A 243,574-nucleotide genomic window follows, 5' to 3' on the forward strand; every position below is an offset into this window, starting at 1 on the left:
GAATCGGGCGTCCAGGGCGCGTGTGGGACAGAAAGTGGGACAGGAATCGGGGGTCCAGGGCGCGTGTGGGACAGGAATCGGGCGTCCAGGGCGCGTGTGGGACAGGAATCGGGGGTCCAGGGCGCGTGTGGGACAGGAATCGGGGGTCCAGGGCGCGTGTGGGACAGGAATCGGGCGTCCAGGGCGCGTGTGGGACAGGAATCGGGGGTCCAGGGCGCGTGTGGGACAGGAATCGGGGGTCCAGGGCGCGTGTGGGACAGGAATCGGGCGTCCAGGGCGCGTGTGGGACAGAAAGTGGGACAGGAATCGGGCGTCCAGGGCGCGTGTGGGGCAGCAGTCGGGGGTCCTGACCGCAGGGCGCGCGGGTGGAAAACGGAAGAGGGTACCGGGTCTAGCGGGGGAAAGGCCAGGCAGGTGTTCTGACCGCGAGCACGACCCCTCAAAACTGCTGGAGGTGCCGGGGATTGAACCCGGGACCTCGTACATGCTAAGCACGCGCTCTACCACTGAGCTACACCCCCGACTGTGAGCGCGCCACTTTGGATTCCTGTCGTGATTTATAATCATTACTTCCTGGTCTCCTAAAGATTTGGCAACCTGCAGGGAGCGCGCGGTGCGAGCTGCCTCGTTTGCGAAACAGGCTGAGAAGCGGTTTCAAAACACAAAACAAACAAAAAAACCCTCAAAAGCACAAAATGAGATTCCAAACGAAGAAGGAAGCTGAAAAGAGACGGTCAGTCTTCTCTCGCTCTTCCCAGCTTCATTTCCAGTGCTCTGCGCTCCTTCCCCCAACCCCGCCCCCAGAGGCCGCAGCAGGTGCGGCGCAGCGGGGGGCGGGGGTGCGGGGGGGGGGGGACAGCCCGGGGAGGGGGAGGGAGGCGCGCGCGCAGCGGGGGCGTGTGGCGGGGGGAGCCCAGCGGGCGCGCAGCGCCTCCCGCCTCCGGGGGTCCGAGACCCTCAAATCCTCCCCATTTCCGGGAGGCAGAAGCCTCCACTGAAAGCCGGGCGGTGGTGGCAGGGACCGTCCCCGCGGGGTCACCCTGTCCTGGATGGACCCCGAGGACAAGCTGGGAACCTGGGTGGCAGGTACCCCTGCCCTGGGGCCAGCGGAGGGCGGCAGGGGTGCTGCTGGGGGGGGGGGTGTTGAGCTGGCCCAGCAGCCCTGACTTCCTCCTCCCCACTACCCCCCCTCCACGAGCAGACCCCCCAGCTGTGAGGAATTCGGGGTTCCTCGTATGGTTTGGGGGACCGCTCCTCACGCTGTAGAGTTGGCCGGGTCCGGCCCCACCCCCAGTCGCTGATTTCCCTGGAGTCTTTCTCTGCCTCTGAAACAATTTCAAACTTACTAAAAAGTTGAAAAAAATAAAAATAGTACAAAATTGCCCCTATTCCCTTGACCCGGATTTGGCTATTGCTAATATTTTACTCCATTTGCTTTGTGGTTTGACGGCTCTTTCTCTCATTAGGGAGTATCACATGTTCAGTTACCCTTAAACCCTTGACCTCATGACCTCAGGACTGTGGTGAACGGGAGAATTTAACCCTAACAGACAGCTGTATTTAATCTACGGTTTGCATTTGACCCAACTGACCCGATCGCCCCTCCTACAGCATCTAGTCTGGGGATGGTATTGCATTTAGTTGGCCTTTTTAGTTTTCTTTAATCTGGAACATTTTCACAGATTTGGAGGGGGGGGGGCTTTTATCACATTAACATGCCATTTGAAGCATGTCCTTTTTTTATTGTTTGTTTGTTTCTTTTTTTTTTTTTTTAATAGAATGTCTTTCGCTTTGGGTCTGTTTTCTTATGATCACATTCAGGGCATGCATTTCCCACCAGAGTACTGCAGAGCTGATGTGGGGATACTTATCGTGGATAATGTGGGGGTAATTACCTGGAGACTGTGCCTTCCATGGATCACCTGGTTTGTGGGGCAGCAACCTAAGACCCCAAACATCCTGCTCTTCATCAAAATGTTGAGAGATGATGCCAAAGTGTCGGTCCAGAATACAGCAAAAGTAGTTAAGAAATGGAACAAAGTCAGCCGTGACAGACGAACCTCACCACAGGTCATTTGCACCTCCTCCCATCAGGGGGTGGAGTCTAATTTATTCCTCTGAACCTTGAATCTGAGCTGCTCTGACCAGTGGAGTACAATGAGGTAATGTTGTGGCACTCTCAAGCCTGGTCTCAAGAAACCTTGTAGCGTCAGCCTTCACTTTCCTGGAACACTGCTATCATTTTGTAAGAAAGCTGGGCCACCATCTAGAAAGAGCACAGTAAGGAAACCTGATAAACCAGAAACAGTCCCTGCCTACTGCTGGATATGGTTGGGGCTGTCCTGGAGCCGTCAGTCTCCAGCTGACCTGCGAATTGGCTGCAGAGAGACTAGTCCAGCTGACCCCACAAACAGAAGAGATGATACAGCCCATGTGAGCTCTGCCCATATTACCAACCGCTAGAATTCTGAGAAAATGAGTGGGTGTTGCTTTAAGCCCCTGAGTTTTGGGGTAGTTTATTACATGGCCACAGAAAATGGATAAAAGAACATAGTAGAGATGTAGGAACAAATAAGAAATTCTGAGTATATATAATTATAGCCCAGGAATAGAAGAAGAGAAAAACGTAGGTGAGGTCATATTCGAAGACATAAGAGATTAGAATTTCCCAGAACTGGAGAGAAACTTTTTATTTTTATTTTCAACCTTTATTTACTTTTGGGACAGAGAGAGACAGAGCATGAACGGGGGAGGGGCAGAGAGAGAGGGAGACACAGAATCGGAAACAGGCTCCAGGCTCCGAGCCATCAGCCCAGAGACCGACGCGGGGCTCGAACTCACGGACCGAGAGATCGTGACCCGGCAGAAGTCGGACGCTCAACCCACTGGGCCACCCAGGTGCCCCGAGAGAAACTTTTTATACGTAGATTCAGAAAGCTCAGTGTATCACAAGCAAGGAAAAGTAAAACCATAACTTCACACCTCACACTGAAAGTGTGTTACCAAAGAGAAGGTCTGAAATCAGCCAGAGAAAAGGAGGAACAGTTACAATGTTAACAATGTTAACATTAATGTTACAATGTTACAATGTTAATTTCCATAACAAACCAGGGAAAAAGGAAATCTATTTTAGAAGGATTGAAATAAAATAATTGTCAATCTAGACTTGTGTGCTCATCAAACTAACCTTCAAGAATGGGAGCTTTTTAAAAAAAAAGTTTTTAAAGTTTATTTATTTATTTGGAGAGAGACAGAGACAGCATGAGTGTGGAAGGGGCAGAGAGAGGGGGGGAGAGAGAATCCCAAGCAGGCTCTGTGCTGCCAGCATAGAACCTGACACGAAGCTTGAACTCACCAAACCATGAGATCATGACACGAGCTGACACCCCGAAACCGAGTTGGATGCTTAACTGCCACCCAGACGCCCCAAGAATGGAAGCTTTTTAACACCATTTACAAATAAAAACAGGGAGTTTAAAACCAGACTGTCACAGCTGACTTTGTTCCGTGTCCTTAACTATTTTTGCTGTATTCTGGACCAACATTTTGGAGTCATCTCTTAATGTAGTAATTCTTTCTTAGGCTGTAGCTGACATGCTGTTGAGCCTGACCTATCAGGAATTTTTAGCTTCAACTATTGTATCTTATTTCTTGAGTTCTAAATTATTGTATCATTCTACTCATTCTTCTGGCGTACTGTCTCCTTAATTTGTTGATGTATATCCCACATCGCTGTTCTTTATCTTGTATCTTAAAATTTCAACATCTGCTGCCGTTTAGGTCTAAATATGTCGCGTTTTGTATCTGCGGATCCATATGCATAGTGGTTTATCTTCTTGCGTCTGTGGTCATCCTTACGGTTGGGAGGGTTGTGTGATCTTACTATGAATGAGTCCTGCAGGCCTAACTTGGGGAAATTTTCTCTCCCAGGGACATGTTATCAAAACATTGGAACTTATGTGAAGTTAGAGAGAACGATATAATGGATGTCCATATACACCCCAACCTGGTTCAACAATGATTAACATACACCATTCTTATTTTATCATCATTTTTTTCTGAAGTATTTTAAGCTACTTTCAAGCATCATGCATTTGATCTTTAAATATTTCTGGGGGCGCCTGGGTGGCGCAGTCAGTTAAGCGTCCGACTTCAGCTCAGGTCACGATCTCGCGGTCCGTGAGTTCGAGCCCCACGTCGGGCTCTGGGCTGATGGCTCAGAGCCTGGAGCCTGCTTCCGATTCTGTGTCTCCCTCTCTCTCTGCCCCTCCCCCGTTCATGCTCTGTCTCTCTCTCTCCCAAAAATAAATAAACGTTGAAAAAAAAATTAAAAAAAAATATTTCTGTATATAGTCATTTAAAAAACAATAGATAATAGAGAATAGGTAATAATAGATAATAGTCATTTAAAAAACAAAATTCCAACAAAATTCACATCTAAACAATTTAACAAGATTCTTCATACTATCTAATACCCAGTCCATGGTGAATTTTCTCAGTTTTGTGAACATGCCTTTTTTGTTGTTGATGATTTGTTTCATTCGTAATCTGAAGAAGGTCCACACATTGCTTTTGGTTGAGAAAATCTCTTACAATTCTCAAGACTAATAGGGTCTCTTTTATTTTTTTTTTAATGCTATTCACTTGTTTATGCAACTGGGTAATCTGTCCCATAGAATTTCTTATGTTCTAAGTGTGGTTGATTTCACCGTTGTGGTAGCACCTAATGTGTTTTCTTATTCTCCATATCTCTTGTAAACTGGTAGTTAGACAGTGAAGTTTTGTTAGACTCATATTCGGTTGTTTTAGGCTAGAATACATTATGGGTTTTACGGTGGATTTCCTATAGTATCACATCAGGTGGCATATAACCTAGGTTTTCCCACTTCTAATTACGCTAAGGCTGTTTGGTGGGTTCAGATCCACACCTTTGTTTTCCACCTAATGGCTTATTCAACCACTGATTATTACTACCTAGATTAATTATGCATTAAGGGTTATAAAATGGTGATTTTTAAAAAGCATTTCTTTTGCATTTTTTATCTGTAAATATTCTACAAAGAGTCACCTTTCTTAATCACTTATTGGTTATCTTTACAAAGGCAAGGTAAATGGTAGGTTAATTATTAAAACAACCTCAAAATGATATACTTCAGAGAAAAAGAAAAATACTAGAATGATAGTCTGAGACGCAACAATAAATAGAGAACAAACAAAATGTGAACATGTAGGAAAATTTGAACAATAATTATCTGAATAAAATAATAGTAGTATCTAATTTGTAACCATAAAAAATGGCGAGCAGGGGCATAACCAGAGACGGAGGAGGAGGGGACTCCAAATATCCGCGTCTCCACTAAAGCGACAATTAGGTGGCAAAAAACCAGAAACAACTTTTGCAGAACTCTGGAATCTAATAAAAATAGCAACCAGAGAATGCTGCCTGGAGACAGAAGCTGCTTATGTTAGGCTACAAAACAAATTTCAGCAAGTTTAAAGTGATTCCAATCATACAAAGTGTATTTTCCAACCACTATCGAATGAAACCAGAAATCAAATAACAAAGCAAAAACTGGAAAATACGCCAATATGTGGAGTTAAAAACATCCTTGTAAACAGCTACTGGGTCAAAGAGGTGGTCATCAGGGAGATGGACAAAATAGTTGGCTGGAAGAAAATAAAGACAAAACGCCAAGTTTTATGGTTTTATGGGACACATTTATAGCTGTAAATGCCTGCATTAGGAGAGAAGAAAGATCTCAAATAAGTAACATAACTTTCTACCCTAAGGAGCCAGAGAAAGAAAAGCAACTTAACTAAGTGGAAATGGAGGGGAGGAAATGATAAAGATTCGAGCAGAGATAAATGAAATGGAGAGCACAAAAACGATAGAATCAACGAAACCAAAAATTGCTTTTTGAAAAGATAACAGAATTGGCAAATCTTTAGCTAGTGACTAAAAAAGAAAGACAAAAGACTCAAATGACTCAAGCCGAAAGTAAGGTGAGGATTTTAATGCTGATCTTACAGAAATAAAAGGATTATAAGAGGGTACTATGAGCGATTATGCACCAACAAATCAGAAAACCTAAACAAAATGGACAATTCTGAGAAACACACAATCCCCCAAGACTGGATCGTGAAGAAATAGAAAATCTGAGTCGATCCAGAAGTTAGAACTCTGGACAATGCTCGTGAGAATGTAAAATGGTGTGGCGGCTGTGGAAAATGGCGATTCCTCAGTAAGTTAATAAACAAGAAGTGACCGTAGGACCTAGCAATCCCATTCCTGGGTGATACCCAAAAGGTTGAAAACAAGTGTTCAAACAAAAACTTGTCCACAAATCTACATGGCAGCACTATTCACAATAGCAAAAAAAGTGAAAATAACACAAGTGTCCATAGACTGATAAATGAGTGAACGAAGGTGGTATATCCATAGGATGGAGTATTATTCAGTCATCAAAAAGGAAGACTACAGCATGGACGGACCTTGAAAACATTATGCTGAGTGAAAGTAGCCAGACACAAAAGGCCGCATTCTGTGGGATTCCATTTATAGGAGATATCCAGAATAAGTGAATCCATAGAAAAAACAAAAGGCAGATTAGTGATTTCCAGATGCTGGGGGTGAGTGCAGGTTTGAGGAATGACTACTTAATGGGTACAAGGTTCCCTTTGGGGTGATTGGGGTGATGAAAATGTTCGGATAGTGGTAATGGCTGCACAACGTTGTGAAGGGACTAAATGCCATTGATTGTACACTTTAATGAAAACAGTGAATTTTATGTTAGGTGAGCTTTACCACAATTTTTTAAAAAGTGGAAGAAGAGGGACTAAAGTGTTTTGAAAGACTTTATTTTTTTAAAAAGATCAAGAGGGGTGCCTTGACTTCAGTTCAGGCCACGATCTCACAGTTCATGGGTTCAGGCCCCGCATCGGGCTCTGTGCTCATAGTACGGAGCCTGCTTGGGGGTCTGTCTTCTCTCTCTGTCCCTTCCCTGCTTGCCCTCTATCTCCCTCTCAAATAATTTTTTTAAAAAAGATCAAGATCTTTTTCTTTATATTTTGTTAAGATAATTATATATGTTACTTCAAATATTCACTAAAACAATGGAAATGGAATGATTACATTCCAAACAAATGGAGAAAAAAAGTTGTAAAAAATTAATAAGCCACCAAATAAATAAAAGAAAGGGAAAAAAACTCATACAATATCTGTTGAAGCAAAATAATGACAGGAGAAAAAGGTTTTAAAAGTGCAAATAAATCAGTAGTCATTTTAAGCAGAAATTACCTCCAACTGCTAGTTAAGTGACAGTTAAATTGTATATAACAAGACTTAACTTATGCTATTTATGGGAGTTTTCACTAAAGCTGACCAACTTCTTTCACTCAGTAATATGCATTTAAAGTTGCTCCTTGTGTTTTCACGGCTTAATGGCTCATTTTGGGGGACACTGAATAGTATTCCATTGTCTGGATGAACCAGTTCACTTATCCATTCGCCTACTGAGGGATGGTTGCTTCCAAGTTTGGCAATTACAAATAAAGCTGCTGAAACAGCCACGTGAAAGATTTTGTGGGAGCTCAAGTTTGTCACTCATATGGGTAAATACCAAGTGCAACTGCTTCCTCATAGGATAAACCTGTGTTGAGTGTTATAAGAAATTAACAGGCTCTCTCCCAGAGCGGCTGCACCATTTTGTATCCCCACCAGCAACGAATCAGAGTTCCTGTTGCTCCACATGCACACCAGCATCTGGCGTTGTCAATGTTCTGGACTTTGGCCATTCTAATAGCTCTGTAGTGGCACCTCATTGTTTAAATGTGCAGTTCCCTGGGGCGCCTGGGTGGCGCAAGTCGGTTAAGCGTCCGACTTCAGCCAGGTCACGATCTCGCGGTCCGGGAGTTCGAGCCCCGCGTCAGGCTCTGGGCTGATGGCTCAGAGCCTGGAGCCTGTTTCCGATTCTGTGTCTCCCTCTCTCTCTGCCCCTCCCCCATTCATGCTCTGTCTCTCTCTGTCCCAAAAATAAATAAACGTTGAAAAAAAATTTAAATAAATGTGCAATTCCCTAATGACATAGGATGTTGAGCATCTCTTTTTTTAAGTTTATTTATTTATCTTGAAAGAAAGAGAGTGCGAGCATGCACAGGGGAGGGGCAGAGAGGGAGAAAGAGAATCCCTAGCAGGCTCTGGACAAACCCTGAGATCATGACCTGACTGAGATCAAGAGTTGGTCATTCAACCTACTGAGCCACCAAGGTGCCCTGATGCTGAGCATCTTTTAATGCTTTCCTTGCCATCTGTACATCTTTGGTCAAGTGTCCAGATCTTTTCCCTATTTTTGTAAACTGGTTGTTTGTTTTCTTGTTTGTGAGTTTTAAGAGTTCTTTGTATATTTTGTGTACCAGTCCTTTATCAGATACGTGTTTTTCAGATATTTTTTGTGGCTTGTCTGTGGCTTGTCTTCTCATTTTCCTGATACTGCCTTTAGCAGAGCATATGTTTTTAAATTTTAATAAAGTAGCACTTATTGGTTATTTCGTCCAACAATCATGCTTTTGGCGTTGTATCCAAGAACCCATGGCCAGAGTTGACGCCACCTAGATTTTCTCCTGTGTTATCTGCTAGAAGTTTTATCGTGATAAAGTAGCTTCCTTGTGGACCGACTTGTTAGGAGAACAAAGAGCTCCTTCTTGCAAAGGAAGCTCTTCTACCTTGCATTTTGGTGCTTGGCGGTGCTTTTATTAAAAATCCAGATTTTTAAATTCATTCATTCATTCACTCATGCATTCATTCAAGAATAGCTATTGTGTACTACATTTCAGAATGGCCACTTTTCCCCTCTCCTAGCCACAGGCAAGAGGGTATTTTTTCTTGGTCTTCAAAGTGAGAGCCTGGTGGAGCTCCTGTAGGTAAAACTCAGGAAAGCAGAGGGCTCTTCCAGGACAGAGCCTCCTTGCAGTGTTCAACCCTCAAGCTACTCTACACTGAGCCTCCAGCAATTCATTAATTATGGTTTAATTTTCCTGCCCTGGTATTGATTTCTGCTGCCACCTCCTGGCTTCTGCTCTGGAAAATTGTGATCATTTACCTGTCTCTCCAGCTTGGGGGCAGCAGTTAGTTCTGTGACCTCAGTTCTCTGATGGGTCTAAGAAGGGTTGTTTCAGCTCTTTCCTTGTCGTGAGGATGGGAGTGACGCCTTCCAAGCTCTTTACATGTTGATCGGAAACCAAAAGTCCTATCTCCATCTATATTTACATAATTAATACATGTTTGAGACTAAAGTAAAAAGTAAAACCTTACAAAAATGATATGGAAAGTGCTGGAGCCCCGTAGCTGCAGCCCTGGATATAACAACTTTTGACAGTCGGTATATATTCTTGCAGGCATTTTTCATGTCAATGCCCATCATGGTTTTTCCAAAGTTGCAAAGGGCCTGTGGCATTTTTTTTTTTAGTTTTCTACCATATTTAAAATAAAATACAAAAGGAATATTCTAAAAGTTGGGATATAGTTGAAATAATTATATTTAAACATGAACTCTGTTAACATCAAATAAAAATACAATAATTGTATGTATAATGTACTTTGGAGATATCAAGAAAAGTCTATATTTGAGTCTTCATAAAACTGAGGCTGAGGCTAAGTGGCCTCACTGATATTATCTAAAACTCTATTAATTTATCTTCATATTTACTTAAAATAATAATGATAACAAAACTACACATACTATAGTTGGAGTTACCTCCCTCCTACCCCTACTTGATAGTTGGGTTTTAGGAAGGGAAAAAGGATGTAAGTTTTTAAATTTTAATAGGTCTTATAAAATTATCTTTTAATGTGTTTGTGCCAAGTTACAATTTCACAGCAGTATTTCAAAACATGCTTTCCGAAACTCTGGCCCAGATTTGTTATTATGAATTTTGTAAATACTTGTCAGTCTAATGGAGGGGAGAATATATTACTATTTTAATTAGCATATCTTTAAATATATGTGAAGGGAAGCTTCTTTTATTATGTTTGTCGTCTGAATTGTTTCTACTTCTGTGGATTGCCTGCGCATACTATTGGTTCATGTTTTCTCTGCTGGTTGTCTTTTCTGAGGGATAATAATGATAATGCAAAGCGTTTACATAGTGATTGCAGTGTCAGGTATTACATTCTTTTTTAATGTTTATTTATTTTTTTGGGGGGGGGGAGAGAGACAGCATGAGCAGGGAAGGGGCAGAGAGAGAGGGAGACACAGAATTGGAAGCAGGCTCCAGGCTCTGAGCTGTCAGCACACAGCCTAACATGGGCTCGAACTCACCAATGGTGAGATCATGACTTGAGCTGAAGTCAGCCACTTGACCACCGACTGAGCCACCCAGGCGCCCCCAGTGTCAGGCAATTTAAAGCACTTTACATATTCATTCTACACACTGATGTGCTGGGTGTAAAATTATGAATAATGAAATATGATCCCTGCCCTCTGGGGAGTATGGCGGGAGAACTGTCTAAAAGAAAAATCTTTCAGGGCGCCTGGGTGGCTCAGTCGGTTGAGTGTCCAACTTCGGCTCAGGTCATGATCTCACAGTTCGTGGGTTCGAGCCCCGCGTCAGGCTCTGGGCTGACGGCTCAGAGCCTGGAGCCTGCTTCGGGTTCTGTGTCTCCTTCTCTCTCTGCCCCTCCCCCGCTCATGCTTTGTCTCACTCTGTTTCTCAAAAATAAATAAATGTAAAAAAAATTTTTTTAATAAAAAAAAAGAAAAATCTTTGTTAATCTAACAGGTAAATTTTCTCTTGAAAAGTTGTCTTGAGCAGTAGTTTTGAAGTCACTGGTATAAAATCAGGTTTCCTTGGAACTGTGAACAGGACAATGAGAAGGGATGCTTCGAACAACAAAACGGGAGTCCTGACTCAAGGCTGAAGGAAAATCCTAACAGCCGACCTCATTCGAAAAAGTGATACATTGTTTGACTCACTAAATGAACAAGTCCTCAGTCCTCTAACCCGTGGATTCCCATGATGGGCGGTGCATGCAAAGGTGAGTTTATAAACTCGGTAAGGGACCCTGGGAGGGAGACCAGAGCTCAGAACACAAGTAGAGGTTTCATAGGAAGGAAAATGCAACGGCATCTTGGCAAGTAAGAATCTTCTCTCTTCCATTTCTCTCCAAAATCCTGCACGAAATATGGAAAAAACAAACGTAGTCTAGTGAGTGAAAGGAGTTTCTGAATGCTGGTTTACCTGAAGCGGCCAAGGTGGGCTTCCGCCGGGGGAGAAGGGTGGTGATGGAGTTGGCTAGGTGGCCTGCACCGAGTGTCACGGAGAGCGGGATGGAGCCCGGGATGGAGCCACCTGCGGCTCCCCGGGGCTCCGACCTCCCCATCTGGGGCTCCCCGGGGAAGGGGGGGGAAGGGCCTCCCCACCTGCGGCTCCCCGGGGCCCCGACCTCCCCCCTGCGACTCTCCTGGGCTCCGACCTCCCCACCTGTGGCTCCCGGGGCGCGGGCCTCCCCACCTGAGGCTCCCCGGGGCCCCGACCTCCCCACCTGCGGCTCCCGGGGTGGAGGGGGGAGGGCCTCCCCACCTGCGGCTACCCTGGGCTCCGACCTCCCCACCTGCGGCTCCCGGGGCGCGGGCTTCCCCACCTGGGGCTCCCGGGGCCCGAAGAGCGGTGGCGGCCGCGCCAGGTCAGCCCTGCCTAGGTTCCGCTCTGCTCTGGCGCCCACGCCGTCTCCGCCGGGCGCCCGCGTGTAGCCTTGTTTCCAGCCCAGTTCTCCCCGGTCTCTGTTCGCGCCAAGGCCCAGAGAAGCGAACCGGAGGGAAATGCAGGTGTGCCCCCCGCGGTCTGACGCATTTCAGGGGCGAGTACCAGAGGTCCCGGCCTTTCCCGGAGTCCGGGCGCTCCCGGGGCGCTGGCCACGTGCGGGCAGCAGGTGTCCGCGCGTCACACGGCGGCGCGCTGGCTGTGCCTGCTCATGTAGCACCTGCTGCGGTGAGAGGGACCCGAAAACGCCTGTCCGGGGTCCGGCGGGGAGGGTGGAGGCGGCGTCGGGGGAGAGCAAACGCGCGGAGGCGTCACCGCGGCACCCACCGCGGAGCGAAGAGTCCGGCCGCGCGGTGCGGGCACCGGACGAGGTGGCCGAGTGGTTAAGGCGATGGACTGCTAATCCATTGTGCTCTGCACGCGTGGGTTCGAATCCCACCCTCGTCGGGAGGTTTTCTTTGAACCCCAGCCGGGGTGCACACAGGAGGGCTCTGTGAGAGCGTCCGGGGTCTCCCGGGTAACGCTTGGTCAGCAGCACCTGTCACAGTGGGGTCACTGGATCCAGCATCTGAGACGCGGACCTTCTGGAGAGAAGAAAGATGTTTATACTCACCGCGGAGTCTCTAGGTCTTTTGAAGAATGGTCCACTGAGGGATATAGAAAAACACTTGCCTGACTTAAATGATAAAGTCACCCACAAAGATAGGCAAATGATTGTTTATATTGTACTTCGCATGAAATTTTCAGCTATATATGTATTTTAATTATACTGCAATTTTCAACATGTTTAAAGTGTCGCCTCAAAAAAAAAAAAAATCTCTGGGGCCCCTGGGTGGCTCAGTCGATTAAGCGACCAACTCTTGATTTCAGGTCAGGTCACGCTTACCTGATCATGGGAGTGAGTGTGGAGCCTGCTTAAGATTCTTTCTTTTCCTCTCTCCCTGCCTGTCCCCTGCTTGTGCTCTCTCTCTCTCTCTAAAATTAAAATAATTTTAGAAACAAAGTGTCCCATTGCCCCCAACGTGTAATTTCGACTGTGTGCACCTGTAAATACTGCAGCATGCATTTTAAGAAATGAGCTTGCTGGTCCTAGGTTATGTGCATTGGAAATATTTATACATATTGCCGAGTTGCCCCCCAAAGGAATTTTATTACTCTACACTCCAAACCTATAATCTTGCTCCCTTCCCCCTCCCCAACAGAGTATCTTGTCAGCTTGGGTTCTCTGTTCATTTAGTAGGTGAAAAGGGTATTCCAATACAATTTAATTTCCATTTCCCTTATTATGACAAAACACTTCTTACATTTATAAAAGCAGAATTATTTTTGTTTCAATTCATTTGAACTTTTGTTTTTATCTTTTTTTTTAATTTTTTTTTCAACGTTTATTTATTTTTGGGACAGAGAGAGACAGAGCATGAATGGGGGAGGGGCAGAGAGAGAGGGAGACACAGAATCAGAAACAGGCTCCAGGCTCCGAGCCATCAGCCCAGAGCCTGACGCGGGGCTCGAACTCATGGACCGCGAGATCGTGTCGTGACCTGGCTGAAGTCGGACGCTTAACCGACTGCGCCACCCAGGCGCCCCTGTTTTTATCTTTTTAAGCTGAGAGCAATAGTTCACGTATGATCTCTGGACTGCTTCAGCTGCAGAATTCTGGGCCTCACTCAATCTATTAAATTACGATCTCAGGGCGTGTGTGCTTTGGAGTCTGTGATTTAATAAAGCATCAGATGTTTCTTCTGTTGACCCAAAAACCTTGTACCTGCCTTAGGTATCTACATGTTATATCTAATCACCCAGAACTCTCTTTATTTCTGTAAATGTTCAGCCCGGGAAAGCTGTTCTGGTCTTTTATCTTCCCAGCCACATCTCTCCTATCTTGTACAGATTTTAAAATCTGTTTTCATATCATCAGAAAATTGGCTACTGTTAGTTGATTCATTCTACCCTGGTCACACCTCTACACAGTCGATTGCAGCTTGTTTTCTCTGGATAAGAAACATTCCCAGGATGTGTCTGTAAGTTCTTTGAGGGAACTATCAAAGAAAAATTGCACCAGATGGGGTTAAACAGGCAAGGAAGGCTTTATTTAGACTATTGAAGTAGAACAGGGAGACTGACCTCCCCTTGGAACACAATGAGGGCAGCTGGGGATTCGTGGCCAATGGGCAGGGAGAGGGAGTCGCTGGATGGAAAATTGCTAAAACAAGACAAAACAAAATAAAAGCAAGCAAACAAAAAAGACGTGATTGAATATTTAGTGGAGCAAAAGGAACCTGATTGGCTATCAAGGGTAGGGGGTTTCCCACCTAAACTGGTTTAGCAGGATTCATGCCCAAACTGGACTCAATAGGATTCTTTATTAAGACTGGGCTTGACAGGCCAAGGATGGAGCCCAGTTCAGAAGTCTCAGAAGAACCTGACCAGTTTGGCCAAGGAGGGAGCCCTTGTCAATACCCATAGGGATTCCCTCCGCTTCCTGAAGGCATAGGAGACCCATGAGGTACCATGCACAAGCCATGAGGTACCAGCACAAGTATCCACACACTCTCCCAGCCTCCGTCATGTGCCTGGCTGGCTCTGCCCCCGTGGCAGCTGCTCTGTGGCCTTCTCTCCAGTCCTGGGTCAGCTGGGTGCAGGCACCCCTATCCCCAGGCCTTCCGTTACCTTAATTTATTTTTTTTTTAATTTTTTTTTCTCAACGTTTATTTATTTTTGGGACAGAGAGAGACAGAGCATGAACGGGGGAGGGGCAGAGAGAGAGGGAGACACAGAATCGGAAGCAGGCTCCAGGCTCCGAGCCATCAGCCCAGAGCCCGACGCGGGGCTCCAACTCTCGGACCGCGAGATCGTGACCTGGCTGAGGTCGGACGCTTAACCGACTGCGCCACCCAGGCGCCCCCCGTTACCTTAATTTAGAGGCTTGGAATAAATCTGAATTATTGGATCTGAACTAGGACAGGTGGGACCTTGATGCTGGATATGATCATAATGATTACATCGTTAAATTCCTCTTCAATAGTTAAGAAGTGGTTCTTCCTTCTGTTCCTTCACTCCATCTGTTCCATAAAGTTCCAGGAGGGCAGTTGGAAGTCCAGGGTCTATTTGCAGTATGGACTCTGTGTCAGTTAGGATGTCAGTGCCGTGTGGCCGAGAAAACCACAGGCTGCAGGTGGACTTGGCTGGGAGAAGGACTGCGGATATAGACTTCCCACACGGGCAGGGCTGTCGGGCCATCTCAGGAGAGAGTCAACACTGTGGGGGAGACCTCTTCACACTAGCACCCACAAGGTGGAAAGAAGACACCACCTGTTGCTATGGCAACACCCCAACAGAAAAGGTTGATTCCGTCTGCAATCAGCCCGATCACAGACCGGGTAAGCGGAGGTGCCTCTTATGACATAGAAGAGAGTCATCTTTACAAAACACACATACCTGTCGCTTCCTAATGTAGCTCTTGTCCTGTTGAAGGAAATCCTTCCTCCCTGAGACCCTGTTTCTCTCATCGTCCTAAAGGTAAAAAAAACAAGGGGCGCCTCGGTGGCTCAGCCGGTTAAGAGTGGGACTCTTGACTTTGGCTCAGGTCATGTTCTCACCATTGTGACACCCAGGCTCAGCCTGGAGCCTGCTTGAGACTCTTTCTCCCCCTCTCTCTGTCCCTCCCCAGCTGTGTGTGCGTAAAATAAAAAAATAAAAATAAACAAAGGTAAATTGAGTGTAAGGACTTCCTAATTTTGACCTTTACCTCCAGTTTGTTCCTGTCTACACAGTGACAGTAGTGTTCCGGAGGCACACACTTGTCCCTGAGCCTCAGCTCCCTGTGGTTCAGTCGCACCGATGCTGGTGTGAGGACAGCCCACCCTGGGCCGCCTGTGATGGACTGGAAGCTTTTCCTGCAACCTCCAGGCTGCCCTCCAAGCATTGGGGGCAGGTGGCAGGAATGAGGAGGAGGGAGAGAAGGTGAGAAGTAACCTAGGCAGGGGTGGTGCTTGGAGTCTCCTGGGGGGTGGGGTGGACTGAGCGCTCTGGGGACATGTGTGTCCTTGGAGATGTTGAAGGTGCTGGGCACCCCAGGAGGGTCTCCAGGTCTTCAGGTGAACTTTAGAAAGTGGAACTTACTTCCCAGGGTCTTATGTTTGTTTGGTGAGAGTAGGGAAACTGAATACCACTGAGCGTGCAGACGTAATCCCACCAACTACAAAATATAAAAGGTTCTTCTCGAGAGGAGCCATTGAGCGAAACTCGATCTCAGATTGCAGATTCAACATCCAGAAAGCTACCTGTTATACCAGGGACCAACCGAAAGGGCGAACACAGCCATCTGTAGTCTCGGCTAAATATCCCCTGGGCAATAACTGTGAGCTCCGACCCAGAAGTAGGTCAGACTTCCAAGAGCCCAGGCTGAGCATGAAATCTGACGCTGTGGTGTCGTTGAAGAGGCGAGGAGCAAAATGTATCTCAAGGCAGTCGGAGCACTTTCCTGCGTGCCTCCGTTGGTATCCAGATTTTGTGAGGTCTGAAGCTTACACCTTTTAGGGAGTCCTGCTTAAGAAAAGGAATAGACATTATCTGTACAGAATTAGACACAGCCACTCTAAGGCCTAGATGATGTAACAGGATAAGTTGCGGTAGAAGGAGGCAACAGTCTTCACTAGTTTCCATTATAATATCTTCCTGCAACTTTTACAAAAAAAACATACGTCATACAGGACTATCCCTTCCAGGCCTTGGATAGGGCGCATGCAAACGGGGCGGGGGGGGGGGGGTCGGGTCATGATAAATACTCTTCTGAAGGGATGTTTCACAATATCTTTCAAAATAATCTTTTAAAAATTTTTCTTTAAGCACAAAAGAATTAAAAATAAAACATGTTCAAGAATGTTCATTGTAATATTTTGCAATATCAAAATGTGAAAATGTGCCCATCTGCTTAATGGAAATAATATCCAGCTACTAAAAAAGACTGGGACAGATGGAGGTGCCCACAGGTTGGCTTGGCAGTTTTGGGAGAGGATCTAATTTAAAATAAACAAATCCCAGGGGCACCTGGGTGGCTCAGTTGGTTACGTGTCCAACTTCAGTTCAGGTCATGATCTCACAGTTGGTGGGTTCCAGCCCCACATCAGGCTCTGTGCTGACAGCTCAGAGCCTGGAACCTACATCATCAGATTCTGTGTCTTTCTCTGCCCCTACCCCAACTCATGCTCTGTTTCTGTCTCAAAAATAAATAAACATTAAAAAAAAAAATCCCAGCAACTTCTGACTTGTGATATATAGCATGATCTAATTCTGGTTAAGTCTTAGTGTGTGAGTTTATATATTCATTTTAAAATAGGTTTGAGGAATATATACTAAATTCTTGGCATGAATATTTCTGAGACATGGAACGAGGGATGAAGGAGCTTTTCATTTTTTGCATGTTCACTTTTGTTATACACACACACACACACACACACATAGTTTGTTTACAGGTGTATGCCATTTTAGATGTTAAAAGTGAAAATGTACCAAAAAATTAAAGCCCCTACGTAGAGGACTTAAAAGTCATGTTTACTTCATATTAGCTGCCTACTGTGCTCAGCACGACCATGATCAAAGTATACCGAAAGTGAAAGGGACAGAAGACAGAATCTTTGACTGCAAAGGATTAACGGTTGGTTAGGGGAAAACCACAAAAGATAAACGCAACACGTTAATAGTGGCTAGGAAACTGGGGGTGGGGGTGAGGTGGGGCTCCATCTCGATCCTTTGAAGGTCTGATGACGAGGGCACATAAGCAAACATTTTACATACAATTTCATTGGGTTTAGGGACTCGTTCAAGACCATTTACAGAACCCAAGGGTAAGCATTTTTAATTTAGAGCTTTCCAAAAGAAATGTTGATTCTTCAAAACCTCTTGCATCAGAAATGCCAAAATGTGAGTCATCACTAGGGACCAAAGTAGAAGGAAACAGAATGGGGAGAGGACGCCAGTCGGCAGTTCAACAAACGCTCTTGGGGTGAGATCTACCGTTCTCTGTGCGCTCTCAGCATAGCCGAGGGGCCATCGGGGTGGGGAGAAGGAAGAGGAATCTGGGCGGGGGCCTGAGACGCTTCTAGTGCTCTCAGGCCTCCTGCTCGGCGCTTTCCGCGGGGGCCTGGGGAAGCGGGCACCTGCCGGCACCGTCCTGTGGAGCGCGCGCTGTCGGCTGCGGACCTGCGGGGCGCGCACCTGCGGGCACCGGCCTTCGGGGCGTGCACACGCCAGCACCGGACCTGTGGGGCGCGCACCTGCCGGCCGCGGGCCTGGAGGGCGCGCACCTGCCGGCACCGGCCTGCAGAGCGTGCGGCCCCGAGCAGCTCGCAGCGCGCAGGAAGCTCTCGTGCCCTCCCGCCTCTTGCCGGCGCTCTGGAAGCGCGCCGGATCGCGCAGATGCGCCTCTGGGGCGGGTTTCCCGGCGGCAGCGGTACGGCTCGCCAAGCCGGCGCCGCCGCGTCACCGGGAGAGGCGCACGCTGTGAGTTGCGGGTCTCCCACCCGTAAAATGGAGAGAGGACACCCGCTCTCGCAGTCCTTTTCCGAGCCTGACCGGCGGCTGCTAGAACAGGCCGGGCAAAGCCTGCAAAACCGCGGCCGCGGCGGCCGCCGTCCGTCCCGCTGGTCCGTTCAGAACCGCCGGTCGGAGCGCCAAGCAAGCCCCGGGCAGCCTCTGCACCGCGAAGCGCTCCCCCGCGGAGGACCGCGGAGCCGGGGCCCCCGCGCGCTCGCCTCCGGGGCGCAGCGGTCCGCCGCCACGACCACCGAGAGCTCGCACCGCCCGCAGTCCTAGAGCGGACCGGAAGTGCGCGCCGGGCGGCGGGGAGGCGCGTTTCGCGGCGGGAGCGCGGGGCAGCCCCGCCGGCCGGGACGGCGGCCCTCGGAGGTGCGGACTGCGGCCGCGGGGAGGCGGCGTGTGCGCGGCGACAGCCGGCTCCGTTCGCCGCGCGCCGCCCGCAGCCCCGGCCCGTCCCTGCCCCCGGCCGGCTCGGCGCCTGCGCGCGGGGCCACGCGGCCTCGGCTCTGCGCCTCGCAGGGAGCGGGCGGCGCGGCGAGCGGGCCTGCGACCCCTTAGCGGCTGAGAGCCCGCCGCTTCCGGGGCGGGCCGGGACCGCTTCCCTGCGGACGGAGGCGCTCGGGTGGCCGCCCCGTGGGGCCACGGAAGCCAGTGCCCTCTCTCCGCGTCTGTCTTCTGTGTTTGACGGGGTTCCTCGTGCAGAACTTCGCTGACTGAGGAGCGGGCGGGACGCCCCGCACCTGCCCAGACCGCAGGTGGAGTGCGGCATGGCCGCGGCCTGCGCGCGCGTCCCAGCCTCGGCTAGCCCAGCGTCAGAGGCGCACGGGGACATCATCCAAGTGAAGGTCAAGGAAGAAGACCATGTTTGGGATCAGGACTCCTGCCTGCAGAAGACTCTGTGTCACACCAGGGAACTCTGTCGCCAGCGCTTCAGACACTTCTGCTACCAGGAGACGCCTGGACCCCGCGAGGCGCTGCGCCGGCTCCGCGAGCTGTGCCGCCAGTGGCTGAGCCCGGATATACACACCAAGGAGCAGATCCTGGAGCTGCTGGTGCTGGAGCAGTTCCTGACCATCCTGCCCGAGGAGCTCCAGGCCTGGGTGCGGGAGCACCACCCGGAGAGCGGGGAGGAGGTGGTGACCGTGCTGGAGGATCTGGAGCGGGAGCTGGACGAGCCTAGGCAGCAGGTGAGACCTCGGAGGTGCCTCTTCTGTGCAGAAGTTGAGGGCGTGGGTCCAAGCTGGAGTACGTGCCATCAACTCCACACTGGTGGCGGCACATTCCGGTTTGGGGCATTATTATTTGATCACCGGTGTAGACGAATAGATTCAGGCTTATGGGATAACAGTTTGCACGTAAGCGACAGCTAATCCACAGAAATAGATGATGTAACCACATGGGAAACCTTGATCTATTGCTTATCAGTAGAAAATACACTTTATTTAGTGGCTGTGAGATTAAACTCTTCTGATGCCCACTACTTTGACCACATATGAAAACAGATCAGTATCAGGATATAAGGAACACCTTCTGGGAAAGACAAATAGAGAAGTAGCCGCACGTAGTAGAAATATCAGGAAAAAGGGAATGATGAGATTTGGGTTCCATAATAGGCCCTGTCACTAATTAGCTGTGTAGCCTTTGGCGTATCAAACCTTCTCTGGGCTTTAGTGTCTTCGTTTGTACAACAAAGAGATTAGTTCCATCATTTTCTAGATGGTTTTCAGTACTTGGAGTTGTTGGTATGTGAAACGTATTGAGTCCAGTATCTGGTCCTTCACCCTTACGCTAGAGGTTATTTTTAAGGGCGCATACATGCCTTCTAGGACAGTAATTTTAGAACATTACGGACATTACCAGTCACATTTCTATAATGATACTATCCATCATAGTATCTGAGCATCTGAACTCCTTAAATATGAACATTTTATGTATACAGTCTGATCCATTAAGACATGTTTTTCTGGAATGCAGATCTCTCATATGAGATTGATAAATAAGGAAATGAGTCCGTGTAACATTGAAATCGTTCTGGCGCGTACATGAATTTTACCAGCAAGTCGATGTTTTGGGCCGCCGAGTGAGAGCAGCTGAATGCAAGGTGTGTGATTATAGCGGATGCAGCAAACCGTGAAGACGGGCAGTACTGTACCAAACGCCCATTTGCCCATTCACCTCCACATCCTTCCTCTTGGCCAGTCTCTGTTTTGGAAATGCTTCTTTGCATGGTTCCCTCCCAACTTTGTGCATTTTTTGTTAAACTTTTTTGTATTCCAGAAAATGAGCAAGCAGAGGGGTTTACAAGTGCCACAGAAGCATGCTGGTGATAAAATCTTTGCTAGCGAACATAAAAGAACAGCTTTAAGAATTGAAGAAAAGCTCAAAATTACAAGATGCTTTCAAGAAAATGGAAGAATCTGTGACATTGTGCAACTGGTGTAAAGGAGTCAACGTTGCATACTGCTAGAGACAGTAAAAGAACTGGGAAGTAACAGAAAGTTCTCTAGCTGGCACATCTGCCAGTGCTACAAAGTTTGTTTGGACGGGGTGTAAGGAAATGGAAAAACTGGAACGTCGGTTAAGTGTGTGGATTGAATGCCAAACAAAGAAGGAATCAGAGGCATCCTTTCTCAAATAAAGGGAAGTCTTCGCAATATATGAAGACCTTCAGGAAAAAGCTACAAGTGTCTTCACTTAGTGGAAGCAGTGGCTGGTTTAGTGACTTCAAGAACGGCTGTGTCTTCCAGTGCTAAGCTCTCTGGTGAACTGTGAGTGTGGATAGAGGAAGCTGTACGGTTCTCCCAGGGCGAAGGAATCTGATTGATGAAGAAGGCTATGCCCTGGATCAGATTTTAATTTTGATGAAACCAGGCTGCACGGGAAGCACATTCCCTCAAGGGTCTGTATCTCTAAGGAGGAAACACACAACACACACGAGGGCTTGAGGCCACACAAGATCGTGTGATGTGATGCGGGGTGCAAATCCCAGTGGAGATGTAAAGCCGAGGACTGCTGTGAGTCCTCACGTTCTGTACGCATGAGCTTTGAAAGGAGTCGGAAAGACTAGCCTGCTGTAGTTGTAACAAGAGAGGCTGGATAACAGGCAGATATTTATTGGTCTTTTAGGTGATGTTTTTTCCTACGTGACTAAAAAGGTAACTGCAGGAGGAAAAAATTATCTTTCAAAAGTCTTAGCATACATCAATCCCTCCTCGAACAGTTGCTACCCTTTCACCAGATACTGAAGTTCTCTTTTCTCTCCTAGTACAACTTCTTTACTCCAGCCCCTTGATTGGGGTGTGATTGCAGCCTTTAAAGCTTATTACTTAAGGAGAACATTCAAGGTGTTTATTGCACCTACAGCGGGTGAAATGCACACACAGTTTTCGCATTCTGGAGTCAATTGCACATTAAACCTGCCGCTGATATTACTGTGGAGGCCTGGCATGATGGTTCAGGTAGGACGGAGGGGGAGCGGACGGCTCACTTCTGTCACCTGAGGTTCAGGTAGGATACAGGGGGAGTGGACAGAAGATGCTGAATGACTGCCATGCAGAGTGCCACAGGATTGTGCTTCATGCATAAGGTCCCATTTGGAACCATACAAGCAGCTCCTTTACAAAAGAAGGGAAATGTTTAAGCAGCAGGAACTGCATCTGTAAGTCAGTGTCAAAGAAGTAAACACACGATTGATGAGCCGGAACCAGATCATGGTTTTCTGAAATGGCTGCATTTCTTGGAAGATGTGCAAATGCTTCTCCTCCTGAACTTCTGAGGACAGAGTCTCTACTCCTTCCCCTTTCCTGAGCCCACTTTGTGGCACAGTAGCATCGCCTCACTGAGGTACAGTGCTATACGGGATGCAATCATCCTTTACAGTATCTTTCTGACTAGGCTTGTATATTACTAGGACCATGGTTTTATTAGCACTCTGGTGACAAAGTTGTGTATATCTTAAGTAGTCTATCCTGTAACTTTATTTTCTCCATAAATCCTGTCACTTTTGTGTTTAGTTTTGTAGAAAGCATGTATTTTCCTCTTCCCTCCAGCCAGCACACCTCCTGCTTTTGTTTCAAAGAAACAATATAGTTGTGTTTTTTTTTTTTTTTCCTGCAGATGTGCCTGTTTCTTGAGAATGTTCCTCTTCTACTTTGTTGAGAAATGTGGCCGTTGGTAGGACTTGGTGTTTGGTCAGTTCTGGGTAATGTTCGTATTTGATAGATTTTCATATGACTCAGGGTTATAGAGCTCTCCCTAGTCTTGTAGAATACTAAGTTTGCATACATGTTTCTCATTTTTCTTGTTTCTGTGTGATTTCTGGAAGAAGGGGAAATGCCATTGTTGCAGACATGCTTAGCTGCCCTCTCGGAACACAGGCACCCCTGCTTTCAGAAAGTGTGGGTTCTAGCTCTCCACTTTATACCACTTTGTTTTTTTTTTTTGGTTTTTTTTTAATTTTTTTTTTCAACGTTTTTATTTTATTTTTGGGACAGAGAGAGACAGAGCATGAACGGGGAAGGGGCAGAGAGAGAGGGAGACACAGAATCGGAAACAGGCTCCAGGCTCCGAGCCATCAGCCCAGAGCCCGTCGCGGGGCTCGAACCCACGGACCGCGAGATCGTGACCTGGCTGAAGTCGGACGCTTAACCGACTGCGCCACCCAGGCGCCCGTGCCCTTTCTGCTTCAACAGTTTTCACAGGAACGCCCTACTTTTGTGTAGCAGGGGAAACCTATTCCCCCCCCCCGCCCCCCCCCCACTTGCTTCTTCCATAAAAAGCGTTGATTTTGTTCATGTTGGCCATGTACCTACCTACTTTTCCAGCTTTCCTCCTACTGGAGTTGGCTTTGCAACACAGGCCTGGCCCGGGAGAAGTAGGCACAGTTTCTGGCAGTTTCTGTGAAAGCTTGTACTTTCCTTGTAAGATGGGGCAGGTGCGTTTATTCTGTCTTTGCCCACCGCCTGTCATGAACCTAGCTGGTGTCCAGGCCTGCACAATGGTGGGCACGAGCAAGAACCCCAGGGTGGTGAGGACAGCTGCCCTCCTCGACACCTCTTGTCATGTGACAAAAAGAACACCCCCTCCCCCCATTTTTTAAAGCCAATATGAGTTAAGTGTCTAATTGGGAAATATATGCATTTCTAATGACTGTGGCCGCATTATACCACGATTTTACAACCAGAACTTTCGTATTAGAAAATTTTTAAAATCAAATCCAGGAATCATAGAGTGAAAGACAAATGACGGTCATAACGGGTTTGAGGTTAATTTCATTTCTGTAATTCATTACTACCGCCCGGAGTCACCCTTTAAAGTCCGGTGGTGGACGTCCTTCCGGGACCTGGCGAGTCCCTCCGCTGCATAGACAGAAGGGTGTGCGCGGGCGCGGTGGGGGAGGAGCGGCCGCAGCCGCAGGTCTTCGGGTTCGTGTTTTAGTTGCTGTAAGAGTCTTTGCAGAACTGATAGGATTATTGAACTATAAGCAGCAGGTTCCCCTGTCCCCCGGCTGGCATATCGTCTTCACTCCACGACTCTTTCTCCCAGTTATGTAAAGATTCGGGCAGGGGCGCCTGGGTGGCGCAGTCGGTTAAGCGTCCGACTTCAGCCAGGTCACGATCTCGCGGTCCGGGAGTTCGAACCCCGCGTCGGGCTCTGGGCTGATGGCTCGGAGCCTGGAGCCTGTTTCCGGTTCTGTGTCTCCCTCTCTCTCTGCCCCTCCCCCGTTCATGCTCTGTCTCTCTCTGTCCCAAAAATAAATAAAAAACGTTGAAAAAAAAATTTTTTTAAAAAAAAAAGATTCGGGCAAATTGAAACGTAGCCTATTTATTATACAAACCAATCTACATAGGATGTCTTTTTCTTTTAATCCAGATTTTTCTTTTTCTCTTTTCTTATTTTAGAGAGAGCGAGCACAAGTGAGGGAGAGGGACAGAGAGAGGGAGAGAATCTTAAGCAGGCTCCACACCCACCAAGGAGCCCCAGGTGGGACTGATCCCATGATCCTGGGATCCTGACCTGAGCTGATATCAAGAGTCAGCTCAACCCACTCAGCCAGCAAGTGCCCCCACATATGATGTCTTATTCTTAAGATCAGAGAAGGGAAGGGGCACCTGGGTGGCTCAGTTGAATAGCCAACTCTTGATCTTGGCTCAGGTCATGACCTCGCGGTACGTGGGTTCAATCCCAGCATTCGGTACTGTGCTAACAGCTCAGAGCCTGGAGCCTGCTTCAGATTCTGTGTCTCCCTCTCTCTGCCTCTACCCTGCTTGTGCTCTCTTTCTGTCCCAAAAAATAAACATTAAATTAAATTAAATTTAATTTAATTTAATTTAATTAATTAATGAATTTTTTTTTAAAAACGTGAACTTCATTCATACTGTGAGCATGAAAGAATCACTGGAAAAACTTGAAAAGAAGGAAATAGTCTTACTAGATACTAACCTACCGTAAAGCATCTTTAGATGACATCATGGTACTGATACATGAGTAGATGGATCAATAAAGCAATAGAAAGTACAAAAGTAGACCCAAGCACATATGAAAATTGTACAATACATTTGCCATCTCAAATCACCGTAAGGAGAAATGGACTTTTAAATAAATGTTGGGATAGGGGCGCCTGGGTGGCTCAGTCGGTTAAGCATCTGACTTTTGGCTCAGGTCATGATCTCATAGTTCGTGAGTTCAAGCCCTGCATCAGGCTCTGTGCTGACAGCTCAGAGCCTGGAGCCTGCTTCAGATTCTGTGTCTCCCCCCCTCCCCTTCTCTCTCTGCCCCTCCCCTACTCATGCTCGGTCTCCCTATCTCAAAAATAAATAAACGTTAAAAAAATTAAATAAATGTTGGGATAAAGGGACATAGCCATTTTGAAAAGGCACATTAAATCTGTGCCTCCTACCATATATCAGAAACAACCTTTAAATGTGTCAGAGATCAATACATAAAATTTTAAATACCCAACTACTAGGATAAAGTGTGAATGACGTATTTTATTATCTGGGTGTACAGAATTACTCCAAACCCAGAAATAATATCAAGAAATTTTTCTTCGTGAAATAATTTAAAAATGCAGGACAGAAAACCCACACAGAAATAAAAATGATAAATTTTAGTGAAAATATTTGTAAGATTTATCATAGATAAAAGCTAATCTTTTTGGCAAATGCAATAAAAATGATCAAGAGACATGAGCAGTTTTCATAAACAGATAAATGAATGACTTTTAACTGTACAAAAAGGTGCTCCACTTCCATCATAAAATTACAAATCAAAGCTACATTGAAGTACTTTTGTCACCTGTCAGATGGCAAAATTTCAAAAGCTTGGCAACACAGTGTGGTGGCCTGACAGGAAGATAGGTCCTGTCGTATGTCGCTGGTACACGTACAAGATGGCACCTTTCCTTTGGGGGTGGGGCAGATTTGGGCACCATCTAACGCCTACTTGTGCATCTAACGCCTATTTGTACCCTTTGACCCACCCAGCAATACCCTTTCTGGGAATTTGCTTTGAATATACGCACCTACAAAGAAGAGACGACATAGACATAGTTTTTCATTGCAGCTATTTGTAAAAGCAGAATGTTGTAAGCAACCTAAATGCTGATCCATGTACAGTGACTGAATAAACTGTGGCGCATGAATGTAACGTGACCATGTACATAGAAGTGAAGAGGGTATCTATGAACTGGTATGAGGTGACCTCTGGAGAATATTCTCCTAGCAAGTGAAAAAAGGAAGGTGTGAACTACTATGTATAGTATAGAAAAGTATAGACACATTTGCATTAAATTTGTATATATTATGTGTATATGTATATAAGTGCAAATATTGGTGTATATGTATGTATATATGTGTTTTACATATTTTTGCAAAAATAAACTGAGGGTAAACCATCACCAACAAAAATGGTTTCTTATGGGAGTGAAGGGGGAGTAGAATATAAGCAATATTTCTCTGAATACGTGTTTTGATTTTTGGGGGCATCTGGGTGGCTCAGTCGGTTAAGTGTTGGATGCTTGGTTTTGGCTCAGGTCATGATCTTGTGGTTTGTGGGATTGAGCCCCACGTTGCTCTCTGAGCCGATGGCACGGAGCCTGCTTGGGATTCTCTCTCTCCTTCTCTCTCTGCCCCTCCCCTCTCCCAAAATAAATTAATTAATTAAAAAACTGTTTAAAACTGTATGTTTTCATCTTTTGTACCATTTAAATGCTTCAAATATATTTTTTTTTCCCTTGGATACTTTATTGGGACTTTTACTTTCCTGTCATAACTTCTGCATTTGGGAATGCTATGGCAATTTTGTATTGTTACAGTTTTTCAAAGAAAAGATACATTGGCTTCTAGAGTAAAGATACATATAGCTTTTTTTTTTTTTTTTCCTTTTCTAAATTGGCTTAGAAAAAAGTGTTTTTTTTCATGACACTTAACAGAAAGGCAGAAACTTGGGAGTCCCAGTACCGGCTGTTCAGAAATATCTCCTAGAGAAAAAAATTCAAAAGCAATGCTTCCAATATTTAAAAAGCAATGTTAAAGGGCACCTGGGTGGCTCAGTCAGTTAAGCACCTGACTTCAGCTCGGGTCATGATCTCACAGTCCATGATTTTGAGCCCTGTGCTGACAGCTCAGAGCCTGAACCCTGCTTCGGATTCTGTGTCTCACTCTCTCTCTGCCCCTCCCTCGCTTGCTCTCTCTCAAAAATAAAAAATAAAACAAAAACAATAAAAAAATAAAAATAAAAAGCAATGTTAAACTCAAAGTGATTAAACACAGAAACAGATGAACTCAACTGTATATCAAATTATTATTAATAACAGAGCAAAAAAACAATTCAAGTAACTTGAACACAGTACTCTGACTATATGCTCTTAGTGGAATACTTACTGTCTGTGTACATATAAAGCTGCAAAGATATTGATTTCACATAGTAGGTATGTCGTTGGAAATGTTCTACAACACAAAGCATTGTAAATTCTGAAACTGTTCTGTGCTTATTGTAGGTGAGGGCAAATGAGTAAATATATACATCATATTGAACTAAGTTTTTGTTTCACCGTGGGAGAAGGTATATATTAAAATGGAATATAGAAAGGTGAAATAGGGGCGCCTGGGTGGCTTGGTTGGTTAAGCATCCGACTTCGGCTCAGGTCATGATCTCACGGTCCGTGAGTTCCAGCCCCGCGTCGGGCTCTGTGCTGACGGCTCAGAGCCTGGAGCCTGTTTCAGATTCTGTGTCTCCCTCTCTCTCTGCCCCTCCCCTGTTCATTCTCTGTCTCTGTCTCAAAAATAAATAAATGTTAGAAAGGTGAAATAAATCTTACTGTGTTGAAATTGTATTGAATTCATGATATTCTGTAAATATGTTTACCAGCTCTATCCGTGAAAGTGCCTGGAGGGGACGAGGCATCATGAACAATGAGCCAACCTCCTACTCAGTCTTTGTTACTAATAGTGTTGCTCCAAAATGAATCAAGACTTATTGGGAAAACCGTTGAAACTAGTCCTGATACAGGGAAACGACAGTGTGGTCATGTGTTCATTTTTCTGGAAAAATGGATGTGACCTAGCAGGGTCATGTTCAAACAATGCAGGAGCCTGATCAAAGGGGCCCCAGGGGCGAGATGGGAGACAGTTGGCGACCAGCATGAGTAAGGAAGGAATAGATTACAAAATAAGTCTATAGTGATATTCAAAATGATAGAAAGCTCTTTATGGGAAATTGCTGGCTAATAAATGTAGAAGAAATTATAAAGGCAGGCAGTAGCCCCCAGTATAAAAATTGATTCAAGCAAAAATCATCAGTGAATGCTAAAAACATTGGGGAACAGGCTCTTGATGTCCATGCACGCTCTTACCCCATTGCTGACTTAGTAATTACAGTGGGAAAATGAGTAGATAGATCTGGTGATCACGGCCTTAACTAACTGATCAAATTTAGCATTATCGATAATGAAATAACTTGATAGCATGTGCCCTGTGACATGACACCGTAAGTACACATCACTTACGTAGCATTCTTCCAAAAATTACTCACCAGAATCTGTTTGTGAGGAACCAAGACAAATCTCTGACATTCTATAAGATAACTGGGTCTGACTTTTCAAAATTGAATGTCATAAAAAAGATTCCTGTCTTTTTTAGATGAGAGGAAGCAAAAGGTATAACGTATAAATATTGTTTCATGGACTTAAAACCATAAAATATATTTTGGGGACAGTTAGGGAAATTTGGTTATAAACCATACATGAGATGGTTAGTGTAAGGAGCAGATGATGTTTTCTGTTTCCCCATGCATAACACTGGGCCGGTTTTCCACATTGACTCTAAAACAACTGTCAGATTCCTTTCTGGGTGCAGTAGTCCCAATCAGATAATTTGCATAACCCCCACCCCAAATATTTATTTTTAATTGCTTACACTGAAACCCATTTACAACTTTCTTTTAATTGTCACAACTTAGGATTCCTTTAATGTTTGTGTTGTTATTCCCCAAAACCAAAACCACAGGGATGAGTACCGACTTCTGTCCAATGGAGAGAGTTTCTGTTGCATGGCTCTGCTTTATTAGTCCCAGCATTTTTTTGATATCTCTCCTTATTCTGTTTGGCATTCATGTTAAGAATTCAGCAAAGGGGCGCCTGGCTGGCTCAGTCAGTTAAGCATCCGACTTCCACTCAGGTCACGATCTTGCAATTCATGAGTTCAAGTTGAACACGGGTCGGAGCCTGGAGCCTGCTTTGGGTTCTGTGTCTCCCTTGCTCTCTGCCCCTCCCCCACTCGTGCACGTGCTTTCTCTCTCTCTAAAATAAACATTGAAAAGAAAATTCAATGAAGACTTTTTTTCTTCTCACATTCTATTTCTGTACAAGAATGTTCTGAGGTTTAGTAATGTTTTGTGCAGTGATCACCTATATTCATTTCCAGATGTATCGATTTGCCCCCAGGTCCCACAGGACACAAATGGGCCTGAAACTCCTATGGAGGAGATGAGTCCCCTGGATGCGGCACAGGAGTGCCTGGGTACCCAGCTCCCATCTATGGAAGACAGAATGGAATGTGCATCTCCAGAGCCACGCCCACTGCAAGATAATGGTGAGGTCCAGAAGGAGGATGACGTTTGGGAGCGGGAAGGGTCTCCTTGCTGAAAAGCTATGAAATCTCATCCATTGCAACCTTACTGAATTCGTCTGAGGGAAGGTCAGCCAGTGTTGGGTGATGCTATTAAAGGATTTAAGCAGCCAGGTAATAATGTAAGAAATCATTGAATACAAGATTTTTGATGGATATTTTGCAATGGAATTACGTCCCTGTGGATAAATCAGAGGATAAATCAGTAGGGATGCTGAGCACTCGTCCGTGTGCCCATTGGTCTGATTTCTAAAGCCTCTGCCCCAGTTTTTGTCACACATGATGTTTAAGACTTGGATTGCTACTCAGAAATTCTACTGAAGAAAATGGAATTTCTGGTCTATGCCCCTTAGCATTTTAAGGACTGTTAATAGGATAAGGTGTAGTGGAGGCAAGAGCACAGGCTGACTGTTCTGGAGCAACATCTTTTCCAGAATCTCCAGTATAATCAACACGTTCTACGTCTTGTGAAGTCCTAACAACTCCCCAATTATCCTGCACCTACCAATACCCTCCTTGCTTCTGGAGCTCATGTTCTGGTTCTCATTCACATTGCCCTATATTCCTTTCTTCCCCCAAGTTCATCCTGCTTCACCCTCCTTTCCTACTCATGGCTCCCCAGCGTGACACAAAATGTATTCACGTGGAAAGAAGTACTATCCATATGGTGGTCTTTTCAGTCGCATTTCGAGATGTTGAAACATAAGCCCCAAATGTTGCTGTAACAGTTAACTTGACTTAATAGGACAAAACATGGTATAGTCTGGGGCTTTTTAAAAAAAGATCTAGTACTGGGGCACCTGACTGGCTCAGTCAGTAGAGCACAAAACTCTTTGATCTCGGGATTGTGAGTTCAAGCCCCACATGGTGTGTAGAGATTACTTAAAAAATAAAAGTAAAGTTTTTAAAAACTAAAGTTTTTAAAAAAATAAAGTTTTTAAAAAAACTATTACTGTAAATTGCTGAGGCTTCTCTAGCCAAAACAAATCATCTTTTATAGTTAATAAATAAATAATAACATCAATTTGCTTCTTGTTTTACATAAAACAGTACTTTAAGGCCAATCCCAGATACTGCTCTGGAAAGTCACATCTCTTTATTAGATCAGAACTTTTTGTTCCTAGCTTGGGTTCTTCAGTTACCTTCTATTTCTCCAAGGCTGGGCTCCCTAACCAAACCTGTGTTCCCCCAACTTGTGTGCCCACGCCTCTGTTTCTACCCCAAGCTCTAGTGACTGCTTGGGCAGTGTATATGTTTCAAATGATATTCCCAAATATTCTAACTGATTTTTTTCTCTATATTTTAGGGTCATTTTTGTGGCTTTCCGTGATGTCTCAAAGGGTGGGTGATGATAACCCCAGTAGCTTAGACACTAATGAACCAGAAATGGAACCAGAAAACATGAGAGAGAAGTTCTTCAGGAACTTAGCAGTGTTGCTGGAAAACAAAAGTAATAATACCAAGATATTTTCCAAAGCAAAGTACTGTCAGTTAATACGGGAAGTGAAAGAGGCTAAAGCAAAGGCAAGAAAGGAGTCTGTTGACTACCGTCGCTTAGCGAGGTTTGATGTGATCCTTGTGCAAGGAAATGAGAAGCTGATTGAGGCTATAAATGGGGATACAGATAAAGTTCGGTATTACTTACACAGTGAGGAGTTATTTGACATTCTGCACAACACACATCTCAGCATTGGGCATGGAGGACGTACCCGCATGGAAAAGGAGCTGCAAGCAAAATACAAAAACATCACAAAAGAAGTTATAATGCTGTACCTGACCCTCTGCGGACCCTGCCAACAGAAACATTCGAAACTCAAAAAAGTTCTAACATCAAAACCAATTAAGGAAGTTAGTTCAAGATGCCAGGTGGATCTTATAGACATGCAATTGAATCCTGATGGGGAGTATAAGTTTATTATGCATTATCAAGACCTTCGTACAAAGTTGAGTTTTTTGCGGTCACTAAAATCTAAAAGGCCTAAGGAAGTGGCACATGCTCTTTTAGATATTTTTACAATTATTGGAGCTCCCAGTGTCCTACAATCTGACAATGGGAGGGAATTTTCAAGCCAGATTGTCTACGAACTCAGTAATATTTGGCCAGAGTTGAAAATTGTCCATGGGAAGCCTCAGCCCTGTCAAAGCCAAAGTTCTATGAACCAAACTAATGATGATATCCAAAAGAGGATTATCTCCTGGATGCAAACTAACAACTCATCACACTGGGCTGAGTTTTTGTGGTTCATTCAGATGATCCAAAATCAGCCCTATCACAGAGGTATGCAACCAAATCCATTTGAAGGCACATTTAGCTCTGAAGCTAAACCAGGCCTCTGTCATCCTCAGTTAACTGAAGAACTCATTGCCAGCCCAAATCCAGAAAGTGAATTTGAACCAGCTGACAAAGAATTAGAGAATCCACCAGGAGCACAGTATGAAGAAAATGTTGAGACTGGAACCGATAGTAGTGATATTGAAGAGAATCTTTCTATTACTCCTACGGTGGCCATGAAAAACCCTCCTGAAAGCAGATTAAAATTTTTATCCTGTGTAGTTTGTAAAAAAGAATGCTCAGGTACTAATAGTTGCATATCATGTGATGGAAGTGTCCATGCAGTCTGCGGGGTGCCCTCCCCACATGGGACTGCGGGCTACCATCACAGAATAACGTGCAGTCTTTGCTACGAGACCACCACAATGAAAAGGAAACATGATGAGATCCAAAGAAGTTTGACTGGTCAACCTTCCAAAATGCTAAAGCCTTCAGAGACACCATTTTCATCAGACAAAGTAGGGGATTGGGTAAGAGTTTGAGTATCTGTTGTAGATGAAAGCAGGGGAAGAGCTTCATTACTCTTCACTGTGCTCATGATGAGTGAGAATGTTTGGCAGGGTATATACTAAATAAAGCACAGGGTGGTCAACTTGGATTTGTTTTCTCCAGAGAAAAGCCCATTACTTCTAATTCCTATCTCCCCCCCCCCCACCCTTTTATCAGGTTGGAAGTTATAACCTTGAATGCTGCTTTATTTGTTGTGTGGGGTGATGACAGTCTCTCACTCTGTCCTGGTGTGAGGAATTCCTTGGGGGGACAAGGAAGCTAAGATCTAGGGGGTAAGTGGTGTGTGTGAGGGTGTGTTTCTACAGGAGGATGAACATGAGAAAAGCTGAACTTAATGTTACTTTGGGTGGGGAGCTGAGCCAAGAAAGGGCATCTTGGGTCAAGTGAAGTAATTAGGAAGGACAAGAGATGACAAGTTGGATTGCGAGATATGGGTTTGTGTTGAGAAAAAGTTCAGTTTTCAGATATAAATGGAGAACATGAGATAAAGCCAAAGAGCTTTATTTTAAATCCGTAGGTTTTATAGAGTTAATGTGTGTTCAGCGTTGAGTTTTGAAATACGGGGGCTACACCTGATTTGGGCCAGTGGTACTGGAGTGTGATCTTCGGATCAGCGCTGGTCTGCAAACTTTATACCAGTCCACAGTAGGGCAAGTGTACTAATCAAGAGTATTTAGAAACTAGCCACAATTTGACATTGCCGTAGTGCCCAGCACGTGATTACTGCACTTGCGTTTCCGAGTAGAATGCTGGGAGGTATGGATGTTGACTCCTAGGGCAAGTCGTGTGCTGGCATTGTATAGCACTCAAGCACAGTTACAGTGCGTGATATTTTATGGCTAGTTTGTCTGCTGTAACTCAGAAAAAATGTAAGCATTTATTTATCTTTATAACTTCATTTTAAAACCATTTTTAAATTTGTAATCAAACCTAGTTTTTAATTTGTTTAACATTATTAGACAAAGGAGGAAAGTAACATTTGTGTTTATTTATTTTTAATCCTGATTTTCAGATGGCAAAACGAGCTTCACTGGACTTGTTTGTCAAGAAGAAACATAGCCTTTCTGAATCTGGGGGCAGGAGTAGAAGAAACGGTAAAGGTGGAAGTCAGCCTGAGGAAGTGAAAGGCAGAAGAGTTCACACAGGTTTCACCCGGAAATATGACCCCTCGTACATTGAGTTTGGGTTTATAGCTGTAATTGATGGTGAGGTGCTGAAACCACAGTGTATTATTTGTGGAGATATCCTGGCTAATGAAGCGATGAAACCATCAAAACTTAAGCGGCATTTATATTCAAAACATAAAGAAATGAGTTCACAACCAAAAGAATTCTTTGAGAGGAAGAGTAGTGAATTAAAGAGCCCACCAAAGCAGGTGCTCAGTGTTTCTCACATAAACATTAACGCCCTGCGGGCTTCCTACAAGGTGGCGCTGCCTGTGGCCAAGTCCAAGACGCCGTACACGATTGCGGAGACCCTGGTGAAAGACTGCATCAAGGAGGTCTGCCTGGAGATGCTGGGAGAGTCGGCTGCCAAGAAGGTGGCTCAGGTGCCCCTGTCCAATGACACCATCGCCCGGCGCATTCAGGAGCTGGCCAGTGACATGGAAGACCAGCTCATAGAGCAAATAAAAGAAGCAAAGTACTTCTCGCTGCAGCTGGACGAGTGCAGAGATATCGCTAACATGATTGTTCTCTTGGTGTACGTGCGGTTTGAACACGATGATGACATAAAGGAAGAATTCTTCTTTTCAGCCTCTTTGCCAACAAACACAACTAGCTCAGAACTGTGTGAAGCTGTGAAGAATTATGTCGTCAACAAGTGTGGTCTGGAATTTCAGTTTTGTGTAGGCCTGTGTTCTGATGGCGCGGCTTCGATGACAGGGAGACGGTCCGAGGTGGTGGCCCAGATTAAGGAACTTGCGCCGGAGTGTAAAATAACACATTGCTTCATTCATCGAGAGGGTCTGGCCATGAAAAAGATATCAGCTGAACTAAATAGTGTGCTTACTGACACAGTAAAAATTGTGAATTATGTAAAATCTAATGCATTAAATTCGAGATTGTTCTCTTTGTTGTGCGACAATATGGAAGCGGATCACAAGCAGCTGTTACTGCACGCGGAGATGCGGTGGTTATCACGGGGGAAAGTTCTATCAAGAATGTTCGAAATACGAAATGAACTCTTAGTGTTTCTGCAAAGCAAGAAGCCAGTTTGGTCCCAACTTTTCAGAGACGTGAATTGGACAGCCAGACTTGCTTATTTATCTGATATCTTCAGTATTTTTAATGATCTTAACGTTTCCATGCAAGGGAAGAATGCAACATGTTTTTCAATGGCTGATAAGATTGAAGGACAAAAACAAAAGTTAGAAGCTTGGAGAAACAGAGTTTCTGTGAATTGTTATGACATGTTCCATAATTTAACAACAATTATCCATGAAGTAGGTAATGACCTTGATATTGTCTATCTGCGAAAAGTTATCAATGAACATCTTACAAATTTGTTAGATTGTTTTGAATTGTATTTTCCATCGAAAGAAGATCCACGCATAGGGAACTCATGGATCCAAAATCCATTCCTCTCATCAAAAGATAACTTAAATTTAACTGTCACCCTGCAGGATAACTTGTTGAAGCTGGCTGCTGATGAAGGACTGAAAATGAATTTTGAAAATACAGCATCACTTCCTTCATTTTGGATAAAAGTTAAAAATGAGTATCCTGAGCTTGCTGAACTTGCTTTAAAATCCCTTCTTCTGTTCCCCTCAACGTCCCTGTGCGAGACCGGGTTCTCGACTTTAAGTGTCATTAAGACAAAGCACAGGAACAGTTTGAATATACATTATCCCCTGAGAGTAGCATTGTCATCCATCCAGCCCAGGTTAGACAAATTAACAAGCAAGAAGCAAGCTCACTTATCACATTAAAAACTTTAAGGTATTCAGTCGAAGTGTGCATATACGCATTACGGAATACGAAAGTTATTAAAATAGCAATTCTCTATATAAATTGTATGTACACTTTCAGTTACATGTACAGTTTTTATAATTCTTGATATATTTCTTATATTTATTAAAATGTAATTTTAAATCTGTTGTTTCTAATATTAAAAAATTTTGGTCTTGTATTTTGTATGTCTTTGTTATTGTTGTATTTCATTAGGATATGAAGATTGTAGGATGACTTCAGGATGGCAGTGATTTCTCTGAAATGGCAGATTAGATCAGTGAGGGGAAGTGAATTTAAGGCTGGAATTGGAGTCTGAGTGTCCTGGGTGGTCAGGTGGGAAGCTAATGTTAAGTTTCCTTTGTTGGTGCATGTTTACACACAGTGTTTACATGGTGAGGACAGGGAAACACTTATCATGTAATGGTGTCATGGCTTTGGATTCATATTCATGAATTCTGACCTCATAGCAGTGGGGGATTGGGTCATAGTGATGAGTTTAGGTCAGGTACAGAGTTTTAGATTTTGCTTGAGCTGATTGCTGTTCAGGTTCTCTGGGACAGAGCCAGGTATGGCGAGCTCTTCAGGTAGATTTATAACCTCTACTGTGCGGAGATGATTCAGAAAAATGGCACACATATCTGCTCTCCTGTCAGCACTCACTCGGAATTATAGAAAACAGACTGTTAGCACATGGCAGTTTCTTTAGGGTAAAAACATGCCAAGATCCTTGAGGAAAATGAGTCTTTTCCTAGCCAGAAAAGCAACATAACAGTAAGTGCTTATTTTCAAAGAAATGTAACATTGAAAGTTGAAGACGGGAAAGATACGTAGTCATACGAAATGTCACTAATATTTTATTGATTAAAAAGTTTCATTGGAATGGATCCCAAAAATGTTAGAAAGCGGAAGAAACATTTTTCACATTCAATTCAGAACCTTCAGTAGGATTATATTTTATTGTGCGTGTTTGATAAAATCTTACAGCTTCTCAAAAAAAGTGGTATTGGTGGATAGATATACGCGACAGTGGTTTAATTTCTTCCACCTACATTTTATGTGTCCTGTCTCCTATCTGACTATATTTTGGAACTAAGGGACTTACATTTAAAAAATTTTACCATTTGTTTTATTGATTGAATAAAGTATTGTGCTTCCAATTTTCAAAATTAAAAAGCAATATATGTGTGGTGATTTTATATTTATTTCTATAAATACCTCAAGTGTCTGGGAGAAAATAAACTGATGGACATAAAGAATACATTTTAAAAGAGAACTAAGTCCCCTTACTTTATCTGTAAGAAATATAAAGTAGTGGATATTTGAGAACAGAATTAGAATCATCTGGGCAGAATTTTTGGTGTGAATTTTGGCCTTCTTGGATATTTTCTTTACTGGCTGCCTGTTTCTCCTGCAAATGATACGCTACCAGGAGGCTGGATTGCTTTACCTGTACCTTTTTCATATTTTGGGAAATTGGACTTTCTTCTGTTTCCTCCTCCCTGTGTGTTTTATTATCTTACTGTACATTTTTTTTTCAATTCAACAGCTTTATTGAGGTACAGTTTACATGAAACCTTAACATGTATTGGGTGACTAGTGACTGTAAGTCATGTGATCTTTTTCTTCCTATTTTCTGCTTGTTGTGCAGTGAGTTCACATGTCTGCAGACATGCCAGGAAGCACCCGCTTTGATTTTTCCAGGAAGTCACTTGTAAGTGATCCTTCAGGACGAAGGGCCTTGCATTTCACTCCCAGATTGGGCGTCGGGTTAGGCCGAGGATGTGCTCATGGGCCCTGTGGCTGCCTGAGCAGGAGGAAGAGGTTGGAGAGCGGTGGTTATTCCTGCAGGTCAGCTCACGATCCCACACTTTGGAGTGACAAAGGGATGCAAGTTCCCTGTGGGTCGGCTGACACCAAGGAGTGGAAGTCTGAGCCCTCAGCTAGTGTCCCGCTCAGGACAGTGGTCCTGTAGCGGGAGAGCCCTCCAGCAAAGGCTGATGACATTTACAGCTGCTGGGGGTTGAAAGAGGTGAAGGAAGTTAAGCTGAAGGTCGATTCTCTTTCTGTACATATATTTGTGGGCAAGCCCCCGCAAATGCCCTGAAAAATATCTCCCATGATCCCATGAGAAAGCTAGAATTCCAGGGTCTAATCAGAGAGCAGGTTACCAGTTGACTGTGTGTGTGTGTGTGTGTGTGTGTACATACTTTGACATCTTGTGTGTGTGTGTGTGTGTGTGTGTACATACTTTGACATCTTTCCACGAACCTGGCCTCCTAGCAAGGTTTATTGCCATGAGTAGGGCTGAGTTTGGGGGAAGCAGCAGGTCAGAAGAGGGATATGCAGTTGGAGGCTTTGCAGACTTTATGCCCCGATTCAGGGGACCTCCTCCCCATCAGCCCTGGTGGTGACAAGCCTGAAAAAGAAGGAAGGGAGGAAGAAACCCAGGGCAGGGCTTTGTGCAGGGGGGAGGAGGAGGGAGGGAGAAACTGACTGGTATTAGTGATGCAGTGCGGCCCTGGGCCTCCCTCCTGGGCTGGCCGGCTCCCAGGATTTTTCAGACACTGAGAAGGATTGAGTCGGGTTGGGAGGCGCCGGGCTCTGTGGTGTTGCTGTGTCCCTCCTGCAGGGGGTCCGCTAGGACCCTGCAGACTGGATGAGGAAACCAGCCCAGTTTGCACCCTTCCTGGGCACTCCTAAGTAGTAACTTCCAGAATGTCTTTTCTGGTTTCACACCAAGATAGAAAGATTATTGTGAAAGCTCCAAACACCATAGAATTAGGCATTATTATGATGAAATAAAACATGCATTTACTGGCTCAAAGAACATACTATGTGTTTTATATTCTGCTATACTTGTGTTACACTGAATACAACCAATTATTACTATTACTTATTATTGATACAATTATGGTTTTAATTAATTAAGCCTTGGGTTCATTAAAAAATGTAAAAAGGAAAGAGCATGAGGCTGTTATGGACTGTATGACTTTTAGGAGTGTGATTATGATGTGCTTTATCTTAGTAAACACAAGTTAATAATTTCTGACTGAAATCTCTTTTGCATCTTTAGGAGGGAAATTTTTTCCAAATTACCATTTCCCATCTGAAAGATCTGTCATAGTTAACTCGAGGAACCAAGAGTGAACTCTGGGCAGAGCACAAGGGCGTGTGGGGTGCTATCGGTCAGGAAGGAGGCCGGAGGTGAGGAGGCCGCAGAACAGAAGCCGGTTCTCGAGGATAAACCCAGGTAAGGAGCATAGCCTTCATCCGGGAGACACTGGGAAGCACTGAAGGGATTATAAATAGAAGGTGACCCGAATTACAGTTCAGCAAGATTTCTGTGCCTACAACGTGGGAAGTAAAGTGCAGACTGAGAGGCAAGGAGGCCATGAGGCCTGTGTGATCAATCCTGGAGATAGTGGTGTGGATGGGGACATGTCACTAAGGAGGAAAGCAAGGGGACATATTGAAAGGCTTGGTGTTACAAAGGTGCCAGTTTACAGTCCTACTGAATATGCCAGTGCAGGTGTTATGCAATATAACCAGTATCTGTATACACAAGAGCTAAGCGTCAGACTGGCTAAGAACATTAAAACTCATTATAAAGCTATAGTGTGTGAGACATGGTATTATGAAGACAGAGACAGACAAATAAGCCACTGCAGTGTAACAGGGATCCCAGAAGCAATCCCACCAACATACGGAAACCTGATACGACAGGACTGTTCCTGCTCAGTGGAGAAAAGAAAAAAATGACTATCCATTTGGGAGCATATGGAATTGGACCCCTGCATTCTAAATGCATTAGAGACTTAAATGTGAAACACAAAGCTGTAAAACTTTTTAAATAAGTTATTATTCAGTACATTTGAAGATGTCCACGCCCTGAAGTCTTACCACGTCCACCGTTGGTTATGTGTCGAGCCCTGGAGGAGCCGTGCATCTGAATGGTTATGACATCAGAGTGTATAAGAGCCCAAGTGGGAAACAACCCAAATGTCCATTCACAGAATACAATGTACTATGTTACTCAACAGCTAGATTACAGTAGTAAATCACATCATCACTGAGAGAATTTGGGAGATGTGATGAAATATATATATATGTCAAAACCCATCAAAATTATGTAATTAAAATGGGTGTGTTTTATTGTATGTATGGTATACCTCAATAAAGTTTACTTGAAGAGGCAAGTGACCTGGGGGCGCCTGGGTGGCTTAGTCAGTTGAGTGTCTGACTCTTGATCTCAGCTCAGGTCTTGATCTCAGGGTCTTGAGTTCAAGCACCACGTTGGGTTCTATGCTGAGCATGAAACCTACTCATGTGTGGAATTTAAGAAACAAAACAGATAAGCTTGGGGGAAGGGAAGGAAAAATAAGATACAAACAGGGAAGCAGACTGTTAACAGGGAGCCTCTTAAGTACAGAGAACAAACTGAGGGTTGCTGGGGGGTGGGGGGAGCGGGGCTAGATGGGTGATGGGCGTTGAGGAGGGCACTTGTAGGGATGAGCGCTGAGTGTTGTATGTAAGCGATGAATCACTGAGTTCTACTTCTGAAGCCAAGACCACACTGTGTGTTAACCAACTTGGATTTAAATTAAAACAAAACAAGTGACTTCTAATTACACACATCAACATGGGAGGGACTTAAAAATAACAAATAAATAAAACTGACTTACAGTAGGTTTTTCGACAGCCATGACAGAAGCCAGAAAATGTTGAAAAACGTTTTCAAAGAGCTGAAAAAAAATAACTGTCAAGCTAAGATAGATGCAAGCCACTGGTCACTGTGGTGTTCAAGAATGAGAGAGGATTACCAAAAAAAAAAAAAAAAAAAAAAGAAAGAAAAGAAAAAAGAGAATGAGAGAGGAGTACAAACATTTTCACAAATGTCAGGAGAGACACGATACCAACAAACTTTCAGTTAAAAAAAAAAAAAGCTGTTAAAGACATAAGTAAGAAAGAATAAAATTTAACCATGAAGGAAAATCTAAGCTCCACAAGGAACGATAAGCAAAGAAAAGAATAACCATCTGGGAAATCTAGATAAACATTTACTGTAAGATAATGTTAGCAAGAATGTGACCTTATTAGGGTTAAAACGCCAAGAAGGAACTTGAAATGCTAAATAACAGGTAAGTTGGGCAGAGCAGAGTGCTGAGAATTGTTTTTTAACAAATATAAGGAACAGACCCAGTTTGCTTTCACTTCTGTCCAACAAATACAATTTCCTACAGACAAGATATTTCAATGAAAGTCCTAATGGCAATTACTATTGAAATCTTTGAATTTGATAGGAGAGCTTCTTGTTCATCTGAGCAAATAAACTAGCAAGAAATTCAAATTTATGATGGAGATATGCATGTATCTAACCTAGTCTGACTGTAACCCATCTGTAAGTGTTTTCTGTACTTGTGTAGTAACTGGCACGTTAATATACCCAACCTTTCTTCACCACAGGGAAGAGCGACTTTATCTTATCAATAGCACTGAGTCAACCCTCACCCTTTCTTTCTGAGATTTCTGTGTCGTTACACATAACTCCTACTGATCTCTCTGACTTTGCCCTCACTCCTGTTCAGTCCATTCTCAACAGCCAGAGAGATATTCTCAAAGTGTAGATTAACTTATATCACTCTGCTCAACACCCTCCCGTGTTTCCCATCTCATTCCAAATAAAACACAAAGCTTACAGCAGCTTGGACTGCCTTATACAATCCACCCCTGTCTGCCCTGGTTTCCTATTCTCTCCTTATAAATTTCTCTGTTTCCCACTAGAATGTGGTAGCCATGAGTGGATTTTTTTTAACGTTTATTTAGAGAGGGAGAGAGAGCAGGGAAGTGACAGAGAGAGAGGGAGACACAGAATCTGAAGCAGGCTGTCAGCCTAGCTCAGTCGAGCTATCAGCACAGAGCACGACATGGGGCGCAAACTCAAGAGGTCATGACCTGAGCCAGAGTCAGACACTCCACCCAATGAGCCAGCCAGTCACCCCGAGAGAATGGGGTTTTTAATCTATTTTGTTTATTGCTATATCCCCATGACCTAGAAAAATACCTAGCACATGGTATTGTTCAATACATATTTGGTGAATAAATGAACACATAGATGTCAATGTAGGGACTCAGGATTGTATTAATACTTTGCATTGTAACAAATGCTAATATTCTACTTATGATAATTTGCCTTATATTTTTCATGCACAGATTGCCTTCATAAGTCAAGGGAAGATTGTATCATAAAAATGATGTTTCAAAAGAGGACGTAACAACTACCTCTGGGATAGGAAGCTAATACTTTGGAACAAATGAAGACCTTTATTTTAGTACTTTCGCCAAAATATAAATCCCAGATATATTATTGTTTGAATGTACTTTTTAAATGTTAGGATAAATTTAGATGGTAATTATGTAAATAGTGGGAGGGAAAGTCATCAAAGAATGACTCCCAGGAAAGTTACTATAAAGAAGGAAGCATTGGGTTTAGCCCGTTGAAAATTTATAGTTCTAAATATAAAAAAAATTAGTAATTGGGAAAACATTTTGAATCCATAGTACATAGATACACTTGCTCTATTATATGTTTGATGGTGATCTTTTGAATAAATAAGAAAAGCGTTGAACAGAGTAAAAGAAAAAAGAAATGGGTCAAGGACCCAGCGGCTTAAAGTAAGACATTTGCTCCTCACAGGCCTGTTGTTTGGCGCCGTTCTGCTGGGCTCAGCTGGGGCTGGCGGGGCTTTTGCTGTGCTATGTCTATGTCTCCACGTGTCTTCTCATTCCAGACCAGCAGCCACCATGTGTGCCCTTCTGCTGGTATGATGCAGATGGGCTGGAGAGCTTGGCCATGACTTTGAAAGCCCAGCTCAGAACCACACACCCTCTTCCACCCACATCCACTGGTCAAATCAAGTCCTATTGCTAAACCCAGTGTCAGTGGATTGGGAAAGTATACCTCCTTTTTAGGGAGGACACAGCAAGGGCAAAAAAACAAAAACATTAAAAAAAAAAACCCAGAATATTCAGCTAAAAGTCTTTTAAATCATAAACACATTTTTTTTTTAATGTAGCAAGATAAAGTGGCCTCAGGATTATTTCAGTAACCCAGAAATGTGGTCAGGGAGCCAGGTTTTCTGTGTTCTGTCCTTTCCTGTCTGTTGGTCTTTGTCCTGATGTTTGTTGTCAGAGGTCACAGCTGGCTTTCCCAGCTCACTCGCAGAAAAACAGCTAAGTAGAAAGAATCTTCTCTGGAAACTCTTTCACCAGTAAGAAAAAGTCTTTTCCACAACCTCCAGTGGTTTCCCCTTCAACTAAACAGCGTAATTGGGTCACGGTAGTTACGTGGGAAGAGGATTGCCATGGCTGGCTTAGAAAAATCCGGATTCATCCCCTATACCAGGGCACTGCCACGCAACGGGAATTCTGTCACCCAGATGACGGAGAATGGCAGAGAGAGGCAACCCTCCACGTCCGCCAATACTGGTCAACATGTCAAACACTTTCTGGATGCTGGCTGGACGGAGAAATTCTTAGGGCTTACAGCCTCTCAAGACAACAATTTAGAAATAAGCATGGAAACATTTAAAAACTTGGCAACATTTTACCAACAACTAGAATTTTTAGAAAATTATGTAACCTATGCCCCAAATCTAATTGTGAGATTAATATGTTAAGAGAGTTTATATTACTCTACACAAAAGGAAATCATCCAGGAGCCAACTTCACAGGAGCTGTTTAGTCAAGTAATGCTTCTTTGATACATTTAGATTCTAAGCAGTCTTTTTTTTTTTTAACGTTTATTTATTTTTGAGACAGAGAGACAAAGCATGAACGGGGGAGGGTCAGAGAGAGGGAGACACAGAATCTGAAACAGGCTCCAGGCTCTGAGCTGTCAGCACAGAGCCCGACGCGGGGCTCGAACTCACAGACTGCGAGATCATGACCTGAGCCGAAGTCGGCTGCTTAACTGACTAAGCCACCCAGGCGCCCCTAAGCAGTCTTAATAATAAAAATTTATATGTATTTTCTTCCATGGGAAACTGATCAAAATACTGTATTAACTGAAAAAAGATTATAAAACAGTTTATGTAGTACAATCCTAAATTGGACATTGTATTTCATGTGTATTAGGAAGTCTGAAGAGTTATTTCCTCAAAACTTTAACAGCAGGTATCAAGACAGGGAATAGATTTTGCAAAATCATTCAGTCATGAATGCATCTAGGAATATACATTTGTAAGCTTAAAAAAGTACTCTAATTCAACTTTGGTTAAAATGAAATTTATTTTCAAAATTATAATCACAGTAGAATTTAATTTAAAAATCTTGAAAGAAGAAGGTGATGGTTTACTCAAGTGCTTTTGAAAATACAAAAAATCATTTTGTTATAAAGAAAGGGGAGAGGATTGGAAAATATTTCCATTCCAATTGCTACAAAAATATAGAGCATTTGCCAGGTGGAATTAAGGTCATATTAAGGTTTTATGTATATATAATTTAATACATATTAAGTACATTAATACATATTTATATAATTTATATGTATAAATATAACCATCTTCTCATCAACAAATTGAATTACTGGCTAATATATTTGCTGAGATGAGCAAGAAGCTCTCCTATTAAATTCAAGGATTTTAATAGTAATTGCCTAAATTTAGGACTTGTTAATAAAATATTTTGTCATAGGAAACTGTATTTATTAAAGATATATGTTTTAAAAATTGAGTTTGTTCTTTAAAGTTATAAATTATGTTTTTTCCAACAAATGTCCATGCCAATCCTGGTTAATTAACCCACTATAAACTTACTGATCTTGTTATACTTAATTTCACAGATAAGTAAAGCCAGAAATTTTCTATGGGTTAGGAAAAGTATACTGTCCAAACCTTTTATAGAAATACAGATCTCTCCTCTTTTCAAGGAGAAGGAAGTTTTCTTCATGTTGAAGGATAATCAACTGAAAACAACAGGTGTAGAAATGAAACCTTACATTATTTCACAAGGAACATACCTGTATATAATTATACATAGTAGCGGTTTCTTTAGAAAATTTAAAAATACCTGATTTTTACAAAGATACTTCCACAATATGTTCGTACAAATTTTCCCTAATCCCCATGTGGCCTATCTTTGACCTCGGGACAGCTATTGATGTTATTTCAGTGATTTAGGATCAAGACACAGGGAAGGTCTGTGTAGGAGGAACAGACAAAAAAAGATAACCTTTTTTGACTTGATAAGTTTGAGGCATTTGTTGGGGAAATCAGAGTTCCAACAAAAGGCTAAGCTACAAATCTGGAGTTGGATGAAAGGTTTTGACCAGCATGAAACTCAGTAAGATTATCTAAAGGAGAATGAATGGAATGGTAGGAGAAATTCCTAGGACCAAGTTCTTGGAATGCTGTATGTAAGAGTCAGGTAGGAAAAGAGTGCTCAACAAGACGTGGGGAAGGAATCCTAAGGAGTAAGGAGAGAACCGGGGGATAAGATTTTAACGGGAGCCAAGGAATGAGAGAGAGGCATGCAAGTGACTGTCAACTCTACAAAATGCTTGGTGAAATGGAAGTTGCTAAGAAGAACTCTTGGTAAAACAGGAGTCTGAAGGGAGCCTTTACAGACAGTCACCTCTGCACCATGGCCAGCCTGCCGCTGGGAAGTCTTTGCCTTCCCCTGCCCTGCCCTCGTCCAGCTGTGTGCTTCGGCCAGTGCTGTCACCTGATACAGATGCCCTGACCTGGCCAGGCTGACGTGACCCGGCTCCTGGCTGCCTCTTCAAGGATTTTTGGATGTGGTGGAAAGGAAAGGATCAGGACACTTCCTGGCTGTTGGTTTAAGCCCAGTCATAAACCTCGAGACCTTCTCTCTCACATAAAGATAGTTATTGTCCAGTAAAAGAGAATAAAGCTTGAAAGACACAAAACTAAACATTTTCAACACAAATAGGGAGGAGATGAGCAAACGAAGAAAACTTTAAAAGAAAAAAGAAAACTCCTGGGTTTTGAAAGTGAGAGATAATACTGGATTTTTGTCGTTGTGGTAGATGATTATTCAGAAGTATTTGCTGCCTCTTCCTGGGGTTAAAGATGATTACTCCCAGGGGCAGGATTACTTCCTGGGGTACCATGATTACTCCCAGGGGCAAGGTTACTTCCTGGGGTCGGTTGATTACTCCCCCTCCCCCCCATCTTTAATTGCCTCATTCACTTCACCCTGGATAATGGAATGTGAGCAGAATCGACAGGTTACTTTTGAGCAGCAGCAAACAAACAGTCCTTGATTTGGCCTTTTTTACTCCTCTGTCGAGAGAACATCAGTGCGTCAGGTAGAGGTGACCCCACCGCCCTGGGCTGGGTCACGATGGACAGAGGGCATGAGCAAGAACTAGACTGCTGCTTTTGCAGTCCCTAGGATTCCTGGGCTTCTGTGTTCCACAGCACTTGGAAAATGCTGTACTAACAATGTGGTTGGATGAGCGTCAGAAAAGGAGCTTAGGTCTTGACCCTGGTGTTTGCCCGAGTGAACCTGAACAAGTCCCTTACTTCACTGGTGCTGAATATAAAATAGGGACAATAATGTGCTCAGCACCTTGGGGTTGCCATTCGAGTTCAAGGGGGAAATGCATTCATTCATTCATTCATTCATTCTCAAGTCAGCACCCAGTTTGGTTTTGGCTGCAGGAGTGGAACCCAGTGATTCATCTCTTACATACAACACCCCCGCGCTCATCCCAACAAGTGACCTCCTCGATGCCCATCCCCCATTGTCCCCACCCCCATCAACCTTCAGTTTGTTCTCTGTATGTAAGAGTCTCTTACGGTTTGCCTCCAAAAGGGGAAATAAATTTGAAAGCTTTCAGTAAATTGTAAAGTGCTATAGAAACGTGAGACATTTACAGTATCATTTTCACTTGAAGTCTGGACTCAGATACGCGGTCTGTGGCCTCATTTCAGCTCCTGGTTCAGCCACCGCAAGCCACACAAAGTGCCTGCCTATGAATGAAACCAGCACGGAAAGTCCTATTTCTCAAAACAAAACACAAGGTGGGGCGGGGGGAAGAGGTGAATCAAAAGGTACTTATCGAAGGAGGTCTTTTGTTTGGCTCCGTGGCTTAGCTGGTTAAAGCGCCTGTCTTGTAAACAGGAGATCCTGGGTTCGAATCCCAGCGGGGCCTGAGCCCGGCCTTTTAGCTGGGGAGGGGGCGCGCGGCGCTGGGGGCCACCTCCTGGGGTTGAGTCCACCCTTAAGAACAAGAAAGAGCTACCACCAGTTTTGAGGATTTTCTGGAACAAAGGTTTTTTCTGACTCGGGCAGAGATTCGATAAACCGGGAGCCGGTGATTGACGATTAAAAGCGGGGCGTCTTCGGGGCTATGCTGGCGCATCCGCTTGGACAAAAGAGCGCGCTGAGCCTCCGGCAGAGGTCGTGAGGACGCGGCTCCTCCCCCCCGCCGGGGCCGCCGCGCACACGCGGTTTGGCTGCGTTGCGCGCATGAGCCGGTTTCTCGGCCGCGTTTGTGGAATGAATACCCGAGGCTTGAATGAGTGAGGAATGGAGTCTCAGGGCGTCCTCCCCTATTTCCTACCCGGTCCGAGGAAAGTCTCTCCCTCTACCGCCCCTCCCTTCCCCCCCTTGTCTCCTGGTGTCCTTCCCCCCCCACCCCCCACCCCCCACCCCCCACCCCCCACCCCCCACCCCCGCTCTGCCCACACCCCTCCCCCAGCCCGCCTACTGTCCTCCTAGTGTCCTTCCCCCGCCCACAACTCCATCCACGCCCCTCGCCTAGCCCTCTGCCCTGGGATGGAGGCCTTTAGTCTCGGCCTGGGTCCCCCAGGGGGCCGGGAGCGGGGGTGAGGGGAGAGCAGGAGAGCGCAAGGTCAGCTGAAGGGGGGTACCCGCACCCCTCCTCCCAAAAGTCGCAAGAACAATATTGTAGTAACAACATATTTCGGGTTTTAATCTCCCAATGTAAGGGTGAATGAAAAGCAGCAAATCAGAATACTTACTCCAGTATGATTTTATTTCTGTGCGTTCAGAAACACAAAACTATTGTGTGTGGGTGCGCATGTATTTAGTCAAGCAGAAAACATGAGCGACAAGAAGGGCAACCATTACGGGGTACTGGCTACTTCAGAGTGAGATGGGGCCGCGTCCTCATTGTCCATTTCTTCCACAGACTTCCACTGCAGCGTGAGGGTCTCCGCGGCGGTATGAGCAGGGGTGCCTGGTACGGTCTTTCCCGTAGAAACCCCAAGGCTTTTTCAACAGTTACTTACTTACTTACTTAACTTACCAGAAGACCGAGTTTTGGGCCTGTAAGGAAGTATCTCCTCTCAAGTACGAGAAGATTGGACACCTGTTGACAAAAGACTCAGTGACTGCCCTTAACTTGCTCCGGTCACTGACAACTTTGGGACAGAGGAGCACAGTCGTCGACTGGGAAGGTGGGATTGTCCACTCCCAATCGGCAGGTCTCACCCATGGCCAGCCTGAAGGAAGGACACTGGGGACAACGTGAACTTCGAATGTATTGCACTCCATCTTGCCACTGCCTGTCACTGCTGATGCCAACTGACAAAAATATTTTAAACCTAAAGATGAACTCTTTTTAGAAATAAGTTTGTTGATAGTTATGGTGTGAGCCTGTATACAGACATATAACCTCAACTGGTCTGAAAACGGGGTGTGCGTGAATATAGGCACACTTCTGCTGAACCTGGAATGGACGTGGTCACTGAAAAATATACGTGTCGATGGCACATTCCCTTCTCTCTATGAACTGACGATACTCCACATGCTCTGAGTTCAATGAACTGGGCAGCCGATATAATACTTTTGGGTTAATTAAGAAAATACGGAGCATCAATTTTTCCAGCATCCCCCTGCCCCCGGCATTGATTTTGAGCACCATGCGTGAACTAGAAGAAGGAGTAATACTTGGGTGTTACCAACTGGCTGTCTGGGTAGCATCCAAGCTGGTGTGATGTCAAAGGCACCGTATCGGTCTCTGAAGCTGTGGCCTGATCTTGGAGGAAGCAGTCTGAGGAAAAGATGTCAGATAAACCACAAGTGCCTAAGAACAAAACTTGTGATAGCTTTATCTACGTCATCAATGAGAGTATCCATACTTATACATTAAAAGATAGAGGGATACTTGGGTGGCTCCATCGGTTGAGCGTCTAAACTTCAGCTCAGGTCATGAACTCATAGTTCGTTGGTTTGAGCCCCACCTCAGGCTCTGTGCTGACAGCTCAGAGCCTGGAACCTGCATTCGGACTCTGTGTCTCCCTCTCTCTCTGCCCCTCCCCCACCCATGCTCTGTCTCTCTCTCTCCTTCAAAAATAAATAAACATTAAAGTGATGTGTGATATATCTTAATTTCTATGTATTGTATTATATATGAATAAGATAATTTTAAACAGTAATAGATAGTGACATGTAGGCTTTAAATGTTACCCTTTAAAATATTATTAATCTTATCAAGCATATTTTAAGACTGAGTTTTTACTACTTTGATTTTAACACCAATTTGAATGTTATGAAGAACAAGTGATTTGCATATTGACAAGAGTACATCAGGAAAAAAATGTGCTGAAGAAGTACTCTTTTTAAAATTAAGACTATTTTTCATGGGGTCCCTGGGTGGCTCAATCCGTTGGTCGCCTGACTTTGGCTCAGGTCATGCATGATCTTGCGGTCCGTGAGTTTGGGCTCCGCGTCAGGCTCTGTGCTGACATGCTCAGAGCCTGGAGCCTGCTTCGGATTCTGTGTCTTTCTCTCTCTCTGCCCCTCCCTTGCTAGTTCTCTGTCTCCCAAAACTGAATAAAAACATTTTTTACAGGGGTACCTGGGTGGCTCAGTCGGTCAAGCGGCCGACTTCGGCTCAGGTCATGATTTCACCGTCCATGAATTCGAGCCCCGCATCGGGCTCTGTGCTGACAGCTCAGAGCCTGGGGCCTGTTTCGGATTCTGTGTCTCCCTCTCTCTGACCCTCCCCCGTTCATGCTCTGTCTCTCTCTGTCTCAAAAATAAATAAACATTTTTAAAAAACACATTTTTTACAAAATTAAAATTGAGACAATTTTTTTTTTTACAAACATTTCAAGTTCACAGGAAAATTGAAGGAAGGTACAGAGATTTCCCATAAGATGCAAAGCCTCCCCACCTGGGTGATACATTTGTTATTACTCAAAGTTCATCATTTACATTGCAATTCACTCTTGTACATTCTATGGGTTTGGACGAATATGACATGTGTCCATCATTATGGTGTCCTACAGAATAATTGCACTGTCCTAAAAATTCCTGGTCCTTCCCCTATCCATCCCTCCACTCTACCATGAAACCATGGCAGCCACTGAACTCTTTCCTGTCTCCACTGAACTCTTTCCTGCCTCCATAGTTTTTGCCTCTTACAGAGTGTCCTGTCATCAGAATCATACAGTACACAGACTTTTTTTTTTTTCTATTTATTTTTGAGAGAGAGACAGAATGCAAGTGGGTTAGGGGCAGAGAGAGAGGGAGACACCTAGCATAGGGAAACATAGGGAGAATCTGAAGCAGGCTCCTGGCTCTGAGATATCAGCACAGAGCCCACCGCAGGACTTGAACTCACGAACCGTGAGATCATGACCTGAGCCGAAGTCCGACGCTCAACCGACTGAGCCACCCAGGTGCCCCAGTACACAGACTTTTAAGATTGACTTCTTTCACTTAGTAACGGCACTTAAGGTTTTTTGATGTCTTTTCGTGGCTTGATAGATCATTCCTTTTTATCTCTGAATAATACTTCATTGTCTGGATGAACCACAGTTAATTTTTCCAATCACCTACTGAAAGACATCTTGATTGCTTCCAAGTTTGGGAAATTATGAGTCAAGTTGCTATCAACACCTGTGTGCAGCTTTTTGTGTGCACATAAGTTTTCAACTCCTTTGGGTAAATAACAATGAGTGTGATTGCTAGATCATGCGGTGAGAGTATGTTTACTCTTGTCAGAATCCAACAAACTGTCTTCTGAAGTGGCTGTGCCATCTTGCATTCCCACCAGGGATGAATGAGTGTTCTTGTGGCTCCACATCCATGCCAGCATCTGGTGTTGTCAGTGTTCTGGATTTGGATCCTGCTAATTGGTATATAGTCGTAGCTCGTCGCCGCCTTAATTTGCGTTTACACAATGATGTATTATGTGGAGCATCTTTTCTATGCTAATTTTCCATCTGAATATCTCCTTAGTGAGGTGTCTTTTCTTTCATTTATTTTTTATTAATTTTTAAAAGGTTTTAATGTTTATGTATTTTTGAGAGAGAGAGAGAGAGAGAGAGAGACAGCGTGAGCGGGGGAGGGACAGAAAGAGAGGGAGGCACAGAATCCGAAGCAGGCTCCAGGCTCTGAGTTGTCAGCACGGAGCCCCACGTGGGGCTCAAACCCATGAACCGAGACTGACTGAGCCAGCCAGGCCACCCCTCTTTGATCTATTTTTAAACAGTTTTTCTTTTGTTTTTGAGTTTTAAGGGCCCTTTGTATATTTTGAGTATCAGTTCTTTATCAGATATGTATTTTTAAAATTTTTTCCACTGTATAACTTGTCTTCTCATTCTCTCAACATTGTTTTTTGCAAAGCGAAAGATTTTAATTTTAGTAAAATCCAGCTTATCAATTATTTCTTTTGTGGATCATGCATTTGGTGTCATATCTAAAAAGTTACTGCCAGACCTAAGGTCATCCGTTATCTTCTAGGGGGGTTGTAGTTTTGCATTTTACATTTGGGTCTGTGATCCATTTGGGGTCATTTTTGTTAAGGGTGTGAAGTCTGTGTCTAGATCACATTTCATGTGGATGTCCAGTTGCTCTAACAGCATCTGTCTTTGCTCCATTGAATTGCATTTGCTCCTCTGCCACAAATCCGTTGACTTTATTTGTGCGTGTCTATTTCTAGACTCCGTTCTGTTCCATTGGTCTGTCTGTCTATCCTGATGACTGCAGCATGCCGTCTGGATGACTGTGGCTTTGCAGAAAGTTTGAGGTCAGCAGCGTCAACCCTCTCTTTGCTCTTCTCCAACACTGTGTTGGCTATTCTGGGTCTTTTGCCTCTGCATATAAACTTTAGAATCGTTTTATCAACATCCACAAAATAACTTGCTGTGATTTTGACTGAGATTGCATTGAATCTATAGATGAAGTTGGGAAGATCTGGCATCTTGACAGTATTGACTGTTCCTGTCCATGAACATGAACTATTTCCCCATTTAACCAACTTTCCTTTGATTTCATTCATTAGAGTGTTGCAATTATCCTTGTATAGGTCTTTACATATTTATATTTCTTTTTTTGGGTGCGAAAAATGTTGTGTTTTTAGTTTCAGATTCCACTTTCATTGCTGGCATATAGGAGAGCAATTTACTTTCGTAAATTAATCTTGTATCTTTGACCTTACTAGCATCACTTATTCATTCCAGAGGGTTTTCCTCTTTTTTGTGTGTGTGTGAATTCTTCTGGATTTTCTACACAGATGATCATGTCATCTGAGAACAAAGGCAGCTTTATTTCTCCTTCCCAATCTGTATACCTTTTGTTTGCTTTACTTGTCTTATTGCATTAGCAAGGACTTCTAATACAATGTTGAGAAGGAGTAGTGAGGACATCCCTGCCTTGTACCTGATCTTCATGGCGAAGCTTCCTCTTTCTTACCACAAGTGTGATGTTATCTGTAGGTTTCTTGGATATATTCCTTATAAGGGTGAGAAAGTTCCCCTCTATTCATAGTCTACGGAGAATGGGTGTTGTATTTTGTCAAAGGCTTCCCTCTTTTTCTGCCCTTTGTGGTTTTAATTGAGCATTTTATATGATTCCATTTTCCCTCCTTTCTTAGCGTATCGACTATGCTTCTTTTTGTTTACAAACTTGTTTTTAGTGGTTGCCCCAGAGTTTGCAATATATATTTACAGCTAATGTCCATTTTCAAATAATGCAATACCTGTCATGGGTAACGTGAGTACCTTATAATAACAAAATATTCCTGGTACCCTCCTCATGTCCCTGGTATCATTCCTGCCATTCACTTATCAATAAGCAAACATAAGCATATATATATACATGAGATATATAAAGGAGCATACATAACCGAATACATTGTTGCTATTGTTATTTTGAACCAAACAGTTATTTGTTAGATTAAGAATAAGAAAAACAAAAGTTTTTATTTTACCCTGATGTGTTCCTTCTTGAATGCGCTCCCTTTTCTAGTGTAGATCTGAGTTTCTGACCTATATTGTTATTCTTCTTCTCTTTAAAAAAAACTCCTTTAACAATTTTTGCAAAACAGGTCTACTGGCCACAAATTTGTTTAATTTTTGTTTATCTGAGAATGTCTTCATTTCTCCTTCACTTTTGAAGAATAAGTTTGTAGATTACAGGATTCTAGTTTGGTGAGGTTTTTTTCTCTCAGCATGTTAAGTATTTCTTGTTTGTATAGTTTCTGAGGAGAAATCGGATATAATTCTTATCTTTGTTCCTCTGTCGACAAGATGCATTTTCCTCTGACTTCTTTCAGAATTTTTTATTTTCTCTTCCTTCCTTCCTTCCTTCCTTCCTTCCTTCCTTCCTTCCTTCCTTCTTTCTGTAGTTTTAAGATGATATGTGTAGAGGGATGCCTAGTGGCTCAGTCGGTTGAGCCTTGACTTCAGCTCAGGCCATGATCTTATGGTCCCTGAGTTTGAGCCCAGTGTGAGGCTCTGTGCTAACAGCTCAGAACCTGGAGCCTGCTTCGGATTCTGTGTCCCCTCTTTCTCTTATGCCGTCTCTCTCTCTCTCTCTCTCTCTCTCTCTCAAAAATAAACATTACAATTTTGTTTTGGGGCGCCTGGGTGGCGCAGTCGGTTAAGCGTCCGACTTCAGCCAGGTCACGATCTCGCGGTCCGTGAGTTCGAGCCCCGCGTCGGGCTCTGGGCTGATGGCTCGGAGCCTGGAGCCTGTTTCCGATTCTGTGTCTCCCTCTCTCTCTCTGCCCCTCCCCCGTTCATGCTCTGTCTCTCTCTGTCCCAAAAATAAAAAAAAAAAAAAAAAAAAAAAAAAAAAAGATAAGATGTGTAGGTATAGTGTTTTTTTTCTGCCGTTGTTGTTTATTTTGGTTTGATTTTAGGTGGTGGGTTTTTCGTCTGCTTGTTTGGGGTTTTTTGGTGTTTTCTTGTTTTTTGTGGGTTTGGGGGTTTGGTTTTTTTGGTTTGTTTTGGGGGAGGGCATTTTTTATGCTTGGTGCTTTCTGGATCTGTGATTTGGTGTCTGAAATTAATTTGGGAGGAATTCTCAGTCATTGTTATATCAAAAATGTCTCCCATTACTTTCTCTCTTTCTCCTTTCCTGTATTTCCATCATGCATATGTTACACCGTTTGTAGTCGTGCCTCGGTGCTTGGAGGTTCTGGTCTGGTTTTTGTTTGTTTAGTCATTGTTCTGTTTGCTCTTTGGTATGAAGGAGAAAAAGACGTTAACATTTCTCTGTCCTCAACCTTGTCCACAATTGCCACAAGTTCTTTCTGAAAGACTTTTAGCAATTTCACTAAAATGCTCATCTACTTAACTATGTTACTTATGTTAAGAATTCTGTGCCACCAAGCCAGTTACCTCAAACTGAATTCCCTTCTGTCTTTCTGAACGACCAATTTTTATCTGAGAAAGTAATTGCTTTAATTACACAAAGTGCACAAGAATATTGGCAGCGGTAGATTGAAACTGATGTCCTCAAAGAGACTGGAGCGTAACCCGGAGCGTGGGGTCCTTTAGCCCTCTACCGTGTCGGAGACGTGCACGCAAGAAGTAGTTTTACTTCTAAAAGATGCAAGAATGTATTTTGTAAGAACGCAGAGTTGACAACCTAATCCTCACATCCCCCACTATAAATACTGGTCAGGGGCTTCAATTCTCTCAAACTGGGGCATTTAATTGAAATATGCATTTGGATTGTCCACTCAAGGGGCGCCTGGGTGGCGCAGTCGGTTAAGCGTCCGACTTCAGCCAGGTCACGATCTCGCGGTCCGTGAGTTCGAGCCCCGCATCAGGCTCTGGGCTGATGGCTCAGAGCCTGGAGCCTGTTTCCAATTCTGTGTCTCCCTCTCTCTCTGCCCCTCCCCTCTGCCCCTCCCCCATTCATGCTCTGTCTCTCTCTGTCCCCCCCAAAAAAAAAGTTGGATTGTCCACTCAATTCCTACCTATGCAAGGTCACTTCCCCATCCTTCCAAATCAACCGCCACCTAAGCAGCTTTCTCAGCTCTTACAATGGGCCAGCTTCCAGCTCAGACTGCTGCTGTGAGCCCTGTTACCTGTGCTGTGTGCTCTGAGACACCACCATGGCAGGGACTGGGCCCTCAGGGGAACAATCACTGTAGTGAAAGGATCCACCCTCGAGGGAGTGAGTAGAAATTCCAGTGCCCTCAGCGACACTGGCATTCCCACGGTGTGGAAATCAAGTCCCGGGTTTAACAGTTGCTTTGCTGGGCTGTGGAAGGTTGTCGCTCGTCTACCTTTTTGTCTAGTTTGTCCTGTTTCATCCTTGTCCCTTTTCAACTTGTCCATTGCTCCTTTATGTAATTACAGAAGGATGCAAATCACACGTGCTGCTTGCAGCAGTATTTGTAGTGAAGCTCAACATTCCTGTAGTGACCCAGCAAGCCCACTCCCAAGTATATACCTGTCCTGCCATCATTCAGCTGAAAGCAAGTGGTCTCCCCCACCCCCTGCATTTGGTTTAAATCACAAGACTGATAATGCTATACGTGCACCAGGAAGCTATGAAAATGTTTACTCACATTATGAGGCTTTCTGGGGAGAGCAGACAAGGCTCCCAGGCAGGTCCAAAAATGGCTTGAGAGAGCAGGAGGGGTGGAGCTGGGCAAAGGTTCCCGAGTGGCAGCCGGGGCTAGTGTGGTTTGACCTTCCCACTGGAGCCAAGAGAGGGAGCTTCTGCACTTTCTTATGAGCTGGTTTAGATGTGAGGGAGTGATGGGTCTTGAAAGCGATCAGCAAACTTCAGCAACAGTCAAACTCCTAGCTAGGATACCCAAGAGGAATTTGTGCACAGGTCCACCCACAAAACACCTTTACAAGAGTGTCCTTAATAGCCCTGTTCATGATATCCCCAAACTGGAAACAACCCAAACGTCCATCATGAACAGAACGGACCAATAAATTGTGACATATTCATGCAATTCAACAAAAAAGAACATTGTTAACTGCAACAACAGGAGAAGCCTGGCGTAAAAGAGCGCATCCTGTATAATTCTACTTACATAAGTGATTAAAATGTGCAATACTGAAAAGTGATGTCAGAAGTTAAGAGAGTGGTGACCCTTATGAAGAGAGTGGTTATGAGGTGCATGAGGAGAGCTTTTGGTGAGGTTCTATTTCTTGACATAGCCCAAGGGACAAAATTGAGTTCTGGGTTTCATTTGATGGAAATAGTGGCAATAAATTGGAACAAAAGATCTGGGTGAAGATTCAGAGATATGTTCTCTTTGTAAACATTCAGTGATCTGTATACATGTATGTTGTTGTGGTTTTTTTGGATTAAGTAATTTATTTAGCTCACAATAATATTAAGAATCAGATAATCCGACTTCAGTGTCTATGCTCTTAATTGGTACACTACTCTGATAACATGAATATAAAAAACATGTTACATGTAATTTACCACTTTTTAAAATTTTTTATCAATTTTTTAAATTTACATCCAAGTTTGTTAACATATAGTGCAACAATGATTTCAGGAGTAGATTCCTTAATGCCCCTTACCCATTTAGCCCATCCCCCTCCCACAACCCCTCCAGCAACCCTCAGTTTGTTCTCCATATTTATGAGTCTCTTCTGTTTTGTCTCCCTCCCTGTTTTTATATTATTTTTGTTTCTTTCCCTTATGTTCATCTGTTTTGTCTCTTAAAGTCCTCATATGAGTGAAGTCATATGATTTTTGTCTTTCTCTGGCTGACTAATTTTGCTTAGCATAATACCCTCCAGTTCCATCCACCTCGTTGCAAATGGCAAGATTTTATTCTTTTTGATTGCCAAGTAATACTCCATTGTATATATATACCACATCTTCTTTACCCATTCATCCATCGATGGACCTTTGGACTCTTTCCATACTTTGGCTATGTTGATAGTGCTGCTATAAACATGGGGGTGCATGTGTCCCTTTGAAACAGCACACCTGTATCCCTTGGATAAATCCCTAGTAGTGCAATTGCTGGGTCATAGGGTAGTTCTATTTTTAGTTTTTTGAGGAACCTCCATACTGTTTTCCAGAGTGGCTGCACCAGTTTGCGTTCTCACCAGCAGTGCAAGAGATCCTCTCTCTCCGCATCCTCGCCAACATCTGTTGTTGCCTGAGTTGTTAATGTTAGCCATTCTGACCAGTGTGAGGTGGTATCTCATTGTGGTTTTGATTTGTATTTCCCTGATGATGAGTGACGTTGAGCATTTTTTCATGTGTCGGTTGGCCATCTGGATGTCTTCTTTGGAGAAGTGTATTTTCATGTCTTCTGCCCTTTTCTTCACTGGATTATTTGTTTTTTGGGTGTTGAGTTTGATAAGTTCTGTATAGATTTTGGATACTAACCCTTTCTCTGATATGTCATTGGCAAATATCTCCTCCCATTCTGTCGGTTGCCTTTTCGTTTTACTGATTGTTTCCTTCGCTGTGCAGAAGATTTTATTTTGATGAGGTCCTAATAGTTCATTTTTGCTTTTGTTTCCCTTGCCTCTAGAGACATGTTGAGTAAGAAGTTGCTGCAGCCAGGATCAAAGAGGTTTTTACATGTATGTTTGAACACTTTCCCACATGCTTTTTATACTTCACTTAAAAAAGAAAAGCCACTAATTAAGAAAGAATATTTCCATTTTATCTCTCTCTCTCACTCTGAAATAACCAGTATAATAATACTTGTGATAATCATTCTCTTGCTTTTATATACTACTACACATGTATCCATAAAAAAATAGATTATTTAGTATGTTTAGTTTGTAGTTTCTATACATTAAACCATGCTATATTTGTTTTGGGGTATTTCCTTATTACTGAAATATTATCATGTGACTATCTTGTTTTGTGTGGTATCTAGATTTTTCTTTGTTGCATGCAATTGCTTTTGTAAATTTTTATAGCTATCAGGAAAATGTGTTAAAATTCTTTTGCTAGTTATAATAGTTTATTTTTGTTTGTTTAGTTGATCTTTTACACAAGCACACAATCTGTTAAAAAAAGGGGGGGAGAGACTTTGTTTCTTCCTTTCTAGTCATTACACCTTTTTAATTTACATGCTTTTTCTGTTTGTACTAAGGTGCACATAACTTTTTTCTTTTAATTTCTGGATGTGCTGAATCATAAAAACTTTTTTTAATGCTAGATTGACTTTCAATTTTTGGTATAAGCCCACGCTTGTCACAATTTTTAAGCACTGTTTGATCTAGTTTGCTTTTTTTTTTTCTTTAAGGGATATTTGCCTTTACATTCGTGAATGAGATTCGCCGATGATTTTCCTTTCTCACCTGTCTCAGCCTGGCTTTGACATCAGGATGAGGTCGGTCGTATAAAATGAGATGCAAAGCTTCCCTCTGTGACTATGTAAGTGTTTGTGTCCAGTTGAAATTATTCTCCTTAAAATATTTTGTAGAACCTGCAGATGAAAATATCTGGGTTTGGGGTTTTCTCTGTGGGGAAAAATGGACTATTTATTCAGTTTGTTGAATGATTTGGGGCTATTCCGCTGTGTGGCTCCAAACAGGACGGACGTTTCTCGGTCGTGCACGGTGTCTGGGACCTTCTGGGGCCTCGTACAAAGGTCGGGGGAGGCTCTGGCGTCTCCATCCTGCACGGCTTCCAGGAGAGCAGGGCGAGGAGGCCCTGGATCCCGGCCTACCTGAGGCTGTCCCAGCGCGGTTGGGGCTGAGCTGAGCCGTGGCAGGAGGGGCTCTCTGTCCCACTCCTGGTGATTTTCCTTTACTCCCAGGGCGTCTCCGTTCTGACCTCTCAAGGTGACCTGGGAGCCTGTGGCCCTGACCACAGAGGGACTTTCAGTCCTTTTCTCCCGTCTTTACAGTTGGAAGCAGCTGGCTGAGCTGCACGAGGGAGGTGCGGGGTCCGGGTGAAGGCAGAGGCGAGGAGGGAGTCACAGCTTGTCAGCAGGTGGATTATGCAGCGTTTGTGAATGTCAACCGCGCTGCCTCCGAACCGGGGTTAACCGAGAGGGCGCCATCACTTTAGAGAGCAACGCACGGACAAGCCAGAGTCTAGATTCGCAACACTTGTTGTAGCTTTTGCGACAAGGAGGCTGTGGGACCACGTGGCCTAATGGATAAGGCGTCTGACTTCGGATCAGAAGATTGAGGGTTCGAATCCCTTCGTGGTTGCTGTTCCCTTTTTCACTCTCACATCTCTGTCCGACCCTCCAGTGCGTCTCAGGTGCACAGTTGTGCGGGGAAGCGCGTGAGCGGCCCCCCCCCCCACACCGTGCCGGGCAGGTGCACGGGGGCGTGGAAGCGCAGCGGGGCTCGGAGGCTGAGGAGCTCTGCTCTCTCGACCCTGTAGCACGGGTCCCTGTAGGTCACTTAGGTCCGTGACGACCGTCCTCCCCCTTTCCCTTCCCGGTGGCTGGCGGCCGCGCTCAGTGACTTAAGAGCAGACGCACAGAAAACCTGTTATCTTGCGCGATTTGTCTCTTAAGTCAGTTTAAATGTTGCCTCTTTCGAAAGGAGGACCCCTCACACCTTAGATCCCAGGTGGTGACTCCCGCTGAGTCAGACTGACGCCCCCCTCCCCCCATGGCCACTGGACCACCTGCAGATCTGCGCACCTGGGCTCGGCAGGTGCACCTGTCCCAGTGCCCTGGACCCAGTGCGGTGACCCCCGACCTGCAGGGGAGGGGAGCCCAGCGAACCGGGACCAACAGGGAGCAGCTACCGCGGAAGTGAAAAGAATCTGGGCAAATACACCTGAGTATTTAGATGAAGTGGACGAAATGTTAGAACAGCATGACGTGTCAAGGGAGGTTCGAGAAGGAATATCAAATGTGAATATTCTTAAATGATGAAATATTTTGAATTAGTTGTCAAAAGTCCTACCTAGAAAATCCCGTGTCCCGAGGCTTACCGAGGACTTCTTTAAACTATTCAAAGAAGAAATCAATCTGACCAGACATAGCTCTGCTGAGGCAGAGCAGGGCCTGGGCCCGGGTCCCCTCGACCCTCCCCACACGGTCCCCGTGGGGGGAGAGAACTGCCCGCCTCCAGCACACCCTGCAGGAACGCGGACGCGGGTGTGGCCACAGGCTGGGCGACCCCGGACCAAAGCCGTCTGCACCCGGAGGGGCCCCAGCGCTGACCTCCCCCTTCTTCCCCTCATTGTAACAGTAAATGTCACACCCGGGGTGGAGATCACAGCCAGGGCCCCCTCCTCCACGCTCTCACTCTTCACCCCTCTCCCGCCCACCTGTCCTGGGGTGTCCACTTGAGCCCACCATCCGTCCCACCGCCCCCGGGATGCAGGGCAGCAGCCCCAACTCAGCCGAGCCCGACGCTCCTGGTGGGTCCCGCGGGTCAGCTCCTGCTGCGGGGCGAGCCCAGGGCCCGGGGAGGGGACACTTCCACAGTGTAGGGAAGGAGACCCACAATTACGTTTGCAGAAAGCCATAATGAGATTGTCTTCCAGGTAATGTACATTTTATTTTATTTAGTTAATGTACATCTTAAATGGCTTTATAAGGTATAGTTTGCTTAGAATCAACTGCATATATTTAAACATATGTATGAGTTTGACATAGGTATAGCTCAAGAAGCCATCACTACGATAAAGGTAGTGAACACAGGCCACACCCCCAAAAGTGTCCATCAGTGCCCTTTTGTAACCCCTGTCCCCTCCCACACCCACTGCTTCCTGTCAGTATGTTTGTAGTTTTATGAAACATTATAACTTGTAGTTTATACAAGTTATACATTATAACTTGTAGTTATCCGGAATTTATGTAAATGAAATCCTACAATATGGGCTGTCTTTACTCTTTCACTCACATCATTATTTTGAGACTCATCCATGATGCTTGTATCAATAATTCACTTCTTTTTATTGCTGGATAGTATTCTGTTCTATGGACATACCACATCTGCCTGTTGGTGAATATCTCCAGTTACGAATAAAGCTGCTATGAACAGTTGTATGTAAGCCTTGGTGTGGATATAGTCTTTCAGTTTTCCTGAATAAATACCTAGCAGTGGAGTGGCTGGGCCATATGGTAGGTCCATATTTAACGTTTTAAAAGGAAACTGCCCGACCAAGGCTGGTATTACCTTCATACCTAACCTGATGGGGACATTATGAGAAAGGAAGACCATCAGTCAGTCTCCCTCTTGAACATAGATACAAATTATAATGAAAGTTAAGGAACTGAACACAGTCATGTTTAAAATTGTAAGTGATTTTGGTCTTAAGTTTATACCAAGATTACAAGGTTAGTTTATCATTAAAAATTAAGTCATTCCTGGGAATGCAAACTGGTGCAGCCACTCTGGAAAACAGTATGGAGGTTCCTCAAAAAACTAAAAATAGAACTGCCCTATGACCCAGCAATTGCACTACTAGGGATTTATCCAAGGGATACAGGTGTGCTGTTTCAAAGGGACACATGCACCCCCATGTTTATAGCAGCACTATCAACATAGCCAAAGTATGGAAAGAGTCCAAAGGTCCATCGATGGATGAATGGGTAAAGAAGATGTGGTATATATATACAATGGAGTATTACTCGGCAATCAAAAAGAATGAAATCTTGCCATTTGCAACTAGGTGGATGGAACTGGAGGGTATTATGCTAAGTGAAATTAGTCAGAGAAAGACAAATATCATATGACTTCACTCATTTGAGGAGTTCAAGGGACAAAACAGATGAACATAAGGGAAGGGAAACAAAAATAATATAAAAACAGGGAGGGGGACAAAACAGAAGAGACTCATAAATATGGAGAACAAACTGAGGGCTGCTGGAGGGGTTGTGGGAGGGGGGATGGGCTAAATGCGTAAGGGGCACTAAGGAATCTACTCTTGAAATCATTGTTTCACTATATGCTAACTAATTTGGATGTAAATTTTAAAAATCAATCAATCAATCATTCCAATTTGCACATTAAGCATGAAATAGCCCCCCTCCCCCCAAAAAAGAATGAAATAAACCCTGTGATCACCTCAATAGAGACAAAAAAAAGTACTTGATAAAATTCAGCATTCAGTCATGATCAAAACTCCAAGCAGCCTAGCAATAGAAGGTAACTTCTCTAACCTAGCATCTTTTTTTTTTTAATTTTTTTTCAACGTTTTTATTTATTTTTGGGACAGAGAGAGACAGAGCATGAACGGGGGAGGGGCAGAGAGAGAGGGAGACACAGAATCGGAAACAGGCTCCAGGCTCCGAGCCATCAGCCCAGAGCCCGACGCGGGGCTCGAACTCACGGACCGCGAGATCGTGACCTGGCTGAAGTCGGACGCTTAACCGACTGCGCCACCCAGGCGCCCCTAACCTGGCATCTTTGAGAAAGTATAGTCAACATCACCTTAAATGTGAAATATCGAATGTATGTAGAATAATGACAACATTCTGTTTGAGCTTGGTAACTAATCAAGGATACCAGCTATAGTCATTTCTATTGAAGATTATGGATTTCTGTGTGCCTCATTCATCGCCTTGGGCAGTCATGCCCACACAAGGAATAAAAGGTTAAATGACCGGAAAGGAATAAAGAAAAGTGTCGTTATCCTCAGATGATGTGATGATATATGAAGGTAAGTTGTTAGATTATATAGATCTATTACAATATGCCAGCTCGTAAGATCTAATCGATGTTAATGTACCGGGCCTGAACACACAAAGAGATTGACTGTAAGCGTATGTTACACACGATGATAAAACAGGGGGTTGGAGAATACAACCTTGCTCCCCTCACTTACAATAAGCCCTTTCCTTTTTACTCCACAGCAGCCTGCGAATCCAATAGACAACTTTTATTGATTACAGTTTTCATTGTTTATTTTTTACCAGTTGGTGAAGGCTGCATTTAGGGGCTCTGAGAGAGTGATACAAGGCAAACCGGGGGCAGCTGACATGGCTGAAACCCTCCTGCTCTGTGTGCCTGCTGGACCCAGTCCCCTCTGTCCCCCTGTCTCCTCTGGGCGCTTTCTGGAGCTGAAGTCCAGGTACAGCTGATTCTGGGCCCAGCTGGGGCTGGTGGGTCGGGAGGCTTTGAAGGCTTTTTTTGAAGACAGAAACCATTTCTCTCCCTAGAATTCTGAGCTCTTCTTGGGGCTTCTAATCTGAGAATAATCAGGCAAGGACACCAAATTGGGCCTCAGAAACCCCAGAGCCCTTCAGAACAGTCATGCAGAGATCTCCCTCTGCCATTGCCCACAGACACTCCGGCCTTCAGTCCCACACCACTGCATGATAATAACTCCTGCCTCGTGAGATGAAACATTAATATGTTGTTCCAAAGTACGCCCTGGGTTGTTTTAGACCAGTCTGGGAACACACAGGAGGGGACTTGACTGTCAGGAAAGGGGAAGTTCATGGACTCACAGATCCCCGGAAACAGAAGCCGTGGCCTGTCACAAAGGGGAGAGGGGAAGCACCAGGTCAGTCAAGAGGCAGAGAAGGGGGAGGGGGATGTGGGCTAGAGACTTTACTGTGGTCTCTGTGGGAAGGAGTGTGTGAGACAGGGAGACAGGCTTAAGCACCGGGCAGTTTGGATAAGTTTGGGGGCTGTCCCTGGCCATCTGGTGTCTGGCCCTGGGGTGATGAGGGCAGGATAGTGGGCCAGAGCATAAGGGCTTGATTAAGGCAAACGTTTGGAGCCTGGATTCTGGACTGGTTGGTTTGCACAGAAAAGGCATGGGGTTGTTTCCTACCTCTGGGAATTGATTAGCCCGCAGGGACAAGGACAGTCTTTCTCTAGGGTTGCCGAGGTCCCAAGATGTCAAAGCATCAGGAAATACAGAGAATTAAAAATACGATTAACACACATATATAAAGCACTGAGCATGAGGCATGACATTTGGCCTGTCCACAATAAATTATATTTATCATTTACATTATGTATTTTAAGCTCAGAGGGGATCAAGTGATGTGTATGCCACATCATGTGGTTAATAGCAATGGAAGGAACCCAATTTCTGTATTCCTACTTTAGGGCTCTAACTATGTCATCTGGCCCCTCACCTGTTGTTACTAGTTCCTAACCATCTATGACATTAACCTTTGCTCCCCTTGTAGAAATTATCTCTTGAGTGGTAAGGAAACTCTTTATGGGCCCGATTTCACTGTTCAGATCAAGTAAAGACTCTGCTTTCCCGGATCTCTGAAGCTCTGGTAAGCTTGTGAGTACCTTCAGAGCATGCCTTCTGCATGAGAAGAGCAAATAGTCCAGATCCTACAGAAAACATGGTAGGCTTACTTCAGAACTCCCAGCTGAAAGTATGACCTATCCCTATTGCAACCAGGTTAAGAGTAAAAAAAATTGAGGCTGAAAGAGCTTTGCCTACTCACAGGGCCTTAGTTGCCCTGGGCCAGTAGACTACCACTGGAACACTCAGATCCTAGAGTTCTCAGCCTCTCATGACCCAGGTGTCCATTCTGGCTCACATCCTGGTGAAGACAGAGTCCATGGGGCCAGAAGGTGTTGTGGGAGTCTAGGCTTGGAAGATAGGAAGGGGGGAAGGCAGAGAAGGGGGGAATAAGGAAAGATAGAAGAAGAAGGGGGGTAAGAAGATGAGAGAAAGAAGTGTGCAGGAAGAGAAGAACATCGACATTCACAAGCTGCCTTCCATGTGCCAGCCATCTTCAAATACATCACATTTAATCCTCACTAATCATCAGGGGGTTATTAGTGTGCCCATTAGATCAATATGGGAGTCAACACAGAGAGAAAATAAACAATATGTCTCAGTTGGTTTTCCTAAAAATCCCAAGTGTTCCAAAACCACTACTACTACTACTAATAATAATAATAACATCTAATGATAAAGATTTTTGGAAGACGGGAAGAGAGTAATGCATGAAAGCAGAACACAGAGCTGGAGTATAAGAGAAAGGGAGGGAAGAAAGGCGATGCGGGAGATTCAGGAGCACAGACCTCTGGGATCACGAGGCATTCCGAAGCCAGCGTCATATAATTTCCCTGAGTGGGGCTTCTGGGTGGCTCTGTCTGTTAAGTATCTAACTTTTGATTTCAGCTCAGGTCATGATCCCACAGTCATGGGATTGAGCCCCCAAGTCAGGCTCTGCACTGAATGTGGAGCCTGCTTAAGATTCTCTGTCTCCCTCTCCCTCTCTGCCCCTCCCCCACTCGCATGTGCACACTCTCTCTCTAACATAAAATTTTTAATGCCCCTCAGGTAGGGGTGATCTCATGTAGACCTCAGCCTCTTCAAGGAAGAAACCATTTATTAACTAAACCAAGATTGGTGTATTTTAAATTCCACACACCCCTCCTGTTATTTGGGATAAAAATGAACAATTCAATAGTCTCTGCCGTGAGAAGCTTGATGTCAAGGATGTCAACAAGCAGAAGTCCTGCCTTTGCAGCTCTGATCCTGCCGTGATGGCCCCACAGACTGGCTGTGGTGTGTGTGTGGACATGCTTTGTAAAAAGCTTACAGCAGAAAGGAACCGGGGAGAGATAAACCCACCGTAGCAGGAAAGTGGTACAATATTACCTTGGACTGAAGAAAACAATGCCATTTAACACCCATTTGCTTCGGTCTTCTCCAACAAGGAAAAAATCGTATTATTTTTTAAAATATTAACTCATTTTATCATCACACAATCTTTTTTTTTAATTTCTTTAGTAATCTTTATGCCCAATGTGGGGTTCAAACAACCCCCAGATCCGGAGTCACATGTTGTACAAAGTGAGCCAGCTGCGAGCCCCAGAAAAATTATATAGTGGGAAAAGAAAAGGATTGAAGAGGAATATGAGGCTAAATTGTGAACGAATGCTAGGGAACCTTTTTTTTACCTACTTGTAGTTTTTAAGGCTATACACCCACTGAAATAGTATCTCAGGATATTAAAAACACCATTAATCCGCTGTAATTCTGTAAGTATTATCTACAAGAAGTCCTAGAGGTATTAAAATATCCTGAATTTATAAAGAGGCTAAATGAAACTTTGAAGTCTAAAAGGCAACCTTAATGTAGAGATTCTGTGGCTTTGTACACTTATTTTTTTTTAGCAGGACACGCTGTGAAGGCCTGTGGAGTGTGGTAATCACTGAGGAAAGGCTTAGGTTTACAAAGGACGACCCATAAGACAAACGTAAGTCAAGCCCAAGTAGAATCCTAGCTCTGGGGTCTAGGCTCTCTGTGGACGTTTCTTGCTACATTTGAACTGATTTGGTGGAACATATAATAAGTGTCCTGATTACATTTGCTTGTGATTTCTAACTATCAGTTGATCAGTTATGATCACTGATCAACTTGACATCCCCAATTGCTATCGACCAGAGGGTGCATTAAACTTGGGAGAAATCAATTGCCCAGAACAATATTGGAGATTAACAGCACCTCATAAAAACAAGGTTCACGCGTTTTAGTTGACCATAAGCTACACTTTTTTTAAGCTACACTTATTTTTTAAGTAATGCTAAAAATAAAAGCAACTTTGACAAATAATGCATTTCTAGAGTACTTAAGGAATTCCCACAAATAATAAACAAACCAGAAAAACCCAGGAAAAAAATGGGGAAAACTATTGAGTAGTCACTTCCCCGCAAAGAAAGATGTCTGAAAGATCAGGAAACATATGAAAAGGTGACAAACTTCAAGTCAGCAGAAAAGTGGAAATTAAAACTTCAATAAGATACTACTGAATGGAAGACATTTAAAAAGAGTGAAAATATTAAGTGTTTGCAAGTATACAGAACAACTATGACTCTCCTATAATCGTGGACTGTGTCCCCCAAATTCTTATGCTGAAGCCCTAACCCCCAATATGATGGTATTAGAAGGTGGTGCCCTTGGGATGTTGTTGAGATTATATCATGAAGGTGGAGCTGTCCCATGATGGGATGGGAGCCTTTATAAAAAGAGGAAGAAACACCAGAGTTTCCTCGCCGCCGTGTGGGGACGTACCAAGAAGACAGACACCTGCCAGCTAAGAAGACAGCCCTGCCCACGCTGACATCCTGATCATGAACATCCCAGCCTCCAGAACTGTGAGGAATAAACATCTTAGTCAAGTTGATTAAGACACCTACCTTGTTAGGGTATGTTAACACATGTAATAGAGGCATAGTCCTATAATCAGAGGGCCGGTACTAGAGTTCTTTCTCTTGCACTGTTCTTCCTAAAATGTTATACTTAAAACCAGAGAATTCTAAGGTACTGGAGGCAAATAAATGTACGAAAATCAATTGTATCCGTATATACAAGTAATAGGCAATTGTAAAAAGAAATAAGATGCATTGATTGTCATAGGACAAATTGCATAAAATGTGTCATATTTAATAATAAATCCAATAAAATAAATAGTATTTAATCTAATGAACCTAAGGGAAATGATGTCTATGAGGTCCATTAGACCTCTATGGAAAAAAGCTATGAAAATTTAGTGAGAGAGTTTAAGACCCAAATAAATAGAGATACATACCAAGTCTATGGAATGAAATAGCCAGTACTATAGAGATGTCACATCTCTCAAATTGATCCATAGATTCAAAGCAATTCCAAAATCCTAACTAATTTATATTTAGAAATTGATGAACTCAGTTCTAAAATGTATGTAGAAGTGTAAATGGGCAATCAACTAAGATACGAGGGAGATAAGGAACAAAATGAGAGGATTTATCCATCTGATATTAAGACTCATTCAAAGTTTCAACAGTAATTAAAAGAAGCATGGCATTGGCCGGGATCAGTAAATAGAGAAATCAAACATAACAACTTGTGCTCATGTGGACACCGGATAGAGAAAGTGGATACTCTACAGATGGGGGGTGGAATGAATTTTAGATAAATAATTCTAGAAAAAATGAACACACGTGGATTGACCTGTACTTCATCATATAGAAAAAACAAAAACCTGTTTAAGACTTACACGTAAAAAACAAATATATACAGATTTTATAAAATTATAAAAAAGAATATATTTGTAAACTTGGGGTAGAGAAGAATTTCATAAACATGCACATGACAACAATGAGGAAAAAGATTGGCAAATTTGTCAACATTAATTTTTTTCAAGTTTATTTATTTATTTTTAAAGAGAGAGAGAGTTGGGGCGCCTGGGTGGCTCAGTTAGTTAAGCGTCCCACTTCAGCTAAGGTCATGATCTCATGGTCTGTGGGTTCCGAGCCCCACATCAGGCTCTGTGCTGACAGCTCAGAGCCTGGAGCCTGCTTCAGATTCTGTCTCCCTCTCTCTCTGCCCCTCACTCACACTCTGTCTCTCTCCTTCTCTCAAAAAATAAATAAGCATTTAAAAAAGAGTGAGGGGCGTCTGGGTGGCTCAGTCAGTTGGGTGTCCAACTTCGGCTCGGGTCATGATCTCAAGGTTTGTGAGTTCAAGCCCTGCATTGGGCTCTGTGCTGACAGTGCAGAGCCTGCTTGGAATTCTCTCCCTCCATCCCTCTCCCACTCATTCTTGCTTTCCCTCTCTCTCAAAGATAAAATAAACATTTTAAAAAAGCTAGCATGAAGGTTAAAAGACACAAGTAGTAAAAAAAAATTTTTAACTACAATAATTATTTAAAAAAAAAAAAAAGAAAGAGTGTGAAGAAAGGGGGGAGGGGCAGAGAGACAAGAGAGAATCCCAGGCAGGCTCTGCACTGTTAGCTCAGAACCGGATGCGGGGCTCCATCCCACGAACTGAACCATGAGATTATGACCTGAGCTGATATCAAGAGTCAGGTGCTTAACCGACTGAGCCACCCCGGTGCCCCAGATCTTTGTTCTTAATCCAGTATGACAATCTCTGCCATCTGATTGGGTTGTTTAATCCATTCACAATTAGTGTTATTTTTGATATGGTGGTATTTATATCTGCCCTTTTACTTTTGTTTTCTCTGTGTTGTTCTTGGCAAATACATTACATTTCTCTATGTGATAGAGGTCCAACAATACATTATATATATATATATATATATATATATATATATATATATGAGTTCTCGGTATCTCTGAACTACTTCAATATGCAAATTTGTTTCAATGTGGACATCAGCCCCTTGTCTCCTTATCATGGCTGATAAAGCAAACCAGTACACTTATGAGATGGACAGGCAACACTGGCAAGAATACGGCTAGTCTGTTTGCAAAAGCAGGCAAGGAATGTGGACATTGCCTACTCATTCATGCATCTCCTCACTCTTGAGGTTCAGAAATTCTGACTTTCAACTCTGAGTTCGGTGCAAGGACCCAAGGAGACAGCTTACTCATGGAATAAATGTAAATAGCCCGGGGTCCCCAACGATTTTGGAGTCTCTCACCTGTGGCAAGAGCAGAGAGGACCCGATGCTTAGGACAATGAGAAGATCCCCCAAAGTAATAATCTAATTTATCTTAGGTTCTTATTCTGTGTTAAATGCTTTTATCAGTCATGTACATCTTTGTAACAAACCTCACCCAAATTTATTGGCTTAAAACAATAATTGTTTTTGTTTTTGTTTTTTTGCAACTCTGCAGGCCCACAATCTGGACTTTGCTTGTGGCCATTGCCGTGCCTTCAGTCATCGGACAGCGTGACTAGGACCAGATGGTCCAAAATGTTCCCACCCACATGTCTGGGGAGTCCACTGGACTGGCTGGGATCCAGCGCCCCTCTCTCCATGTGACCGTGCACCCTCTAGGAGGTGAGCTGGAATTTCTTCACAAGGTGGGCCTCAGGGTCCCAAGAGTGGCAAAACCTGTTGAGGCCTCATCTTGGGGCCCCTGCAGAATCATTTCCACGGCATTGTACTGGTCAGTGTCAATCACAAGATCAGCTCACAACCAGGAGGGAGGGAAACAGACCCCACCTCTTGATGGAAGTAGCTGCAAAATCACATTGCGAAGGGACATGCCTGGAGATGGGAGGAATTTGTGGCCGTTTTTAATGGATAATTTATTATGTCCTTTTAACACTGAAAACAACTCTGTGAACAACCTCTATGCTACGTCCGTTGTCCGTGTTGGTAAGTGAACTATCTGCTATCCCTTCGTTGCCCAGCGTCCGTCTAAGCTGCTGTGAGCCTGGTTGTGAACCTACACGTGCAGGGCGGGCCGCTCAGTGTGGGCCGCCGCTGTGGACACTCCAAACCGTCGCGGCGCCCGGAGAACTGACGCATGTGCACGGGGACCGTCACACACACCCCGGGAAGCTGGGGACTCTGTGTCCAGGATGCCTCCGGTAACGTTTCAGACCCAGACGGTGAGGTGGGGCCGCACGCGGGTTTCCCGCGCAGCTCGGAGGCGGTGATGGGTCCGTTGGTTTTCTGGGGCTGAGCACCTGCGTCGTCGGCGCCAGCCGCAGGCCCCGCGGGCCCGCGTGGCGAGCGTCCCACCCAAGCCCAGAGCCGCGGAGAAACTAAGGTAAGGGAACGGGTGCAAAGACAGATTTTCCACGGAAATACTTATTAAAAAAACAACCTGATTTCCTGCAGTTAACAAATCAGACATAGGAGTACTTTTCAGTGGTTTTATAATTTCTGTGCGCACGTGGAGCCTGGGCCTGAGTCTCTGGCGACTGTGAGCAGGTGTCCTGGCGACCGCCGGGAGGAGGTGGCTGCAAAAACGCGGGCGGTGGACCTGCAAGGGGCTCCCGGGGGATGAGGTCACAGCGGCTCGACAGCAACCCCCCCCCCCCAAGCGTCTCCCCACCGCTCCCCTGAATTCGCAGAGGCGGCCGCAGCTGGCGCGGTAAAAGTGCTCCAGGTGAGGCTCGAACTCACAACCTCGGCATCGCCCACCGGCCACTGTCTTATAAGTACCGCGCGCTAACCGATTGCGCCACTGGAGCGGTGCGGGAGTGGGGCCGCGGAGGTGGTGTTAATATATGCTTCCGGCCGAAGGCGGCGCCCGCTGCGGAAGCGGGTCGTGCGAGCGAGGCTTCCAGCCGCGGGCGGAAGCCCGGTCCCGGATCCCCGGGGCCGCCGTCGCCGCGGAAGCTGGAGGCTGAGGGTCGCGGTTCCCCGCTCTCGTCCCCGCGGCTTCCCTACACCCAAGCTGGGATTGGAAAGCACTTGAACGACAGGTCACATCGGTCCAAACGGCCACGTGCGACGCAGACTCCGTACCCTCGGAGGAGCCCCCCCCCCCCCGCTCCGCCCCCAGGAGCGAATTCCACCTGCGTTTCCAGCTGGGGGTTCCCGCGGGCCTTCCTCCCGCGCCCGGACACCTGCCCTCCCGACCCCTCGCCCCTGTGCTCTAACCCCACGATGTTAAGACACTTTCCTACCCCGAAACCTTCGGAGAGCTAATATTTCCTTCAGGAAAAACACTGTTTTGCAAATACACAGCTGCAACCCGGGCTAAGGAGATGCAGGAAACAATGTGATAATTCCGCGAGAATTTTTCTAAGGTCTCACACGCAAACCCATTGTTTCCATGTGTTGTAGCTCATTTCAGACTTTGTTCTCTGAAGGTTTTCCTTGGAGTATTTTTGGAGTGGGCAAGGCTGTAACTACACACACACACACACACACACACACACACACTCATACGTACCCACATATGCATTTATGTATTTTTTAATTGGAAAAATTATTTCTGCACTTCTAATACATAGTATTGTGCAGGAAACAGTCTCGCATACATATCTGCAGTAACTGTCACATACTCTGTTTAGAGGCAAAGCACCATGGGTAAAGCTGACCATCCGTCCAGAGCTCTCTACTTATGGGATCTCGCTTTCCAATTTACATTAATTTTTAAAAGTCAGAAGTGTTATCTCCAAAAAACGTGAAAAGAACTGTAAAAAAGTAATCACTTTATTCAATATTACAGTTGTAGAAATGAGTGTATTTTCTTTAAGAAATGAAAAACAGGAGAACCTCGCTGGCTCAGGTCACGATCTCAGGGTTTGTAAGTTCGAGCCCCAACATCAGCTCTGTGCTGACAGCTCAGAGTCTGGAGCCTGCTTCAGATTCTGTGTCTCCCTCTCTCTGCTCCTCCCCTGCTCCCACTCTGTCTCTCTCTCAAAAATAAATAAATGTTAAAAAAAATTAGAAGTGAAAAACTAAAAAGGGGATGCCACTTAACCCGGTTGGGACATCAGTATGGTCCAGCAGGAAGAAGTACTGTGATGAGTTTGGTCTCTCTGACACCAAGAGGACATTCCAGCTCAGGCTTGAACATGCTCCGGTATTCTCAGTGGACGAAGGGTTCACTTCACTGCTGCTTTCCACTCTTTTCCACATTTCACACCAGAAGGTTGGAACAGCCTTTAAAAACTTTGTTAACAGGAGCCAATCCAATGTCCACTGATTTCTTCTCAAAAGGCATTTTAACTCATCAGATAGCCCAGCAGTTTCTTTCTCATGAACACTCTAGCCATGACAAAACTCAACAGGACACAGATGAATCCAATGAGTTAGAAGAAGACATCTACTGAGTGTGGGAATGTTTGGTGCATTTGATCCATCCAGGATTGTGAAACCTGAGTCCGTCATTGTAAACAGGAATCTGGATGCGAGTCCTTCCACAACATATTGTCCATTAACACCGTAGGCCAGGAAAGCTACTGGTCTGTGACACCCATGTTCATCTGTCATACAGCCAACACTTGGAGGTTCAGCAATAACACCATAAATTATTCTTCCAGTGATGAGGAAGTAAGAACCACCAGAGCGTACACAGTCATGGCCAACAGCATGTGCACCCAGGGTGCCGTCTTCAGCTTCAGCGGTGCAGCGGTGGGGGGGGGGGGGGGGGGAATGCAGATTTGAGCTCTAAGAACAGGACTCAGTACAAAGTCTCCATGTTGGTGGTGGCAGGAGCGACTCCTGACCTGCTGTATTATTTTGTTTTTATTTAGCACTATAACATAAACTATTTCCCATGATGGGCAAGCTAAAAGAAGCACTTATATAGTCCTTGCTATTGGGTTGGACCTGTTACTCCACGTTATTACACATTTGCACAATGTTCAGTCCATCCACTGATATACCACAGTTTAATCAATGCTGCCGGATGTCTTTCCCTGTTTTCTGATGAAGAGAATATTTGGTGCTGAGGTACATTTTACAGTGTAAGGACCAGCGCTCCAGAACAGAGACTGTCTTTCCTTCTGATCCCTTGTCTTCTCTTCCTGGGAATAGCCCAGCCTGAGCTAAAGAGCTAGCTCGGGACTTGGTCCTGGGGAAGGGCCAAACGTCTGACCAACCCATTGACCCCCTCTTGTCTCTGACCCCAAAACCATAAACATTGTCTTCTGAGTAGGAATGTGGCCTTCCTAGCTGAAAAGTCAGTCTCTGCCCCTTCCCAAAGGATCGATGTCCTTAACTCTAAACAAATGTAGATGTTCTCTGAGCCAGGTTTGGGGATAAGATGATAGTGTTGGGATGTACAGAAAGTGTAATGACTCAAGGGTAAGATTTTATTATGGTGTTCAGATGATTTTTTTAAACTAATGATTCCAAAAAAGGTCATACTCAATCTCATTTTCCACATATTTCTTTAAAGAGTCACAGGGTGGGGGCGCCTGGGTGGCGCAGTCGGTTGGGCGTCCGACTTCAGCCAGGTCACGACCTCGCGGTCCGTGAGTTCGAGCCCCGCGTCGGGCTCTGGGCTGATGGCTCAGAGACTGGAGCCTGTTTCCGATTCTGTGTCTCCCTCTCTCTCTGCCCCTCCCCCGTTCATGCTCTGTCTCTCTCTGTCCCAAAAATAAATAAACATTGAAAAAAAATTTAAAAAAAAAAGAGTCACAGGGTGTAAATTAATGTTTTCTAACAAAGATACCACATCAGGTGCAATGGTTTCAATTAGGGCTATTCTTCGGCGTAGATCGTGGTAGGTAGTCCACTGTCATTTTCCAGACTCTTTCTTTACTCTTTGTAGGGAAGAAACTGGTGCATTAAGTGGAGACACTATAGGGATCCCAATTGTGCATCCATTTTGGCCCATCTGTCACGGTCCCTGGGAGGATGGTTTCCATTCACCTGAATGGCTTCATTTACTGGCCCAGCTGGGAACTGGGGAGTCAGCCTCAGGCCTTCCTCTCGGCTTCTACTGTGATAGTTCCTCAGACCACATGCCAAGAAGTCAATGTAGTGGTTACGCCAACTCCCACAAATACCATTCTAACTGTACATTTGGGGACAGGAGAAATTTCCGCCCCATGGATCCATGGCCTTAGTGGATGAACCAGCCCTGGGCCAGGACTCCATTTGCTGCCTGGACCCTGTAGCCTCCATTCTAACCAGGGGCCATGATGACACAGTGGGCCCTCTGGTATCAATGTCAAGTTGGACCTTATTTAAAACAGTCCTTGAAATGTAAGGGTGTTTCTCTTTCTTGAGTTTATGGCTGCTGAGTGAATGGTCACAAGTCCCTTTAGGGAAGGAATGGGGAAATTATATTCTCTATATTTGTGGTGCTGTTGCAGGGTCCCACTGCCTCAGGACTTGGCTTTTCCTCTGGTTCAAGATCAGAGCTGAGCAAGGTATGCTGATTTTGTTTTTAGTTGGGGCTGCTGCCCTCAGTCTACTGGTTATGTATTCCAGGTTCTTCTGATTATGCAGACAATGATACCTTGTTGGCTGTTCATCTCCCTTGCTTCTAGGGATGCCGTGTTCTATTAATCATCTCCGACACTCTACAGAGTTGCCTGCCCCCACTCCCACCACCCCCCACACAGATTCTGATGTATGAGTGCCGCCATCTCTGGCCCGAATCATTTCAGGATCCTATAATCCGCATCGTTAACAGCGAGGACACTTCTGTAGCAGAATCTCTCATCAACCACACTCACCACACACTTCTCCGTGATCCTGCACATTCTTTTTCATGTTTTCAAACTCCTGCAATACTTTGTCTTCAGTGACTTTCCAGCATTACTTTTCGGAGCTTTTGATCCCTCCTTTCTGTCATTAGACACAATAGTCCTGGCATTTCTCCCACATTTGATGAGGGCCATTTCTTTGTCCAAACAGGGGAATCCTAACGGTGTGTTGTTTCTTGCCAATGTGTAAAACCTCTGCACTCGGTGAAAATGCTCCAATATCCATGAACTCTCTTTCAGCTAACTTTGTGTTTCATGCCCCTTGATCAGGAACCCTTGGAATCTAATTCTTTTTGGGCGGATATTGAATGGGTGTTTGGCAGAGCACCAGCCTCTGCATTATCACCAAGCAAGAAGGACGTGCTCACCCTTAATAAGGAGGGCTGGGGGTCTTGGAAAGTCTGGGGATTTAGATGTTCTAATGCATCCAACCAGATGTATCCATCCAATGCCTCAAGGTTCTATTCTTTTCCAATCCAGGCCATGTGACTTGAGCATAGGAGATAATCTGGGTTTGAGGGTTTAACCTTCTTTGGAGTCCTACTATTCCTACGATTAAGTCTTGAACCTGAACCCTTGCCTTTTGTGCTCTTGAGTTGCAGGATATGAGAAGTTCTTTATCTCCTCTTGGGGAGGCACTCTGGTTTTCACAGTTAGCCCTTATCTGGTGAGAGGTCACCCTCAGTCTTTAAGCATCTCCCTCCAAAGCATCAGTTTCTTCTCAGAACAACCTTAAAATTGCCTTAAAATTATATCACCTCAAAAGTACCACTCTCTCACATTTCTCAAGTGCCTGATCCATCACATTCACCAGCACATGGAGCTACCAGCATGACCGCCTTGTGCATGTTTGGTGAGAGTTGTAAAAACTGCACCTGCTGGTCTGTATTCTGGCTGTTTGTGCTCCCCCCACCCCCCACACTGCCAGCCAGATAGCAGACAGTTCAGCTTCAAAACTCTCATCTATCATCTATCTATCTATCTATCTATACATATATACACCTATATATGTATATATATGGGGCACCTAGGTGACTCAGTCTGTGGAGCATCCAACTTCGGCTCGGGTCATGATCTCATGGTTTGCGAGTTTGAGCCCTGCATCGGGCTCAGAGCCTGGAGCCTGCTTCGGATTCTGTGTCTCCCTCTCTCTGCACCTCCGCTGCTCCCACTCTGTCTTGCTCTGTCTCAAAAGCAAGTAAAGATTAGAAAAAAATTTATTAACTCTCATTTTAGCATCTTATTTCTCAGATCCCCTTTGGTTACCTGTAGGGACTCAAAGATGGAGATCTGCATTCAGAGTTTAGTGGAACACTACTTCAGGGTCAACACAAAGGCATCAGACCCTCGGGGGTGTCCGCAGCTAGGACGGGCCCTTCAGAGCTGTCCCAAGTTGGGAAGTCAGGTCTTGCCTTTTATACCCTCCGCTGACTGTAATTGGATACAAGCTGCCCCTGGAGAGGGGACATGGCTTTGACCTGAGACAACTCCTAATCAGGGGTGACAGTTCAGAGCCACCAGGTGACAACCTTCCAAGGATCTGGGAGGACAGTTCCTTCTAGGCAAGGGGTTAAGGTAATTTGGGAAACACACCATCTCTGGTAGTTACAGTGAGAAAGAACAGAGAGATGAGACAAGTTTGAGCACAGGACAAGGTATAAAAACCACCACAGTGATGCCAGGTGCTGCAGAAAACATTTTATTGGGACAGGACAGGGCTGGCTGTGATGCTGAGGAACGTAGGATGGAGAGAGGAAAGCCCATCCTTCCAAGGGCGCCTGGCCCGGGTGTCGTAGCCTGAGTGCACTAGAGGTCAGACCCTAGGAAAGTTTCTGTAGGATCTAAGTGAGAGGGAGGCTCTGGAGATGCCCCTCCCTTCATGCGAGGCAGTCCCCTGCTCCCACTCCACCCCAGGGCTCCTAAACCAGAATGACAGGTCGGTGTGCATGTGGGACGGTGGGTGTCACGGGTGAACGATGATCTGAAAAGACTTGGGAACTGACAATGCGTGTTTGTCCTTAGGGGAGGGAAAATGTTATGAGGTGGAACCCAGACTGTGTGCTACCACCCCACTGTTCTTTCTACACCTGTCGGGTGGAGAGAGCAGGGGCAACGTGGTGTCTAGGAACGCACTTCTCCAGGATACTGTGGCAGACTGACCCATCCTCACGGAAGGCTGATGTTCCCTTGACGGATAGGAGTGATGCCATCTGCAACAGGCGTCTGAGGATGTAGGGTTTCCAGTGTTTTGTGCTTCTCCCACGTCCGTACTCTTACAAGGAGAAATAGCAGCAGCCTTCTGAGCATCAATCTACTTGGTAGGGAGGGGGAACTTCAGCAGGATAGAGTGATTTGGTCGAGTGGAGGCCATTTAGGAAGACAGCGTAGGGAAATACGGAATTTTTTAAAAACAGGTCTTCAGGTAAGAAGCAGGATGGCTCCCGCCCCACACGCGGGATTCCTATTTCGTTTTTAGCTGCTTCAGGTACTCCAGGATGTCCGATCTGACGGTGCTGATGGGAGCCTGGTGGAACCAGCGCATGACAGGGACCCCGTTGGGCCCCACCAGGAACTTCTCAAAGTTCCAGCGGACGTCGTGGACCTTTACCGGCTCCCAGGATATGTGTCTGAAAGAGCCCAGCACCTCAGAGGGGTGAGGGCAGGAGAGCTGGAGCAGAGAAGGAACAGAGAAACATCATTCTTGCTACTTTCGCCCACGGGGAATCCGCCCCTCCCACGCCTAGATACTCTGATTTCCTGTGATTCTCAACAACTCTGATTGCCACCATGCCAACCATCAAGACAGCTGTCGGGGGGCACCTGGGTGGCTCAGTTGGTTAAGCGTCCGACTTCAGCTCAGGTCATGATCTTGCGGTCTGTGGGTTTGAGCCCCACATCTGGCTCTGGGCTGATGGCTCAGAACCTGGAGCTTGTTTCGGATTCTGTGTCTCCCTCTTTCTCTGATCCTCCCCTGTTCATGCTCTCTCTCTCTCTCTCTGTCTCAAAAATAAATAAATGTTAAAAAAGAAATTTTTTTTAAGATGGCTGTCAGTATTACAGGAAGAGTCTGTTCCCCCCTCCTGCTCCCCGGTGACCCTGTGATCACACAGCCATGCTGCTGTGGGTAAGACACGTCACCTCTATGGCTGTCAGTTTCCTGTTCTGCAAAGTGAATGGCTTAGATTAGAATGTGCTTCTCCAGGTCTCAGGGTTCCTGGGCCAGAAGCATCTCACAAATATCTTTGGGACCAACATGGAGTTCCAACATTTTGTTTCATCAGATAACAAAACCTTTCGGAAACATCATCACTTCATCATTTAATTTAAAAAAGGTTACTGTAAGAATAAATTCTATATACATCCTAATCTGAGACTAACGGGAAACCCTATAAGTCAGTTGAGTTTCCGAAACCCTCCTTACACTGTCTTGTTTTCTCCCATTTGCTGAGACTGTATAAAAATCGCAATGTGAGCCAGTGCTGCCTAAAAGTGGCCTCCAGTTCTCTGTACCTAAAAGTCAGCGTTTTAGCAAAGGCACTTATTAACCTGTTGATTTCTACATCTCCCTCTCCAATACTAGCCCATCAAGGAGTAGAGACTGTGTCTTCTTTTTGTCCGTATTGTTTAGGAAACTGCCTGAGACTCCGCAAATGTACCTCGAATGAATGAATTCACCACGCAGGCTGGTCCTTGGAAACAGTGTCATTCTACACAGCGCTCTCCGTCACCAAAGCCAGAGCCTCGTAAATGGACAAATGAAACCCCGATCCCTCTGCTGAGCCGGAGATCTCTTGCAAAGATCTCATCCCGTTTGCGGGCATGAGACCCTTTTCCACCACATCGGTTGTAAGGAAGGGAAGAGGGAAGAAGAGGTTTGGGTCAGTAACTCACTCACCTTCAAGAAGCTGAAGACTTTCTGTTCTGTTTTGCCATTCACATCCCCTTTCTCAAAAAGCTGGAAATTCGGTACATATCCTCTCCCTGGACGCACATACCTGCAATGACTCACAGTTGCCAGAGAGCTCCAGAGTGTAGGAGAGAAGGCTGTGGGGGGGCCCGGGGCTGGGGGTCATGGGAAGGGCAGGAAGAAGGGCAGATACAGAAAACAGGGCCCGGGGAAATAAGGCCACTCTTTTTTTTAATTATTATTATTTTTCAATATATGAAATTTATTGTCAAATTGGTTTCCATACAACACCCAGTGCTCATCCCAAAAGGTGCCCTCCTCAATACCCATCACCCACCCTCCCCTCCCTCCCACCCCCCATCAACCCTCAGTTTGTTCTCAGTTTTTAAGAGTCTCTTATGCTTTGGCTCTCTCCCACTCTAACCTCTTTTGTTTTTTTTTCCCTTCCCCTCCCCCATGGGTTCCTGTTAAGTTTCTCAGGATCCACATAAGAGTGAAACCATATGGTATCTGTCTTTCTCTGTATGGCTTATTTCACTTAGCATCACACTCTCCAGTTCCATCCATGTTGCTAAAAAGGGCCATATATCATTCTTTTTCATTGCCACGTAGTACTCTATTGTGTATGTAAACCACAATTTCTTTTTTTTTCTTCAATATATGAAATTTATTGTCAAATTGGTTTCCATACAACACCCAGTGCTCCTCCCAACAGGTGCCCTCCTCAATGCCCATCATCCACCCTCCCCCATCAGCCCTCAGTTTGTTCTCAGTTTCTAAGAGTCTCTTATGCTTTGGCTCTCTCCCACTCTAACCTCTTTTTTTTTTTAAATAAGGCCATTCTTCAAGTCAGGCTCCCTGATTCACGTAACTTGTCTCTGTTCCACAACCTGAGCCTGTGCCCCTGCACTGCTTCTGTTCCGGCTCCTTCTATGGTCCTGCTCCTCTGCGGTCCGTCCAGACCTCACTCCCAGGGAGAAGGAGAGTGTCCAGACACCGCCAGACCCACGTCAGGGGAGGACAAAGTTGGTGTCGGTGTAACCCACCCCCGACCCAGGAAGCCTCGTGTGAGCATGCCCCGCAGGCTGAAGAAAGGTGGGCAGAGGCCTCCTGTGGGCCCAAGCACCAAGCAGGCACTCACTTCAGCCCCGGAAGGATCTCCGAGTTCTCTCCTGGTTCCTGGTTCCCAAACTGGTTGCAGGGAAAGCCCAGCACGACCAGGCCCCAGGGCTTCAGCTCGTCCTGAAGTGCGTTCAGTTCTGTGGGAAGAGAAGAGACCGCCTGGTGGCCTGGCCGGAGACTCTGCCTCGTGTAGAGAAAGATCTATGGAGCCACCCATTTTACAGAGGAGGAGACAGAGGCTCAGGGAAGGAAAAGCCTCTAGCTGGAAAGACCTTTAGTGACAGGGCTGGAGTTACGTGCCGGAGCTCCAGACACGCATTCAAAAGCCCTTTATTACAGGGTAATATTTCCCCAATCTGTGGCACATCAGGATCAGCGGAGGGCCCTTCCTGAAAAGCAGGGATGCCCAGGTCGCATCCCAGAGAATTCTCTGGCCCTTCTTCTGAGCTGGCCCCCAGTCATCTTTACTCTTCAAAACCTCACCAGGTTACTATGGGTTGTGACAGGTGTGACTGCTTATGGACAGTGCATGCAGGGGTTACTTAATGGGTTCGGTTTCAGTCTGGCAGGATGAAAAAGTTCTGGAGGTTTGTCTCCAGATCTGTGAGTGTGAACACACTTAACACTTCTGGTCAGTACAACTTGGAAATGGTTACAAGTGTAAATTTTATGTTATATCTTTTGTTAACCACAACTGAAAAGAAAATGTTTGCCTTCCCTGGTTGGTTCATTGCAGGACTGAATCTTTCTTTCTTTCTTTCTTTTTTAATTTTAATGTTTATTTTTGAGAGACAGAGAGACATAGAGTGTGAGCAGGGGAGGGGCAGAGAGAGAGGGAGACACAGAATCGGAAGCAGGCTCCAGGCTCTGAGCTGTCAGCACAGAGCCCGATGCAGAGCTTGAGCCCATGAGCCAAGAGATCATGACCTGAGCCAAAGTCAAGAGGCTCAACTGACTGAGCCACCCAGGTGCCCCAATCTTTCTTTCTTTCTTTCTTTCTTTCTTTCTTTCTTTCTTTCTTTCTTTCTTAAGAAAAAGACACAGATGACGATAATGGGCTTCTCTCCTCTGTACAGACTGGGTCCCCTGGGTGGAGCAGGAAATAGACCTGATGGGCAGAGAGAGCCAGAGAAACTCCAAGCCCAGCTTCCCGGTGTTCTTCAACATCCTCAGGATGTTCTACGTCAGTCCTCACCGACATGCCGGAACACACGAGCCCGCACCTGCCTCCTTCCACTGTCTTCCCATCCTTTGCTCAGATTTTTGTCATCAGCTTCTTTGTTAACCCTTTCTGGGCTAGATGGCTTCAGTGCCCTGACAGATACTAGCTGGTCCCACGAAGATTCTCCACAACCAACTGGTCAACAGGAGCCTCCTCTTAGTCCTTTTCTTTCCTCCTTCCCTCCTTCCTTCCTTTCTTCTTTCCTTCCTTTCTTCTTTCCTTCCCTTTTCTTTTCTTTCTTCTTTCCTTTTTCTTTACGAACTAGACATTGGCTTCCTGATTCCATACGGTTCCCCAGTACCTCTCCCCACATCCTTCTTACCTGTCTTCAGTCATCATACGTGATCACTTGCTCTGGGAAAGAGACAATAAATTAGGAATCCCATCTTCCAGTCCTTGGGAAACTATTCCTTCGTTGCCTTGTCTGTTCTGTACAGAGTGGGAACTGAATACATGAATTTTTAAAGTCACCGTAAACTGGTAAAATGAATTATGGTCCAATAGAGTGTCATTCAGTCTTTAAAAAGAATGAAGAGGTGGTCTGAACTCTAAAGTACTTTAGTGGGATGCCTGGTTGGCTCAGTCAGTAGAGTGGGTGACTCTCAATCTCAGGCTTGTGATTTCAAGCCCCACATTGGACATGGGGCCTACTTAAAATAAATAAATAAATAAATAAATAGTTTATTAAAATAAAAAGCAAAGTGACAAGCAGTATTTACATTATGTTACAATGGGGGGGGGGCAGAAAAAAGAATTTGCGGATTCTGTAAACATAATACCGGTCATCTAGAGAGAGGGGGACAAGGAGCTGGAAAGACTTCTTCTCACTCTAGACTTGATTCCTATAATTTGTGAGCCTTGTGAACATGTTACCTATTCAAAACACAACATAATCAAAAACAACAAAAAATGAAACCCTTATTACTTCAAACATAAGAAGTGCCTCTATTTCTGGTTAAAATCCATCCTGTTCATTATTCACCGGCTTCGAAACCACACGGCCGAAGATACGAGGAAGATGAAATCGCTCCCTGAGTAACGTACAGAGACGGGGAAACCACGTCCAGGAGACCGTGAGGTGCAGCCGGACGACTCGCCTCTACTCCCACCTGCTGGGCCAGCTCTCCGGACAGACACAGCTGCAGCCCACCCCCGCCGCCTCTGCCTTAGCAAGTTACCCTGGAAAAGTCTCAAAAACATCAATGCTGTCTCGTATTTACCAAGACTTCTGGAATCTGCGCCGAGGCCCCGAGTCCTCAGATATATGTTATTCTCCCGGAAATCTCAGGAACAAAGCAGAGGCAGGATGTAGGGAAGGGCTCAGCAAACTTTGTATGAAGACAGTGGACACCTTAGACTCTGCAAGCCGGATGGTCTCCATCCCTATAATCATCAACTACTCAACCCGGCCTTGAGGCGTAAATCAGCCACGGGCAGTATGGAAGCACATGGGCATGGCTGTGTCCCAATAAAACTTTGTTCACAGAAGCAGGCTGACCAGATTTGACCCGTGGGCCATTGCTTGCTGGCTCCTGACATGAGGGAATGAAGTCCCTGGGTCGTGAGGATCTACTTCAAGGCGTAATTAGAATGTAATCCTACTTATGATTTAGAACATGCTGAGCAGGAAACTGTAATCCCAAGGACAGTGGCTCTGAATTCTTACCAGGATACTGAGCTGTCAGACCGCAGTAGGTGGCCACGTTGACGAAAAGGACGTGCTTGCCCGCGTACTGCTTGAACTGAATGTGTTCCTTTCCATTAAGAGTGAGGGCGTCATATTCGTAGATGGTGCCTTTCACATCTTTGTCGCAATCCATCTGGAAGATTTTTAAAAGGCTAATATTAGTAACGGTTCCTAACACCTGTGAAATCTGTCAGCGCACTCAAACGGTAACGGCTGCATTAACCGAAAACGAACCAGCAAACAAACAGGGCTTTTCTGAGGCGTCCACGACACGATGGAAACTTATGTCTTGTGACTTGACAGCCAATGGTGTTTGAGCGGCAGGCAGTCAAATGTCCCCTCCCGTCATCCTGGCAGAGGCAGGGCGCCGGGAAACGTGCCAGGATGACATGAAAAGAGCAGAGATTCACGAAGTAAGGGAGGCCGAAGAGGAAAGCTCGCTGCCCTCTGTGCTTCTGTGGAAATGAGGCTTCTTGCTGGTTCTGGACGGAAGGTGTCCCGCCTAGACTCTCCCACAAAGGGCAGGTGTGGGATGGCTTATGTATCTGAGGACGGCCTGGTCACTTCTGTAACTTTCCCGAGGCCTCCCGACTGCTTGCTCCACGCATCAGCGTGGTGTGGAAGGAACTCCGGCCTGGGGATCCAAAGCCAGCTCTGCTCCCCAGTTCCCTGTGAACCTGGGCCGTTCTCATCCTTGACCCTCAGTTCCCCCGCGGGTAAGACGAAGACATTCATCTAGAGTCCCATCAGCTCTTCAAGCGGCCTTCCAGGTTTTACCTTCTAGAACCTAACGTCAGCCCTGCTTGGGATACTTCTGTCCCTCACGTCTCTCTTGCTCGTGTGATGGTTTTACAAGCCACCACCGTGACGCTCCTTCTGTAGCTCCCAGCAGAGGACAGCGAGAGCCCAAGACCATCTGCTGGTGCCGCGAACATCTGTCCAGCAGCACCTGCTCTCACATAATCAGCCCCCCACCGCATCGTGCTCTAGGAATCGAATTCTCGCCTTCATCACTGGCTCCGTCTGTCCTGTTCCTCCCCGGATCTTCTGAGCATACTTGAGCAGGATTCTATGTGACACAAATAAGTTCCATATAACAGAAATACTTTGTACATGACATTCTCGCTGCCTGATTTTAGGTTAAATTCCTCTACAAGGCAGATCTCGCCTTGTTCTTCCCCCACTGTATTCTTGTAGAGTCCACGAGGGACCCAAAGGGTCTGGACTCCACAGTGCTCATCAGCACAGCCTCACAGAATCCAGGGAGTGTGAAAAGGAAGCTACCAAGCCTCATGGCGAGACAAAGGCAGAGAGGAACTGGTCAGAGAAAGGGGAGAAGGACGAAATGCGATAAGGAAGGTCCAGATTTAAAGTAGGATTAACCCAGACTCCCTGGAAATCCAAGGGACTAGAGAGGATTTGAGTCAGCCAGCCAGCCAGCACCGGTCCTGATGCCACACAAACAAAACCGGACTTTCTCCAACCTTCTTGGCCAGCTGCTGCTCTCGCTAGCACACCGGGCTGCGGGCCTCAGTCCCTGCCCCTGGTCAGAAGGCTGCCTCCTCTAAGCAGGCCTCTGCGCTTTCCTCTAAGTGCACAGAGACACACATGCCAGCAAAACTGAGAATGTTGTGTGAAAGCATCGATCTCCATGTCCATGGTGCCGGTGCCAAGCTGAACGTTTTTCATGATTTGTCTTTTCCCCCCTTTGCTACCGCAGTGAAAATTAATGACAATCACGTTGGGTACCAGGGTGTGGGGATTTAGAGACTCTGGACCTGGAGAGCCCTTTGCGGTACTTACTGCTGACACTCAGTGCTGCTTCCAACGTATCTAAGTCCACATGACAGGTCTCCTATACCTCCAGACTCAGCTTTTCATTAAGCAAATTCTACAGCCCAGGGTCCGGGGCCTTCATACCCAACCAGGCAGCACGCAGTGACAGAAAAGCACATCGAGTCTCAAAAGTAGAGCGTTCTCTGGTCAATTTCAGAGAAGTAGGAAGATCTTCCCAGAGCTGCCTTTTACTGAGCACATCGCACGTGTCATAATTACTGTTCAGCCACCCACAAGGTAGACACTGTCACCCACGACTTCATAGTGAGATGGCAGAGGCTGACAGAGGTGAAGGGTGCCCCGCTACGGACGAGAGTTTGCTCGCCTCTCACTTCATGATCCCATTCTGCCTCCAAGTCACCTAGATCCCATCTATCCATCCCTGAGCTGTCCTCCCACTGCCACACACACACACACACACACACACACACACACGTTGCCTCAATAAGGTAACGGAGCCATGAAATGGGACTAGACTGAGGCCAGAATCCAAGACTTGATTCCAAATTCAGTTGCTTCAGTCCTCCAGTTATTTCTGCACGTGATTTATGCTTCTCTGGTAGCTCTGTGACTTTATCCATCTGTAAAACTTCCACATTGATTCTTTCCTCCTCTTCGTGGGCATCCCACTGAGATGACTTAGCCCACGGTCTCCCCCAAACCCTGCCGCCCACTGTGATGCCCGCGCCAGCCTTGCCTGGGGCCCAGCTGAGGCCGATACTGACGTGGCTGGAAGGGTATCCAGGCGACCCTAAATGGAGATGGAGAGGAGCAAGGACCACAGTAAGGAGCCTCTTCCCTAGATTCGGCTCAAGGAACACCGTTTATAGGACTGAAGAAGAGGCAAGAAGAAAAGAAAGGTTAATGGAAAGCACAAGAAGACAGCAAGCGGAGGCGGGAGTCTTGCAAGAATGACTGACGCAGGACAGAAGGACAGAAGGGTGACTCTACCTTGGAGCCCCGCCCCGCCCCCTCTGGAGTTCACTCACCTTCACCTTCTCTGGGGGCTTGGGATTCGTGCACGCGACGCCGACTAGCAGAAGAGGGAAGAGGGAGGAGGCCGGTAACTGTGCCATCATCCTAGTGTGTGAGGTTCTGGTCTTGGAGGCTGGGATCTCCCGCACTCTGGCAGCGTTTTGACACACTAGCCAAGCCTGTGCAGGCCAGTCGCAAGCCGGCAAGGGTTTCTGGGGCATTAAGCGGGGATGTAGAATTTAAACCACATCCTCACCCACACACGCCCCCACGTGCACTCAGTGCTCACCAGTGCGATGAGGGCCTGGGACTCATATAAATTCTGGCAGAGTTATGAAAAGGTGAGGGCAAGGGCCCATGGTCCTTGAAGATTACTGTCTGCTTTAGCTGGGTGGAGGGTAGTGTCCAGATGCAGAGAGAGCCTCCCCGGCCTTGCAGTAAAGTCACTGGAAACAGGACCACACAGACCCCAAATACCATTCGGGGTATCATGATTTGTGGACCACCGAGGGCCTCTCTAAGAGAGGTGGAAGGAAACTGGCCCTGAGGGAGTAAAATATTTGCAATAAATGTGAAGGAAGCACATTAATATCTCATGCTACACCTGCCTTCAAGCGCTCCCAAATCAGTAAGAAAAAACAAGCAGTCCAACAGACACATGGGCGCCAGGCAGGAAACCAAATGGCATCTGTGCTGGGATACAACGTTCTCCTTCACCAATAATCAAAGACGTATAAATAAGAAAAGATGCATTCTGTGTTTATCAGATTGGCCACAGTTAAAAGGCGCGGAGGCACCTGCCTGGCTGTCATCGGTCTGGTATGGGGGGGGGGGGGTTTGCACACCAGACGGGGGAGGGAGCCGCCAGTGGCTGCCAGTTTTCTGGAGGAGAATCTACCATTCTGAATGTGCTTCTTTTGAAAGTGCTCTTAAGGGGCGCCTGGGTGGTGCAGTCGGTTAAGCGTCCGACTTCAGCCAGGTCACGATCTCGCGGTCTGTGGGTTCGAGCCCCGCGTCAGGCTCTGGGCTGATGGCTTGGAGCCTGTTTCCGATTCTGTGTCTCCCTCTCTCTCTGCCCCTCCCCCGTTCATGCTCTGTCTCTCTCTGTCCCAAAAATAAATTTAAAAAAAAAAGTTGAAAAAAAAATTAAAAAAAAATAAAAAATAAAAGTGCTCTTAATCTCCTGGAAGCCCCAGGGCCTGAGAAGGAAAATGGTAATGAGGCACGAATAAAAACGCTTTGCCTCTCAGCCAGCAGCTCTTGGTTTATCGAGTTCCCAACTGCTCGTCTCTGCTAAAATTGGGACTGGGTGAGGGATACAGGCCTGGATATTGCTGGATACCCTGCTTCGGTAACATATTTAACCCCACCCCGCCTCCCCGGAGGCCTCCCAGCCTCCTTGTGCACTTCTGGATCCCAGGTGCTGAGGCCTGAGTGAGTCACACTCCTCAATTCACAACCGCTTGTCCTTGCAAAGCCCCCTCTTGTTCTGTAGATTATTTACAGCCTCGATTTCCAAACCACATTCTCCAACCCCCCATCCCCATGGCTAAAATATGTTTCCTATTCCTGTGGTTTGTAATCCTGGAAGAAACTTGCACATTCCTCGTCAGATTACTAGCCCCTTAAAGCTTAAAAAAAACCACTCACTTCCCCCCCCCCCGCCCGCCCCCCACCTTTGGACATCAGAATCAAGTGGTTGAGTTCATCAAACTCTTACATTCATGGCACTTTATCATCAGGCTGTGCACTGATTGCCTTATTATATTAATTTAAAATGTTTTTTTCTTGTCTCCAATCCACCCCTATTTTCCGGCTCTCGGGAGGATGGGCAAGGAAACAGAGTGGCAGGTCGGGGCCCCAGACGACAGGAAGCCAAATGACTGAGACAAGGTGAAGGTTCGTGCAGGTTGGCTTTGAATCCCAAGTCGAGGGCGGGTGTCTGGGCTGGCCCTCGAGGACTAACAGGGAGACGTCGGGCTCTGGATTCCCCCCCCCCCACCTCTCTTCCCACAGCCTTCCCCACACAGGGTCTGTGGGCAGCTCTCTCTTCTACCCACCCCTCCCCACCCCCAGGGGGAAGTCCCTCTCAGCCAGCTTGTCGCCACCCCCCCTCCAGGTCCACACAAAGGGCAGCCTCGGCCTCCAAGTCTGATGGGGCTCAGTTCTTTGAGTCTGGGCATTCCTGAGCTCTCTTGGAAAACAGACGCTTTTGTTATCCCAGATTCCTCATCTCTCCTCCGAGGCCTCTAATCTGCTGGGGGATGGGGTGGGGGGAGCCCAAAACAATGACCTCTGACCCAGCCCCAAAGCTCCCACAGCCCGGTTTCCTGCCGTGTGAACCTCCGGACAGCAGACCTGACACCTGCCCCCCCCCCCCCCCCCCCCCCCCCCCCCGCAGCCTCTGTCTCAGCTCAAGAACGATGGACATTAAAATATACAGCCTCAAAAATAATGTTTTTGTTACTTACCAATGTTTTCCATTCCTTTATCCTTCCCAAGCTGTGTGACTTTGGGCAAGTTACCCTGTGTGCCTCTGGTCTTTGTTTATGAAGCTGGGAGAATAATACAAAGTTTACAGGGCTAATTTAAAAAAAAAAAAAAAAAAAAGAGATGATTCATTCAAAGTCTAAACATGACCTGGCCAAGGTAAACATCCAGTGTTGACTCAACTAAGAAACGATGCACAAGTAGAAAACCCAGTTTACGCAAAGTCGTGGGAAATTGCTAACTGCTCCTCCATTGCTGTTATCAATTCCTTGCTCTCTTCACTATTTTCTCCTTGCTCAATGACTCGAGAGCAGAAGAGATTTCATCATAAACTCTGACTCAGTGGTGGGACTAAGTGGTCTAAAATCTCCACTGTTTGAGAATTCTGTCCGGGAGAAGAGAAATTTCCAGGGCTTGGGCTCCACGGTGGGAGGGCACTTCCTGTCACCATGGCGTCCCGGTCCACCTGCCCGTTCCAGCACCCCTGCCTCCTCCTCTTCCATCCACTGGAGCCGCTTATCCAGTCGCTGTTGTTGCCTTTCCGGAAGGTGCAAATAACCCCCCTCTTGTCTTCTCTCTTCCAGGTTCTTCACTTCCTGCGGACCCCCGGCTGTCGACCCCTCTCCACCGATAAAGAGACAGTAGGGTCAACCAGTTGAGCACAGCATCAAACCCAGCCTCTCCAGCGTGTACCACGTCTATCTGGACAGGCTCCCAGCCTCCTTCCCAGCACCCCCTCCTGCGATTCCCTGACTTCACACCAGCCGAATCCATCCAGTCTCTAAAACACACCTCTTTGCACTTATATTCTGGAACTTGGAGGTCAATTATTCTGAGTACTTTGGGATTCCACCCCCCCCCCCCAAATTATCTCTATGTTTCTTCCCACCTAGAAGACAAGGATGCAATTTTATCAGATTTTACCAAACAAGATTTTAGGTGGAAACATTTGTAACCTGAGCCATAGAGTTAAGGCTGGAAACCTGTCCAGACCTAAACTGAACCATAAACTCTTCTCACTTTCTGACTTTAAAAATCCTACACTTGCCCGTAATCCATGATATTTAATACACAATGATGAAGTTTTAAGGCGATGGTGGGGTGGTCCAGAGCCAACGGCCAAGAAAGAATTCTTGAAGACATCTTTGATGCAAAAGGTGATTTTATTAAAGCACAGGAACAGGACCCGTGGGCAGGAAGAGCTGTCCTGACAGATAACTGATTATGTACCCTCAGGTTGGGAGGGGGTGAGGGGTAGGGTAAGTCTGTAAGGAATTTTGGAAGCAGGGTTTCCAGGACCTTGAGGGGCTGGTGTTGCTAGGGAAATGCCACTTACCACCGTTTAGTAAAACCTCAGTCATGAGACCCTTCAGATGTAGGGTGGGGTTGCATATGCTTGGAGTATGTTTGCCAGCATGTATCTCAGGGCGGTTAAGACAAAGGAAGTAGACTTGCAGGATCCTGGGGGGGTCAGGGTAATGTTAAGCCAAGGTTCCCTTTGCCCCAGCGAAGTGTCATCATTGAGGCAGCTGACCCCGTAGAGGGAGGTCATTCTATCAGTTTTGAGAACTTGTCGATGGGCTGTAGGCAGTAAGGGAATTTAATTTTTCATTTGCCTTAGTTTCCCACATCACCATGGCAAGCACTTACACCCCTTTCTTTTGTTCTTGGACAGCCAGGAGTGTTCAAGGAAACACATGTCCCACCTGGGGGGTGGGGGCGGGGGGAGGCTATAACCTGTACTTTGCCCTCAGCTCACCCCACACAGGGTGGCAGAAATCACTATGTCTCAACCACTGCCTACTTTTCCCATTCAGACTCCAACTTTTCCTTGAGCCAGGATTCCTTGGAGGAGAACTTTCTTGCCCAAGGTGACACAGCTAATGAGTGGCAGTTAAATAAAACCTCCAGACTCCCCATCCTCACTTCTGTTACCGACTTGATCCTGCCTGAAAATCGACAGCAAGTTTCTTGTGTTTTAATTAAAAGTAACAGGAGTTTGGTTCCTTTGGTTATAAAGGAAACAGGTTCAGCTTTTGCTCAGATGTTGTCCACCTCTTCATCCCAGATTCAAACCCAGCCTCTGCAACCCAGACCTGACATAGAGATTTTGGTCCCCATTTAGTTTTACTTGAATATTTTCCCTGAATTAGATCATCTCCGTTGGCATCTGGGATCCCCGTTCAGACCTCCAGGATTTTCTTTACTCTGGGTGTAAGTGTGAGGCATACGACTTATCCCTAAATCTGCAACTTTAAAATAATATTGCATATGTTTATGTAATATTTGTAGTTCACCAATGTCCTTCACATCAGTGATTCCATTTAGCCCTCCCAGTAAGCCGGTTAGGCAGATAGGACACGCATTCCTTGCTCGAATTTGCAACGGAAAAGTGAGGTTCAGACAGGGGACATGACTTGGGCAGTGTCAGAATAGTGTAGACCTAGACCAAAAGTTTGAGTTTTTATTTCAAATCCATTCGTCTCTCCACTCTTAGCTCAATTCCCCATAAAACATGTTTGGGAATGGAGGAAAGTCCCAGAGAGACCACAGTCCTTTTGCATTTAATTTTCATCCACACGTGTTCTTAACCTGCTGACTTCCTTTCCCAAACTTGCTGAGGTCTGGGACTCTCCCCTGGTCTGGGCTGACTGTGGCCCCGAGACTTCCCCAGAGCCAGGAGGCCTGGCACGCGGCCGTGTCACTGACCCCAGCTTTCTGCTCCAGGGAGAGCTCTGCTGCTTGGAGGTGAGGGTGGGAGGCAGTGAGAGGAAGGGTGTGTGCTCCCCAAGGTGTTCTTGTCTCTTACTCCAGCTCTAATGGGCTGGGGGAGGGCGTGGGAGAGAGCTCCGTGTCCTGGCACAACTACCGGAACCTGAGGAAAACCCACACGGTTGGAAACCAGAGCCCTCCCACCTGCAGATTCTGCAGTCTGTGCCTCAGGCCCTTGCTCCCAGGGAAAGAATAAGTACGCTAAATAAAAGATGCCCTTTGTCAACAAACATGCCCTGCGGCCATCGCCAATGACTTCCCAGATCTGTGAGGCTTTGAGAAAATACCTCCCTAGACCTCAGTTTACCCATTTATAAATCAGAAAATCACCAAAGTCCTTTCTAAGGCCGACATTCTCAGGTTTTTTTTGTCTCAGCTTTTGAGAGAGATTCTGAGCTCCTCTGAAGCTGAGTTGATCAGTTGTTACCCCGAGGCGATTGGGAAGCAAAAGTAAGAATCAAGAAATTCTGTGGATCTTGAGTTCTCCTGTGGCATATAGGTTTTCCAGGCCACAGCTGTATATGGGAGAGCCAGATGCTCAGTAAAGTAGAAAGACTGGCCGGTCCAAGCCACCAGGCCAGGGCCAGACACAGCTACAACCGAACCCCCACAACTGTCTATCCACGTTGCAATCAGATCGGATGCAGAACAGATTCGCAGTTGAGACCACTTGGTTTCTCTATCACCCCTTTGCCTCTAGCACCCTATGAAGGGTCTGAGGGCACCAGGATAACACCAGGACTTGACCTAGAAAACCCCTGCAGTCACCCCAGGGACACCCAGGGACAAGGTTGGCTCTCTTTCTGCCTAAGATCAAGAGAGGCAGGACGTATTTACAGATGCAGTGATATGATGTTTGGAGTTTGCATCAAAATCATTCCGTGTGTCTGTGGAAGGGGGGAGGGCTGGGGGCACATGTGGATGTCGATGAAATTGGCCGGGAAATGTGCTGATCACGGCTGAAGCAAGTAGGAGGTATATGAGGTCAATGATACTCTTCGCCCTGCTGCCCGCATGTGTTTGAGAGTTTCCATAGAAAATACTTAATCAAAGGTAACAAGCTGGGAAGCGGGCTTCTTAAAATTAATGGATAGAAAAGGAATAGCACAGTTAGAGGGTAAATAAAAGAGATTAATGGAGAGGGAAGGGGAAGGAATAAAGAAGACAAATAGTGGGATTTTTGTGAGTAGTCACTAAGTCCTGACTCTGTGCCAGGCATTTCTAGGTATAAATTCTCACTAATGTTTATTTTAAAAGTCATCGTTATTATGTTCTTTTACAAAGAAGAAACTAATACGCATACAAATTAAAATTGCTCAAAATTGCATAGCTAGAAAGAACTCAAAGCCAGGTCTGTTTAAGCCCTAAATCCCAACTTTTGTCCCTGGACACAACAGGCAGGGAGAGAAAGAGACAGCAGCCGTAGACAGCGAAGGGTATAGAGTGTAGAAATGGAAACAAATGGGAGACAGAACGAGGCTCAGTGAGTTAGGCATCAGGGACCAGGTTGACAAGAAGCCCTTTCGAAGCCATTCCGGATCGGTGGGCGGTGAGGGCTGGTCCCTCTCCCCCACCCCGGACTCTGAGGAGGAGGGTTAATCTTGCATCAGGATAAGTTAATAGAAATCTGTGATGCCATCTGGAACTTGCTGTGAAGGAAACATGAATTCCATAGTTCCATCTCCGACTGGTGCAGGCACCCAGGAGAATCCATGACTTCCCAGACATTTGTGACTAGCCTTGCCACGAACTTCCTCTGTGTGTGTGTGTGTGTGTGTGTGTGTGTGTGTGTGTGTTCAAGCTAAATTATAGCAGAAAGGGAACAGGTGGGGAGGGACGCCTGATTGGCTGTCAGGTTAAGCCTCGGACTTTGGCTCACGTGGTGATCTCCTGGTCTGTGAGTTCGAGCCCCGTGTTGGGCTCTGTGCTGACAACTCAGAGCCTGGAGCCTGCTTTGCATCCTGTGTCTCCCTGTCTCTGCCCCTCCACCACTCACACTCTATCAAAAATAAATAAACATTAAAAAATATTTTTTAAAGTTCAATTGCCTGGGTGGGTAAACTAGAATGGGCACCAATCTCAAAATGGCAATTCATATAAACTTAGACTGACTTTTGGTTGACATTAAGGCCAAAGTGAATAATAAAAAATAAAAATGAGTGAACTGATAGTGTTCCAAGGATATTAGAGAAAAGAATGCGATCTTGGACTATATTGATTAGTGCACAGTATTCCAAAAAATGTGCTTTATATTGATCGAATCAGACCTGAAATAGCGTTTCTACCTGCGGACAGAACAAATAAAAATGTAAATTAATAAATCAGGGCATGTTCTAAGGAAGAGCGTCAGGATGTAAGCTGGCTTCCAGTAGGTATTTGTCGAATTACGAGACAGGTAGTTAGACGTGCGTGAGGAGGGATAAAGCAGGTGCAGACCACAACCTCCGAGCCACCTCCAAGGAATAACAGGACAGGAAAGGCCTAACCGCAGAGCCGGCTCAGAAGCCACAGCGGGGGCGGGGCGTGGGGGGGGGGGGGCGAGCTCCAAGAGCTGAGCATGCGCACAAACGGTACAACGTGCCCTTCCGGTCACAGCACAAGCTCGTTAGAAACCCATAAATACGCAATGCGTGAATAAATACAGTTAGAACAAGGCATCAGGGGCAGGCGCATGCTCCAAGCCAAAGTGTGATGGACCCACCAGCTGCCGGTCAAACAAGTCAATCCAAGCCCAATCTGCTCGTACACAAAGCAAATTTAAGAGGATGCGGCTAGAGCTTCCGGGGCCGGTCCCACTCTCGCTCCGCAGTGGCCCGCTTTCTCTGTTGCGTGAACCGTACGTAGCAGCCCTATGAGCTATGCCCCACTCTGGTGTCGCGTCTCCATCCTTCCATGCGTCTGGGTCAAGAACCGAGCGAGCCGGTAACGCAGAGAAACTAGATGAACTCATGAAGGGAGGAAGAAATGATCGGTCATCTGTCTGCCTCGATTTGCCCCCCCACCCCCCCACCCCCAGGCCCTTTACGATGCAGCAGGCAGAGTGAACGTTGTAAAAATATTCGGTTAAATCTGACACGGTGTTTTCCCGCTTGCAGGTCCCAAGGCTGCTCAGCGAACGTACGGAATCCAAACGACCACGAGGCGCCCCGGCGTCGGAGCCCTCGCATCCTCCAGCCGCTCCGGTCTGTTCTGGGTCTTGCCAACCACCTCCACCCGGCGCTGCCTCTCCCTAGGTCTTGCCGTGTCCCAGGTCTCACCTCCCGGGTCCCCTGGATGGAGGGACCCCCTCTGACTCCTCCTGGTTACGCTGTGTGATCTCATCTGTGGTCTTCTTTCCAGGGCTTCTCAAATTCTGCAACTTTCTTGTTTATTCAATGAAACAAGCATACATCGGTTTATGGTCTACCTACCCATTGTAAACCTCACTCTGTCCAGTGCAGAGCACTCTGTCCAGCTTGTCTAAAAGTCACCTGCTTTTATTCATCCGGAGCTTAATGAACACTCGTCGGATGAATAGGTAGACCTCTAGATGTCTTATGGTAATAGCTCGTAGACCTGGTTGGACGCACATAAGCCATTTTACAGATCTTTTGAAAACTATGGACTCCTCACCCTCTAGAAAAATGACGCTGCGCACTACGGTTATAACACCAAGGGGTTCCCCATCCCTCAATACTCTTGCTGTCTATAGCGATGTTAGGTTTGCTTAAAATAGCAGGAACAGAAAATCTTTTCCTCTAAGGACATGGGTTTCATCCAGAAACTGAGGGTGGATGTTCTGGCCAAATATTTGTCCAGTTCCCAATGTATTCAGAGCCTTTGAAACAAATACAGCTATCCCTAGAAGCTCAGAGTGTTTCTCTGGTCCTGAGCTATTGGTTCAGGCTACAGTCTGAAAAACTAAGTCCGCGGCTGTGCCTGTCGGAGCCCCTACCTGCCCCCACTGAAGGAGACACTCACACACAGGCCTTCTGAGCTCTGAGAGCTAGTGCACAGAAGTAACATTCCATGCTTGTACGCGTGCTGTGGCATCGAAGTGTGGTGCCCAGGACAGTTCCGTAACTGGTGACCTCGTACAAGCAAAGCTTGTGTAAAAAGCCTCTGTACGCTCATCTATGCATATGCTAGGGCTTTCTGGGGACCTAGACCAATCAAGGCTCAGCATGCTAAGAACAAGGAGACAATAGTTCGAAAGCATGTCTTTGCTAGAAATCTAAGAAGTAGAATCACACACACAGCAGATGCGTGGAAATATGTTGTAGGCCAGCAGGAATGCACAAGCAGGCTTTTCTGCTCTACGAGATCTGTATACTTTCAAATTTCAAATTTCATTTCATTTCAAATTTATAGTTGGTTTATAGCCCAGCATATGGTCAATTTTTGTAAATATTCCGTGTGTGCTTTAAAATAATATGTATTCTGCAGTTGTTAGGTGTTCTATGTATGTCTGCTAGGTCTAATTTGATAACTGTGCTGATTAAATCTCATATGCCATTATTCATGTTTTTCCTGCTTTTTCTGTTACTAAAAGAAGTATGTTAGAGTTTTCCACGATATGCAGATTTGTATATTTCTCTGTAGAGTTCTGTCAATTTTTAATAACTTTTTTTTTTTTTTCTAGTAGGCTTCACACCCAGCACAGAGCCCAGATCAGGGCTTGAACTCACAACACTGAGATCAAGACCAGGGCTGAGATTGAGAGTTAGATGCTTAACCAAGTGAGCCACCCAGGTGACCCAGTTTCTGTCAATTTTTAATTTATATATTGTTAGTTATGCTATTAGGTGCTTACAAACTTATAGTAATTATATATTCCTGGCGAATTGTATGCTTAATCAGTATGAAATTTTTTTCTAAATCCTTAGTTATCCATTTTGCCTTAAAGTCTACCTTGTCTATAAACAACATAGCGAATTTTATTTCGGTTTATTTATGCTTAGTAACTCCCACCCTTTACTTTCAAGCATTATTTATCTTTCTGTGTTAGGTGTCTATTTTGTCTCTTCTGTTCTATATCCCATATTCTCTCATTTTAGTTTTCTTTTGAACTACTTGGTATATGTTTATCCCCCCTCCCCCACTCTCATAAGGTTGATGATTATATACACTTTGAACATTCTTTGAGATTACAAAATGCATCTGGGATGTATCAGATTCTATTCATAAATAGTTAATCTGCCTCATTTTACCCTCTTTCTCCGCAATGTAAAGACCTTAGAATTTTATAACACTATATCCAATCTCTTGAATTATATAATTATATGGTATATTACTGTTGTGATTAAACATAGGTAGACATTACCTATCTAAATATATAAAGAAAAAGATGTCGTCCACATTGTCAATCTTCATAATACATTCACCATGATGGTTAATTTAATGTGTCAACTTGATTGGGCCATGGGGTGCCCATATATTTTGGGTGAACATTATTTCTGAGTGTGTCTATGAGGGTGTTTCCAGATGAGAGTGACATATATACATATTTTTTAATTTTTTAAATTTTATTTAAATCCAAGTTAGTTGACATATAGTGTAATAATGGTTTCATGAGCAAAATTTAGTGATTCATCACTCAGATGAAAGTAACATTTATTTATTTATTTTGAGAGACAGAGATAGCGTAAGTGGGGGAGGGGCAGAGAGACAGAGGGAGAGAGAGAATCCCAAGCAGGCTCTACACTGTCAGCACAGAGCCCAACGCAGGGCTCGAACCCACAAAACCGTGAGATCATGACCTGAGCCAAAACCAACAGCCAGACGCTCAACCGACTGAACCACCCAGGTGCCCCAGGAGTAACACTTAAATTGGCAGCATGAGGAAAACAGATTGCTCTCCACAACGTGGGTGGGCCCCATCCTATCTGTTGAAAGTCTAAACATAAAAAAAAAAAAAAAAAAAAAAAAAAAAAGGCTGAGTAAGAAAGAATTCTTTCTCTCTGCCTGTCTTCGAGCTGGAGCACCAGTCTTCTGCCTTCAGACTCAGACTAGAACTGCATCAGCTGTCCTGGTTCTCAGCCAGCTGATAGCCGATCTTGGGACTTCCCAGCCTCCACAGTTACATGAGCTGATTCCTTATAATAAATCGCCCTCCCTCCCTCTCTGTCTCTCTACCTATACATATATACACAAACATAAATACACCTACATTGATACAGATATCTATATATTTATTTTTTAGATATCTACATATTTAATAGGAGATAAATGTAGATATAAATAGGGATATATCTATATATTTATCTGTTTTATACATATCTCAAAGTGGCTTTGGAATTGGATAATGTGTGGAGACTCGAAGAATCTTGAGGTTCATGATAGAAAAAGCCCAAAATGCCTTACCTCACTGTTGCAGAAACAGAGATATGTAAGGCTGCTTGTGGTAAGGGCTCAGAAGGAGGAACACATCAAGAGCAACTGGAAGAAGGTTCGTGACCCCTTCCTGGCGATGCTCCAACCTCTGCTCCCATTGTGTACCTGTCCTGTCTTCTTAGCAAAATCTCCCTGCTTCCCTCCCCTAAGAATGCGTGTGATTGTATTTAGCGCCCACTCAGATCATCCGGGGTAATCCCTTTATCCCAAGATCCTTAACTTGATCACATCTGCAAAATCTGCCAGATAAGATAACGTCTGGGTTCCGGGGATTAACACGTGAAATCTTTGGGGGCCATTACTTCAGTTACCACAGGGTCCGGATTTGGGATCAGAACATACTTGAGTGTGAGTCCCAGCTCGACATATTACTCGGCCTGGAACTTGGGGAGCTATTTGTTTTTACTCTGTATTTATATCCTTACTTATAACACGGAGAAAGTATTAACCTTATGGTTATTCTGGTGATGCTTTCATAAGAAAATCTACCTAAATATTCCTGATACTCAGTAAACAGGGAGTTGATGCAGACTGATTCTCCTCCCTTTCTGTTCCTCGTACTCTGTTCGCTCCTTCCCCTACCCCCCTGATGTCCCCTCTCCCCTCACCACTGCTCTATTTCTCCTATCTTCTCCCATTCTGGTTCTGGCGCCCCTTCTGAAGCCTGCGTTTCTACTTTGCTCCTGCAGGTCGTGTCCAGAGAGAGTTGCCCCAACATAGGCTGGGAGCTGCAGGGACATCCCAGGCCAGAACTTGGCGTGAACCATTGGTGGAGAGTCCCCTGGAAGAGGTGACACTTCCCAGCTTCCCTTTGTGGCCCCTGACTCGACCTGATGGCACAGGGACAGAGACCAGTGCTTACTTTTCAGGTAAGGCCACCTGAGGCCAGAGGGGCAATCGCTCCACTTTCTGGGCCTCTGAAAGCCCATATATGAATTCAAGAAGCTAAAATATTCAAGCATTAAAATTTTAGAGGTTTCCGAGTCAATACTTTCTCTTTCCAGTCTTCCCAAGGTGAAATCTGGTCAAATTAAATCACCAAGAGGTCTGGTGGCCTCCTCTTAAAAGATGTGGAAATATGGGGGCATCTGAGTGGCTCAGTCGGCTGAGCATCCTACTCTTGATTTAAGCTCAGGTCATTATCTCACGGTTTGTGGGTTCGAACCACGCGATGGGCTCTGTGCTGACAGCTCAGAGCCTGCTTGGGATTCTCTCTCTCTCTCCCTCCCTCTGCCCCTCCCCTGCTTTCTCTCTTCCTCAAAATAAACAAACAAGGAAACAACCCAAAAGATGTGGAGAAATGAAAAGATACAAAGTGTCAAAGGCAGTGAAGATGTTCATCTCATAGTCCCAGATCCCTGCCCAGGTGACAGGCTTTGGCTTGAAGTGTCCCTTCCTTCCCAGGGAGGAGGAAGGCCAGACTCACAGAGGCTCTGGGACATCGCCTTGCTGGGGGCGGCTGGGTCTATGGAGGACAAGTTGGTTAACTCTCGTGGCTGCCACGGGGTCTCCAGCGCCCACAGTTGTGCGTGGACACGGGGGCACTCCCTGGAACATGTGGGTGGGAATAGTGGACATTGGCTTCACCTGGGAAAGGGCACGTTCCCCTGCACACGTTGTTTCCTTTGTCTCACCGAACACAAGAATGATCTCTCGGAGCAGATGAGGGTGGGATCTCTGGCAATGGTGGCAGGGCCCCCGAGGACACAGTTTCAGGACCAGCGGCCCTCCTGAAGGCCACAGCCAGCCTGGATCTGAGGCATGCTCAAGGGTAAGGCTGTAGTGGTCATGAACTTGGACAGAAATGTAACAGCAAAATCATCACTCTTCTCAAAATCCAAATACGTGTTGTTAGTGCATTTAAAGAAGTCAAAGAAGTTTTAAAATCAAACAAAAAGTTAGATTTGAAGCCAAGTAACATTTCTTTTTTTTTGAGAGAGAGCAGGAGTGAGTGGGGGAGGGGCAGAGAGAGAGGAAGAGAGAGAGAATCCCAAGCAGGCTCCATGATATCAGCGAGCAGCCCAGTGTGGGACTTGATCCCACGAACCGTGCAATCATCACCTGAACTGAAATCAAGAGTCTGACACTTAACCGACTGAGCCACCCAGACGCCCCATGGCCATCCTTTTATAAAAAACGCCAGTCACATTGGATTAGGGGCCCACCTTACTCTAGTATGACCTCAACTTGTCACACTGGCAGCAATCCTATCTTCAAATAAGGCCACATTCCGAGGTCCAGGGGGTTAGGGCTTCAATATATCTTTTGGGGGAACATGATTCAGCCCATAACACCCTATGATCTGGGGCAGATCACTGATCCCCTTAGGACCCCTCCCTATGATCTGGAGCAGATCATTGCCCCCCACCCCCACCCCAGGACCCCTCCCCATGTCCTATAAACTGCTCAGTGCTGACTGGGTCACAGAAACAGCGACTGAGACAAACTGATCTGAGTCTCACCCTTTTCTGCCCTAGGCTTTAGCAGACCTGATCTTGGGTCCAGTTCAAGGCCTGGTCAAGCTCTTTAGGACCTGAATAGTATCTCAGGCCTCCGAGAGTTACCTCTGAAGTCTTATTTGATAGAATTGTGTCCCATTATTTTTGATAAAAATATGTAACTAATCTATCAAGAAACCTTTCAGGAACGATCCCGAAGTACTGGCCCAGGTTTTACCTAAGAGGTCAAGACTCAACACCCTGGTAGGTGGACTTGGGGTGATGAAGCAAGTTCAATCTGCCAGAAACGTAGTATTTACAGAGTGAAGGATAGGCCCGGAAATTGGGCCGATGTCAAATCTGGAGTGCTCCATAGAATTTCAAATTAAAGGTGTAGGAATTAGGGAGGAACCAAAGCATTTTCAACATAAGAGTGGTGTCAACAAAGTTGATCTCCAGCAGATCATACAACAGAGGCGGAGCGTGGAGGAAGACGGACACAGAAGACTCTGGAAGGAAGGAGACAAGGGACGGACCAAAGCAAAATTCCTGGAAGCAGGTCAGGATGCAGGCTCCGAAGGAGGAGAGAAGGGAAACGGAGCCCTGACGTTCATTCCGGTGGACCAGAGACAGGTGCATCCTGGTGTGTGCCCCACACCTTCACTTCTGGTTGCTGGAAGCCCCAACCCAAGGCGCTCGAAAGTTCACGAGGAATGTTGGAACGAGACCCGGGGAGCTGGGGTTTGGGGCCATCGGCCCTACTGATGATCTGTGATGAAGGGTCCTCACCACTCAAGGGCGGGTTACTGTATGATGAGCAAATGTCCACATGAGAGATGGTGGGGATTTAGTCACAACTGATGATCCATATGGGAGAAGACCAAGGGGCCTACAACAGGAACCCCGGGTTTGCTCTCATCTCACCATGACCCGCTGGTGACCTCCCTCCAGCCTCAGTTCCTCAAGCACGAAGAGGAGTGTGTGAATGGCTGCTTGCCGGTGTCAGGCGCTGGGCTCAGTCCTGTATGGTTATCAGCACTGCTGAAGCCTAGCAGGTAGACACTATTAATTATGCCCATGTTACAGATGAGAAAACTAAGGTTCAGAGACCTGAGCCTTTTCTGCGTCAAGGAGCTGATCAGTGGTGCACAGGGGTCTTGAACTCAATGGTCTCCGGCACCTCATAGTCACCTCATAGTCTGCGGTTGGGCCATTATTTTGGGGGCTGAGAGCGGGGAGAGGCCGGAGAGCCTGGGAGTGCGTGTAGGTCTGCGCACCCCCCCCCCCCCCACACCCGGAGGGAGCCTTCTGCTCAGCTGCTGCAAACGCCCTGGGGACCTGCAGGCTGGAACAGGGATCAGCGACCAGGCCAGTTTACAGGCCCCTGAGAAAAGCCGGGAGATCTGAGCCGACGGGAAGCCTGTCTTTTCAGAGAGTTCGCCAGCCTCGGGGTCGGGCGCAGAGGCGCGCGCGGGTGATCCTGGCAGAGGCGGAGCGGAAAGGGCTTATAGCCGAGAAGGAAGGACTTAGCACCTCCGTTCACAGGGGTCTTTAGCCGAGCCGAGCCGGCGGGCAAGCCGGCGGAAGCAGGTGGGAGAGCGGGTGGGGGCGCCTCTCCACCCAGTCACACGCCTTGCAGCGCCCCCGCCCGGTGTCCGTTAGGGCCTCGCAATGACAGGTGTTTCGGAGGAAGCGGGCAGGTGCTTTACAGAGAGAGACCCCAGCCCAGGGCCGCTCCGGACTCACAGTGTAGGTCGTTCTCTCCTGCGACCGCCCTGCAGGTGTGACCCCCCCGCCTGCGCCACCTACGCGAACGAGGTCCTCTCCGGGGGACACTCGGGCCCCACGGCCGGACTGCGTCATTAGGAAACACAGTGCGCCGTGACTACTGATGGAGGTTTGGGACACAGGACAGAGAGGTACCGTCCTCCAGGACTGCGCTTCTCAAACTTTTCTCCGCACACGAACCACGTGACGCTCGTTTTTGAAAAAGCAGATTCTGATTCAGTGGCGGCAGCTTCACTTCCAGAATGCGGGGAGCACCTAGGGGCGGCCGGTCACTTGGAGAGGGTGGGGACGGCACTTCCCGGTCCCAGAGAGTGGCCTCCGCCGCCGCCCGCCCGGACACGTGCGCCGGAACAGGTGCAAGACATCTCCCGGATGCACCCGGGCTAGCGGAGGGCGGTAGGCGCGAGGGAGGGGCGAGCGGGCAGGGGGAGCGGGGAAGGGGAGGGGAGCAGGAGCGTGCAGGGGCAGCGGGGAGGGGACAGGGAGAGTGAGGAGGGGAGAGGGGAGGGGGCAGGTGCGTGCGCGCGCGCGCGTGTGTGTGTGTGTGTGTGTGTGTGTGTGTGTGTGTGCGCGCGCGCGCGCGCGCACGCCGCCCTGCGATTGGAGGGCGCGCCTTCGCCCCGCTCCCGCCAGGCGCTCAAAAGGGGCCGACGCTCCGGGGCAGCGCAGAGCCTCCTGGGCGAGCGCGCACCGGCCATGGCCCCGCCGCTCTGGGCTTCGTGCCTCTTCCCCCTGTTCCTGGGAGGCCTCGCTCAGCCGGCCCCGAAACCGCAGACCATGAGGGTGAGTGTCCCGTTGGGGACCCAGCGGACCGCAGCGCCCGACGACTCACCTGGCCTGCGGAGCCTCGTCCGAGGCCGAGGTGTCCGGAGCCCTGCTGAGCGGCCCCCGGCCGGGCGGTGGTGCCACCGCAGGTGGGACCCAGGCTGCCTGGGCGCCGCGCCCCTGGTCTGGAGCTCGTGGGAAAAGAGCTAGCTGATGCCGGGATGCACGCTGGGGCGTCAGGGTCAGGGAACAGGGGCTTTTTTCCCCCGGGGAATAATAAAACACACAAGGCCAGTATTTGTTGGCCCAATGTAATTTTAGGGGACGTGGGCTGGTGAGCAGCGGTTGGGGGTGGGCTGGGGGCACAAAGCTTGTACCAGAGGAGGAGGATTTGCTCTCAGGTCGCAAAGCGCCTGATGCCCCGAAGTCCCCACACTGGAGGTCACCAGCCACCCTGTAAAAGATGTGTGCAAGCCTTAGGATGCAGGGTGGGGACTCCGTAGGTGTCTTGAGGTACCGGCAGGTTTAAACTTTAAAACCAGACAAATTCATTCAAAAACAGCCTCACTTGTGGCCTTAAACCAGTTACGTCCCTTTTTCTTGGCCTCCCCCTCCTCTGTAGAAGGTGGAGAATACAGTGGTAAAGTGCAGGGACCCCCAGACAACAACCAGGTGGGAGGCCCCCCGTGAACAGTCAAGAGAGAAGTCTTGAGACGTTTTCAGTGCAGAAAGGTGGTTTCATTATAGCACAGGGACGGGACCCGGGGACAGGAAGAGCTGCACTGGGGTTGTGAGGAGTGACTGATTACAGGAGGTTGGGGGACAGCATAAGTGTCAGGAATTTGGAAGCAAGGCTTCCAAGACCTTGAGGGGCGAGCAGCTGTTACAATAAGGTTAGTTATTACTGTTTAGTAAGACCTCAGTCCTGAGACCCTCCAGATGTGTATTGATCTGTATGTTTGGTGACGATTGCTAACATATACGTAGGGGGGTGTTTGTGGTTAGTGAAGTCACACTGACCAGAGCAAAGCTGCAGTGGTAAAACGTGAGAGGAAGTCTCGCAGGAGCTGTAGGAGTGTTACGGTCTACATGCCTCGGGAGCCCTGCCTGGAGACTGCGAGCCACAGCAAAACTCGGCCTTTGTTCGTTCTTCTCCCATCACCCGCAAAGCTTCCCATTCCGCAGGTCTCGGGAGAACCCAGGAACTTCCATTGCTAATATGTCCCCAGGTGATACTTGTCTAGGTCCGCAACCCACTTTGAGCGCTCTGCATTGGGTCCCTGTGATGTGTAAGATGATGCATATAAAATGCCCAAAGACTGGTAGCTGTTGCAAGACCATTTCCCCTCTCTGAGAGGACAAGATGCAACCTGTGGGAGGCATCCGGTCTGTGCCAGCCACTACCGCCTGGTTGGCGTGGACTTGGCAGCGGTAGAAAGCCGTTCTCTGAATAAATGGCTGCATTTTAGAGTATCCTGATCCCTTCAGACTGGAGCAGAACTCACCTTGGAGTTGGGAAGGTCCACCCTTCAAGTGTACGGCTTTCTTGGGGTTCTGTGTCCCACTTACGGGGTGATATCCACATGAGAGACAAAAGCCGGGAGTTGTTGTTGAGCCCAGAGGTAAGGTCCCATGAAGGCAAGAGGTGCACACATCACAGCTCTTGGAACGATTTCAGTGTGTGTGTGTGTGTGTGTGTGTGTGTGTGTGTGTGTTTTACTGTTTATTTTTGAGAGACACAGAGCATGAGCAGGGGAAGAGCAGAGAGAGAGGGAGACACAGAATCCAAAGCAGGCTCCAGGCTCTGAGCTGTCAGCCCAGAGCCCGACGTGGGGCTGGAACCCACAAATTGTGAGATCGTGACCCGAGCTGAAGTCGGTCGCTTAACCCACTGAGCCACCCAGGCGCCCCTCCATGTGATGTTTTAACTTAAGTAGCGAAAAAGGCAACTCGTAGGAAGGGTTTGCGTGGAGCCAAGGCAGAGGCACAGGAACACAGGCGCATGGATGACAGCATCTTAAGGTCGTTCGGAGGCCAGCGTTCCCAGACGTTTGGATCAACGTGTGTGCTCCGGTGTGGACGAACGGGTGGACACCTAGAGAAGGCACCTGCCCAGGGTCACCTCCTCCTCCAGGACAGTGAGGAAGCAGCTACAGACTCAAGAAGTGGACAGCATGTGGCCTTTCCTTGCGGAAGCTCGTCCATAGGCGGTCCCCTTACTGCTCCAGGCCGTCCTTTATGGACCAGATCCCTGGAGGCTCCCGCTCCATCGTTCTAGAATTCTCTGACTTCTGTGCGGTCTCCAGGGGTCTGCCATCTCCTCAGACAAGAGCAGTCCAGCCTGTCACCCGGCCAGGTCTGCCTGGAACACGGCTGCTTGTGGGTGGGCAGCTCCTTCCCCTGTGTCCCATTTCATCCAGGGGCAGTCACGGCTGTCCACAACAGGGGACAAGAAAGATGAGTTCTGTACCAGTGAGCACCGCACTGGCAAAGCTCTGGGCACGGCCTCCATGGGACCCAGATGGAGAACACGTTATGGGCCCAGCTCTGGGGGAAGGAAATCACAGTTTAAGAATGTATAGATGAAAAATGGATGTAAAACTGCAGAGATCTCTTAAGAAAACTCTAGAAGGGCTGGGATGACTCGAGCATGGTGTTAGCGTGCAGTGTCAGAGCACGGGGGACACTCGTGCTGATCTTCCAGGGACGGCTAGAGCGTCACACGTGCACACACACACATACACACGTTTGTGTGCACATACATACATGTGTGCATGCATGCAGACATACACACGTGCATTCGCATGCATGCACGCACACGTGCACATAAATGCACACGTGTGTGCCTACACATATGTGCATGCGCATATATACACATGCACACACATACAAACATACACACATGCACATACAGGCACTTTTTTTTAAAAAGATTTTATTTTTAAATAATCTCTACACCTGAGGCACCTGGGTGACTCAGTCGGTTAAGCCTCTAACTTCAGCTCAGGTCCTGATCTCATGGCTCATGAGTTCAAGCCCCACATCGGGCTCTGTGCTGACAGCTCAGAGCCTGGAGCCTGCTTCAGATTCTGTTTCTCCCTCTCTCTCTGCCCCTCCCCCACTCATGCTCTGTCTCTCTTTCTCTCTCTCTCCTTCAAAAGTAAGTAAACATTTTTTAAAAATTAAATAATCTTTACACCAAATGTGGGGCTCAAACTCACACCCCCAAGATCAAGAGTCATGTGCTCTACCGACGAAGCCAGACAGCCCCCCTCCCCACAAAAAGGAATGTCACTTACAAGACACACATTCTAGTGGTGGCCTCGCCATAACTAAAAATAGTGCTGGAAAAAGTGTCCTCAGTTCTTAGACTTCCACGGTACTACATGAAAGACCGTCAAGCACTTGCAAAAGTCCACGGGTGTTGGGGATCATTGTTTATGTCAATATCATCTCATTATGGTTGTTTTTGTTACATTCCAGATGGATTGCTATACGGGGGTGACAGGCACCATCTACGAGTACGGTGCCCTCACACTCAGTGATGGGGACTACATCCAGTTTAAGCAGTACGCGGGCAAGGTCGTCCTCTTCGTCAACGTGGCCTCCTACTGTGGCTTGACAGCTCAGTATCCTGGTAAGAACGCGTGTTTCAATTCTTTTGGAACCAGCTCTGTCAGATGGCCACATCCTAATTCCAGAGGTTTCCCAATTTGCCATTGGGGGAGGGGGTGGTGATCCCATGCGTCCATCCCCCTCAGTCCTGCCACCACTCTACTCCTTGGGGGCCAACAGAATTATCTCCAGATCTGAGAAATAAGATTCTCCCGAAGATGCAGTCAGAGGCCAGGAACGTGCCTGTCACCAAACGAGGTGGTTTGTTCCTCGACGCCCTGAGGTAGAACATTTACTGTGGGGAACCATGGGGCTCCTCAGTAAGAAGGTGCTGGAAAGAACTTATTTGAGAATCTGGGCTTGTGTTAGGTGCTCTGGGGCAGAATTCAAGGGGTGGAAGCTTTGCCCTGAACTGGATGCTGTCAGGAAGTGAAGAAGTGGGGACAGTTCTGTGACAGTGATTAAGATACACCTTCATAGGGGCGCCTGAGGGGCTGAGTCAGTTAAGCGTTCAACTTCGGCTCAGGTCATGATCTCGCGGTCCGTGAGTTGGAGCCCCGCATTGGGCTCTGTGCTGACAACTTGGAGCCTGGAGCCTCTTTCGGATTCTGTGTCTCCCTCTCTCTCTGCCCCTCCCCTGCTCATGCTCTGTCTCTCTCTGTCTCAAAAATAAAATAAAACATTTTAAAAAATTAAAAAAATAAGATACACCTTCATAGGGGCGCCTGGGGGGGCTCAGTTGGTTAAGTGTCCGACTTCAACTCAGGTCATGATCTCACTGTTCACGAGTTCGAGCCCTGTGTCGGGCTCTGTACTGACAGCTCAGGGCCTGGAGCCTGCTTCAGATTGTGTGTGTGTGTGTGTGTGTGTGTGTGTGTCTGCCCCTCCCCCACTCATGCTCTGTCCTTCTCTCTCAAAAATATACAAACATTAAAAAAAAGTTTTGTCTCAGTAGATCCTATCTACGAGGCAGGAGGATAAAATAAGGCTAAAACCGTAGCCAGTGAAGAAGCAGAAGTCCCTTACGTTGACAAGAATAGGGAAATTTGGGGCATTTTGCGATTTGGACAGGGGTCATGTTTTGTCTGTGTGCCGATGTGATTATGGAGTGGTCTTGTTTTGTGTTAATTCCCCGTGGTCCCATGTTGTGCGACACTGATGTCCTGCGTAACTGTACCAGGGAAACGCCAAGCCGTGGCTGGACTCCCAGGCCAGAGCCTGGCTTTCAGGGGCCGCCTCTGTCTTTCTTGCCCGCTGGTGACAACAGCAGAGAGGACTGATCTCTGATCTTTTGGAAAACACTCGGGTTCCACGGCACTGCCGCAGGACAGAAGAGGGAGATGTGGTTTTCTAAGCGATGATCTTTGGTGTGGTGGCCGTTTGGGAAGATGCTGTATCTCTCCAAACCTGGCCCGACCTTCTGCCACGCCTGAGGTGGATTCTTTCTTTCCGTGAGCTCCTGGGGAAGACTCTGGGTTCCCTGTTGGTCCAGACGTGGTTATTTAAAGTTTTAGATGGATGGCAGTAGAGATAAATGCAGTTTCTGACACACCAAGAATTTTTCTGCCTTTTTAAAATGCTTGTTTTCAAGGTTAATTCAAAAGGTTAAGTGCACCAAACGCCACAAAGAACGGAATCAAAATAATACATGAACAGCTTTTAAGAAGACTGTCCCACATGTTGACATGTCCACATTGGTATCTATTCAACTGATCAAAAACAAATTGCCTGGGCGCCCAGCCTGGGCGGCTTAGTCGGTTGGTTAAGCATCCGACTCTTGATTTCGGCTCAGGTCGCAATCCCGTGGTGTGTGAGATCGAGCCCCATGCTGTCAGTGTGGAGCCTGCTTGGGATTCTCTCTTTCCCTCTCTCTGCCCCTTCCCTGCTCGCTCTATCTCTCTCTCTCTCTCTCTCTCTCTCAAAATAAATAAATTTAAAAAAATTTTTAAATAGAAAGTCCCATCAATTTGTCCTTTTTTCTTTTTATTCCCATCAATTTGTCTTAATGGAACTTCAATAATAAGAAATCCAAGAACTTTCTCCTTTTCTTTTTAAGTTTTAATTTAAGTAATCTCCATACCCCATGTGGGGCTTGAACTCACAACCCCAAGATCAAGAGTCTCACACACTTCTGACTGAGCCAGCCAGGCGCCCCCAGGAATTTTCTCTTTTAACACCACTTAAATTTAAGTACATTGCAACCTCATCTCTAAGATACATGGTTCACTATATTTTGATATTTTATTTTATTTTATTTTTTAATGTTTATTTTGAGAAAGAGAGAGAGAGAGAGAGGGTGCAAGTGGGGAGGGGCAGAGAGAAGGAGACACAGAATCCAAAGCAGGCTCCAGGCTCTGAGCTGTCGGCACAGAGCCCGACTCAGGGCTTGAACTCACAAAGCATGAGATCATGACCTGAGCTGAAGGCAGATCCTTAACTGACTGAGCCACCAGGTGCCCCTAAATTTTGATATTTTAAAATTAATACTTAGCAGGTGCTATGGTCTGAATGTTTGTGTCCCCCCAAAATCATATGTTGAAATCCTAATGCCCAATATGATGGTGATAGGAGATGGGGCCTTCAGGAGGTACTGAGGTCATGAGAGTGGAGCCCCCATGGAGGGATTAGACCCCACGGAACGCCCAGCCCTTGCACCGTGGGGGGACACAGGGAGAAGGTCACGAGGGTGGGGCCCCCATGGAGGGATTAGACGCCACGGAACGCCCAGCCCTTGCACCGTGGGGGGACACAGGGAGGTCACGAGGGTGGGACCCCCATGGAGGGATTAGACGCCACAGAACGCCCAGCCCTTGCACCGTGGGGGGACACAGGGAGAAGCTAGGCAGTGTGCAGTCTGGTAGAGTAGAGAGTCTTCGCCAGAACCTACCACAACGGCACCATGACTTCCGGCTTCCAGTTTTCAGTACTGTGAGCAATACACTGTTATTGTTCCTCAGCCTCTAGGTCTATGGTATTTTGTTACAGCAGCCTACAAGGGCTAACACGGAGGGGGCTGCTTGATTTAGGCAAAATTATATGAATTTCATAATTATATATAATATATATTATAATTATACGTATATAATTATATAATGTACATAATTAAATATAATATTTAAAATAAATTATATAGTTATATGTAACATAAAAGTATATTATATATATTATAATTAGTTAATTTTCAAAGAACCACAAAAAAAAATGGTTCACATTCACCAAGGGACTCTAAAGACAAATTTAATGGTGAAATTGTGTATAAAAAGATACTCTCAAAAGCACAGATTATGGAAAGATCTTACATTTAAAATAGTTTGGGGGGGGTCACTTTATATTTATTATTTTTTATGTACAATTGGCCCTAGGAAAAACCCTGAAATTTTTACTTAATTTTTACAACACCTCAGGATCTAATTATAAGAGCCTAAATAACAGTTTAATATCACTTAGTAAGTAGCAGTTTTCTCTCTTCAAACAGTTAAATTGGAAACAATATAGTAAGTTTAAAAGTTATGACGTTTAGGGGTACCTGGCTGGCTCAGTTGGTAGAGCCTGTGACCTTGATCTCAGGGTCATGAGTTCAAGCCCCACACTGGGCATGAAGCCTACTTAAATTAAAAAAGCAAAAACAAAGTTGTGATGTATAAACAGCAATTCCGTGGAATGAGAATCTGCTTTTAAATGTTCAGTTTTAATTTAAATTTGTTCTGAAAAGGGACTGTATTCACAACATTCAAAATGTAAAAGATACAAAAGGCTTTAACAGTGCAAACGTCCACATTTCTTTCTTTTTGGGAAACCACTGTCGTCCGTTTAGGGTGTAGACTTTCATAAACCTCTAATGTCTATGCAGGCAGATACCCCTCTCCTGTAGAAATACACGAATACACACGTGCAGTCCCGCACCGTGCTTTTTCACATAATCAAGCATCTTGGATGTTATTGTGTATCAGTGCGTGATGAGTGTCCTCATTTATGCGAAGGCATAGTTTCCACTCTGTTGCTGCGATATAATTTATTAAACTAGCGCATGAGAATCGTAAAGAGCGTCTCATTCAAACTTTACTCCAGATGGGGAAATTGAGAGAGTTAAAGGAATCCGCCGAAGCGTTAGAGCCAGGATCGGCTAGGTGTTTCTGCCACAGGAAGGGACTGTTCTTGAGGATTAAAGACAAAGGTGAGTACGGACGGTCGCTGAAGAAACATACACAAACAGGAAGGCACTGTCACTTAAGAAGAGGTTTTTGGGGGAGGCAGCCGCGGCAGAGCCCAGAGCGGAGTCTGCGTGGACTGACTGGCACTGGTAATGCGGACCGAATACGTGGGGACTGAGAGTGGCTGAAGATGAGATGCCGGCAGGGTCTGGACACAAGTCAGCAGCTTCTGGCAGCAGGAGAGCACAGGAGTTTGTGGTCTGGAATCCCCGTGAGCGTTCCAAGGAAGCAGAGTAAACAAGAGAGGAGAGAATGCTCTGGACCCAGGCTCTGAATTTCTGCGCCCAGGTGACAGTACCCGAGAGTGCTCCTGGGAGGAGGCCTGGGCATCAGGTGTGTGGTCATGGGACATCGTGGGGGGGTGGGTAGCTTGTCCATTTTGTTTGCCTTTGCCTTGAAAATTTTTGGCCAGTCAGTCAGTCTACCACTAAGGAAGGTGGCCGTGGCATTTAAATCTTACTTCCACTCAGAATCACACAGGCCCCCGCCCCTGCCCCTTTCCTCACCCCTGCCCCACAGGGCTAACCGACCTGTGCTTTCTAAGAAGCACCCCCACTGGATGACGCAGCAGAGCCACTTACGGGAACCACCACACAAGAACAATGGCCGCTGTTTGGGTCTGTTTCTGGAAACTTCTGTTCCGGCTTCGTGCTCTGCCTCCTCAGTCTCTGTAACCTTGAACTTCTCGCTCATAGTCCTCAGTTTATTCATATGATCAATGGATCCATCCAGTGGTCTTTCCCTGTGCAGGGTGGCCTGCAGGCCAGTCTGCCCATGCTGCTGTCTTCCCACAGAACTGAACGCACTTCAGGACGAGCTGAAGCACTATGGCGTGGTCGTGCTGGGCTTTCCCTGCAACCAGTTTGGAAAACAAGAACCAGGAAAGAACTCAGAGATCCTTTCCGGGCTCAAGTGAGTGCCTGCTGGGACCCTGCAGAGACCCTGCCAGGATTTCCCTTCCTCCTTCTGCCTGGAGGCCGGCTTCCTCTGGAAACTTCCAGGGTGGGTGGTGGATCGTTGGGTCCAAGAACATCATTGTGAGGCTTTGGTGCAAACTTGCCTGCTGGCCGTGCTCAAGCATTCGCTCTGCCTTGAGCTCCTTGATAATGACATGAGGGGAATGTCCAATGGAAAAGAAGTACGGGACGGTGGCAGGAATGTGGGCAATAAAAATGAATCGGGATCCTGACCTTAAAATATGCCTTCCAGTTTTCTTGGAAGTCTCTACTGGCTCCATAAAGCATGATGTCCTGACTCCCAGAGACCTCTCTTTCCTCACTTTCCCTGTCTTCCGTGTCTCCCTCTTTATCCTAACTTCCTTTTGTGGTAGAGTTATGGTGGCCTTCACCATCCCTCCTTGTCCTAACTTGCGCCCTCTTGGGAACACGCTGGTTCATTGCAGGTATGTGCGTCCAGGTGGCGGCTTCGTCCCCAGCTTTCAGCTCTTTGAGAAAGGGGATGTGAATGGAGAAAACGAACAGAAGGTCTTTACCTTCCTGAAGGTGAGTGCCCACACACCTGGCAGGCATTGGTCATAGGCAGAGTTGCCCCGAAAGCATGGGGCTCATTTTGGATCGAGGTTGGACTCCTTGGAAAGAAATGCCTAGATAAGTCCAAGAATCATGGCAATGTCCACGGTGAGGCTCGAGCTTCAACTACAGGAAATGTAACCTGTGACAGTCCTGATGTGGACCAGCGCCCCTTACTGAAGGGTAGCGATTCACTCTTCGGCGGTCGTTTATGGAATCCCCATAGGTGTGAGGATCTCTGCCCACTGGGAGCCCAAAAGTACTAATAGGGCCCAGCCCTTCCCTGGAGGCTCCTCTCCAGTCAGGGAGACGGACATGGAATTCATAACGTAGAGTGCGTATGGCAACTTGTCTTAGCGTCACCGAGTCTTAGAACCACCCAGGTTCTCTTAGGCCACAGGTTCCCACATGCTGGTCTGCCAAACAAGTCTGGTCCCCATTGAAATTTTCACTCATCCATTGCAAACTGAAGAAAAAAAAGAAAGGCAATGTGGGGAGTTTTTCGCAAAGCTCAGCTCCTTGAATCTAAAAGACCATCATTTATTCCGATATTAAATTATTTGTTAAATCCTATAAATTGCCATTTCTGTTGCTCAAAAATGGTGATGCTATTGATTTTTCTTCGACCTAATCCTTTAAAAGTCTGCTAATTTTAAATTTTACAGTTAGGTAGACTTTTGATTTTTCTTATTGTCAAAATAAATGTTGGTTATTCTACATTCATCTCCGGAAAATAGTTATTAAACCTTTACCACCCTATGAAGCCCCAAACTCTGGGAACCACAACTCTAAACCGAACCATTTCTTTTTTCGGGTAAGAAAACCAAAGCTATAGAAATGGTAGGACTTAGCAAAGAAAACAGAAGCTATTATTTTACTGAAGCACCATGATATAATCATGGGAGAGGCAGACTGGGAAGGGAGGAGTATTTTCTGTCATACTCTCTAGCTCTTGGTTGTTGTATTGGTGATGCTGCATTAAAATGTGTGGTTCACTGGGGGCATGTCGGGGGTTCACATGTTGACACGTGGATGGTGAGTACTCTAGAGTTCCAGATAAAACTGGACCTTACAGAAGCACGGGGAGAAAAAAAAAACTGTTTTCTATTTTTCATATCTCTGCTCCAGAACTCCTGCCCTCCGACCTCTGATCTTTTGGGCTCACCAGACCAGCTGTTCTGGGAGCCCATGAAGGTCCACGACGTCCGCTGGAACTTTGAGAAGTTCCTGGTGGGGCCCAACGGGGTCCCTGTCATGCGCTGGTTCCACAAGGCTCCCATCAGCACCGTCAGATCGGACATCCTGGAGTACCTGAAGCAGCTAAAAACCAAGTAGAAAGGCCCAGAGGCCGTCAGAAATAGCCACCTGCCTCCCACCTGAAGGACATGGTTGAACACTGGGCCCATCTTCGCTCCACATGCCTTCCTACCCAGCGTCCCTGTGACCCCGCCATCCTGGATATGCGTGCGTGTTGGTGTGCGTGTGCTCGTGCGTGTGCTTGAGAACAACGAAAACCGATCTCCCCAACTCTCTGCTCCCCGAATATCAGGTTTTTTCCACTGCATTGCAAAGGAAAAGCAGGTTTCCGGGTAGATGGTTCAGACTACCAAATATCCCTGAAAAAGGTGACCCCCAGGAGTTCTGGCGTCTGTCCTTCCCCATCGTGGAGGTTTGAAGAAAGCAGGAACTGGCAGCAAGACCCTCAAGACCCCCTTCATAACCTCTCCTGTCCTTGAAGATAGCCCTGGGGTGGAAGCTCTTCCTCTCCCAAGTGAGGCCTTCTGTCCCCCACACCCTGCACACTCCTGCAGGGCCTCTGAAGTCCGGGTGAGGGTGGAAACCTGGGGTCCCTGAAGGAAGGCAACTCCCTGATGGGGGCCCCCGGCCCCTCTGGGTTGGACCTACCCAAGCTTCCCTTAGCGGCTCCAGGGCAGGGATGTCCCTTCATTCTGAAGTTGGGGCTTCAGAATTCTGAAGTTGTCCTCACCCTGAGCCTCCCCCCGCCACACACATACCTCTTCTCATCACTGACTCAAATAAAGGAAATTCTGCAGCAGAGTTGGTTTCCCGAGGTGTCTCCCCACTCCCGGATTACATTCCTGCACCCTCAGTATTTTGTGTTTCCCACATGCACTCTGGATGCTTCCCTGGCCCATCCAGACACGAGGTGGGGCTGGCGGCTGTAACCGTGGACACTGACCTTGCAGAGGCAGCCGCCCCCTCCCACTGGGGTTCCCTGGGGGCCCCCATGTGAGGTAGCCCTGCTTCTCTCCAAAGACACAAACATTCTGTCTGTAAAATTCCTGCTCACAGTTAAAAATCTAAAAACACAGAAAAACGGAAGAAAACGGAAACAAAGTGCCCCTACTCAGGGGCAAAGAACGTGCTGGGATGCCCCGTCCAGCGGCTGTCTTATCACCGGGGTTCAGTCCTTTCTGTGAGCACAGACTGCAGAACACCAGAAACTAGGAGAGGCTTGTACGAGGAAGTGAAACAAAATAGCTGTTTTTCTTTTCCCTTTCAGAAATTACTTTCAACAAATTTCAAATTTTTTTTGCACTTTAAATATTTTTTTGCCCTTAAAATGTAGAGGGAATTTAAGTGTCAGTGGTGAGACATGATTGTCGGCTGTGCGCCGGGACGGAAGCAATCCCTGACTTAACCTCTGCGTAGAACGTGCAAACTGGCAAAGCCAGCGATGGCAGGGGAAGAGATTCAGACCTGGGGACTCCAGCTTCCAGAAGGAACAGGTGCTCTGGGAGCCCGGGAACTCAGGCGTTCACGCGGGCCTCGGGGAAGACCCGGCCTCCTGGAGGAACTGCCGCGGAGACTCCTGGGGTCTGGCCTCCAGGACTGGGCTGCGTCTGACCTCAGAGGAAAATGTTTTCCCCACATTTGGATGTTTTGTCTTCTTGCACTCAAAACCCAGTCAGGAAAACAAAGCCTGGCCGTCTGTGGCGTCCCCTCGGGATGTGAGACCCCCAGAGGCCTCGCCAAGCAGGGAGGGAGTGAGGAGGGGCTGCAGGGCCTCTCCGGTCACGGTGGGAGATGTGTTCCTTGTGGAGTTTCTCCTGAGAACCCCCAGCGACCATAGCAAAGCCTCAGAAGCTTCCACACCTGTTACTGCTTTCGATGAGGATCATCAGGGGCCAGGAAGTGGGTGCAGGAGGCGGGGGCCACTCGAGGTTCCAGTTCAGCGTAAAGCAGAGAACTGCTGTGTGAGAGTGAGCCGTCCGGGCAGCAAGTCCCCAGTCCGTGGGAGAGTCCCGAAGCCAAGAAGGAAGAGGGCTCGGCTTCCCCGAGTGGTTATGCTGAGCGTCTGCGACAGGCTCCATCCTGTAGCTGCTGTGAAAAATGTAGGTTCCCTCTGTGATGCCTCCCCCCAGGGCTGACCCTGCAGGGAATCCTTGATGCCGCCCCAAGGCTGACCCTGCAGGGAACAGAAAGGCTGATCTGAGGCCAGAGAAGCGGGGGAACTTCCTGGCGCTGGGAGGTGGGGGAACTGGGGCAGGTGTGGGGGCAGGTGTTGCAGAGGATGGTGGCAATGATGAGGAGAATGTAGAAGTCTTTATAAAGGGGGGACCCGGAGATAAAGTGCCCACTTCTCCCCTCCTCACCGACCCCTGTGACAGATCTTGGTCCCCCGGGAAAGCCACACACAGAACCTCTGGGAGCGGGCGGGCTGCGCAGGACTGCTCAGGTCCGTTAAGGAAGTTGGAACCTTACTGTTGCCGTCTTGGTGCTCATCATGACCTCACTGGCTCTATTATTGCTGCGGAGTTTTTTCTTCCAACAAGAAGTTCCCACAAACTATCATGCAAATTAGATACACTCGGTGCGGTGTTTTCACAGGCATCTACCCCACCAGCCACCTAACAGGTGTCTGAAATGACTATTGCTCTGCGGATCATAAAACCTTTGAGGACAGTCCCCAGGTGGGATGGGGGGTGGGGTGCGGTTTCCAAAGTCCAGGGAACCAGGACTCAGACCCTCTAACCGCCCACTCCCAGAGTTGAGATGCGGCCACTACTGGTGGCCAGACCCCAGCACACTCTCCCTCCGGCAGTTACCACGTAGAAACCAGGCCTCCCCGAGGACTGCGTGAACGTTGGCGTTCCTGGGCTTTGGGAGCACCTGTTCCTTCTGGAAGCTGGAGTCCCCAAATCTGAGAAAGGGAGGGCCAGGGTCCATGCCAGAGCACATCGGATCTCATCCTGTGACCCTCACAAATACCCCTTGACTTGGCTTCGGTTCCCAGGAAGCAAACTGAGACTGAGATTTGGACACATGTCGCTTACTGAGTGGTCTCAGAAGAAGGGACCAGTGATGCAGGATGGGGCAGAGGAAGAAAGAAGATAACGCGGGATTTCTGCTGGAGATTACCTCGGGATAAAGCCCGCTATCATCATTCCACCTTGAAGGAAGAGGGATGGTCTTTTGTAACCCAGGTCAGTCAACCATTGGCTGTGGGGTTGCCCCCAGCCCCAGGATGAGACCTCTGGGTGAGGTGACTCCTCTGGCTGGAAGGGGCGGCTGGGAGCCACAGGCGGGGCCTGGGGCACCATCCTGCCAAAGCAGACCTGGGTAAGGCCATGGAGACTGCCCACTACCCTCCACAGTTCCTTACCCAGAGGGACCCCCGAGAGTCTCCACCCACCCATGTGTTCCCCTCCTCACCCTCCATCCATAGGGAGTTCATTCTCTCGGCCATGTGTCCTGATCAGGACCAGTAGCAACAGCATCACCTGAGAACTTGTTAGAAACACAGTTCTGAGGGGCGCCTGGGGGCTCAGTCGGTTGAGCGTCCGACTTCAGCCCAGGTCATGATCTCGTGGTGCCTGAGTTGGAGCCCCGCATTGGGCTCTGTGTTGTCAGCACAGAGCCTGCTTCACATCCTCTGTCCTCCTCTCTCTGTCCCTCCCCCCTCGTCTCAAAAATGAATAAACATTAAAAATATTTGACAAAGAAATGCAGTTTTTAGCTCGCTCCCAGACTTACTGAATCAGAAACTCTGGGGGTGAGGACAGCAGTGTGTGCTTTAAAAGGCCTTCCGGGGCGCCTGGGTGGCACAGTCGGTTAAGCGTCCGACTTCAGCCAGGTCACGATCTCGCGGTCCGTGAGTTCGAGCCCCGCGTGGGGCTCTGGGCTGATGGCTCAGAGCCTGGAGCCTGTTTCCGATTCTGTGTCTCCCTCTCTCTCTGCCCCTCCCCCGTTCATGCTCTGTCTCTCTCTGTCCCAAAAATAAATAAACGTTGAAAAAAAAAAATTTTAAAAGGCCTTCCAGGCGATCCTAGTATATGCTGCCCCGGGGAGTGGAGGCTGTGCACAAAATGCTGGCGTCCTGACACAGGATGAAAGAATTGCCCCTGCACTTCACGTGGTCGCCCACTGTGCTCAGCCTCAGCCCCACTGCCTCCCCCGTTCAGCCGGTAGGTGCTCCTAAGACCCAGGGTTGACATGGGCCGTTCGGCCATCCCCCGGCTGTCAGTGCCCTCAGTGTCTGACCTCTGTGGTCTCCACGTGGGCCCAAATTCAAGGTGTATCATCTCACACACCTCCTCCTTGACCAGACCTTGGTCAGGCTCCTCCGATCCCCCTTCTCAACTAGGACTTGACGTTGGCCAGGCTTTGCCAAGAATCCTGCTACGTCTCAGCAGTGCTTGGCCCACTTCCCCTCACCCTGCGTGTCAGCTGTAAGTGCCCACACGTCCCTGCTGTGTGCAGAGCGGAGTTCAGTCTGGCTCCCCTATTTCCAAACTTTGGGCTCCGTTGCAGATGTCTTAGATAAAGTCTTCTGTCCGCTTGAACAAGTCGAAACAATTTTCCTTTATCTTCCCAAAGACTCAGACTTGCAATGTGATTTGGAGCCCAGGAAAAGTCTCACTTTCTCTTCTCCCGTCACCACCCCGCCTGCCAGCCCACCTCACCCGCTGCTCTGACTACAGAATTTTCTCTTGCTTTCCTCAAGTTTCAGGTCAGAAACATTATTTTCTTTGAATCTGGGAAGTTCCTGATAGAGATTCTGTTCCCCTTCCCCCCTGCCCAAATTTTCCTTGTGAAATCACACAGACTACCCACCCTTTTGTTCTTCTAAAAGGAAAGAGCAACGTACGTTGAATTCTTTCAGACGCCGTTTGGCCTCAGAAATGTAGTGGCCTCGACACTGTGCAAACCATTTCGTCACCTCAGAGCGACACCTAGGGCAGACGTACAGCTCATGCCAATTCTTAGTTTTAGGGTTTTTTTATTTTGTAAAAAATTCTTATAACATTTATTCATTTTTGAGAGAGACAGCATGAGCAGGGGAGTACGGAGAGAGAGGGAGACACAGAATCGGAAGCAGCTCCAGGCTCCGAGCTGTCAGCCCAGAGCCCGACGCGGGGCTTGAACCCATGAGCCATGAGATCATAATCTGAAGTCGGACGCCCAACCAACTGAGCCACCCAGGCACCCCGTCAATTTTTAGATTATAATTTCAGAGGGACTAGAGAAAAGATGACTGGGGATGTTTTCTTTTTTCATATCTTTTCTCTCTTTCCAATTTCTTTGCTTCCGGCAGGCAAATCTGTAAGGAATTGAAATTGAGTATCACCCCACAAATTAGTTTTGAAGAACCCGATATGCTGACACCTTGAGCCTCACACGGTAACCCCGCCAGCCTGGGCCTGGAGCTCTGTCTTCGCCTCCGGGACCTCAGGACCGTTCGTGTACAGGACACTGGCAGCCTGCCCAGAAATACAGAATGCTCAGTTGGTGGGTCATGAAATATGAGTTTGCTGTGCTATTTGATAATATGTGATATGGAAAGTGGGAAAGCAAATTGGATGGATAAAGCCTATCTAGGGGGTAATTAAGGTAGTAGCTCATGAGATAAAGGCAAAACTTCATAGGATGTGGGAAGCATAGATAATAAGTCGCTGGTGAGACAGGCGGAATTCCTAATTGTGTTGAATTGTGTTCAGTATAGATACCAAGGACATGAGTAACTTGGAAGATAAACTAAATGGAATATAAGGAATACATGGAATGCACGGATTATATGATGGAACAAAGAGGACTGTTACTTAGAAAGGAGTAGAAATGGTAATCAAAACTAAATGATACTCAGCAGGGCAATTTTTCTATTCCCTTAATTAGGGAAAACTGAGTCTCAGACAGTGACTTCCCACCAAAGGAGAGAAAATAATTTACGACTTTAATAGTCTATTTAAAATTCTAATATAAAATTGGGGGTGCCTGGGTGACGGAGTCAGTTAAGTGTCTGACTCTTGATTTCGGCTCAGGTCATGATCTCATGGTTTGTAGGTTTGAGCCCCACGTCGGGCTCTGTGCTGACAGTGTGGAGCCTGCTTGGGATTCTCTCTCTCTCTTTCTCTCTCTCTTTCTCCGTCTCTTTCTTTCAAAATAAATAAACAAAAATTTTAAAAATAATAAAATTCTAATATAAAATAAATCGTGATCAATCACTGTGTTCTAAGGGTATCTCCTGGCTTCAACATATATTCCTAATTTGCAAAGTTATGTAGAAGCCATGCCTCTATGTCTGCTATCAAGTTCTCCTGAAATCAGCCACTTTATGCCAGTGCATTTTCACGGACCATGTCTAAAAACCCTAGCCAAAATGTGAGCTAACTTTAAACTTTCTACTTGTCTTCTCTCAGTGCAAAGAGGATGAGTAGTTGATGTGAGCCTGGCATTAGCCACATGGAGCGTAAGACCTGGGGACGCCAGACTGTGGCAGGCGCTCCATAACTGGATTATTCATCGGGAACCAAAGCCCACACCTGTCCTGCATTTTAAGAGGCACCGTCCGTCAGGGGACAGAAGGTCCAAGAACGCGAGGACAAAACGCTTGCCTTGAAGTTTTGAGGTGCCACGGGGCTGCGGCTCATTCTGCCCTTCATGGTCCCAGCCAGGAGGTCACCCGATGTCTACAACTCCCTCCATGCCAAGAAGGACAAACTTGGGACACTACATAGCATCATTTCGGATTGTTTTTCATAATTTGGGGGGCAAATTCAACTATCCCTCATGGGAAACTTGATCCAGAATGTTTTTGTCCAGGCAAAAACTCAGGTTTGTATCTACTTAAACTACAAGGTTCTTTAGAGACAATATCAGATTAAAACTAGAATTGTATCTTTGGAATAGCTGGCTTATTGATGGGTTACCTGCATTAATAGCAAAAACTCTCAATGACATCAAATTATGATTTCACAGCAGCAGGAGCCACTTGGAACACTGTACTAATGCTGTGATTGCCGTGGTGAGTTAGGAAAAGATCCCTATTTGAGCCTAAATAGCCGTGACTGCATATTCCCTTATGAATACATGCGTGAGGAGGGAATGGATGATGGAGCATCATCTCGCGTACTTACCCGGTTTCTGGATTGTGGTGTTAACAAGGAGAAAAGACTAGGAAGGACTGGATGTGCTCAGGTGTCTGTGAGATGATAAGGTGGAAATGTCTCATAGGCAGCTGTCTACGATCCTATGAAATTCTACAGAGGTCTTTGTGAGAAAGATATTTAGAAGCCATCAGCCTATTTTGGGTAGTTGGGAGATGTGAATGTACGGAATAGTATGAATATTCTCTCCAGGAAAAGTAGGACAATGAAGGATGGGACCTAGAAAACACCAACATTAAAAGGGTGATTCTCCCACTCGCCCCAGATTTTCAGGTCAGAAACACATTTTATTCAAGTCTCTGGGAAGTTCTTGGCCAGAATGAGAGATTCCATTACCCCTAGAATTTCTCTAAAAGGCACACAGTAGGTCTATTCAAAAATCTCAATTGCAGTTTTTCCCAGCATTTTAAAATTTCAAAACCATGGATTTAAAAATACTAAAAGGTATAAGTGGAGTTACAAAGATTTTTGCCTTTCAATACTTATGCTCAAAAAAATAAAGCAGCAATTTTCATTCAGCAGAAATTCATCAGAGATACAAGTAGAAAGACACAATTAATAATTGGCTTTAATTTACCATTCTCACTCCAAGACATATCAATGGACAAAGAAATAAGCAATAAGAAACTTTAAAAATAATCAATAAAACTAACCCAATAAATACAAATTATTTCCTAAAGATGGGGAATACACCATTTTAAAATTACCCATGGAATTTCATAACTTGACTATATATTGGTCAGTAAGAAACTGTCAAAATATTTTCTTAATTTAGAAAATAATGTACTAGAAAATAAGGGTAAAAATAAGAATCAAAATATAATTTAAAAATATAATTTTTTTGCTTAAAAAATCAAATTCTTCTTAAAATATCTCAAAGAGAAAATGAAAACGAAAACTGAAGGCTATGCACAACAGAATGAGAAGACAACATATATCATTACCAGTAGGATGTAACTAAAGCATGTCAGTGGGAACAATTCATAACCTCAGATGCATTTTTTAAAGAATAAGATGAAAAATGACTGAATTACTGTTTAGTATACCACTTAAAACGTAAATAAAAGACCACAAAACCTACCAAATGAAAATGGAAGAAAGAAATTTAGAAAGAAAAACTGTTTACATGCTAGGAGAGCTAAAAAAAAGTCTTCTTGACAAATGAAACCAAAATACAACCCAGTGGCAAGTCTAATCACAGGAAAATATAAAATCAGAATTCAAAATTAGTAAGGAAAGTGTAGATATATGAATAGATGAGAGATAGTTTAAGCAAAAATCAAATATTATTTACAACTTTATACCTCTGTATCTGGTGATAAGAGTAATGAATGACTGAGTTTAGGACGATATAAATGGCCAACATTGATGTGATAATAATAATGAGCAACATTGACTGAAGGCTTGCCTGTGCCAGGAGGACAATATACGAGGACAATAGACACAGTGGATCAGTTAGTCTTTCAGTGTCGTTGTCTCTCAACAAATACACCGGGAATCACAGACAGTAGGACGTGCCCAAGTTAAACATTCTGCTGGAATGTTAACCAGAGAAGCAAATGAACAGGGCGTCAGGCCCCTTTTCCACTCTGAGAAGCACTCACTCCCTTAGGCAAGTTCCTTCAAATTGCCAAGGATCAGATCACTCCCGTGGCCAGTTGAAAACAGTTCCAGGGCATAAGAAATGGAAAGCTGCCTGATCCGCTGGTCAGGGCCACCAAAACCCGATATAAGTAGCACCCAAAAGAAAACCAAGTGAGAACAATTCAACTCTAACGTCTAAAGATCCACATCCCAAATAAAATATAACTAAGAATCCAGCAAGAATAGTTAATTCAACAGCACCAAACAAAACTCACTCCAGGAGTCCAAGGATTTTTTTTTTTTTTTTTAATGGCAAAACTCATTTTACAAATGCAGACTGTGGTCTCATGACTTCTGGCGAAATAGAGCGGCCAGCACCTCTCTCCTACCTCCATGACCACAACAGACACTTCAGATCCCTCAAGTGTTTGGTGAGTAATGTCTATGTTCCCTCAGTTTGTGAACCTCAAAATAGTTTGCCGAGATTCAAAAAACAAACAAAACAAAACTTCCAAGTAAAGTGAAAAGATAAATGAGGAACTGACCCAAAGGTAGTATTCACAGTTCATCGCGCACACGCGCCCCCCACACACATGCGCGCGCACACACGCGCGCGGACACACACGATTCTTTCGGAGCTGTTTCCCATGTAGAGAAGACACACCAGGCGGCCCGGTGAGCATCACCCACTCCCTTTGGCACAGACGTCGGGAGTCCCACGACCTGCAACCCGCACAGTCCGAGTCGACGCGTGTGCTTAGACCGCCCCTTGAGCCCACCCACTGGAGGCCAGGTGCCGAGCCCCCGGATTGGATCGTCCGCCTGAACCCTGCCCCCGGGACACGGGGCTGGGGGTGCGGAGGGGGACCCGGCCGGGGAATAAAATCCGGCCCCGAACCCCCGCGCGGTCCGGGTGGGTCCCCGACTCTACCCCCATCGCCGTTCCGGCCTCCCAGCCGCCCCCCCGCCGCCCCCAGTCCCGGCCCCTCCAGGTCCCCTCCCCCACCCCGCAGACCCTCGGGTCCCAGGCCCCGCCCCGCCCTGACGCCGCGCCTCCCGCGCGCGCAGCGCAACAGGGCGCCTTCCGGGTCCAGGGTGCAACCGAGGAGGTGAGGGTCACCGCGGGGCTGCGACCTCGAGGGTGGAGGGTGGTCACCGCAGGGGTGCGACCTCGGGAGGGGGGCAGGGATGACCTGGGGGGGGCGAGCCACTGCAGGGGGGCGACCTGGAGGGGGCAGGGGTGACCTGGGAGGGGCAGGTCACCTCAGGGGGCGACCTCGGGGGCGGGGGGGGGGGTGTCACCTGAGGGCGCGGCGGGTTCGAGCGGAGCAGGCCTGCCATGCTTGGCGAGCTGATTTTCAGACTGTCGCCGAGAGCAACCGAGGGGACCGGAGATGCGGGAAACCAGCCGACAAACGGCTTTTTCCTCGCGGATGCTTCAAAACTTGACCACGTGGCTCGCACTCCGCACCCCTCCCGAGAGGCGCCCCCTACAGAGTCGTTCCCGCAGATGTTGGCTCAGCCCTGGAACAGCGCCGGGGGCCCGCTGCCACCTGTCGCCGAGGGCCCCCTGACCCCGGCCTCCTCCGCTCGCCCGGGGACGCGCGGCTCTTCGTGTCCCGGATCTGGAGGCTGCAGGCGCCTCGGGCAGGTACGCGGGTGCCCGGGCCCAGACGCTCTGTGCAAATCCTGCGGTCATCTTTAAGTCGTAAATAGTCCTTCTTGTCACGGTCTTCACCACGGATTGCGTGGCCTCGACTCTCTGTGGCACTCTTCCTCCGGGTAATAGAAAAACCCTTGGTCCGCCCCTGCGGCCTCCTGGTGCTTCTGGTGTTCTGCCCCCAGCGCCTCCTGCGGGAGAGAAGCCTCCCTCCGCACCTGCGTGTCTTCCGGAGACGACCGCGATGCGCGCTCGCTTCCACCCTGTCCAAGGGACACGAGGCCTCAGCGCGGTCCCGGCTCCCGGGTGGCTCTATGGCTTAGCTGGTTAAAGCGCCTGTCTCGTAAACAGGAGATCCTGGGTTCGACTCCCAGTAGGGCCTGGCGTTTTCTGAAACCCACTCTTCCTGAGAATCGTTTTACGTTGGCCAGGCCTCTCGAGTCAGTCCACTCACCCCCCAAACTCTCACCAATCTCCCGGCGGTGGAACCCGAGCTGTTCGGTTGCAGTTTGCTCGAGCTCCTTGCTCCTGAAAAGTGGATTCTTAGGGAGATGACAGTTCAAATGCGACCCACTGCCGAGGAAGGATGCTTTTCCTAGTAGAAGGGTTTTTGAGCACCTGCGGGGTGTTACAGTTTAAAGCAGGCAGACACGGAGAAATGCGTAATGTCTCTAGATTCTAGCAATCTCCAGCTCTATTTATAATGATTTCATAAAATCCATGAACCATGAATCCTGTGTTCACTACAAAGAAAACTTGGGGTGTTTGCGGGGGAGGGGGGTGGAGAATAAACAGTTAAGATCCCTTGTTAATCCTCTTAAGGAAACTTTAGGAATAATGATCAACTAGAAGTTATAATGTCCGGGACCCAAGAATTCCCAGGGGAGGACAAAGTTACTGTGGGAAAAGAACAGGTTGGGGGACACCTAAGGCCACTTCGTTCGAAATGAAGTTTGTAAGATTGAACCCTGCGTGTGGGCTCTGTACTGACAGCTTGGAGCCTGCTTGGAATTCATTCTCTCTCTCTCTCTCTCTCTCTCTCTCTCTCTCTCTCTCTCTCTCTCCCTCCCCCTCTCTCTCCCTGCCCCTCCCCTGCTCTCTCTCCCTCCCTCTCAAAATAAATAAATAAACCTTAAAAATAAAAAAAGAAGACATCCAGATGGCTAACAGACACATGAAAAGATAACTCCTAAAAAAACCCCAAACAACTCAATTATTTTATTTTTTTAATCATGATACCTGTAGTACTCTTTAATCCCTACTCCCTATCTCCCCCAGCCCCCCACCTACCTCCCCTCCAGTAACCATCAGTTTGTTCTCTATAGTTAGGAGTCTGTTTCTTGGTTTCTCTCTCTCTCTCTCTCTCTCTCTCTCTCTCTCTCTCTCTCTTTCTCGTTTTCCTTTGCCTATTTCGTCTCTTAAATTCCACATGTGAATGGTCATATGGTATTTGTCTTTCTCTGACTGACTGACATTTTGCTCAGCATTATACTCTCTAGCTCCATCCATCTTGTTGCAAATGGCAAATTATCATTCTTTTTAAGGCTGAGTAATATTCCACTGTATATTCTATGCCACATCTTCTTTATCCATTCATGTATCCATGGACACTTGGGATGTTTCCATAATTTGGCTATTGTAGATAATGCTGCAATAAACATCCAGGTGCGTGTATACCTTAGAATTAGTGTTTTCATATTTTGGGGGGTAAGTATCTAGTGGTGTGATTCCTGGATCATAGGTTAGTTTTATTTTTAATTATTTGAGGAAACTCCATACAGTTTTCCACAGCAGCTGCACCAATTTGCATTCCCACCAACACTGCAAGAGGGGTCCTTTTTGTCCACATCCTCACCAACACTAATTATTTCTTGGGTTTTTGATGTTAGCCGTTTTGTGTGAGGTGATAGTTCATTATGGGTTTTATTTGTATTTCCCTGATGATGAGTGATGTTGAGCATATTTTCATGTGTCTGTTAGCCATCTGGAAGTCTTCTTTTTTTTTTATGTTTAAGGTTTATTTATTTATTCTGAGAGGGAGGAAGAGAGAACGGGGAAGAGGCAGAGAGAAGTTTCCAAGCAGGCTCCAAGCTGTCAGCACAGAGCTCACATGCGGGGTTCAATCTCACAAACTTCGAGATCATTACATGAGCCAAAATCGAGAGTCAGAGGCTTAACTGACTGATCCACCCTGGCACCCCTGGCCATCTGTATGGCTTCTTTGGAGAAATGTCTGTTCATGTCTTCTACCCATTTTTAATTGGGTCATTTGTTTTTTGGGTGTTGTATCAGTTCTTTATAGATTTTGGATACTAACCTTTTATCTGATATGTCATTTGCAAATATCTTCTCCCATTCTGTCGGTTGCCTTGCAGTGTTGTTGATTGTTTCCTTTGCTGTGCAGAAGCTTTGCATTTTGATGTAATCCCAAACCACTCAATTTTTTAAATGTGCAAATATCTGAACAAGCAACGCAACCCAGATAGAGTCAGCAAATAAGCATATGGAAAAGTGTTTGACACCGTCTGCCATATCAGGGGATTGCAGACTGAAAGGGCACTGGGATACCACTAGGTGGCTACTGCTATGGCCAAACTCCAGTACAGGAACAACACCAACTGTTGGTGACCACGTGGAGCAACAGGAGCTCTGATTCATTGCCGGTGCGGATGCAAAATGGGGCAGCCACCCTGGAAGAGAGCCTGGCAGTTTCTTACAAAATGAAACAGAGTCTCACCGTGTGATGTAGCAGTAACGCCTCTCAGCACTTCACCCTTGTCCACGCTGAATGGATTCTGAGAAAAGCCCATGTAGACCTGGGATAGAAATGGTGATTTCTTTACCGTTTCCTCCTCAAACCGCCTTCCAGGAGGTGCGGGGACTTGAGACCAACTGAATGAAGTCTTTTACGGAAAAGGGTGATCTGGAGCCTGGCGACTTCGGGGAGGAAGGGCCTCCTGCCCCAAGCCTGTCATCCGTGGAGCACACACTCTGCATGGCATCCACAGGACACTCACCCGGGTCTTGAGTGTGAGATGGGCAGACACTCTGCCAACTGGGACAGAAGGCGGACCACCCGGAAGGACGCTTAACTCCCAAGATGTCAGAGTGAGGGAGCCGCCTGAGCGTCCTGCCTGGCCGGGAACATGTGCTGCCTTCAGGGGGAAGGAAGCCCAACTCCCATGGCGGAGACCGGGCGGGAGGGGATTTTTCCCAGGCCTGGAGAGCCGGCCCAACACGAAAATCCAAAAGGGACTGGGGAACTTCATTTTGAACTTGCCCAGGACTGGTGCCTCCTTCTTCCCTCAAGGGCTTCCCTTTGCAGGGGGAGTGTCTACCACTCCCTTCCCTTTGCAGGGGGGATTATCTACGCCTGTCCCACCGCTGCATTTGGGGGAGCAGATAGCCTGTGAATTTCACACATTTGCAAACGGGGAGGAATTGTGTCCAGAATCGCTCACACCTAGAGCCACCGCTCACACACCCTTCGTAACTGGGCTACTTAGACGAGTCGACGCTGAAATGAGTTGAGATCTGGGGAGACTGGGCCGGGGTGCGTGTTTTGTCCTGGGGGACCCGTGGAAGGCTTTGGGGAGCAGGGGGCAGGTTGTTAGGTGCCATAGCGTCTCCCCGCCCCCTCCCCGGGATCTCCGCTTCCCAACCTCCAAACCTGTGAGCACGGTATCCTGCACGGCAAAAGGGGCGTGGAGGACGGGAGTGAGTCACGGGTCTTGAGGCGCGGCAGTGGCCTGGCTTCTTGGTCCACAAGGCGTGCGGAGGGGACAAAAGTCGCGTGCCTTCTCTGAGGCTCGAACTCAGGACCTTCAGATTATGAGACTGACGCGCTGCCCGCTGCGCTAAGAAGGCACCTGCCCGGCGGGCCTCCCGGCCTCTCCATCCGGTCCAGCCCCGGCACCCGAGGCACACCCCGGACCCGGGAGGTCCTGCCCCCTGTCGTGCGGCCCTCCGCGGACACTGTGTCCCCGGCAGGTCACAGTGACCGATCCGAGTCCCCGGGGTTTACCCTCGAGGAAAGAAACCGCCCCGAGCGGCGCCGCCACAGGGCTGATTTCACCCCAGCCCCACGTCGGCCCCGCGTGGGACCAGGGCGCGCACCCTCCCCAGCCCCCGACCCCCGCGGGACCTCCGGGCCGCGAGCCCCGCGCCTGCCCCGCACACCCGCCCCCTGCCCCCGGGCGGCCGCGACCCCCGTCCCCGACGTCCAGGCAGCAGGTGCGGCGGCGGGACCTCCGAGGACGGGGAAGGAGCCGCGGGGTCGGCCCCGGAAGACCACCGGCCGCGCGGACCGCGTCCTGACTCAGTGCAGGCCTCCCACGTGCCATGTGGCAGCCCAGGAAACGATTCGCTTGGTTTTTCTGCGAGTAGAAGTTCCTGATTGGAAGGGCTTCGTGATGTGCGAAACGGGATGACGTCCAACAGGAGTGTTGACGCCACCGAACCCTGGACACACGGCGGCCGCGGATGCTCGGGGGGCACGCGGGTAGTGACAGTGAGCTCCCCTGGGACGTGCTCTTTGAAGCCACTTACCTGAAGTGACACGCGTCTCTCCATCACTTCTGTGCGCACGTTTGTGTCGTGTCCACGGTGTAGATGGGCAGTGGCCCGGGCCTGGGCGGGAGGGGGGCGGGGGTGCACGCTGCGGCGCTGGGGCTCTAAGCGGCGCCCGCCCCCCGTGCGGAGGCCGCGGGGTGTGCGGTGTTCTGGCCCCGGGGGTCGTGGGAGGGGGAGAACCCCGGGGAAGGGTCGCAGGGCGGAGGGGCGGGGGAGGGAGGTTTCTCATCACCCGCAGGATCCACGAACGGCAGGCGTGCGGTAGCGTGGCCGAGCGGTCTAAGGCGCTGGATTAAGGCTCCAGTCTCTTCGGGGGCGTGGGTTCGAATCCCACCGCTGCCAGCCTTTATATTGTGAGCAGACCTTAGAAAAAAAGTCTGGCTGCCAATTATTTATATGTAATGTAAGGTCGTGAGGTTCACACGGAAGTGAGACCTCCACCAGCCACACCGAGCTCCCTAAACGGCAGGTGCGCGGTACCAGGGGAGCGGTCGTGAGACCCGACCTGGGGTGGCACTTTTGTTGAGTCTGGCCTCCCCCAGATGTTACTAAACTGTCTTCCTATACCGCCTGGGAAGGTCCTGGTTCCCCGCCAGCCTGTCGCGCAGTGTGAGCATCACAACTGCCACGTGTGTCCTGCTAGTCCCCTGATACTGTCATGGGTTCCTTACACATATTAAGCCATCTAATATTCTCAATAACACACGAGGAGATTTACATTAGAGATGCAAGGAGAGAAGGAGACTAAAGTTAAGACCAGGAAACCCCGTGCCTGTAGGTGGATTCAGGACGTAGTGACTGTAGTAGACTGAAAAATACCCCTTCCTCCCCATTCCTGGAAGCTGTAAATATCACCTTATATGGCAAAAAGTTGAAATGGGGAAATTATCCTGGATGGTTCAGGCGGACCTTAACTGCCTCACAACTGTCCAAGAGAGAGGGGGAGAGAAAAAGGGTATGGATAGGAGGCCGAGACAAGCCACTGGGACCTTGTCGGTGCCTTGATCCCCCCCCCCCCCCCCCCCCCCCCAGTAACACTGACGCTGGAACTCGTGGCCTCCAGCGCTGGGAGGAAATACCTGTAGCTTCAAGCTGCTGAGCCGGTGGTAACCTGTCACAGGAGCCTGGGAGTCTAAATCAGTGTGTGTAAATGCTAAGCAACACCAGCCCAAACAATTGTTTTTGTTAGCTTCTTTGATTGCCAGCCCGACAGGTGCAAAGTGGGGTTTCACTGCAGTTCTGTAGCTGCATTTTTGCATTTCTCTTAAGAATATTACTTATTATAATCTCATAAATCTTATAATTATTAAAAGATTAATAATATTTCCATGTTTCACAGCCATTTGTTTTTCCTTTTTCATGAACTCAGTGTCTACACCCTTTGCACGTCTTTCCTGTGAGTTGGAATGTACTTGCTGAGGTATAGAAGTTACCTACATTAGGAAAATTAACTTCACAACACAACTTACACATTTCCCCACCATTTGTTCATTTGATTTTTCACTTTGCTTATGCAATTTCTTTGAGGGGATGACGGAGTATCTAAGCAGAATATGGCTTTAATATAGTGAGTTATGTCACTTTCATTGTTTCTGAATTTTTTGCAAAAATTAGTTTTCTACACCAAAATTATAAAAATGTCTCCCTTGGCAGTGCTAATAATTATATTTCTGGTTCCCCCCCCCACTTCTAAAATTTATATCTGCTTGGAATCTTTTTTATTATTGCAGGTGGTGTATTGATGTAAGCTTTCTTTTCCCAAATAACTACTCAACACCATATGCTGTTTACTTAGTTACCACTGTTATCATACTCTAATGTATATATTTGCCGCTCCCTCCTTTGGACTTTTTATTTGCTATACCAATCACTGTCACTACCCGCGTGCCTCCCGAGCATCCGCGGCCGCCGTGTGTCCAGGGTTCGGTGGCGTCAACACTCCTGTTGGACGTCATCCCGTTTCGCACATCACGAAGCCCTTCCAATCAGGAACTTCTACTCGCAGAAAAACCAAGCGAATCGTTTCCTGGGCTGCCACATGGCACGTGGGAGGCCTGCACTGAGTCAGGACGCGGTCCGCGCGGCCGGTGGTCTTCCGGGGCCGACCCCGCGGCTCCTTCCCCGTCCTCGGAGGTCCCGCCGCCGCACCTGCTGCCTGGACGTCGGGGACGGGGGTCGCGGCCGCCCGGGGGCAGGGGGCGGGTGTGCGGGGCAGGCGCGGGGCTCGCGGCCCGGAGGTCCCGCGGGGGTCGGGGGCTGGGGAGGGTGCGCGCCCTGGTCCCACGCGGGGCCGACGTGGGGCTGGGGTGAAATCAGCCCTGTGGCGGCGCCGCTCGGGGCGGTTTCTTTCCTCGAGGGTAAACCCCGGGGACTCGGATCGGTCACTGTGACCTGCCGGGGACACAGTGTCCGCGGAGGGCCGCACGACAGGGGGCAGGACCTCCCGGGTCCGGGGTGTGCCTCGGGTGCCGGGGCTGGACCGGATGGAGAGGCCGGGAGGCCCGCCGGGCAGGTGCCTTCTTAGCGCAGCGGGCAGCGCGTCAGTCTCATAATCTGAAGGTCCTGAGTTCGAGCCTCAGAGAAGGCACGCGACTTTTGTCCCCTCCGCACGCCTTGTGGACCAAGAAGCCAGGCCACTGCCGCGCCTCAAGACCCGTGACTCACTCCCGTCCTCCACGCCCCTTTTGCCGTGCAGGATACCGTGCTCACAGGTTTGGAGGTTGGGAAGCGGAGATCCCGGGGAGGGGGCGGGGAGACGCTATGGCACCTAACAACCTGCCCCCTGCTCCCCAAAGCCTTCCACGGGTCCCCCAGGACAAAACACGCACCCCGGCCCAGTCTCCCCAGATCTCAACTCATTTCAGCGTCGACTCGTCTAAGTAGCCCAGTTACGAAGGGTGTGTGAGCGGTGGCTCTAGGTGTGAGCGATTCTGGACACAATTCCTCCCCGTTTGCAAATGTGTGAAATTCACAGGCTATCTGCTCCCCCAAATGCAGCGGTGGGACAGGCGTAGATAATCCCCCCTGCAAAGGGAAGGGAGTGGTAGACACTCCCCCTGCAAAGGGAAGCCCTTGAGGGAAGAAGGAGGCACCAGTCCTGGGCAAGTTCAAAATGAAGTTCCCCAGTCCCTTTTGGATCTATTTCTGGGCTCTATTCTGTTCCATTCTATTTTTCCCACCAACACCACACTGTCTTGATCACTATGGCTTTCTAGTAAATCCGAGGACAGATAGTGACAGTCCTCGAAATCTGTTCTTCAGTTTTGTGTTGGTTATTCTGAGCCATGTGTCTCAATTTTAGAATGGGTTTGTCAATATTCTAAGTAACTTGCTGGAGTTTGGATTGGGATTTCCTTGAATCTATCGATCAGGCTGTGTTGAGTCTCGGGTCTGCGGTCCGGGTAGACAGCAGGGAAATGTTTTCAAGGTCTGCAGGTGGAAGTCACCGGGGATCCCTCCCCATCCCTGCCTCCCACCCCCCCCCCCAGGGGAGCTGCACTCGGGGTTGTGCTTGCCCGACTGGTGGAGGGGGGGGGGGAGGAGGGGAAGGGAGGGAGGGAGAGAATTTTGGGGAGGGAGGGAGGGAGAAAAACAAAGACGAGGAGTTTAGGGCCAGGATCCTTTGGAATTCGGTGCGGATGTCACACGGGGCAGAGTCCACACGCGGCCTGGGCGCGTCCTCCCACGCCGGTTCTGCCTCCCGGTCTCCCGCCCTCCGCCCCTCACCTCCGGGCGTCCAGGACCCCTGCCCGCAGACATTCCCCCAGTCCCAGACCCCACCCCGGTCAGTCGCGGAGCCTTTCCGGGGGCGCAGCGAGACCAGGTGCCAGCTTGTGCGCCTGGCTCTCGGCGCCCTGGGTACGACCTTGGGGAGGGGGTGCGGGCGATCACTGGGGTGCGACCTCGGGTGCGGGGTGCGGGTCACCGAGAGGGATGCGACCTCGGGGGGCCTGGGGGCGGGTCACTGAAGGGAGGTGCGACCTCGAGGGCGTGGGTCAGGTCACCGTGGGGTGCTACGTCGGGGAGGCGGGGGGAGGGGGCGGGTCACGGCTGGGTGAGACTTGGGGGGCCGGGGGGGCGGGTCACCGCGAGGGATGCGACTTCGAGGGGGAGTCGGGGAGCGGGTCACGGGTTGGTGCGACCTCGGGGGTTGGGGCGGATCACCGCGGGGGATGCGACCTCGGGGGGTGGTGCTAGAGGGGAGAAGGCGTCCCCGTCGCCAGCTGAAGACGCCCCTCCCTCTCAGGCGGCCCGGGCTGCGCCGGGTGGGCGGAGCAGCGTTCGCCGGAACCGTAAAGCCCCAGGAGAGCCGACCCGGACCCAGGAACCAGCTGGGGCGCCGGGGGCCTCGCCGCCTCCCCTTCGCCTCCAGCGGGGCACCTGCGCGGGTCCCGGCAGCGCCCTCCGCGCGGCGCGGGCGTCGTGGATTGGAGACGCGGCATGCCTCGCTTGGCCGAGGTCCACACCCCGGCATTCCGCTCCCAGCTCCTGACCCTCCCTGCAAGTGACTGCTTGCGCAGTGCAGGTGCCGGGTGCCCGGGCGGCGCTCCGAGAGTCCTGCGTGAAGCTCCTTTGTTAGAGACCCCAACTTCGCACATTCGAAGGTGGAGTCCACGTTACAGAAGAGGCGCAGCCCCCGCAAGGTGTGATTTTGGAAGACGTCATCCCGCTTGGGGGTTACGGGGGATGACGTCGACTTACTGAGGGCTAGCCTCGGCCTGAGAGAGGTGCTGTGGGTTATCCTTGGACCGAGCGAAGCGCTGGGAGGCCTAACGGGGCAGAGGCGCCGAGCGTGTCCGCTTCCCACCGGGTCCTGCACCTGCACCTGCTGGGGCGGGAACGTTTAGTCTGAGAGGGAGGACAGACCCAGCACCGACCCCGCTGTGTGCGCAGGCCCCATGGCTTAGTTGGTTAAAGCGCCTGTCTTGTAAACAGGAGATCCTGGGTTCGAGTCCCAGTGGGGCCTCGGCTTTTCTCTTATTGATCCATTAACCCCTTCTGTTCCTTGTTCTGCACTGTATTTAGTGTTTCTATAAATTCTGACACAATCACTCGTAAAGCACTTGTGACTGTGAAATTCTCACTCTCAAGGGAAAGTGATGTTCCTTTATGATCAAAGTGATAACAACTGTAAGAGAGGGAATCAATAGAAATGGGCCTCCGGTGACTCTCAGAGGCGAGAAACACAGAAATCGGCAACTCCCTACTTTGCTGAAGCTCCTCCGTGTCCTCGCTTTTTGCGGGGGAGGGACGTGGCGAGGGAGTGGGGGAGAGAGAATATAAATGTTCCCAACTCGTAAAACCTTTTTCCGAACTCCCACAGAATTTATTAGTGATTCTAGAAAACCCAGCATGGTATGTTTTACATGTGATTTTCCAAATACTACTAAATTATAAAATAGTAATTTATATTTTCTTATGTGTCTTCAGTCTTCAAGGGAGGCTTTTAGTCCCCAAGGAACTAAATAAATTGGCCCCACGGGAAACTGAACTTCAGTTCTGCAGTTTAAAACGCAGAACGATCCGACAACGCAGGGATTGCCAAGCTGGGTATGCACTGGAGTCACCTAGGGAACTTGTTAAAACAGTTTCTTGGGACTCATCCCCAGAGGTTTTAATTTGGTGAAGGACCCAGCTGTGTGTACTTTTAGCAATTACCTTTGCAAAACTCCAGCTTAAAATATTACAGACAGAGCTGAACCCAGAGGGAGGTGGCTGTATGCCCTTCGCATTTTCGTGCTGGTTCACAAACATCCACTTACCCTCCTATCATCAAGTTCGAATTGTGGGACGTCTACAATATTCCAGGTGTTTCCAGACCCACCCTCTCTTAACCCACCAATCCTGTCGAACACGTGTAATAAATAGCTCTTTGTCAATGAGAAAACAGCCTCGATGATGTTCACAGACACATAGTTAAAGACAAAGTTCAATGTCAAACCCAAGCCTGTCTGTCTGATTCTAGAACCCATGCTTTTCTCATGATACATGTCTTCTATTTTATTAGAGTCAATAATGAAGTCTTTGGTCACAGAGCTGAACAAAGTTAAGTGACTTGGACTGATCTCAAACCTAGTCCAATGGGTTTGGGAGCAGGAGATAACTCTGGTGTTTGTTTGTTTGTTTGTTTGAGAAAATTCTTGCCCAGTGAACGACTGCTCAACTCATGTTTGAATCATGGAAGAGGAAAATGTAAAACAAAACCTCAGGAAATGATGTAAGAAGTTCTCCATGAGGAATGAGCAGGCCCTGTGAACAAACCGGGCCTGTCTCCTAGGATCTATCTTCTTTTGCCCTGGACAAGCTCTCCTCATCCCCTGCTTCTTTTGATTTAAACATAGTGTATTAGTCAGCTGGGGCTGCTGTAACAAAATATCACAGACTGGGTGGTTTAAACAACAGAAGTTTATCTTCTCGTAGTTCTGGAGGCTAAAAGTCCAAGATCAAGGTGCCATCAGAGTGGTTTTCTGGTGAGGCCTCTCCTCCACCTTGTAGACATCAGCCTTCCTGCTGAATCCTCACATGGCTTTTCAAGGAGAGAGAGAGACAGTGAGACACTGTGATCGATCTGGTAGCTCTTTCCCTTCTTATCAGGACACCAGTCTTATTAAGGGCACCACCCTTATGACCTCAGTTCATCTTAATTAATTCCTTAAAGACCCTATCCCCAAATATAGGCACATTAGGGGTTAGGGCTTCAACATATGAGTTATGAGTTGGAAGGGCGGGGGTGGGGGGACACAACTCAGCCCATAACAAGCAGGAGAGGGAGAACTGTGTGGCTGAGCTCTGAGTAACAACTTCGTCATGACGGCATCTAAGAGCTGCGAAAGTGTTACCTGCTGAAAAGGGAGCTTTGTGGATGTGAAGAAAGTGTTGAGAAAAAAAGTGTTGTCATATAGTTAGCAAGGATTTGGCCTTTAAAACACTTTTTAAATTGCTTTTTCTGTTCTGCCTGGTCCTGAGGAGTGACCTGGTCTGACATATTCTCCCATATCATAATGGAGATAGCTGGAAATTGTCCCAGCCTTTGTAGGAAATAAAAGGAAGACTTAATTTGATTAACACCGTCCTGAAGCCAGCTGAGAAAGACATGAGCCTTGTCTCCAAGGAACCTCCAATATGGTGGAAAAGACCAAATAAACACATATCCTAAACACTACAGACATAAGAAAACCAATGCTTACTCATGACATTTGCAAAGAATTCACTTGGTGTCAGGGGCGCCTGGGTGGTGCAGTCGGTTAAGCGTCCGACTTCAGCCAGGTCACAATCTCGTGGTCTGTGAGTTCAAGCCCCCGTGGTCTGTGAGTTCAAGCCCCGCGTCGGGCTCTGGGCTGATGGCTCAGAGCCTGGAGCCTGTTTCCGATTCTGTGTCTCCCTCTCTCTCTGCCCCTCCCCCGTTCATGCTCTGTCTCTCTCTGTCCCAAAAATAAATAAACATTGAAAAAAAAAAAAAGAATTCACTTGGTGTCTGAATTCTGGAAATGTGTGAGCCTTGGGTACATTGGACAAATTACACCTTTTTAAACTTCAAGTTCCTCAGCTATAAAATTAGGACATTAGGGGCGCCTGGGTGGCTCAGTTGGTTAAGTGTCCACCTTTGGCTCAGGTCATGATCTCTTGGTTTGTGAGTTCAAGCCCTGCGTTGGGCTCTGGGCTGACAGCTCAGAGCCTGAAGCCTGCCCTGCTTCAGATTCTGTGTCTCCGTCTCTCTCTCTCTCTCTCTCTCTCTGTCCCTCCCCTGCTTGTACTCTGTCTCTCTCTCTCTCTCTCAAAAGAAAATAAACATTAAAAAATAAAATAAAATGAGAACATTCATAGTGCCCATCTCGAGGAGTTGTTAGGAGCACTGTATGAGAACATTCGTGTAAAGCGTCTAGGATATATGAAGTTACTATCATCATCATCATCATTAATGCAATATATGCTTTCTGCAAATTGTTGGGGTAAATCCTACTCCCCCTTGCTATTATGATGGGACTAATGAGTGGAGGCAGTGATGCCCTCTATAATCATAACCCAAACTGTAAATGAAAGATGGATGCTGTTTCTCCAGGGAGATTCACTTGCCAGGGATGTGCCCCACCCCGCCCCCAGGGGCCACTGGCATAATGGGTGAGAACTGGCTTTATATGCCTTTGAACCAGACTTGGAACCCAGGCCTCAGGAAACACATTCACCCTACCTGCCGGATCAAGACCCTTAGTGGCTCTTACTGAAGCCGAGTCGTGCTTGCTTCCCTCTCCCAGGACTTTTGGGATCCAACCCTTTTGCAATCTTTCTCCTGACTAAAAGCTTCTATAGCTAAAGACACCTGCTTAATACAAGTTCAAATGAGAAGAGGTATGTTGTGGTGATGTCTCTTTCTAGTCACACCAGCCAAGAGGGAAATGGGTATTGTTCAGTTTTATTTTGTTTTGAGACAGAAAGTGAAGGTTCCAAACTGTGAACAAGATCAAGCGTGGTGAGGCGACCCCATGAGCTAAATGAATTCTCATTCTGCCAGACCAATGGCTAGCGTGTATCCACTTCAGTCCAGAATTATGTGCAAAAGATCCCATTGTCTAAGAGACAGGAGGAAAGAGAGCAGGTGTCACTAAAAATCAGTTCTCTAAAGGCCAATACTCTGAAGATAAATGTGAAGATCAAACCTTGTGAACAATGACCAATAAGCCAAAGTATTGAGGATTTTTGGTGGGGGAGGGGATGCTGTGGGATCTTGTTTTATTCTTTTCCTCTGCCATTTCATATGCAGATGTAGGAACTTCCTGGCAAGTGTAGTTTATTATGTTCTCTGTTTTGTGTTTTTTTTTTTTCAACGTTTTTTTTTTTTATATTTATTTTATTTTTTTGGGACAGAGAGAGACAGAGCATGAACGGGGGAGGGGCAGAGAGAGAGGGAGACACAGAATCGGAAACAGGCTCCAGGCTCTGAGCCATCAGCCCAGAGCCCGACGCGGGGCTCGAACTCACGGACCGCGAGATCGTGACCTGGCTGAAGTCGGACGCTTAACCGACTGCGCCACCCAGGCGCCCCTGTTTTGTGTTTTTAATTTATTTTTGAGAGAGAGAGAGACAGAGACAGAGACAGAGCATGAGTAAGGGGGGCAGAGAGAGAGGGAGACAGAATCTGAAGCAGGCTCCAGGCTCTGAGCTGTCAGCCCAGAGCCCAACATGGGGCTTGAACCAACGAACAGCGAGATCATGACCTGAGACAAAGTTGCCCACTTAACCGACTGAGCCACCTTGGGTGCCCCTGTCCTCTGTTTTCGGAGACACGTTCCCTTACCACTGCCTCTGCCCTGATATCTGTCCTTGGTGGTGAAATAGCAGCAACAAAGCGTCCTAACCGTAGATTCAGGTGGTTGTGTGACACTTCGTGAATGGGAAGTTGGTCAAGTTGACACAGAAGTGACTTGAGAAGCAGAATTCATCCTCTGGACCCTGAGGACCCATTGTTACAGGCCAGGCTTTAAATTTACCTTTTTTTAGGATGCCTTTTTTGGTTAACTCACATACTCGTACCAATCCTCACATACAAGCCCCTTCCTGTTCATTGCATTTCCATTCTCTCAGCACCTCGGACTAACACTTCAGATTTCTCTCCACTGCTTCCTCTGTCTTGCACACATACCTGGCTCCTGATCATTTCCTAGCTGACACTCTCAGCCTCTCTCCCTGGACTCCTGCAGCAAATTTCCAAACGACCCCCCAGTTTCCAGTCTCCTCCCCTCAATCCCTCATTCTGCGGCCCTAGTAAATGTTCGGAGTGCCCCTCCCGTCATTTTCACAGGCCTTCTGAAAAAAGTCCTGATTTGCTCAGACCCCTTAACCTCATATTCAAGATTTTCTGTATCCTGGACCCGAGTTATTTCTACAACCTGGTTTTCCATTGCACCAGTCTATGCATCCTAGGCTGCATCATCAGTGCGTGCTTCCAGTTTTCAAAAAAATGCGTCTCTCTCTAATGCCCTTTGCCATCACTTAGAGATCTCAAGCTCCCCTTCCATCCCTTTTCATTTAATTTTCATTTATGTTCAAAGTTAAAAAAAAAAGAATACTATGAGCTCGCATCGAAAAACCTTCCTCATCACTCCTCACTCTTGATTCCTGTTCGCCTGAGGTAACACATTTTTTTTTAATTTTTTTTTCAACGTTTATTTATTTTTGGGACAGAGAGAGACAGAGCATGAACGGGGGAGGGGCAGAGAGAGAGGGAGACACAGAATCGGAAACAGGCTCCAGGCTCTGAGCCATCAGCCCAGAGCCTGACGCGGGGCTTGAACTCACGGACCGCGAGATCGTGACCTGGCTGAAGTCGGACGCTTCACCGACTGCGCCACCCAGGCGCCCCAACACATTTTTAATAATTTTGGTGTTTTCTTCTATTCACCCATATTTCCTAATAACCAGCTTTCATTCTATTTGGATTTTTTCACTTTAAACATGATTTGTTTATTATTTACTATGAAAAATGAGAAACTTTAACCCTTACATAACAAAGAGAGAGTGAAAGGAAGAGCAAATGAGAGAGAGAAGACAGAGAGAGAGAGCGCTCTATGCCTCACCCTCCGAGTATTCACACATCACACTGTTTAGTTACAGCAGCATTGAGGGTTTACGCTTTCGTGACTGTGTAAACGTTAGTAATGATGGAATCATCTAATGAACCACAGCTGCTTGAAACTCTCAGTTCTATCGCAGATGGTACAAAATTCCTTTTTTTTTTGTTGTTTTTATTTTTTTCATTTTTGGAGCTATGCTGTTCAACCCTTGCTGTACTCTAACACGTTCCCAAGACGTCCCATTACTGTTGTTATGGGATTGCCCCTCATCCTAGGTTCCCTGTCTCCTGGGGTCGTCCTATTGTTTTGTTCTCTCCTTTATTTTGAAGGTACATAGCTTCCAATAACTCCCTAAGAAATGGTGCCTAGGAAATGGCATTTGGGGTTTTGTTCATGCCTTCAAATGTCTTCTTCTAACTTCATACTTGATTGCTCGGTTGTGAATAGAATTTTAGGTTAGAAATCATTTCCTTGAGAATTTTAAAATCATCGCCCTTCCCTTCTCACTTCCATGGTTGCTGTTAGGAAGTTCAGTACCATTTTTTATTTTATTGGACTTCATATGCATATTTTCCCCTCTGGAAGTCTTTGGGATCCTGTCATCCTGATTTATCTGGATGCCACCTATATTCTCATTCCAATTCTTGGAGTCCCTCTCTTTCCTCCTCAGTGCCCTGACTTACGAGAGACCTGCAGAAAGTTTCAACCCACTTTCTGGTACCATTTTCTGTTTCAGTCAAGGTCCCTGGTCGTAAACAAAGATAATGATTCTGATAAGTTAAGCAGAAAGGAGATATTGGAAGAGTGGTAGTTTACAGCATCAAGGCAAAAGAAGAAGAACAAAACTTGATCAACAAGCAGAAATGAAGGGAAGCAAGACACAGCCAAGATCCCACTCCAGAAAGACGATGAAGGATATATCCTTTAATGTTGTCACATGGGACATCAGTCAGGGAGGCACCTGCTCTGACAGTCCGTTTCCTCCTCCCCATTCTTTTGCATCATTTTACCAAGATTCAAATCCTGTGTAGAAGAGTCTGACTGACCACATGTAGATCACACGTACCCTTAGCTCAAGGTTGCTGGGAGAAGAATACACTGCCCACCTCCCAATGGCTTCTTTAATCATACAGAAGAGCCACAACCACTAATGTCCACTAACCTATCACACAGTGCTTTGATTTAGGAAAGAGATAGATAGATAGATATAGATACATAGAGATAGATATAGATATAGATAGATATAGATATAGATGATATAGATATAGATTTGAAAGCACTTTCTCTACTGAAAGGGCTTTTCAAATGTTACTTTCTAATGTTAATTATAATTATGATATTCATTAATGTTATGATTTATATTGAGCGTGTCCCCCACATGTCTCGCATAAAAGTATATTTTTTCTCATGTCTTCAAAACTTCTGCTAACTTGGGGTTTTAAAATCAACCTTATCTTCCTTGATCTTAGCAGGTGTCTCCCATCAAAATTCAATGAAGCACATGAATGAAAGTTTTCCAGAAGACTTAATTCTTATGGGTTTTACCAAATACCCTTGGTTGGATCTCCCTCTCTTCTTTGCCCTCCTGATTTCCTACACGTTGACGCTGTTGGGAAATATTGCTATTATTCTGGTTTCTCAACTAGATTCCCAACTCCAAAGTCCTATGTATTTCTTCCTCACAAACCTCTCCTTTTTGGACCTCTGTTTCACCACCACGACTGTACCCCAAATGCTGTTCAACTTGGGAGGCTCCAACAAGAACATCACTTATATAGGCTGTATGGTGCAGGCCTATATATTTCACTGGCTGGGCTGTACTGAATGTGTCCTGCTTGGCATCATGGCCTTAGACCGCTATGTGGCTGTGTGTAAGCCTCTGAGGTACTCTGTAATCATGGACCACAAGCACTGCCAGCAGCTCTCCAGCTCAGCCTGGCTCATTGGTCTGGCAAATTCACTGCTGCAGTCGACGCTCACAGTCCAGCTGCCCCTGTGTGGGAATCAGGAGCTAGATCACTTCTTTTGTGAGCTGCCCGGGCTTATTAAGATGGCTTGCACGGACACCACAATCAATGAGGTCACTTTAGCAGTGGTGGCCACCTTTCTGATAATGGGACCCCTCTCCATGATTCTTGTCTCTTACAGTTGTATTGCCCAAGCTGTATTTCGAATCCCTTCTGCTGATAGGAGACTTAAGGCCTTCAACACTTGTTCATCACACTTACTGGTGGTGTCTTTATTTTATGGCCCCGGCATCTACATCTACATGCAGCCCTCAGGGGACAGCCCTCAAGACCTTACTAAAGCTCTGACACTGTTTTACTGTGTTATTACTCCTATGGCCAACCCATTCATCTACACCTTGAGGAACAAGGATGTTAAAGGAGCTTTAGGGAGATTTCTGAGGAGTGCCATTTTGTCCAAAAGAATACGAGAAAATGATGCTTTACTCTGAATTGAAAAGCTCAACAATAAACTGAAATATATCCTCCTTTAAATATATGTTTCTCCAGAATTGTGCTCAAAAGCCAACTCAAGAAAACCTTCATGTGCTATATTTACCTACACCACTTTTAACACCAGTTATGTTGGTTTATTTCCAACACCAGCCAAATCTCTGACACCAATGGGGTGGCCTACAATTCGATTCAATTCTGATACTAACTACCCAGAGTTAGCATAGACTCCACAACTTAAGGGCTCAGTCCCACAAAAACAGCCTCCACCTTGGATGTCATTCAGAAGTCCAGGGCACCTATACTTATGACCCACAAACTAAGTCAAGGATTTCTACAACCTCCTCAGGTTTGATAATTGGCCAGAACAGTATATAAAACTCAAGGAAACACTTTTCTTACTTTTACCAGTTTGTTACTAAAAAAACAAAACAAAACAAAACCACCTAGGAAGTGCTGAATGCAAGAGGTGCATGTGGTGAGGCTTGGCAGGGAGGGGTGGTGGGTAGGATGTCCATTCATTCTCAGAGCATGACACCTCCCAGCACCTCAATGTGTTTACCAAACTTGAAACTCTCTAAACCCCATTGTTTAGGGGGTTTTATGAAAGCTCCACTACATAAGCATGATTGATTAAATTATTGGTGAGTGATTCAATCTCCAGCCTCTTCCCTTTTGGGGAATCCAGGGAAGGGGCCAGAAATTCCAACCCTCAATAGAGGTTGTTCCCTCTGGCAACCAGCCCCTTCATCCTGAGGCCATGAATCACGTTATTAGGATAAACTCAAGTATGACTGGAAGGGCTTGTTATGAATAATAAAAGATGCTCCTATCACCCCTATCACTCAGGAAAACACAAGTTCTGTGTCAGGAACTGGGGACAAAGACCAAATATATATTTCTTTTTCTCACACTTTGCTTATGAAAATAAGCACCTTCATAAAAAACACATTTACAACAGGTGTTGTTAATCGCAACAAATTAAATGTGAATCAAAAAGTTGGTATGGTAACTACTTAATTTGGGTCTATTCTTCATAGTATAAATTATAACAAATTATATTTGAATCAAAAAGTTAACATTTTAAAAAGCTTTTCATTAAAAATAATATATTTTTCTGTCACATTTGTAGAAGGGAATTGAATTTATGACAATTGAATAAATGGAATGTAAGACCAAACAAGATGAATAGAAATGATAAAGATGTATGTCACAAAATAAACATAAAAAGTAAAGTTGTGGTTTTGAAAGTGTAGCCAATATTATATTTTTTTCTATGCAAAATATAATAATTATATAATATATATATTACCCTGCAATCACTAGATAAGCAACAGCTAATAGATAAATATACAGATAGTTTATGTATGGGGAAATATAGGGTAATATACCATTATGTGACAAAACTTGGTCTTACAAACAAATTTTTAAAAATGCAGACAAGGTTGCAAACTGACGTGGGTTCCTGGCTCCTTCTGCTAATACAAGCTGGGAAATGTGATAGGTATATGAAAGAAGCTGATGGGTTTTAGAAAATAACATTTTTTAAATGTGAGAAATAGTTGGAATATGTAAATTAGCTTAGTGCTGTTATCTGGAGGGCAACAGGACCCTAGAGAAAGAGCTTTGAGGGCCAAGACTAGAGGATAATCTTGGGAAAACCTTCTCGCTCCCATGTGACATGAGGGGATCCTTGTCCTCATTTTGGAAAAGCTAAGATGTCTGTTGTTCTTTGAAATATGAGGTGGTTACAGCCTTTTGGAAAGCAATCTAACAGGACCTGTTATTATTAAAAATATATATGTTCTTCTACCCAGCAATTTTACTAGAAATAAAATCATCTGTGAGGAGGGCATGCATAAGAATAAATGCTGCAGGGGCACATGGGTGGCTCAGTTGGTTAAGAGCCAACTTCCGCTCAGGTCATGATCTCGTGGTTCATGAGTTTGAGCCCGGAGTCAGGCTTTGTGCTGACAGCTCAGAGCCTGGAGCCCGCTTCAGATTCTGTGTCTTCCTCTCTCTCTGCTCCTTCCCCACTTGTGCTCTGTCTCTCTCTGTCTCTCAAAATAAATAAACATTTAAAAAATTTAAAAAAAGAATAAATATTGCAGACTTGTTCATTATAACAACAACAACAAAAAAGAAATATTTTTAAGGGGGATCCTGGGTGGCTCCGTTAGTTAAGTGTCCAAGCCTTGATATCAGCTGGGGTTGTGATCTCACAGTTGTGGGATCGAGCCCTGAGTTGAGCTCTGTATTGACAGTGGGAAGCCTGCTTGAGATTCTCTCTCTCCCTCTCTCTGCCCCTTTCCTGCGTGCTTTATCTCTCTTTAGAAATAAAGAAACGCCAAAACAAAAAGAAATATATTTTAGTATGCTATTGATAGTAAATTAGCTATTAAAATAAATGTCTTAAGACCATTAAAAATAATGCTTAAAAATTATTCCAGATGACTTGGAAGGATCTATCTGGCTGTAGGGGCTCTTTACACATGATAACTGCCTGGTATGTGTACTGTTATTCTTATTTTACAGATAAGGAAATGAGGTACACAGAGATTTAGTAACTGGATCCTGTAGGGACCAAGGGCAGGCTGTCCCAAGATGGGCCTCCTAGGTGTGAAGGCTATTTTGAGTTAAAAAGCAATAGAAACCCAGCAGATTCTGGAAAAGCTCTTTACCGCCCCCCACAATTACCTAAAAAGAATTTAGGTAGAAGAGCTGCTCCCGGAAGAGCGGACAACCATGGACAACCACACTATGGTATGAAGTAGGCATGGTGGAGAGAGGAACCTGGCAAGGCTTCTTTGATCAGGGTCCTCCTCTATTTCCCACTGTTTCTGAGCGGTCGTGAAAACGTTTGTTTACCAGACACTTAACTCTTTTTCATCTGGTGAACTGCATTCCTTCCCTTGGAGTCTCAGACTCCGACCCCTTCTCTTTAGTTGAGAATGACATATGTGCCTCATTTTGCCAGTCTTTGGAATTTCATGTCTGTGTGGCTTCCCCTCACGTATACTATTAAATTTGATGTTCTCCCTTCAATCCGTCAATTTGATTCTTGTTGGGCTAGAAGGATCTTTAGGGCAACAGGTATTCTTGCTCCCCCACAATCCATAGCACAAAACTAACCGACCGGTTAAACACCACAGTGCCCGTCTGTAATTGCACTTGAACATGCGTCTGCATATAGGATCACACGAGCCAGGAGGAAAATGCGGAAAGGGACAAGGGGAAGTGTAGACTTCGGGATGGCAGAGGTGGAGAGAGGAAGAGGAAAACCGTGGGGGGGGGGGGGGGGAGTGGAAGAAGAACAAAATCAGTATCTCCAGACTGACGGTCATTTCTGGACCAGCCAGCCAGGTGCTGACCCGGCAGAGCCCTGGTTCTGCCAATTCCCAGGCCACGCGGGACCACCTGGGACAAAACGCAGCGGTTTCCGGCCGGCGGGAGCCACAGAGACGAGAACTCCTAGAGCGGTACGGCGCACTTCCGGGTTATAGGCCGGCCGGAAGTGGGGTTTCTGGGCTTCTGGGTGAGTGAGCCCAAGCTCACCGACTTAGCTCCGGACCCGCCGCGCCGAGGGTAAGACCCCGCATGCAGGAGACGGGTCTCCTGGTGACCCACGAGGGCCCGCCCCGGCGGCTCCCCTCCCCAGGGCTGTCCGGAGTGTCAGAGGGGAGCCCCGAATCCGGCGCTGTGCTGTTTGCAAAGCAGGCCGAGCCTGCTTGGGATTCCCTCTCCCCTTTCCCTGTCTCTCCCCAACTTGTGTGTGCTCTCCCTCTTTCTCAACAAAAATAAATAAACTTGAATAAAATTTAATAAAATTGAAAAGGGTTTAATTGGAGTAGAGTGAGCACAGGAAAGATTGGTAGGAAAAGGATTATAACCTTAATTTCGAAAATAGTCAGAAATTTCCATTAGAAAAAAAAAATTCCATTACCAAGAATGTCAACTCCTCAAATCATCTACATCAATCATTGATAGCCAAACTTCAAAAATCTTTTCTGTCCTCTTTTTCTCAAAGTGTTCTGGGCAGCCTTTAACGTAGATTAAATTGTAGATTTTCCTTTTTAACTGGTGGCACTTTTTCATCTTAGCACTTTCCTACATTTTGTGAAGGGGAATCTCCTTGCAGCAGAGAGCCGTCTTCGCGGACCCCTCCCCTCGCCCCCAGCTGAGAGAAAATGGCTACAGATCTTATCCAAGATGGACAACAGGAAGGACCTGCGATGGTAAAGGTGGAGGAAGATCACTTTTACCTACAAGAAACTGACTTGCAGCTGAACAGCCAGTCCAGTCAGATCTTCCACCAGCGCTTCAGGCTCTTCCCTTACCAGGAGACCCCTGGACCCCGCGAGGCGCTGCGCCGGCTCCGCGAGCTGTGCCGCCAGTGGCTGAGCCCAGAAACACACACCAAGGAGCAGATCCTGGAGCTGCTGGTGCTGGAGCAGTTGCTGACCATCCTGCCCGAGGAGCTCCAGGCCTGGGTGCGGGAGCACCATCCGGAGAGCGGGGAGCAGGCGGGGACCGTGCTGGAGGATCTGGAGCGGTTGCTGGACGAGCCCGGAGAGCAGGTGGGAAGAGAGGCATGTTCTGTGGTGACAAAGTGCAGCATTTACCGGTTAGGTCAGTAGGAGAGCCGTGAGGGCAGCCATGAGCTTCTGTCCCTGTCCTGCATCATTGTTTCTGTCTGTTCCTTTTCCTGCCTCATCTCTCCTTCTAAGCCTGTTGAGTCCTTTCTCCCTGTCCTGGCTCCATGGGAAGTACTTCCCAAGGTTTTACGTCTAGTTCTCAGGGCACTTTCTTCCCAAGCCCCATGGTCCCTAATTGTCCCCAGGGCGCATTCCAAGCAGATGGACAGGAAGTGCTCTGGGAGGAAGTGACATCCCTGGGGGCCGGCTGCCAGTCACCATGTGATCAGCTCCAGCATGTGGAGACCACCCCCCCAGCATGACCTTGGAGCCCCATTCCCTAGAGAGAGGTGAGAAAGAGGAGGATCTGTCTGGAAAGGTGGATCAGGGTTCCTGCTTGGCCAGTCACAGCCATTCTTTACAGTTTAATCAGGAGTAGTATCCAAGAAGACTGATGGCCATGCATGATTTCACCCAAAATCCTCCCTGGCTCATCTGCCTTTCTATTTGCAAAGTATAACCGGTATTCTTGACCTTTTAAGCAAAAGATTTTTATTTACGTATTTACTTACTTACTTTAACATACTCATCTTTGCTTTTCATTAAAAAAGCGTGGAATTATCACATCATTCAGTGGCTTCTTATATTATCTCTCCATTATGATCTTTACAGAGGCCTCCTCAGTGCCTTGCCCTATCCTGTCTTTTTAAGTTTTCTCTACCCATTAGGATAGAGCCACCTTTTAAACCTTTCGCTTTGACTGCACTGCTCCTATCTTCTTCCACATTAAATTCCTTCCTGTTTACATGCCCATACCTTCCCCTGCATGTTACTCCAGTCTACTTTCAATCCTTTTTCCCTCCCACATTCTCTCCATGTCAGGAAGAACTTCATACACAGCATGTCAGATGTGCTTCCCACTGACAAAGTTTCCTGATCCCCTTCACAATCTCCAGAAAATAGGAATAGAGTGACCAGAACAGCCAAGAAATCAGACCTTTTCCGGTATTTCCTTTGAGTTGAGGTAGAATCTTCATGTTAATGAGTTTGGTGGGACATTTATCTCCCTCGGGCCAAATTTCAGTAAAACTGTTTTTCCATATCTTAGTTAATATAAGGGAATTATCAGTTTACACTGAATCTCCAAGGAGTGCCCTATTTGGGGGAAGATTAAGAGGAAGTTTTCTTTCCAAGCAATAGAATGAATACACTTTTGCTTTTCTGCTATAATTGAATTTGATTGCAGTTTAAAGTGCTCTTTATACACTTAGACTTTTTTCTTAAGTTTATTTATGTATTTTGAGAGAGAGAGAGCAAGCACAAGCTGGGGAGGAACAGAGAGAAAATCCCAAGCAGTCTCTGTGCTGTTAGTGCAGAGCCTGACTCGGGGCTTGATCCCACAAACCACGAGATCATGAGTTGAAATGAAGAGTCTGATGCTTAACCAACAGAGCCACCCAGGCACCTCCTATAAACTTAGACTTTTAACAAACATTTTAATAATCTGTGCCCTTTGGTAAATATTGTTCTCTGTCCTACCTTGGTAAGTACCACTTTCACCTTTCCTCTCTAGTACTTTCCTTCCTTAACTGAGCTGAAGAGATATTTATTGATTGTTGGGGGAACATGACTACAAAAGAGAAAAACGGTCCCTTGGGGTGTAATAGTCCATCAGCTGAAACAGGTGACATTTCCATTTTGCTTACTTTTATAGATGTTTAAAATTTTCCATAACAAAAAGTTTGGAAAGAAAGTGACATTGGAACGATCCATGTCCTAGTTTAAAAAAAATTTTTTTTTCAACGTTTTTTATTTATTTTTGGGACAGAGAGAGACAGAGCATGAACGGGGGAGGGGCAGAGAGAGAGGGAGACACAGAATCGGAAGCAGGCTCCAGGCTCCGAGCCATCAGCCCAGAGCCTGATGCGGGGCTCCAACTCACGGACCGCGAGATCGTGACCTGGCTGAAGTCGGACCCTTAACCGACTGCGCCCCCAGGCGCCCCATCCATGTCCTAGTTTAGATAGTAAGACCAAGCCCAAGGCTGGGACATTGGCTGGGAGGCAGGAAGTGTCCAAAGGAATGGAATCACAGAAGATGATACTCTGTGGAATCTGCAGAGGCAGGACCAGTTTCCAGGGGACCCATCTTGGAGACCTTCATGAATGCAAGTACAGGTCTGGCAGGCATCAAGGAAATTCAGAGGAAGGAGAGCCACACAGATGTGATCAGTGTGGGAAAAGCTTCATGCACAGCATCAGTCTTGTTGGATGTCAGAGACTCCACACGGGGGAAAAGCCCTTTCAATGTGAAGAGTGGGAGAGCCTTTAGTCAAAACAAAGCTTTTTAAGTGCCCCTGATTCACATGGGTGAAAAACGATATTAGTGTGATCAGTGTGGGAAAAGTTTTAGTCAAGACTCAGTCCTTCTTAGATGTCAGAGAAATCACACCGGGGAGGAAGCTTATGAGGAGCGAACGTGGTAAAACCTTCAGTAACAGCACAGGACTCGCTCATTGGAGATGCCGTTCCTTAAACCAGCACACTGACTGTGGGAGGGTTTTCAGTGAGTTCAAACCTCACCAGACATGAGCGAGTTCGTATAGGAGAAAAACCCTAGGAATGTGATGAATGTGGGAAAGCCTTTAGTGGAAGTTCTGACCTGAACAGACATCACAGAATCCACTCTGGAGAGAAACCCTATGAATGTGATGAATGTGGGAAGGCCTTCCGTTTGATCATGTGGCAATTCTGTTAATTTTTTTTTGAGGAACCTCCATACTGTTTTCCACAGTGGTGGTACCAATTTACATGCCCACCGGTAGCGTACAGGATTCCTCTTTCTCCACATCCTCCTCAACACTTGTTATTTCTTGATTTCTTGTCTTTTTTATTTTAGCCATTCTGACAGGTGTGAAGTGATACTGTGGTTTTGATTCGCATTTTCCTGATGATTTGTGATGTTGAGCATCTTTTCACGTGTCTGTTAGCCATCTCAATGTCTTCCGTGGAAAAGTGTCTATTCAGGTCCTGTGCCCATTTTTTAATCGGATTATTTGGGCCTTTTTGGTGCTGAGTTATAGAAATTCCTTATATATTTTGTATGTTAGCCCTTTATTGGATATATCATTTGCAAATATCTTCTCCCATTCGGTAGATTGCCTTGTTATTTTGTTGATGCTTTCCTTTGCTGTGCAAAAGCTGTTTATTTTGGTGTAGTCTAAATAGTTTAATTTTGCTTTTGTTTCCCTTGCCAGAGGAGACATATCCAGAAAAATGATTCTACGGTCAATGTCAAAGAAATGACTGCCTATGTTTTCTCCTAGGAGTTTTATGGTTTTAGGTCTCACATCTAGGTCTTTAATCTGTTAGTTTATTTTTGTGTATGGTGAAGAAAGTGGTCCAGTTCCATTCTTTTGCATGTAGCTATTCAGTTTTCCAAGCACCATTCATTGAAGAGACTGTCTTTTACCCCATTGGATATTCTTAACTCCTTTGTCGAAGATTAATTGACCACATATGTGTGGGTTTATATGTGGGTTTTCCATTCTGTTCCATTGATCCGTGTGTCTGTTTTTGTGCCAGTACCACACTGTTCTGATTATGACAGCTTTATAGTATATCTTCAAATCTGGATTGTAATACCTCCAGCTTTGTTCTTTTTCAAGATTGCTTTGATTATTCAAGGTCTTGTGGTTCCATACAAATTTTAGTATTATTTGTTCTAGTTCTGTGAAAAATGTTTTTAGTATTTTGTTAGAGATTGCATTTAATCAGTAGATTGCATTGGGTAGTGTGCATGCTTTAATAATATTGGTTCTTGCAGTTAATGAGCATGGAATATCTTTGTTTCTGTTATCTTTAACTTTTTCAATTATTCATAATATACTATGAATCCATTTTTAACAAGGATTTAATCATTGGGGTTATGATTGCATAAGAAATACCTAATGACCTGTCATATTAACAAAATTTGAATGTTTAAGAACATACAGTCTGGGAGGCTATGTGAAAACAGTCATTCTCAGAGTGCAAAGTAATACAGCCCTTACAAAGACACCTCCCTTTCTCTCTCCTCACTTCTCATTTCTGTTTCTTCATTGATCATTGATCATTGCAGCATTGTTTGTTAAAATACTGGAAACAGGGGCGCCTGGGTGGCGCAGTCGGTTAAGCGTCCGACTTCAGCCAGGTCACAATCTCGCGGTCTGTGGGTTCGAGCCCTGCGTCGGGCTCTGGGCTGATGGCTCAGAGCCTGGAGCCTGTTTCCGATTCTGTGTGTCCCTCTCTCTCTGCCCCTCCCCCGTTCATGCTCTGTCTCTCTCGGTCCCAAAAATAAATAAACGTTGAAAAAAAAATTAAAAAAAAAATAATAAAATAAAATATTGGAAACAATCCAAATACCTATCCCTCAAAGACTAGTTGAAAAAGCCACACGATGGAGTACTATGCCACTGTAAAAAAAAAAAAAAAAAAAAAATTTCAATGAACAAATTTAGAATAATTTCCAGGTTTTTTAATAAGTGATAAAGCAAGGTATAAAAGAGTGTATATAATATAATTTATGGAGGTAAAGAAGGCAGGTGCTTATTTTTGCAAGGGAAAGGAGAGGAGAGAAGGAAGGAAAGAGGAAGGAAGGACAGGATAAATTAAAACTAATGAAAATGGGGCATGAGTATATAGCTGACCCGTGAACAAGGCAGGGATTGGCGTTCTGACCCCTGTGCAGTCAAAAATCATGTGTAACTTTCCGGGCACCTGGGTGGCTCAGTCGCTTAAGCAGCCAGCTCTTGATTTCAGCTCACCGTTTGTGAGATGGAGCCCCACATTGAATTCCGTGCCTGCTTGGGACTCTCTCTCTCTGCCCCTCCCCTGCTCCCTCTCTCTCTCAAAGTAAATAAACTTTAAAAATTGTATAAAAAATGAGATAAAATCCTGAAGGAAAAAAAATTATATATATATACTCACTGATAAGGCCTAGAAGCAATGATATATCCTACTACCCATGGCTTATGGGCTGGTTTCTGTATACCAGCCAGCAGGTTTAAGAAAAGGAACCAGAGCTTCATGCTTTATGGAACAATGGTGGATTCTAGGTCTAGGGCAGGTAATATATAAAGTGAACCTGGAATATCTCGTGCAATTAAGTAAAGTGCACAAAAATGATTTCTTTGCAGGAATGGCAACAAATGCAGAGGGAACGTGCGTCAGTTTCGTCATCTGTTAAATGGGGATAACTGTATCTAACTTACAGGGTTGCAATGCAGAATGAATAAGTTAATATGGGCTAAACACTATGTTGGCTGTTGTCCCATTGCCCCCGCGGGGCAGAATACACCTCCCAGCGCCTCACTCCATCTGTGGAGCCGATTCGGCGGGGCGACCATAGAGGCGTGAGACCTCCGGGCTCGCTAGAAGGAAAGCGGCCGGAACGCCGTCCCGGAGGTGGCGCGCGTGACGCACTTCCGTCCTTTGTAGCCGGTCACTGTGCGGGCTGTGGTTGTCAAGGACCGGGAGGCGGTGGGGCCTGGCGGGGTGGCCTCTCCTCCCGCGGATGCTCGGTGAGCTTCGGAGTCGGGCCGCGCCGGTGTGTGAGCTCTGTCACCGGGCCGGGTGCGGGAGGCGGGGGCGTCCCGGCCGGACCCGAGCTCGGGCGCCGCGGGCCGTCTCCGTCCCCATAGTAGGATGAGGGGACAGGCGCCGACGGAGGAGCGTTCCTCTCGGCCTCTCGGGGTCTGGTTCACCACCCACAGGGGCGCTCGCGATTTGCTCATGTTTGTTAAGCGAATATTTCAGCAGCAGGTAGTACGTTCTGGGCAGGCGTTGTTCAAAGCACTTTCCAGGTAATAACGTATGTAGGTAGGCTCCGAGTACGGACCAGCCCTCTCCTGCCCCCTTTTCTAACATCGAGAAGGAAAGTGAGGCCCGCTCACTCGACCCAACTCATACCAGCTGGTAAGGGGTGTAGTCAGGGTTCAGATCCAGGCCGTTTTCTTAACCTGCTGTGCTGACTCTGTTCTCTTTTCTGTATTAGCTTCACGGCCACAGCCCAGGGGTTACTTACCTCGTTTGAATCTGGTCCTCCCCACTTTCGGGCCTCAGGAGTCCTGGGCTTCCGGTTAGGATTTAAGAGTAGAGAAAAGTGTTATCTGAACACATGGATGTCTTCCAGAGTATGTCTGCAAGGTTGGTGAAACAGCTACTTTAGTGGTGTGTTAACACGTGCTTCCCCGCCCACTTACCCTTGCTGTGCTTTGGGCAATAGGAAGGAAACCTTACAGTCTTGGCCCCAGGGGTAGGTAGCAGGTATCGATTAAGCCACCCGAAGCCAAAAATTGTACAGTATTTCTTTAAAAGGTGGAAGTTTATTGTGTGCCAGGCTTTGCGCCGAACCATTTTGTATGCACTGTCTCCTGTAATACTCTTGACAACTTTGCAAAGGAGCTGTCCTCATTTTGTACACGAGATTGAGGATCAGAAAAACCGGTCAAGTAACTTGCTCAAGATCACGTTGTTAGTAAGTCAGAATTCATAACTAAATCTGCTACCTTATACCACTTTCTACTTACTGCAGATGAATAGGAAAGGTTGTGTGTGTGTGAGTGTGTGTGTGTGCGTGCACACATTAAAGATGCACAGACAACGAAAAGATACATTCTAATCTTTTTAATTTTTTTTTTAATGTTTCTATTTATTTTTGAGACAGAGAGAGACAGAGCATGAGCAGGAGAGGGGCAGAGAGAGAGGGAGACACAGAATCCGAAGCGGGCTCCAGGCTCTGAGCTGTCAGCACAGAGCCCGACGCGGGGCCCGAACCCACAAACCACAAGATCGTGACTTGAGCCAAAGTCGGACGCTCAACCGACTGAGCCCCCCAGGCACCCCTGATACAGTCTAATCGTTAACTGTGTCTACTTCTGGGGAGTAGAGCTTGATGAAGGAATTGGCTATTCTGTACTTCTGGGATTTTGTTTTAATTATGAGAGCTAACTGCAAGACAGAGACTGGGGGCAAAATGATAGAAGAGCTGGAAGGAAGAAGAGGGTGGGCTGGAATGCATGAGGAAGACCTCAAAGGATGTGAGATTCAAATCAAGGTGCAGAGGTTGGGTAGGGTTGGAACAAGTGCAGCTGGCAAGACCACGGACACGGAGCGGGGATGAGGAAAGCCTGACTAAAGAACAGTGAGAAGAGAAGCCGGAGTGGAGCGGGCAGGTTTTGCATGTGGAATATGGGAAAACAAGAGGGGCCCAACAGTTGCAGCTAGAGACCTGACTGGTCTTGAGCCGAGCTTGAGTGTTTCGGGGGCCTTAAATGGTGATATCAGGGGGGAGGGCTTGGGAGTGCGTACAGTAAGTAGTCGGGGGCCTTAGGTGGTGACCTCAGCGGGGAGAGTCCGTGGCTGCATCCAGTAAGTAGTGGGGGCCTTAGATGGTGATGTCAGGGGAGAGGGTTTGGGGGTGCGTTACGATAAAGACATACTTGGTTGCATGCTGCTTGATCTTGAGCAGCGTGTATTTCTTTGGTAAAGAGCATTCCTCCCTGAGGGCAGTGGTAGATTTGGGAGTATCACGCTTGCTGAGACTCTAGGAGAAACCAGCTTTAAAATGCAGATGTGGTTCTTTTAAGTGTGGGAGATTATTATGCTAATTCTCTACCTGGCATGTACGGATGGTCCCCCGACCAAGGGTGGTACACATTCATACTACTTCGAATTATGAGTTTGATCTTTCTCGAGTTGCTTGTGAGAAATAACGGATACATTTATAACCATTCTGTTTTTCACTGTCAGGACAACATTCCCTAAGGTACATGAGATCTTCAGCACTTAACAACAAAACAGGATTTGTGTTAGGTGATTTTGCCCCGCTGTAGGCTCATGTTTACGGTAAGTGAGGCTAAGCTGTGATGTGTGGTCGCTTAGGTGGACTCAGTGCATTTTCAGCCTATGATATTTTCAACTCATGGTGGGTTCATCAGGACGTAGACCCACGGTAAGTCAAGGAAGGTGTGTACAATGGGGTGGTGAACCTAAGTGAGATTAATAGCTGTATGTTTGTGAGCAGGAGGGCAGCACTGGGTTCAAAAAGCAGCAAAGATGTGCCGGTGTGAGGCCACCAGACAGAAATGAAATCGGGAGGAAAGCGAAAGGGAGCCTATACAGAGAAGAGAGGGAAATCGATCTTCATGAAACTGAGTAAAGATTTGAAACACCACAGAGCGGAGATGACTTTCTATGAGCAGAACTCAAAGCTTCAGCTGCATTTTCTGTGAATAGAAAATCTTTGACTTAAAGCCAAAGCAGACAGGCAGCAAATAGGAAGGAGACCTTTTTCAGGGCCTAGAAGATTGACAAAACAAGAGGGCATGAGTCGCCGTTTAATCCTTTGAACCTGTGTTCGGTTAACTGAGTGACATCAGAGCGCGTGTCCTTCATTTACCTGTTTGATACTTGCACCCCAAACTTCCACACCCTAGAATAGACCCTGCAGACCACGCTTGCAGCCACAATCATCGCTCCCTCAAAGACTAGATAGCTTCTGTCTCTGCTTCCACTTTTCCCATAGTCTGTTATCACGGCAGCCGGTTATACTTTCATATTAAGTGTAAGTAACATTTCGTCGCCACCCCCCACCCCACTGTAAACCTCAATGGCTTTCCACATGTCTTAGACTAGAAGGCAGAGCCCTCACATGGCGTTTCATAATCTCCCGACCTGACTCTATCACTGTACCCTTTGCTCTCTCTGCTGTCACCACATTGTTCAACTGGTTGTTGCTTGAAGAACCCAGCCGTGCTCCGGCCTCCAAGGACTCGGTTCCCTTTGCATGGAACCATCCTTCTCCACGGGGTCCTGTGACCGCCACTCACCTCTCGAGTCTCTGCTCAGACGTTACCTTATCCGCAAGGCCTTCTCTGATGCCCCACATGAAATGGAGACCTTTCTCCCCATCTCCTTTACCTTGAATTTTCTCTGTAGCGTTTGCTGCTGTTTGGCATGTTACCGTCTGTCCCTGTTGGCCCCTTCCGTCTTCCTTCCCACGTAGAGGAGAACGAGTGGTGTAGTGCTCAAGACTGAATTCTGAAGTTAGATTTGTGGGGTTTAAAAGGCGGCTTCCCCACCTAGGCCTGCGAAACTTAGTGAAGCCAGAAATGTTAGGAATTTGTGGAAAGGATAATATTTGCAGATTACCCAGAACGATGCTTCCCTGCCCTGGTAGTCTTTCTTTTCTTGATAAGTATGCCTAATACTGGCGATGCAGATTTAACTTCTCTTGTACTCGTAAGTGATCCATGTTCAGTTGTAATTAAATACCCTCTCCTTGGTTTTTCTTTTTATTTTGTGATGGATTCCAATACCTAAGAACAGTGTTGGTTTATATTTACAATGAATTATAATAATTTTACTTAAATTTGGCAACTTTTAAAGCTATAGGTCATGACTCATGTGGATCATGAAGTCCATGTGGGCTGTGACCAGGGTTTTTTGTTTTGGGGTTTAAAAACAACAACCAGGATTTAGAAAAAGAATAATACATATCACATAAATAAGGGTGCTTAGTGTTTTGTGAAGTTATTATTTCAGTTATATGTGTGCGTGTCTCATATACATTCATGTACATACACATGCATATATGTGTTCTGGGTCTCAGTATAAAATAGCTCTTACTGTGGGTCCTGGTCAAAAAAGTTTGAAAGCCTCTGACCAAAAATGATCCTTTGAAATCACTAGGCTACATAATATTCTTTCAGAAAATTGCTTTCATTAATTACTATTCTGGTTTAGATTCTTTCATAAGCTTTATGTGGTCATAGACATTTGTGTCTTTATGAGCACTGGTTTTATTTTACGCATTGCTGTCCACTGTCCATCCTCAAAGTCTCAAAGATAAACAATTTCCAGGAAATTAAAGGACAAGATACAGCTCAGACCCTACCCCTGTTTTAAAATATCAGGACCAGAGGCTTGGATCAGTCGATTGAATGTCCAACTCAGTAGGCTCAGGTCACGATCCCAGGGTTGTGGGATCGAGCCCTGCATTGGGCTGCTTACTGAGTGTGGAGCCTGCTCAAGATTCTCCCTGGTCCTCTGCCCCTCCGCCGTGTGCACACGTGCGCTCTCTTTTTCTCTCTCTCAAATTAAAAAAAAAAAAATTCTAAAATATCAGAACAATATTTCTTTCATTTTAATATCTCTTGACTACTTTCTGATTCTTTTGCCATGGTGTTTTGATTGCTAGGGTTCATTTATTCCTTTAATAAGATTTATAAGAAAAATAACAATAGTAGTAATTTACAATACTTTAGGATTTACCAAGCTGCCAGCTTCTCGTGCTCTTTATCCATGATCTTATTTTATCTTCATATCCCCTAGAAAGATGGGCCCGCGCAGATTGTACCTGGAAGATCGGGTCTCAGCGCAAATACAGAACTCTTTCCTCCACACCTCACCCGACTGGACAGACTTGGCCTCTCCTCCCCAGTACATTTCTTTTGCTCCTCATTCTGTCCTTTTATCTTTACTTCTCCCTTCTCCATTTTGTTTCCCTTTTCTCCTTGACTCTTAGCGTCCTCTGTGACCACTTGGCACCATGATGCTCGTTTACCTCCATTCAGCATGACACTTAGGCCACGTCTAGGATCTTGCCATTCAAATGGAAACTCAGTTTATTCTGAGTTACTTGAGCTGATTCATTGCGGATGATCAAAATGGTCCCTTCTTCAATAAAACCGTGGGGGGGGGGGGCAGTTCTGGGGAACGTGTTCTGTTTCTGTTTTCCTTCCCCTGTATCACCTGCCTCAGGATTTGCAAAGTCCTTACTGTTCGTCATGCATTCTCTGCTCTTCACTAAATACCCCAGTGCCCGCGAGCAGAAAAGATTTTCTACATTTTAATGTTTTTTTTCCTCTGCAAATTATGTTTTAGATTTTAGGATTTTCAGAAGAAAAGATCAAAGGGAGTCATCAAGGATAGATTCTTTTTCTGAATAGTGAAGCCTAAAATGGCCACAGCCTCAGTCCTTCAGACTCCAGAGATGCAGGAAGTACGTCTGGCAGTAAAGGTAGAAGAGGAAGAGGGGGATTGTGCCTCTGGGCAGGAATCTGGCCCGTGGAGAGATCACCCGCATAGCAGAGAGATCTTCCGTAAATGCTTCAGGCAGTTCTGCTACCAGGAGACCCCTGGACCCCGCGAAGCTCTTCGAAGGCTCCGCGAGCTGTGCCGCCAGTGGCTGAGCCCGGATATACACACCAAGGAGCAGATGTTGGACTTGGTGGTGCTGGAGCAGTTCCTGACCATCCTGCCCGAGGAGCTCCAGGCCTGGGTGCGGGGACAGCACCCGGAGAGCGGGGAGCAGGCGGTGACCGTGCTGGAGGATCTGGAGCGGGAGCTGGACGAGCCGGGAGAACAGGTGGGAGAGGGCAGGACAGAGGTCGGTAGCTGTAAGAACGAGTGTGGGGTTTCTGTGCAGCAAGAGGAAGAGGACGAGGATTTCTTTGTGCCTGATGTGGTCTATTGTGGGTGCCCCATCCTTCTGCCTGTTTGTTCCTGCCAGTTTCTTGGTCCTTCTTTTCCCGTGCAGTGGGCCTGAGGAGGCCTCCTTACGATGTCTTCTCTGACATTTGATTTCTTTTTTTTTTTTTTTCAACGTTTATTTATTTTTGGGACAGAGAGAGACAGAGCATGAACGGGGGAGGGGCAGAGAGAGAGGGAGACACAGAATCGGAAACAGGCTCCAGGCTCTGAGCCTTCAGCCCAGAGCCCGACGCGGGGCTCGAACTCACGGACCGCGAGATCGTGACCTGGCTGAAGTTGGACGCTTAACCGACTGCGCCACCCAGGCACCCCCCTGACATTTGATTTCTAACCGTCCTTAATTTCCAGCAGGTTCCAGCCTGTGCCCGTGAGCAGGAAGAGTTGGTGAAAGAGGAGGCAGGTCGGGGAGCAGCCCAGGACTCATCAAGCAGCCAGCCCCCAACCTTGGAAGGGCCGCGTCAGTGCAGGTCGCGGGAGGTGTGCCTGCTTTGGGAGATCGGTGAGGACTGGAACTTCCTCAGAGGCCTCCCTCACTCCCTCACCGTCCATCTGCTCAGCGTCTGCTGTGTGCCAGGCGTTGTGGTTTGTCCTGAGGACACTGTGACCGGCAAGGACGGGTGGTGGGGGGAAGCTTGCGGCCTGGTGGGGGGAAGACAGTCCCCTGACAGTTACAGTTCAGTGTGTCTTCTCCCTGAGGTCCGGGCATCCTTGTCTAGGTGGGGGAAGTACACAGAACCGTGCTTATGTGTCCCCTACCCCCCACCCTCCTGGTTGCTTTTTTCTTTTCCGTTTGGAAACATGACATTCATGTGATCCATTTCTCGTTTCAGGGGATGAGGCTGGGACTTGGAGTGTGCAGTCAGCCCCAAAGAGGGAGCTCTGTAAAGAGAAGAAACATCTTGTGGAAGTTCCTGAGAAACTGAACGGTGACACTCTTCTGGGGCCTGAGTGTGCAGACACATGTGACCAGGAGGGCAGGTGGGAGAGGCAGCGGGCCAGCTCCTCGGCGGAGAGACCCTACGTCTGCGGTGAGTGTGGGAAGAGCTTCACCCAGAACTCCATCCTGATCGAGCACCAGAGGACACACACCGGGAGAAGCCCTACGGGTGTGATGAGTGCGGACGGGCCTTCAGCCAGCGCTCGGGTCTGTTCCAGCACCAGAGACTCCACACCGGGGAGAAGCGCTACCAGTGTGGCATCTGTGGCAAAGCGTTCAGCCAGAACGCGGGGCTCTTCCATCACCTCCGGATCCACACGGGGGAGAAGCCCTTCCAGTGCAGCCAGTGCAGGAAGAGCTTCAGCCGACGTTCTGTCCTCATTAAGCATCAGCGAATTCACACTGGAGAAAGGCCTTATGAATGTGAAGACTGTGGCAAGAACTTTATTTATCACTGCAACCTCGTCCAGCATCGGAAGGTCCACCCTGGGGTGGGTGCCGCTAGCCCCCTGGAGCAGGTAGGGCAGAGGCTCCCGGTGTCGGACCCTCGTGGAGGTGGTGGGGCAGGCTCTCACTTTGTCCCTGAAGCAGAGTCCTAGGAAAAGAATCGTTCGGTCTTCTGGAGGGCAGACTGTGGAAGTTGTCCGTGTTTTTATGCTGAGAGAAGCATAACATGTTAAGTCCATCTGTCAGCTTCTCTGGGGTCTGTGACATCCGTGTTTGCAGTAGTGAACAATGTTGTGACTTCATCAACTGGTCCCACACCTGTCTGTGCAGAAAGTTCTCCAGGTGTGCTCTAGGAAAACTCCTTCGTCCGAGTTCTAAGAAACTTTTTAAAAAAAAGTTTAAAAAAATTACATGCTACCTGAATACACAATTATGTTAAAAGTAGTTCGAGTATTTAAAAATTAATTTAAAAATAATGGCAGTAAAACTTGCAACTTAAACGATTTGTTTTCTCATAAGATATGATAATTTGCTTTTTAACCTACAAAAGGGGACAGATAAATCCTCCCATAGATACACAGAAGGCTTCTCCCTGTTAAGAACTCTGTAGAGTTCCACTGACTCCGCCTTCAGTGAGGAACCAAGGACCCAAGTGAGGACACATCAATGTGTTACTGTTGCTCGAGATTTCAGATTTCTGTAGACCAAGAAACTTATCTAAAAATCTGGTATCTCACTTCTGATCTTCATTACGAAAATATAGGCCTCTTTGCATTTTTCCTGTGATTTATAAGCATTTTTGGATTTTGCTTTATTTAACCCTTAGTTATACAAAATTTCAAACATATACAGAAGTTGAAAAGTGTGATCAGCCTTCCACGTTGATTGTTTTTTATCAGCTCCATGCTTCTCAGCATTACCTATTAATTACCACCAAGGTCATGCTTAAAAAAACTTCTTTCCCTTAACACTGATTGAACGTTTACCAAGCTTTATACTAAGCCTAGGACACAAAGAAATGGGAATCTATGGTGATGACAATCCAGATTAGAGTACCAAATACACTGCAGGTCACTTAACCATGATAGAAACATCATAAGGGACCCTACAGATCACTTCTGTGTCCCTTATATGATACAGAAACGGAGGCTGGAAGTGACTGCGGACCTTTCAGCTGGTTCACCCAGCTGGAGCTGGAACCCTGTGTCCTGATTCCTAGTGTTCTTTCTAAGCATCTGGAAGCATTTTATCACCACGTAGAAATGACTAGTATAAGGAACTTCCAGGATTTAGAAGGCACTGAGGTTAGAAGGAACTTCCAGGATTTAGAAGGCACTGAGGCACAGCTCAGTAAAGCCTCCCGTCTGTGCATGTTGCTCTGTTCGGTTTACAGCCGAGTTCCAGGAAGGACTCCTTCCACTGATCCCTCATTTGGGGCATTTTATTTATTTATTTTTAATGTTTATTTATTTTTGAGACAGACACAAAACGCAAGCAGGGGAGGGGCAGAGAGAGAGGGAGACACAGAATCCAAAGCAGGCTCCAGGCTCTGAGCTGTCAGCACAGAGCCCGACGCGGGGCATGAACCCACAAACCGCGAGATCATGACCTGAGCTGAAGTCAGACGCTTACCAACTGAGCCACTCATGTGCCCCTTATTTATTTTTGTAGTGAATGATTTTTTTTTTTAACTCTTAATTTACTTAGAGGGACTTTTCAAGAAGATAATTCATTCTGTTATGCCCAGAATTCGTGATCCCCAAAGACCACCAGGGAGCCAAGTCCGATGCAAAAGCAAAAGAGCCTTTATTCGAGCTAGCTCGAGCTCAGTCCCCTACCTGTACCAAAGCAGCGGTGAGATACCAGGGAGAGAAAGCAGTTTCAAAAGCACAAAGGTTTTATAGGGGTCTAGGGGCAGCCGATTGGCTGGGGAAGGGGCGTGGCCTCGGCCAATTGGCTGGGGAAGGGTCAGTCCTGTTAGGAAGGTCGCTGGGCCTGTTTTGATCAGGAAGTTTGAATGGGTGAGCGGGAGGTTACTCAAGGGGAGGAGGCGTGGTCTAGGTGAAGGACACAGAACAAGATGGAGTCGGCTGGTGTAGGTCCGCCCTTTCAATTCTTCATCTGATTCAAGTATGAAAGCCACATTAAAAAGGGAACCTATCTTTTCCCTCATAGATAGCCATTTTTCTAGTATCTTACATATCTTCAGTGTTTCTTCATGGAAATACAAGAAAACGTGAACATATATAACCTTATTTCCTTTGTTCCACGGAAAGATGGTGTATATTTACACTCTTCAACCCCTTGCTGTGTTCATGAAACAATACAATCTTTAGAGAAACAGCCAGCTTCCTCTCTGTTTACACGTGGACAGTATCTCATTTGCTGGTGCTCCATACTTTAACACACTGGTGTAAATGCACAACCACTACTTTGAAATGTTACAAATTATTTCATTCTCCTCCCAAATGTACTTCAAGTCAAACTTTAAAAGCTAACAACTGGGGCGCCTGGGTGGCGCAGTCGGTTGAGCGTCCGACTTCAGCCAGGTCACGATCTCGCCGTCCGTGAGTTCGAGCCCCGCGTCGGGCTCTGGGCTGATGGCTCAGAGCCTGGAGCCTGTTTCCGATTCTGTGTCTCCCTCTCTCTCTGCCCCTCCCCCGTTCATGCTCTGTCTCTCTCTGTCCCCAAAATAAATAAAACGTTGAAAAAAAAAAATTAAAAAAAATAAAAAATAAAAAAATAAAAGCTAACAACTTCCACGTGAGCTGGAAAACAGGGTTTCGGCAACTAGAGGTGGACATAATTCTTCTACAGAGAAATGCAGAGTGATGGGGACGGTTTCAGTCTCGTGTATTTGGCTCTGTTAGGTATTCTCAGCATTTCAAACCATTAGTGTCGCCGCTTATGGGTAATTGTAGGTCTTCTCAAAAATCTTATTTTCTCAAGATTGTATTTTACTGTATCTTGAGGTTTAACTATTTCCAAAGGAAATACATATAGATTTTAAAGTGAAGAAAAATATAGTAGACTTAAGTTTGAAATAAAATCAACTTCTCAAGTAAACATATATTCCATTCAATAATATGAGACATACACTCTAATAATCTGAGTTTGTAAGCATCACAGATACCTCTGCATATGCCAAAACAGCATGTTTGGATAATTCCATTATATCAGCTCTTAAAAGATTTAAAATATGAACAGATCAGGATTTTAAAGGATATAGTTCTAATGGATTGTTTTTACAGCTGCAATTGAAGATTGCATGTTTGGTTTGTGCTTGTTTTTGTTTTTTTGTTTTCACAGCTTTTCAAAAATTCTAAATTTTCTCAATAACTGATAAAAATGCCAAGAAAGAAAAGATGTTATCTGTGCTGTAGAGGCATATACCACTCGAGTGCAGTGATGGTTAACATGATTAAAACTACTGACAGTTCACCAAACTAACTTGCCTTGTTTTCTGATACGGATTATTCTTCTAATTCTTTTATCTGGGATGCACATTTGTCATTAGTTGACGTAACCACTAGACAGGGGCATGTAGGCCCTGGCCTTTCCTATGATTACTCCAGCCTTCCTGGCAGGGTGCTCTTAGGTGTTGTCTCCCTTTACATTTCTGAATTACCCTCACTTCTCTTTTCTTCTTTTCTCTTTTCACTGGCTCTTTTCACTCAACCCATCGAGTCTCTGGCATTGATCTCCTTTCAGCTGCTCTGTAAACCAGTAACCATCTCTCCTTATGCCTTTGAAAAGCCCCAGTCTGAAAGACTGGTCAGTTTTATGGCTGAGCGAGGTGTAAGAAGTACTGATTCAAATCCAATTAAAAAGACTTATTGGTTCGAGGGATGCCTGGCTGTCTCACTCGGAAGAGTGTGTGACTCTTGATCACAGGGTCATGATTTTGAGCCCCACGTTGGGTGTAGAGGTTACTAAAAATATTAAAAAGCCTTACTGGTTCTTGAGGGATAGTACAGCACCCCTCTGAGCATTGTTAGGACAGTGGACACTGTATGTCAAGAAATGACTGAGAATTTTGCAACTGAAAGCTATCTAGAGCTGTAGGGAAAAGCCCTGAAGACTCTCTTTCACTATAATTTTTATTTGAGGAACCAAATCTTCGAGGAGAACCAAGTCTCTGTCCAGATTTTGTATTTGAAAATGACTTCTAGTTTCTCTATCTGACAATATTTTTCCTTTAAAAAACAATTTATAGTGGAAGATTGTTTTACATTTTTCCAATAAGACAAAAAATACCTCTGAGAAAATTTTAAAACAATGGCATATCTAAAGTCAAAATTATAAAATATGAAGTATCTTCTCAGGAGCAGTTTTGAAATCTATGTACCAGTATACATGTGTGTCACTGGTTAAATGTTGAGTTAGAAGTTGAGAGAGAACGTAAAAGTTGAGAGAAAAGTAGATTATTTGTAGAAGGAGCTGGAAGATAGCGGAAAGTATCTTCAATAGAGGAAACGGGGTGAAGAAGGCCCAGCTAAGACAGGCTCAAGAGCCATGAGTGTGCAGGGGTGGGGGCCAGATGCAGAGGTCACGGAACACTTTGTTAAAGCATAATGGAATCATTGAAAGTATTTTGTTGTGCTATAGGAGTTTCTTAACAAAAAATCAGAAAATATTAGCTTTAAGAAGAAATTTTGAGTTGAGCAATTTCATACCTGCATGAGAAAAGTGAAGTCCAAAGTGGTTAAACACTCGCTGTGATCTATTTTTTAATCACATTAAAAATTTTAAAGTTAAAAATCTTAAAAATTTTTAAAACAAAACTGTGTACAAAGATCATTGTGAATTATATGAGGTTTCACAGGCACTTGGACTTGGAGGCTCAGAACCTTTTAGGCCTCTGCAAACAGCAACAGCAGCAACAAAACAGGATGGAAAAAGGAAAAGGAAGAACGAAATGTGAGAACATAAAAAGGAACCAGGCAAACTTACACGCTAAAACTGGATTAGGCCAACAAGTGGTGACCAAAGAGAAGGAAAAAATAAAAAGAGACATTACCAAGAAACGTGCTTTGTCCATAAATAATACCTATTAGCCCTCCGGCTCTCAATTGGTCCATGTGTCTTAGCAGTGAAAAGAGTCCCACTGCTCTTCACTCCTCACTCTTCTCCGTGCTCTACGTAACAAAGAGGAGGCAAGCACAGTGTGTAAATCACTGATTTCTTTTTTTTAGGTCTCTCTGGACTCACACCCAGTTTTCCATGCCAACGTCTCAGCTCTATGATGAAGCCGCTGCTTCTGAATATACCTGTGTTAGAATCACCTGGGTTGTTTGAACTGCAGTTTCCTGGGCACTACCACAGACTGGCTGAATGTTTGTGAAGGCAGGACCTGGGAATCTGCATTTCAGCTAGCGTATTGGTGGTTGTCAGACTTGAGGTAACTATATATAATGTATTGCCCAATCTAGGACACTTCTGAGAATGAAAGGGATTGCTGTTAATAATTACAGCCAGCCAAGAGGCATAAATCAGGATGTATGGTCTTCCTACTTAAGACTTTTCCTGCTGAGGAGATAGAAGAAGAGACAGAAAGAATACAATGGTCTCATGAAAGCTAAGGTAGAGCATCTGTGAAGGAGGCTGTGGGATGTTTAGGTGTAGCCACCTAGACCAAAGTAGCCACCGTCTGCCTGGTTTGAAATAATCCCCGTTAACACATTTATTGGATTAGGTAAGAAGGGGTGGGTATGCCTATAAAAACAACACCCACCCAGAAAAGCCCCCTCTCCCCCCAAAAACCCACAAACAACAACAAAACGCTTAAAATAGCTAGTTACCTAAGATGAGCCTGTTGAGACTATGGCTTACCAGACGAGAGATGACGTTCCAGAAGCATAGGAGCATTTCAGTGGTATAGGATCGATGGACCAGTATGGGCTGTTCACCTCTAACATACAGAGGAAGCGTGGGAAAATAGCGCGCCAGATCACAACCTCGCAGGAATAAGGCAGAGGGCAAGCCGTTTGAAGCAAGTAGCTAGGATGAATGAGGTCCAGATATTGTGCCAAGTTTCCTAAGTTATCATAATTGATGCACATTCTTCACGGGCTGTGCAACCAGAGCGCTCTTAACACCGCAGGGTACCAAACACAGGCTGACCAGGCCCCACATTCCGCAGTTGCCCCGGGGCCATTCACAGCGGGGGACGGGCATGTGGCTTCCCCTCACTTTCTGCTAATTCTGCAGAGTCGGATCTGTAAGTGGTTAGGTTACTCAAAAGGACCGGAGTCACATGCACAAAGATTGAGACGGTGGACAGCAAGCCAGCACCTGCCCCTCTTAATGCCGCTTTGCTCAGGTGGGTATCGATTATTGCTTCGGACCCTGGGGGCCGAGTGGACAATGGGTATCACGGGACCAGGGTACTAGGAACGGAGGACTGCGTCGCATTCCCTCAGTGTAACAGAGAGACGGGCCCAGGCTGAGTGGCTGCTGGACACCCGGTGGACCCGCCTGCGCTGTGCAGAGGCCAACCGAGGGCCCCTGCGGTGGGAGCCGGCCAACCACTGAGATGCGGGACCTCTGTGCTTCCTAGAGGGGCGGTGAGGAGCGGGTGGAGGCGTGCCCGGGCGTCGTGACGTACTTCCGGCCTCGTGTGAGCCACAGCTAGCGCGAGCCTTTTCCGGCGGGAGGCGCCCGCGAGGCTTGGTGGCCGCTCCCCGAGACGCAGGCTCGTCTGTTTCGCCGCCCGCGGACGTGGACGCGAGCGCTGCGCGGACCACCCGCTTCGGGGCTCCGGGCGCTGGTGCGTCTTGACGGCCGGCGGTGGTTTTCTCTCCCCCTCCGGAGTCCTGTTTTCATCGAGGCCTTCGTGGCGGTGGTCATGACCTTGCACGCCTGTGCCGGGAGGGTTCGTCTCGGAGGACGTATGGTGACGGGGTCTCAGGACTTAGAAAACGGAGGAAAGTGTGATTTCCTCGGCTCAGAGAACGTTGAGAAGTGAGCGCGTCCTTCGAGCGGACATGGGCTGCCGGTCGCGTAGTGCGGGTCTCCAGGTGCTTTTAAGACCCCTCCAGCTCACAGTGCCGTGGGGAAGAGGGGAACACCCCTGCGATACCGCGCGGATGCCCGGAGCCGGGGGTGGGGGCACCTCCCGGTGAGGCGGAGAGCTGAGCGGAAACGGGCGGCCGGAGGCGGCCGAGGGAAGGTGGGTGTGCTGTGGCCGGGGCAGAGAGGATGAGCAGGTGACAGCTGCGATACCCCAGGGAACTTGGACTTGAAAAGGTAGTGTGCCTCTCCGTCCTTTCCGTGTGACGGCTCCCGCACAGAATGCACGCGATGTGTGTGCGCACACTGCCTCGCAGAAGGGAGCAGGCCCCGGCTACGCTGCCCCGGGTCCGCGCGCGGCCACCTCGTAGCCCAGGTGGTCAATGTGCCGGCGCTGCTCCGGGAGGCGGACTCCGCAGAGACGGGAGTCCCTGTCTTCACGCACGGGAGTAGCGTCATCTTACTAGGCTTCTAGAAATTCCAGGAGCGGGGTGGCAAATGGATTGGAAGGGGTAGGACTGGAAGCAAGAGAGAGGAGAGATGCGCAGGCGTCACGGAAAGAGCCGGTACTGTAAGTTGGTGAAAGCCAGGTGCTGGCCGTGGAAGTGACGAGGGTGGAGTGGATTGTGTGGAAGACGCGGATTTAACTCCACTTGACGTCTAAGGGAGAAAGATCGTTGAAAAGGTGCTGAGCACAATGGCCGGCACGTAGTACGTATTACAAGCTTTATTTTTAATATAGTTAGGGATAATTAGGTTTTTGGATTGGATAGATGGTAAGGGGAATGAATGTGTCATTTTTAAAGAAATGGGTAGGCCCGCCTGAATGGCTCAGTCGTTAAGTGTCCGGCTCTTGGTTTCGGCTCAAGATCTTGTGGTTTGTGGGAGCCCTAGTTGGGCTCTGTGCTGACAGTGCCAGAGCAAAGTAAAGTTAAAAAAAAAAAAAAAAAAAAAAAGAAATGAGTAATTTTGAAAGAGCCATTGATTATGAGGGGAAAATGATGAGTTAATTTTTGGTGGTGTTGAGGTGCTTTTAAGACCTAGGACTGGAAGAGTCTTATACCATTGGACTATAATGGTCTTGATCTCCAAAGTAAGGCTGGGAAAAGAGAATAGATGTAGGAGTTGTTAGGTGAAAGCGTCTCAGTTCTCAGATGCTACTGAATGGATGAGATTGCCCAGAATGAATGTGGAATGAGAAGGCCAGATCCCGGCTTAGGGTAAGCTGAAGACATTTCTTGGCAAGCTGAAGAAAAGCCACAAAGTGGACTTAAGAATGAGCTTTTGACAAGCCCTTATAGAAGCTTGAGCACCAAGTGTTGGTCTAAGCACTTTACAAAAGCCAGCTCATGGGAAAACAGCCAGAAGATTGCAGTTCCTTAGAAGATTGGGAGTGGTTAGAGTGTTAGGGACTGCGGGGGGCATCTGGTAAGTAAAGGACCGAAAAATACTCACTGGGTTTGTATACAAGGGGGGCTTTGGGGGGCGCCTGGGTGGCGCAGTCGGTTGAGCGTCCGACTTCAGCCAGGTCACGATCTCGCGGTCCGGGAGTTCGAGCCCCGCGTCGGGCTCTGGGCAGATGGCTCAGAGCCTGGAGCCTGTTTCCGATTCTGTGTCTCCCTCTCTCTCTGCCCCTCCCCCGTTCATGCTCTGACTCTCTCTGTCCCAAAAATAAATAAACGTTGAAAAAAAAAATTATTAAAAAAAACAAGGGGGGCTTTGGTTAATTGACTTGGGACCCCTAACTCAAATGTGGGACACCCCAACTGACATGCACACTGTTCTTTTCTAAAACTAAAAATGCCTTTGAAAGAATCTAGCATAATTCTTGGCACAGAGAGGTTGATTTATAAATATGATTGACTAAATCTGTGACGCGCAATTCAAGTAAGCAAAGCTGTTTGCATTGTTTTTGTTATCGGGATATTTCACGTTATCTGAATATTTCACTTCAGTTTCTAGATCTAAAAGCTACTAGTATTGTTCTTTAGTCCTAAAGTAACCGAATTGTCTATAAGTCAATTTTAGGACATTTTTCTAATGACATTTTGTGCTTATCTTTTACAGGGCGTCTTTACCTTCAAATCATTGACTTGACCACAGCGATTCACTCTGAGTAAATATGTTCTTAGTTTGGAGTTGATCTCTGTTAACAGTGATGTGTTATGCCTTATCACCAGCCTTATTAAGCCCCTGCTACTGTTGTGGTGAACTGCTTTGCCCAGGAATGATTCAGTCCAACCCTTTTGGGCTGCAGAAGAACAGAAGGGATGTCAAATAGTTAAAGCATCTAGCCTGCACAGAAATGGTGCTTCTGACAGTTCTTCGGACAAAACTCATGGCAGTTCTGTTAGGAGGATTCCCTTGGGCCTCGGGAGTCCAGCTCCAGGCAGGCTCTCCGCCGCCAGTGGCTGCGGCCCGAGACACACAGCAAGGAGCAGATCCTGGAGCTGCTGGTGCTGGAGCAGCTCATGACCATCCTGCCCGCGGAGCTCCAGGCCTGGGTGTGGGGCAGCATCCAGTGTATAGGGAGGAGGCTGTTAGTGGACTGGGGGCTTGTTGAGGAAGCTGGACCATCCAGGAGGAAGGTGAGATAAGGAAGAAACAATCTATTACCAGAGGCAGGTATTCTCTCCAGAGAGAGAGCAGAGACTTGAAGTTTCCTCTCAAGTGTAGTGAGAGGAAATGGCTAAGATGCGTTGGCCAGAGTTGTGTTCCCCTCCCTGTCCATTTATTCCCTGTCCTTGTAGGTCAAAGGAAACTCTGCTTTCTGTCCTCCTCTTCTGTTCCCCGATTAATACTGGGATCTAAGCTCTAGAACCCTAGCAAATATCACCCTGGTCAAATTTCTCTAATTGTCCCTGGGTCCTTTGTCCTCCTATGGGGACAGGAAGGGCAAACGAGGGCCCTAAGGGCAAATGGCTTGCCTGGCAGCAGCATTAAGACTCACAGGGCGGGGAGGGCAGGGCAGCTCCAGCCAGAAACAGGGCAGCTCAGTTCTGAGTCTACTGAGGAGAAAGAGGAGATCCTACTGGGGAAAAGATCAGAAATGTCTTTTGCATTTTTCCAAATGAACCTCATCACTAAACCTTTTGCCTACCTTTCACTTGATGTCTTGTTTCATTTTTACCTTGTCCCTCTAAGCACATTGTTTTAACCTTGATTGTCATTCTCCCTTCACTACTTTGCACCAACGTTGTTGGAAATCCTGCTTCTATTGAATGGTTGTTTCTCCATTCTAACTGAATACTGCCAGCTTCCCTGGGCCTGACCTTTTATGCCAAAGGCAGGACAGCATTTTTCTACATTGAAGCCAATAGAAAATGACTCAAAGGCTACATACAATAGAAAAGTTATTAAATGTGCATTCTCAAAGACTTCGTGTAGAAAACAAAACTTAGTATTTCTATGTGCTCATTGGACAAGCACACATATATGCCCAAATTGTAATCATACTGAACATCCCAACTGACACTACTTTTAAATTTAGTATTACATTATGGACATATTTCCCAAGAGTTACATGTAATGTATATACATATGGCTGACATAAGTTCCATTGTACAGATATCAAATTATTTTTTGTTTTTACTTTAATCAGGTCTTTATTAAAAATTAGCTGTCCAGAATGATTTGACGTTTATGGAACAAATAAACTGAAGCTTATGCAGCAGGCTTCTTGTCTTACATGGTGGGTTTCTCTTCTGCACACTTCTCAGCTGCTGGTCTCCTATATTTATGACATGAGTCTAGGCATTTGACAGCTTTCTTGCTTCTGGTATAAAAAGAAGTATAAACTCCTCTAATTCCTTTCCTCCTCCTGAAATCAATCATTTTCCCAAGGACCCCAGATTCTGTTTAGTAAGAAATGGTATTTTAAAACCAAAGATAAGGTGCTAGGAATGCTCATATTGTTATTGGACATTGTTCCTAGGCCTTTCAGTGCTCAGAGCTAGGAAGAATTTAAGATAAAGTATGTATTGTGAATTCATACTGACAGTTCGAGTTCAAATTCAGGGCCTTAATCTTTCATCTGCATCTCCTTTTGGAGACTTCTCAAAGACACCGGGAATGATAAAGTATCAAATACTCATCTGTTTTATCCCACAGTATCTCAGTGGCCTCAAAAAAAATGTTAGCATTACCATCAAATATGGTTTTTATAAACAGCTTAATGGTGGTGCCTGATTTTTCCATTCTTTTGTCCTTAAGTTCTATATCATTGGGTATATACAAAAAAATTACTCTTCAAAGGACATTGGAAATAATTTCTCTTTTGTGTGGTTATGTCACCAGCAGGTACACATTTAAATTCAGTTTGTTTCATTTCTGTTTCAATGTTTAGGGATTGCTTTTTTTATTTTATTTTTTATTAAAAAATTTTTTTTTCATTTTTTAAATTATGTGAAATACAAAATTTTATACATGAAATCTATAAAATGTTTTCAAGGAAATTCTCCTTTTCCTCCTCCTGTTCCCTCTCTCATATAGGTAACCTTTTTTGCTCTTTAATGGTTTATCCTTTTATTATTTATTTATTATAGGCACATGTGTACATGCATACCCTTCCCTTTTAAAAATAACACACTATAGGGGCGCCTAGTGGCTCAGTCAGTTAAGCATCTGACTTTAGCTCAGGTCATGATCTCACAGTTTGTGAGTTCAAACCCTGCATCGGGCTCTGTGCTGACGGCTCAGCCTGGACCCTGCTTCAGATTCTGTGTCTCCCTCTCTCTGCCTCTCCTCTGCTTGCTCTTTCTCTCAAAAATAAATAAACATTAAAAAATTTTTTAAATAATAAAAAAAATTAAAGTAACACTATAGTTTATGTCATAAACTCAATACACATCTGTCTTACATGAAACATTTTTTTTTCTTCCCTCTAGCATGTAGTTTGAATGAGACTTGTTCAGTGAGCAAGTAACTGAGTAAGGTATGTGTGAATGAGGGAATTAGGCTGAAATTTTCAATCTCTTCTTTCAGGTGATTTGGTCAAAATGGAAAATGAGAAGGTGTTTCCAAAGTGGAAGAAATCTGAAGAAATAACATGTCAACAGGGACACACTGCTAGATTTGATGGCAATGTTCTTAAGTGCCTGAGTTATGTAGAAGTCCCAAAATACCAGAGAACCCTAGAAATAGATCTATGATTGCATAAGTGATGAATGTGGAATGAGTTTCAGAGCTCCATCCTTATCCAGCATCTGAGATACACAGGAGAAATGCCATGAAAATGAGAAATGTGGAAAAGCTTGTAGTCCAAGAGTGCTGGCTTCATTGAAGATAAGAGAATTCCCACTGAATTAGACCCACAGATATGGAGAATATGGAAAAGCTCTCAGTGCAGACACTGGACTAGTTCATCATAGAGAACCCATGCTGGAGAGAGACCCTATAATAAAAGTGACAAGTATGGCAAAGCCTTGGACGGTCAGCCCTTAACCAGGACCAGAGACTTCACACCAAGGAGAGGTGTTACCATCTTAACAAGTGTGGGAAAGGTTACAGTCAGAACACAGAGATTTTTCACTATCAGAGTCTGTGTTGGAGAGAAACTCTTCGTTTAATCAATGTAGTAAGAATTTTCCTGGATATTTCATTCCTTATTAAATACCAGAAAACTCGAGAGTGTGAGAAGTTGATAAATGTGAATGGAAAAGCCTGTGAACAGTAGCATCTCATCTAACATTAAAAATTTTAGGGGAGCCTGGGTGGCTCAGTCAGTTAAGTGTCTATTTCAGCTCAGGTCATGATCTTGGGGTTGTGATATCAAGGCCCATGTCAGGCTCTACATTCGGCATGGAGCCTGCTTAAGATTCTCTTGCCCATCTGCCCTGCTTGCGCTCGCTTGCTCTCTGTAAACAAAACAGAACAAACTCTTAAAGTGTCCAGCATGTGAAATCAGCAAGGCAGAATTTCTTCATACCAGACCTCTGGGTGGTCTTTGATGGGAACTGGCCTTTCAGAATGTCCCTCAAAACCTTGTCAGATTGAACAGAACAAACCATTTACTTTTCCTTAATCGTCTCCTCAAGCAAGGTGCCTGGGTGGTTCAGTCAGTTGAATGTCCAGCTTCAGCTCAGGTCATGATCTCGCAGCTCATGAATTTGAGCCCTGTGTCCAGCTCTGTGCTGACAACTCAGAGCCTGGATCCTGCTTCAGATTCTGTGTCTCTCTGTCTGCCCCTCCCCAACTTGCACTCTTTCTCAAAAATAAACATTGAAAAAAAATTTTTTTTAAGTCTCCTCAAGCAGCTACATTATTTTAGTGATTCAAAGGGCTGCTTATGGACCACCAGTTCAGATTTCCAGATGTTTTAATTAGTTCTTAAATACAGTTCTCACAAAAGCTTGGGCTGTTAAATTATTTTAGTGAAAATTTAAGTTATGTATAAAAGACAAATAGGAATGTTATTAGATGGTTAATTATTTTAAATGCTGCAGTTATGATTTGCCAAGTCAAAAAACTTGTTCAGCATCTTTTTAGTAATGACATGGTGAGTTCTTGCGCCTTCCGTTCCTATCTAGGGTATGATGTGTGACATGTAGCCCCCAGTAAAGACTCCAGACAAGAAAGATGCATCTTTATTTATTTTTTAAAGTTTTTTTTTTTTTTTTTTTTTTTGAGAGAAAGAGTGTGCACACATGAGCAGGGAAGTGGCAAGAGAGGATCCCAAGCAGGCTCCACGGTCAGCAGGGAGCCCAATACGGAGATTGAACTCACGAACCGTGAGATCATGACCTGAGCTGAAACCAAGAGTTTGGACACTCAACCGACTGAGCCACCCAGGAGCCCCAGGTGCATCTTTATTTCAAAAAGAGGTGTATTGATTTGTATTAGGAAAACAGAAAAGACCCAAGTTAGTGTTCAAGGGAGAATAAGCAAACTCAAATGCCCAGGAAAGGCAGGTAATAAAAATAAAGGAAGCAACCCTAGAGTCACAAAGAAAAACAAAAACCATTATTTTACATTGCATTAAGTTCAGGGAAATTGTTAGGATTCTCTTTATTTTGAATTCTACAGGAGAAAGATGATCAGGTTAATTATTCATTGCGACCACCATAAACAACGATCTTTTCCTACTCTTGAGTATAGTACAGTTGACCCTTGGACAACATGCAGTTGGGGTACTGATCCCCTACACAAAAATCTCAGTATAACTTGACCCCCAAACACTTAATCATCAAGAGCCTACTATTGACCAGAAGACTTGCTGATAACCTGAAGAGCTGAACACATATTTTGTATGTTATATGCATCACATACTGTATACAAAGAAAATGGTTTTTTTTTTTTTCAGTTTTTAAAGTTTTTTTAAAAGTAATCCCTACCCCCAGTGTAGAGCTCAAACTCAGGACCCCAAGATCAAGAGTCACACTACGTGTGAAAATTTGTGGGAAAAAGCTGAGGTTCTGAATGATGTTACCTTCCTCCAGATTTACTTTTGCTTCTACAGGCACTTAACAGTATAGTTGGGAGCGCCTGGGTGGCTCAGTGGGTTAAGCATCCGACTCTTGATTTTGGCTCAGGTCATGATTTCACAGTTTGTGAGTTCAAGCCCCACATCAGACTCTGGGCTGACTGTGCGGAGCCTGCTTGGGGTTCTCTGTCTCCCTCCCTCCCTGCTTCACCTCTGCTCATGCTTTCTCAAAGTAAATAAACTTAAACAAGCAAACAAAAAAGGGAAACAGTGGCTTAGAATAACCATCCCAGGAGATTTTGGGCCAGGAATTTGGTGAGGTCTCAGCTGGAAGTTTCTTCCATTTCGTGCGTGTGGCATCTTACAGTGGCACTTGGTGGTGTTTATCTGGCAGCTGGGTTTGCTGGAAAACCCAAGCTGCACTGCCATGCCCAGTGCCTTGGGGCGAGAACAGCTAGAAGGACGGTCTTGGGGCCTCCTTATGTGATCTTTGCAGTAGGGCCGTCGGGACTCTTTCTGTGGTGGCTCAGGACTCCAGGAGCAATTGTTCCAAAAAACAGTGAAAGCTGCTGCTGTCCTTAAGGGCTCAGGCTGGGAAACTAAAACAGCATCAGTTTTACTGTATTTTATTTGAGCTGTCCTCAAGCCCACTCAAGACTCAAGGGAAAATGACAGACTCCACAACTAAACAGGAAAAGCATGGAAGAATTTGTAGCCATCTTTAATTTTCCAAAACACCCTTATCCACCCAGATATAAAGCCTGGGGAAAAAATAATAAAGTTCTTTTTGGATTCTCTATATAATTGTTTAATTTTTTTTCTCCTTTCTTGCCTCCTTTTTAACTTCCCTAAAGACACCCAGCATGACTCTGAGCTAATCAAGTGTATCTATGCTCATTTTTTATGTACAAAGTAACAAAGTGATCTGACATTACAGTTTCACCATTTGAGTGAATTTTTCTCTTTTCATTTTAGAAGTAGTTAGAAGGCTTATCAAAATATCACAGGAGACGGCATTTTTTAAATGTTGGAATCACCTGGTTTATAAATTGTCCAAATGTTAGTAATAAACTAACGTCTATTCTGTGCCCCTACATCCCTGGGTTTCCCGCGTGTACGAGACAGGAACTCTGCTCCTCGGCTTCCCGTGTCTTGCCCCTCGACGCGCAGGTGTTTTCTCCTGGCACTTGCACCGGTGACGAGACTCGCAGCGCGCAGGTCGTGCCTGGGGCTGGCACCCACGCGGCGGAGCCTACAGAATCGGACGAAGTCACAGAAGGGAAGACGACAGGCCAAGACGTCCCACGAGCAGAGACGCCAAGTCCCCAACAAAACACTGGCAAGTTGACGCTAAAAATCTATAAAAAGAATTACACACATTACAAAGTGGCACCGATTCCAGGTGTGCCAGGCCTCGCTCACCGTGGGGCGGGGCAGCGGGGACGGCGGGCGGGACCGGCAGGGCCGAGACCTGCAACATTAGCCAGCTCCCCGGCCACCTGCCGCGACCCGTGGGGCCTCCGGCTGTAGCGGAAGTGCGCTCGCGCCCACCGGGCCAACTCTCGCGACCTCGTGGGGCAGCGCGGGATCCGCCCGGCGAGTGCCCGCCCCTTCCTGAGGCTGGAGCGGAAGTGCGCGCGCTCCCTCCCGGCTCGCTTCCGGCCTTTGTGGGGCGCTGTGGGCTGTTTGGGCTCCCGGCGGCTTGGACCACGTGACCCGTGGTCTCCCCGGGAGGGACCCGGCTGCCGGCCTCGGGAGCTGCAGGTGAGCGCGCTGCTGCTCTCCCCTGCCCTTCCCCGCCGGCCCGAGAAGCCGCAGGGGCGGGGAGCAGCCTTCGGGAGCGGCGTCCGCCGCCCTTTCACCTGCTGCGGGGCTGCCGCGCCGGTTTCGTGGTTTCCGCCACACGCCTGCCCGTTAAAAGAGGCCGTCTCAGTGTTTTATTATTACTTGTTTGCTCTCAACGTTGGTTGTGTTCCATTTGGTCCTCCTTTATTCTAGGGCTAAATGGAAGTGTTGCCTTTGTGAAGTCCTTAAACCCTTAGCACCTTTTACTGAATCTTTCTCTTTAACGTGTTCTTAAGTCTTTCGTATTCAGTTTCCGTGAGTGTCGTGAATTACCCTGGGGGTGGCTTGCAAAGCGCAGAAGTAAATTGTTAGAATTTGCAGTTTTCGCTTATGGTGTAGCTTGTGTTAAAAGCGACGGCTTCTCCCTCAGGTCCACCCTTGCTGGAAGCACCGCTAGAGCTTCTGCACGGCCGCGATGGCGTCGGCCTGGGCTGCGCCGGCCCACGAGGAACAGGGTGCGCTTCTGGAAGTAAAGGTGGAGGAGGAGGAGGGGTACAGGAATACCACCAGACGGGATCAGAACCTGCAGAAGAACAACACCCACAGCAGGGAGGTCTTCCGACAGTACTTCAGACACTTCTGTTACCAGGAGACGCCTGGACCCCGCGAGGCGCTGCGCCGGCTCCGCGAGCTGTGCCGCCAGTGGCTGAGCCCAGAAACACACACCAAGGAGCAGATCTTGGAGCTGCTGGTGCTGGAGCAGTTCCTGACCATCCTGCCCGAGGAGCTCCAGGCCTGGGTGCGGGGACAGCACCCGGAGAGCGGGGACGAGGTGGTGACCGTGCTGGAGGATCTGGAACGGGAGCTGGACGAGCCTGGAGAGCAGGTGAGAAAATGAGAGATGGTTTGTGATTGAGATAAGGTAAGTTACAGATTTGTAGGCCAGAGCGAAGGACAGCATTATTCCACCAAGTCATGGAAATTTGGTTAATGTAGACCTAACTTATTTATATCTTTTTTGTGGGAGGATCCTGTATTTCTGTAATGAGCTTATGGTTTCTAGTTGATGAAATGCTACTCAGAAACATTAGAAACAAGATTTATTTCATTATTATTTTTTTAATTTACATCCAAGTTAGCATATAGTGCAACAATGATTTCAGGAGTAGATTCCTTAATTCCCCTTACCCATTTAGCCCCTCCCCCCCTCCCACAACCCCTCTCATAACCCTCAGTTTGTTCTCCATATTTATGAGTCTCTTCTGTTTTGTACCCCTCCCTGTTGTTATATTATTTTTGCTTCCCTTCCCTTATGTTCATCTGTTTTGTATTTTAAATTCCTCATGTGAGTGAAGTCATATGATACTTGTTTTTCTGTGACTAATTTCGCTTAGCATAATACCCTCCAGTTCCATCCATGTAGTTGCAAATGTCAAGATTTCATTCTTTTTGATTGCCGAGTGATACTCCATTGTGTATACACACACACACACACACACACACACACACACACATACACATATATATACCATATCTTCTTTATCCATTCATCTGTTGATGGACATCTGGGCTCTTTCCATACTTTGGCTATTGTCGATAGTGCTGCTATAAACATGGGGATGCATGTGTCCCTTCGAAACACCCCACCTGTATCCCTTGGTAAATACCTAGTAGTGCAATGCTGGGTCGTAGGGTAGTTCTACTTTTAATTTTTTGAGGAACCTCCATACCGTTTGCCAGAGTGGCTGCACCAGCTTGCATTCCCACCAGCAGCGCAAAAGGGTTCCTCTTTCTCCACATCCTCGCCAACACCTGTTGTTGCCTGACTAGCATTACTGTTACTGTTAGCCATTCTGACAGGTGTCAGGTGGTATCTCATTGTGGTTTTGGTTTGTAGTTCCCTGATGATGAGTGATGTTGAGCATTTTTTCACGTGTCAGCCATCTGGATGTCTTCTTTAGAAATAAGATTTCTAAGAGAAAATGTTAAGTGAGCGTAACGGGGTGCGCAGCAGTCTCTTGGAAGGGACATCGCTTCTGTTGCAGGATACAAGTAATTAAGAAATAAGGTCTTGCAGGTATATGCACTGCTCTGCATCCATTAAAGGATTAAAAGATGGAGAAATCAAGGTCACCATCTTGGAGGAATGTGAGGTCAGAGCAGAGAGGAAGGTTCAGAGAGCAGGGACGAGATTCCTGGAGTAGTAGAGCCCAGTTAGGTCCGACACATGGGTAGTGAGTAGAAGGGTTGAGAACAGAGTCCAGGACCTTGAGTATCACCTGTGGAGTGTAGAGTCTGTTCTGTAGGACACAAGCTTCTAACCTTTTCTCTTTAAGTGAGCTTCTCTAACGCCAGGATCTAACCAAATTATGTAGAATTCTGTTCTGTTTTGTTCCAACATTGATAAAAGACAGCGGTTCTCAACCAGTGGCAATTTTCTGCCCTAAAGGGCATTTGGTGATGTCTTGGCACATTTTTGGTTGTCATAGTGGGGGGAGGTGCTACTGGCATCGAGCGGCTAAAGGGTAAGGATGTTTTGGAATATCTTATAACGTATAGGATGGCGTCTTATAACAAGGATTTTTCTGACCCAACATGTCAATAGAATCAAGACTCAGAAGTCTTGGTATGAAGAGTATAAAACAGGGAAGTAATAAAACAAGAAGTGCAACCCAGCATTGGCAAGGGGGAGGAACATGTGGCAGAGTTTGAAGATCTGAGTTTGAAGTAGAGTCAAGACGGTGAGGCTATGAAGGATGAGGCATGTCTTAGGTAAGTATTAATTGGAAACGATGATAGATTAGATGGATAAAAAAGGGAAAACTCTCTACAGAGCAATCTATTCTAGGCTAAGCGCGGGGGATTTCAAGCTTGAGAGACTAGTGTAGTTGAGGTGCTCCTAACAGAGTTCAAGGCTATCGGGGATGGTGGATTGGGGGAAAGTTCATTCGTTCAGAAGACGTTTATTGAATGTTTAATACGCACCAGGCACCATTCTAGGCACTGGAAACGCAGCAGTGCACAAAGCCCAGAAGTTGCCTCTGTCTTGTAAACAGATTCTAGTCTAATGAGAGTAGTAACCAGGTGGTGCCAGGTGGAGATAAATCCTATATGAAAACAGCAATGAAGCGGAAAAAAGGTAAACAGTGAATGAAGCGGAGACTGTGGGATTTTTGACAGACTGGTGAGGAAAGGCCTTCCAGATGGGGTGACATTTAGAGCAGAGATCAGGCTGTGCAGTCACCTAGGCTGAGGACATCCAGCCAGAGGAAATAGTGGGCAGGTGAGAATGTGCTTATCGTGGTAGAGATGCAGGAGATGAAATGAGGTAGTTAGAACGAGATCAAATCATGGGGGCACTTACAGGCCATTGTAAGGACTTTGGATCTTATTCTGAGATGGAAAGTCATTGGAGGGTTTTGAACAGAAGAGAGGTTTAATCTGACCTAAATGTTATTTATTTATTTTAATTTTTTAATGTTTGTTTATTTTTGAGAGAAAGAGCATGAGGAGGACGAGGGCAGAGGGAGAGGGAGACACAGAATCTGAAGCAGGCTTCAGGCTCCCAGCTGTCGGCACAGAGCCCAACGCGGGGCTCGAACCCACGAACCGTGAGATTATGACCCTGAGCCGAAGTCGGACACTTAACCGACTGAGCCACCCAGGCGCCCTATGACCTAAATTTTAAAAATAATCACTCCAGCCGCTCTGTTGGAAGAGTCCTAGATTAGGGTTGGTGTAGGGAGTGCAGGAGGCCCAGGGTCAAAGGTCGAAGCAGGAAAGCCTGGTCAGCACTAATCCAGGCAGGAGGTACCAGTGGCTTGAACTGTGACAGTAGCAGTGGAAGCAGCAAGATGCAGTTGGATCTTGAGGGGATTTGTTTGAACATCGCATCGTGTCACATGGGTTTGTCATTCAAGGAGATGATAAAGGCGGGGAAAGAAGAAGGTTTGGAGCAGGGGCGGGAATCTAGAGTTACTAGGTTTTTGGACGTGTTGAATTGTAGATTCCTCTTAGAACCCAATTGGAAAAGTTGGGCAAGCAACTCCACTCAGCAGAGGGAAGTGTGCTGGAAATAACAAAATTGGAGCTTGTCATAATATGGGTGATATTTAAAGCTGTGGGACAAAAGGATCGACAGGACGGTGGAAACTGAGAGGGAGTGGCCAGGGAGATGGGAAGAGAACCGGGAGAAAGAATGGCACTCCTAAGTGCGGGCAGAAGTAATTTGGTTTTAAACATGTTGTCTTTGTACTGCCCTTTCCCTCAAAGCATGCTGGGGGTGGCTGATGGAATTTCATCCTGATTTCTGAGGCCTCACCAGAGATCCAGGGATGGAAGGAAGGCACAGCTCACCGTACCGGCCATTTTCTCCTTCCAAATTTGAGGTCTGAAAACCTTTTTCTGTCTGCCTCTGAGAGCATCCTACTGACTTTGGCTCTTATTCTGGGGTCAGAAGTTACAGAACGAAGCTGTGTTGGAAGTAGAGGCAGCGTGTGGTGATTTCTTACTCCCAGAATGTAGCTATTGCAGGATTGGGGGGTAACTTGAGGGTCTGTTGTATGCCGGTGCCCCCGCAATGTGCCTCGTGCACAGTCTGAGTCATGCACGGTCTGAGAAACCACCCAGGGACATGGAGCTCCTGAACCAAGAAGCAACTAAGTGTGGCCCCCGAATCGCTGCCTTTCATACCACGCTGGGGAAATACGATTTATTTTTAAATACAAGAGGGAGTGATTCCGTGGAGGAGTGGAAGCCAGAGTGAGTGAGTTTAGGGAGCAGAGGTCAGAGGTGCAGGAAGGGATGGGGTTGAAGGCAAGAGTTGAGGTTACAAGGTACGGGCCTTGATGAAGCAAAGGCCTCTTCCTCTAAGTGGAAGGGAGTAAGTGTGTGTGGGGTGATGAAGAAAAGAGTGGGTGATCTCTGATGTGACCATGACCTTGGACAAGGAGAGAACAAGGTCATCTCCTGGCAGGAAGTGGGGGAGGAGCCTCAGAAGAGCAGAGACTGTAGGGAACGGCTTCCTCCTCCCATCCCCTGTCTTTCCTCCCTCTTTCTCCTTTGTTCCCTCTGCCTTTTTGCCTCGTTTCTCCATCATTTCTCTTCACTTACCCCATCCTTTTTTTCTTTTTCTCTTCTGTTAATTTCCCCCAAGTTCTTTTCTTGTGCTCGTTGCTTCCCTTTACCTTCTCTTCCTTCTCTCCTTCCTATTTTCTTCCTCTCACATCTCCACTTTGAGCATAAGACAAAGACGTGACGGTGGCACAGCCAGCATTTTTTAGCGGTTCAGAACAGAAGGGCGGGGTTCCTGGAGGAGGTGGCTTGTATACAGGCCTTGAAGAATGAGGCGCGTTACAGCAGGCTGATGTCTGGAAAGAAGTGCAGGTGCCGGAGAGCCGGGTGTCACTGCCTCGGATCGGATCCTATACCGTTGTTTCCTGTTGGCAGGATGAGTGTGTCCACCGTGTCCCTGTCCACACTGAGCAACAGGACACGCTCTTGCAGGAGACGGCCCTTGTGGGAACAGGACGGGAGCCCGGCATGTCCCTCCCATCCGGGGTTGCCCGGCTGAACTATGAATCTCCAGGACCTGGAGCCCAGCCGGAGGAGCAAGGTAAGGAAGACGGAGCAGCTTGGGAGGAAGGGAAGACAGGCAGGCACAGGACCTGGGGCCTCTTTAGTTCCGTGTACCGTTTCTCCTCGTCACAGTCAGGACGACCTCTCGGGCACGGACTCTCAGCTGGTTCGGTTTGTCACGCTTCAACTCTCGTTTTCTCTTCATGTTAATATTTTGTTCTCCACTTCTGCAGTATTTTATGAGGTCACTTAATTGAGTCCTTCTGATAGTTACTTTCCTTCATTCTGACTTCCCTGCTATTTCTGGCCTTTATCCTGTCAGATGGTGCTACTGTCCTCCTGCCTTCAGTAACCAGGTTTTGGCCCAGGATGTCTGCAGTTTTCAGATGGTTCAGGAGCAAGCATATATATGTGTACTCTTAGGAAAAGGAGGAACAACAGAGCAAATGTGGCGGAATGTTAAGTTGGTGAATGTGCGAAAGACCCCATATTCCTTATCTCTGTGTTCTCTACATTTAATTTTTAAAAATAGGTAAAAATTCATATAGTTCAAAGATAAAAACTTAAAGTTACCCAGTGACAAGTTTTCCTTCCACTCATTCCCTCGGCCCTCTGGTCTTCTCCCTGCCCTGAGATGAGTTGTCACTGTTCTGTTTCTTGTATGTGCTTCCCTAGAGATCTTTTTATATGTATACGTTTTTCCACATTCAAGTAAATACATTTTCTTCTTTTTATTACTAAGATGGTAAAGGTTTGCGTTTTTTTTAAAAAATTTTAATTAATTAATTTATTTATTTATTTATTTATTTAAATGTTTATTTTTTGAGACAATGCGAGAGACAGAGTGCAAGCAGCGGAGGGGCAGACAGAGGGAGACACAGAATCTGAAGCGGGCTCCAGGCTCTGAGCTGTCAGCACAGAGCCTGACATGGGGCTCAAACTCAACGGACAGTGAGATTGTGACCTGAGCCGAAGTCGGATGCTTAAGCGACTAAGCCACCCAGGCGCCCCTTAAAAAAAATTTTAAATAGAGCATGCATGCACGCACATGAGTGGGGGAAGGGCAGCAGGGGAGAGAGTCCCAAGCAGGCTCTACACTCAGAGCAAAGCCCGACTCTGGACTCTGTCTTACAACCGTGAGATCATGACCTGAGCCGAAATCAAGAGTCAGACGGACGCCACCCAGGCGCCCCATATTTTTTATTTCCTAACAGCACCTTAATATTAAAATGTATGGGTGGGGGTGCCTGGGTGGCTTAGTCAGTTGAACATCCGACTTCGGCTCAGGTCATGATCTTACGGTTTGTGGGTTCGAGCCCTGCATCAGGCTCTGTGCTGACAGCTTGCTCAGAGCCTGCAGCCTGCTTCAGATTCTGTGTCTCCTCTCTTTCTCTCTGCCCCTCCCTGGCTCATGCTCTGTCTCTCTTTGTCTCTCAAAAATAAATGTTAAAAAAAATTTTAATGTATGGGTGAACCACACAATTAACTTGTCCATTCCCCAGTTGTCCCCAGTGATTTGCTCTAACAGGTAGTGCTGTGGTGAGCGTGTGTGAGTACTTCAGTATAAATTCCCATGTGTGGAATTACTAGCCCCAAGATTAAATACAGTTGTCATTTTGATGGATATTGGCAAGTTGGTCTGTATGAAGCCCGGGTCAGTTTGCACTCCCACTGGCGATGTGTGATACCCATTTCATGAACAGTGTTCTACTGATGGGCGGAGGTGATGGGTGCAAATTGTACCTCAATACTCAAGCTTGCTTTTCCCTTATTTTGAGGTGGGCATCTTTAAGAGCTGTTGTATTTCCTTTCCTGGAAACAACTTTTCCTTTGCCCAGTTTTTATTGGATTATTGGTCTTTTCCATAACAATTTTTGGAGTGTTTTCTGTATTAGGTCTGTTCTATGTTTTAATACCATTGTACAGTCCTGCAGAAACTCTGGGTTCTTAATATGTTTTTCACCTGAATAATGAGTGTCTGATGAGGTGCAAACTAGTAACTGTGATCCATTGCAGTTTCAGGTGTTGAGACTGGAAATAAGTCCAGGGATTTAACTCTAAAGCAAGAAGTGTCTGGAGAAGCGGCACCGCAGGGGAATATGTGTAGCGGATTTGAAAGGGACATGTCCCAGTCGGCTAGGTGCAGAGAAGCGGACGGATCCGAAGCAGAAACAGAAGAGTCTTCTGGACACTCCAGGGAAGGTGAACAGTCTGCGGGTGAGGAGAACAGACTCCGTCTGACTGAACAGCAGAGGGTCTGTCCAGGAGAAAAACCTCATGAGTGTGAGGAGTGTGGAAAAGCCTTCAGTCAGCACTCGAACCTCTTAGAACATCAGAGGGTCCACACTGGAGACAGGCCCTACAAATGTGAGGAATGTGGGAAAACTTTCCGTGGGAGAACCGTGCTGATTCGGCACAAAATAATACACACCGGAGAGAAACCGTATAAATGTAATGAGTGTGGCAAAGCCTTTGGCCGCTGGTCAGCTCTTAACCAACATCAGAGGCTCCACACAGGAGAGAAACACTACCACTGTAACGAATGCGGCAAAGCCTTTAGCCAGAAAGCGGGCCTCTTTCACCATCTCAAGATCCACACGAGAGACAAACCATACCATTGTGCTCAGTGCAATAAAAGTTTTAGTCGGCGTTCAATACTCACTCAACACCAAGGAGTTCACACTGGGGCAAAGCCCTATGAGTGCAGTGAGTGCGGGAAAGCCTTCGTTTATAACTCCTCCCTGGTTTCCCACCAGGAGATCCACCACAAAGAAAAGTGCCATCAGTGTAAGGAGTGTGGGAAATCCTTCAGTCAGAGTGGCCTTGTTCAGCATCAGAGAATCCACGCTGGGGAGAAACCTTACAAGTGTGACGTATGTGCAAAAGCATTTATTCAGAGGACAAGCCTTGTAGAACATCAGCGAGTTCACACTGGAGAGAGACCTTACAAGTGTGATAAGTGTGAGAAGGCCTTCACTCAGAGATCAGTTCTCACGGAACACCAGAGAACCCACACCGGAGAGAGGCCGTACAAGTGTGACGACTGTGGGAACGCCTTCCGAGGCATCACCAGCCTCATTCAGCATCACAGGATCCACACTGGGGAGAAACCCTACCGATGTGACCAGTGCGGCAAAGCCTTCAGACAGAGGTCAGATCTTAGCAAACACCAGAGAATCCATAGTAGAGGTGCTCCCTCTAATGAGTGTGGGGAGTCGTTCAGGCAGCCCTCAGCTCGTAGGCAGCAGCGGACTGTCCACGAAGGGGAGGAGTCTGTTTCTGGGATGACCACGGGGACGCTGTGTCCCAGAGTACAGGCTGGAGAGGAATACTAGCTTGGGAGTGATTCCAACGGCAGTCACCGTTGCTACAAGGACACCTCAGACGTCTCATAAAGGGTTCGCCGTGTGCCGTGCGTGACATCGGCTGGTGTGTAGGACAGAGAGCGTAACACGAAAGTCCTCTTCTCGCCAGTTTACGGTGGAGCCTGGGGTCCGTCAGGTCACGTGTGAGCTTAGATCGGACTGCAGGACGGCAGAAGTGATCTGAGCCGCATGTCCGTGAGGTGGCGGGTGGCGGCCAGTGCTGTCCGTTCTGAAGGACGGATCACCAATGCCTGAGCGGGTCAGCCAAGATTGTATTGAAGATCGGGGTTCCGTGGGCAGATTTGGAAGGCGGGGTGGAAACCAGGGTAAAGCCCACGTAGGGGGAGGCGAGGACGCTCGGGGCTTGTGGCGCCAGTGGCAGCCTGAGGTGGGGCATCTGTTCAGGTGGGCGGTGGCGGAGATACCCTGGGAACGGCTTGGGCCGGGCTGGGAGGGCGCGGACGGTGCCTCTTACAAAAGGCACAAAGCACTTTTAATTCCTAAGATCTGCCTGTAAATTAAAATCCTTCTCTGTTTTAAAAGTGAGGGTACGCCTGCTTCTGGAGAGGGTGACCTAGCTACAGTGTCACAGGGAGGGGCCGGCAGTAGGTCTCTGACTTGTCCTGTCCCTTGCTCTCGTGGTTCTCCCCTTCAGTGCACATCAGAGTCCCCTGTGGAGTTTGGTTAAGATGCCTGCAACCCCCTCACATCCTGCTTCGTGAAGTCTGGGGCGGGGGCCGAGAATCCCCATTGTCCAAGCTCCACAGTCACCTGATTCTAAAATTCGAGGAACACTGCATTGAATCGCAGCTGCCTTCATGGTCGCCTGTGAGGTGGGGAAGCGTCAACACGGGCCACTAAACACAGGCCACTGCAGATTCTTAGCTTGGGGAAAGCTCTGAAGGACAGGAGTGAACAGGGAAATTAGACGGCCATCCAGCATCAGGGGCTTCAGGATGGCCTTTCCACCTTTTCCAACTTAAGTCTTAGGAAATCGGAGACTGACCTACATTGTGAGGCACCCAGGGGTCACCAGAGCACAAGGCTGTGTGTTAGGGGACAGTACTGGTGTTCTGGTTTGCTCCTAACCTCTGTTTTTTCCCAGCTTCTGTTCTGAATTCCCTAATAGTTGCTCTTCAAAACTGGTTTACAATTTTTTGGTTTGTATACCTTCTTGAGCACATAAAAGAGCCAAAGATTAGTGACTCTATCCCTTGAGGCTTGTGCAAAAACATCAACCAAAAGCTAGTTGACCGGACTCCTGTATCACTGAGTAAGCAGTTCTGTTGTAGACGAGGGCCTGTGACTCAGTCGTGGACAACAGGCACACACACGTGGCTCCTGCTCAGTTTATCTTTTCTTTTTTTTCTTTTAATGTTTATTTATTTGGAGAGGGAGTGAGAGAGAGGACTCTGCACTGACAGTGCAGAGCCCGAGGAGGGGCTTGAATCCACAGCCCTGGGATCATGACCTGAGCTGAAATCCAGAGTCAGATGCTTAACTGACTGAGTCACCCAGGCACCCGGTTTATCTTTTTATTTACAGAGATTATTTTTAATCTTCATTGACATGTCCTCTGATTTCCTTCCCTTTGTACCTCACCGCAACAGGCCCTACAACTTCTGGGACTGCCCCCACCCCCCCTCCCCCAGATCATCCCACACAACTCCGGGATCCTCTTCTCCCCACACCTCTCGCTCCTTAGTGGGCCTGAAGTGGTGAGACACACAAGGGACAGGGGAGAGACGAGGGTAGTTGGCGTCTTTACTCCTAACTGCCATTGTGTCCAGCTGCCATGTCTATCCTGTTTCCTCCCCACTACTGTATGTACTCTGCCCCCCTTTCCCAACGGCCCCCATCTCTTGCCCCTGTGTCCATCACCCTATCCCGAACATAGTATCATCACTGGTTGGAACCAGAAGTCCCTGGAGAAATTGATATGTTCTAGCTTCTAAGCTTTAAGTGTGAGCACATTTTCATAATAGAATAATAATAATAATAATAATAATAATAATGTATTAGTACTATAATTTAGGTACATTGTGTGTCAGATTTGCTTTTGGGATTGCAATTTCTGTGACTAAGGGAAAACATCCTAAGTTGACAATAGAGGAAAGCAAATGAACATTTGAAAAACCGCTCACTCTCAAGTTGAGGACCCTTGAGGTGTTATATCCTAAGACCAACACTGGAGCTGCACACAGAAGGCGTTGAGGCAGCTGGGGTTGGGTACCTCCTTTTTTACCTCCAGAAAACTGAGTTTGTTTCCCTGAGTGAGGCTGGGGGCTCTCAGCCGGGTGTGTTCCTGTTCTCTTCCCAGCTTCCCCTGCCATGCGTCTCTCACTCTTGCAAGCTCTTTGATGGAGGGGATGTTGCTTAGAGATAAGAACCCAAATGAGAATGTCCTTCAAATGCTGTCCATGCTTGTCACCTTGCCTGATTTCAGACATGTTATCCGGACTGAAGTTACTCTTCATAGTAACCTCAAACCTCTAATCTTACTGCTCACTGGAACACGACTCTTAATTTAAACTTGCTTTTGGCTCTCAGTGCTGTTATCTGGGTTCCGCCCTTCATCTGCTGTTAAACATATCCGCTCAGGGCAGACATGTTCTTCCATTTGCCTCTAACACCTTTATTTGCTTAATATGAATGAACCCTAGACAAAGATCCAGAATAGTGGGATATGCCTATCATATAGGATACAGTTCATAACTTGGTTAAAAATAAAGGGGGAGGTTTTGTTCTGGTTGTTTCTTAAGCTTAAATGTAGTTGCACTACCAAGAAAAGGTGAGTGACCTGGCGTTTCCAGGTAGACGTCAAAGGGGCTCAAACTATCCAGGATAAGAAAATAGAGTAGAATAATTGGAGCTAAATGGGCAACACAGGAGTAGAAGACCCTGAGGGGCAAGTGGAGGATGTGACCGAGGTTAGACATGGAATTGGGGAGTGCGGTGCACAGAGAATGCCTCACAGTGAAGTCCACGGTACGTCGTTCTGAATAGAAGGTAGATGTAGAACAGTGACAGGCTCTAGGCTCGTTTGAATAGCTTATCTTCGCAGATTTTGAAACCATCAACAACAGGTGGCAGGATGGAAAGGAAAAAGGACACTGAAGCAAGTCCAAGGTAGAAATGTCAGTCCAGAGTAGTGACATAACAGCCAGCTTGAGCAATTGGTGCAACACTCGAATGATGAATCGCGAAGCGGTGGCTTGGGAATAACATTAAGGATAAGAGTGAGATTGACTGGCTTCTCTTTTCTGATTGATTCAAAGTAAACAAGATACTCAGTGTTTAAGACAAAAAGCTCCTGTAGGGTTTGGGGGAGAATCAAATTGCTAAAGCAGTGAAAAGTGAAGGAGGCTCAGGATGAAAAGTAACGTGACAAACAGGAGCTCCAGGGGGTGTAATAGGGGTTGCAAAGGGAAGAAAGATGGGCCTCCTCCAAAAGAAACCTCAGTTGTAGGAACAGGCTCCTGGAATTTTAGGTATGAGGTAAAGCTAATGCAGAAAAAGTGGGACTGAGCAGGGCTCCAAATTGAGACATGTCCGCTGTGTGTTGAGGGCAGAGGTGGAGAGCACAAAGGTACCAGAACGTGGAGCAGCTCCACTCCCGTACCCTGAATGGAAGTAGCCTCTTGTTACATCCCATAGATGATCTGTTCCAGAACTCTTACAGTCAGAGTCCTTATTGGCCATCTTTTGGAGTCAAGAAAAGGATTTGTTAGTAGCATGTAACATTAACAGCTTATTAAGGGCCAGGCATTACTAAAGTGCTTGCCATGGTTTTATTTTTAGCTGTGAATTGGAGGAGTTGAAGCTGCCTCAGGTCACAAAGTTGGAATGTGGTGGGGTCAAGATTTGAAGGCCAGCGGCCCGGTTCCAGAACCCATGCTTCCTTGTCTAGTTCAGTTGAAGGAACCCTGTGTTGCAGTCGTAATCAAGTAATTATCTGGAAAATCTATCACTATTCTGGAAGATACTTCAGAAACCCCAGAGTCCTGGGTCCAAACACCCAAGGCTAATAATACCACCACCACCCTCTCTGCATACCAACTCTTGGATGAGGTTTGGTCAGCATAACATGAGCCCTAATTCTTGTTGCCTCACAAGGAGGGTGCCTACAGGAGACATTTCCGCTAAAAATGGGCTCTTTAGAGAAAGGGATCCCCCTCCTGGCTTAGAGCTAAAATTCACTCTGACAGAATAGGAGATTTTTGGCAGTCTCCATTGATGCACATCAGAAAGCTATCCCGTTTTGGATCTACCCAGGAGCCCAAATGGATCTCTTCTATGTAGCTAATACCACTTCTAGGATGAAAGAAACCATCATTATTATATAAAGTAGTTCTTTCAGGTGCCTGTCCTGTCCCCACAGCCCAGAATTTGAGCAACAAGTCCTTGTTCAACTTGGTGATAATCATGTGATGACCTTTATTTTCAACGTCCATCCTTTCGCACTGAAAAGTTCTGTCACAGCTGCTCTAGCAGTTCCTTTTATTGGCATTTCTGTAGATCCTGCCATTCCAAATACTGGGTATAATTGGTAAGGAGTCCTTGCACATTTTTTACACACGTATTTCTGTAAATATAGGGAGAGTATATACGTATGAATATATTTTATAAAAATGTGTGTTGTGTATGTTTTATACATACAATAGGATTTTGACAAGGCCAACCGTGATGAGTATTTTCAGCTTCTCAGTTGATCAGCTCCTTAGCTCACGTAAGATCGCCATTGAAAGCCAGGAGTTTTCCCTTGATTTCATGGAAACCATTGATTCTCACCCATGGGTCTGAACGCCCATCAGCCCATCAGTCAAGGCTTGTCTTCCACCCGTCTCAGTTGAAGGTGGTCTTTGGGTAGGTCTTTAGCCTAAAAGGCCTGGTCCTGGATGTCCCAAGGGCTTTCTAAGTGAAGGTTACTAGTAACCAGTAACCAAACTGTACTAGTTAGGTAACTGTACTAGAAGGTAACTAGTACCTAGTAACAACCAAGGGTTAGGTGTTTATTGGTTCCTCTCTAAGCCTGATACGCACATTTTACTTTTTGAGCTAGTGCTTCGGTGTGCCTACTTCACTGAGATACTTAGGAGCAGGTATCATCATTTCATACCCGCTAAAAGTGGCAGCTTACAGTTTACTGTAAATTCCAGCTGAGTGAGTTTGGGCAAGCGGTTTACTAGCCTTGTGTCTCACTTTCCCCTTGGGGAACGTGGCAATAGTACCACCATCTCCTGGGGCAGTTAGGTGGGCTGAGTGGGTTACACGCGAAGCACTTGGACGGCGCTTAGCGCCTCTGAGGTGCTGTACGGCCGTTTGCGGCGTTCGGTCACCGGGAGCGCCCGCCGCAGAGGTCACCTGTCCCCGCGCGCAGTTCCCCCAGGACTGGTGCCAGGTGCGGCACCCAGTCACGCAGTCACTGTCCTCCGTGGGGACAGGCCTCCCCGAACGGGAGGGGGAGGCCTCCCCGTGGTTACCGGAGATGACGCAGCCCAGGTTCGCGCCCTTTGTCTTCGGGGGTGGGGGAAGGCGGCTCTGGCTCGGTCGTGCGACGGGAGGTGGGCCCCGCCGGAATGCTCTGCGGGGCGGGGACTCTGCCAGGCAACCACCGAGAGGAGAAAGCCTCCAGATTCCTAGAGGAGACCGGCGGCGCCGCGGCTGGGGCCCCGCAGCTGACCGGGAAGCGCGCGCTCCGCCGGCCTCGGCGCGCACCTGTATAGGGAGAGGGGGCGGTGCACCTGCGCGCGCCGGGCTGGCTCCGCCTCTGACCCGGCATCTGGGACTGCGGGGGCGGGGGGCGGGGGACGGGGGGGCTTCGGTCAGACTTCAGGGTTCCAGGGGAAGTCAAGGATGGCCTCCGAGTTTTGAATTGTATTAGGATACCTTGGCTGTGGGACAGTGGGAGTGGCTGGGGAGGTGATCTGACTCACGACTAGAAGCCACTTCCCGGTTATGTGATTTAGCAAACGATTTGATCCCTCTGTGCCACAGTATCATTCAGCTGTCAGTGGAATTATAATAGTGTCTACTTAAATAAGCAAATTTGTAGTCACTTTTAAATAAATATTAGCTGTTATTATTTTCTCATTTCTCATGTTATCCTCTTATCATTTACTTGGGATTCTCTGGGAAGAACCGAAGGGAAGAGCGTCATGGTCTTTCTAGCTTTATTAACTAATATTTAGGAAGTAAAAGATTTTAGCATAGGGTGCTAGCTAATAATTTGCAAAGCCACTCCCACTCTTCTAATGTATTTAGCTTCCTAACAAAGTTCCTTTTTCTTTCAGTGCGTTGTCTGAGTAGTGAGTTCTTGAGTAAAAAAAGAGCTTAACAAAGTTTAGAGGTTTTGTTAACAATGTTATTTTGTGTCCCAGGAAGAAGACCGACTACAAGGAAATACTTCTGAAAAACCAGCGTGAACCTCAAGCTGGAGTGAATCTTCTCCTGAGTGCTCTCATTCCAGAATGGCGTTCCTCCTGTGGGAAGGTCCCTAACGTGACTGATGGCCGAGGGAGAGGGCTGTGCCTGGGACCACGCTGACAAAGAAGTCACGGATATTCCTTCAGACTTTTAAGTTGCTACTACCCAAGATAGCTGCCTGCCCCCCACCCCGGGGCTGCCGGACGACTCAGAGAACTTTACTTGCAGGTGCTGAGATCAGAGACAGACCAAGGAGCAGGTGCTGAAGTAGGTCCTGACACCTACCTAGGGAGCTGCACAGTTAGGCAGGGATAATACCCAGAATGTGGAGAAGAGGCATCACTTGTGCTGGAGAAGTTGGAGACAGCTTGGAGGGAAAGCCATCGGGTGGAAAGGGTCGGGATAATCGCTTATGTTATGGCTTGACTAGTGAAAGCCTTCTGGAATGGCGCAGAAAGCAGTAAAGCTGAACTGTAGGATCCACCATATGTCTCTGAAGCGAAAACCCAGCGCCTCCCTCGGGGCTTTAATTCCCCCTGGTATTTGTGCACACCGGGAAACTTCCGATGTTGGGTTGTTGGTTGAGTGTTTTTACTGAGTGTTGAACTTCAAATTCAGTTTTCCAAGACCAGCTTCATCCTATTGGCTCTAGAGTCCAGGCTAAAGGATAGAACAAGATATGGCAGAGAAAGTACTTCGGAATCCGAGGCTTCACATGCAGCCTGTTGAAACCCAATTTTAGTTTGACTTTCATCATTATTGCCTTTTGAAACAGAAAGCCAGTGAGAAAGGGTGTCTGCAGAGAGAAGAGATCCTTGAAAAGAAGCTTCTTGGGTCTCTCATTAGTTCATGTCCTTTCCCTTGAAAACTTGCCCCTGTCTCCTTGTTGTCTGCCCAGTTCTTTAGGTGGAAACTCAGCTATATTTGTGAACAGTTTTGTTGTTTGGTTTGACCTATTCAGCTACTTTACTTCAAAGTGCTGCTTTCTTATGTTTTAGTCCTGAACATTACTGGAAAAATTATTTTTCCTGACTTTAGTTTTTCCATATCAAAATAGTATGTAATTTTGAAACATTTTCCCATATCAAAACAGTGTGCATTTTATAACTGAAACCTAGCTATTGCTTCAAGTTAACTTTTGTCATATCCCACTATTCATTGATTCACTCAACCAATATTTGTAGAGCATTTATTTATCTGTAGTAGTGGCCTAGGTACATTTCAGTTGGTATAAATGATCCTTTTAAGTAGTCCTAACAAATTAAAATTTCTCTTGATTTCATTATGTTCTATTTTTTATCTCTGGATTCAAACTGATCTCTTCTTAAGTTTTTTGATTATACCTTCCTGGTTCTTTGTCACATTTTGTGGGAAAATCCTCCTTGCTCTTCCAAACTTTCTGCCCAGCTGTCTCTTCTCACTCAAAGTGGAACCTCACGTGCCTTTTTGGGCACTTTGCCAACCTGAGATGACAGTTTAGACACATAAAGGCGTGTACTTTAAGTCAAACTGGGTTTTACCTTTGTCACTGTTCTTCATTTTTAGTCTCATTATCTCAGCAGAAGACACAACTGACATTTGAATTATCTGTGCGTTTTTTTAGATGGTTATCCTAAGAATAAAAATAAGGACTTGTTTCCAATTCTGCAGATGTGAAATGCTGTGGTGGGATCTCTCTAGAACTGCAACATCTATGCAGTAAGTGTAGTAGCAGCTTTAGTAACTGGTGAGTCCTTACTCCGCATCAGGGAACACAGGTGCCGCAGAGAACCTCCTTGAGGGCAACAGGTTTGGAAAGGCTTTTCTTTGTAGCAGGTCCCTCCTTTCCTGCCAGGGGATCCTCCCCAAGGAAAAGTGCTCCGTGTTAGGAGTGGGGGCATGCTTTCGTGTATTGTGGCCTTATTTTACATCAGAGAATCCACACAAACGAGAGACTGCATAGATGTGGTGACTGTGAGGAGGCCTTCATTCAGCACAGAACCTCAACGAACTGTACGTGAAGGAAATGGGAACACCTTGGCCCAGAAGTCAGGACCGACTGCACCAGAGAGTCTACGCAGGAGGGAGATCTTGTCAGCGGGATGCATGTGGGCATGCTTTGCGTGGAATCACCAGCTTTATCATTCAGCAGTGGAGAATTCGCACTAAAGAGAAACCCAGACAGTGTGAGGAGTATGGAAGTCTTCAGGGTGGTTCCACCTTGGTAAACATCAGTGAATCCGTATGAGAGAGGTTCTTATAAATGGCAGGATCACAGGAAGTTGTATGGGCAGAGACCAAATCTCAACAACAGAATCTCCACAGTATTGAAAAATTAATTTAATGTAAGTGCACAGGTTCCATTCCCCATGGAATGGGTATTCTTAATTGCCCAATTTGGCCAATAAAAACATTTGGTGGATGCCTCAGGTCAAGAAAAGGAAAGGTCAGCAGTTCTTTCTTGCTATCTAGAGGAGTCTGTAGATGTGAGCAACCAGGAATTTTGAAATGAGCTGCTCACCTGCATGTCAGGACTTGGGACACTGTCTCCTGCGTGACAGTGCACACTGGGGACATGTTTCTCCCAGGTCTGCTCTTCTCAGAGCTTCATTGAACAAGAGCAGTCTACTGTCTACTGTGGTCACTTTATTTTACTTGTTTATGGGCTGAATAGGTTTGTGTCTGTACCCCAGGACACACAAATCACATTTATAAAGTTTCAGTACATGTAATGAAGAACCACGTCATTAATTTGTTGGATGCTCCCCTAAATTTGGGACTGCTTCTGTGTTCTCCAGCATAAGGCTGTGCAAGTATCCTTCAGAGTATATATTTTCCAGCTTTGGTTTAATTGTTGTTGTTGTTTTTAAGATAGTGAAATTGAGAAATAATGATGAAGATATTTCCCCTTATAGATAATACATTATATAATGTGAAGGCTAATACTTTATGTAACTTGCTTATTATCCTTTTCAGTTCGGAAACAAACTAAAAGGGGAAAAGATGTTTAGAAGCTTTTCAGCAAGTTGTTAATATAGCCCAATCTCTATGAGAGAGAATGAGGCTTATGTATTTTATACTAGGTTACTAAACACAGGAATACTTAGGAATATAGGAATTTAGGAATTCCTAAATATAGGAATAAATATAGATTTTAAAACTTTGCAATGATTATTTCAGAATTCTGAGTGTATTTGCTGTACATCCCTATTTTTTTTTTCTGCATAGGTATTACAGTCCATTTAGTAGATGGACTGCATTCTATAAAAGGTCTTTTTAGCATCTATAGAAATCACATTTTTTTAAAATTATTTTTTAACTTCATTATTATATTATGTGCAAGGATTTTCTAATATTGAACCAACATTGCATTCCTGCAATAAGTCCTGCTTAGTCATGGTGTATTCTTAATGTGTTAATGAGTTTGACTGCTAATATTTTATTTACTCCATTTTCTTCAATGTTTATATGAAATTGGTCTGTAATTTTTTTTGTACTATATTTTTCAGGTTTAGGTTTCAACATTTTATAAATTTTTAAAAACTGTTTTATTTATTTTTGAGAGAGAGAGAGAGAGACGGAGTGCAAGCAGGGGAGGGGCAGAGAGAAAGGGGAAGAATTCAAAGCAGGCTCTAGACTCCCAACTGTCAGCACAGAGCCGGACGCGGGGCTTGAACCCACAAGCCATGAGATCATGACCTGAGCTGAAGCCAGATGCTTAACCAAGTGAGCCACCCAGGCACCCCTAGGTTTCAACATTTTAACTGCATTTTAAAAGTAATTAAATTTTTGTTCATTGTTAATACTCTAGAACAATTTATAGAGCATTGGAATTAGCTAGTCTCTGGAGTTTGAATTCTGATGTAAAACCATCTGGGCTGAGTGCTTTTCTGTGGGATAGTTCCTTGGTAACCTTCTCTGTTTCTTCTATTAAAAAATAATCTGTTTGGAGGGCACCTGGGCGGCTCAGTCAGCTGGGCATCTGACTTCAGCTCAGGTCATGATCTTGTGGTTCGTGGGTTTGAGCCCCACATCAGGCTCTGTGGCACAGAGCCTGGAGCCTGCTTTAGATCCTGTGTCTCCCTCTCTCTCTCTGCCCTCCCCCACTCATTCTCTGTGTCTCTCTCTCAAAAATGAATAAATGTTAAAAATAAATAAATAAAAAGCCCTTTTGGGCTTTCTATTTATAATGGGGGTCAATTTTGGTGATCTAATATTTGCCTAGAAAATTAACCATTTCATCTATATTTTAAAATTTATTTGCCTCGAATCTGCAATATAATCAGTTATGACTTTTTTTTTTAATTTTTTTTCAATGTTTTTATTTATTTTTGGGACAGAGAGAGACAGAGCATGAACGGGGAAGGGGCAGAGAGAGAGGGAGACACAGAATCGGAAACAGGCTCCAGGCTCCGAGCCATCAGCCCAGAGCCTGACGCGGGGCTCGAACTCCCGGACCGCGAGATCGTGACCTGGCTGAAGTCGGACGCTTAACCGACTGCGCCACCCAGGCGCCCCATAGTTATGACTTTTTAAATAGCTTTATTGAGGGAAACTGATGTACAGTAAACTGCAAAGGTATACAGTTGCACATATGTTTTAACATGTACACACCTGTGAAATGATCACCACAATCAATATAACGAACAGATGACCCAAAAAAGTTGCCTTGTGTGTTTTGGTAATTCCTCCCTTCCACACTTCCCTGCACCCTGCCGTCATCTCCAGACAATCTCTGCTAGAAATTCCTATAAATTATTATAAATTTGCATTTTTTAGAATTATGTATGGATGGAATACAGTATGTTCCTTCCTTTTTTAGGCTTCTTTCATTCAGCATAATTATTTTGATATTCATCCATGTTGCATATATCAATAATCCATTCTTTTTATTGTTGAGTATTTCATTGTATGGATACACCAGTTTGTTTATACAGTTACCCTTTGATGGACATTTGGGTTATTTCCATTTGGGGGCTCCTAAAATGAAGTTGGTATAAACATTTGTGTACAACTCTTTGTATAGACATATGCTTTCATTTGTTTTCAGTAAATACCTAGGAGTGGGATGGTTGGATCTACGTGATGAGAATATTTTTAACTTTTAAAGAAACTCAAATTGTTTTCTAGTGTCTGTCCTCTTTCACACCCGTACCAGCAGCGCACGAGCTTTCCTTCACTACACATTCTTCTAATACTTGGTCAGGTCGGTCTTTCATTTCACACGTTCTAATAGGTGTGCAGTAGTACCTTATTGTAATTGTGATTTGTATTTCCTAATGACTAAAGATATTGAGCATCTTTTCATGGGAGCATTTGTCGTTCCTATAAAGCCTTTTCCTGAAGTATCTGTTCAAGTTTTTGCCCATTTTTCCCCTTCTCTAAGAAGTAGCATTTTGTCAGTCAGCTTTGATAGGTGTATTGTGCTGGGTCAGCCATTTGTTAAATGCAAAAGCGAGGTAGAAAAATATGACCTTCTAACCTCTAGGGAACTTACTAATTGGGAACACAGAACTTTATACCCCAAGAATACCTATTGAGCTACCGCCATCACATAGAAATGACCAACTACCCCTCACTCCCTACATCCCTTCATGATATAGTTTTCTTCGCTGGTCTGTAGGTATGAAAGAAATCCATGATCTGGAGCCCTGACACTTTATTCATAGTTTCATTCTACTGGGGCACCTGGGTGGCTCAATCAGTTGAGCATCTGACTCTTGATTTCAGCTCAGGTCATGATCTCATGGTTTGTGGGATTGAGCCCCACGTTGGGCTCTGCACTGAGCACATAGCCTTCTTGGGAATCTCTCTCTCCTCTCTCTCTGCCCCTCCCCTGCTTATGCACTCTGTCTCTGTCTCTCTCTCTCTCTCAAAATAAACTTTAAAAAATAGTTTCATTCCACTGCTTTTACCCTACAAGGGCAATGCTGTCAGCCATAACAGAAGAGGTAGAGTGGTGACACATCATTAGACGTCATGCTAAAAATGAAGTAACTTAGGGGCGCCTAGGTGGCTCAGTCGAAGTGCCTTACTATTGGTTTCAGCTCAAGTCATGATCTTATGGTTCATGAGTTTGAGTCCTGCATGGGGCTCTGTGCTGACAGCAAGGAGCCTGCTTGGTATTCTCTCTCTCCCTCTCTCTCTCTCTGCCCCTCCCCCACTCACTCTCTCAAATAAACTTAAAACAATTTTTTTTTCTAACGAGGTAACTTAGATTTAATATGGACTACTAGAATCTGAAAGGTCAGGAAAAAGGGGCTGCTTGGACTGCTTCAGTGGAGTTGCCACGAGATGTGGGTGGGAAAAGACTATATGAAGAAGGTCTTTTATGAGTGTTTTCAAATGTCTTCTCAACCAGAGTGATTTTGTCCCCTGGGAGTCATTTGACCATATCAAGAGACTTGTTTCACAGCTGGCAGGAAGGTGGGGGGTCAGTGTTGGGGAAGTGAGTTAGTGGTTGGGATGGGAGAGGAAGGAGATACTGGAATCTAGTGGGTGGAGGTCAGGGATACTGCTGATCGTACAATGCACAGGACAGCCCCTCACAACAAAATTATTCAGCCCAAAATGTAAATAGTGCTGAAGTTGAGAGATTTGTTGAAAAGAAGAAAACTTGCAAGAAATGGAAGTAGGAAACACATGTTTTCTTGGTTTAAATTCTGGAATGTTTCTGAGCTTGCTTGCTTTTTTTTTTTTTTTTTTTTTTAATGTTTATTTTATTTTTGCGAGAGAGAGCCGGGGAGAGGGGCAGAGAGACAGGAACACAGAGGATTCAAAGCTGACTCTGCGAAGATAGCAGAGAGCCCAATGTGGGGCTGGAACTCACTAACCTGAGATCATGACCTAAGCCAAAGTCAGATGCTTAACTGACTGAGCCACCCAGACACCCCAAGACTAGCTTTTTAAATGTACTACCTGATTCCTTAGGCTGTATTCTCTCAACCAGGAAATGAAACGCTGAAATCGTCATCCTTTGACTCATGTCAAGTCACCAGTATTGAATTTAATACCCTACAAAGTTTTTCTGTGGGAAGTTTGTTTTCTCAGCAGGGTATATTAACAGAAAGAAGGGGGGAGAAAGGAGAAAGAACCAGGAGGAGGAAGAAGAATCAACCACTCATATTTCCTACGAGCAAGGCACTTCTTTTGGATCTTGCATGTTCATTGGCTGGTCCCTGATCAAAGGCAGGACAGATAAGTAACAGGCCGGTAGGGGTAAGGCGCTATTTTTATCTAGCAAGTACTCACAAAGCCCTTACTTGCTAAAGGACCATATAGAACAAGCCTGGTCAAGTGGGCAAACAACCCTATAAGGAAAGCGTCTGAACCTTACAGACGGAGTTGAGCCCCCAGTGTCCGCGGGAGGAAGGGGTGCAGAGCGCCAGCTTCGTCAGGGAATGGGAGGGCGAGCCTGGAGAACCGCACCCCGTGGCCCGCTAGGCCCAGCCAGCAGCTCCCTACATCGTCCTCAGGACAACCATCGAGTTAGGGACCTTCGTGCCATCCTAGAGCGGCCCGGAAGCGCATCCGGCCGACGCAAAGCGCGGCGGCTTCCGCGGTGGCCGGATGTGCGCCGCGGGAGCTCTTCTCGGTTGCCGTCTTCTGCAGGTAGGGCTGGGAGCCCCGGGAGGGCGCGGAGTTGGGGGTCGGGCCCGGGGAGGCCTCCATCGTCCTTCCCTCCTGGCCCCTCCCCGACGGCCCCGCGCTGAAGTCGGCCCGGGGCGGGACCGGGCGTGGTGGCTGGGGAGCCGCGGCAGGGCCTTTGGGAGGCTTCGGCCACGAGTGGAGGGTCCGGGCCCCGCTCCGTGGCCTGCGGGACTCAGGGGTCACGTCAGGGAGGCCTGTCCTACGTGCATCCCGACTGCTCTTCATACAGCTCCTACTGCTTCGTGTCCTCTATAACCCGCTCTTCGTTTTCGTCTGTTGCTTATTGCCTCACAGCCAACTCACTCCCACCCCGACATGGGTCTGAGCCCCCGACGGCAGAGATTCGTGTCTGTTTTTAACTCGTGAGTAAGAAATGTAAATTGCCCAGAACCGTGCCTGGCGGGAGTTAACAACTGTACGTGTCGACTGTTATTATTTTGTTTAGGCAGCATCTGGGGCGCCTAAAACAGGCCTGGGACATAGTAGGAACTCAGTGTTTCTCGAATGAATGAATGAATGAATGAATGAATGAATGAATGAGGTTCTTGCCAGAACCTTATGACAAAGAAAGGAAACAGATTTTCTGTGATTAGTTAAGCTGTGTCAGTAAATGCTTCTGAGTAGGCCACTGAGCTGGACGCTGGAGGTAGAGATTCTTAGCAGAGAGAGGCTTTTAGGGCAACAGGGAAAAAAGGAGAGCTAATTGTCTGTATGTTTGTATAACATAGATAGCAAAGAACCACATGGCTAGCAGTGACAGAAAGTGCTAATGCAATCATTTTTGCCTCTCACCAGTAGGCACTCTGGGTTGTTTTATTATACTAATTTTTACCCAGCATCCAATTTCAGCATCACAAACATCAGTGGCCAAATGACTTGAGGTTACATTGGATTTTTCAGGGAATACAGAGCTAAAAAACACAGCACTCTGTTCCCTGGAAATAATGCAGGTAGAAATTAAAATGTGAAATGAAAAGGAAAATGGAGTGTTTGTGATCTCATTGAGAATGCTTTAGCTCACATGCTTCACTCTTAGGTTGTTTTTGTTTGCTGGGAATTTTTGCTGGTTGATTGTTTCGGGTTTTGTAGGAGTCGTTGGGACTTACTTGGATATCGGATCTGGGATATTTGCTATTGGACTTGGAATGAGACAAATGGGATTAACAATTTTCTGTTTTCTGACATTTTAGCTACTCCATTTTCATGTTCTTCACATTTTTAGTGTTACTAGCAAAAGATGGAATTCAACATACTTAGAGTCCTTAATCACTTAACATATCTTTTGGGGAAGGTACAAAACATTAATTATACAGGATTATTGCTAGGACGTAACTTTTTCTATTAACAGAAATCCAATCACTCTGAGGCATCCACTGAATAACTTGAGGGTTTAAAAGACATATGTACCAACTAAATTGTACATATTCAAATAAGGAAGTATAATTTAGCCGAATAATCAGTCATTAATATCATTTAAAATTTACATCTCCAAAAATGTATATATTTGGGGGCCTGGATAGCAACGTGTTTTACTTTCTAACTCTGTATGGGTAAAACCTCCCCGAGAAGATGGCTTTTGGGGCAGAAGACATCATCCTTGTTGGTGTCCCTTGTAGTCAGGTCATGATCTTGAGGTCCATGAGTTCAAACCCCGCGTCGGGCTCTGTGCTGACAGCTCAGAGCCTGGAGCCTGCTTCTGTTTCTGTGTTTCCCTCTCTCTCTCTGCCCCTCCCCCATTCACGCTCCGTCTCTCTCTGCCTTTCAAAAATGAATACATGTTAAAAAAATTTTTTTAATTCTATTTCCCTCAAAATGCATGCCTATGTAGGTATAGGAGGCCAGCACTCACAATGACACCTTTTAACTCTTGCCCTCCTTTTGAAGGGCAGCCATCTTGCTCACTTAGTAACTATCTGCCGTTTTCACCCCCCCTTTTCCCCTTTATTCCCTCCTCCATCTAGTTTTCCTAAATGATAGTCCTCCCTGCAATCTACAGCTACTTTCTTCCTTTCAGTTAATTGGCCAAAGTAGTGAAAGGCATATGAATTTTGGAGTTAGAGACCTATGTTTAAGTAAAAAAACTTTAGTTTCTTCCTTTTTTCTTGCATATATCACTGAACTATTCTGAACTTCAGTTTCCTCATTTGTAAACAGATTATATAATACCTAAATTGGCCACTTGTAGGAATTAAAGCATCAATATAAGCATCATAAATGCAAGCCCAGCACAGTACCTGGCATACAGAGGATAGTCACTAAATACTAGTACTTGTCTCTTCACCTACTTTCCTCCCCATTAGATGTCTAGTAGCACCCAACCTTTACCAGTGACCATTTCTTTACATGCTTATCTAAAGGCCATTTAAGTCAAATCCATCTTTGGCTCACTACTGTCTAAAATAACCCAAACTTTCCAGATTCCCTTTTAAGTAGGTAGGATTACGCCCTCCCCCCTCTTTTTAAAGTTTATTTATTCATTATTGAGAGAGAGAGAGAGAGAGAGCGAGAGCACACATGAGCCGGGGAGGGGCAGAGAGAGAGGGAGACAGAGAATCCCAAGCAGGCTCTGAGCTGTCAGTGCAGAATCCAACATGGGGCTCAAACTCCCCAAACCACAAGATCATGCCCTGAGCTGAATTCGGCCACTTAACCGACTGAGCCACTCAGGTGCCCCAGATTACAGCCCCTTTAAGTGCTCTTTTAGGAACTAGAAATTCCTCCCACATAATAGAGCGTATCCAGTGTTAGATAGAGATGTTTCTTAAAAACACTGCATATCCCAGTGCAATCTCTGTCAAAACACTAACAGCATTTTCCACAGAGCTAGAATAAATAGTTCTAAAATTTGTATGGAATCACAAAGGATGCTGAAGAGCCATAACAAACTTGAAAAAAAAAAAAGCTGGAGGCATCACAATTCTGGACTTCAAGTTATATAAACAAAGCTATAGTAATCAAAACAGTATGGTACTGGCACAAAAATAGACACATAGACCAATAGAACAGAATAGAAAATCTAGAAATGAAGCCACAACTATATGGTCAATTAATCTTTAACAAAGCAGGAAAGACTATCCAATGGGAAAAAGTCTATTCAACAAATAGTGCTGGGAACACTGAACAGCAACATGCAAAAGAATGAAACCAGACCACTTTCTTACATCATACACAAAAATAAATTCAAAATGGATTAAAGACCTGGGGCTCCTGGATGGCTCGGTTGAGTGTCCAACTTCGTCTCAGGTCATGATCTCATGGTTCGTGAGTTTGAGCCACATGTCAGGCTCTGTGCTGACAGTTCAGAGCCTGCTTTGGGTTTGGTGTCTCCCTCTTTCTTCTGCTCCCTCACTTGTACTCTGTCTCTCTCTCTCTCTCTCTCTCTCAAAAATAAATTAAAAAAAAATTTTTTTAATTAAAAAAATGGATTAAAGACCTAAAATGTGAGACAGGAAACCATCAGAATCCTAGAAGAGAACACAGGCAGTAACCTCTTTAACATAAGCTGTAGCAACTTCTTTCTAGATATGTTTCGTGAGGCAAGGGAAACAAAAGCAAAAATAAACTATGGACACTTAAAAGAAAAAGCTTCTGCACGGCAAAGCAAACAGTCAATGAAACTAAAAGGGAACCTATGGAATGGGATAATATATTTGCAAATGACATATCTGATAAAGGGTTAGTATCCAAAATACATAGAGAACTTTTAAAACCCAACACCCAAAAAAATAAATAAGCCAGTTTAAAAAATGAGCAGAAGACATGAGTAGGGGAAAAAAAAAAAAAAAAAGGTGCCTGGGTAGCTCAGTTGGTTAAGCGTCTAACTCTTGATCTCAGCTCAGGTCTTGATTTCAGAGTCATGAGTTCAAGACCTGCTTTGGGCTTCACACTGGGCATGGAGCCTACTTTAAAGAAAAAGTGGGGTGGGGAGACATGAATAGACATTTATCCAAAGAAGACATACAGATGGCCAACAGATACATGAAAAGATGTTCATCGTCCCTTACCGTCAGGGAAATGAAAATCAAAACTACGGTGAGCTATCACCTCACATCTGTCAGAATGGCTAAAGTCAACAACACAAGAAACAACAGATGTTGGCAAAAAGTTGAAAATAGAACTACTTGTACCATGCAGCAATTTGCTGGAAGGTATTTATCCAAAGAATATAAAAATGCTAATTCAAAGGGATACATGCACCCTGATATTTATAGCAGCATTATATACAGTAGCCAAATTTTGGAAATAGCCCAAGTGTCCATCGGACTGAAGAATGGATAAAGATGTAGTATGTATATGTATGTGTGTGTGTGTGTGTGTGTGTGTGTGTACATATATGTTACTCAACCATAAAAAAGAATGAAGTCTTGCCATTTGCAATGATGGATGGAACTAGAGAGGATTATACTAAGTGAAATAAGTCAGAGAAAGACAAATATATGATTTCACTCATGTGGAATTTAAGAAACAAAACAAACGAGCAAAGAGGGAAAAGAGAGGCAAACCAAGAAATAGACTTAACTGTAGAAAACAAACTGATGGTCACCAGAGGGGAGCTGGGTGGGGGGGATGGGCTAAATGGGTGATGGGGATTAAGGAGGGCACTTTGTTGTGATGAGCACTGGGTGTTGTATGGAAATGTTGAATCATAATATTGTACACCTAAAACTAATATTACACTGTGTTAACAAACTGGAATTTAAATAAAAACTTTCAAAAAAAAAAGGACATTGGCAGATCCCTATAGGTTAATCACAGAACAGACTCTTAGGGTTTTGGAGCAAAGCCATGCCATTCTTTTCAAATAGTTATTCTCTTTCTGAGAAACAGCTGTTGGCTTGCTACTGGACCTTACTAGAGAATAAATGTTTGGCCACAGACCACTAAGTTGTCATGTAACCTGATCTGTTCATCATGAATTGGATGTTATCCTATATACCAAGCCTTAAAATTGGGCACGCACAGCAGCTTCATTATTAAATGGAAGTTGTATACATATGGTCAGGCCTGAGCAGTCTTGCGGACAAATGTAAGTTGCATGAGGAAGTGACCCAAGTACTCAAGACCTTTACTCTTGTTGCATTACTTCTCTATTTGCCTGAACCTATAGCCTCATGAGGAGTTCTCTATGACCAGTTGAAGGAGTAAGAAAACAACTTGGGCCTGGTTTACGGATGAATCTGCATGACATCTACAAAAGTAGACCATTGCAGCACTATAGGCCTGCTCTGGGATGGACAGTCTAGAACAGTGATAAAAGGAAGTCCCCCAGGAGACCTAACTTCAAGCAGTGCCCTGGTTGTTTATTTTGTTTAGGAGAGAGATGGCCAGAAGTAGGAGTCTAACAATTTTGGGTTGTGGTTCTTGGTTTGGCTGAAATGTTCAAGGAACCATTAGAAGGAGGTCTGGGGAAAACTGAATAGACCTCTCCAAATGAGCAAGAACATGAAGTTACACATGTACCGTTAAGTGTTTCACCAAAGGGTGACCTCAGCAGAGGATTTTAATAATTGGGTGGGTAGGGTGACCTGTGTCATAGTTGTCAGCCTCTTTCCGTAGATACTCCTGTCGTTGCTTAATGGGATCCTGAACAAAGTGGCCATGGATGCAGGGATTGAGTTTACGCATGGGCTCACTTCCACTCACCAAGGCCAACCTTGTTAGAGCCGCTGCTGAGTAATCTATGTGTCAACAACAGAAACCGACACTAAACTCTCAGGATGCATCATTTCTCGGTGTGATCAGCCAGCTACTTAAGTACACTCAACTGCTTCCACCATGAAAGGGAAGTGTTTTGTTCACACTGGAATAGACACTTACTCTGGATATGGATTTGCCTTCCTGGCCTGCAGTGCTTCTGCCGAAGCTGCCTTCTGTGCACTTACAGAATGTCTTATCCACCATCATAGTATTCCACACAGTGTCACTTTTCTTTTTTTTTTCTTTTTTCTTTTTTTTTAATGTTTGTTTATTTTTGAGACAGAGACAGAGTGTGAGTGGGGGAGGAGCAGAGAGAGAGGGAGACACAGAATCTGAAGCAGAATCCAGGCTCTGAGCTATCAGCACAGAGCCCGATTCAGGGCTTGAACTCATGAACTGCGAGATCGTGACCTGAGCTGAAGCCAGATGCTTGCCGACTGAGCCACCCAGTTGCCCCACACAGCGTCACTTCTGACCTGGGAACCCATTTCATAGCAAGTGAAGTGGGCACTGGGACTGTGTTCATGGATCTCCCTGGTCTTACCATAGTCCTCATCATCCTGAAGCACGTGGCTTGATTAAACAGTAAAATGGCATTTTAAAGCCTCAATTATGGCTCAGCTAAGTGGGCATGCTTGCAGAATTGGTATTGTTTTCCAGGATGCGATATATGCTCTAAATCAACATCTAATATATGATTCTATTTCTCCCATAGGGAGGGTCAAAAAGTCCAGAAATCAAGGGGTGGAAATAAAAGATACTTCACTCATTCTACCCCTACCAGAAATGCACTAGCAAAATTTTTATTTCTGATACTGACCTTAGTTTCTGCTGGTCTAGGGAGGAATGCTCGCCTAGACGACACCACCTGGCACCACAAGGATTCCATTGACTGGCAGTTGAGACTGATAGATAGCTGGCCGCTTTGGGCTCCACAATGCCCCTGAATCAACGAAGTGTCACTAGACTGGCTCGGGTGACTGATCACCCCAGGGGGAAAGTGGGTTGGTACTAGACAATGAAGAATAAGGAGGAATCCAGGAGTTTCTGGGCATATTTTAGTGCTATACGACCTGTGGTTAACGTCGGTGGATGACTATGACAACCCAGCACGGGCCTCAGTCTCTTTGGGAATGAAGGCTTGGGTCACTCCACGAGGCAGAGAACCACAAGCAGCTGAGGTGATTGCTGGGTCAATGGGAACATGGAATGGATAGTGAAAGAACGTTGTTACAAATAACAGTTAAGACCATGTGACTAGTTGCAAAAAAAAGCACAGTGGTAGTTATGACTTTCTTGTTTTGCTGTGAAAGTTTGTATCAACCAGATTTTTTGTTGTCTCTCCTTATTTAACATAACATCTGTTGCTGGTAACATGTTGATATAAAGTTAACTTTATACCTCAATATTTGGGTTATGGGGTTTCAAAAGGAGTGAATCAGGTAGGAGATGGATGAACATCAGCAAAGACAAAAAAAAAAAGTAGGGGAGGGGTAAGGAGAGGGAGAGGGACTTTGTATTGTTTCTTGAGGACAGAGTGTGGTGATGGTTCTATGAGGATTCCAGTATCGTTTAGACGGAAGTGCAGTTTTGTAACTGTCTTTATTAGGCGACTAAGTATGGTTAAGGAAATGGGTATTGGTACCACGTTGACAGGGGTGGATTTTGATGGCTTATGTTGTGTCAGCTTGGCCAAGCTAAACTACACTCCCCAGAATCCTCTTTCGAGTATGTTGCAATTAGGATGGGCTGCAAAGATGGTCCCTTGAGAGTTACCGGGCAGGCAGGAGGCCGCAGCCACTAGGTGGCACACAGGTGCTGTTGCTAAGCCGCTGGCTCACCTGGTTGGTCTCAGGTACCTGGATCTTCCTTCTGGTTGACTCCTGACCCAGCCCTGTGTGTTCAACTCCACACAGGCTCACTTTCCACAGGATACCTTTGTCACAAATGTCAAACGAACAGACACAGGTATTTGCTGGCTTGTGATCTTCCCTTCCTGACTACCTGCTTGTGGGCTTTGGAGTCTCATGAAGGCTGTTTAGCCAGTCCCCCAAAGGCATAAGCCTGTTGATAGATACACAGATGGTAGTTAGGTAGCTAGACAGATAGCCTCTGTTCTCTGGTTGAACCCTGACTGGTACGGGGAAAATAAGACTCTCTGAACCCAGAGTCTTTGGCCCGCGTTCCTTATAAGGTGTTCTTTTTCTTTTCTGGTCATTAAAATTTCTTTCTTTGAACATTCAAACCTGGGTTCTTTTTCGGTTTGTTTCACTCCTACAGCAGGCAAAGTTTTACCAGTGATTTTCAAAAATGAGTGTAAGCAAATCACCTGGGATCCTGTTAAATGTAGATTCAGTATCTGTAGGTCTGGATCTGAATTTTTAGTAAGTTCCCAGGTGACACTTCTATTATCTTTATTCATTTTCTACTGCCATCTTAACAGATTACCACAAACTCAGTGGTTTAAAGCAACCTAAATTTATTATCTCAGAAGTCCCAGTTAACCCAGCTGGTTTCTCTACTCCAGGTTTCACAAGGGCCAGAATCAAGGTGTCAGCCAGTTGGGTTCTTCCTGGTAGGCACCTGGAAAGAATCTGATTCCAAGTTCATTGGTGGACTTCAATTCAGACTGGGTTCCCCAAATCCTGATAGAAGAAAGCGAAGAAGATCTGAATGAATGGAGACACACTGTGTTCATGGATTAAAAGACACAACACAGTAGGGATCTGTTCTCCTTACACTGATAATCAGGTTTGATACAGATCCTATCAAATCTTAGCAAGGAGTTTTCGTAGATACAGATAAGCTTCTTCTAAAATTTATATGGAAAGCCAAGGGATCTGGGAAAAACTAAAATATGAAAAAGAATAAAGTAGGAGGAGTCAATGAGCCTGATGTAAGCTTACCATCCACAGTGGTGCAAACAGAGTTCAGTGTTGTGGACCACAGGTCCACACGGAAATGCCCAACTGATTCTTTGCAAAGGTGCAGAAGCAATTCAGGGGAGAAAGGATAGCCTTTTCAGAAAATGGTGCTGGCACAAATGGATGTCCATAGGTCAAACAGAACAAAAACAGCCTAAATCTCACACCCTATACAAAAATCAGCTCAAAATGAATCATGGATGAAATTATAAGACCAAAACCTATAAACCTTTTAGAAGAAAGCATAGGAAATAATCAGGACCTAGATTTAGGCAAAGATTCTTAGAATTGGTATCAAAAGCATGGTGATTAAAGGAACAATTAATAACTTTTTCTTCACCAAAATTTAAAAGTGTTGTTCTGTGACTCTTTGCACCGTCTTGGAGCCTGTGGGTTCAGGACTCCTGGAACGACAAATATGTCTGGAAGACTGTGGTCCAAAGCCATTTTTGCTGGCTATAAGTGGGGTCTCCGGAACCAGAGGGAGCACACAGCTCTTCTTAAAATTGAAGGTGTTTATGCTTCAGTACTGAATTCTGTCTAGGCACGAGATGTGCTTATGTGTACAAAGCGAAGAACACCACAGTGACTCCTGGTGGCAAACAGAATAAAACCAGGGTAATCTGGGTAAAAGTAACTTGTGCTTACAGAAACAGTGGCGTGGGTTGTGACAAATTCCAAAGCAGCCTTCCTCCTAATGCCACGGGCCACAAAACCTATGTGATGCTGTACCTCGCATGGATTTAAAGTAACTGAAAAGTAAGAGCACCTGGGTGGCTCAGTCGGCTGGGCATCCAACTGTGGCTTAGGTCATGATCTCACAGTTTGTGAGTTCGAGCTCCTTGTTGGGCTCTGTGCTGACAGCTCAGAGCCTGGAGCTTGCTTCAGATTCTGTGTCTCCTTCTCTTTCTGCCCCTCCCCTGCTCAAACTCTCTCTCTCTTTCTCTCTCTCTCTCAAAAATAAATAAATAAAAATACTACAGTTGACTCTTGAACAATGTGAGGCTTGGGAAAGCAACCCCTGTCCAGTTGAAAATCTGCACATAACTTTTGACTCCCCCAAAACTTAATTACTAATAGCTTGTTGCCCAGAAGACAAAAATAAAGTCAATTAACATGTATTTTTTTGCTATATATAATTATATACTATTTTCTTACATTAAAGTAAATAAAGAAAATGTTACTAATAGTAAGGAAAAGAAAATATATTGACAGTACTGTATTTATCGAAAAAAATCTGCAAATAAGTGGACCTGTACAGTTCAAACCACTGTTGTTCAAGGGTCACTGTTCTTCTGTAATGCTGACTTGCAAAAATTTTTCTCACAAAATTTGACTATCATGAGGGGGGAAAAAAGGACAGTCTACAAAGTGTGCTTCAGAAAAGTGATAGGGGTGCCTGGGTGGCTTAGTTGAGTGTCTGACTCTTGATTTCGGCTCAGGTCATGATCCCAGGGTTGTGGGATCAAGCCCCGTGTTGGACTACGTGCTGAGCATGGTGCCTGCTATGTCCCTCTCCCCTGCTCACACTCTCTCTTTCTAAAATTAAAAAAAATTTTTTTAATATTAAGGAAAGTAGATAGCCTCATGAATTAACTTCATGGCTAAAATTCTCATCGTGAATAATTAAGGAAATGGTACCACATTGATGACATGGAAATTAATATTTAAGACCAAGACGGTCCCACATTAATAATGGAATTTTGAAGCCTAACTAATACTTGCTTTAAATATTTGGTATGAATCTACCGACCTAAAGGAAGTTTGAACTTAGGAGGCGTAGGTCGTGACTCGGTCTACTATCCTTTTCGGTGGAGTGGGCTATGGGCAGGATAGTGTCTGTAGCTTTAGAGAGCACTGGGCCCAAGAGAATGAAAAGGTGAGAATCAAGATGCTGAGCATTAGAGAATTTATCATTTTATTTTGATTTGATTAATTTTCATACAGTCTGCATAGGACTATTTTCTCTGCAAAGAGTAGTGATATTAAAGAATGGAATCCCGGGGCGCCTGGGTGGCGCAGTCGGTTAAGCGTCCGACTTCAGCCAGGTCACGATCTCGCGGTCCGTGAGTTCGAGCCCCGCGTCAGGCTCTGGGCTGATGGCTCAGAGCCTGGAGCCTGTTTCCGATTCTGTGTCTCCCTCTCTCTCTGCCCCTCCCCCATTCATGCTCTGTCTCTCTCTGTCCCAAAAAAAATAAAATAAACGTTGAAAAAAAAAAATTAAAAAAAAAAAAAAAAAAAAAAGAATGGAATCCCAAGAGTGGCACACATTCACAGTGATTTAATGATGAAGAGCCTGTTTGAGGTATTCACATGAAAATTCCTAGTCTGGTCAAGAAATTGGATTCCTTCTATCACAGTAACCCCACACGCACCCCACTGCCAATCCTCTGATTGGAAAAACGGCACTAGATTAACTCAGAGTCTAGAGCCTCCGAATTAGACACAAGCTCCACCAGGTTTCATGAGAAGCTCCTCACAAATCTAGTTGGTATTGTGATGCAGATCTATAAAGGTCATTTCAGTGTTAAATTTAATGTTTATTAGCACCTGTGTTTAAGGCACACTGGGAGGCATAAGATGTCACAAATCTGACTGTGGAGGACCCATTATATGGAAAATGAACAGTCACAGCAGCAGCCCCCACATCAGAGCCATCTCGCCAGGAGACGTCATCGAGTGCTGGCTGGAGGTGGTCAGCCAGTCTGGAGGCCCATTTCAGTCCAGTAGGTGAGAACAATCATTTCATGTCCTACCTCTGCCAGACAATTCTCCCAGAGCCTCCTATCAAACAAGCTGTTTCCCAGCCACCTTCTAGAATGTAGAAGACAATGCATCCCTCCAGACTCGGCCTTCTAACACAGGATGGCATGTAGCGGTCAGTAAAGCCTCAGCCCAGTTCTGTGAGGAATGAACAACTCTGGCACGTACGACGTGGCTCACTGTGATAGAACTTTCTTTCCAACATGGCTCCTCCGGTGTTGAACAAGGTATGAAGTTCGGGTGAAGCCTTTCCCACATGTGTCACACTGATAGGGTTTCTCACCAGTGTGGATTTTCTGATGTTCGATAAGGCTTCTACTCCGAGTGAAACTCCTGTCACACTCGTTACATGTGTAAGACGCGGGAGCCTCAACGTTTTCCCACCGGCTTTCCACCCTCCCCGGACTCTCCCAGGTCTCTGCACATTCACGATCCTGCACATTTTTATCGCCGTGGATCCTCTGGTGTCTGAGGAGATGTGAATTCCGCCTAAAAGCTTTGCCACACATGTTGCACTGGTACGGCTTCTCCCCCGTGTGGATTTTGTGATGTTCAAGGAGGCTGCAACTCTGGCTGAAGGTTTTCCCACACTCCTCACACTTGTAGGGCTTCTCCCCAGTGTGGGTTCTCTGGTGTTTGATGAGGTTTGAGCTGTGACTGAACACCTTGCCACATTCCTCACACTCATAGGGTTTCTCCCCAGTGTGGACTCTCTGATGGATGACGAGGGCAGAGCTCCCGATGAAGGTCTTGCCACAGTCTTCACATTCATAGGGTTTCTCCCCGGTGTGGATTCTCCTGTGTTTAGTCAGGCCTGAACTCTGAGCAAAACTCTTTCCACATTCATGACAGTAGTGCCGCCTAATTCCTGTGGCAGTTTTCTGCTTTCTCGGGAACCTGCCCTCCTGTTCGCCAGCTTCAGTGCCTTCAGGAATCTGGGCAGTGTCTTCACGCAGGGGGCGTGGTATTCCCCCAGCCTCTTGTACTGGCCGGACCTCGTCCACAGGCAGGGCCCGGATCTCGGCCTCTGTCTCACCACCTGAAATAACAAGTGGCCACACGTGGTCAGTGATGCCCTGCCACGCAGGAAGGCTGTGACTACAGTTGCACATACGCGGGGATGAGGGTTTCCGTACAAGAACGAGGATGGGGACGAAGGGGAGAACGGGTGCTGGGGAGGAAGGAGACTGAGAACGGGCCTGGGGTCATTGGAAGCAGGGTGGTGGGGGGTGGAGGACGGTGGGAAGGACCGTGCTGGGGACACTCGCAGAGGCTCTAAGTCCTGAGGACGAAGGCAGGGCCCTGCACTGGGGCTGGACTCGAGGAGGGCTGGGCAGACGGCAGCGGTGAGCAGGCACGCGTGAGGACTTGGAAGTGTTCCGTGCGACACAAGGGGAGCAGGCACGTAGAAAGCGATCGTCAGTCAGGGACGGTCCTCGTGGCTCTTATCCCAGACGAAGACAGGGGCCCCGACACGACGGGCTTCGGTGCTGACAGATCTGAGCCAGAGCTCCCGCTGCACCATGGTCGAGCTGCACGACTCAGACGGGTCAGGCTGTCCCGTGTGTCCTGCACCCCGATCTCTAGCTCGCTTCTCGCTCTCGCCCTACAGTCCCACGGCCCATTTCCTGAGGACACCCCAGCTCTCGTCCTGTGTCGGAACTAGCGACAGGGAGGGGACCAACGGTGACAGCCCTACTATGAGCCAGGCCTGTGCTCGGGGCTCTACCTGCCGTGTCCCACTTAACCCGGCCAGGAAGGGAGTCGGGCCGGGAGGGTTAAAGATCGGGTCACGCACGTGGTTAGTAGCTGGGTTCAGAAACGGTGGCTCTGAACGCAGACAGAATTCAGACGGCGTCTTATAGCCCAGTAGGTTCTAACCGACAAAGGAAGCCACGAAGGCCTACGACCAACCAGGCCCCGTCAGTCTTACCCGGGGAGGTCAGGCCGCCGGGGTTCTCCCGCCCTTCATCTCCGTGGAAGCTCCCCCGAGAGGAATCCAGCTGCGCCCAGCCAGAGGAGAAAGCCAGGGCCACGTCTTCCGTTTTCAGCAAGCCCTGCAACGGCACACGGGCCTCCTAGTTCCTCTTACCCAGAGTCCCTCCCGGAGCCGGGGGCTGCGCAGAGGGGCTCAGGCGGTGAGGGGACAGTCCCCGAAGGCTCCGCAGACCAAGCCAGCGCGGCACCTAACGCTACTTCTCCCGGTCTTAAGTGACGGCTTCATCAACAAAACCACTGCGGAAGTAGAGTGACAGCACGTGAGGACAGGTGTCTCCACACAAGTGCTCCAGACACCGCTGTCTTCACACAAATACGCCAGTCGCCCGCGTCTCCACACAAATACTCCGGACGCCCGCGTCTCCACACAGGTAAGCCGGACACCCTGGTCGCCACGCAAATAAGCCGGACACCAGGGTAGAAGGTAAAGAGACTTGGAAAACGAAGGCCACGCCACTGCAAGGACCGGAACTGACCCCCGCTAGTCATGGTGGCTCATTTGTATTAACAGTTACTCAGATACAGGGAAACGTGGGTCTGAAGTGAGGAAAGTCAGGGAAGCCAGTGGACACCACAGAGCCTCCAGGGCGTGAAGGACCGGGTAAGAAGTTCAATCCAGTTGAAGTACAGACTGTTGCGGTCGTGTGACTAGTTGAGACACGTGGGCATGCCGTATCCGTCCCGGCAAGCTTAGGGACCACGTGCTTACCCCCCGGTAACAGGGCAGGAAAGCAAAAGAAAACCTTCGGAACAAAAGCGCCGTCGCAACAAAAGCTTCAGTTTGCTTTTGCAGAATCACCCTTACTGATGAAGAAGACCCCACTGAAGAAGGGGCTGGCCAAGGACACGGAGTAGGGGTCTGGGAAACGGCACCCAAGCTAGTCATGAAATAGGACGAGGCTCCCAACTAGGCACCAGGAAGTCAGACAGCGGGACACTAGCATACACGAGAAAGTTGACATCCCATCTGGCGTTTGGCTGGAGGATGTAGACGGGGAGGGGGCGACCCTCCCAGGATGCACCCCGGTAGCGAAGGGCAGGGAGGGGCTCCGGCTCACCTGGGGCTCTGGGGGCAGCCTGGCCGCCACCACTGCGTCTCCTCTGCAGCGCCCTCCCGGGGCAAGCCCAGGACCCTGGAGAACTAGGAAGGAAAGAAGCTCTGGATGAGACGTCCCTGGCACTCAGCCTCCCTGGCCTGCGGAATCCAAGCTCAAACACTGGGCCTGGAACTTCGTACAGCGTGTGTCTCCCCAAAGGCCCGATCCCTACCCGCTCCAGTCCCGGGGCCTAGAGACCTGTGCTGTGCTCTGCCGACACACAAAATCTATGCAACAACGGCGGGATCCTTGGAAGGGATGGTGAGTTTAAACCACATAAAACAAGCTTTTCCTCTGAAGATACTCTGGGTTTTGCTTGCGAAGGGGAGAAAAGTAAGATTTCGGTTAAAATGCCTTTAGTGGTCAGTAAGGGCTTTCTGCTTTGGTTTGGAAGAACTAGAGTCAAAATAAAGCTGGAACCAGAAGGCAGAAATGGGCATCTGCTTGTACAGAACTTGCTCAGCGTCCAGAAGAACCCGAGGTCTCCCTGGAGGAGGCAAACTTTACATGGAGCACCAAACAGCTGGTTTAGCTAGAGCCCATGTTGGAAGTCAGGACTGCGTGTTGGCCGGCGTCTCAGTGCTGTGTGTCTTGGGACACGTTCAGGGCACGTGAGGAGACACCGCAGGACATACAGCCAGTCCTGTGGAGTAAATCCCGCTATTTTCATAAGAGACCCAGGGTTGAGACATTTATACTCTAATCCGCGGTAGTGCTGTAGTCTGTGGGATATTCCGACGGGCTCTACAGAGTCTGTTCGTTTTCTTCTTGGCACTTACCACTACTGGAAGCTGTACTGTTGTGTGTATGTGCTGTCTTCCCCACTCGAATGTAAACCCCAGTGCCACCAGGAAGGACTCCGTCTCACCAGCGGCCGGTCCTCAGCACCAACCACACTGGCTACCACGTAGGAGGCATAATTACGTGTTAAATGAATGGGGAACCGATTCTTTCCAAACCACCGTTTCAAATTTCCCTTTCAGTCTCAAAGTAGAGTCCGTCAGTGATGGCCAAATAACGTCTCGGTCAGCGCCCCTATCAGATGATCGTCAGTGAAGCTGGACGAAGTCTGCAGGTTCACGCGCCCAGAAGAGAACACTCACCTGTGCCTGGTAAGGCCCGTGACCCCAGAGATTCATGCTTGAGCAGAGCCCTCACCGGCTGGAACTGGGCACTCCGTGATCCGCGGGAAGGTGTCAGTGCTGCCATCTCGCAACAGACAAGCTCTTGGCCCTGGTCACCACCTGGGACCTAGAGGTTATTCATTCCTTTTCATTATTTGTCAGACATTTCTGGAGCACTTCCCATGTGCCTCGCAGTTTCCAGGGGCACGAAAAATATTAACTCAGGTAACACAGACAGCAACCTTGAGGTGGGTACCGTTACCGTGATCGTTTCACCGATGAGGAAGCGAAGGCACACAGAGTGTAAGTTTCCCCAAGGTCACCCAGCTAATAAGTGGCGGTGCTAGGACGGGCGCTCAGGCAGAGGGACCCCAGAGCCCGTGCTCTTTGCCGTTACCAGGTGCTCCCGCGTTGTATACGTTGTGCTTTTACAAAGACTTTTGGGAACCGGTGCTGGCTCTCAAAATACTCCTATCTTATCTGACAGGTGAGGGTAATAATTTCTCGTTTATAGGGTTTTGTTACTGGTTTTGAGAACCAAGAAAGAAGATCACAGAATGTGAAATCACCTAACGCAGGACACACGGTCTATCCCCACTAAAAGGTGGCTTCCATGCATTTATGGGCAAATTGCACTTGTCCAGTTACTTTCTCACGTGCAGCTCAGAACTCCCCACATCTTCTGTAATGACTGAGGAGACTGAAGCTAAGAGACTGGAAACGCCTTCACTGTGAAGGGCTCGCGGGCAGTGGGCCCCAGTGCAGACCCGGATCTCCTGGTCAGTGGTTAGGAGGCTCTGGCTGCAGTCCCCTGAAGGGACATTAACTGGTGCACAGAGGACACCACCTTAGAACAGACTGGCAAAGCAAGAAGAGGTGGGGAGATCAACCTGTTTTCCACCAGGGGTGTTCTCTAGCCTGGGGTCCTTGGACTCTTCCCATGTGGTCCATGAACTTGGAATAGGAAAGGAGTAGTTTTATTGTTACCAGCCTCTAAGGGAACGTGGCCTTTCCTTCTATTAGAAATTGAAGCAGCGATCACGTGGCATCAGCCGCAGCACTTCGCCACCAATAGAAATTGCAGATGTTTTGGGGTGCCTGGGTGGCTCAGTTCGAGCCCCATATCGGGCTCTGTTCTGACACCTTAGAGCCTGGATGGAGGCTGCCTTGGATTCTGTGTCTCCCTCTGTCTCTCTGCCCCTTCCCCGCTCATGCTCTGTCTCTCTCAAAAATAAACACTTAAAATTTTTTAAAAAGAAAAGTTGCAGATGTTTTCACACCACGGCACAACGAACAGTGTCAAAGTCACTCATGCTTCTAACGACTTTGAAACTGCACCCGGGCTATTGGGCCTGTGCCCAGGTCTTACTGATTAGTGCAACAATTTTAAAAAGTGCACGCATAACGTTGTCACTAATTTGTTTAATACAATGTATTTCAACATAATCGAGTTCTTCTGTGATCCTTCATGTATCTAAAACTTCTGTTACGAGGAGGGGCCCAGGGACTCCACCCGAGTGGCAGAGAGAGAGAGAGAGAGAAGTTCCGATGTTGACGGCACGCCCCGCCCTCGGCCCGAGACTTGGGTTAGAAACCGGGCTCGGGACCTCTACCTGCGGTGTCGGCGCCTCCAGCTGTCTCTGCAGGTGCTCCAGGAGCACCACCACCTCGTCCCCGCTCTCCGGGTGCTGTCCCCGCACCCAGGCCTGGAGCTCGGCGGGCAGGATGGTCAGGAACTGCTCCAGCACCAGCAGCTCCAGGATCTGCCCCTTGGTGTGTATATCCGGGCTCAGCCACTGGCGGCGCAGCGCCTCGCGGGGCCCCTCGGCCTCAGGGTAGCGGAAGCCCCGGAAGCGCGGGCGCGAGTCTTCAGGACCCCGATGGGGGCTGGCGTCCCGCACGGGGGCAGAGGCCTCTCCGGCTTCCGTCTTCACCACCAGAGGCCCCATGTGGTTCTCTGTGGGCTGGGCGTCCCAGGCTGTGCTCTCCGCCGATTCTCCAGCCATCCTGGATCTGGCTCTAGTGGGCCGCCGTGCTCCTGCAGGAGGATCCTGCCGGTGGAAAATCACTATTAACCAGCGACAGTGCTGGCAGCCCCCTCGCTCAGGCCCTGGGGCCCAGACATTGCCAGGGGGCAGCTGCGGTTTCTTCTACCTCCATCCTCTGCAGCACCTGGAACCATAATCCCACAACAGGCTCCTAGGGATCCTAGGGGGTGGGCCTGAAACCCCCCACCCCCCATCTCAACACTAGTCAGGAAAGAAACAGTGACTGCTCAGATCATCCCATTTGCAGCCTGCTCTGTGGGTGGCCTAGTTCTGAGACCCCAAGGAGTCCTGCCCAGGTCCCAGGATTTGAATATGATGATGTAGCTCGTAGCTCTCATGCCTGGACTGAGCACAAGGAACTGAATTCCACCAACTTCCATGAGCTTGTAAGCAGATCCCACCCCAGAAACGCCCTGCCAGCACCCTGAATTGGCCTTGGAAGACTGTAAGATGAGGAGTCTGCTGAGCCTGCCTGGCTTCTGACCTACGGGATGGGGAATATCTGGTCGTTTTAAGCAGGTAGATTGTGTAGATTGTCAGGCAGCAGCGGAAAGTGAATACCAGCTCCTTTTCTGCTATTAAGGCCGCACATTTGGGGGAAGAGATTAGGAAAAGGCAGGCCCTGAATCAAAAGCAACAGGACTGGATTTAAGCCCTGGACACCTGCCAGTGGGGCTCCCAGTTCTCTCTGATGTTAGTCTTGCCCAAACAACAGGCATAAAACTGACCCAAATTCAGCTGAAAGTAGGGGTTCCCTCGGCCCCTCCCAGCTTTGGGCTGGAGATCTTTAGTGTCTGTGAGAAACATCAAAGCAGTGGAAACCACCACCGTGTGCTGCAGAGTGGCTGCACCTCGACCTTAGCAATCCTCACCCTGCCATTCTTCCTCCCCTTCAAGCTGAACTTCTTGAAAGGAAACATCCAGACTCCGACTGCAGTACCGGCCTCCCGCTGGCCTTCGGCACACTGTCAGCAGCAAGCCACCAGCGGTGACCACTGAGAGCTCCTGCGCCAGAGGTGCGCTCCCAGCTGGCCTTTTCCATGGCTGCTTCTCAAGAAGCTGATGCTGCTGTCCACTTCCGGAAACAGTCTCGTCCCTGATCCCGGGCCCCACTCCTGCTTTTCTCCTTCCCATTTCTTTCCAGTCCCCATTTACAGCCTGGTCAGGTGAACTCTCCCGCCAGACAGCCAGGCTCATGATCTTGGCTCCACTGCTTCCTTACTGAGTGGCCGTGGCAAATTAGTCCACATCTCTGCCTCACCTCCCCCACCGTACCAGGGATATTGTGAGCATTAAGTATGTGCATACAGTTCTTATGACACTGCCTGGCTGGTGGTAAATAGCACGTAAATGTCAGCTAATAGCATATAGTTCACTGGCCTTTCTCCATTCTGTTCTTCACCCTTTCCTTTCTCCACATTCTTCCCCAGGACTGTCTTTAACCACCTGCAAGATTTTAACTCTCACCTCTAGGCTAAAGACTCCTAATCCCTATTCTGAACTTCCTCCCAGGCAGTTCTGGCTGGAAATCCTACAAATAAACCCAATTCAGACCATGCTGGTTTTCTTCCCCCTTCTCTGCTCCTTCCCCAGTCTGGCATTCTCTAGAAACAGCAGCACCACCTGCCAGGTTTTCCCTCATCTATTCTACCCTTGGGATGTCTCCAGAGCTGTCCCTTCTTGTCTGCTCTTGCCCTTGTCCTGGCCCAGGCCCTCAGCACTGTCTCTAGCCTTTTCTGCTTTCAATGCCTCTCTTCCTCCCCACCTTCCCCCCCAAGGGACCTCTTCTAAAATACATACTTAATCAAGTCCCTCCTCTGCCATTCCTTTTTTTTTTTTTTATGTTTGTTTATTCTTGAGAGAGAGGGAGAGAGAGAATCCCAAGCAGGCTCCAGGCTCTGAGCTGTCAGCATAGAGCCTGATATGGGGCTCATACTCATGAACAGTGAGATCATGACCTAAGCCAAAGTCGGACACTTAACCGACTGAGCCACCCAGGTGCCCCTTTCTGCTGCCATTCTTACCCAAGTAAAGCACTTGTTTCTTCTCACACCCACTACTCATCCTCTGTGCCCATGAATTGGTAAATAAACTCTGGTCCTGCAGGCTGAGAACTGCTAAATGCACCCAGCCAAGGAGCCAGTGGGGCTCAGGTAGGGCTCACCATCCAAGGCCCTCAGATGGTGTCCAGTCAACGGAGGTATCGGCTTTGCAGCGGGCACAAAGTTTGCCCAAATCTGTAGGAGGCCAGCTGCTGACCTGACAGCTTAACGTAGTATTTGTTTCCAGGATGTCACATCTCTGCAGGCCAGCCACGCCAGCTCTGAAGCTGGAATGCCCCCTGCCTAGCACCTTTTCCACCCTCTTAGGAAGAATGAGGTCTCCTCCCCTGACACTTCCTACCTTCCTCAGGAAAACCAAACAAGAGAGCTTATGGAAAGCACACCGGAGTACTCAAATTCGTATGAAAAACAACAACAGTCCTTGTGCATCTTTGTTCTCTATTTAAAATTCTGCCAAACCTGATGGACTGTGAGCCTCCTGCCAACAGCTCTGTCTTTAGCTTACCCATGTTTGTATTCCTAGGTCCTGACACGTAGTAAGTGAACCGATGAATGAATGCAAAAGCATTAGAGACAAAGGGTGCCTGCTTGGCTCAGTCAGTACACCATTTGACTTTTGACCCTGGGGTTGTGAGTTCAAACCCCCCCAAGTTGGGTGAGGAGCCTACTTTTTTAAAAAAAGCACGAGGTAATTAGTTATTTCTGTAAACCATGGATTCTCCACTTGGACACCACTGACATTTTGGTGGGATTAACTGTGTGTCTGGGAGGCTGGGGGTGCTTCCCAGTAGAGTAGGATGTTCAGCAACCCCCCCCCCCCCCACTAAATGCCAGTAGCTCCATCCACCCCCAGTTATGACAATTGAAAAAATGTCTCCAGACATTGCTGAATTTTACCTTGGGAGCTAAAGGGCCATAGTTTGGAAACCCTGCATTCACAGAATGTGCTTAGTCTCAGTTGGGAGTAACTTGGGACCAGAGGAGGACTCCCCTGGCAGGTGAGTCAGGGCAAAGCTGCCCCCAGGGAACAGAGGCAGGCACTGTAGGGACCCAGGTGTCCCCTGGTTGGACACCGGCAGCAAACAGGCTGGGGGTCTGTGTCCCCTGCAGACAATCCCAAGGAGGAGCCAAGGGAAGGGTGACCACTGCTCTGACACTGGGGAGTGTCAGATGTCAGGAGGGTCACAGGAGAGCCACCTCACAGGACAGCAGGCATTAACCGTAACTAGTGCCAGCACCAGGCTGCGTAAACTACCACTCCTCGTGGTTAGAACACGGGCATGAGGGTCACATCCCACCTCTGCCACTTGTTTGCTGAGTGACGCTGGACATGTTGCCTATTAACTTCTCGGTCCCTCGGTCTCCCTGTCTCTAAAAGGGAGGTAACAAAAGGGTCTACTTCGTGCAGTTACACATGTGATCTCTGTAAAGCACTTAAGAACGCTGTCTGATACACAGAAGCATTTATTGGAATATATGGAAGAGGATGGGATTATAGATCTGTCCCCTCCAATTTTAGCACAGACAGGTAAGAAAACTCTTCCCCCACCTTTCCTGCCACTCCCCCCACCCCATGAGTCCACTGATCCAGGAAAGGGAGAAGAGTGGAAGGGAGAGCCCTATCAGGCTCTGCACTGACAGTGCGGGGCCTTCTTGGAATTCTCTCTTCTCTCTGCCCCTCCCCTGCTCGCTCTCTTAAAACAAATAAACATCAAAAAAAAAAAAAAAAAAAAGAGAGAGAGAGAGGAGGAGGGAAAGAAAAATGTCATAGATTAAAAAGGACTGAATAGACAAATCAGCCAAATGCAAACAGTAAATTGTATTTGGACCCTATAGGGGAAAAAAATAAAACCAGCTGTAAAAAGGTCGTTTCAGGAGTGCCTGGCTGGCTCAGTCAGTAGAGCATGCAACTCTTGACCCTGGGGTTGTGAGTTTGAGCCCCACGTTAGGTGTAGAGATTACTTAAAAATAAAATCTTAGGGACGCCTGGGTGGCTCAGTCGGTTGAGCATCCAACTTCGGCTCAGGTCATGATCTCATAGTTCATGAGTTCCAGCCCCGAGTTGGGCTCTGTGCTGACAGCTCAGAGCCTGGAGCCTGCTTCAGATTCTGTGCCTCCCTCTCTCTTCCCCTCCCCTGCTCATGCTCTGTCTCTCAAAAATAAACAATAAAAAAATAAGAAAAAATCTTAAAAGACATATTTCAAACAATGAGCAAAATTTGAATACAATATTAAGGAATTACCGGCAATTTTGTTGAGTGTGATAATGCTATGATTACATTAAAAATCCTATTTGTTAGAAATTAACATTGAAGTACTGTAGTTGTATTTATGGGTGAACAGAGATGATCGCTGGAATTTTCCTTAAAGTACTGAAAGAAAGAGGGAAACAAGGGAAGGAAGGATGGGGGGGGGGCAAGGGAAAGAAAGAGAGAGGAAGGAGGGGATAGAGGTATGAAAGAAAATGGCCAAAACAGGGGCTCCTGGGTGGTTCAGTTGGTTAAGCTTTCGACTCTTGTTCTTGGCTCACGTCAAGATCTCACGGTTTGTTTAAGTTTGAGCTCCCTGTCGGGCTGTGCACTGATGGTGCAGAGCCTGGTTGGGATTCTCTCTCTCCCTTTCTGCCCCTCCCCTGCTCACACTCTGTCAAAATAAATTTAAAAAAGAAAAAAGAAAATGGACATAGAGAGTAGTTGTTAAAGCTCAGTGATGGGCATACTGGGGTTCATGGTAGTGTTCTCTCTACATTGATCTAGGTTAGACATTCCTCCACCCCCCATTTAAAAATTAACATCCTACCTTCCTTTTTCCCTTCCTGAGCAATACAGTCTAGAAGCATTTAGGTGGGGTCACACGAGGTGAGAGGGCCTCGGCCAGCCACCTGGGAGCCCAAGTGGTGTGAGGAGGGCGTCCCCAGAGCTAGGGGGAGGCACGTGTGGCAGGAAGATTAGCACTGATTCATCACTACCATCAATCTCACATTCCCCATCCAGGTTTCACCACCGGTGGTATTTGGGGTCTAAGCCCAAATGAACAGAGTGAGAAGGCACTGGATTGGGGGACCGGCTATAAACAGGAAGTGTGACCAGATAAGTAAATATCTTGAAGATAAGGAGAGCAGAATTTCTCATTATCATAGAAGAGAGTTACAAATATGGAAAAAAATCTAGTGTAAGTCCTGTTATTAGGACTGGAGTTACAGGTGTTGGTATGAACTCAGTTTCCCAAACTAATAGTAACAAGGAAACCTACAAGTAGAAACACTAAGTTACAGACAAATACATCAGGCTAGCACGTAGGGCTCTCCTGGAGGCTTGCAAACTGGAAGCTCTGCAGCTCGGGGACAGGACCCGTGACCTCTAACACTGGGGTCCGAAACCTTCACTGTTAAACCATTCCTGCTCCTAGTGAATCCAGGCGCCCCGAGGAAGGGGCACTCCCAAATTTTAAAGCCTTGGGGGAGTCTCAGCATCACAACACACAACACATACCAGCTTGGGTCTTTGCTTAGGGACAGGCTCTTCTTGAGAGTATTTTATTTTCCTTTCTAAAATAGAGAAATCGTTCATCACGAAGACAGATGGCCCTAAAAAAACGTAAGAAAAGCCAAGATCACTCATGAAAGAGAACAGGCCGTCATAATGAGAAGTAACAATAGCAATGATAACAGCAAATCTTTGAATCGTTCTTACTCTGTGCCTGGTGCGTGTTACGCATCTTAACTCGCTGAAGCCTCACAACAACCCCACGACTTAGGTGATATCATTTTCCCCGGTTTACAAAGCAGCCAGGTGAGGCACAGAGAGGTCAAGGGACCGGCCAAAAGCCACAAAGCCAATACGTGGGGGATGAATCGAACCAGGCGGCCCGACCGCACAGAGACTTAGGACCCGGGCACTGACCTTGTCTTCGAATGGAGCGCGATCTGGCCCCCATCGTCGCGGCGGGTGTGTGTGCGTGCGAGTGTGCACGTGTGTGTGTGTGTGTGTGTGGTGTGACCCGGAGTCCCGATTGCACACACTGCGAGGTTGCGGCACCTACCCGGAGGCCGGCGCTGCCTCCCCGGGGTCCCCTCGCGGGAGGAGGCGGCTCCTCGGCAACCCCAACCGGACCAGGGGAGCCAGCTCGCCGCACCCCAACAGTTCCGAAAGTAGCGCCCCCGGGGCGGGGCGGGGCGGGGCTGCGGTTGCGGCTGCGCGAAGGACTTTTGGGCCTCTCTAGCCGCCGCCGGCCGCCACTCGGTGGTCCCAGCCACCAGAGCTCCCCGCGCCTGCCGTCCGCGTGCGCTGCGTGGTCCCCGCCACCTGCGAGCCTGGCGCGTGGCTGTCAGCGTGCACTCGGTGGTCCTGGCCGCCTGTGCTCCTGGAAGTAGTCTCCTCACTGGTCCCCCTTCGTCTCAGATGCTTCCCATCCTGCGACCACAGCCACAGTAACATGTGCTCCCATCACCTAACTTCTGCTGAGGGACCAGTACAAGTCCCATCCTGCGCCATCCAGCAGTGGTCACACACAGTCCTGTCGTGCTTCTCCTCCTGCTTCTCCCCGTGCTCCTCCCCTGGTCCTCGTCCGATGCTCTCCACGCTCCTCTCTGATCCTCCTCTGATGCTCCTCCCCGGATCCTCCTCCGATGCTCTCCGCGCTCCTCCCTGATTCTCCCCGGATGCTCCCCGCGCTACGCCAGCTCTCCTATGCCTTCTGGGCCGCCTACTCGGCTTAGTACGGATGTGTGTGTTCTAAGTACAGAGCGGTCACTACAGCCTGGTCGATTTACAAACATTTATTTCATTTCGGCTACACATCAGCTTTATGTGTCCGCGTCTCCTCCTCGACTCCGAGAATCCAGACGACGGTCAAGAGTCAATCAATCACCCCCACAACCACCATCTCCTGTGGCGCGGCCAACACCGAGAGAGCCACGGGTGGCGAGCGCTGGAACTGACGGAACTGCTGCGTACCCGAGGCCGCCCAAGCGGGAGGGCTGGCGGGGCTCGCGGGAGCCGGAGCTGGGCGGCGGGGAGGCCACCGAGACGCAGCGACCTGGGGGTCCTAGAGAGGCCAGGAAAGCTCCTGGAAGACAGCGGGGCTCAGGCGGCTGACGAACTTCCGGCCTTCACGGCCGCTTGGTTGCCAGGGCGCCGCTACCCGCCGCGGCCCTGGAGCTTCCCTGGACCCGAGGTGAGTTTCGGATCCCTCGCCCCACGCCCCTCGCCCCGGGCTCCCGGAAGACGGTCCCGCCCCGTCGGGCGGTGGGAGAGACCCCCGCAGGGGGCGGGGAAGAGGCGCTCGGCGGCGGGTCCTGCTCCCCGGGGAAGGCCGGACTCCCCGGTACCCGCCCCCTGTGCGTCGCCGGTGTTAGCATTATTGCATCTGTTTTTTCTCTAAATAGTTCGAAAGACCTCACAAGCGTCATGACTTGTCATTCCTAGTTGAAAAATTGAGGTTTTATGGAAGCAAATCACTAACGCACCTGACTAGATGTAGGAGCATTCCCTAAGATCACCTAACACCTAGTCCCCAGGCGTCCTACGGCTGTCTTTTCCAACCGATGTGCACCAACTAGGATCCAGCTAAAGACTATTCATTGCAAGCAGTTGTCTTTTAACATTTAAAAACGAGTCCTGCCTTTCCCCTCGCTTCTCCCCGTCCGTTGAAGGGAGGAGTTGACAGACCTCCAGGAGGAGAGCACCGTCGTTTCTGGATTTACCTGCGGTTCCTCTACTCGTCGTTGCAGTTGGTCTGCTTCGGGTTGTATTTTACAGCACAAGTGGTTTACGATTTTTGTGATCCCTCTGTTGCTAACGCGCTGAAGCTAATAAGAAAAATGCTCTTTTATGCTTTTTCCTCCCGTGTTTTTAGTTCAGCTAAGGAACAGGAGGACGCATGTGTTTGCTGCCCGGCACCTCATTGACACTTAGTATCTGTGAGTTCTTTAGTGGGTTATAGGTAATTCTAGGAGCTGACTATTAGGGGTGGCTGAGTAGGTTGAGCGTCCGACTCTTGATTGCCGCTCAGGTCATGATCTCATGGTTTGTGGAATCGAGCCCCAAGTCGGGCTCTGTGCTGACAGTGTGGAGCCTGCTTGGGATTCTACCCCACTCACTCTCTGTCTCTCTCTGTCTCTCTTTCTCTCTCTCTCGCTCTCTCTCAAAATAAGTAAATAAACTTAAAAAAAGAAAGAAAGAAACTGAATACTTGATTTAGGATGAGCTCACTTACTTCCTCCAGGAGTCTGCCTGAACACACCTCCAAAATCATGCCTTGTATTTCACCAAATTGTAATTCTCTCCCCTTGAGCTATAAACTCTGTAAACCCAGCTCTTAGCACAGCTCCATAAACATCTGTCCAAAGACAAGCATTTTTGTACAGTAAAAATTAAGCTGTTTTGCCTTTCAGTTGTATTTTTCAGAGTTAAACAAACTTGAAGAATACATTATTCAGGCGGAAGTCTTTCTGGATCCCCTGCGACGGCCTCCCTCCCCACTCTTCTTTCCCCTCTGGGCTTTTCGGCTTGCACTTTGGCTCCACCGTCATTCCTTAAGCTCATTCGCCATCCGGTAGCACAGCTTCTTAAAACATGAATCCAATCTCTTCACTTCCCTTCGTAAAAGCCTACTGTGACTTTTGCGCTTCAGATGAGACCCATGCTCCTGGCCCTGCACGATCCGGCTTGTCTTGCCGGCCTAATTCTTTGCCACTCTTCACTCTTCTGTGTCCGCTCCAGCCTTTCATGCGTGTGACCACATGGGCCTTGAACGGTGTCACGTGCTCTTCCTGTCCCCCATCTCTGCTTTTTGCGTGGCTCACCTCCTTTTTGCTGTTAAGGGCTCAGCTTACACGTTTACCTCCCACCCGCCTGTCTTAACAGGTCCTCCATTTATTTGGTAACTCCGTGGTTGGTTTTCCTCACAGTACTTCCCACAACTGTCACTGTATCATTTGCCTCCTCGCTTTTACCATTGTCGCTCTTACTTTTGTTTTGTCTTTCATAAGCCCCAGCAAAACAGGGGCGGGCTCTGTCTTCTCGACGATTGTATCTCTGGTGCCTCGCCGAGTGGCCTGATGCGTTGTAGGTGCTCAGGGAACGTTTACGGAGTAAGATGAGTGAGGAAATGGCAACATCGATCTAGCACACAGGAATCGACATCAGAAGAAATCAAATAGGAAAACTTTGAAACTTTGAGTGTGTAACAGAAACGGCACCAAATCTGTCCGCTATATTTTAGAAATGCAAGTTGTCAAAACTCAATTTCTTGCAGTTGTAGGACAGAAGTTCCTGGTAAAACTGAGGTCCCCCTTTCCTTGCTGGCTGCCAGCAGGACACTGGTCTCAGCTTCCTTTACACGTGGCCCCTTCCTCCAGCGACCAGCCAGCAAATGTGCATCAAATCCTCCTCATGCTTCAGATCTCTGACTTCCTCATCTGCTACCAGCCAGAGAATAGTCTACATTTAAAGAGATCATGTAAGGGAGCACCAGGGCGGCCCAGAGGGTTGAGTGTCTAACTCTTGATTTCAGCTCAGGTCATGATCCCCACCCCACCCTCCGTTGGGCTACACATGGAGCCTGCTTGAGATTCTCTCTGCCTGTGTCCCCTCCCCTACTCATGCTGTCTCTCTCTCTCTCTCTCTCTCTCTCTCTCTCTCTTTCTGTCTCTAAAATAAAATTTAAAAAATTTTAAAAAGTCATAGAAGTAGTGTAGCCCCACCCAGAGATCTATCTTCCTCTCATAAGGTCCACTAATTAGTAACCTTAATTATGTTGCTGCGTGAACTGGAGAGACTCCCTGGCCCTGAGGCTTTCACCTAGTAATCCCAAGGATGTCACCAAAGGGTCTTGGTCACATAAAGAATTCAATGACGGGGGCACCTGGGTGGCTCAGTTAAGCATCCGACTTCAGCTAATGTCATGATCTTGTGGTTTGTGGGTTAAGCCCCACATTGAGCTCTGTGCTGACAGCTCAGAGCCTGGAGACTGCTTCAGATACTGTGTCTCCCTCTCTCTCTGCCCTCCCCCACTTGTGCTCTGTCTCTCTCTCTCTGTCTCTGTCTCTCTCTCTCTCTCTCTCTCAAAAATAAGTAAACATTAAAAAAAATTTTTTTAACTCATTACATTTGGTTCATCAGATGTGTATCAGCTACCTGCTTCCTCCTAGGAAATCAGATGACACCAAATTGTACTTAATTGAATCAGGGCACTTAATTGAATAAATCAGGTAAGTAAAACATTGAAGAAAGTTCCATCCATAATTTTATGGCAAATGTAGACTTGTACGTCTTCTAGGCATTTTGTCATAAGAGGTGTTTGAGATCTGTAGCAAGTTGGGATGTGATCGGGAGTGGAGAGAGACCTGGGAGCACCAGATAATGCTGACAGATCCCTGGGGGGGGGGGGGGGGTGGAGGGGGGAGCTTGGGGAGAAGGGAAAGAGGGTGTTTCCCGTCCCTCTTCCCTTCCTGTTCCTTGCCACGTCTTGATGAAATGAAAAGGGAAAATTCATTTCTTGGTCCACAAACCTCCATGAGTAAAGACGGGTTCAGGGCGGCATAAGAGCAGGAGGTAAGATCTCACCCGGCAGCTGTGGGGAGAACAGACAGAGGCTGCCCGCCTGTGGCTTTGGGTGTGTGGAGGATTTGCCTGCGCTGCTCCGGGGTTCTTGGCAGCATTAAGCATAATCACAGAACAGTTGTTGCCTGTAAATGTAACCCCGTGGTAAGCCACACTTTCAACAATCATGAAGTTAAATGCAAATCCATAGTTAGGACTTCTCAGACTTACAGTCTTCTTGCACTGAAGACTCAAAAAACCTTTACTGCAGTAAAGAGTAAAAACAATGCAGTTGGCCGTGGACATTGGCAAAGCATAAGCTCCAGTCTCTGTGACTCTCCCGTTTTCTCAACACCATGACGTTGTTCATGTAGATATCACACGAGCGTCTGTCTCCCCCACCGTAAGCGCACACGAGCGTCTGTCTCCCCCACCATAAGCACCATAAAGGCAAGGACCAAGTCTGTTTCCTCTCACCGCTCTGACCTGAGCACTATGCCAGGCATCTGGTCAGCACATGTATTTGGATGAATGGGATAAATGCATTTTCCCGCAATAAAGTACAACTGGAAAACTTGTAAATTCTCTCAGACATTGATAATTCTATTTTTTAATGTTTATTTTTGAGAGAGAGAGAGGCAGCAAGTAGGGGATGGGCAAAGAGAGAGGGAGACACAGAATCCGAAGCAGGCTCCAGGCTGTGAGCTGTCAGCACAGAGCCCCGACACGGGGCTCGAACTCACAAACTGCAGGATCATGACCTGAGCCAAAGTCGGACGTTTAACTGAGCCCCCCAGGCACCCCAGTAATTCTGTTAACACTGGGCTGAGGCCATGTATAAAACTCAAATGCTACCATTAAAGTAAACTGTCAGTGTAACCACCATTCGGCCTCCCAGCTTACAGTCCACAACCCTGCAACATATTCTCACGATTTCCTTCCTGAATCTTCCTCAGTATTTCTAAACACAGATCTAATGCTGTGACAGTGACACGAAAGCCTCACTGCCCCTCAGTTTTCCGTAGGATAGAGTCTAAACATCTCAGCCTGGAGTTCAAGGCTGTTTTCTGTTCCCACCTTACCTCTTCCCACACGTTTTCTGCCCACACCCTGTAATCTGTAGTCCAGCCACCAGCACCCACACCGGTCCCTAGATCTTCTGTGCCCTGTAACCTTAGAGAGCTTTGGTCCTGTTGGGTCTCCTCCCGTTGCCCTCTCTTTGCCTGACAAATTCCTGTTTGTTATTTTAGGCCTAATTCAAATGCATTTGCCCCTAAGCCACATGTTTTCACTGCTCCGTACCCAGTCAGAATGATCTTTTCCTACTCTTTGCTTTCTGGATTATTTGGTTAAATCCTCTGTTATAGCACTCATCACTTGATTTTTTTTTTCACATTTATTTATTTTTGAGAGACAGAGACAGAGCGTGAGCAGGGGAGGGGCAGAGAGGGAGGGAATCACAGAATCAGAAGCAGGTTCCAGGCTCTGAGCTGTCAGCACAGAGCCTGATGCAGGGCTCGAACCCACGAGTCGTGAGATTGTGACCTGAGCCGAAGTTGGACGCTCACCCGACTGAGCCACCCCGGCGCCCCCATCATTTGATTTTACAGCTAGTCTTGTGTGTCCTGTTCTTTACCTGAGGCTACTGTGTATTGACTGTCTAGCAGGTTTTTAAATCACTATTTATTTTTGTTTGTTTTCTCGCAATAAGAATTTCAAGTGATACAAAAATCAGGAAAAGTAGAGAGTATTCTGTGTAAAGTAGATTTCCCTTGTTCTTGTTCTGCACCTGCCTGGTTCCCTCCCCAGTGGCCAAGGCCGTGTCTCAGTTTTTCGTGGCCATAATAACATGGTGTAACAACCGTAAAACTTGGCGGCCTGCAGCGATACACATTTATTTAGCACAAGAATCTGTGGGGTGCAGCTGTGGGGTGGGCAGGGCTTACCCGCGTATCTGCAGCGAGCTGGGGGGCCGCCGAGCGGCTCGGCAGACGCGTCCAGGCTCACACGTCTCGGGGCCAGCTGCCTGTCAGCTGAGCCGGGAGTGTCCGTGTGCCTCTGTCATGGGGGGGGGGGGGGGCAGTGGGTCCTCCTCCTCACGGTCGTGGAGAGCAAGCCCGGGGGCTGTGTCACACAAGTTCTTCCCAAACCTTTGTTTGTGTCGCATTTGCTGATGGCACAGTGGCCAGGTCCGGTCACGTGGTTGAGCACAGACTCCCAGTGGGAAGGCGCTGGAAAGAGTGAGGAGGCCGGGCGGTTATGTGCCACATGCTTTTCTCCAGATTCTGGACAAAGGTAAGTAAAAGCCTAGATGTACTTTCGTGAACATAACGGTAGCACGATGTTCGTTGTTGCCGTGCTTTACTTTTTCTCCCGGCACTTTTTCACTTCCGTGAATACATAATGTTTTATCGTCAGGTGTGTGCTCTTCAAGAAGAGCAGGCCAGGGAGCCTTGAATCCGCTTCCCTTGCCCGGGCTGCGGCGAGCCTTCTGAGCGGGATGGCTTCGGCGGAGGAGCAGCCCGGACTTAGAGCCGTGAAGGTGGAGGAGGACCGTGTCTGGGACCAGGAGACCTTCCTTCGAGAGAGCGGCATTTCTACTCAGGAGGCCTCCCGCCAACTTTTCAGGCACTTTTGTTACCAAGAGTCCCCCGGGCCCCGCGAGGCGCTGCGCCGGCTCCGCGAGCTGTGCCGCCAGTGGCTGCGGCCCGAGACGCACAGCAAGGAGCAGATCCTGGAGCTGCTGGTGCTGGAGCAGTTCCTGACCGTCCTGCCCGCCGAGCTCCAGGCTCGGGTGCGGGAGCACCATCCGGAGAGCGGGGACGAGGTGGTGACGGCGCTGGAGGGTCTGGAGAGGGAGTTCAGTGAGCCTGAGAACCAGGTGAGAGTAGGAGGATGGGCTCCCAGGCGCCGCGTACCGAGTGACCCGGGCCAGCTGGCTGCAGCCAGTTCTCAGTTGCTGTGTAACAAACTACCCCCAAGCGTGATGGCTTAAACAACCCCAGCACTACCTCACGGACCCTGTGCGTCAGGACCTAGGGAGCTGCTTAGGAGGGTCTCTCGCGGGGTTGCAGTGAAGATTTGTTTTCTTAACTTGGATTGTCTTTTTACCAGTCCTCTGAGGCTGGGGTGATCTAACCCACTCTCCTGAGGTGGAGAGGGAAACTGAGGCATAGAGCAACAGGGCCTTACAGTGAGTCAGGGCCACGGGCCCCCCGTTAATCCCGCCACCCAGAACCCAGACACGGTGAGGCGAGGTGTAGCGCCGGGGTCGCTGGAGTGGGTGGCCGCAGGGCTGGGGCCTGTTCCAGCCCCGTGCACGGGGGAGCCCCCTTCCGGCTTGCCTGGGGCTGGTGGATCCACTTCTGAGGCTGCTCCCCCCGTGGGTGCTGGCGGGCGCCCCAGTTCCTCACTGGTGTTGGCCGGAGGGCTTAGTTCTTTGCCGCGTGGGTTTCTGCCTCGGCTGAGTGTCCTCACCCTTCAGCTGTCTTCCCTGAGAGAGAGAGAGACAGACAGACAGACAGAAAAGGAGCATGAGGATGGAGCCGCAGTGCTTTGTGTGACTCAGTCTCGCAGAAGTTGTAGACCATTGCTTCCGAGTCACTAAGTACAGCTCACACTCAAGAGGAGGGAATCGGGCAGGAGTAGGGATTGAACTCTGGGCCGTCCCCATGCCGTCCCTCTACACAATGTTTCAGACGGTTCCTTCCATAGTATCTTAGCCTGGGCTCCCGTGTCCCCCTCTTACGAACCCAAATATACCTACCTGCCTCCAGGCTCCAGACGATGCCCCTGGCCATTCAGAAGTGCTGTCCGAGGATGGGGTGCATGTGAAGGCCAAGCAGGAATCAAGAACCGTCCAGCTTCAGGCCACGGTGACACAGCTCCAATGTGAATCTCTTGGTCCCCACAAATTTGGGGAACAAGGTAAGGACTTTGATGGGCCCACCTGGGATCTCTGGTGGCCCTGTGTAGGGTAGCAGTTAAGACCGTGGACTCTGGGGTCACAGTGCCTGTGTTGTAACTTAAGCACGGCCACTTAGCAGCTCTGTGACATTGGGCAGGCCAGGTGGCCATCCGGCACCTGTGGTTGACGCATCCGTGGGATGGAAATAGATCATCACAGTCCCAGAGGCGTTTGGGGGTTTGCTGAGTTACTGTGTGCGGAAGAGGTGCAACCGCGCCTGCTCACACACCTCCTTTCGGGGGCCTCGCCCTCTCCGGGGCGCCTGCAGCCGTCGCAGCAGCGCTCCTGACCCCGCTCTGGTCTCAGGCTCCTCCGGAGCCCTTGTCTTCCTCAGAAGGCGCGTGCGTGGACAGCATCTTCCGATGCCCCGTCCCGTGGCTGTGCTGCCCCTGAAGGACAAAGACGGGACGTTGTCCGTGCACTTACCGTTCCAGGTGCCGACGCTGTAGCAGAAAGCCGGGAGTCGGCCGTGCGGCAAGAAGTTTTGAAGGAAATGGGGCGTTTTGGAAGTAGCCGACTCCAAAGGGACGCTCCCCTGGACTCCCAGTGCCGGGAAGCTTGGAAGCGGGAGAGCAGGGCGGGAAAGCCGAGGGGCCGCGCCGCCGGAGAGCGACCGCACAGGTGCCGCGAGTGCGGGAAAGGCTTCGCTCAGAGCTCGGTCCTCACTCAGCACCAGAGAACCCACACCGGGGAGAGGCCCTACGAGTGCGAGGAGTGCGGGAGAGCCTTCCGCCAGCGCTCCGGCCTGCTCGAGCACCAGCGGAGCCACACCGGGGAGAGGCCCTACGAGTGCGAGGAGTGCGGGAGAGCCTTCAGGGCCAGCAACGGCCTCATCAGGCACAGGAGGATCCACACGGGGGAGAAGCCCTACGGCTGCGAGGAGTGCGGGAGAGCCTTCCGCCTGAGCTCGTACCTCGTTCAGCACCAGAGGATCCACACGGGGGAGAAGCGCTACCGCTGTGGCGAGTGCGGGAAGGCCTTCAGCCAGAACGCGGGGCTCTTCCAGCACCTCCGCGTCCACACGGGGGAGAAGCCCTTCCAGTGCGGCCAGTGCGGCAAGCGCTTTAGCCGGCGGACCCTGCTCGGCAAGCACCAGAGGAGCCACACCGGGGAGAGACCGTACACGTGTGGCGAGTGCGGGAAGGCCTTCGGCCACCACTGCAACCTCATCAGGCATTTTAGAATCCATACCATTGCCAAACCGGACTAATTCCCCGGGCCCCCAGACTCCTAGATGGGGCCGTCTCGGAGAGTCGGCTTTTCACGTGGCTCTTTTGGTTTTGGCCAAATGCACGGTGCTCCGGAACGAGTAGCTCGTCTGCAGACTCGGTGCCGGGGTCTCCTGGTGAACGGCCGTGGTTGTGGGCGGTTCCGGGCACCCCCCTTCTTCCCGATCCTTCGGTTCCTTTCTAATGATTTCCCTCAAAAGAGACCGAAATCACCTGGAGATAAATTGCTGCGGAGGGGCTGTTCTTGGGTGATACTGAATACTGAACAACTCTGAAAAACTGGTTTCCGTGTATGTGTATACGTTTTAAAGATTGGGTAAATCCAGGAGCGCCGGGGGCCTCAGTGTACTCTTTAAAGATGAGGTAAATCCAGGGGTGCCTGGGTGGCTCCGTCGCTTAAGCATCTGACTTCGGCTCAGGTCATGATCTCACGGTCGGTGGGTTCGAGCCCCATGTCGGGCTCTGTGCTGTCAGTTCAGAGCCTGGAGCCTGCTTCGGATCCTGTGTCTCCCTCTCTCTCGGTTCCTCCCCCACTCATGTTCTGTCTCTCTCTGTCTCTCAAAAAATGAATAAACATTAAAAAAAATTTAAAGATTGGGTAAATTCAGAGAATATTAAGACGAGGTGCTTCCCACCCCCCCCCCACCCCCCCGTAAAAGTTACATTTTATACACACCTAAAGGTTGGGAAAGAGAATCAGTGCCGTGGTCTCCCCGAGGAATGTGGTGGACGACCATCAGAGGGGGTGGTGTACTCTCTAAGCAGCGCTGTCCGTGGCGTGAAACGTGTGGTCCTGACAGCTTAGAGCGCTGTGTGCCGGGAGATATCTCAGTGCAGGTCGTTACCATATTTCAGGTTTCCAGTCTTGTCGTAAATAATGAGGGGACACTCGAACGCTTGCTCGGTGCACTCTTTCACTTGCCGCCTCTCCGTCAGCATTCTTCCCCCGCCTCTGCCTTTTGGAGGTCGGTCGGCGACGTTGAGTGCCCTTGCAAGAATCATGGAGGGGGCTCTGTGGAGGAGGGGGGCCGCTGACCTGGGGCGGCCGCTGACCTGGGGCGGCCTGCTGCTTAACTGGAGAGACCAGCACGCACAGACCGTCTGCTGTCAGAGTTCAGCACGGGCTCTGGCACCAGACAGCGTGGGTTCCAGTCCTGCCCTCTGTTTGTGAGCCGTGCGACCTTGGGTAACTCACTCTAGGCCCTGCGCTACAGTCTCCCCACCTATAACGGGGTGCTAACGGCGCCCTTCGCACGGGGCACATGAGACTAAGTTAACACAGGGGCGCCTGAGTGGCTCTGTCCGTTAAGCGTCCGACTTTGGCTCAGGTCATGATCTCACGGTTCGTGAGTTCAAGCCCCGCGTCGGGCTCTGGGCTGACAGCTCAGGGCCTGGAGCCCGCTTCAGATTCCGTGTCTCCCTCTGTCTGCCCCTCTGCTGCTTGCACTCTGTCTCTCGCATTGTCTCAAAAGTAAATAAACATTAAAAAAAAAAAAAAAAGACTAAGTTAACACAAACTTCGAAACACTGAAGCCAGCTCTCGAAAACTGTGTACTGTGATTTAGAAAAGAAACGATACCATCTAATGAATATAGGTGGCATTGTGAGCGTGCTGGGACTCCCTAGGATATTAAATGCCCCTGCGGGCATTCCTGTTATACTTGTTTCCACAGTCAAAATCCGAGGCAGAATTTCTAAAATGAGGAAGTAAAAGTTCAGCTTTGAAGTATACTGTGCTAAACCTTTGTTTTTGAAGTTTATTATTAAAAAATTAGAATGTGTGTGTGTGTGTGTGTGTGTGTGTGTGTGGTTTCCCTTATATCTCTTCCAGTTTAGGGAGGGGGGGTGGCTCTTTAAGTTTCCTTGACTGTTTCATTTGTGAGAACAATTGGCTAAATTCAGATTATCCTAGAATAATGCTTATCAAATTTTAGAGTATCTACAAATCGCCTGGGATCTTAAAATACAGACTCTAATTCCAAAGGTCGGAGCGGAGCCCAGCAATCTGCATTTTCAGCACGCTCCCGCTCCCCGCGCTGCTGCTGGTTCCCAGAGCACCGAGGCCACGAGGCCCTTCGGAAATGCGAAGGGGCGCCAGGCGGTGCGGTTTCCCTCCCGCCCCCTCCGTCCTGCAGCCTCCGTGGTCGGCAGCGTGTGGTCCCCGGAGCTGTGCTCCCGCGCAAGAGGGCGGAGGGGGAGGCGGTGTCTGGCGCAGGCAAATCCAGCCCGACCTTCACGCGGGGAGTCTGAAAGACGCCTTCCATGTTCCCCTAGAGAAAGCTGCGGTCCTCGTCCTTCGTGCCTGAGCTGTGCCTGAGCTCCGGGGGTGAAGGCCCAGGGGCTGCCCCGTGCCCACGAGCACACCGCAGACCTGCCGGCCCTCACCCCCGGCCCTCCCGGGGACCCTGGGCATCCAGGACCCAGGGGCCAGGTCCCCGCTGAGGTGTCTGTACCTGCCCCTCCCACATACCGCCCTGAACTGGAGCCTGCCCCTCTGGGGTCCCCACCCCAGGGCGCCGCAAGTTCCCGTCTCCTTCCCTCCTGTATTCGGGAAGGCAAAGAAAAGCCCACAGAGGAGAAAGCAGCCACAGGAAGCCAGAGGGGCAAAGGAGAAAAGCAGGGGGTGGGGGAGAGGAGGCCTTCTCAGGGGTGCAGGGGGAGAGTCTGGAAGAAAGGCCTCATTAAGGGCGATCCTGCAGCAGGGAGAAAATGGAAGGGAGAATCTGGGAATGTTTTCATTTTATTTTTCAGGTTCTGTTTCAATAATCTGGTCCAAGTGTTGCCCAGTAAACTGGGGAGACTCTGGGCCCTGGAGTCTCGACCCAGCCTGTCCCAGAGATGTTTATTTTAAACAGGAGGTTTTCGGTCTGATCAGAAGAATTCAAGGACACAGCAAATAAGCGACACAAGGGGGAAAGTTTATTTAAAAAGTACGCTCTTGAGGGGCGCCTGGGGGCTCAGTTGGTTTAGCGTCCAACTTGAGCTCGGGTCATGACCTCGCAGTTCATGAGTTGGAGACCCACATCGGGCTCTGTGCTGACAGCTCGCAGCCTGCTTAAGATTCTCTCTCTCTCTCTCTCTCTCTCTCTCTCTCTCTCTCTCCCCCCCCCCCCCCCCCCCCCCCCGTGCATGCTCTGTGTCCCTAGGGCTTGTGTTTTTTATTGACAGTTGTTAAGGGGGTGGAATATCCATTATTTGGAGCAGGAATTTCTTGGAAGCAGGATTTTTTGGTTGTTTGTTTGTTTTGGGCCTTTTCTTCATTATTTGGTCAGGGGTTTCTGGCCTACCTTGTCAGTAATCTTGGGCCTGTGCTTTGTTCTGGAATGCTGCCAGGACAGGTCTCTGACCCTCTCCATAGCTGGCCCTGACTTCCCCTTTGCTAACCTCCAGGCATTCCTAAACAACTGCTACTCTAAGTTTCATTAATATTTGTGGAAAAAACATGGGGTGCCTGGGTGGCTCAGTTGGTTGAGTGTCCGACTTCAGCTCAGGTCATGATCTCACGGTTCATGAGTTTGAGCCCCGTGTTGGGCTCTGTGCTAACAGCTCAGAGCCTGGAACCTGCTTCAGATTCTGTGTCTCCTTCTCTCTCTGCTCCTCCTCCGTTTGCGCTCTCTCAAAAATAAATAAACATTAAAAATGTTTTTTAGGGGCGCCTGGGTGGCGCAGTCGGTTAAGCGTCCGACTTCAGCCAGGTCACAATCTCGCGGTCCGTGAGTTCGAGCCCCGCGTCAGGCTCTGGGCTGATGGCTCGGAGCCTGGAGCCTGTTTCCAATTCTGTGTCTCCCTCTCTCTCTGCCCCTCCCCCGTTCATGCTCTGTCTCTCTCTGTCCCAAAAATAAATAAACGTTGAAAAAAAAATTTAAAAAAAAATTTAAAAAAAAATGTTTTTTAAATATATTTGTGGAAAAAACATTTAAAGATCCAATTTCCAAATATCTCCCTTTTATTAAAACAAATCTAATCATAAGATAGCATTATAATTTATGGATCTATTAATTACTTATTTTCCATTTTCCAGTTAGAACATGGCCCGTTTTATCCAAAGATACCAAATGCTACGGCAACAAACAAACCAAGCGAAGCCCAGAGTGTCTCTATGAGTGTTGGTTCCTCACGAAAGTTGAGGCTTTACTGACTGACCCAAATGGCTTCCTAGTTTCTGATCGCTTAGTCTTCTAGCCGGTTTTCTGTAATGCTGCGCACAAGACACTAATCCAGACATGTCGAAAAGAACTCCACTTGGGACATCTGAGACTCTGGTTTTCCTTACATTTTCCCGTTAGTAAGGACTTGCAGGTATAGGCTCATATGTATTGTCCGTAAAGCCTGCCAGAGTTCCCTGGGGGTGGGAGGTGGTTTTCCAGGAGTTTTGGAACACAGTTCTCTGTTCCTTTTAGTTTTATTTTTTTATTTTCTTAAAAATTTTTTTAACGTTTATTTATTTTTTATTTTTATTTTTGGGACAGAGAGAGACAGAGCATGAACGGGGGAGGGGCAGAGAGAGAGGGAGACACAGAATCGGAAACAGGCTCCAGGCTCTGAGCCATCAGCCCAGAGCCTGACGCGGGGCTCGAACTCACGGACCGCGAGATCGTGACCTGGCTGAAGTCGGACGCTTAACCGACTGCACCACCCAGGCACCCCTAACGTTTATTTTTGAGAGAGACAGAGTGCACGCAGAGGAGGAGCAGAAAGAGAGGGAGACACAGAATCGGAAGCAGGCCCCAGGCTCTGAGCTGTCAGCACAGAGCCCGAGGCGGGGCTCGAACTCACGAAATGTGAGATCGTTACCTGAGCCGAAGTCCGATGCTCAATGCACTGAGCCACCCAGGTGTCCCTAATTTGTTTTATTTTTAGACTAAGGCTTGAATAAGATCTAAGGATATTAAACGGGGTAGATAGGGTGCTGCCTGTGAATGTCACTTCTAAACAGCTGTAATACACTCTCATGTGTCTCAGTTTCTCCCAGCAAGGCCTAAGGCCGTCTAGGGGGCTCAGAGCACTGGACAATCAGTACTTATGGATGCGTCCCCGGATAAACCAATCATGAATTACCTTAGGAGACAGGAAATTCCTATGGGAGAGCTAAATCTCAAGGAATTCCTCAGATACTCCCGCTAGGCTTTCAGTCACCTGAAAGCACCATTTGGCCAGAAGAAGCAAGTGTCCCTTCATCTGAGCTGTGATTCAGTCTCTCACTTTTCTAACCAGAAAATTTTATTCGAGCCTTATATTAATAACATCAATTAGTATAATGCTAAATTAAGACAACCAACCATAAACTTCCCCCTCTAGGTTATCCCCACTTACAGAACATTACCTGTAACCTTTGACCGCTCAAATAACAAGCCCATCAACTCAAATTGAGGAGGTCTGGAGAGCGGGAGAACACACCAGATACACCTTGGAGGGGCCGCGAAGTCAGGGGTATAAAGGGCCCGTGCTGGTACCCGCTGTGCTTTCCCCGAGCACTCCCGCGGTTTTCAGGTAAGTTGCTCTGAGCTCCTACCGGCTACACCAAGAAATGTTGGGCGCAGAATGAACAAACCTTTTAGAATTTCTTTACAAAAGGAAGAGTTTTTAATTAGAGCCCAAGTTAGGACAGCTGCCAGGGATACACAATCTTCAAAAAGGGCTCTGGTAAGGGAGTGTTTGGTGTTGCGGTGTATATGTTTTTACATAAAAAGTTGCAAGTCATCGGGGAGCTTATGGAACTGTTTTAGTATCTGCAGGGCAGCATGGCTTTAAACTTACTGCAGCCAGGGATGGTGATTCCTTTTTCTTTTGTGTTCAGAATGCTTTTTGGTAACTTTCACCAGGCAGAGGTATAATGTGTGTTCAGGGCAGAAAGAGAGCCCCTGCTTTGGGGTTTTGCCCAGTTCTGACTTTGGCAAATGTTAAAGTATAGCTTCCCTGGGAGTCCAGGAGCAGGGCCCACAAACATGAGAAGCTGAAAATTTCCTTTATCATGGGAGGTGAGGGAGTCCCTCGGTACAATGTGGGAAGAGGGTACGCCTCCCAGCAAAGGGATGAGGTGGAGCAAAGGCCCTAAGGGAAGGAATGAAGATAGCTTTCCATTGGGTTTGTGTAATGATCCTCAGCTTCCCGCAGAAGGGGCGGCCATGGGCATTCACCACGGGCCTTTACAACTGCGTAAACTGAGCCCCGCATTGGCTTCATGTTGTACTTGATGTTCGTATTTGAGGCTGACTGACGCCCCCATCTAGTGTCTCCTATTAAGTGCCTGGAAACTTTGTGCACCTGGAAAGTCGCTTTTTCCTTCCTCATCTAGAAGGAGTAGGTGGTGCGTCACACACCTGTATCAGTGTCATTGCTGGGAGACTCGCAGCGTCCGGAGCCCACAGCCTTCGCGCGCACGGGAGAACACGGCGCTGAGCGTGGGGACAGGTCCGACGGCCGGCGAGCGGCAGGTAGGGGACGGGGAGAAGATAGGTGGGGGCGGGGAGGGGACGGGCGGGGTAGGTGGGGGACGGGGGGCGCTGGGGTCCGGCGGCAGGCGCAGAGAAGTACGCTAGTTTGTCAGCACAGCGCAGGTGTTCGTACTCTGCAGCTGTGTGCCCGCGGACGAGCTCCTCACGTCTCTGTGCCGCTGTGGAGAGGCTGAAGGCTGGGGGGCGGGAGGGCGCATCTCAGGAGGCAAGGCAACAGGTGAGAAACCCATTCCTGCGGCAGGTGAGAAGTGGGATGGGGCCGGAAACTGGAAGGCTAGGGCCAGCCTGGCTTCCTACGGGAGGTCCGCTTTGGAGGGGGTGGGGAGTGCGCTTTGGAGGGGGTGGGGAGTGGGGCACTTCTTACTCCTCCACTGGCCGCCCGCGAGGAGGCCAAAGAGCGGACACAGCCTCCGAGCAGCCTAGAGAGGCAGCGGAAGTGGCCGGGCGTGCGCCGGAAGGGGGTCCGCGCGGCCTCGCCTGCCCGGCTCCGGAGCCTCGGTGGTAGCCCCGCCGCGGCCGGGTGAGCGCGGGCCTCGGCCCCGGGGTGACGGCACAGAGCGCTAGGGTGCGCGCCCGCGGGCCGCGTGGGCATGACGCGGTGCCTCCCTGGGCTCCGAGCCGTGTCTGGGAGGAGCGCTAATCCCCTCAGGCGGCCGGGCCGCACTTTCGTCCCTACGGCCCTCCTAGAGCGGAGGGCGCGCGTTGCGGGCTGCTCCCCGTGGGCTGGCGTGGAGGTCGTGTCCCGTGGTCGCTGCTGGGGACGACATCGCCGGCCGGACTCGCGCATGGCCGAGAGTGACGAGCGGCTCCCCGCGCACATGCCGGCGCGCTTGCCGTTCGCGTCTACCGCTTGAGGTTTTCCTCGAGGGTGTCCCAGCCCATGTCTGTGAGTGCTGCTACTTACATGTGGCGGCGTATGTTTACACGGTGTAATATTGTGTGTGCGCGCGCGCGCGCATGCTGTGTACCTACCAGACGTACGTGTGCGTGGTCACTGCGCTCGGGCGTCCTCACTGCTTTATAGAACACACCTCCTTTATCACGCACTTCGGTATGTGATCTCCTTCAATTAAACGATGATGGTAAAAGTGTACTTTATTATGCCCACGCACCCATGCTTCCCGCTTTGTGTTTTGGATACTGACCCTTTACGGGATATGTCGTTTGTAAATCTCTTCCATTCATTGTTTTGTCTCTTAGATGGTTTCCTTTGCTGCACAGGAGCCTTTTATCTCCACGTGCTCCCAGTAGTTTATTTTTGCTTTAGTTTCCCTTGTCTCGGGAGACACATCGAGAAATATTTTGCTGCCACCAAGGTTGAGAAATTACTGCCTATGCTCTTAACCTAGGATTTTTATGGTTTCAGATCATATATTTACGTCCTTAATTTATCTTGGGGGCATATTTTCATCTGTGGTGAACAAAGGTCGTCTGGTTTTATTCTTTTGCATGGAGCTGTCCAGGCCCAAAACCATTTGTGAGGAGAATTTTCTCCATTGTATATTTTTGCCTCCTTTGTCGAGGTTTAATTGACCATATAATCTTGGATTTCTTTCCTGGATCTCTATTCTGTTCCAGTGCTTTATATGTCTGTTTTTGTGCCGGCACCATACTGTTTCAATTAGTACAGTTAGGGAGAATAGCTTGAAATCTGGGATCGTGACACCTCCAGGTTTGTTTTTTCAACGTTTTGGCTATATGGGGTCTTCTGTGGTTCCTATACAAATCTTAGGATTATTTGTTCTGGTTCTGTGAAAAATGCTGTTGGTGTTTTCATAGTGGTTGCATTAAGTCGGTATATTGCACTGGGTAATATAGATCTTTTAAGAGTAATTGTTCTCCTGCTCCAGGAGCCTTCATGTTTTATTTATTTTTGAGAGAACACGTGTGTGCAAGCAGGGGAGGGGCAGAGAGGGAGGGAGACACAGAATCAGAAGCAGGATCCAGGATCCCAGCTGTCAGTCCAGTGCCAGATGTGGGGCTCCAACCCACAAACCATGAGATCATGACCTGAGCCGGTGCTTAACTGAGCTGCCCAGGCTTCCGGGGAGCATGGACTGTTTGTTTGTGTCATTGTCAGTTTATTTCACCAGTGTTCTTATAGTTTTCAAAGTACAGCTCTTTTACCTCCTTGGTTAAGTTTGTTCCCAGGTATTTGATTGTTTTTGGTGTAATTGTAAATAGGGTTGTTCTAATTTCCTTCTACTGCTACTTCATTATAAGTGTATTGATTTTTGTTTTCTGCAACCTTACTGAATTCATTTATCAGTTCTAGTTTTCTGGTGGTGTCTTTAGGATTTACTCCATGTAGTGTCATGTCATCTGCAAATAGTGAAAGTTTTCTTTTTCCTTACCAATTTGGATGCCTTTTATTTCTTTTTCTGGTCTGATTGCTGCTGCTAGGACTTTGAATGCTATGGTGAAAGAAGTGGTGAGAGTGGGCATCTTTGTCTTGTTTCTGATCTGAGGAGAAAAGCTTCCCCCCCCCCCCCCCCCCCGTTGAGTTTGATGTTAGCTGTGGCTTTTTCATATATAGCCTCTATTATGTTGAGGTATGTTCCCTCTAAACCTTCTTTGTTGAGGGTTTACACTATGGATGTCGTACTTCGCCAAATGCTTCTTCATCTATTGAAATGGGTCATATGGTTTTTACCCTTTGTCTTGATGTGAGGTAGCATGTTGATTTGCAAATGTCAAACCACATTTGCATCTGAGGGATAAATCCCACTTCACTGTGATGCATACTTTCTAAAATATATTCTTGGAATCAAACTTGCTAATATTTTGAAGATTTTTGTGTCTGCTCATCTGAGATATTGGCCTGTAGTTTTTCTTTTTTGGTTAGTGGTATCTTTGTCTGGTTTTGGTATCTGGGTAATGCTGGCCTCATAGAATGAATTGGAAAGCTTTCCTTCCTTTTTTTTTTTTTTTTTTTTTTTTTTTTTTTTGCAATTGTTTGGAAGAGTAGATGTTAACGCTTCTTTAAATGTTTGGTAGAATTCACCTGTGAAACCATGAGGTCCTTGACTTTTTTTTCTTGGGACCTGATTACCAGCAATGAAATTTGAGTCTGTAATCATTCTGTTCAAATTTTCTACTTCTTCTCGATACAGCTTTGGGATGTTACATGTTTTTAGGAGTTCATGCATTTCTTCTAGGTTGTCCAACTTGGCATGTAATTTTTCATCATATTCTCTTAATCCTTTGTATTACTGTGGTATCGGGTGTCAGCTATTTTTTTTCTGATTGTGTTTGAGTCATTTTAGGAGTCTGGTTTAAGGTTTATCGATTTTTGTTGATCATTTCAAAGAAACCATCTCCTGGTTTCATTGATCTGTTTTTTTTTTTTTTTATTAAGTAGTCTTCATGTTCAGTGCAGAGCCCAACACAGGGCCTGAACTCACAACCCTGAGATCAGTCCCTGAGCTGAGATCTGAGTAGGATGCCTAGCCCACTGAGCCACCTAGGTGCCCCTGCTGTAATCTTTCTTACCTTTCTTCTACTGATGTTGGAATTGGCTTTTTTTTTTTCTTCTTCTTCTTCTGGCTCCCTTAGGTGTAAGGTTAAATGGTTTTTGAGATTTTACTTTTTGTTGTAGGCTTGTATTGCTATAAACAAACCGCTTGTGCATTTCAAAGATTTTTGTCCTAAATGTTTTCATTTTCATTTGTTTCCATGCTTAAAAAAAAAAATTTCCTCCATGATTGCTTGTGTGACCCATTCATTGTTTAGTAGCATGTTATTTAACCTTCTTTTATAGGTGTTCTTTCCAGATTTTTTTCATGGTTGATTTCTAGTTCCTCAGCATTGTGATGGGGGTGCAGGAAATGCATAGTATGACTTCGGTCTATTTGAATTTGTTGAAATTTGTGATCTATTTCAAATAGTGTTCTGTGTGCACTTGAGAATAAGTGCATTCTGCTGTTTTAGGATGGAATGTTGTAAATGTATTTGTTAGATCCATCTGATCCAATGTGTCGTTCAAAGCCACTTTTTCCTTGATGTTCTGTTTGGATGATCCATTTGTGTATAGGGAGTAATAAAGTCCCCTATTAGTATATTATTATGGCTACTTCCTTTATGTTTGTTACTAGCTTCTCTGTTTTGGTGATTATGATTATATAGTGTCCTTTCTTCTTGTAACAATCTGTATTTTAACACCTATCCCTTTGAGTTAGTGTTCTTGTATTTGGGGGGTAAATACCCCATAGTGCAATCCTTGAATCATAGGGCAATTCTGTTTTTAATATTTTGAGGAACCACCGTGCTTGTTTTTCATAATGGCTGCACCAACTTGCATTCCCAGCAACAGGGCAAGAGGGTTCCTTTTTCTCCAGTTCGGCAAGGACACTTATTTTTTGTGTTAATTTCTTGTTAATTTTAACCATTTTGAAAGGTGTTAGGTGATACCCCATTGTACTTTTGATTTGCATTTCCCTGATGGTGAGTGATGTTGAGCCTCTTTTCATGTGACTGTTGACCATCTCGATGTCTTTTTTGGAGAAATGCCTGTTCATGCCTTCGGTTTCTGTTTCATGGTGTTTGTTTTGGTCTTCTGCTTATTAGAGTATTTGTTTTGTTGGTCTTGAGTTGTAGAAGTTCTTTATATATTTTGGATAGGTCATTTGCAAATATCTTCTCCAATTTAGTAGGTTGCCTTTAAGTTTTGTTTTCTTTGCTGTGCCGAAGCTTTTAATTTTGATGTAGTCCCAATAGTTTGTTTTTGCTTTTATTTCCCTTGCTCTGGAGAACAATGCTGCTATGGTCAGTGTCCGAGAAATTACTGACTGTGTGCTCCTTTAAGATTTTTAGGGTTTTAGGTCTCACGTTTAGGTCTTTAATCCATTTTTGAGTTTATTTTTGTGTATGGTCCTCCAGGGGCACCTGGCTGGCTCAGTTGGTAGAGTATATGGCTCTTGATTGTGAGTTTGAGCTCCACATTGGGTGTAGAGGTTACTTTAAAAAAAAATCATGGGGCACCTGGGTGGCTCAGCTGGTTGAGTACCCTAATCTTTAAAAAAATTTTTTTTTAATTTTATTTTTGAGAGGCAGAGACAGAGCACATGTGGGGGAGGGGCAGAGAGAGAGGGAGACACAGAATCCAAAGCAGGCTCCAGGCTCTGAGCTGTCAGCAGAGCCAGATGCGGGGCCTGAACTCACAAACCATGAGATCATGACCTGAACTGAAGTCGGATGCTCAACTGACTGAGCCACCCAAGCACCCCAAGTACCCTACTCTTGATTTAGGCTCAGGTTAGGACTCCACGGTTGTGGGATCAAGCCCCACATTGGGTTCTGCACTAAGTGTGGAGCCTGCTTGAGATTCTCTCTCTCCCTCTGCCCTTCTTTCATGCACACTCACTCTAAAATAATAAAATGAAAAGAAAACCTTTGGGGCGCGTGGGTGGCGCAGTCGGTTAGGCGTCCGACTTCAGCCAGGTCACGATCTCGCCGCGTCAGGCTCTGGGTCGATGGCTCAGAGCCTGGAGCCTGTTTCTGATTCTGTGTCTCCCTCTCTCTCTGCCCCTCCCCTGTTCATGCTCTGTCTCTCTCCCAAAAAAAATAAATGTTGAAAAAAAAAATTTTAAAAAAAGAAAAGAAAACCTTTAAAAATATTTTAAGTAACGTCTACACCCAACATGGGGCTTGAACTCACAACTCCAAGATCAAGAGCAATACACTCTATCAACCTAAGCCAGCCAGGCATCCCCAAAATAAAATTTAATTTTTTTAATTTTTAAAAAATTTACATCAACTTAGCATATATCACAACAGTGATTTTAGGAGTAGATTCCTTAGATTGCTTTAGTTATTTGAGGTCTTTTATTTAGAAAATCTTAGGGTTTTTTTCTAGTTCTGGAAAATGCTATTCATATTTTGGTAAGGATTGCATGAAATCTATAGATTGCTTTGGATATTTATAGATGTTTTAACAGTATTTGTTCTTCCAACCCATGAGCATGGAATATCTTCCATTTGTGTAGTCTTCAATTTCTTTCATCAATGTTCTATAATTTGCAGAGTACAGGTCGTTCACTTCCTTGGTTAAATTTGTTACCTACGTATTATTTTTGGTGCAACTGTAGATAGGACTATTTCTTTCTGCTAGCTCATTGTAAGTGTATAGAAATGCAGATTTCTGTGTATTGATTTTTGTATATTGCTTCCTTACATATTATCAGTTCTAGTAGGTTTTGGTGGAGTCTTTAGGGTTTTCGATACATAGTGTCGTGTCCTGTGCAAACAGTGAGTGTTTTACTAATTCCTTACCAATATGGACACCATGGATACCTCTTATTTATGTCTAGTTGTTCTGGCTAGGACTTCGCAGTGCTATTTCGAATAAAAGGGGTGATAGCAGACCTCCTTGTCTTGCTCCTGATCTGAGGAGAAAAGCTCTGGTTTTCACATTATGTTGGCTATGGATTTTTCATATAAGGCCTTAGTTATGCTGAGATATATTCCCTCTAGACCTGCTTTGCAGAGGCTTATGAATCAGCCAATGTACTTTGTCAAATGCTTTTTCTACATCTATTGAAACAGTCACCTGGTTTTTATCCTTTCTTTTATTGTGATGTATCACATTGTTTTGTGAATACTTAACCACACTTGCATCCTGGGAATTAATCCTGCTTGATAGTAGTGTATGATTTTTTAAACTCTGTTGGATTCCGTTTGCTAATATTTTCTTGAGGATTTTTGTGTCTG

General features: G+C 47.0%; 9 protein-coding genes, 2 long non-coding RNA genes, 10 other non-coding genes and 1 pseudogene across 28 annotated transcripts; 16 read left to right on the plus strand and 6 right to left on the minus strand.

The window, feature by feature from the left end:
• Positions 1 to 449: 449 nt before the first annotated feature.
• On the minus strand, positions 450 to 521 carry TRNAA-AGC. Its single transcript has one exon. It is a non-coding gene; the product is annotated as a tRNA-Ala (tRNA).
• Positions 522 to 12,122: 11,601 nt separating this feature from the next.
• On the plus strand, positions 12,123 to 12,204 carry TRNAS-GCU. Its single transcript has one exon. It is a non-coding gene; the product is annotated as a tRNA-Ser (tRNA).
• A 6,395-nt stretch (positions 12,205 to 18,599) lies between these two features.
• On the plus strand, positions 18,600 to 36,390 carry ZBED9 (zinc finger BED-type containing 9). Of its 2 annotated transcripts, XM_043590565.1 has the most exons (4): positions 18,655 to 19,481; positions 29,237 to 29,384; positions 30,727 to 32,222; positions 33,275 to 36,390. In XM_043590565.1, exons 1-4 carry the CDS (start codon positions 19,062 to 19,064, stop codon positions 35,189 to 35,191), a joined length of 3,981 nt encoding a protein of 1,326 aa, XP_043446500.1. In that variant the 5' UTR covers positions 18,655 to 19,061; the 3' UTR covers positions 35,192 to 36,390. The 2 variants fall into 2 exon arrangements, with proteins under 2 accessions (XP_043446501.1, XP_043446500.1); XM_043590566.1 differs by lacking the exons at positions 29,237 to 29,384; positions 30,727 to 32,222; positions 33,275 to 36,390 and adding an exon at positions 20,572 to 22,723 and having other exon boundaries at positions 18,600 to 19,481.
• Positions 36,391 to 46,315: 9,925 nt separating this feature from the next.
• Positions 46,316 to 46,389, plus strand: TRNAT-UGU. Its single transcript has one exon. It is a non-coding gene; the product is annotated as a tRNA-Thr (tRNA).
• Positions 46,390 to 58,539: 12,150 nt separating this feature from the next.
• TRNAR-UCG lies at positions 58,540 to 58,612 on the plus strand. Its single transcript has one exon. It is a non-coding gene; the product is annotated as a tRNA-Arg (tRNA).
• Positions 58,613 to 70,139: 11,527 nt separating this feature from the next.
• On the minus strand, positions 70,140 to 70,232 carry TRNAI-UAU. Its single transcript is given in 2 exon segments — positions 70,140 to 70,175; positions 70,195 to 70,232. It is a non-coding gene; the product is annotated as a tRNA-Ile (tRNA).
• A 1,464-nt stretch (positions 70,233 to 71,696) lies between these two features.
• LOC122489083 lies at positions 71,697 to 72,193 on the minus strand (annotated as a pseudogene).
• Positions 72,194 to 75,896: 3,703 nt separating this feature from the next.
• Positions 75,897 to 85,762, minus strand: GPX5 (glutathione peroxidase 5). The gene is made up of 5 exons (XM_043590595.1): positions 84,977 to 85,762; positions 82,131 to 82,284; positions 79,262 to 79,379; positions 78,109 to 78,208; positions 75,897 to 76,881 (listed from the first exon to the last, which is right to left on the minus strand). The coding sequence occupies exons 1-5, from the start codon at positions 85,181 to 85,183 to the stop codon at positions 76,675 to 76,677; spliced, it is 786 nt and encodes a 261-aa protein (XP_043446530.1). The 5' UTR covers positions 85,184 to 85,762; the 3' UTR covers positions 75,897 to 76,674.
• Positions 85,763 to 92,807: 7,045 nt separating this feature from the next.
• On the plus strand, positions 92,808 to 94,721 carry LOC122489093. Its single transcript, XR_006298832.1, has 2 exons — positions 92,808 to 93,060; positions 93,320 to 94,721. It is a non-coding gene; the product is annotated as an uncharacterized LOC122489093 (long non-coding RNA).
• A 1,676-nt stretch (positions 94,722 to 96,397) lies between these two features.
• Positions 96,398 to 113,000, plus strand: GPX6 (glutathione peroxidase 6). 2 transcript variants are annotated; one of them, XM_043590591.1, is made up of 6 exons: positions 96,398 to 96,651; positions 97,286 to 97,465; positions 105,071 to 105,224; positions 110,208 to 110,325; positions 110,816 to 110,915; positions 112,071 to 113,000. In XM_043590591.1, exons 2-6 carry the CDS (start codon positions 97,430 to 97,432, stop codon positions 112,275 to 112,277), a joined length of 615 nt encoding a protein of 204 aa, XP_043446526.1. In that variant the 5' UTR covers positions 96,398 to 96,651; positions 97,286 to 97,429; the 3' UTR covers positions 112,278 to 113,000. The 2 variants fall into 2 exon arrangements, with proteins under 2 accessions (XP_043446526.1, XP_043446525.1); XM_043590590.1 differs by lacking the exons at positions 96,398 to 96,651; positions 97,286 to 97,465 and adding an exon at positions 101,445 to 101,605.
• Positions 113,001 to 122,902: 9,902 nt separating this feature from the next.
• On the plus strand, positions 122,903 to 122,976 carry TRNAT-CGU. Its single transcript has one exon. It is a non-coding gene; the product is annotated as a tRNA-Thr (tRNA).
• Positions 122,977 to 126,388: 3,412 nt separating this feature from the next.
• Positions 126,389 to 126,461, minus strand: TRNAM-CAU. Its single transcript has one exon. It is a non-coding gene; the product is annotated as a tRNA-Met (tRNA).
• A 965-nt stretch (positions 126,462 to 127,426) lies between these two features.
• TRNAL-AAG lies at positions 127,427 to 127,508 on the plus strand. Its single transcript has one exon. It is a non-coding gene; the product is annotated as a tRNA-Leu (tRNA).
• A 2,172-nt stretch (positions 127,509 to 129,680) lies between these two features.
• On the plus strand, positions 129,681 to 129,753 carry TRNAM-CAU. Its single transcript has one exon. It is a non-coding gene; the product is annotated as a tRNA-Met (tRNA).
• A 2,305-nt stretch (positions 129,754 to 132,058) lies between these two features.
• Positions 132,059 to 132,132, plus strand: TRNAT-UGU. Its single transcript has one exon. It is a non-coding gene; the product is annotated as a tRNA-Thr (tRNA).
• A 7,094-nt stretch (positions 132,133 to 139,226) lies between these two features.
• LOC122490244 (olfactory receptor 2B11-like) lies at positions 139,227 to 140,192 on the plus strand. Its single transcript, XM_043592842.1, has one exon. It carries the CDS (start codon positions 139,227 to 139,229, stop codon positions 140,190 to 140,192), a length of 966 nt encoding a protein of 321 aa, XP_043448777.1.
• Positions 140,193 to 143,696: 3,504 nt separating this feature from the next.
• LOC122489082 (zinc finger and SCAN domain-containing protein 23-like) lies at positions 143,697 to 155,864 on the plus strand. 2 transcript variants are annotated; one of them, XM_043590593.1, is made up of 3 exons: positions 143,697 to 143,778; positions 144,294 to 144,770; positions 155,753 to 155,864. In XM_043590593.1, exons 2-3 carry the CDS (start codon positions 144,381 to 144,383, stop codon positions 155,798 to 155,800), a joined length of 438 nt encoding a protein of 145 aa, XP_043446528.1. In that variant the 5' UTR covers positions 143,697 to 143,778; positions 144,294 to 144,380; the 3' UTR covers positions 155,801 to 155,864. The 2 variants fall into 2 exon arrangements, with proteins under 2 accessions (XP_043446528.1, XP_043446529.1); XM_043590594.1 differs by having other exon boundaries at positions 143,716 to 143,778; positions 144,316 to 144,770.
• ZSCAN23 (zinc finger and SCAN domain containing 23) lies at positions 155,829 to 158,531 on the plus strand. Its single transcript, XM_043590588.1, is given in 4 exon segments — positions 155,829 to 156,236; positions 156,713 to 156,860; positions 157,192 to 157,452; positions 157,455 to 158,531. Coding segments are annotated over 4 exon segments (1,260 nt in total). The 3' UTR covers positions 157,898 to 158,531.
• A 5,552-nt stretch (positions 158,532 to 164,083) lies between these two features.
• On the plus strand, positions 164,084 to 170,382 carry LOC122489085. Its single transcript, XR_006298821.1, has 3 exons — positions 164,084 to 164,916; positions 166,824 to 168,447; positions 169,740 to 170,382. It is a non-coding gene; the product is annotated as an uncharacterized LOC122489085 (long non-coding RNA).
• A 2,902-nt stretch (positions 170,383 to 173,284) lies between these two features.
• ZSCAN12 (zinc finger and SCAN domain containing 12) lies at positions 173,285 to 187,584 on the plus strand. 2 transcript variants are annotated; one of them, XM_043590571.1, is made up of 4 exons: positions 173,285 to 173,515; positions 174,392 to 174,847; positions 179,410 to 179,575; positions 181,555 to 183,449. In XM_043590571.1, the coding sequence occupies exons 2-4, from the start codon at positions 174,437 to 174,439 to the stop codon at positions 182,871 to 182,873; spliced, it is 1,896 nt and encodes a 631-aa protein (XP_043446506.1). In that variant the 5' UTR covers positions 173,285 to 173,515; positions 174,392 to 174,436; the 3' UTR covers positions 182,874 to 183,449. The 2 variants fall into 2 exon arrangements, with proteins under 2 accessions (XP_043446506.1, XP_043446505.1); XM_043590570.1 differs by lacking the exon at positions 173,285 to 173,515 and adding an exon at positions 173,816 to 173,940 and having other exon boundaries at positions 181,555 to 187,584.
• A 20,261-nt stretch (positions 187,585 to 207,845) lies between these two features.
• On the minus strand, positions 207,846 to 220,962 carry LOC122489073 (zinc finger protein with KRAB and SCAN domains 4-like). Of its 3 annotated transcripts, none has more exons than XM_043590577.1 (6): positions 220,714 to 220,962; positions 214,175 to 214,612; positions 212,541 to 212,688; positions 211,399 to 211,481; positions 210,276 to 210,399; positions 207,846 to 209,381 (listed from the first exon to the last, which is right to left on the minus strand). In XM_043590577.1, exons 2-6 carry the CDS (start codon positions 214,565 to 214,567, stop codon positions 208,519 to 208,521), a joined length of 1,611 nt encoding a protein of 536 aa, XP_043446512.1. In that variant the 5' UTR covers positions 214,568 to 214,612; positions 220,714 to 220,962; the 3' UTR covers positions 207,846 to 208,518. The 3 variants fall into 3 exon arrangements, with proteins under 3 accessions (XP_043446512.1, XP_043446513.1, XP_043446514.1); XM_043590578.1 differs by having other exon boundaries at positions 220,575 to 220,962; XM_043590579.1 differs by lacking the exon at positions 220,714 to 220,962 and adding an exon at positions 220,164 to 220,292.
• Positions 220,963 to 221,478: 516 nt separating this feature from the next.
• ZSCAN31 (zinc finger and SCAN domain containing 31) lies at positions 221,479 to 230,694 on the plus strand. 2 transcript variants are annotated; one of them, XM_043590573.1, is made up of 5 exons: positions 221,479 to 221,847; positions 227,398 to 227,510; positions 227,634 to 228,096; positions 228,992 to 229,142; positions 229,617 to 230,694. In XM_043590573.1, exons 1-5 carry the CDS (start codon positions 221,479 to 221,481, stop codon positions 230,390 to 230,392), a joined length of 1,872 nt encoding a protein of 623 aa, XP_043446508.1. In that variant the 3' UTR covers positions 230,393 to 230,694. The 2 variants fall into 2 exon arrangements, with proteins under 2 accessions (XP_043446508.1, XP_043446509.1); XM_043590574.1 differs by lacking the exon at positions 227,398 to 227,510 and having other exon boundaries at positions 221,755 to 221,847.
• The last annotated feature ends 12,880 nt before the right edge of the window (positions 230,695 to 243,574 follow it).

The sequence above is a fragment of the Prionailurus bengalensis genome, chromosome B2 (genome assembly GCF_016509475.1).
Source record: "Prionailurus bengalensis isolate Pbe53 chromosome B2, Fcat_Pben_1.1_paternal_pri, whole genome shotgun sequence".
Taxonomy (NCBI): Eukaryota; Metazoa; Chordata; class Mammalia; order Carnivora; family Felidae; genus Prionailurus; species Prionailurus bengalensis.

What these genes read in the sequence shown, in the direction of transcription:
- GPX5 (XM_043590595.1), bottom strand. Translation starts at nt 85,183, where the DNA reads ATGCCCCAGAAACCCTTGCCGGCTTGCGACTGGCCTGCACAGGCTTGG. An exon ending in AGCCCCCAGAGAAGGTGAAG is followed by an intron (nt 82,285 to 84,976) that starts GTGAGTGAACTC and finishes AAAATCTTCCAG; the next exon opens with ATGGATTGCGACAAAGATGT. An exon ending in TCTGACAGCTCAGTATCCTG is followed by an intron (nt 79,380 to 82,130) that starts GTAAGAATTCAG and finishes CTCTTCCCACAG; the next exon opens with AACTGAACGCACTTCAGGAC.
- LOC122490244 (XM_043592842.1), top strand. Translation starts at nt 139,227, where the DNA reads ATGAAGCACATGAATGAAAGTTTTCCAGAAGACTTAATTCTTATGGGT.
- LOC122489073 (XM_043590579.1), bottom strand. Translation starts at nt 220,292, where the DNA reads ATGAGTGATCTTGGCTTTTCTTACGTTTTTTTAGGGCCATCTGTCTTC. An exon ending in CTAAGCAAAGACCCAAGCTG is followed by an intron (nt 214,613 to 220,163) that starts GTATGTGTTGTG and finishes TTCCACCGGCAG; the next exon opens with GATCCTCCTGCAGGAGCACG. An exon ending in GGCTGCCCCCAGAGCCCCAG is followed by an intron (nt 210,400 to 211,398) that starts GTGAGCCGGAGC and finishes GTGCCGTTGCAG; the next exon opens with GGCTTGCTGAAAACGGAAGA.
- ZBED9 (XM_043590565.1), top strand. Translation starts at nt 19,062, where the DNA reads ATGGCCGCGGCCTGCGCGCGCGTCCCAGCCTCGGCTAGCCCAGCGTCA. An exon ending in TGGACGAGCCTAGGCAGCAG is followed by an intron (nt 19,482 to 29,236) that starts GTGAGACCTCGG and finishes ATTTGCCCCCAG; the next exon opens with GTCCCACAGGACACAAATGG. An exon ending in ACGCCCACTGCAAGATAATG is followed by an intron (nt 29,385 to 30,726) that starts GTGAGGTCCAGA and finishes TCTATATTTTAG; the next exon opens with GGTCATTTTTGTGGCTTTCC.
- ZSCAN31 (XM_043590573.1), top strand. Translation starts at nt 221,479, where the DNA reads ATGTGTCCGCGTCTCCTCCTCGACTCCGAGAATCCAGACGACGGTCAA. An exon ending in GGAGCTTCCCTGGACCCGAG is followed by an intron (nt 221,848 to 227,397) that starts GTGAGTTTCGGA and finishes CTGATGGCACAG; the next exon opens with TGGCCAGGTCCGGTCACGTG. An exon ending in TCAGTGAGCCTGAGAACCAG is followed by an intron (nt 228,097 to 228,991) that starts GTGAGAGTAGGA and finishes ACCTGCCTCCAG; the next exon opens with GCTCCAGACGATGCCCCTGG.
- GPX6 (XM_043590590.1), top strand. Translation starts at nt 101,519, where the DNA reads ATGGCCCCGCCGCTCTGGGCTTCGTGCCTCTTCCCCCTGTTCCTGGGA. An exon ending in CGAAACCGCAGACCATGAGG is followed by an intron (nt 101,606 to 105,070) that starts GTGAGTGTCCCG and finishes GTTACATTCCAG; the next exon opens with ATGGATTGCTATACGGGGGT. An exon ending in CTTGACAGCTCAGTATCCTG is followed by an intron (nt 105,225 to 110,207) that starts GTAAGAACGCGT and finishes GTCTTCCCACAG; the next exon opens with AACTGAACGCACTTCAGGAC.
- LOC122489082 (XM_043590593.1), top strand. Translation starts at nt 144,381, where the DNA reads ATGGCTACAGATCTTATCCAAGATGGACAACAGGAAGGACCTGCGATG. An exon ending in TGGACGAGCCCGGAGAGCAG is followed by an intron (nt 144,771 to 155,752) that starts GTGGGAAGAGAG and finishes ATTATGTTTTAG; the next exon opens with ATTTTAGGATTTTCAGAAGA.
- ZSCAN12 (XM_043590571.1), top strand. Translation starts at nt 174,437, where the DNA reads ATGGCGTCGGCCTGGGCTGCGCCGGCCCACGAGGAACAGGGTGCGCTT. An exon ending in TGGACGAGCCTGGAGAGCAG is followed by an intron (nt 174,848 to 179,409) that starts GTGAGAAAATGA and finishes TCCTGTTGGCAG; the next exon opens with GATGAGTGTGTCCACCGTGT. An exon ending in AGCCCAGCCGGAGGAGCAAG is followed by an intron (nt 179,576 to 181,554) that starts GTAAGGAAGACG and finishes GATCCATTGCAG; the next exon opens with TTTCAGGTGTTGAGACTGGA.